This window comes from Diabrotica virgifera, chromosome 3 (assembly GCF_917563875.1).
Source record: "Diabrotica virgifera virgifera chromosome 3, PGI_DIABVI_V3a".
In the NCBI taxonomy this organism is placed as follows: domain Eukaryota; kingdom Metazoa; phylum Arthropoda; class Insecta; order Coleoptera; family Chrysomelidae; genus Diabrotica; species Diabrotica virgifera.
This window is the reverse complement of record NC_065445.1, coordinates 37,683,975-37,936,160: the sequence shown is the minus strand read 5'-3', so window position 1 is coordinate 37,936,160 and position 252,186 is coordinate 37,683,975. Positions and strand designations below refer to the sequence as shown.

General features: G+C 33.2%; 5 protein-coding genes across 5 annotated transcripts; 3 read left to right on the top strand and 2 right to left on the bottom strand.

Moving 5' to 3' along the window:
• Nucleotides 1-3,957: 3,957 nt before the first annotated feature.
• Nucleotides 3,958-18,159, bottom strand: LOC114326034 (spermidine synthase). The gene is made up of 4 exons (XM_028274237.2): nucleotides 17,720-18,159; nucleotides 8,934-9,132; nucleotides 6,903-7,137; nucleotides 3,958-4,289 (listed from the first exon to the last, which is right to left on the bottom strand). The coding sequence occupies exons 1-4, from the start codon at nucleotides 17,848-17,850 to the stop codon at nucleotides 3,979-3,981; spliced, it is 876 nt and encodes a 291-aa protein (XP_028130038.1). The 5' UTR covers nucleotides 17,851-18,159; the 3' UTR covers nucleotides 3,958-3,978.
• A 10,726-nt stretch (nucleotides 18,160-28,885) lies between these two features.
• On the top strand, nucleotides 28,886-29,435 carry LOC114326033 (mitochondrial import inner membrane translocase subunit tim16). Its single transcript, XM_028274236.2, has one exon. It carries the CDS (start codon nucleotides 28,971-28,973, stop codon nucleotides 29,349-29,351), a length of 381 nt encoding a protein of 126 aa, XP_028130037.2. The 5' UTR covers nucleotides 28,886-28,970; the 3' UTR covers nucleotides 29,352-29,435.
• Nucleotides 29,436-41,558: 12,123 nt separating this feature from the next.
• LOC114326032 (CDGSH iron-sulfur domain-containing protein 3, mitochondrial) lies at nucleotides 41,559-48,476 on the bottom strand. The gene is made up of 4 exons (XM_028274235.2): nucleotides 48,261-48,476; nucleotides 48,074-48,200; nucleotides 45,152-45,245; nucleotides 41,559-41,763 (listed from the first exon to the last, which is right to left on the bottom strand). Exons 1-4 carry the CDS (start codon nucleotides 48,306-48,308, stop codon nucleotides 41,628-41,630), a joined length of 405 nt encoding a protein of 134 aa, XP_028130036.1. The 5' UTR covers nucleotides 48,309-48,476; the 3' UTR covers nucleotides 41,559-41,627.
• Nucleotides 48,477-57,422: 8,946 nt separating this feature from the next.
• On the top strand, nucleotides 57,423-251,839 carry LOC114326030 (sperm-associated antigen 6-like). Its single transcript, XM_028274233.2, has 8 exons — nucleotides 57,423-57,633; nucleotides 57,761-57,918; nucleotides 57,976-58,107; nucleotides 63,688-63,967; nucleotides 66,031-66,297; nucleotides 71,873-72,222; nucleotides 236,990-237,175; nucleotides 251,606-251,839. The coding sequence occupies exons 1-8, from the start codon at nucleotides 57,504-57,506 to the stop codon at nucleotides 251,738-251,740; spliced, it is 1,638 nt and encodes a 545-aa protein (XP_028130034.2). The 5' UTR covers nucleotides 57,423-57,503; the 3' UTR covers nucleotides 251,741-251,839.
• Nucleotides 147,940-149,532, top strand: LOC114326031 (uncharacterized). Its single transcript, XM_028274234.2, has one exon. It carries the CDS (start codon nucleotides 148,171-148,173, stop codon nucleotides 148,633-148,635), a length of 465 nt encoding a protein of 154 aa, XP_028130035.2. The 5' UTR covers nucleotides 147,940-148,170; the 3' UTR covers nucleotides 148,636-149,532.
• Nucleotides 251,840-252,186: the final 347 nt, after the last annotated feature.

The window sequence follows — 252,186 nt, the reverse complement described above, 5'->3', positions numbered from 1 at the left end:
TGACCATTTACTGCAATAACATCTTCTGATTCGCCCAAGGCTTCTCTAAAGATGCTTTTCAGAGTATGTATATGATAAATAATAGTGGTGACAGTAGGTAACCCTGTCTAACACCCTTTTCCGACTATGAGTATCTCGGACAGTTCTCCGGATCTCGGATATCGATTAGTTTCCCACGTGGTACTTTGTCAAATAAACCTCTCCTCGAAATCAATGAAACATGCATACACATCGCAGTTGACATCCCTGTCTCTCTGCATTAGAACTTACAAGTTGAAAGTGCTTCTCACGTTCCGAGTCCTGCTCTGAATCCAAATTAAAGTTCCCTTAGGTCAGTGGTGCTCAGACTTATACTATGTGATATCTACCACATAAACTGCAAGCGTCCAGCGATCGACTGCTAGTAAAAAACAACAATTTTGTAAATAAAAAACTTGGTTGCACATTTCTATTTGATAAAAAGTTGTAACTTCAGAGAGTTGTAATTAAAGTCATGTTTTTCATCCTAATTTTATTTGGATGTTGATGCATAGCACTGCATAATATTCACAAGATTTTCATATGATGGTACGGAATTACTGAGGGCCAGATACAAGCATGATGAGATATGTTCGTCAGTTAGCCGATTATGATACTTTGATTTCAATACCTTCATTTGGGAAAATGCAGACTCACACAAGTACGTTGATCCAAAGAATGCTATGAGAATCAGAGCTATTTGCCTCAAAGATGGATATTTGTTATACGGTATGACAGTGGCGGCTCGTGACCTCAGTATGCGGGTAGGCTACACATATACTTCGGGTAGGCGACAAAAAATATCCTACAATTTGTAATACATTTTGAGCCGTCTTGCAATACTAAATGTAATCTATGAGCGCAACAATGTGTAAAAATTGCTTTTGGAGCATCTACTTTAATTTTTGATTGTAATCCGTTTAAAGAGCCAGCCATTACACTTGCACCATCGTAAAATTGAGCAATTTATTTATTTTTGTAATCATATGGCTCAAGCACGTTTGAAATTAAACTATATAGAGCGTCTGCAGATCTATTCTCGCTAACATCAAAAAACCCTAAAAATCTTTCTGGTACCTGACCAACTTTTTAAAAAAACGGATTGTTAAAGTACACTGTGATTTTTCGGTTATATCAGTAGTATCGTCCGCTAGTATAGAAAAAAATTGACCTTCATTAATTTCTGTTGAAATTTAATTTTTTACGTAATCGGCAAGGCAATATATTAAATCATTTTGTATTGTTTTTGACAAACCCGTGAACACCCCTTCTATTTTTTAACATGATCCTGGATTTCCTGATCGCGTTTAACTACTAAATTAAAAATTTCTTTAAAATTACCCATGTTTGAAGAATTATGGCTCTCATCACGACCGCGAAATGCAGGTTCTTGTTTTACTAACAGAATTGTAACATCAATTTCTTCAACTTCTTCAATCTTTTTCAACTTCTTCATTATATATCTTATTAGATAAAGAAACTTGTCCAGCTAAAGCACTGTCAATAATTTGTTTATTTTTTTCTAACCGTTTTAAACCTAAGCAATTGTTTAAATGTTCTTTCGAAGATTCATGTTTTTTTACACTAGCTGATAAATTTTTCAAATCTGAATATCCCTGACTCACCCAAACATTTTGCTTCAAATTTGAGAGCAGCAGACAAGGCCAACAGAAAAGTGAATTTTTAAAATAACTTTCGCTTAGCCATTTATGATTTTCATACCATATTGTTTTAAACGATCTCGAAAATGGTCGATTGTCTTTTGTCTTATCTGTGGATAAAATTGTTAAATTTGGTAAAGGCCGGCCCATTGAAATAATTTCTGACATTTCTTGATTTTGGCGCCTTGAATAAGGCATCTCGATCAAACTGCATATTACATCGTTTAAAATATTCATATTCGATGACTAAAGTTTTTCCACCAATAAAACTAACACACCTACGTTTCAACAACGTCAAATATTACTTATTTTATTTATGTATCAAATAATAATTTACTCTTCGAATAAATTGATAAGTTAACAATTAACCTCGCTTTAAATTTTTAATTATCTATGTAATCTAATAACACAATTCGTCAGTTTAACTTTAAATTATCCAAATTGTATTGAAACACAATAAAAATATAATGGACGACTGACAAATAACTATTCACAGATTTATTGGTCGTTAGTGAATTATTACTAAATTAATATAAAATTAAAATGCCATTCAATAGACCGATCTCAAATTTACCTGTTTATTATTCAGTTTTCGTAAACAGATTTAATTTGTCCTACCTAGTTTTATTCAATACTTAACCTACTAATAACAGCCAAAATCAAAAAACAATTATATAAAACAGTTTCACAAGACACAAGAGAAGCAACTGATAAAATTTTGGAGGTCCGGCTATAAGACTCTGTGCCTATGCGCCCTTTCAAAATCGTAGAATACGCGAGACCTGCAGCAGGCCTGCTCGCGTAAACAGAGAGAGATCTTTCTTCAGTTCGGTGTTGGCGTCGTTCTATTTCAGGCTACGTTTTCAAGTGCCTGACCCAGGAAGAATAGAATCTTATACAGTACTACTGATACTACAAGGAGCGTACAATAATTATAACTACGGAAAAAAATTTTTGGATATTTTTAAAAATAATTTGGATAATTTTTGCTATTTTATTGTAGGTATTGTGTCAAAATTTATAAATTACAATTTTGAAATAAGTAATTTATATTAATAATTTATATTATTGTACTACATTTGAAGAGGGTAGGCGGCGCCTACCTTGCCTACCCCGACGGGCCGGTAGGAAAGACCAAAACTTCTTATCAGCCGCTCTGTACTTAAGGTGTATATAAGTATCCGAAATTATTTTCAATGCCTCATTTTGGACAAAAAGTAATTACCATATTAAAAGTAATTAATATGTCAGTGGCAATTTTTTCCACGTCTTCACAAGCAAATGGATTAGACATGGATGTTACAATATCTGTCAGTTTCTTAAAATCAGCCAAGCGTCTTTCAAACTCGCCATGAATTACTTGCATCTCCGTCTCATAATAAATATAATTCAAATGGGCGGTTAACCTTTTTTTCAACGATAGAAAGTTGTTTAAATCCTTCTGTTCATTTGATTAATCAATAATAACAATTTGTTGACAAAGGAATGTAATGCGCTCATCATATCGATAATTGTTATTTTTACCCTGTAGTTCCAAATTAAGGAGGTTCAAATGATTTGCTAAATATGATACGAAAGCAAAATCACTGAGCTTTTCGTTTTGAAGTAAACTTTCCCCTCGTTCTTCTAGAAAAGAAATTATTTCGGTACTAATTATTTCAATCACCTCGCATATGTATGCAGAAGTAAATTAGTGTCCGCATCTTTTTCATTTGTATTTTTTCGTGAATCTCGATCGACTTCAAAAAATTTTGGCGATCGACCGGTCGATCGCGATCGACTCTTTGAGCACCGCTGCCTTAGGTGTTCTTCTAATTTGATGTAGGTATATACGCGAAATTATATCACGCTTCCTTGTCTATTTGGTTTTTAAGATTTTACCCTCTGTATCCTGAGATAACTTCCAAATATATAATCTTCTTGATAAAAGCTTATATAAGGTGTTTGTTATTAACTTAGCTTTTTCTTGGGCAGACTCGACCAACCTTTCTCGTCTTGTATTGAGCTCGCAAACTGCATGTTCTTTAATAAACTCCTGCCATTTTCCTTTGGCTACTTTGGCATTGAAATCACTCATTACAATAAGTATTTCTCGTTTTTAACAGTGTTTAATACAGGTACAACATGATCGTAAAATTCTAGTCCAGTCTTTCCTCTGTGCATAGACTTGTACTATATTCATTTTAACTTTTGATGTATAAGGTTGTAACATCAAGGGTGAAAAGAAATGCAGCAAATAATAGATTTCATGTCTTAACAATACAAATAAAAAGCAAGATAAAGAAAAACAACAATTTATTTATTCAGCTAATTCTCTTAATTCTCTCTTTACAAAATTTGGTAAAACAAAAGCAGCTGAATGCATTTCATCATTGTAAAATCTCAAGTTGAGATTATCAAGTTGCTCTTGAGTAAACTTGAATTTTGGAGTTCTTAGGTCATTGCTGCCATCTGTGGATGCCACGAGGTAACCAATTTGCCCATCGGGATAGCTTGGAATGGTTGAAAACCCATATCTTACTGTTTTAAAATGTTTGCGGCAATTGGTGAGGGTTTTCTTGACGTGTGGTAGATCAGACCAGACAGTTCCAGCTTGGCAACTGATGATACCTGTAAATTATTGTTTTAATATTAAAAGATGCAATATTCGTCATAAAGCAAATTACTGAGAAATTACTAGAGTATAATAGACCAGCATTTCTATGTCTGATTGACTTGAAGAAAGCATTTGACAGAGTAAAACTCAACGATGTAACTGTAAGTCCCCTAGATATCATAGAAACTATTTAAAACATCTACCAAAACAACAAAATGGAAATCATAGATGGACAACTTAAAGAACCTATAGATATAGGCAGCGGAATAAGATAAGGAGACTCATTGAGTCCTATATTCTTCAATTTAATCATGGATGAAATCATCAAAAACGTCAACAAAGGAAGAGGATATAGAATGGGAAACAAAGAAGTAAAAATTACTACGCAGACGACGCAATATTGTTAGCCCAATATGAAGATAGTCTGCAAAGATTAATAGTCCACACTATTGTACAACCGGCATATTTATGTTTCGTGGACCTTAAGAAGGCGTTTGACAGAGTCAAATTAGGGACGCGGTCCACTTATTGTAGTTAAGTGAGATACCTCTAGGAATAACCAAGCCAATCGATAATAATATCTACCAGAACAACACATTGAAAGTAAAAGTAGAAGAAGAATTAACTTACCAAACTGAAGCTGAATATGGCATAAGACAGGGCGATTCCCTGAGACCTCTGTTCTTCAACCTGACCATTGATGAAATAACAAAAATAGTAAGAACGAAAAAAGGATATAAAATGGGAGAAAACTTAAAATAATCTGCTATGCAGACGACGCAAACTAATATCTCAAAGTGAAGATAATTTACAAGGTATGCTGCACCAATTTGGTATAACCGCCAGAAAATCTAAAATTGGAACTATTCTCTACTTTTTATTCCCAAAAAAGACAAAGTGCATGGTTCAACAGCAAATCTACTAATAGGCACATCAAAGCTGGAGGGTCAGATAATTGAACAAGTGATTGAGTATAAATTTCTAGGCATCACACTATCTCCCACACAACCAAGGGACGTCAATAACGTCGAGGAAACGTCAGCTTTTGGTTGAATATATACACGTGTTTGAACATTACGTCGTATAAACGTCTTCTGTAGGTGATTTTAAATATGTACGTAAGATTAATGACCTTAAAATACGTTTAAAAACACGTTTTCATTTCAGACAGCCCAAATCTGACGTCACAAAAATGGGAGGAGCTTAACGAGTTAATGCGTATAATGTTAATGTTGTATATTGACGTTTGTAAACATAAATTGTCATAAGAAATTTTTCATTTATTGTTTACGTGCTTTGTGTGATAATTAAAGACTTTTCATTTAGATATTTAGTTGAAGAAACGTGTTAATTAGGAGATTTTTGTTCGTTTTTCTCAAGTGAGTTAGTTTAATGCAATAGTTCTTCTTGAAAACGGTTTGAGGTTATGTGTTTTGTTTTTGTTTTGGTGATTTTTTTCTGTTAATGAACTAATTATGTGTTATCGAGTTTAATTAAATTAATTTGTTAAACGGTTTGCTTTATAATCATATGTCCGCAAATGCTTTGTTTCCGAGATACGGGATGTTGCATTTTTTTCTTACAAACTGACGATTTATTTATTGCTCTAAAACTGATTGAGATATGCAACTGAAATTTGGTAGTTTTTAATAGGTAGTTATTGCACATTTTTTGACATACAATCAAGAGTTTTATATTCACCATTGGTGCATACGGGATGTATCTAAAATGTTTATACCCGTATGCACGCCAATGAATATAAAATTCTTAATTGTATGTCAAAAACTGCGCAATAACTATCTCTTAAAATCTACCAAATTTCATTTGCGTATCTCAACCAGTTTTAGAGCAATAAATAAATGGTCAGTTTGTAAGAAGAAATTCAACATCCCGTATCTCGGAAACAAAGCATTTGCGGACAAATATGTTTATAAAGCAAACGGTCATTATTTTTTCATGCAGAATTACCCCTTAAAGTTTGTTGCACTTATTTAGAAACACCCTGTATTGATGAATAACATTGCTAGTTGTTAAAGTACCTAACTTTTTTATTATCCAACATAATCAAATGAATCAAAAAGCAAAATGTTAAGAAAGCCTAAGGCTACAGTTGAGTTTTAATTTTAATATTTTATATACGCTACAATATTCCACAGGGTGTTCCAAACTTTGAGGAAAAAACACACTATCATTGTTACACCCGGTATACAATGACACTTATCTCTTTAGCAATAATGTTATTACATCGATATTCTTGAAGAATAAAGCTATAATATACTAAAAAAATCACTTAAATCGGACAACAGGTTTAGGAAATACGAAAGGTCAAAAATGTCCCATTTTTAAGGTGGTGCGTTAATTTTGACGCTTAGTGTATATATAAAAGCATGCCATCATTAATTCAATTTCTAAATATATTCTTCCATATATATTTATTTTTCTTAATATGTATGCGAGTTGGGCTGTTATGAATAGGATCGTATACAACTTGGTGTCTATGAATTTTGACGTTGCGACCCTGACACAAATTGTGGGGACATCTGGTGACTGTCTCAATTTGAATCAAACAAATTTTCCTATTGGGCTGACCAACTATCCCTATATAAACAATGCTAGCACATACTTACCATTTGGTTTAAGTGCTTCTTTGGCAAGTTTATAATACGATTCAGTAAAGAGATTCACAGCAGGTCCAATTGGATCGGAAGAGTCAGTTATAATAACATCGAATTCATTTTTGTGTTTCTTCATATATTCGAATCCATCACAGATCTTTAACGTTAATTTGGCGGAATCGAAACCTTTGGCCATGAAAGGAAGGTGTTTTTTGCTTGCATTTACCACTTTCTCGTCGATCTCAACCTGAAACATTTTTAAAAATTAAATAATCATTAACAATGGATGGATAGCTCAGGCGGTAGGATGTCTGACTTCCACGCAGAAGGCCAGGGATCGAATCCCAGCTCCGGCGAGAACATCTAGACATTTTAAAAAATTTTCAACAGTCTCTTTCAATTTTCAAAAATGTCTACAGGCACTAGGTCCACTCAGCCTTAATAAAATGAGTACCTTGTGTAAAACCAGGGGTAATATTAATAAGCAGTTAAAGCGTTGCACTGGTCCTGTTACCTTCCTCGTACATCTTAGACCCAAAAGATAGCTGAAATATTTAATGACATAAAGGCAGGAAAAATACCGGCAGAGTGGCTCAAATCTGAGTTCGTACCGTTGCCCAAAAAACAGGAGCAAAAATTTGTAAAGACCATAAGCCTAATGAGCCATCTGCACAAACTGTTGTTAAAAGTGATCCACAATAGAATTTACGGAAAATGTGAAGAACAAATTGAGCCCAATCAGTTTGGATTTGTGAACGCCGTTGGTACGAGGGAGGCTTTATAGCATTCAGATGTTGTTACAGAAATGTCGAGATGTCAGATGCGATGTTTTTGCATGCCTGATTGACTACAAGAAGGCTTTCGGTAGAGTCGGGCATGAACAAATGATGGAAGTGCTGAAGAGGACAGGGATTGACCGAAGAGACCTGAAAATAATAGCTAACCTGTATTATAATAATCAATCAGCAGTGCTCCGAATAGATGGAAAATATACAGACCCGGTCAAAATCTTAAGGGGAGTGAGACGGGGATGCATAATTTCACCGCTGATATTCAATCTGTACTAAGAGCACATTTTTGAAGAGCCTCTAAAAGATATTGATGAAGGCATCTCAATACATGGAGTGCTCAGAAACAAGTATACAATATGGACTAGATATAAACACCAGCAAAACCAAACTAATGATCATCAGCAAGCAAAACATAACTGGAGCAAACCTGTATCTGAACCAAATGAGCATTGAACGTGTCTCAAAATACAACTACTTGGGAACTATAATGAATGAGTCGTGGAACAATACTCAAGAAATTAGGTGCCACATTAGAAAGGCAAAAAGTGCATTCTTAACTATGAGTTCTGTGTTCAAGAGCCATGACCTCACCCTAAAAACAAAAATAAGGCTCCTTAAATGTTAAGTGTACTCATTGCTTCTATACGGAATATAAACGTGGACACTGAAGACGGAAACTCTATCGAAACTTCAGGCTTTGAGCTATGGTTGTACAGAAGGATCCTGAAGATAACATGGACAGACAAAGTCACCAATGAAGAAGTACTACGGAGGATGAACCCAACCGCAGATTTAGTCAACATCGTGAAGGGCCGTAAGCTGCAGTACTTGGGACAGTAAGTCTTACAATGAAGAAGTACTACGTAGGATGAACACAACCGCAAATTTAGTCAACATCGTGAAGGGCCGTAAGCTGCAGTACTTGGGACATATAATGAAAAATCAAGGCAGATACGAGCTACTCCAATGCATTTACAAGATAAAATGTAAGGAAAAAGGGTCCCAGGAGGAAGAAGACTATCCTGGTTTGTTAATCTGAGAGCATGGTAGAAAGAAATCAACACAACTATTCCGTATAGCAACCAACAAAGTCACCATAGCCAGAATGATCGCCAACGTTCGGAACGGACAGGCACCCTAAGAAGAAAAAGAGATCGCAGAGTATCCTGCTATAATCCAAAAGCCGCAAGTATAGAAGGGAGACTATTATTATCAATAATCATTAACATCATAGTACTCAATTCCAAGTTACCTGAACAATTTCCTTAACAAGTGGATGCTTCTGAACTTCCCTAGCTACTCCACCATCTCCACCTCCAACAATAAGAACTCTTTGGGGATTATCATGGCAGCATAAAGCTAGGAATGTTAGCATTTCTTGGTACGAAAATTCATCCTTTTGGGTACATTGTATTATTCCATCCAGCACCAAAGCAGTTCCATTGTTAGTTCTAAAAATTATTATTGTTTTAATTTTGTATTACAAAACGAGGAAGACATTAATTTAACAAAACTAGGACATAGTAATTGTGTGTCAAAAGAATTTAATATTTAATCATACTGTATTATTAAATACCGAGGTATTTTTTAAGTAGCTAAATAATTCTCTACATAAAAAAGAAAAAACTGATATACCATAGCTTATTAATTTGTATGTATTGTAGATTAAAAATATTAATCACCCCATTTATTTATAATGTGGTTCCGCTACTGGATGATGTTCGCGGATGAATTCGTGTTTTGAGCTTGACATTGACAAGCTCCTAGGAGACCAAGCGATGACTACTCAACCGATCATCCGATTAATTTAAGTGTTCACATATCAATGCCAAATACATTTAATTCAAAAACATAACATAAAGTCTGTATTTTCCGTACAAAACAAAGCCTAATATTTATTCATACATAACTGAATAATTATTTCACGACTAGTTATATCATAAATGAACAGAAATTAACCATATAAAACCATTATAACAACGGATTTTCCCACAGCTTTATTGATCATTTTGATTTATTTATGTTCCACAAAGAACGTGAAATGTAAAAAATATGAAAATATGTTTATATTGTATGTGGTAAGTCACAAGTCACAATTGATTGTAATGAAAATTAGTTTTAACCATAAAAATTTGCTATTTAATATATATACTCAGTGACAATAGAAGTGTTACACCCAGAAAGAATCATTTCTTGAACTTAGGTTTTTGGCAGAACAATGACAATTATTTAAAGCATGCTATGATCACAACATCAATGTTTTATCTTTTATAGGTTTTGTAGAAATAAAGTTTTATCTTTAAATTTGTGAAAAGACCAATTTATGGGGACCGGTTGGTGCAGAAATTTTTAGTTATTATTCCTGAGTCTAATTATTGTATTGAGTGTAAGAAAATGACTCGAGTTCCAAAACACCAACATTACCACTATTTTAGCGATTTTCACAGGGGTAGAATTATTGCCTATAGAGATATGGGTTTGTCGTATCGCGAAATTTACCGTCGCACAGTGGGGCAGGAGAGCTAAAAAGTTGGCATAAAATGAAAATACTAAATGCAGTATTTTCTGTCGCATTCATTTTAATTAAATAGTACACAATCCTGCGTATGATTTGGCATCATTTCTTTCCCATTAAATCCCCCTCCACCAGTTGCGACGCGTCGCAAAGGGCACATGGTCCCGTGTTAACAATGCATAGGCCGCGATAACGTGATTCGACTTACGTTTGATCCACTTATTTCAAGTGAAAAGTTAATTTACTAGTAAAATTGGCTACGGATATTTGATCCTAAGGAAAGTGACAATATTATTACAGATGTGATATAATAATTAAGTAAGTATAGTCTCTTATAATATATTGTTTAAAATTACCTGTACAAAATATCAAAATATGCATTTTTCAAAAATAGCAAGTGATTTGTTAGTGTTCCCAGACTGATCCAACTTTAATTTTGTTTTATTTTGAAAGATTGAGTATTATTCTTTAAAAAGTCATTTTAACTTTTTTCTCATATTTGCTCCTTTTTTCATAATTTTATTTTTTGTGAGGTTATGTTGACCTAATTAAATTGAATAACAATATATTCTAATTTTTCGTTATTTGCATAATTCAAGCATAATAATTCAAGAAAGTATAGTAAATTGAAAACAAATTAAGATGTATTCCACTTTTTGTTGATTAGTAGTGATCCACTGATCACAAGCAAAAGAAACATAAAAAGAAAAAATTAGAACACCTGCCAGTGGAAGCATAATATATAGTGCATAATATATTATGTTCAAATCTCCGAATGTGCAAGATGTTGACGTCACATCTGATGATTCTGATGATGATCTGTAGTTTAGGTTTTTCAATATTTTACCTACAAAATTTTATGTTAATATTATAAATATGCGGTAAATGGTTTTAAAGAACAATTTGGTTAAGCAAATTTTCAAAAATAATGTTAACACAATTGTTTTGAGATATAAATAATATTAGATAATAATAAATAAATAAGATATAAAATAAAAATGACAAAACTTCAAATATCATTTAAATCAATATCGGTAGTAACTACGGACATTCAGCTTTGAAAATTTTGAGCAAAACATTTTTTGAACAAGCCATCCTTCAAGGGAAAATATTTGTAAAGCGAGGCTCAGGAAGAAGAACATCCTGGTTAAAGAACTTCAGAACGTGCTTTAACAAACACCTGTGCAGCCTTTCCGCGCTGCTGCAGATAAAATAAAGATTGCCATGATGATCGCCAACATTCGTCACGGATAGGCACATTGAGAAGAAGAAGAAAACTTTGAAAAAACATCGTTTTTTTTGTACACACAACTTATAATATTTGAAAAAAAAATTGGCCATAATATACCGACAATGATTTAATGCCAACTTATGTTGTCTCTTGCCCCACTGTGCGTCGTGTTAATTATACGGCCATGGTGGTTATGCGAGTGAGTCGGGTGTGAACAAATAAAGGTAGAGGAACGCGATGAAGACCAACTGGTCAACCGAGGCGTACCACAGGGCGTCAAGATAGGCGCTTTAGACTCCTGGCTCTGCGAGACCGTTTTGCTACTACGCGTCAAATCGCTGACCAATGGTTTGAAGTAAAAGGTAGACTTGTTACTATACGTACCCTATACCGTAGCATTCGAGCCTTTGGACTGATTTCATTGCGCCCATGACGAGTGCTTCCTTTGTCTCCGGTGACTGCTGATGACTCACTGTCATCAACGTTTGAATTGGTGCAGAGAACGGCAGAATTGGGTGACAGAATGGCATAATGCAGCATTCAGCGATGAATCGTGATTTTGTTTAGGAATGCATGATGGTCGTAAGATGATAAGGCGCCACCGTGGACAGCGACGAGATATCGGGTTTGCTGTTGAGATGCATCTACACAGGACAGTTGGAGTAATGGCTTGGGGTGTTATTGCCTATGGTAGCCGATCAACTCTTTTGTTTATTCGAGGCAATATGACAGATGCGCGTTATATTTATGACATCTTACAAACCACTTTACTGCCTTATCTAGACGGCCGTCGAAACGCCTTTTTCAGAAAGACAACGGGCGTCTCCATATTGCTCGTCAAACTATGGATTTTCTCCAACAAACTGGCGTTAATTTCTTGCCGTGGCTACCCCGTTCACTGGGTTTAAATCCTATCAAACATGTGTGGAATATGATGGGGAGGAGACTGTCCACTTTGCACCATCCTCTACAGACTCTGGCACCGTTAATCCGTGAAATTCAAGTTGCTTGGAACGAGATTCCACAAGCAGACATCGATCATCTCATTTTGTCAATGCCTAGACGTGTACAGGATTGTATTCAGCTAGGAGGTCGCTAAACACTTTATTAATTTTTTTTGATTACATGTCAATAGAAAGTCTTGCAAATGTTATCGTTTCCTTCTTGATGAAAATGTACCATGTTGCCAAAAAATGAAGTTCCAGAAATGATTCCTTCTGGGTGTAACACTTCTAATGTCACTGAGTATATTTCTGTATTGCATATAGGTAGGTAGTTACGATTACTGAATAATTTACTGAATAATTTTTATATTATAATACTGTAAAATTGCAGTGTTGTACGGATTTGATAAAATGCCAAAGTCAAAAATTTTCAAAAAGTCAATGCTTGTCAAAAATTTCGCGAATGTTGAAAGATAAAATAAAACGATATCAAACTTTTCCAAAATGGTTAAAATTCATTTGAATGGTGCGCAAAAAGCAATAGCATTTGCCAAACTCAAAGAAGGTGGGTCACTAAGGCAAGATGCTGCAGATTTGAACGTGAGCCATATGTGGCTCATGTATATGTATAAATTAAAGCAAGTGGGCTGAAAAATTGTGCAGCTTCAAGGAAACCTTTTTTGACCGAGGATCAATAGAGGAGACGAGTTGCATTTTGTAATGAATTTATAAACTGTAAAGAGAACTTTTGGTTTAGGGTTGCATTTTCCGATGAAAAAGTATTTCAGTCATATAGCAATGGTCGAGTAAGAGTTGATAGGCCGAGAAATCGTAGGTATGATGAACAAGATAAGCATCATTTAAGAAATAGTGGAGGGTTCTCGGTCAACGTATGGAGATGGATAAGTGCTGAAGGTCCGGGCGTTTGTTGTCATATAGAAGAAAAATTAACAGGATTACATTACAAACATATTCTTGAAAACACCATGTTGTCATCGGTGATTCAGAGATTCCCCAACAACGACTTCATCTTCCAACATGACAATTGCCCAGTGCATACGAGTAGAATCGTTCGAGAATGGCTGGAGTTAACAGAATTAACAAAGAAACTAAATAAACAAAACATTAGACCACGGAATAGAATTGAATTATGGGAAGCAATTGAGCACATTGAGCAGGTATGGGAAGATCTTGTAGACTAACATGAGGGAATTGATGCTATCTATGAACAGAAGACTTCAAAGTTGTATTGACAATAATGGGGATTTCACCAAATACTAATGTCTGTTTATTATTTATCATTGCTTATCATTATATATTTAATATAAAATATGTTTAAAATTAAACGGATATTTTAAAACCAGACTTCCTTATTTTCGTTATTAAGACCATAATCCATTTTATTCAAAAAAATTTGTTTCTATACTTTCCATTTTGTTAAATTTTGTAAAATATAGATTTATATTATTTTAATTTTTTGATTTTAATTAACCTATTGTAGGTACACCACTGGTAACGTCACTTTGACGTGAAAGGTGCGTTTAAACGAGGTAAAATTAAAAAAAAATCGGCTTCTATTAGATACGTAAGCCTGTAAACTATTCGACGACCGTAACTGTACATACATATTATGATAAAAACCTACTGTTTGATGTTTCGATTTACACTACGGAAATTGTATTCAAAAAAGATTATTTTAAAAATTGTGCGAAAAGAATAATGAACAAGTTGTTAAAGGGGTAGGTGCAAAATCTTGGTCCAATGCTATTTAAATGCATTCATTTTTCGAATCCTGAGAAAACTAATAAACATTTTTGAAAAATTTAAACGCAGAATAAATGACTACATTATCACCGAGGGCCGAAAGTCCCTTAGAATAAACAAAATGTTTATTTTTAATGAAATATTTGAAATTAAAAATCACACTAAATTGTCCCTTTTTTTCAACCCTGTAACTCATTAAAATACACATAGTGTTTTCAGGGCTTTCGGCCCTCGGTAATATACGTAATCTTTCATTATGCGTTTAAATTTTTCAAAAATACTTATTCGTTTTCTCAGGATTCGAAAAAAATGAATGCATTTCACGCTTCAAAAATTCATAATAACGCAATAAAACTTGAAAATCTCTGTATTGAAATCATTTCAAACGATTGAAAAAGCTCGCGAACACTTGTGACGTCACAAAAGTATATTCTGTAATGACAGATCTCATGTCTCGTAGGTATAAAAGTATTCGCGGTGTGCAAGTACTTGGAAGGGAAACGAGAAACGATCGTGCGCGAGTCGCGGAGAAATATTGCAACTATCTTAAATAATTGATATTGTTATTGATATTGATTTAATTAATTGTATTTTGATTGCAGTACTGCATTTTAATAACTAATTTTATTTACTACATACAATTGTTTACGTTTGCATAACATAACCTGCATCTTATTTTTTCTTCTTATTATTTTTTTGGACTATGGCCTTGACAATTATCCAGCAACCAGGACTAATATAATTGGCCAATATAATTAAAAGTGCGAATAAAAGTACAAAGCGTAGAAATAGAGGTCGCTTTGCCGAACTTGCACGGTCCCAATAGAGAGTATAGAGTATAAACCATTATAATACTGGTGTTTGATACAGTTTTTGAAGAGATAAGATGAAGTAAATACTATAAATGTTTATTAGTACCATTATTTAAAAGTACATACAGCCATTAAAACCGCTAAAAATATATTTATTTGATTACCAGTCCATAAGAAACGGCGTTTAATAGGTGTAAAGTTACAACAAAGAACCGAGTGCCAGATACTATAATTACATTAGCGAGTCTCACCCATAGTATAGACATATTAAGGGTAGACAAGGCATACTGAGCAAAAAAGCGTAACGCGGAAGCAGTCGATCGGTGGTCTATCTATCTCTTTTAACCAAGCGATCCCGCGCATGTGACAGACAAAGATGGCTACACCACTCAATCCTTAATATTGGCGTTAGGTAACTACACTTCGATGCGCAGAGCGGCCCATACCTTGACTAATCTATTAGTTATTATATCTGTGGTCTAGCACCTGATTTAAGAAGAAGAAAGAGAAGATACAAATTACCAAAGAAAGACAGTTCTGGCCAGTGGCGCACACCCAAACCTCCCTACATGAGACACTATATTATACACGAAATTTTCGATTTTCTAAATCTGACTTAATTGAAAATTGGGCCAAGTCCCATCTTAAAGCTCAGGAAAAGACTCACCCATTCATATGTCAACCATCCAATTTCGTCCAAGGGTGTGGATTTTACGGCCCTTCTTATTTAGGGTCTGTTTTTCGTTCTCGTCCCCAAAACTCCCAAAAACCTCAATAATTTAAGTCCGGCCTTTGCGGCTTCTGATAGTACTGGTACTGATCATTACCTTTCCAACGCATGCTTAATTTTGAAAATCGTTTATACCATTCAAACGTTACCGAGCTCAGAAGTATGACTCAATTTTTATTTAAAAAAGGGAAAATGTTTGTGAATATGTATGTGTGTGGAAAAGTTAAACCGATTTGATTTTTTTTCTGTGTTTGAAGAGGGGGTCAGGGCCGATTCAGAACCGGTGTAGTTTGTGACTTTTGACCACCCATAAGCCAGCTATAGGACTTGGTAGGTACAAAACAGGCATATTTTTTGGGGGTATATATCTTCGAATCAAGAAGAGACAGGAGAACCGCAAATACATCAAATCAATAGTGCTGAGTTAAGCTTTCAAATGGTGTTCAAGCCGTCAAGATCAGACATACACACGGCTTAGTATAGCCGAAAAACTGAAAAACTAAACTTTAAAAATTTTGGTTTTTCGACAATTACTCAAAATTTCAACCTACGAATTGCGCCAATAACTGAGCGTTTATAGAAGGACTCTAGACGAATCTAATGGTGTATACCTCATATCCGGGAAAATTCGAATTTTTCTGTAAAGAAAGTATGATCAAATCTATTTTGTATGGGAAAAACGGTTTCTCAAGCTCAATAATTCCTGTAATAGCTTCAGTTATCATACTTGACCTTAGATCTATCAGATACTACTGGTCAATACGTTTCAAACTCATGTTTACTGATCAAAATCGGTTAAGCCGTTTAGAAGTTATTAAACTACAAAAGTATAATCCAATTAACGATTATTCCCGAAATGGTTTATGTAGTTGTAGTGGTTACGACGCTAAATTTGATCTGGCAACGGGCAATCCGACTTCATTTACCGGCCATCCCAATATTTTTTTTCAATCTATTTCGAATAGAAAAAAATCTAGTGTACATTCGATGGACACTAGATCATTTGGGAGATAATGCAACATAGATGACCATTTATAAAGCTCAACGTGTAATAGAGGAACATTGCATTCAACTTCATACATTTAATTTATAAATAACTTTGAAAAACTCCTGATACAAGAATAAAAAACCGCTAAACGCCGTAAAAATGAGTGGCGCATACAATATTCAAGCTACAAAAGATCTGATATGAATATTACGTGGCGCGAAAATGTATTTTCATTTTGATGCAAAACAAAATTCTAGTTTTGTTTTAAAATATTTTTCCATAATATTTGCTAAATTTGAAGCAAACGCGCCACAAAAGAGTTTCAAAATTCAACCTGTATCAAAGTTACTCTTTTGTGGCGCATTTACTTCAAATTTAGCAAATATTATGGAAAATCTTTTAAAATAAAACTAGAATTTTGTTTTGCATCAAAATGAAAATACATTTTCGCGCCACGTAGGTAATATTCATATCAGATCTTTTGTAGCTGGAATATTGTATGCGCCACTCATTTTTACGGCGTTTAGCGGTTTTTTATTCTTGTATCAAATTTATATCTAACATAGTATAAAAGAAAAAGAGAGAAGAAAAAGTTGCAGTCATGTTGCAGTCTTATGTGAATCCCGACTAAAATGTTAAGTAGTTAAGTGTCAAGAACAAATTACTTACAATGCAGTTACCACTTCCTGTTTGTCTTATAAAATAATAAACATATTATTGACATTGACCAATATTGGTCGGTTTTTAAAATTGACAAAAATATTTTTATTTCGTCATATCAAAATAATGTGTGTAAAATCATTAAAATTAATAGGCCAGTAAAAACACATTCAGAACGGTTGACTAGCAACTTCCTTTTCCTCATTCGGTCAGATGTGGATTGTTAAATTGGGATCAATTATTATTTCTAGAGTTAGAAATAACTAAAATTTCAAAGGGAATAAAAATAAGTAGTAATTGGATATACGTTTTTATGTAATTCTTGTATTTCCACATTAGTTTTTTAAATAATTAAAAACTGTGACAAAGAATGTTTAAAACAGTAGGTACTTACGATTCAAATATTAAGATATCCTGGTACTCGGATTTCTCCTTGTATAGAACTTCTTTTACCTTTAATGAAAAACACTGACCGGGCCACAGTTCGGAAATTTCGCTAAACCAACCATTCTTAACTTGATCCATCTTTAACCTTAAAACCGCTGTTTCTCAGTCAACGGTCGATTTTAAAAGAAAGACACTATCAAATAACAGTAACAAATAACATTGATAATATTTTCTAGCTAGTTTGTGTGCTCATTATCTAAATGATAAAGACCTACACGACATTAACGTTAACCAAGAGGGATCACCGCGATATGCAAGGTCAGCCGAGCCGACAAATCTATAACTCAATCAAAAAACGTAATGAAAGAAATGCTTTGTCTATGAAATCGAATATGTAATTCAATTATGAAACTTCTTGTGTTAGTTAACAATCAACGAATATAATCCTTAACATCATATATTTACAAAACAAATTCCATTGCAAAAGATAAATGGAAAATAATTGCCTTTAAAGTGCTGTTGTTGTTGATTTAAAAGGGGATCGAGGCATAGGCGTCGCCGTTTAGGGAAAAAATATATCCCAATAAGTTGTCCAATGAAGCAAAATCTATTGAAGTTTACCGTAGATATTTCTGATGATTTATTATGGTTACTTATTTTATTTAATAAATAAATATTTTAAAAATCTTGGTTTTTCCTGAATTGACTGATAAAAGAAGACTTTGGTGTCTTTGTTTTGATAGTAAAAGAAATTTTGTTTTGAATTAATTATAACAAACACCATCAAACAACTCTAATTTAAATATGTTTTAAATCATTCTCTAAATTATCTTGGTACAAGTCTCGTTCTTCCTCTTGCTTGTTGTCTCATCGGCCCTCTTCGGTCAAAAACTTTTCTGACTATGGCATCTTCCTCTTGCCTGATTGCATGCCCTATCCATCTAAGGCGTGCTACCTTAATGAATTTTACGTCAGGTTCTCCAAAACTTCTATGCAACTCAAAGTTGTAAGGCCTGCGCCACAAATATTGTTATTTTATCTCTCCATATTCGCACCGTGCGTCTCCCTTCTATGTACAGTCACGTGACACGCTGTAAAATTTTTTAAGGACATTTTAACATTGAGTCTTATGGGATTATTGAAGTTATACTTCTTTAGGCGCGATTGAGAGTAAAATTTCATAATACTGCGCACATACGCACACAGACAGTATGGCGTTTGGTTGCTGAATCTTTCAAGTTATGTACAGTAGACTCCCGTAAGATCGGCCACCTCGGGACTGGACCCTAGGCCGAACTAAAAAGTTGTCGAACTAAACGATGCCTATCTAAAAAATACCCATTTATTGTTTGTAAGGATCTAGCCTAGCAAGCACGAAACACTTGCACATTCTGTAGAATACAACACAGTGGGATATTCTGCCATATATTTAAGACATATGAAAAAACAGAAGGATAAAAAAACACTACAAAACAATACTTACAGAGCTGTAGGCCTAATAAAATTTAAAAATATTACTGTACGTTACTGGTTTGGCTTCTTAAATACTTTCTCAGCAGCATTTGCGTCGCTATATTCTTCTCATTTTCCTGGCGAATAACACACTCGGAGATTTCGTCGTCGTCGTTCAAACTATGTTGTGTAGTTCTCTTTTCAAAGTTGATCCACACCAAAACATCTTCTTCAACAATGGGACCACAATTCGGCAGTTGTCGAACGTCGTGCAATAAGCTGCCTTTGTCATCAGGTGCGTTAACAAGAAAGAGTTTGGCTCATCTGCTGTTGTGTTTGTTTGGTCAATCTTATCTTCTATATTTGGTCAAAGTTTTTTCCATGACTTTACAAAAGTCGACAGCGGTATTTCGTTGTATGCCTTGGCCGACATATACACAACATCCTTCATATTAACTGACTTCAGTATTTCTAGGTCTAAGTTGTCATCAGCCTTCAATTTGGAAAGAACTTCAGAAAGCAGTTTCGCCGATACTTCCTCTTGAAGCACTCAATGGCCTCTTGGTCCATCGGCTGCTGAAGACTGGTTACATTGGGTGGCAGGAACCGCAGTTTAATTTATTTTTCATCGTCACACTGAATATCTTCCTGGTGAGAAGGCGCGTTGTCAGGAAGTAGAAGTGCTTTACTGGGCAGTATTAATTTTGTAAAATGTTTTTTCACTTTGGGAACAAATTCTTCGACGAACCATTCCCTTAACAAATATGTGTCCATCCATGCTGATTTCTGCGACCGATAATACACTGGGAAAGTTTCCATATTTATGTTCTTAATCGCTTTCAGTTTTGCTGCTGTGCCAATGACAAATAGGAGTCAATGTGGATCCCCGAAGCAATTGAACACAAGGCGACCGTTATCATTTTTTTGCTGACTTACCCTGCAGCAGATGTTTCTTGTGAGGTGAAAAAGGTCTTTCTGGGCAGCAGTTTAAAATTTAACCCAGTTTCGTTGACGTTGTCTATTTACTCTGGGCTCAAGTTTTGGTCCTCGATGATAATTTAAAAATCTTGCAGAAAAATTGGTGGTCACTGCAGACAGAGAGCCGGCCGGACTAAGCGGAGACCGAACTAACCGAGGCCGAACTTACGGGAGTCTACTGTATAAATATATCAGTGCAAGAGAAGGTGTGAAAAGAATATATTAGTGTTTTTAGTAAATGTATTATTTATTATAATTTTTGTGTCTTTGGATTTGTCTTCCTCGGGAATAAGATATTTTATAATAATAGTAAGTATATTTAAGGTATTTTTGTATTAAATTTGTCAGTATGTATGAGAAATCCTGTAACCTGTCAAAGCAAAGGGGATATAGCTCAGTGGTAGAGCGTGTGACCGGAGATCAAGAGGTCCCGGGTTCAAATCCCGGACGATTCATATTTTCAACGAAAACTTTTCGTTTATAAATTCGCAAAAGTGTGTACGTTATTGCGTTGCCGCTCCTGCAACACTCAGATCAGATTTATCGATGGGTTCTTATGTAGTTTTTTCTTCTGAATCCAAATCTGAAAACGACATTGCGATATCTCTAACCGTCTTCGAGATAATCGCCCTCAAAGTCTAAAATGTGACGTCACAATCCATTTATTTTCTTCCGACACACTACACCTCAGCTGAAATCGTTGATAGTAAGTAGGCTAGTTTTTGAATCTCGATTTGTTAAACAAAGCATAGGTTATTTACATTATTTTAGTTTGACACTTCGTGAATGTCAAATTAATTTTTAAATTAAGTATTAATAAAATATCAATGACATTTGGTAGTGAATTTAATTAGGTATTATATAAAATAAATAAGATGTACAAAAATACAATTTGAGTATATTTTAAAAGCAATTATTTATTAACCGCTTTAAAAAGGTTTATACGAGTATACGCCCTCCCATTTAATGATAAATGGACTGTTCCATTCGTTATGAAATGAAAATTGTTATTATAGTCGGTTCGCTAAACTCGACACAACTGGCTAGTGATTTTAGTAGGTATTTTTTTGTTTTTTGCGAATTTTGTCAAAATTGGCAAAATTACTAATTATTTAGTACTTATTAACTATTTAGTAATTATTTTTTTTGCCAAATTGGCAAAATTATTGACTAAAATCACTAGCCAGTTGTGTCTGAGTTTAGCGAACCGACTACATGAAATAATATTGTTTGGAATAAAAAATTATGGTCTGATATGTGTAATTACATTATTCTAATGGAAAAAAATATTTGAAGATTTTTCTCAAATTATGGATACCAACAACATTTTCATTTATAACTCTTTTATTTTAAATTTGACGAAGAAAGTTATTCTTCATAAAAAGCTCTTCGTGGTCTAAGATTTATGATGCAACCATCATATAAAATTTTATTAATTTTACACGAGGTATATAAAATATATGAATTTCGATCAAGATTAAAGTGCCTTTATAGTTCATAACATTTAAATTAGAATGATATAATTGCACATTAAAACATAATTATTAATTCTAAACAACCTGTCATAATAGCAATTTTCCATATTATGAATTTAAATACGTAAATAAACAAAGTTTTCGTTATGATAATGCTCGCATTTTCAGCTTGTTTTTTTATATTTTTGGTATCGTTTTAATATAAAATTTTTAAAAGTGGTAGGTAAAGAAAGTTAGTTTAATATTTAAATAAAATACAAATAACCTGTTAATTATATTAATTTCGTTGAAATCATAATAGAAGTATAACTTCTTACGTGCGTAGAAAGTACACACACATTCTTTTTTTTTTGTTAAAATTGAATATTTTATTTTGTGGTGATAATAACCGAATACAATTGTTAGAATTCATTAGTTATTAATTTATAGTGTAATTTACAGTGCAACAAAAATATTTTCTTTTTCGTTGATAAAGATTTATTGACATAAACTGTGATAGTGAGGCTGTGTATACATAATCACACTGATAATCAATAATGGAAAGTGAAGAATTTATATCAGATTAAGTATACGTTTTTATTTTCTGTTTATATTAATACACAATATCACTAGCATGACACGACATTTTTTTAATATCCAATTTAAACATACACAAAGCGTCCTTACAAAATTTCAAAAAGCCGCCACCACGACCCACATAACAATGATGTTCGCATCATGTTCTAAGCATATTCTACCAACATTCGTCGAAGTATATCCTTTTTAGTATATGCGTAGTACAAGCATAGCATGTACCATAAAAAACATTCTAAATTTCATGTTCTTTGCATGTGCTTCGAAGAATATTCTTGCACCGAATATACTGAGCACATTCGTGTACGTACCTAGTATCTCGGAATGTTCGTAAAAGTTTATTCTTAGAATATACCTTAATCGAATATTCTTAGTATATGCGTAAGTATATGCAAAAGTATATGCTTAACACATACTTGTATATACTTTTAAAATATCTTAAAAAGAATATACTGTATGTATGTACCTATAGGAAGAAGAATAATGTTAGCCTACAGATTATCAACTTCGCGTTAAGAATAATTAATAAAATTTAGGTATTTTGGTAGGTACTACTGAACTATCTAATTCATCATTTTTTTAAACCGTTTTAATTGTATGGTAAAAAAGTTTAAAACTTAATTCTATTGAAGAAAAATGAGAAATTCTCGTTTCGTTTTCAATTGAAATGAATACACCATTTTGATTTGAATTTATACCATAAAAATATTTTTACCTATAATTTTCGGGAATCCGGAAACGGCCATTCATTGTCATTCTGACCCTTGCATTGCATATTTTATACCTGCACAAGGGAAGGGGGTAGGTAACAAAAAGGCAAAATATGAAAATAGTTTCCAGTACAGTTAAGGCATTTATGTCTACGCTGTGAGGAAGAAGCGACTGTATTTGTAGCTACAAGGACTAAAACATTTTAAGAACATAAAAAGCAGCTTGAAAATAATAAATTCATATTGGTACTTCAATATTTCCTAAATACCTAGTAAGTAAAAGTATGTATAATGTATATAGATACCTATAAATTTTAGTAATTTACATACATATTATATTATATATTTGGCTATTATATAATTATATAAGCAGCATTTTTATTTTGATGTGCACATAATAACTAAATATATTACTTATATTTTATATATAGGCTACTTACCCATATAATATTTATTATACATAGGTACCTATATAACTAACTGAAGTTTATATATTTTATACTTACTTTTTACGTAATATTGTAGAATGTAATAATACATTCTCATATGCAATTAGAATATGTAAATATAATATATTAGTAGAACCTAGGATGAGATTGGGTGATGTTGAAAACATACTTCTGAGAAATATAGCACATCCTTGGAATATTCTTCCCATATACTAAAAATATGTGCGATCTTCTTCAGGTGCCATCTCCGCTACGGAGGTTGGCAATCATCATAGCTATTTTAATTTTTGAGGCAGTAGCTCTAAATAGTTGTTTCGAGCTGCATCCAAACCACTCTCTCAGGTTCTTCAACCATGAAATTCGTCTTCTTCCGATGCTTCGATATGTGCGATAGTACATTTTAAGTATATACATAGAAGGTATATAGCACTTCCTTGGAATATTCTTCCCATATACTAAAAATATGTGCCCTAGTACATTCTAAGTATGTAACTAGAAGGTATATAGCATTTCCTTGGAATATTCTTCCCATATACTAAAAATATGTGCGATAGTACATTCTAAGTATATAAATAGAAGGTTTATAGCACCTACTTAGAATCTTCTAAAAAGTATGTTCTTGGTATATACTGAAAAGAAGGGCGGTAGTACATTCTAAGTATATACATAGAACGTTTAAGTACTGTAATGTAGTATATACTCAGTATATGCTCTGCACATTCGCAATGGTAATTACGCATATTCTAAGTATATACTTTTTCTGAAAAGTATGTTCTATGAATCTACTAAGAACATGAAATTGTTATGTGGGGAGCAGGTCGGTCGATTTTGCTTTGACACTTTGTTAACGCTCGGAGCGAATACTCTTCTTAGGATTTTTTGCTCGAAACGTTTGAGCAGTTCTTGGTCATTCTGTGTAAGTGACCAAATTTCTTAACCATATGTTAGCACTGTTCTTATTAACGTTTTATAGACAATCATTTTAATTTTTCTAGGTAGTTTTGAGGTCATCTGTCTTCTTAAGCCATAGTAACGCTCGGTTTCATAATCAGTTAAAGTGGACTTTAAATTTTAAGTTGGTACCTTTATCAATGCAATTCATATGGGTAAATGTCAACGTTAAAGTGAACATTAACAAAGTTTGAACTTTGTTAATGTTCACTTTAAGTTGATTATGAAACCGGGCGTAACACTTATTGGCGAGCACTATTTTTCTATTAATTTCTTCACTGGCATTGTTATCTTTAGTTAGCAGCGAGCCTACCTATATGAAGGTGTTGACACGTTCCAGTTCTAGTTCGTCAATAATTATTATTGTTGTAGGTGTCGGGTTGCTTGACCTAGTTCAACGCATATATTTGGTCTTTTGAACATGTAGGTATACCTATTTAGTCCCATTCTCTGTGCAGATACTCTTAACGACCGAAATGTTTCAGTCAGAGATTCTGTGGACCTACTTATGATGTCTATCTTATCTGCGTATCCGACAATTACTGATGTACTGATTTGTTCAAGATAGTACCATTCGTATTAATCTGGGACTCTCGAATTATTTTTTCTAATGTCAGATTAAATAAGAAATAGGTACGTTAGTCCATCATCCCGTCTTAGTCCATTTTTGCAATGGAAGGGCCTTGAGAAATCGTTTTGGATTTTACCTTGCTCTCTGCTCCTGTAAGTATAACTTCGGTTAATTGAACAAGATGAAGCGGTATTTGAAATTCTACCATAGCAAGTAGAAGTTATTACCTCTATTAACAGAGTCGTATGCGGCTTTGAAGTCCACGAGTATGCAGTGGGTGTCGACGCCAAACTCTCAGTGCCGCGCCAGCACGTGTTAGCGCCTGTGTGCAAAACATTTAATGGCGCCCAAAAATACGCATTTTTTTTAAATCGTCACATTAAATTAAATAATGTGAAAATGAACAATTATTTATTGTAACCAAACAAAAATAACTAAAAATTCTCATATATGCAACGGGAAAATAAATTAATTTAAAATAATTAAGTTAAAATAATAAATCTTTGGTGTAACAACATAAATAATTTAAGATACAGGTAAACTTGAAAATAAATATCTTTGGAAAAAATTCACTTTTCGCGCCTTCTAATATTTACTGAGATCAGACTGCAAACCCAGAGTTGAAGGTGAACATACCGCATACGTGAACATCATGCGTGGAGTGATGAGGCAAGGCTGGATTTTGTACACTCTAATTTTCAACCTCAACTCTGAAAGAATATTTATCGAAGCTTTGAACGAAACTGAAAAAGGAATTCTACTAAACGGGTACCTGCTAAATAACATCAGGCATGCAGACGACACCATAATATTTGCGGACAACCTAGAAGACCTACATGTCCTTATGAACAAAAGCCCATATTACGGTCGACTCAATATAAACGTAATAAAGACAAAGCTTATGATCATTAGCAAGAATAAGATAACAAAAAGGCAACTCTAAATCAACCAAACCCCCGTAGAAAGGGTGACGCACACAACTACCTCGGCACCATAATAAATGAAGAATGAAGAACTAACAACCAAGAAAAATAATAGAGCGCATTGGAAAAGCTAAATCCACCTTCAACCGTATGGGGCTTTCTCCAAGAGTCACAACCTCTCTCTTGGTACTTATAAAAGTAAGAATGCTGTGATGCTACGTCTTCTCTGCCCTTTTTTATGGTGTTGAATCGTGGACCTTGAACGTTATATCACATAAAGCATAATAAATTTCTGAGAAATTTTTGTATAATGGCTTTAAAGCATCAATTCTGCTGGAGCAGCGTGTATTAGATAAATGCTTTAAAGCCAGACCTGCAAAGAGTTGTTTTATGATATCTCAACGTTTGGTAGAAGCTGAAAAAAAAATGGGTAAGTGCTATTTTGATCCGCCTAAAATTTTTGTGAAAACTCTAGTGGCGCCTCTTAATTGCTGGCGCCTGTGTGCGCCGTACACATTGCACACGTGGACGGCGCGGCCCTGCAAACTCTAGAGTTTTTTTAAGGATCTTCCTCTATAAAAATCTGGTCCGTTGTTGATTTATTAGGGCGGAAACCGCACTGATATCCTCTCACTATTTGTTTGGTGTAGGGGAGGAGTTTTTTGTACAATACGTTGAACAATACTTTATATGCCGTATTAAGTAGAATGATGCCTCTATAATTATCATACACTATATGTCATGTCTCCCTTTTTGTGTAACGGACACAGTACACCCAAACTGCAGTCTGCGGGTGTTTCTTTCTGCTGTCCGATTGCGTGTGTGTGTGTGTTTATGTTTTATTGGCACTGGTTTAAGCAACCAACTGGCCAGTCAATGTGTTTTGAATTCTCTCTTTTACAAAATATATGCTTAGTATCTAAATTTAAAGCTATTAGTACTACTAAGTTTTTTTTTACTCTGTTTTTTTTATTATTTTTTTTTAATATATTTTTTAACATTTTTTTTATTACATTTTTTATTTTTTTTAGTTTTTTATTTTTAGTTTTTTTTTTATGTATTTTTTTGTATATTTTTTTATCGCGCTAAGACCTAAACCCACTGTCAGATTGCAGTTATCAGTTTAGACATATTTATGATGCAAGAGGGTGTCGCTGCCGTTTTTGAAAAATTCGGCAGGGAGATTATCCAAACTTGCGGCTTTATTATTTTTCAGTGGCGCCCCCGATAGGGAGGTTTACCTCCCTTCCGACGGGGAAAAACCCCCCATTTCTCATCTGGAAAACGTATTACGAAGTTGATTGCTTCGTTTTGAAGGTCTTGTTCGTTTGTATTAAAAATAAAATCAGGTTGAACAATTTGGTACGTATCTAACACTGCTTTGATTCCTTGAAAGCGAGTGTCTAGCTAATAGCATAATGTGTCGATCATTGAGTAAAACACGGTTACTCTAACTAAAGTATGACTTAAGATCTTGAAGTCTTTCATCTTCGCACAGTTTGTTCATCGAAATGTTTTTTCGTCTTCTGCATTATTTTTGGAGCGAACCCTGCTGGTATTCGCCAACGTTGACACATATTTAAAGCCTCTTCAAAGAAGGTTTTGAATTATTCTCTTCTCATTTCAGTTAGTTTTAAGAGGCTCTCTTCAAGTAAATTGTAAGCTGTTAAAAGGTCCAAAGATTTAGATTTCAGTGTTTTCGAGACTATGTTGAGGATTTCAAGGATTTTATTTTGCACAACTAGTAACAAAACAAATTTGAATGATTCTACTTTCTTTTATTCACTTGTGTTGCTTCGTCTCTTTCATTTCTTTTGTTACTTGTCAGAACTAGACTTGAAAGGCACCTCAAAACATCGCAAAATATGTGTTTTAATGTATTGATTACATCAAATTTTCCAGCCCAGCGTGTTGGATTAAGAGGTTTTAGAGTGACTTTTGACTCTTTTGAGGAACATCTTTCAGATTGGTGTGAGGACTTTGGTGTGCCTCCCAACTGTTCGTCAGGAGTTGGAAAAATATGAAGATATGAAGGTTTATTTAGAGAAAATGCAGGAAGAGGTAAACCAGATTCCTGAGAAGATACAGAAAATTGAAAAGGCGGAAGAAAAATTCGAGAATGCGTTAAAATTTGATATGGAAAAAGTGGAAGAAAAATGGAAGGAGATAGGAATATGTCAAAAAGGAGGAGACCGTCGGGAAGTAATTGTATACAGCTCTAATGAGAGCAGAATCCAATTTGGCGGGGATACTAGAAAACGATATCCAGTACCTACCTTTCATTAAAATCTTAAAAAACAAATTCCAACATACCTATGCAGAACTTCTAAGACTGCAAAGAAATTATAAGAAGCCATCAAATCTAAAAGACGGTGCTGCTTTGTGGTTTAAAAGCAAAGAAAATGAGGTGACTTCATGATGAAATTTTAAGACAAAATTTTTTATAATGGTGCAGGTGAAACAGGTTAAAATCGATCATTGAAGTTTTTAGAAATAGGGACCGTTCCGCTGAAGTATTACGTAGCGCAGGTTGGGGGGGGGGGGTCAAAAATCTTCAAAAATTGCGTTACGCAATAGTTAAATTCCTATAAGAGTGCGTTACGTAGGGGGGGGTTAAAAATCTTCAAAAATCGCGTTACGTAATACTTGAACGCTCTCATATGCGTGTGTGTACCTACTTATTACAATCGGACAACTCGCAGTAGAACTTGACTAAAAGTACTTGCCCCAATGGTAGTTACGGCCCTGACCGTACAATAGTTTTATTTTGTTAACAAACTGAATTTTGAATATTTTTTTGTTTAAATATTGGCTATGAACACGTTTAATTAGTTATATAGTAATTTGCAGCCACTGCCAATCAGTCATAATGTAACAGCAAAAAAAACTAAATTACAGTAAATTACTCCTTTTATCCTTTTGGTTCAAAAACAAACTACCAACAGTTAGGACGGGGATCAGCGAACCGAGTAATTTCTGCAAACCCAGGAATTTCTGGAATTTATACTTACCCGCCAATGCCAACAATAAGTGGTTGTAAAACAAATCTCATATAAATATTTAAAAAGAAGAGGAAATTCACAATTCACGTGCAAGGTTAGCTAGCCGATCTGTCAAAATTTAGAGGTTATGTGGTGAAGTCCTATTTTTATAAAAAATAACAAATCCTTATAATAATGGCCAGATATATAGCACAACTAATTATTGCAGGTTCACAAGTGATAGGCAGAGCTTTTGCAAGAGCCATTAAACAAGAAATAGAAGCTTCCCAACAGGCTGCTCAAAGGTTAGGAAATGCTAAAACTAGAACTGAACGAGTAGCAAATCAAAAACTAGGATTATCTCTTGATGAAGCTAAACAAATATTGAATATAAGGAACCTAACGAAGGAAGAAATAGAAGAGAAATACCAACATTTATTTAAAGCAAATGAAAAAACCTCTTTGTACCTCCAATCTAAAATTGTTAGGGCTAAGGAAAGATTAGACCACGAATTGACCTCCTCCGAAGAACCGAGAGAAAAGAAACGACCAGAAGAAACTGATTCGAAAACATAAAATTAGTGATAATTTTAATCTAGGTTGAATTTATTGTTTAGTTTTGTTGTACATATATTTACGAAGTAAACGTTGAAGAATGAAGGTTCTATTGTTTTGTCATGACTTACACCCGTTTAATAAATATTTCAGAAAGTAAAATAGATATATTGAAACATCAGTCTGTTCTTACATATTAATAATTAACCCTTTCAGAACCTGTGACACATATGTGCATCCAAATATGACTATAGATTATTAGTGCCATCAACATGTAAGCACACTTTGTATATATTGAAAATTTTATATACTGGCATCACATTGCTACTTGGAGATATTAAAGAGGTGCTGACAGGGTTAAAGACTCTAAACCTGATTATTCTGGATTCGTTCAGATCAATTTAAAACAGTAAAATCAAATTCAATACATGGAAATGGGTACCTCAGCACAATCTTGACATGTAATGTTGCATTATTGCCTTTATATACCATATACCTAGTGTGACCAACTAGCCCGAAAAATCCGGGACATGACCTGAATTACGAAGTTGTGTCCCGGCGTCCAGGACAAGGCTTCCGGGCCATCCGAATTTTCAACTTTTTGGTAAAAATCTATATTTTCGTTTTTATTCAAAGAATTTACATCAAATTAAATTGTTGAGACGAAAAAAAAATTTTTATCGTGGTATAAATTTTAATAGTTCTATGAAAGAAAACGAAAACTGTGGAATTTTTTTTATTTGTGTTTTAATTATCGTCTTCCGAAAAGACCATTCAAAAACAATAATAATTCATGTCACAATGAATCATGCCTAGGCACGCATGCCGCATCGAACGATGTAATGTAATGATTGCTGATGCATCTTTTTTTTCGGTTTTGTCAACTACTTTAAGTAGATAAACCTCTTGAGTTCGTTCGCGAAATATGATTAATTTCCAAACCGTTGCATGCTTTGAGCCAAATTCAAATCTGCTGCGTTGCAATATGATTTTTTTATCTAAACATTTATTTTATTGTCAGCACAGTAATCAGTTTGAATCCGAAAATCGATTAGTGACCATCTCGGAATTATTGTTTTTGACCCGACTTTTTCATTCCAATATATTATTATTGTTAATATGAATATGGAACCAACACACGAAAGTAAAAACAGAAAACGATATTGCACTTTCAATAAAATATTGGAAGAAGAATTTCTATTTTTGAAAAAAAAAAGTAACTCTAACAGTGACATGAAGTGTGATACTTGTGGATCGGAATTTTCGATCGCCCACAGTGGTAGAGCAGATATACTAAGTCACATCAAAAGTGAAAAACACCGAAGAGGTATCTGCTCCGCGTCCAGCAGCAAAAAATTGACTCAATTTTTCAAGCCAACAGCTTCATCGAGCATTGATTTAGAGACAGCAGCTCGGGAAGGAGTTTGAGCGTATCATTTGATTAAGACCATAAAAAATATCATTGTCAACATAAAAATGTTAAATAACCAATAAAATGATGATATTAGAGTCCTATATTTAAAAAAATAACAAATGGCCCGATTTTCATTCAAAAGTCCCGGATTTTAGGTATTTTTTTTCAGCATTGTCCCGGATTCGACTGAATTGGAGTTGGTCACACTACATATACCTGACTAGATTTTCCTTTCTGAAGAGAGACTCTTAATTCATTATTGTATCTTCACCTCCATTCAAGAGCTATAAAATGGCCATATTAGGTATTAGATAACATGGATGTGTTACATCATTCGAAGGATTTTACCTTCCCACACCAGCAATTTATTTACTTCTCATTTTTTAGCGACTATGTATTGCATCCATATGTGACTGCTGGACATATTATCGTCTTATATATCTGGATTTTTGCACCTTGGTGAGTTATCAGTTCTTAAGCAGTATTTCATATTTCAGTAGGATTTTAAAATTTATTTTAAATTTTTATAGTAATATCTTGTGTATATTTTATTTTCACTAATCCTGTATACAGTAGAACCCCGTAAATCCGAACCCCACAAATCCGAACTTTCGGCAAATCCGAACCAACGGAAAGTGAAAAAAATTTAAAAATTCAAGACAGAAACTTAAAAACATGTTTATTATACAGAGTAAAGCCAGAAAATTGGACAATGTAATGATTACTAGGACTTTGACATTTAAAATTTCTAAAAAATAAATATTATACTTTAATATACATATAGGTTTATAAAGTGTTTATAAAGGTTAAACACAAACTTACTTTGGTTCTCTTGTAATCAACTTGAGTCCAAAAATATTGTCCACACTCTTGCGAGAATGTTTGGCTACTCAAAATCACAATGAAAGCTTTGAACTACTACTTAAGGCTAACTTTCGGATAATCCGAACTTTTCGGAATCCGAACAGGCTGTCCCCCAATTAGTTCGGATTTGCGGGGTTCTACTGTAATTATTTAATCAACTTCAGTTTTGTTTCCATCATTAGGTCACTTTCAACATTAGCCTATTATATTTTCTGTGCATACATGGTGTTTGGTAGGTCAATGGAAATTTTTTAAGGAATAATAGGGGACGCCATTTGCAACATTTTTTGCTAATAATGTATCGCTCAAATTGTTAAACCACTTCATAGCAGGTATAAAATTATTTGTTAGCATAGCAGGTAGACTGCTTTTTGTTTGTTATGCATTCGGAGAATGACGATAGCTGATGGAAATTGTATGCGAAGAGTCAGTGTTGTAGGTTTACATTTTTATTCCATTCGTAAAACAGAGAGGTAGTACGCCTAGATAATTTTTAAACGTGAAATAGACGGTTGTCGAATATTGACAAATTTAACTTTATTTCGGAAACCTTAACAGTTTGAGCGATACATTATAGCAAAAAATGTTGCAAATAGCGTCCCCTATTATCCCTTAAAAAATTTCCATCGACCTACCAAACACCCTGTATATATTTATTTCTGTAATCTAAAAGATCATATCTATGCTTATTCACTTATTCCGTGTATGTTAAAATAGTTTGTAACAAATACTTGTAAATATCTATCTAACTACTTTTTATTGATGAGTTTATAAATCTTTTCAACTCTTCTCTTATAAATCATTTAATTGTCAACTATTAGGTATCAGCAGTGTAGGTATACATTATTATACAAAAGAAACAACACTATTTTGTTTTTATGATTACTCCATGCAGCCAGAACGGACAGAGGTGTAACCAGGATGATGCTAAGGGGGGGGGGGTTACAGCTACTTGATGGTCTCTGGGGGGTAAGGAATAGTAATGGTGTTAAGCGTATAGAGCTCAAAGTACAACCAAATGGAGGGGGGTTTATAACCCCCCAAACCCCCCTGGTCACGCCAATGAGAATGGAAGTAAGTATTAAGTTTCACTTTTTTGTTTTTAATTTTTAGTGTAAGGTTATCTCAGCCTGATCGAACTAATTTGTTATGATTACAACAAACATTTTTTTCAACAATTTTTTTTATCATAATAAACATTTTTGAATTAGGACAAGGGCAACAGCTTTTCTTGCCCAGGGATTGTTCTGATCATTTTTTTAAACAAATATTAGGTCGACCATGTTATGATAGGTAGGTATATAAACAACATTTAATGTTACAAGCCTAATTTCATTATTCTACAACTTAAGACTAGACTGAACTATGAAAAACAAAATGCAATCTAAAACATGTTTATCATTTAGGTCCAAAAGATTTATATTGTACGGACAGTAAACATTTAATCCTCTTAGATTTTTTCTAACGATGTCTGAATGATGTGTGTACCTATAGGTATACTTCTACAATAGGGCTTTTCATTCACAGTCATTTGTTTCGAGCTCCTGTCAAATGTCGTATAATCCGTGTATATTAATATTACACACAGACTATACAACATATGACAGGAGCTCGAAACAAATGACAATCGATGAAAAGCCCTATTAAAAAATATATGATCCAAATCTGCTGCTTCTTTGAAAATATCACAAAAATTGTTGTCAATTTACATTTTGTCACATTATTTATTTTGGCTATGTAGGGATAGATATTATATGAGGAGGTGATGTCTGCTGTAAAATGAAGGTTTTTTTACTCAATTTAAATGAGGGTTGTCCTTGCAGTGGGACAATAAAAGCAGCACCCGTGTCTTCAAGATTCTTTTATGCATCTGTGTATAAAACAGTATACACTATACAGTCGGAAAAATGAAAGAATAGGGCTTTTCATCGATTGTCATTTGTTTCGAGCCTCTGTCATATGTTGTATAATCTGTGTATAATATTAATATACACGGATTATACGACATTTGACAGAAGCTCGAAACAAATGACTGTGAATGAAAAGCCCTATACCCGTGAACGATCACATCAATCACTTATTTTGTATTTGCTGTCTTTTTCTATAACAAACGTTTGTTGTTTATTGACGTGATTGATGTGATCGTTCATGGGTATTCTTTCATTTTTCCGACTGTACGGGAGGTAAAGTTTTCAATCCTAATAGCAACACAACATTAATAATATTGAAAAATATTAAAAATATTACTAAAAGATTTTTATATTGAAAACTTATTGGTCCATTTCCCTAGTAACACCTCCAAGGCTTCTAAAATTTGCAAGCCAGATGGATGCTGCAGTGAAGACAAATGGAGGGAATTCCATAAAGTTGCAATTCACAACCCCCGTCTGCAGCTTGGTAAAGTTCCAACGGAAAATGGACCTAGTTACTCTATAGGAGCACCGGCGCCCATACAAAAATTTTCAGGGGGGAGGGCAGACGTGAAGATGTTGCACATTATATTCTGTATACTTTGGATAACCATAATATATAGGGTGAGGCAGATAACTGGCCCATTAGAAATATCTCGAGAACTAAAGGCAACAGAATCATGAAAATTGCAATAAAGGTGTTTTGAAGGATGATCTATTAAATGAAAATATTTTCATCTCTTTGCAACTTCCGGTTATACCGGAAGTTGCTTATAACTTCGTGACACCCTGTATATTTTTACATTTCTGGATTCTCTTCGATGTCTTCTTTCTTAAAATATGAGGTTTTGTAATATTATACAGGGTATATTAAAAGATAATTACGTTTTTTTTATTAATTTCGTAGCAAAATTAACACCCTGTAGAACTGTAGTAGTTTGACATCTAAAACTCTACTTACGTTCAAATGATTTTTAATATAATCTACTATTGTTAAGAATCATTAGGATAGCTAAATTTTTAATTTTAGTATACAGGGTTGGTCTAAACTCAGAATGAGTATTTTTTGAGTTTTATTAAATGGAACACCCTGTATTTTAGTATTGTAGTGAAATGATATTTTATGGTACTTTTTTATTTCTTAAATATTCCCTATACCTAACTGCTTTAATTTGTGAGTTTTTGGTGATTCAATCTAAACATTAATTACACCAAAAAATACGTAAAATTTTATTAGGTTGGTCGTGAAAATACTCAATCCCAAATAATTTTTCAGAAATATATACATATTAATACAGACTGGTCCTTAAAATTACCAATAATGGTTTATCTATCAAAATACCTACGCAGTTAAGATTGTTGGTGCGATTAACAATTAAGCACAAATTAAAGCAGTTAGGTATAGGGAATGCTTAAGAAATGAAAAAGTACTATAAAATATCATTTCATTACAATACTAAAATACAGGGTGTTCCATTTAAGAAATTTCAGAAAATACTCATTCCGAGTTTCGACCAACCCTGTATACTAAAATTAAAAATTTAGCTATACTAATTATTCTTAACAAAAGTAGAGTATATTAAAAATCATTTGAACGTAAGTAGAGTTTTAGATGTCAAACTACTACAATTCTACAGGGTGTTAATTTTGCTACGAAATTAATAAAAAAACGTAATTATCTTTTAAAATACCCTGTATAATATTACAAAACCTCATGCTTTAAGAAAGATGACATCGAGTAGAATCCAAAACTGTAAAAATATACAGGGTGTCCCATTTAAAAAAACGAAGTTATAAGCAACTTCCGGTTATACCGGAAGTTGCAAAGAGATGAAAATATTTTCATTTAATAGATCATCCTTCAAAACCCCTTTATTCCAATTTTCATGATTCTGTTGCCTTTAATTCTCGAGATATTTCTAATAGGCCCTTTATTTGCCTCACCCTGTATAGTTTACAGCACCCGAAAAGCTAGGCGGGGAGCACGCCCCCCCCCTGCCCATGGGTATGGGCGCCCATGTATAGGAGTAATACTAATATAAAATAAAATAAAAATGTATACCATTTTTATCGAGTTGCAATGCGAAGGCAAAACAATCTTATTTTTCACTTAGAACAGGGAGCGCAGTCCAGCACTCTGAATTGACAATTTTCGACTCTTATTGGAGTCATCATCGGGGAGGCGTAGGCCTGCTGCTCTCTGCTCGAAGTGACCAAACCATGAAAGTTTATCCCCACATTGCAACTGACGTGTATGGATTAGGTGACTAGCGTCATCTGGCAATTGAAAGGTAAAGTTTTCAATCCTAATAGCAACATTAATAAAATATTGAAAAATATTACTAAAAGATTTTTAAATTGAAAACTTATTGGTCCATTTCCCTGGTAACACCTTCAAGGCTTCTAAAATTTGCAAGCCAGATGGATGCTGCAGTGAAGACAGTAGGGAAATGGACCATTAAGTTTTCAATTTAAAAATCTTTTAGTAATATTTTTCAATATTATTAATGTTGCTATTAGGATTGAAAACTTTACCTTTCAATTGCCAGATGACGCTAGTCACCTAATCCATACATGTCAGTTGCAATGTGGGGATAAACTTTCATGGTTTGGTCACTTCGAGCAGAGAGCAGCAGGCCTACGCCTCTCCGATGATGACTCCAATAAGAGTCGAAAATCGTCGATTCAGAGTGCTGGACTGCGCTCGCTGTGTGAAAAATAAGATTGTTTTGCCTTCGCATTGCAACTGAATAAAAATGGTATACATTTTTATTTTATTTTAAAACAGTATACATTTGGTATTTGTTTAATACCTGATTTATTATTTCATTATTAAGATATGTCAATTAAAAATATCTATAGGTATAATCACCTGAATATTCAACAATAAAACATCTATAACCAACCTTAACATTATGGAATTATTTCTGTATTTTTTATTTGAAATAGCATTTTACATGACATGATAAATCTAATGCATTAGATTTATCATATAGGTATATAAAAAATCATGTCAACGTTAAAAGATGGGAAAGAAGGTTTATTCAGGGCAAAAATAGAAAAATGTACTGGAACATAAAGTCCTAATATAATTGAGGCCATGAGAGTGGCCTAACTGATTTTAAGATTAGTTTACATAATCACAGAAAATGATCAGAAGCTATCAATGTCCGATTGTTCTAGTAATTGTATGTTGACCAATGATAATTCTTAAAGGAGAAAGAAAAAAAGAAAAGAACATTACGATATAAAAAACAAAGTTTTAGCTTAAAAATTGATGATAGAAATTATATTATTAACATCCAGTTATATTTTTTATACCTATGTTCAACAATTGGTTTTTAAATCTATACAAGGAATTGCAGAATATATTCAAGTCATTTAGAGAATTCGCAAGTCTAAGTGTTCGTGGTAAAAAATTGTTGTAAGTATAGTTATATCAATGGAAGCTTATATGAAAAGTTTGAGTTGTCTTGATGACCGAGTAGGAACAAAAAGACTAATTTTTGACAGAAGATCGGAACAGCTACTATTACCATTAATAATGTTGAATAAGATTGTCAGATCTTTTCTTTTCTACGGGTTTCTAATGAAGTAATATTCAATAATAATTCATTATCCGTGTAGTTACGATATAGGTACATAGCGTGCCCCGAAAAGATTGGTCATAAATTATGCCACAGATTCTGGGGTCAAAAATAGGTTGACTGATCCTCACTTACCTATATACAATAGTGCACACAAAAAAGTTGCAACCCTTTGAAGTTACAAAATGAAAATCGATCTTTTTCACATATCGAAAACTCTTCGAGCTTTTTTATTGAAAATGGGCATGTGGCATTCTTATGGCAGGAACATCTTAAAAAAACAACAGTGAAATTAGTATAAAACCCCATAAAAATTGTATGGGGTTTTGTTCCCTTCAACCCCCCAAACTTTTGTGTACGTTTCAATTAAATTATTGTTGTGGTACCATTAGCTAAACACAATATTTTTAAAACTTTTTGCTTCTTAGTATTTTTTCGATAAGCCAGTTTTTATCGAGATGCGGCTTCTTTTTTAATATGTTTACATACAAATTTTATGGGGGTTTCGTTCCTTTAAATCCCGCAAATGCTTGTGTAAAAAGTGTTTTTAAAACTTTTCTGCCTCTTAGTATTTTTTCTAAATGGTTCAAAATATACCTACAAATGTAAATTATAAATAAATTTTTATATTACCAGGTTTCTATAATCGTACTTAACCATATACAAATATGTGGTGGATTTGTCAAATATTCAAAATATCTCGATAAAAACTGGCTTTTCGAGAAAGTACTAAGAGGCAAAAAAGTAGTAATGGTAGCACAATAATAATTTAATTGGATCGTACACAAAAGTTTGGGGGGTTTAAGGGAACAAAACTCCCATAAAATTTTTATGGGGTGCACAAATTTCACTATAATTTTTTTTAAGATGTTCCTGCCATAAGAATGCCACATCTCCATTTTCAATAAAAAATCTCTAATAGTTTTCGATATATTGGAAAAAATTGATTTTCATTTTGTAACTTCAAAGGGCTGTAACTTTTTTATGTGCACATTTGTACTAAGGTAAGTTAGGTTAAATCAACCTATTTTTGACCCCAAAATCAGTGGTATAATTTATGACCAATCTTTTCGGGACACCCTGTATATGTTTTTAAATGCTACATATCTGAGAAAGGAATGCTGAACTCAATTAAGTTTATTTTTATGGACTAGATAATATGGATACCACACAGAGGAACAAAAATCAAGATGAGATCTAACAAGTGAGCAATATAAAATTTTCATTGAATTGATATCTGTGAAATCACAAGATGTTCTTTTAATGAAACCAAGCTCATTTTCATAGACTTTTGGGCAACGGCACTAATGTGGTGTTTAAAGCTGAGTGAAGAGTCTAATATTATGCACAAGCCCAGGTCTCTGATTTGTGTGCATGACTGCAATGCTTTATGCTTTATCGTTAATAGTATAGTCATGTGTTAGGAAATGGTGATTCCTACAGAAACGCATAATATAACACTTACCAATATTTAATTCGATGCCATTAAGAGAGCACCATTGTTATAATTTATTAATATCTGATTTGGAGTCCAAGAGTATCATCATGAGATCTCATTATTATAAAGCACTTAAGGTTATCAGCGAAAAGGAGAGCTTTTGAATGGGAAAAACAAGTGGTAACATCATTAATAAATAGATTAAATAGTAGCGGTCCCAGGTGTGAGCCTTGGGGAACACCTGAAGTCACAAGAAAAATGTTGGAATAACAGTGATTTACTCTAACCATTTGAGTTATGTTTTTTAAATAACTACATAACCACCTAAATACCAGACAATCAATACCAATAGAACGTAATTTATGTAATAGAAGGTCATGGTTTATCTTATCAAAGGCTTTGGAGAAGTCAGTGTACATTGAATCAACCTGCAAACCCTCCTCCAGGGCTTCAGATAGGTAGTCAGTATAATTAAGTAGACTTAGCTAAGCAGATTTACCGGAAGAAAACCCAAACTGTGAGTTAGTAATAACACTAGAGCAGTCGTAAGTAAGAAATTCAATTATAATGCTTTCAAATACTTTAGGGATAGTGCTTGGCTTAGAATATATATGGGGCGATAGTTCTTAATATCAGATTTAACACCTGATTAATAAAATATACATAAGATTGTTTTCAGAAGTCGGGGAATTCACCAGAATCTAAAGAGGCATTGAAAGTATGATAAAGTGGTCTAGACAGTATATAGCTGCATTCTTTTAGAAGAATAGGAGGAATCCCATCGGGTCCCGGTCCCTTATTAATATTCAGTTGTGACAATCTATCATATATTTTTGATATTTGAATGTGGTAGGAAGATATACTAACGTTGAAGCGGACTTGGTTATGGTAATAACTTAGTCTTTGGTTAGTATACACAGATGAAAAATGATTAACAAATAAATTGGATATATTATTTCCATGAGGCAATAAAATCGTTTAGTTTCATTGTGTCAGGTATTGTTTTTTTTGCTATTAACGAATTTCCAAAATGACTTAACGTTAAGTTTAATGGAGTTTTCAGTTTCATTAGTATTGGGACAGCGCAAGTTCGGAAAAGCGACACCTGGTTTCATAGCTCAGCAACAATTTTCGCACTTTTAATTATATTGGCCAATATTAGTCCTGGTTACTGGATAATTGTCAAGGCCATAGGCCAAAAAAATTACAAGAAGAAAAAGTAAAATTTAGGTTATGATATTAAAAGGTAAACAATTGTATGTAGTAAATTAAATTGATTTGTTTATTAAAATGCAAAACTACAAGCAAAATCCAATTGATTAAATTTACACTTTTATATAATAATTGTATATATCAATATTGTGGAGCAACATATAATTTTTCTTCTTCAATGACAGTAGGTATGAAATATGTCAATTTGACAATTTCAATTGACAATATGAATTATTTAAGAAAGTTGCAATATTTCTCCGCTATTCACGCACGATCGTTTCTCGTATCCCCTCCAAGTACATGCACACAACGAATAGCAATCCCTTGTTAAAAGTTTACATTGGGCTCTAAGCCGACTAAATTCTACATAGCTTTCTGATGATCTGGTAGCTTTAAACATTTTATGATCAATTTTTTTGTTATGTATTAATTCTTTAAAATAAGCATACTTTTTTTTGTGGAACATACAGGTTAATAACATAATACAGAGAGTCATACAATATAGAAATTATTTCATTGAGTTGTTTATTATGTAAGAGATTGTCCCAGTCAATAGATTCAAAACTTTGGCGAATGGCTGTGAAATTTGCACTGTTAAAGTCGTAATTGTATTCCATAACTGATGTTGTGCTTTTTTCAACTACAAGTTGTAAGGTGGTTACTAGCGGAGGATGGTGAACATCTTGCTGGATCAGAAAATTGTGTGCTTTGTATATTATTAGTTCTTGTGGAGATAGAACAAGATCAAGAAGAACCCCTCTGTTGTTGAGCACAGTATTAGATTGGAAAAGATTATGAATGGCACATATATTTGAAACGACTTCAATAGCTTCAGTCTCCGCCAATGGGGAGGTCGGTTGACAGGTTGCTAATGAACAGAAATCTTCTATTTCCCATATAGCACATGGAATGTAGTAATTACCAAATAGATAAAATGTAGAATTAGGAAATTGTTCACTTGTGCTTAGTAGTTGTTCAGCATGAATTTCGTATTTGTTAATTTCAGACCTGGGCGGAATATAAACAGCCCCTAAAATGATGTTTTTATTTAACTGAACAAAAACTTAATCGACTGCTGAATTAGATTGGATGAGACTTGTTGACAACTTCTTGTTAACTGCTATTAGCACGCCACCTCCTCTACTAAAACTACTGGATTCCAGTGAACGATCGCGCCTGTAGACATTAAAATAAAAATACAGTGGAGAAAAAACCTATATGTATAATCTAAACTTTTACTTGTTGTCTACTGTCTGCAGGGTAAAATCAGTGGACTACTAATTTTTAATCTGTAACTTTGTCAACTGTTATCAAGGAGGCCGATTGCAAGATTGTTGGGGTGCACTTCCTTTATATATTTGTATGACCCATGATAGAAACTCATAGAAAAATGTAATTAGGGATGCTGACCATGCATAGAAATAAAGACAAAGGGAATGATGATGTGGAAACCATGTGTTTTCTTGTGGAAACCTTTCTTCTAGTATTACATTCATCATATTTTGTACTGGGTTTTTAATGCTGTATTTTAATCTCTAAATTTTTTATATAAACCTCTTTTTTGAGAACGGGATACAAGTTATACATTCAGGATCGTTCAAAACGTTTAGACGAGACTTTAAACAGAAAAACAAACAAGGTTTATAGTCTTAAACTAATACATAAAGTACGCTTGTGCAACATTTGATATAGTTTAAATATATATTGAAGAATATTTGGGAAAGGAGGGACAAAAGATATTCTACCCTATCGTATAACCTTTTTTTGCATCTCTTTGTGTAATCTGTGAGTAATATTTCATACTTTTTGATAACAAATAACGTTTATTAAAATTGCCATTATTTTACACTACCTACAAATTATAAAAACATATCATTGTCTAATTAGCGAAGTGGCATCTTGAACTTCCTTTAATTTATGGGTTCCATCACAAAATGGGCGGTGGTTGGTGTGTTTACAGTTGCATAACCAATATTCTTTTGTTTCTTCTACTACAAATCTCACTGGCCTAAAACAGTTAGTGTTTAAATTAATAACATTGAAAAGAGCACACATAAATAATGCATTTATTGCAACATCTCATAGATGGTGAAATATAAGTTTAAAAAAACTTTACGAACATTCAATGGAATAATAACGTGTGATCCAAAATTATTGTCACCATAGGTGGCTCTGAAAGATAGAGATAGCTATACAGTGCATGTCTATTCTTAATTCAGATATACTTTCCAGTTTATGTCAACTTTGCAGTGTACATCAACTTAACAAGAAAAGTTAGGTTATGTAGAGATGTTAGTGGTGGACATAGCAGCATCTTGTTTGATTTTATTTATTATTGTTACTTATAATTTTTTTAATTCTTTTTATTTTTGATTCAAGTTCTGTGTTAAAGGTTTTGACTGATTTTTTATGGTTTATAATTTTAATCAGAATTAATTGATAAACCAATGATATAAATTCAGATTAAAACAAGACATACCTAATTTTTGGCACGGCTAGCTTTGATCCCAATAATTGTGGATCGCTCGTTATGGTTAATTAAATGTAATAAAAATCTTTGTATAAATACAAATATTAAGGGTAAAAAAATTACAGGAAAGTAGTGATTCATACTTCAGGAATAATAAAAAAAGAGATACAAAATATATGAGTACTAGATTATCAATTTGAAACGACTGTTCTGATAATATCTATGTAACATAATACTAAACACATAAAGGTATACAGAAAAACGGTGTATACAATACAGTAAAGTACAGTGGCATCTGTAGTTCAGCGGCTATGTTACTGACTTAACAAGATTCCTTTTTCAATTCCGGGCCCTGACACAAATAAATTTTTGAATATCCGTACCTCAGAGCAAAACTGTATTATTAAGTCCAAAATTTAAGTTTTCTACTTTTTTGGCTCACTGGGATTGCAATTTTCCGCTCTATTCACAGAGCCAAAAAACTGGAAAATTGAAATTTTGGACTTAATCCATCAAAGATTGGCGTTGCCATATGGCAACGCAAAACACTGTTTCAAATATTAATTCTTACACGAAAAGTTGAGACCGAAAAACAGAGATGGTGCTACTAGTTATTATGTTAACGTTGTTAGACTGTTTGTCTAATTTAGGGTGTCACTAAAACGAAAATTAATTTGTTACTTCAAGATGGACGTCAGATTTGCATAAGTAAAATAATAATACTAAAAATTTGTATACGTGTTTGATATTAATAAAATACAAAGTCAAAAAAACGTGTTTAAAATACTCAATATTGTGAGACCAATTTTTTTAGTTTTATTTGTCATATTATATCCTAAATATGAGTGTTGCCATACGGCAACGCTAGGACGCGCTATTACCGACTTTTATAATATACTGTTTTTTTGTTAGAAAAGGCTTAACACTTGAAGAGGCATTACAAATTACGTACGATGATGACATAGAAGTGGTCGAAATCTACATTGAGCCTCCAGAGGGTGAGCTGACAGCTGAAGACTCAGGCGAGGAAGATGGTGGTGGATGGTGGTCGATAATTTGTCAAAGGCCAAGGTTGTTCTTTCTAACAAGAATAACACAGAAAAAGAGCGACTGGGGAGCAAAAGTGGTCCATTTGAGGAGATAGATTCTGAAAGTGTTGGGGATGAAGAATATTTAAAAGTTGATTTGACAAAAGTCATTTGAGTTCGTGGCGATATTGAAGCAACAAGCAAACCTTTTCCACAACCTACTTGGGTTGTGGAAGGTGTAATCTAAAGGTGGGCAGATAACAGCATAGTGACCGTCGCATCAATCTCATATGGGGTTTCACCTGTGAAGTAAAATGCTATTTCCAGGACGATAAAAAGAACGTACACATACTTAGACCTCAAGTTATTGCGAAATATAATTCTTCAATGGGAGGTACTCATTCAGTACCTCCCATTGCAGAATTATATTTCGCAATAAACTTATGAACCAAAACATATCCAGATATCGTATAGGAATCTGTGAAAAAAAAACGGTGGTGGTGCTTTTTTACTTGGTTAATTGACTGTTCAGCACAAAACAGTTGGAATTTAAAAAGAAAAAAGGGGTACTATGACGCAGCTTCAGTTCAAGCGAGATATTATGAAAACATTTGTCAAGGGTACAGAATCCAGCAAACCAAGGAGGTCGTCAAAGTTAAAGTATTTCCAGTAGATCTTTTAGCAGAGTTTCCGGTGACGTGCGTTTTGACAATATAGGACATTTCTTAACAAACACCACTGATAGAAAAAAGAAGAGATGTGCAGCTGAAAACTGCAAATCCATCATGTGCACAATGTGTACTAAATGGAAAGTTGGAGTATGTATAAGTAGCAACGTAATTAAAAACAATTAATGTTTTCTAACATGTGCTTATTTTTTGATCCTACAGGAGACTAGCGTTGCCATATGGCAACATACTATTTTGAGAAAAATAGATAACAAACATAATTATTTCTTGTTGTTTTAAGCATTACTAATAAATTGTTTAAAATTATTCTAATTTAAAAAAAATTTAAAATGGAGTCCTTGATGGGTTAATACAGTTTTGCTCTGGGGTACGGATATCTAATTTCATTGTACTGCTAACATGCTTCAAAGGGATCTTAAAACCACAGGTCTCAATTATGTATGTGGTCTTTAAGTCATGTTAGGGGCACTTGTGCGTCCTGACAACTCTAACTCTAGATCTAAGCCAGAAAGTTACACAAACTGCACTATGCTAGTTCAGATGTTAACCTTTTTTAAATGTGATGATTTTACTTTCTGCCTGATGAGCTAATAAGAGAGAAATACATATCACCAAATGGAAGGCGGACAAAGTGTGAATATTCCTGTTCGTATATTACTTATTCATACATTGTTTTATACTTTTTTTCAAATAGAATGTTGCAAATCGTTTCTACATGACAGGCATTCTTGGAGATCTTATAAAAAATGATGAATGAATGACAGAGAATGTCATACTAGTAGATTTGCTTCAATATAATTCTCGATATTAAGTCACAACCACAACCTCTCGTGGATTTTGGATGAACTAGCTTTGAGGGTGTTTTCAAAGTCAAACGCTGAGCGCACATGCAATTGAAACAAGTTGGTAATATTCATTATTTATTTTTATATGTTTTTTAAATTAATTATTGGGCAATATAAAATGATTAACATGGAATCTTTACCTTTCAATAAAAGTTGGCATCGATATTGTATATAATATTTGTAAAAAAGCATGAAAAAATAAATAATGAATATTACCTACTTGTTTCAAATGCATGTGCGCTCAGCATTTGCTATTGAAAACACCCTCGAAGCTAGTTCAGCTGAAATTCACGAGAGGTTGTCATTGTGACTTAACACCACGAATCCATATCGTACTAATCAGTGAACAAATCAATAAACTTACTTTTGGGTTATTTTCATGTGGACATTTTTATGAGTTCCATCACATAATGGTTGACTTTTACTTCTTCCACATAAACACCATGAGTACCTTTTACCTGAAAATGGAAAAAATTCAGATGAAATTTACAAAAGTTTTATTTTACCTAATATATCGATGGCTTAAAGCACACTTATTGTATGTTTATTTTTTTTTCTATTATTGAGTTATGCACTGTACCTTGATGACCTAACAGTCTATCATCATGCACAGACATTGTATGTCCTAACGTGTTTGGTGTGGTATAAATAACATTTAAAAACTGTGCGCTGTGCTACAAGAGCTTAAACAGTCAAAATCGTTTTTCTCAAAAAGTACATGCACGGACATACAATAAGTGTGCTTTAAGCCATCGGTATTATGTATATTCCTTTATAAACATATTTTTATAAGTTTGATGCACAAACTGATATAGTTTATTTACAATGTTTTAAAGTAGAAGAATAAAAATCACCCTCATTCTCTTTGCTTTATCCCTATGCGGGGTCGGCTTCCCTAATTGCATTTCTCCATACAATTCTATCTTGGGTCATATTAATATTAATCCCCTTTACCAACATGTCCTGCCTAATCTCTCCCCCCACGTCTTCTTTGGTCTTCCTCTCCTACTCCTTCCAGGAATCTGCACTTCAGCAATTCTTCGTATTGGGTGATTAGCGTCTCAAGGTTGAACATGACCAAACCATCTCAACCTATGCTCTCTCATTTTGGCATCAATTGGTGCCACACTTAGACTTTCCCTAATATAGTCATTTTTAATTTTATCCTTTTTTGCCACTCCACTCATCCATCTAAGCATTCGTTGTTCCTCTTTCTTTTTCACTGCCCAACATTCAGTTCTATACATCATAGCCAGTCTTACTGCTGTTTTATAGAATTTTCCCTTCAACTTCATTGGAATTTTCCTGTCACACATCACACCACTTGCTTCCTTCCACTTCATCCATCCAGCCCTAATTCTATTGCATGCATCTCCATCTATTTCTCCATTACTCTGTAATACCGATCCCAGGTACTTAAAACTATTGCTTTTTTACAATCAGTTCACTTGAGTTCACCATCCAAAGATACCATTTTATTTGTAGTAATACTTTGTCTTTGTCCTACTAAGTTTTAAACCTTTTTCCTCCAGAGCTTGTCTCCACTGTTCCAGTTTTTGTTCTAAGTCTCTTTCACTATTTCCTACTCACACAACATCATCAGCATACATTAAGCACCATGGAATGTTACCCTGTAGTTTCGCTGTTGTTTGATAAAAAATTAATGAGAATAAATACGGACTAAGCACCGAGCCTTGGTGCAATCCTAATTTCACTTGAAATTTATCAGTCTCTCCCACACCTGTCCTAACACTAGTCGTTACTCTCTCATACATATCATTCACAATCTTCACATATTCACCAGGCACTCCTTTCTTATTGAGTGCCCACCACAGAATCTCTCGAGGTACTCAATCATATGCTTTCTCAAGATCAATGAATACCATATGAGCGTTTGTTCCTTTACTCCATCATGTTTGTATTTTTCCATCAACTGCCTTATAATGAAAATTGCATCTGATGTTGATCTGCCCTGCATAAAGCCAAATTGATTCTCTGATATTTCGGTCTCTTCACGTATCCATCTATCAATTACACTTTCCCATATTTTCATGGTGTGGCTAAGCAGTTTTATAGCCCTGTAGTTTGTACATTGTTGTATATCTCCCTTGTTTTTGTAGACAGGTACTAGTATACTGCTTCTCCATTCGTCTGGCATTTGTCCAACTTCCATAATTCTATTAAATAAACCTGCTAGCCTCCTTGTTCCTGTCTCTTCCAATGCTCTCCATACTTCTCTACGAATATCATCTGGTCCTACCGCTTTTCCTTTCTTTATTTTTTGAAGCGTTTGAGCCACTTCCTCGTTTGTTATTTTGGTGACCATTGCTGCTACTGTCTCCGTTGACTCTACAGGCTGTCTGTCAAATTCTTCATTTAATAAGCTGTCAAAGTACTTTCTCCATCTCTTTTTGACATCCTTTTCGTGAACTAGTATTTTATTATTTTCATCTCTGATACATCTAATCTTATTAAAGTCTTTTGCTTTCTTTGCTCTCTGTTTGGCTATTTTATATATCTTTGCCTTCTCTGGTATCAAGTTGATTGTATAGGTTTGAATACGCTTCTGCTTTGGCTTTTGCTACTGCTACTTTTGCTTCCTTTTTCGCCACCATATAGTTTTGAAGATCTGTGTCGGATCTGGTTTCTTGCCACTTTTTATATAATTTTCCCTTCTCTTTTATTTTCCCTTGTACTTCGTTTGACCACCACCAAGTTTCTTTATCCTCAAACTTTTTTCCTGACTTTTTCCCAAGTATTTCAATAGCAGTCTCTCTAATACTACTGGCCATTTTTCTCCAAATTGTATTAGGGCTTCCTTTCATGTTCCAACATATTTTGTCTACAATTCGTTCCCTGAATTCCCTTTTTACTTCAATGTCCAGAACAAGCAGCTTATGCTGTTGGCTTACTGTGTCACTAACTATTTCCTTGCAGTCCTTACATTCACCTATGTCTTCTTTCCTTACCATGAAATAAGAATAAAAATGAGGCTAATATACATAATATCAAAGCATTGGAAATTAAAAAATTTCAAGCATCACAATGTGGCAAACACTACAGGAGATATATGACTCGTAATGCAGTCAACCTAAGTTTATAAATATCTCTAAACGAAACGAAGATGTTAAAAATCCAAGATAACAATAGCAATAATAATGCCCTAAGAAAATACTCTTTATTACTCTCTTTGGGAGTCAAAGAAGTGTTGAGGAAGTTTATCAAGGCCAAAATGTTGAAGGAGTTTGTCATACATCTAAAAACAGCAAAGACCAACAAAACTTACCAGCTTCTAACGGTATTTTAAAAGGTTTTTTATCATAAACTACTCCATTTGCGTCCTGTCTATGAGCTGAAATAACATTTTCAAGTTTATTAGTGGGTATTTTATCTGCTCCACTCGAATATAAAGCCTAAAAGCACATTTTATTTATTAATTTTAAACAATAACATAGATTGTTTAATAGACTTACCTTTGAGAGAGTATTTAATCGAGCTGTAGTTATCCTGGAAAGTATCATTATGCTTTTTCTAACAATGTTTTATCTATTTCGTAACTAAATAAATTAAATAATAGATCTTTGCAGAATCTTTTTTTAAGTAAATATATATAACCTAAAAACTTTCACTATTCTTCTTTTTCGGTTAGCTGACGCTGAGTGGACTTTATTCTGTTGGCAATTTATCCAAACTATCACCTCCGTCTTCGTTACTATGGTCTGTTTTTAAACCAGGAGGACTAAACTAAAAAGACACATTCACACCCAAGAAAGTCACCAGAAAAATCACCAAATACATAGTAGGCCTTGGGCCCGCATATACAATTATTATTTATGACCACACCGTTGAAACTTTTTGTACTTGTTATTTTTGTGGAGTCGGACAAATTTTGAGCTTGGCGCATTATGGTAGTGGGGCGTTTTTCTGTCAAGCGGTGACGAAGTTGTCAATTTTATGCAAGAAAAAAATTTATTACCACATTGGTCATTCTATTTTAATCAATGGATTTTATCATATAAACAACGAAAACAATTTTGTCGGACAAAAATATTGGGGCATATGACGCGTCGGACACGCTAAATATGTCAAATTTATGAAAATAATAAATTTATTACCACATCGATAATTTTAACGGTATCTATCATAAAACCTTTTTACAATAATGTGGTAACCTTGTCGGACAATTTTCACGGGGCATATGCGCAGTCGGACGCGCCGAAGATGTCAATTTCCTGAAAATTTTTTATTTATTACCACAGATGTCATTTTTATTTTGTACTGTTCTTTTACATGTGTAATGCATATTGGATCACTTGTCGGACAAAAATAATGGGGCGTTTTGGTACAATTAAAAGAAAAAGTAATTTTTATGCATACAGGGTGTTTGGTAAAGAATGGGCCATAGCTTAACCTCAGGTTCCTGAGGTTAAAATAGGCCGATTTAAGCTAACTTACCTTAGTACAAAGTTTATAATAGCCGAGATACAGGGTGTCAAAGTTAAACTTTTTTTTTATTTATTATTGAATATTTCCTGATAGGTATGAGATAACAACATGAAATTTTATATCTGGGGGTTTCTTGAGTCGAGAAATCTAAATTTCTTACCAAAAATTATGCATTACCCAGAGGGCGCCACATATGCCTTTCAGCACTCATTTATTACGTTCAATTTTTTTTATCCCTCACTCTGTATAATTTTGACATTAAAATTTTTATTTTCCTATTAGTTTTACTTAAAAAAGGTATACTTCTTTCATCTTCCTAAACTCAACCGTTTTCGAGATAAACGCATTTTAAATATGCGATACACCATCATTTTTAGCATAATATCATTGTAGTTACACCCAAAAAATAACTTAAAATTTATGAAAATAATAAATTTATTACCACATGGATAATTTTAACGGTATCTACCATAAAACCTTTTTTCAATAATGTGGTAACCTTGTCGGACAATTTTCACCATAGATATATTATACTCTAGATTGCGCCTTACGATCTTAAAATGGGTGACGGTTGCGACAGAGATAAATGAGCCTATTTGGTCGGTAGTCTCTTTCTAATTCAAGGGGAGTATCGACGACGTCACTATCCTACTCTATCGACGAGTATTTTAGATGATTTGACAGTTCGAGCGGATGGCGACGAGAACTGGTCGTTTGTCTTCGGACGTGGATAATCCTGGTTCGAATCCCATACCAATCTTTACTTTTTTTATTTTTTATTTAATCAATATTGCGTTTATTAGATATTATTATATCTCTAAAATAAATCTAAGCAAAGAAATATATAACAAATAAGAAAAACTGTGTAGGTACCTATAGATTTTTAAAAATATAAAAGCCAATGTTATTTTTTTTAATAAGTTAATGGTACAATAGTATAAAGTAATTGTTAAAAATATTCGTACAAATTAACAATAATTAATATCAACATAATGTACCATCATCGATTTATTAATTGAATCGGTCATTTCAAAAACAACACGAGACACGAGTCACATATTCCTAATTTTACAGAAGAGCAAAGAAAACTACCTACCTATTATATAGTCGAAAGATGGATGAAATGGATGACATCAAAATTCAGAGTTATATTGTACTTTTGTTCCTAATGTTTTTACTGGACTGGTGTCGTTTTTGCACACAACGTTTATCTTAAAGGAGTCTATTCCTCTCAAAAAGTTAGTTTCTGAAAATTGTGGACTTTGCTGTTTTTGAAATGACCGATTCAATTATAAGTAATTAGACATTATTTTTATTTATGAAACTATTATTACAATTTTTTAAAAAGGTAGAAGCAATACAAACATTATTCACGTCATTCGAATAAGGCCGAATTTATATTAATAACGAATGACTTTTATTTTACTATGCAGTTCACAAATAATTATGTATTCCAATATTAACTTACTATACATACATTTATTATCTGCTAGATTTACTTAGGTCCATTTTTCAGATGTAACAATATCTAATAAACGCAATTTTGATTAAATAAAAAATAAAAAAGGTAAAGTTGGTATGGGATTCGAACCATGAATATCCACGTCCGAAGACCAAAGACCATTTCTCGTCACCACCCGCTCGAACTGTCAATACATAATACTCGATAAAGTGGGATAGTCACGTCGTCGATATTCCCCTTAAATTAAAAAGAGACTACCGACCAAATAGGCTCATTTATCTCTGTCGCAACCGTCACCCATTTTAAGATCGTAAGGCGCAATCTAGAGTATTATAAATCTATGATTTTCACGGGGCATATGCGCAGTCGGACGCGCCGAAGATGTCAATTTCCTGAAAATTTTTTATTTATTACCACAGATGTTATTTTTATTTTGTACTGTTTTTTACATGTGTAATGTATATTGGATCACTTGTCGGACAAAAATAATGGGGCGTTTTGGTACAATTTAAAAAAAAATAATTTTTACACATTTTTGACTTCATATTAAATTACGTATTTTTCGGCTCATATTACCCGTATGCGCGCCAATGGTGAATATTAAATTCATTAAATGGTGAATATAAATATTAGATTTTTTGATTTAGAATATAACTACTTATAACCTGATACTTGTGTCGGAAATTTTTTTTAATTGGAAAAAAAAACTACAGAACGATGTTTGTCGTTGTTCAAGGAGTATGTAAGCAAATATTAGATCACAATTTTTCTAAAATTCTCCCTCCTGTCGGAAAAATTTTTAAGAAAATTTTGGGTACAGCTCTACGTCATACCCTTTTAAATGTTTTACTTAGCGTGTGTACCAATTTTGAGCTAAATCGATTCAAAAATAACCGAGAAAACTCTTTTAAAATTTTTTGATATTACTTTCTCGTCGATAGCCTAAAAGAATTAAGTTTTCTGTTCGTTTGCCCCAAGATTTTTGTCAAACAATTACATTTTTTGTTTAAGAATATAATTACTTGTAACTTACTACCTTTGTCGGAAAAATGGTTGTAAAGATAAGGGATACACGAATCCAGCATAATTTAAAAGTATAGTTTATCAATAAAAATTAAATTTTTTGTCCGACTTTGGATTTGCCCCAATATTTTTGTCGGACACTTAGATTTTTTGATTTGGAATATAACTACTTATAACCTGATACTTGTGTCGGAAATTTTTTTTTATTTCGAGAAAAAAAAAACTACAGAACGATATTTGTCGTTGTTCAAGGAGTATGTACGCAAATATCACATCAAAATTTTTCTAAAATTTTCCCTCTTGTCCGAAATTTTTTTGGGAAAATTTTGGGTACAGCTCTACGTCATACCCTTTTAAATGTTTTACTTAGTGTGTGTATTAATTTTCAGCTAAATCGATTCAAAAATAACCGAGAAAAACTGTTTTAAAATATTTTTGGATAATACCTCCTCGTCCATAGCCTAAAAGAATTAAGTTTCCTGTTCGTTTGCCCCAACATTTTTGTCAGACAATTAAATTTTTTGTTTAAGAGTATAATTACTTGTATCCTACTACTTTTGTCGGAAAAATGGTTGTAAAGATAAGGGATGCACGAACCCAGAATAGTTTAAAAGTATAGTTTATTAATAAAAATTAAATTTTTTGTCCGACTTTGGATGTGCCCCACTATTTATGTCGGGAACTTAGATTTTTTGATTTGGAATATAACTACTTATAACCTGATACATGTGCTGAAATTTTTTTTTTAATTCGATAAAAAAATACAGAACGATGTTTGTCGTTGTTCAAGGAGTATATAAGCAAATATCAGATCACAATTTTTCTAAAATTTTCCCACTTGTCGGAAAATTTTTTAAGAAAATTTTGGGCACAGATCTACGTCATACCCTTTTAAACATTTTACTTAGTGTGTGTACCAATTTTGAGCTAAATAGATTCAAAAATAACCGAGAAAACTCTTTTAAAATTTTTTGATATTACTTTCTCGTCGATAGCCTAAAAGAATTAAGTTTTCTGTTCGTTTGCCCCAAGGTTTTTGTCAAACAATTACATTTTTTGTTTAAGAATATAATTACTTGTAACTTATTACCTTTGTCGGAAAAATGGTTGTAAAGATAAGGGATACACGAACCCAGCATAATTTAAAAGTATAGTTCATCAATAAAAATTAAATTTTTTGTCTGACTTTGGCTTTGCCCCAATATTTTTGTCGGACACTTAGATTTTTTGATTTGGAATATAACTACTTATAACCTGCTACATGTGCTGAAATTTTTTCTTTAATTTGAGAAAAAAATACAGAACGATGTTTGTCGTTGTTCAAGGAGTATGTACACAAATTATCAGATCACAATTTTTCTAAAATTTTCCCTCTTGTCGGAAAATTTTTTAAGAAAATTTTGGGTTCCGATCTACGTCATACCCTTTAAATGCTTTACTTAGCGTGTGTACCAATTTTCAGCTAAATCGATTCAAAAGTAACCGAGAAACACTCTTTTAAATTTTTTTTTTGATAATACCTCCTCGTCGATAGCCTAAAAAAATTAAGTTTTCTGTTCGTTTGCCCCAACATTTTTGTCAGACAATTACATTTTTTGTTTAAGAATATAATTACTTGTAACCTACTACTTTTGTCGGAAAAATGGTTGTAAAGATAAGGGATGCACGAACCCAGCATTATTTGAAAGTATACTTTACTAATAAAAATTAAATTTTTTGTCCGACTGTCGAGTTGCCCCAATATTTTTGTCCGACACTTTGATTTTTTTATTAAGAATATAATTACTTATAACCTACTAATGTTGTCGGAAAAATGGTTTTAAAGGTAAGGGTTGCACGAACCCAGTATTTTTGAAAAGACAGTTTATTAATAAAAATTAAATTTTTTATCCGACTTTGGATTTGACCCAATATTTTTGTCGGACACTTAGATTTTTTTATTTAGAATATAACTACTTATAACCTGATACTTGTGTCGGAAATTTTTTTTAATTGGAAAAAAAACTACAGAACGATGTTTGTCGTTGTTCAAGGAGTATGTACGCAAATATCAGATCACAATTTTTTTTAAATTTTCCCTCTTGTCCGAAATTTTTTTGGGAAAATTTTGGGTACAGCTCTACGTCATACCCTTTTAAATGTTTTACTTAGTGTGTGTACCAATATTCAGCTAAATCGATTCAAAAATAACCGAGAAAAACTGTTTTAAAATTTTTTTTTGATAATACCTCCTCGTCGATAGCCAAAAAGAATTAAGTTTTCTGTTCGTTTGCCCCAACATTTTTGTCAGACAATTACATTTTCTGTTTAAGAATAAAATTACTTGTAACCTACTACTTTTGTCGGAAAAATGGTTGTAAAGATAAGGGATGCACGAACCCAGCATAATTTGAAAGTATACTTTACTAATAAAAATTAAATTTTTTGTCCGACTGTCGATTTGCCCCAATATTTTTGTCCGACACTTTGATTTTTTGATTAAGAATATAATTACTTATAACCTACTAATGTTGTCGGAAAAATGGTTTTAAAGGTAAGGGTTGCACGAACCCAGTATTGTTTAAAAGACAGTTTATTAATAAAAATTAAATTTTTTGTCCGACTTTGGATTTGACCCAATATTTTTGTCGGACACTTAGATTTTTTGATTTAGAATATAACTACAGTGGAACCCCGATAAGTCGGCCCCCGATAACCCGGAACTCCGGCTAACCCGGACCGATTTTTATCAGACAAACATTTCAACAATAAAAATGTATTGCTGTTACAAAATCTCGTGAACCTAATTCATTCATTTGGTGACGTCAATATACGAACGAAACGATTGATGAATCCGACATTACTGAAAATATCAGGGTGCAGATGGGACCCTGTCGCGCAATTCGCAGCAAATAAAATAGTCGTATGTTTTTGGCTTCATTTTATTTCGGTTATACATACGCATTTTCAAGGTTCACGAGGTTTTGTACCAACTCTATGTAATATAATATTTGAGAGATAATGGAACCGGATTGAACTACATATACCATAGTAAAAATTACTCATGGCACACCACATTCATTGTCGAAAACAACAAGCACCTGTATTATCCTTTATTTGAAACTGTCTTAGTTGAAACATTGTTTAGAAAAGACTATTAAAATTATTTTTTTAACAATGGTCTTAGTCATCACTGTTATTAAATAACATAACATCAGAGACGGTATTGTGTGTAGTAAAGTCGTGTTTTGTAATCGTTCCTAAATTTATTCAGATTTTGTGTTTGCGTGTCTTTTGTCTATAAGGGCAACAAAACGTAAAAATGTTGTAGTGACAATGGAAAAGAAACTAGAAGCATTAAGTAGAATTGATAAAGATGAATCTTGCAGCATTATATTATGGTGTCGGTACATCTACAGTATCGGATTGGAAGAAAAATAGACCTAAAATCGAAGAATTTTTTTTTCAAAATGATAACAAAAGACAGTTTGGACAATCGGTGCAAAGCTAATAAAGCTAAGAATGAGACTTTTGACGACGCTTTGTATGTGTGGTTTTGTGTGGAATGCGAACGTGGTTTACCAGTGTCTGTGTGACAATTATAACGGAGTTTATCTATAAGCATACCATATTTTATTAATTTTTACCATTTTCTCCGGCTAACCCGGATTTTCGATAACCCGGATCGGCCGCGGTCCCAATTAATCCGAGTTAACGGGGTTCCACTGTACTTATAACCTGATACTTGTGTCGGAAATTTTTTTTAATTGGAAAAAAAAAACTACAGAACCATGTTTGTCGTTGTTCAAGGAGTATGTACGCAAATATCAGATCACAATTTTTCTAAAATTTTCCCTCTTGTCCGAAATTTTTTTGGGAAAATTTTGGGTACAGCTCTACGTCATACCCTTTTAAATGTTTTACTTAGTGTGTGTACCAATATTCAGCTAAATCGATTCAAAAATAACCGAGAAAAACTGTTTTAAAATATTTTTGGATAATACCTCCTCGTCCATAGCCTAAAAGAATTAAGTTTCCTGTTCGTTTGCCCCAACATTTTTGTCAGACAACATTTTTTGTTTAAGAGTATGATTACTTTTATCCTACTACTTTTGTCGGAAAAATGGTTGTAAAGATAAGGGATGCACGAACCCAGAATAGTTTAAAAGTATAGTTTATTAATAAAAATTAAATTTTTTGTCCGACTTTGGATGTGCCCCACTATTTATGTCGGGCACTTAGATTTTTTGATTTGGAATATAACTACTTATAACCTGATACATGTGCTGAAAATTTTTTTTTAATTCGAGAAAAAATACAGAACGATGTTTGTCGTTGTTCAAGGAGTATGTACACAAATTATCAGATCCAAATTTTTCTAAAATTTTCCCTCTTGTCGGAAAATTTTTTAAGAAAATTTTGGGTTCCGATCTACGTCATACCCTTTTAAATGCTTTACTTAGTGTGTGTACCAATTTTCAGCTAAATCGATTCAAAAGTAACCGAGAAACACTGTTTTAAAATTTTTTTTTGATAATACCTCCTCGTCGATAGCCTAAAAGAATTAAGTTTTCTGTTCGTTTGCCCCAACATTTTTGTCAGACAATTATATTTTTTGTTTAAGAATATAATTACTTATAACCTACTACTTTTGTCGGAAAAATGGTTGTAAAGATAAGGGATACACGAACCCAGCATAATTTGAAAGTATACTTTACTAATAAAAATTAAATTTTTTGTCCGACTGTCGAGTTGCCCCAATATTTTTGTCCGACACTTTGATTTTTTGATTAAGAATATAATTACTTATAACCTACTAATGTTGTCGGAAAAATGGTTGTAAATAAAAAAATTTCAGGAAATTGACATCTTCGGCGCGTCCGACTGCGCATATGCCCCGTGAAAATTGTCCGACAAGGTTACCACATTATTGTAAAAATGTTTTATGGTAGATTCTGTTAAAATTAGCCATGTGGTAATAAATTTATTATTTTCATAAATTTGACATATTTAGCGTGTCCGACGCGTCATATGCCCCAATATTTTTGTCCGACAAAATTGTTTTCGTTGTTTATATGATAAAATCCATTGATTAAAATAGAATGACCAATGTGGTAATAAATTTTTTTCTTGCATAAAATTGACAACTTCGTCACCGCTTGACAGACAAACGCCCCACTACCATAATGCGCCAAGCTCAAAATTTGTCCGACTCCACCCAAATAACAAGTACAAAAAGTTTCAACGGTGTGGTCATAAATAATAATTGTATATGCGGGCCCAAGGCCTATAGTTGATCATGTCGGCCTTCGACGGTAATCCATAAATATTATATTATACTAATTATGTTGATAAAGTAACCAACAGTTTTTATATAAACGCAGACTAAAGGACTGAAATCTCAAAAGCTAGAAAGCTATACTTACGAAGAGACAGAAGAGAATCAAGAAGATTGTTGAACACGTTGTTATACAACTGTAGAACCCAAAAAGATTATTGTAGATTCTTACCCCTTAAAAAAGGAATCGGAAAATCCTCGGAAGCCAGCGTATGTAAGAACCTCGGCAAACAGAATATTTAAATAAGCCCAATTTCCAAACAGCGGAAGTGCTTGGTTTCAGAGGAAATGATTGGTCCCTTGTGCCTATTAATATATTGAAAAATATTGGTGCTAAAACTTCTCTATGGGAGTTAGTTCCCTTTATAACCATTGTTTGTTTTTATGTCATTTTAATAAATGTCAATACGAAGCCTTTATTTAAATTTATTACTACAATCTGAATTTATATAATGAAAGTTTAACACCATGTCAAATCGGAACCTTGTTCTCATATTTGATCAGTACCAACGTGCAAGACTTACATTTGTCCAAGCAATTTCTGATTTAGCTGTAAGACAGCAAAACACAGACATTTTAAAAAAAGGCGGTACATTGGGTAAGCATAATATAAATGATTATTTTTTACAAACCTTCTACTTCATTACTAAGCCAATTTAAACTCTACATGTACATTGTCTGTTATTTATGTTGTTGTTTTGCCAACGAACTACTTATATTTTTAGAGCTACTGAGGCCTCTCCTTGCAGATCCATGTACTCAAATCCAACAGCATGCCGCTATAGCTGTAGGAAGATTGGCTCATCACAGCAATGAAATCGCCGAGCAATGCATTAACCAAGGTGTTATTCCAATATTGCTCTCTTCGATATATACAGGAACTGTAATAACGTTTTTAAGTATGATTTAATAATAAAATAACACAGTATGTTTTTTTTAGAAATATCAGAAGAGAGCCGGACTGTTCGTATTGAGATCCATTTGCAAACATAATCCCCATTTTGCGTACCAAGTTATAAATGCTGGAGGTTTGCAGGCTCTAGTAGGATGCTTAGAAGATTTTGAGTCTTTTGTAAGCAATTACTTTAATGAAAATAAACGGTTTCGTTTTGATTCAAATCGAGTCTCTTGCCATTCCCTGACACGTGTTTCTAAGTTTACCCGTTATCAAAGAGACTTTGCAAGAAACTGATTCAGATCAGTTCCTTGCAGCATTGATTCAGATCAGTTTCTTGCAAAGCCTCTTTGATAACGAGTAAACTTAGAAATACGTGTGTCAGGGGATGTCAAGTGACTCGATTTGAATCAAAACGAAACCGTTTATTTAATTTTGTTTTACACCATACTCTGCATTAGAGTAGGGTAATTCAGGGTGATATGGTCAATCGGGGGAAATGGTGAAATGCTCTATTTCTTTTCCCGGTACACAGATGTCTCTGCAAAACTACATGACGACAGTTTATTATCATTTATGTAGTGAGCACTTTGTGAAAACCAGGACCATTTTATAAACCGTAAAGGATTTGTTCAAAACTGTTTCCGGTGCTCAATAATTTTTATAAGTACGATGCATGCATTTTTAGACGTAGCTTAATGTAGCTTAGTCCGCGAGGTATTTTCCCATATATTTTGCCTTCTCAGGCACGCCGCACACCAACGAAACATGAAATGAAAAACATGAAACGTAAAACACGTTTCATGAAAAGTAAACACGGCTAAACAAATCTTGAAGTCAGCCTATCAATGAAACGAGTGTGATTCATGCTCATAACACATTTTTATTTTCGGAAAGTTTCATAAATGGCCGGACGTCTATTTGTTTAGCAGTGTTTTATTTCCATGAAACGTGATTTACGTTACATGTTTCTTTGATTAGACTGATTATATACAACATAAGCTAGAAATCGTTGCCTCTAACATTGTGAACTTCTTACCGTGTTATTCACTATTTCACCCACGGCAAATGGGAGAAATGGTGAACTCAGGTAAGGGCAATAGGGTGAAGGCCTATTCCAACACGTATACATATTTCTAGAGCCGCTATTTTAAATTCGGGCAAGTCCAATTTTTTTTATTGGTTTGGTCCGATTAAAATGGTCAGTGATTAAAAAAACAAACTTAGTCCAGAAAGCCACTGCGCATCCGCTAGGAAAAATATTCTAATTCGGATTTTTTGCACAATATTACTCAAAAAGGACTCCTTTTAACAAATTTGCAGGTTGCCAGGACCAAAAGGTGGTCAAAAATTTTTTAAACGTTTTTTTTTGTTTTTTTCCTAAAATTATTTTTTTTGCATGGAAAAAACTTTTTTTAAGTTTTTTGGATCATTCCAAACAGAAAAGATCTTTAGTGACTTTTCTCTAAAAATGATAGTTTTTGACATATAAGCGATTAAAAATTGAAAAATTGCGAAATCGGCCATTTTTAACCCTCAAAAACTATGTGAAAAACTGAAAATTTGAATGTTGCCAAGATAGGTAGATATTCTTTAAACATCAATTGATGAAATCCCGAAGAGTTTTTTACAATACAATATTCAAAACTCCTTTGTTTTTTAATTGCTGATCAAGCGTGCGCGACACTATTTTCCACCGACAGTATGGTGCAAATGAAAGGAATAAATTCGTTATTTCGTAAACCGGCGACTTTAAGGAAAAATCCCGAAACAGGTCGATTTTTATTCTTAAGTTATGATATTGTGGCATATATGGTATACTAGTGACGTCATCCGTATGGGCGTGATGACGTAATCGATGATTTTTTTAAATGAGAATAGGGGTCTTGTGGTAGCTCATTTGAAAGGTTCTTCAATTATCTATTCAGTAATGAAAACATTTACATAATTATTTATGCAGGGTGTCCTTCTACTTCTTTTTTTGTCAAATAATTTAATTCAATAAAATTTTTTTGGACACCCTGTATAAATAATTATGTAAATATTTATATTACTGAATAGAGAATTGAAGAACCTTTCAAATGAGCTAGCACATGACCACTATTCTCATTTAAAAAAATCATCGATTACGTCATCATGTCCAGATGGATGACGTCACTAGTATACCATATATGCCACAATATCATAACTTAATAAAAATCGACCTGTTTCGGGATTTTTCCTTAAAGTCGCCGGTTTACGAAATAACGAATTTATTCGTTTCATTTGCACCATACTGTCGGTGGAAAATAGTGTCGCGCACGCTTGATTAGCAATTAAAAAACAAAGGAGTTTTGAATATTGTATTGCAAAAAACTCTTCGGGATTTCATCAATCGATGTTTAAAGAATATGTACCTATCTTGGCAACATTCAAATTTTCAGTTTTTCATATAGTTTTTGAGGGTTAAAAATGGCCGATTTCGCAATTTTTCAATTTTTAATCGCTTATATGTCAAAAACTATCATTTTTAGAGAAAAGTCACCAAAGACCTGTTCTGTTTGGAATGATCCAAAAAACCTAAAAAAACTTTTTTCCATGCAAAAAAAATTATTTTAGGAAAAAAACAAAGAAAAAACGTTTAAAAAATTTTTGACCACCTTTTGGTCCTGGCAACATGCAAATTTGTTAAAAGGAGTCCTTTTTGAGTAAGATTGTGCGAAAAATCCGAATTAGAATATTTTTCCTAGCGGATGCGCAGTGGCTTTCTGGACTAACTGTATTCGCAAGACGATGATGACGATGTGGACGATAAAGATTGTTGTTGTGTAGGGTGTGGTGAACTGTACACTGTTACACTAAAAATGACGTGGATTGGATCAAATGTATTAGTTGCCAACTTTGGCTGCACGAAGACTGTTCAAAATATGAATCCATGTGTGATATGTGGTAAAAAGCAGGAGTAGAAAGTTCACAATTTCACCGCAAGTGCCTTCGCCATTTCACCCTTATGCATGGGTGGAATGGTGACTTTAATAAAAATAAATATTGTTTGTTTTTCAAACATTTGTAATGTCTTAAAGGGACTATGACACTGTTAAGTTGTTGCCAATATGTGAAAGAAGTGTATTTTTATTTCTTTTAAATAAACAATTTCTTGTCTTTTACACGGCTTAACTTTTTTGTTCACCATACCACCCTGATTTACCCTACACAATGATAACGATTCAGATGGGTAAACTGAGATGCGTTGTTTAAGCGTCGCCCGTTTGGTATTTCCATATCTGGGTAAGCAGTTTACTTGAATCCTTATCGACACTCATTTCATCTTTCCTCGTTAGAGGTCGTTCTAATCATACTCCGGTATAAATATTTTAATATTTATAGGAGACGATGAATAAAGGAGACGAAAGGGACTCTATAATGTGCAGTCACATTTCGTGTGTTCGTCTAGGAAAAATTCCAACGTAAGTCGGTTCCGTGTACTCAAAATATGAATAATAGTAGAGGAGGAAAGAATGCTAAATTTGCAGTTACTCGAGCGTTATGGGATGGGGACCTATTGGGTTGTGAAGATTAGATCCTCAAACCAAAAAAAGCTAAAATTAGTGAGAAAGAATGTCGACAACGAATCAAGTAATCTGTTAATGTACTAAGTACCAAACGGCGAAGCTAGGAAAATATTCCAATAATGCATCGCAGATTACCCATATGAAACGTCGTGTTATTTTGTACTCTAATACAGAGTATGGTATAAAACAAAAATGAAAATAATCGTTTTGTTTTGATTCAATTCGAGTCTCTTGCCATCCTCTAACACCGATGTTACGGAATCTATCCCTTTTCAAAGAGGCTTTGTAAGAAGACTGATTTGGATCAAAACGAAACGAGAAGATGGTGCAAATATTAAAATATTTACACCGGAGTATGGTTAGACTGACCTCTAACGGGGAACGATGAAATGAGTGAAAAAGAATTTCGACAACGAATCAAGTAATCTGTTAACCGAGGTACTCAGTAACAAACGGCGACGCTAGGAAAATATTCCAATAATGCATCGCAGATTACCCATATGAAAAGTGTCATTTTGTACTCTAATACAGAGTATGGTATAAAACAAAAATGAAAACAATCGTTTTGTTTTGATTCAATTATTATAATGACTCAAATCAGTGATCAACAATTTTTATACCAAAACAAAAACAAATTATTTCAATTGTTTCTAAATAACGGTTATCCTAAAGCTATCTTAAAATAGTTGATATTCAACACACGATTTTATGATGAACAATTAGATCATCCTCCACAAGATATTATATATAAAAAACTTTCGTATATTCCAAATTTAACTAATCAACTAACTTCCCTGTTTAAAGACTACCCAAATATAAAAATTAGCAAATACAGCAACTTTAAATCAAAAACCATATTTTCTAAAATTAAAGATCGAACACCAGTCATGTATAACAGCAATGTTATATATCAATTGCAGTGTTCAGGTTGCCAGGGATGTTATATTGGACACACCAGTCAGTGGTTAAAACAGCGCATCAGTCAACATAAAAGTGACTGCAAAAGAAGAAACAACACATGGGCCGCTGTTGTCGAACATTTTATAAAAACAGACCACCAGTTTGATTATGAAAACGTAAAAATATTAGAATCGTTAACAAATTACAAAAATAGGCTGTTTCTCGAGATGTGTCATATTAATAAAAAAAATCTATTAACTATAAAACTGACACGAGTAGCCTTTGTAATATATATTGCAATATTTTGAAAACTTCATAATAACGTCAAAAATAATTACATAAATTTACCTCTATATAAAATTTAAACGATAACACCTAACAAAATAATTAATAGTTTTTCCAAATTTAATCCTATAATGTGTTGGCATTTATCTTAACGATGATGAAGGTGGTTTACATTTTGAACATAAAATGTAAAGCATGCATTTCTTTCTACCTACTTATTTACAATAAACAATAAACGTTTTTTTAATTTAGTTATTTTTGCTTTTATTAATATACAAAACAGTTAACTGATTTTTGGTCCATCCGGTATATAAAATATATATACACCGTTATTAGGCATCAACGCCCTTCGATAGGGACCTATGGAGGAGTATCACCAAGCCGCAAGCATTTATCCTTGTCCCAAGTCGTAGATTCTATTGAATTTTATACTACGACGTTGGCCTTTTTATTAATTCCAAATGACCGGGCTGGGGCTTGAACCTCGATCGCAAATCCACTAAACTTGTCGATCGACTGCGCCTCAGCCAACTGAGCAGTCTGACCTACATGTACTTAACTTACCTTATCTTAATCTGACGATTTCGAATTTTTCTAATGATTGATTTTTTTCGGACCCCCCTTAACGAACTCCCCTGTATTAAGAGCCAATATATGGTAGAGGTACATTTACAGGGTACAAGGCTTCTCCCCATGTGGTAATCTGACGAGCTTGAGTAACTTCAAAAATCCCCGCTTGGACTCCCCCACCATTAGTTTAAAATACAAAAAACACATTTCCCAACATTTATTTAAAGAAAACATCATTTACACAGTACGTAAAATTTACAACACACGCCCGCTTATGAGTAAAGGGCGCGCCTGCTGGAAGGTTACGTATATTAGGGTGCTAAACCCAAATATGACACTGATTAAGCTGTATCACCTACCAATTCTTCACATTTACACTTAAATTTATCAAATTTTATGATATTGTAAAGAATTTAACAGCTTTTGTATAGTTCAAATGGTTCAAATATAGGTTAAAGAAGCTGCAGCGTGGGGCATTGGTTACATTTCGAGACATTCCAAAACATTAGCTCAAACGTGCGTAGATGCTGGAGCTGTACCTTTGCTTTTGCTCTGCTTACAAGAACCAGAAATTTCTCTAAAGCAAGTTACTACCAGCGCCCTTTCGGATATTGCTAAACATGGAATGGAACTGGCGCAGAGCGTCGTAGATGCAGGAGCTGTACCATATCTGGTGAAGAATCTAAGCAATACTGACGAGAAATTAAAGAGGCAAATCCTTGCTGCATTAAGTAAGTATCTTCTTCTTCTTCTAATGGCCCTACAACCCTTTGTGAGTCTTGGCCTGCTTAACAATGTGTAGGTACTCTTGTTTTTGGAAGGGAAATCAAAGAGCGCTTGGATGCTGTGTATGGTGACTCTTTTCCTTTGATGGTCACTGTCAACAATTTCACGAGAAATTGATTCAAATTGATTTCACGAATTTCAACGTGGTCACACGTCGGTATTTTCTAAGTCACGCCCAGGTGTCTCAAAAACGATTAACACGGAGGATAACGAGACAGATATCAGATATCCACGATCACGATCTCGTATTAGCAGACCACCGACTGAAGGTGCGCGACATAGCTGAGACAGTAAGCATCTCAAATGATCGCGTGGGTTATACAGGGTGTCTCGGAAAATAGTACGTTCTTTAAGGTATGGAGAGAATACACAATTTAGAACAAAAAGGTCCTATACCATTTTTTTCTAAAGTTAACTGTTTCCAAAAAAAGATAACATTGATTTCCATATACCTGTATTTTAATGTTTGGAAGTTTTAATAAACTGGCAACATCGTACGCACTACGGAATAATAGTCCAAGTAATGAAGCTTTTCAAATAGGACAAAACCTTGCAATTTTTACAGAATGGATCGATTTGCTTGAAAATTTGAGAATAAGTAGTGGATAGTCCAAGGATCAAATTCTATATCATGCCGACAGGCGCTTTTACCATGGCGGTGGTTACCACCCCATCTGGGGGGTGGAAATTTTTTATTACATTTTAATAGCAAAAGTTGTAAAAACGTTCATTCTAAGTAAAAAACGTTCTATACATTTTTTTTATAAAATTGATAGTTTTCGATTTATTCGCTATCCAAAATGTTAATTTTATATCGAAAAAATCAATGTTTTTAATAAGTTTTCTGCTAATAACTCCAAAAGTTTTCGTTTTATCAAAAGAACTTTACGTGAAAAAAATGTACCTTTTGAAAAAATAAACAAAACCGTTTTTTTAAATTTTCTTTAAGACCAATAGTAATCGAGCTAACTTTATTATATGTTGGCTCTTCTTCGTCAAATGCTAAATATTGTAGTTTCAAAGTCAAAAGACGGGAAAACTATGCATTTATCGAGGACAACTTGTTCAAATTAATTTAAAGTACTTAGAAATATTTATCTCCAGAAATAAAAACAGTCTATAGTTCAAAAATTAAGTGACTTATAATGAAAAGAATGTCAGTCCCTATTTTTTTAACGAAAAACTGATCGCAAGCAACCCCCTAATCACCACCCTAATTAAAATTAGTCATTAACTTTATTCGGACTTTTTTATTTATGTATTGTTAATAGGTTCTAAAAGCTTTACCGGCTTGGATGATTAGTTTTTAAAAAAATTAAGTTAAAAGCGAATAACGAATTTTTGTAGTTTGGAAGAAAATGGCCTTTTCTTCAGAATAACAAGATTAGCATCAGAAATACGAAAAAATGTTTAGATATGAAATTGTAGCATATTTAATTTCCAAGAACCAGGTTTGCAAAAATTTTTTTTTGCGGCAAAAATTGAGTGAGCTATTGATAATTAAAGCTTGTAATAACATGCAAAAACCACCTTTACCAACTCTTTCAAAGTCAGCTCTTTTTGCGACTGAGGATTTTAAAAATATTTAATTTTAATACGCTTATAGATCTTGTAAAAACCTACAAAATTATTTTTTACCAAACTTTCTAGGATAAAAAATAAAAAAGTTACGGTTAAAAAATCAATATATTTAAAAAAAATAGGAGAAATCCAATTGAAAGCATAATAATGTAAGTTAGCGGTGTGTTTAGTCATTGACCTTATTAGTTCTTATTTATTTTTGTATTAATAATAGATTCTAGAAGTTTGACTGGCTTAGAATGATTAGTTTTTAAAAAACTTCTTTTTACTGGATTTTTACAAAATTTTCGATTTTCTTTTGAAGGCTAGGTACTTATCGGACTACCCTAGTCTAGTATTTTTAAATTTTCGTTTATAGTATAATTATTATATTGTCATCAACTTAAGAAAACTTAATGAAAAATTATAGAATAATTTATTATTTTAGGCTCTTGTGCTAAACACTCTATCGATTTAGCGGAAGTAGTTGTTGAAGCAGAAATATTTCCAACAATTCTGCTTCATCTCTCTCATCCGTGCCCCGGAGTACGAAAGAATGCTGCATGTTTGGTTAGAGATATCGTGAAACACTCTTTAGAGTTAACCCAGTTGGTGGTAAATACAGGTGGAATTGGTGCGTTGATGGAAGTCTTATACCAGAATGACAGCGGAGGTGCTATATTGCCAACCATCACAGCCATAGGATATATATCAGGTATTATCAATCAGTAAGATACTGTTTACTAAAATAATGAAAATGTTAGGGTACAAAGAGTCTAATGCTCACAATCTTATTAAAGGTTTTATTTATAGCCGTTTGCGGGCGACCGGTTTCGGCATTCACAATATATATGCCATCGTCAGGCCCTTCAGAAACTGAACAAGATATCAGTACAAGAAATGTACAGTACACAATGTGGTGTTAAGGTTAGTTTCTGAAGGGCCTGACGATGGCTGTGAATTAGTGTTGCCCAAATGCAAGACCAAGACGAGACTTAGAGAGTCTTGGTCTTGGGCTTGCGACAGTACACCTGGTCTTGGTTTTGGTCTTGGTATTGCGCTCCAGGTCTTGGTCTTGGTCTTGGTCTTGCAGCAAGAGTCTTGCAAGTCTCGCAGTTGCCCATTAGCCTATTACATAAAATATCTTAGAACAACGTAACAGAGTAGGTCAACTTTAAGCTTCAATATCACAGCCATAGTAAAGACCAACCAAATTAATAAATATCTAAACAACTGACACCGGGTGGGGTTTGAACCTACGATCTAAGCGATCCGTGTCTATATTCCAGCTAACCAAATTGTATACTTACGTAATTTTTCGAGTATTTGCCATTGACAATGTGTGATTTGAAAAGAATTCAATTCAGTGACAGATGTGCACAATATGGAGGGTCAGAGGGAAAAAGGATGAATGTCAATTTTTTTCATTTTGAGGTTGTTGTGCAATCTGTTAGCTTAGAAAGAGTACTATCAACCTGTGAATGGACAAGGGGAAATAAATATAATAATCGTCTTAAAATCACGTCACAAGATTGGACAAGGGGTAAAAACAATGAATATGTAACTTTGTTTTTCATTTTACCGAAAATGCTTGCAGATAGACATTGACCGTTCTTTCCCCTGGCCCTTCATATGTTAACGCCAGTTCTCATTTTGGTACCGAATACCAAACCGAGAATTATACACTTCTCCAAGAAATTAAGGCACCTCCTTAAAAATAGGTCATTTTTGATGTCTCGAATTTCCTAAACCTGTTTTCTGATTTAAGTGATTTTTTATTATTATATAGCCTTATTCGTTAACAATATCGCTGTAATAATATTGTTGCTAGAAGTTAAATTGTCGTTGTATAGGTACCCGATAACTTATCGGTACTAATGAGTGTTCCAATCAAACTGTGTTTTTTTCTCAAAGTTAGCATCGTCCTGTGGAATTTTCTAGCATTTATAAAATATTGAAATTAAAACCCAACTACAGTCTGATATTTTTTTTCGTTTTGTTTTTTCATTCGCTAATGTTGGATAACAGTAAAGTTGAGTATTTTAACAACTATCCATGTTTTTCATCAATACAGGGTGTTTTTAAATAAGTATGGCAAATTTTAAGGGGTAATTCTAAACAAACGGGTCATGTTACCCGTATGCGCGCCAATGGTGAATATTAAATTCTTAATTGTATGTCAAAAATGCGTAATAACTAGGTACCTCATAAAACCCACCAAATTTCATTTGCATATCTCAACTGGTTTTAGAGCAATGAATAAATCGTCAGTTTGTAAGAAAAATTTTAACACCCCCTATTTCGGAAACGATGCATTTGCGAACATACAGTTATAATGCAAACTGTCAAATTATTTTTCGTGCAGAATTACCCCTTAAAGTTTGCCATATTTATTTAAAAACACCCTGTATTGATGAATAACATGGCTAGTTAAAAAAGTACCTAACTTTTTATTATCCAACATAATCGAATGAATCAAAAAACAAAATGTTAAGAAAACCTGAGGCTATAGTTGGGTTTTAATTTCAATATTTTATAAATGCTAGAATATTCCACAGAGTGATACGTCTTTGAGAAAAAAGAATACTTTGATTGGTACACCCGGTGTACAATGACAAATTTACATGTCTAGAAACAATATTATTACAGCGATATTTATACAGAATAAGGCTATATTATTATCAAACATTAAAATCAAATAAATAAAAAATCAAATTATCAACCAGTTAAATCTAACAAGTTTAGGAAATTCGAGAGATCAAAAATGACCCGTTTCTTGAAATAGTGTGTATGTCAACCAAATAGTAACAAAAGAACAGTTGATTGATAAAACAAATGACCAATTTAATTTAACTACCCACAGAAAAAACAGCTATAAAGGTCCTTTTGTTTTCCATGTATTTCACTGTAAATATTTCTTTGTTGAATGCCTCGTAGACTAAATATTTGGGTATTTGGTTACACCGTATATGTAACCGGCACGGCATTATCTGTAGTCTGTCTCCTTATCGTAATCACACTCAGCAGAAAAAATATACATAATAGTCTTATTATTCTATATATCGATATAATTTGTAGTGTAGTCGTGTTTAAATTCCTAGAAAACTAAAAGGAAAAAAATGAACTACATACTTATTAGGTGGTATATTTTTTATCAGCATATGACATATTTTTAAAAATTTCGATACATTATAGGTGAGGATCCCGCGTATGAAAAAAAATTGATTAATAGCAAGCTGAAAATTTGTTAATAGCTTAATGGTGTCTAGACTGTCTAGTCGGATAAACTTTGATATATGGGAACACTGGAACAGGGGCAGTTGTAATTGTGGAACAGGTTAAAAATTTGGAACGGTCAGACCACGAAAACGGCATATTTATTTTGTCCGACAGAATAGACTTAAACTCTCCGAACAGAGATTAAACTCTCATGCAAAAATCAGACTGCTATTTACCACCTGTCATAATTCCTGTCATTTGACATATTCTACATGTTCCACTCATTAAAACGCCCATTTGGTGATAAATAGCCGTCTGATTTTTGCATGAGAGTTTAATCTCTGTTCGGAGATTTTAAGTCTGTTCTGTTGGACAAAATACATGTGCCGTTTTTGTGGTCTAACCGTTTCAAATTTTTAACCTGTTCCATAATTAAGACTTCCCCTGTTCCAGTGTTCCCATATATCAAAGTTTGTCCGAATAGACACCCTTAAGCTAGTAACAAATTTTCAGCTTGCTATTAATCAACTTTTTTTCATACGCGGGATCCAGACCTATTAATTTATGAATGGAGGGCGGCTATTCTCAATACCTGGACAATTAATTTCAGAGCGAAGAATGTATGTTTGTTTATGGTATTGTTCGTAAGGCGCATAAGTCCAATTTTACAAATTTTTTTGCTTCTCATAGAGTACCTACCTAAGAAATACCCGAACTAATATACTTCATAAAACGACCTTCAATTCTAATTGCAAGACGCAAGAGTCTTGCAGGCTTAGTCTTGTTCTTGCTCAAATCTTGCACGGTAAGCCTTGGTCTTGGTCTTGCTCAAATTAGGCGGTCTTGGTCTTGGTCTTCGTCTTGCTAAAACGCAAGAACAAGACCAAGACTGCAAGACCAAGACTGATTTTGGGCAACACTACTTTGAATACCGAAACCGGTCGCCCGCAAACTGCTATAAATATTTATTTATTTAGCGTATGGCTATATCACAGTTTTTGTATAGGTACAAATAAAGATAACAATACCTACATTATAAATAATAATTAATTTTTTATAAACGAAAGTTTAGTTGGGAAATATATTCAATTGACTCATTGGTCGCCACTAAAAAATCTGACCGATTGCCACTGTACGATGTGATGGGGCATTCCTCCACCAAATGCTTAATCGTTTGTCTCTCAGCACTGCAATCGTAATTTGGAGAAGGTATTTTTCCCCATCTAAAAAGTGAATCAGAGCACCTACCACAGTTGGTTCTGATTCTGTTAAGCGTGTCGCCCAGATCCATCTTGATTGATTGAAACCCTCTGGCTTGCTTGAAATACATGGCATATTCCGGATGTCAGGTGGAGAATTCGTCTCCCAATCTTCTTGGCAACGGTCGGTTATTTCGAAATTCCTTTCAATTAGTATTCTTGCAGAATCCAGAGGGTTTTTTCTTGAGCGAAGCCTACTTATGTCTCTGTCGTTAATACCAACGTTAGAGCGGAGCACAGGATCGGCGTTAATTTTTCTATACTCCCTGACAAGGCAAGGGCATGTTCTCGACGGATGTGTGAGGGGGCTATGTGGCTTAGTGCTGATAGCCAATACGTTGGCGTGGCCTTGATTGTACCTGATATAATACGCAAAGTCTGGTTTAGTTGGGCAAAGTGGATTTTTAATTGATAATTAGCTAATCTGTTGTTTAAATGAAAGCATGATACTTTCTTCTTGGAAGTATTGGGCTGTAATCTCCAGTGACGGAAATATCTCCCGAGGGTAACCAGTTCATTTGTTAATATTTGCTCAGTAGTTTCCAATTCTTCATGGCTCGTAGCAAGTGCCCAGTCATCTGGATACACGAACTTCTTTGATGTTAAAAATAAAACCTTTAAGAAGATTGTGAGCATTAAACTCTTTGTACCGTAACATTTTCATAATGTGCTCATACCAGCAACAATTTCATCATACAAAAATAATATTTAAGATAATGATGTGTTATTGAGGAAAATGTCGCAGGCGATTCAAATGGGGTTCTTTTTTGTTTAAACCGGTCAGTGCGTAAACAAAAATAGTCTTAAAGAGTTGCTGCTGTATATATTACCAGACTATACCACAGTTGCCACCATATTGATAAAGTATTTAATTTAAAAGATTTAAATAATCCTCACAAACCTGATATAAGTTGAAAATGGGAAGCTGATTACAAGAAAATTGCAAATAAATTTACAAATCATTATTTCAACATTTACCCTACACTTCCAAAAAATTGTTTCTCATTTTACCTATAATTATTATAATATGTAGAGCACAAAATGTCAGTATCGATTTGTTTAGAACTAATCTATCTCACTTTTATAGAATTGGAATAGGTACATACTTAACTTTCCTGTCTGTATTTGTGACAAAGTATACATTGGTGATCTAAATCTTTGAATGTTCTCTAAACTCTCCTGTCTTTCTCAGATAAATCAGTATTTGATTCCGTCTTTAATTTGATCAAAAATGTAAAAATAGTGGTATAATTAAAAAAAAAATAGACAACAATAATTAACGATTTCTATGTTTGACGGCGACAAACGCAGACAACTATGACTATGACAGTCAGATAGAATAAGTCCATGAATATATCTACCTAGGCCAAATTTTGAGAAACTCGATAAAGAAAGCCAAAGTACGGAAATCCTATAGTATATAAATTACTAATATCTGCCGTGTCGATAACGATCGCGAGTTCAATGCTTTTTCCCCATCCAAAGAGAAGTTATATACCTACATTATATACCCATTGGGTGCATCCTATATACTATTTATATATACATACATACAGATGGAAAAATGAAAGAATACCCATGAACGAACATATAAAACATGCTGTATTTTCCTGTCACCGTGTCACAAAGAAAATTGCCCAGCGCAAGTACATGTAATAATAATTATTGCATGTACTTGCGCGGGCCAATTTTTTGTGTGACACAGTGACAGAAAAATACAGCGTGTTTTATATGTTCGTTCATGGGTATTCTTTCATTTTTCCGACTGTACACATAATACATAAACACATTTTGTACGTTTTTTGATTTCAGCCCATTCTGAACACCTAGCAATGTCCGTCATAGGCTGCAAAGTTATCGTCTTACTCGCTGAAATCATAGAAACCTCAATGGATGATTCTCTACTAGCTGTAACTGTTTGGGCAATAAGTCAGATCGGTAAACATACCGCCGACCATTCGCAAGCAGTGGCTGCGGCAAATATTTTTCCCAAGTTGATCGCCCTCTACGAAAGCGAAAAATCCTCAGATGACCTTAAGTATAAGTGTAAAAATGCGTTGAAGTTGTGTCTGCAGAAATGTTTGCTGGTCGACGCTTTGGAACCGCTGCTGTATTCCGCGCCTTTCGAGATTTTAAAGTATGTTTTAGGACAATATAGTAAGGTAAGAATATATTGCATTTTTTGCTTCTATCTAAGAAATCTATCTATTGCTTAAAATTGATTTGTCACTGTATATTACAACAAGACAGTCCTTATTAAATTACTGAGGGCACTAACTTTTTAACATGAAATGAGAACAAATATCACATGCAGGTGATAAGTTTTTACTTATTTATCTTCACTTTATTTTAATTGAAAACACTTAATTATTTATTAGTGTTTATTTTTAATTTATTTATACACACTAATTTATACTAAAACATATACCTATATGTATATACAATTTTTATGTACAATTCTTGTATTATTATACCTTGTCGGTTTATGCCAACGTCGTCTAATGGTGCGCAATGCGCACCTTAGATGACCTTCCACTTCACCACATAATCCAAAAGTGGACAAAAACCAAAAAGAATCGGGAAAAAGTAACTATACCAGTGTCTAAAATGGTAAATAAATAACGTGTATATGTACTTTTAAACAATATTTCTATCAAGAAAAACCTTCCGGCTTATTTTCTCAGACACACAAACAATAATAACACTCCACGCAAAAACATGTAAACGATAACTGGTAAACGACATTCGTTTTTCTGGGATAGATCTGGCAGTTGCTAATATATGACGCGACAGTATAGGTTTTAAAATTATATTAAATAGGAGATTAGAAACAATGATGCGCACAATTACCCAACGCGCATCATTAGCCGACTCTCCCCTAATTTAGTAGGGTGTATTTTCATTTTTGTGGAATCCGCCGTATATACCTATTTGTTAAAATATTGAACCGGGAATCTGACCTCGTCTGCCATTTAACCGTGGATTTTATACGTTCAAAGGCCGTCTCTGCGTTTCAGATAAACAAAAGCGAAGCACAATAACAGTAATAATGAATTATACACATTTAATTTCCTGTTTCTGCTAGCAACAACTAGTTTACCTTTCCTCTGCCAATCCCAAGATCATTGTTAATTTTTAAAAAGTTCGCAGATTAATCTGGATATGAGTTTCGAGTTTCGATGTGCAGCGCAAATATTTGTTTTGCAAATATAAAAATAAAAAGTTGTGGTTATTTTTAGAGAGAAGCTTCGAAGATCCGTTTCCGTTTTTATTGGTTTAACTTTTTTTTTACTTATAGTCGATCATAAAATTTTATTGCCTCTGATAAATGTAATGAGTTTTGTATTTTAAGAATACGACAAAAGACCATTAACTAGAGTTTTATAATGACTGCAGATACCTGGTGGAATCTTTGACTACACTCAAAAAAATTTAGTTTGTAATATTCATTAACAGTAATTATTGAATAGTATTTCGTTGTAACAACAATTTAATTTTTTGTTTCAAAACTTTTAGACATTGACAAATGTATTTGGTTATTGTCACAATGATTGAATAATAATTGTGAAAATAACTAGAGTACATTAATCAATAACACTCAATTTATTAAGCCAATAACTTAGTTTCGTATATTTAATAAATAATGTTAATTCTGGCAGAAACTCACTTTCTTGATTTCGTAGATGGCAAGCAATTACCTTGGTTTATCGTGACAACGTACAGATTTCATTAAAACAATGTACAAATGTTGTTAATATAGAGTAACATAAATGATTATTGTATAGATGTAAACTGACTGTTGTGACAACGAATGCATTAATCAATCTACTACTGCGTTTAATAACCATAATTAATGCATTGATGGTGACAATAAACGCAGTTGTTGAGACAATAAATGTTTTGCTTGACCATTTGAAATGTAACGGCTTTTCCTTATCGTGATACCCCTAGCTTCTCTGTGTTACCATTGTTTAAAAAAGAATTCTTTGTTAAACAATGCTGTTACCTCTGCCGAATAATAATTTCATTTCCTTTCCAAGTGTAGTCCGTAGTAGAAGGAAGTTTTCTTGTGTCTATTATCGGGAAATTTCGGTCGAATCTTTTTGAAATTTTTTTCGAATCCTGAGAAAACTAATTAGTATTTCGAGGGTCTGAAATCCCTGAGAACTTCTATAATGATTATTTTATTAAGTCACAGGGGTGAAAAAGAGAAAATTTAGTATGATTTTTAATTTCAAATATACCATTCAAAAGAAACTTTTTGTTTATTCTAAGGGACTTTCAGCGCTCGGTAATAATGTAATATTTTATTATGCATTTAAATTTTTCAAAAATACTTATTAGTTTTCTCAGGATTCCAAAAAAAATGAATGCGTTTAAAAAGAACTCAATCGAAATTTTGCACCTGTGCTCTCAAAAAGGATTAAAGTGTTATACATTTTTACAATCACTATTTCAAACGCTTTTAAATGAGATGTCACATGATGTACTTTCCCATTAAAAAAAATCAAAGTTATGCCTGTCACCTGAAGAGGGATCGTGAAAAGTTCGAAACATTGATGTTATAATATACTTTGATTATTTTAAAAATCGACCTGTCCGAGCGTTTTGCTTATGTGCTAATAATAAATAAGTTAATAAGGGCGGGGGGAGTCTAACACTTATTTCAGCGCACTGTATAAGTGAAATCATGATATGATTTCTCATATTATGAGAAATCACACAGTGTATTAGGTTTAGGACAAAAAAGGGGGATTTAAAAAATTATTATTAATCAATATCATACATTAGACTAATGTATTCAGTAATTATTAATATAAAATACGTTCATAGTAGGAATGAACGAAACTGATTGTAAGAATGAATAGAATTGCTTGTAAGGATAACCGTATTTATTGTGGGAATGAACGGAATTAATTGTAAGAATAAACGGAAATAATTGTAGAAATAAACGAAATACGTTAGGAGAAATAACACTGTTATTGACACAACGAATAGTCTTCGTCGGTCAATTAACGATGTTGTTGTTTCAATAAATAGTGTTCGTTGACTCAATGAACAAAGTCCGTAATATCAATAAAGTGATATTATGGTATTTATGATGAATGTTAATCCATTCAATAAACGTAATACATTGGCTCAACTAACGAAAATAATTAATTGATGAACATCGCTTTGCTGTTCCAATAAAACCAAGAATTGGACAAATTTTAAGTATTGCGTTTGTTGTCTGAATTAACATTTTTATTGATATTACGTAACTTTTTCGTTGAGTGTAGATGTATTAGAAACAACATAACTTTTTTCAGAACAAATCCGAGTCCCACTTAGTCTTTCAAGCCAAGGAAAATTTTAGAATTGAAATAAATAGTATTCTCTAAAAAACCATAAATATAGTAATAGCCAACTAGGAAGAATCAACGTATCTGAATAAAGTTGGACGCATTGGAATTGGCTGGTTAAAACCTCTTAACGTGCACTCAAACCTCAATTCCTCAAACATTATATCTGCAGACAAAATCAGCCAAACTGATTTGCGATATCTAATGAAAGGTCGTACGAAGCTGGTTTTGTTCAATATAGCATGATAGCACGACGACACTTTAGTGATACGCAGACATAAAATTTCAATAATATGTATGTATATAACGCGCTATAAGAAGTACTCACTTCTGCCGCAAGTGCCACGTGTCGTTATTTATTGTCTTCGTTTTTAAAACCTATACCTATATATCTTCTTTTTCTTCTCTTTGTATAGATATGACTCTGTCTGTTTTTTCAACGTGCCTCCAGTAAGTTGTCGTTCCATCGTTTTCGTGGTCTTTCCACTTATCGTCTCTCATAGTTGATTGTGCCCATAGTTGATTGTCCTTGTGATGCCACAAGGAATTAGCTTCAGAACTATATTTGTTGACTTGTTGTCATTCGACTTATGTGGTCATTCCATTACTCTTCTCTTTCTTACCCAGTTATTAGTGCAAGTAGTTCAAAGTTCACCGAAGATGGACTGATAAGTCCGAAAACGTACGTTATGAACAAAATTTAACTATTGTAATCAATTTGGATTTTTTGATTTATACCAACCATATATATATACCAACTATAAGTTTTCACGTCAATGTAAAAGTTTTTTAACTACTATCGTTGATTGATGTATTGGGGGAAACTGATAGAATTTGACTTGAACTTTCAAATGCGGCAAGCAGAATTGCTATTTTATTTTTTAATCAAAAGTTATTCGGGTTCAAAAATTGCAATTTTTCGATTTTTTGAAAGTTCAACCGCGTTTATCTCGAAAATCATCCTACGAAAAAACTTGTAACAACATTTTTTGCTTAGAATAACCCAGAAAATACAACAAAATGTTTTATTTTGCGAAAAATCGTTGTTATGTAATTCCTCAAGTTCTTTTTTTACAACAAACTTATCGACATCCGGATCAACTGTTAGCCAAAAAATTCGTGTTCTACGGATCAAAATACATAAAAAAAACTTGGGTAAGTCCATCTGAATAAAGGAGGCCGTTGTAGCCCACCTGGCGACAGGACTACCTATATACAACCAACTCCCGGAAACTATCCTCCTTTAAGCTTAAACGTAAATTCTCAAATAATCATTTTGTCAAAACATATGACCATTCTTACATCAATACATTGCGATGAATTATGATTGTGCTACCAATTACCATAACGAATTTAGGTGCACCTACAATTTAACGATTACTCTAGAAATTTCCTTCATTATGTTATATAAACGAAATTGTTTCTCCTAAACATCCTCCTCCTCCGTAACGGTCCCGTTTTATATTTTTCTGCTGGAAAAAATTATGAAAAGTAAACAAATTATCGTCTAGCCATTAATATTAGATGCGTTCGAATGATGGTATTTTCACCGTCATTTTTGTGAAGTCAGAATTTATCATAAGTAAGAAATAACTTGATGACGTCTACCAAGTAAAATAGAAGCTAATCTTACTTTTGATATTGTGTACCTACATATTATACTCTATAATAATGTAATGTACATATAACATAAAGACGGAAGCTTAGAAGAAAAGTTTGTTTGGTTTAAAAGTTTAAAATTTATAAAACCCTCTCTGTGGCTCAGTGATAAGAGAGCCTACCTTTGGACACAAGAATTGTAAGTTCGAATCCCAGCTGGGTAGGAAATTTTTGCTTTATTAAAAATTTAATAAATTAAAATAATTTCTATCCTTGTGGGATCGGTATACTCACCTGAGAGACCGCAGACGTTCAGATACAATAAGAGTCTCTTTGTAAAGACAATGAAGTCAACTTTACTAAGTAACAATACATTTACTCAACACACACATTACACATTACACTATAATCTGGTTGCGACTGGCTGAATGATTAATACCTATGAGATTAAAAAAATTATAAACTTAACATTCGCAACAATATACCTACAGCTTAGATAAATTTTCAACTAACCTAGAAACATTTATAGGACAAAAGCAAATTAGGAAGAGTCTATTCATTACATGAATTTTCCAAAAACTGAAAATTCCTCTTCTTCGCATATCCTTGTAGTCATTACCGTGTCGACTATAAGCATAACCATCACAAATCGGGTTTCGTTGTCAAAATACGATTTGGGCTTCGAAACGTTAATAAAATTATTTTTTTAATTTAAGAAGAAACAGTAGCGATCAACAGGTAGCATAAACGCATTCCAAGATTGCGTCTGTAATTTTGAATATTTTTTCGAGATATTTGGCACACGTATTCGTAATATAATAAAGAATGGCGGTATAGAGCCTAATTTGAAAAATATATTAATATGTGGAAATTACTCTGTAATTAAATACAATATTAAAAAACGAGCCTGTACCGTAATTAAGAAGAAGAAAAAAATATACTTTCTTCAAATAAACTTTTTTATCCGATGCCTATATTTTGTGTCATTTTGGAACTACATACTAAAAATTTTTATTTCATTAGTAGTTCCAAAATGACACAAAATCTAGGCATCGGATAAAAAAGTTTATTAATTTGAAGAAAGTGTATTTTTTTGTTCTTCTTAATGGCGGTACAGGCTTGTTTTTTTAATATTGTATTTAATTACAGAGTAATTTCCACATATTAATATATTTTTCAAATTGGGCTCTGTACCGCCATTCTTTATTATATTACGAATACGTGTGCCAAATATCTCGAAAAAATATTCAAAATTACAGCCGCAATCTTGGAACGCGTTTTTGCTACGTGTTGATCGCTACTGTTTCCTCTTAAATTAAAAAAATAATTCTATTAACGTTTCGAAGCCCAAATCGTATTTTGACAACGAAACCCGATTTGGGCCTCGAAACGTTTAAAATTATTTTTTCAATTTAATTGTGGCTTATTTTCCATCTAAATAGTTAATCATTTAATAAACGATTTTATACCAGTATACAATTTGAAGTTTTTTACTTCTGTGTGAGTTTTTTAAACTATGGTATACAGCCAATTACTGGGATTTTCCCATTGATTTCATAATCATTATCATCATTGGCTCTACAACCCATAATAGGTCTTGGCTGGTTCTAGGATCAGCTTCCATTTCATCGTATCCTTCGCTTTGATTTTTCAATTTCGAACTCTTGACACTCGTAAAGGCTTATTCCACCCAGTCCTTAAATCGTACGCTTGGCCTGCATCTTCTCCTCATTCGAAGGGGTCGTCAGTTATAAAAAATGGTTTCAATGGTTTCAAATCTTATTCATTTGCTGTAAGTGGTACTGCAGCGCTTGTTTATTTTGATGCACTTATCAATACTAGGTTCACTATAAAGGCTGTAAAGTTCAAAATTATAGCGCCTACGCCATAATTCATTTTCCTGCACGCTTTTATAAATATGTCTGACGATTTTACGTAAAATAGCCTAAACGTTCTTCATCGCTTTTTGTCATCGTCCACGTTTCTGACGCGTGAGGACGGACTTGATAAGAGTTCTGAACATCTGTTATAGTCAAAGCCCGAATTTCAGGCACTCCTAGGTTTGACTAGGCAATCCTCAGGTCTGACTGACGGTCTTAGTCAAAGCCCGAAATAAATTACAGTTTCGGCCTTTGACTAGTCAAACCTAGGAGAGACTAAGTTGGTCAGGCAAAGGTCGAAATTTAATTTTATGAAATCGGGGTTTGACTAGTCAAACCCCGATCTAACTTAAAATGTCGCAATTTATTAGATTAGGTTTAATAAAACGTCATTTTTGAATTTTAATGCTTATTATTTTTATATTGTCGTAATTAAAATAAAAAAAATAGTGTTTATTCTCACATGTTGAGACATTATACAAGCCTTGTAATCAAAATTTAGAATATTCTGTACTAATTTCTCTTAGAGACCGCTTAACGTCTGAAACATCTTCGAAATTAAGAAAATTCTCTTATTTGATTTTTTAAAAAAGTGTGTTTATTGTTCCGTATTTCGTACCACCTCTATATAAACCGCCAATTATTGTTTTATCTTGTATGATACCAAAATATTTCGAGCATCTCCTTTGGCTGTATCAAAGCTAGTGGTCGGTATTGGTACAGTTTTTCCGATCGAAATTGGAGGAATTTTTTTTTCACATTAGCATGGGCATAAAGACCTTCAATCGCCTTTCCTTTATTTATTTTAATCTCTTCTGTGTGTGTGCAAAGCATGCATGTAACTTTTCTTTTAAAACCTTCATAGTATGCACCAAGTGTGCTGTCAGCGTATACAACATGTACCACCAGACTATGTACAAATTATGCACGTATGTGCGTCAGAGCTCTCTTTTTGGCAAATAGAACAAACCACATCTGAAGAAGTAATCTGAATTGTTTGACAATTTTCTTCCTCTCCAAGTGACGACGGTCCAGGGGCTTCGTTAGTAATATGGTGAAACTTATTTTTTTCTCCGATTGCAATATCTTCTTTCACAGTTGACAATAAAACAATTGACGGTTTATAAAGAGTTGGTACGAAATAAGGAAAAATAAACACATTTTTTTCAAGAAATCAAATAAGAGAATGCAAAGAGAATTTACTTAATTTCGAAGATGTTCTCGACGTTAAGCTGTCTCTAAGAGAAATTAGTACAAAATATTCTAAATTTGGAGAAAAAGGCTTTATAAAATGCTACTGCAATAAGAAATGCTCTTCAAAATTATGTAAATGTAAAAGGTCTAACGTATTGTGCAAATCTAAATGCCATAATTCATTAACATGTGAGAAAAAACACTAATGCTTTTATTTTAATTACGACCATATAAAAATAATAAATATTAAAATTAAAAAATTACGTTTTATTAAACCTAATATAACAAATTACGACATGCTAATAGCTGATCGGGGTTTGACTAGTCAAACCACGATTTCATAAAGTTGAATTTCGACCTTTGCCTGACCAACTTAGTCTCTCCTAGGTTTGACTAGTCAAAGGCCGAAACTGTAATTTATTTCGGGCTTTGACTAAGACCGTCAGTCAGACCTGAGGATTGCCTAGTCAAACCTAGGAGTGCCTGAAATTCGGGCTTTGACTATAACATATCAATATTTTCGGGTAAACAAAGGTAAACAGAGAAAACCAAACTACCGAAATAAGAAGACGAGTAAGAATGAGATGGGGCGCATTGGGAAAACTCTCACACATTCTGAAAGACAAAAAGGTACCATAAAACCTTCGAACCAAAGTGTTCGATTCTTGTATCCTTCCCATTCTCGCTTACGGAGCTCAAACCTGGACCACAAAAATAAACAAGGGCAAGATTCGAAAAACTGAACGAGCCATGGAACGAGAGATGCTTGGTATCTCAATCATAGATCGGTAAACAAACGAAGCAACCCATAACGAAACAAAAGTAAGCGACGACGCCGTGGAACAAGAAACTAAATTAAAATTGAATTGGGCTGGACACAACGAACGTCTCGAAAATGGTAGATGGAACAAAGAAGTTGGAAACTGGCGACCGTATGAAGCAAGAGACCAAAAGGAAAACCTCATATGCAATGTAGCGACGACATCAAAAGTGTCACAGGACCAATGCTGAGACGCCTCACATACAACAGGCATGAATGGCGAGAAATAGGGGAGACCTTTATTCGGAAATTCGAATAGAAAAAAAGGCTATAAAAAAGTACTATTTTTAATAAAGGCATAATGTTTATATTTATTTTCTAAAGGATTTCTTGCATATAGGGCTCCCAAATACATAGGAACTGGATTATTCCTTTAATTACCAACAGTATATAAAGTGGAGTTTAATAAACGCAGTAAATTAAACGGAACGTAGTATATGAACAGTTCTAGAACAATAGCGTCTAAATTTAGATATGAATTTTTTAATTCAATAAGAGAAATTATAATACTGTTTTCAATCGTTTGACAGGCTTTTAATCAACACTTAAATACAAAGTTCTATTTCTGATTCATCAATCGTATATTGTAGATATTGAACATTCCAAATAATTGAAGAGATAACAGGTTAAGACATTGATATGTGTGTATTCATTCCGAGTTTTTTATATTTGATGTAAAAGATTATTTTTGATGAAAATACAGCTTCGTAATTTTTTTTAGATCATGACAAATAAAAAAGTTTCAATATTCTATCAACTTCGATACTACATTTTTGGTGTCTAGACCTACTGACATCAAATGGAAAAATTCTCATCAATTCTTAAAACAGTAAAACTTAAAGCAATAGGCTACAGACACTATTTCATTCTGGAGATTTACGTACTCTTCTACTTGAGGTTTTAACAGAAATGATACAAAAATTAACTGGCGCAATTAAGATTGAACATGATAAGAATATTCAATATGAATAAATGTATTAACTGAAGAGTTACATTTAATAGTATTTAGCTACCAAACTAGATCATCATCATCAACAGCTATTCTATCCATCGTGTAATGTAAGTCTCCTTTTAGGTCTCCCTTAAGGTGTGTCCATTCATTCCTGTTCGTTATTTTTTGCATCCATTCGTGGTCAGTCACTCGCTCATCAGTCCATTTTTTTTCCTTGGAATGAGATGGAAAGATTCGTAAATCGGCTAGAGAATGTGTCCCTATAGTTTGTTTTTAAACCAAGAGGTAATTCAAATTTCAACACAAATTACAACCTTGTTTGTAATTGGTCCAACCTCAGGCAAGTTTTCTCCACTGTTATCAAATTTTGACACTAATGACATTTATAAAATTTTGACACTTTTGGCATTTCATAGGTTAATTAAGTTATATCAGCGATTTTTTGTATTTTCTGCGTTATATTCCTTTAATTTTTAGATTTTTAGTCTGTTTTTATATAAAAAAAAACAATTGTTTCTAGAAGTCTTTAGCGACGTATTAATATACTTAATATAATATTTATGAATTGCCGTTGAGGGCCAACATGATCAACCAAAAAAGAAGATGTATTTGATCTTTGGTGATATTTCTAGTGACTTTCTTGGGTGTGAATCTGTATTTTTAGTTTACTCCTCTTGGTTTAAAAATAAAGCTTAGTACTGTTGGATTCAACCAAACCAGAGACATACGCAGAGCACGGTGTCAAACTAAGTGACAGAGGACCCCCTTCGGACATCCCTGCCAGGTCGCCTACCAACTAAAAACCACACCCTCTTCGACTCGAGGTATCCCTGGACGAGTTCATTAGCGAATAAAACATGGAAATACCCCTCACAGACCAGATTAAAGGTGCCCTTAGAGCTATTTATTTTATCTAGAAGGAATTACCTAAAAGCGGTGAGCGTGTAGTGAAGAAGACCTAGTTCCCAAGCGAAGAAACTTGGGAACATAGAAAAAAGACTCATGATCATGAATCCATCGGGTTAAAGGTCTGCCTCTACTTCTCTTACTTGCTCTTGATCACCGTTCAAGAACTCGCTTCGTCCAACAGTTGTATTCCGTTTTTCGTATGTCCGGTCCAGTTCTATTTTAACATAGCAATTTTTTGGATTACATCTGTTACTTTTGATGTCTTCTTATTTCTTCATTGGATTTGCGATCGCCGAGGTTAATGTTGAGCATTCTCCGTTCCATAGCTCTCTGAGTAACTTCAAGTTTGTGGACTATGTTGTCGTTAAAAGCCCATGGTTCAGTTTTACATGTGAGAACCGTCAATATGTAGGTACTGATCGAAGGTTTTTTCTTTTTATGTTTTTTTTTACTGCGTCCGTAACACCAGCTCTTCTTCAAACTATTTGATTTGATCTGTCTCTGAGGGATATACTCAACAGTGACATCTCCATTACTTTCTGTGCCACTTATATTTTATTTATCACTTTTCTGGTAAAAGTGTAAAAGTCAGTGATTCTGCTCCATATGTTAGAACAGGAAGCACGCACGGATCAAAGCATTTCCTTTTCAACCAGAAGGGAATATCTGATCTGAAGAGTTCCCTCAGTTTTCCGTAATCTCCTCATGATAGTCATAATCTGTTTAATGTTGATGTTTGTTTCTCTCTTCCCAATTTAATCTCGTGGGCCAGATACTCATAGATACACTTGGTCAATTTGCATGCCATACAGTGAAATGTTTTTCGCCACGGTTGGTCATGTATTGTGTTTTAGAAAAGTTAATTTTAGGGCCAATCGCAATAAAAATAACCACATGTAATATCGGGGTCCGGACAAATAATCCCGGACAAAAAACCCCCACAAATTATCCCTGGCCAAAAAATCCCCAGACAAAAAAGCCCCGGACAAATAATTCCCGGACAAATAATCCCCGGACAAATAATCTCCGGACAAGTAATCCCCACAATTTTTTTTGGACAAAATATCCCCACAAATAATCCCGGACAAAAAAATCCCAAGAAATATTTGCTGCCGAATAGTTCTTTAAAAATTTCTTCCGAAATTTTAACAAATTTCGAATTCCAATTCCATGCTGAAAACTTCAAATTTTACGTGACAAAAGAGTGTGAGTTTTTTCAAAAATCGTGGAAGATATCGGGAATGAGCTAAGGCCCCGTTTTCATCAAAGGCGCTTAACGCGAGTTTTGATAACGCGCGATTACAACTACATACATTTTACTGAAGACCGTTCACATGCTAACGCGCGTTTTAGGTCATTAAGGCGCGCGTTACCACGTGAACGGTCTCAAGTAAAATGTACTCGTATTTAGTTGTAAAACGGGGCATTAGCTCATTCTCCATATTTTCCACGATTTTTGAAAAATCTCACACTTTTTTGTTATGTATAATTCAAAGTTTTCAGCGTGGAATTGGAATTCGAAATTTGTTAAAATTTCAGGAAAACTTTTAGAGAACTATTCGACAGCAAATATTTCTTGGGGATTTTTTGTCCGGGATTTTTTGTGGGAATATTTTGTCCAAAAAAATTTGTGGGGATTATTTGTCCGGGATTTTTGAAGTTATACTTCTTTACGATCGAGAGTGAAATTTTGTGCTAATGCCGGGCGCATGCGCACACAGACAGTATATATTTCATTGCTAATCTTTCAAGATATGCATGTAGGTATCATCGCTGTCAGCGCAAATAAGTCATATTATATCTTATAAAAGGATATATGAGTGTCCTTAGTAAATGTAGGTATTATTTATTATAATTTTTGTGTCTTTGGATTTGTCTTCCTCGGGAATAAGATATTTTATAATAATAGTATGTATATTTAAAGTATTTTTGTATACTTCACTTTTGGTCTATTCAATTTGTCAGTATGTAGGAGAAATCTTGTAACCTGTCAAAGCAAAAGGGATATAGCTCAGTGGTAGAGCGTGTGACTGGAGATCAAGAGGTCCCGGGTTCAAATCCCGGACGATTCATATTCCCTTTTTTTATATTTTTGGTATAGTTTTAATATTTTTTTTTAAAGTGGTAGGTAAAGAAAGTTAGTTTAATATTTAAATAAAATAAAAATAACCTGTTAAGTATATTAATTTCGTTGAAATCATAATAGAAATATAACTTCTTAGGTGCGTACAAAGTATACACACATTCTTTTTTTGTGGGGATTTTTTGTCTGGGGATTTTTGTCAAGGGATAATTTGTGGGGATTTTTTATCCGGGATTATTTGGCCGGGGATTATTTGTCCTAGCTTGTGGGTTATTATTTTCCTTATGTTTATCTTGCTGTACTGTATATTCTCTAATTAGTTTGTGTTTCTATTATTTACCCTATTACATACTAGACTTAATTGTGTGTTGTAACGAAAATTGGTACGCCTTTTATCTTGAAGAGATAAATCGATTCCATCAATTGCAAATTTCTTGTACCGGTCATAGGCTTCCGTTTTGGGTAGAGCAACGGTCATTTTAGCGCATAACTTTTTTGACCTTAACTTTTAAGCATTCTTAGCACTGGACTATTAAATTGTAAGGTATTCTAGTATTAAAAGGTAATCTTGATTAAAGTCGGTAGGATGCACCGTTTTCTAGAAAAATCGATTTGACAATTTTTTGCTTTTGGAATTTGAAAAAAAAATTCAAAAAACATTCTAGGTATTTAGAAAAATGAAAATTGGTACGTTTTTTATATTTCAGAGATGAATCGATTTCATTAATTGTGAATTTCTAGTATCGGTCATATGCGTCCGTTTTGGGTAGGTCAACGGTTATTTTATCGTATAACTTTTTGTCCTTAATTTTTAAATATTTTTAAACTAGATTATTAAATTATGAGTTACTCTAGTACTAAAAGTTATTCTTGCTTCAAGTTGGTAAAACGCACATTTTATTTTTGAAAATTTTTAATTTTTTTTTAATTCAAAAAACGAAAAATTTTCAGATAGATTTTTCTAGAAAACGGTTTACTCTACCACCTTAAAACAAGAGTATTTTTAATCCTAGAATTACTCACAATTTATTAATCCAGTGTCAACAATACTTAAAGACGTAAAAGTTATGCGATAAAATAACCATTGCCCTACACAAAACGGACGCCTATGCATGAAGGTGCTGGTGCAAGAAATTTGCAATTGACGGAATTTATCTCTGGAAGATAAATCGATAAATTTAGTTCTTCTAAATAGAAGCGTTCTGAAGGTATTTACAAAAATCTAATTACGAGGCGTCATTTTTAAAAGCTCTAGCTCCCTTAGGAAGGATTTTGGGACTAGGTGAATTGGGTTAAATTGTCTTAAAATTATCTGAGCAATCTACGGTCTTCGTTTGTCAGCTGGACATCCTATATAAGCATATAGAACAAACACTGCGGCAGTATAATAAAATGAAACTTTTGCGTTATTCGCAGTAAAATTAACCAATTCTAGAAAATTGGACAATTGAACAACAAAACTGTTTTTCTGCTTAATGGATAATGGGGTAGCATGTTACTAAATTGTTAAATTCGGTCATGTGCGTATGATGCAAAAGCAAGATCAATTCTTCACTTAACCTTAATAAAAATTGTTTTCTAAATACGATTACTTAATTTTTCAAACTTCTTATCAAGAGTTAAAAACAAACTATAAAGTTTATTCATTACGCCAATGAATTCATATTTCACTAATATTTTTGTCGAAAAATACTTTATTGCATCATTGTATCTTGTTTATGTTGCAAGCGAGAGGCCTACTCAATGTACATAATTAAAGAACTATTTCTACTATATTAGAAAACACTTACTATAATAGGTCTAGATAAGGAACAGCGTAAGTTCAAAAATACAAAACAAAAGGATACGGAAACTGCAAATTGTAAAAAAATAAAAAAAGAATGTGTGTGTACTTTGTACGCACGTAAGAAGTTATACTTACTATTATAAGAATACAATATTATAAGAATACATATTATGTGATTTTTAAGAGAATACCAAAAATTTAAAAAAATAAAAGAATAAAACGCACACAAACACATTGAAAAATGCCACAAAGAAAAAATTATTTCTGAACGATAATAATTGTTGGCAAAAATTTTAAATACGCATTTTCTGAAAAAAATATATATAACAAATATACTTTCAATCATAAAATGCATAAAAAAATAAAAAATAAAAACTTGCATCGGGAATCGAACCCGTGAATTTCGAGGCGCTTTGATTCGTAATCGAATCCTAGACTCACTCGTCCAATTCCACATTATTTGTCATGTGGAAAAATAGGGTAACTGAACGTTTTACTGTTTGACAGTTGTTTTGAATATAATTAAATTATGTAGTTTAAATTTTGTGGAAGAAAATATTAAAATATAACAAAACAGTAAGAAAACAATATACAGGGTGTCCCAGACTAATTTAGCCACGCTATATCTCTTAAACGAATAGAGATTTTCGAATGGGACAAAAAGTGACATATTCTACTTGTAATACACTTTAATATGGCGTACAAAAAATCATCCTCTAAATATTCATCCTTTAGTTACAACCCTAACTTTAATTTTTTTAATAGCACCCTCTATATTTTTTTATGGTTTTGGATGTGGTCTTTTATCGTCTATTCAACACATTTTTTGAAAATAAAATCGGTTAGTAAATAACCAAGAAACTATCAGTTTATTTTTGTTAATTGTGTGTCCCAGACTAATTTATCCAGGCTATATTTCTTAAACGAATAGAGATTTTCGAATGGGACAAAAACTGATCTATTCCATTTGTAATGTACTTTCATATGGCGTAGAAAAAATTCATCCCTAACTTACAGGGTGCTATTTAAAAAAAAATAAAGTTAGGGGTTGTAACTAAGGGATGAATATTTAGAGGATAATATTTTTTTCTACGCCATATTAAAGTGTATTACAAATGTAATAGATCAGTTTTTGTCCCATTCGAAAATCTCTATTCGTTTATGAAATATAGCCTTGATAAATTAGTCTGGGACACATAATTAACAAAACTAAACTGATATTTTCTTGGTTATTTACGAACCGATTTTATTTTCAAAAAATGTGTTGAATAGACGATAGACGACCACATCCAAAAATATAAAAAAATGTATAGGGTGCTATTAAAAAAATTAAAGTTAAGGGTTGTAACTAAGGCATGAATATTTAGGGGATGATTTTTTCTACGTCATATTAAAGTGTATTACAAGTAGAATAGACTCCTTTTTGTCCCATTCGAAAATCTCTATTCGTTTAAGAGATATAGCGTGGCTAAATTAGTCTGGGACACCCTGTATTAGATAAAGATTGGTAGAACTTTTGTTGGTAATCAAATTAAGTATGTAAATCAAAACATTACATACCTACTAGACAAATAAATCTACGCCAAAAAATCATAATTTAAAAATAAAAATCGGACCTAATTTGGGATTTCTCTCTAAAATCCCCATTCTTGAGAAAATAAATGTATGTATTCCAACCTAATCCAAATGTATAATTACAATATGATTATAATAAAAACTACTTACCAAATTAGAATGAGTTTTTCTTGTCCAAAATAGTCCAAAAGTCCGAAAATATAGGTATATGAAAACTACTTAAAAAGGCAGTATAACTATTAACTAACTTTGTTTCTTTTCCCACAAATTTCAAAACGCAACAACCATAAATAATCAAACTACGTACAGCTGTGCCACAGCCGCCATATTGACTAATTTTTGACATGTCATTTGAACATCCAATCAGAACAAAGTTATAATGCGCGTGCGCCGGGATCATAGGTTTTAACATATAAAAATTCACCCTCATATCGCCGGTAAAGAAGTATAACTTCAAAAAGTATTTAAAAAAGAGATGGTACCGGGATATTAGAAAACAAACATCACAGAATTGACATTAAAAAAGAAATAACACATCAAACTGAGCAAACTATAGAGAAATATGATTTCTGAAAACGTCAATAAAAAAAAACAAAATATTCACCAAAATTACAACTGGGAACTAAAAAGGCATGATAACTATATGAAAAGAACAAGGATTTCAGAAAAACAGACTCCATTTTTATAATTCGTCAAATATGTAGTAGGTACCTAAAAAATGTAATGAAATACAATATCTATGCTTTCTTGTGGTTTGCGAATATAACAAAAGAGTTCGACAATAAAATAAGACATTGACATAGTAAAGGTACATAATCAAAGAAATGAATATTGTAGACGACCGTACTCCTTTCCGACTACTTCCAGGAACCCGCAGATCAGCCTTTCTTCGTATTGGATAATTAACGTGTGGACATTGAACATGACCAAATCATATTAACCTATGCTCTACCATTTTGGCAATGGTGCCATCTTTAAGCTTCATCTAATATACTCATACTTTATTTCATCCTATTTTGTCACTCCATTCATCCATCTAAGCATTAAGCATTCTCATTCCCTTCACATGCATTCGTTGTTCCTCTTTTAACTGCTCAACACACCAGCTTTCTTCCATTTCATCCATCCAATCCTAATTCTACTGCATACATCTTTATTTGTTTTCCCATTAATATGTAGTACCGATACTATGGTCTGTTTTTAAACTAAGAGGAATAATTCAAATTTACCGCGCCGTAATGCTTGTTTGTACCTAATTGGTCCAACCTCAGGCAAGTTTACTCCACTGTTTACAAAATAATAGGTTTGTTCGTAGAACGATCAGCAACCGTTGCCAACCGTCAGACGCAAGCGCGTTCGTAGTCTACGAACTCGAACTGTTAACTGCGCAGCGCTAACTGTTAACTGCGCATGCGTCTGATGGTTGGCAACGGTTGCTGATCGATTGGATCGTACTACGAACAAACCTAAATGACATTACTGACATTTATAAATTTTGTCACTAATGAGATTTCATGGGTTAATTAAGTTATGTCGGCGATTTTTTGTGTTTTCTGCGTTATTCCTTTAATTTTTAGATTTAGTAGTCTACTTTTATATAGAAAACATTAGTTGTTTTTAGAACTCTTTAGCGACGTATTATTTTAATATAATATGTATGGATTACCGTCGAAGGCCGATATAATCAACCAAAAAAGATGTATTTGGTGACTTTCCTACTTTCTTGGGTGTGAATCTGTCTTTATGGTTTACTCCTCTTGGTTTAAAAACAAACCATAGATACCTAAAACTATTGTGGGTCACAATAATTTTCCCAACCGAAGATTCATTTTACTAACTTACTAAGTACTAACTTCGGCTTTAAATGAACAGTCCAAATATTCTGTTTTTGGGCTACTAAGTTTTAAACCAATTTTCTTCAAAACTTATCTCCACATTTAGCGTTTAAATAGGTGAACTGTTATATTATTCTGTTGGCTTTTAATGGCATCTCCCATCAAAACAGACATATTGCCATTTGTACGAATTTCCTGTCATCTATGCGTTCTATCAATACAATTTTCACTGACAACACAAACTCAAAAAGTAAGTATTTTATCGAAAAAAACATTATTAACAAAAGTATAGCCCATAAAAAAGTAAAAAGAATGGTGTATGTATGATATCCCTAGATCCAGTAAACGAAGAGTTGTAACTAATGAAAAATAGGTTAATACTCGCCAATTCCAAATCAAATATGTCAACTTGAAATAACCAAAAAATTATGCACTTTTTGGGTAAAACGCATTACAACTTTTTAAAGCGTTTATGAAAAGCTTGATTATTGTTTAAGTCAAAGTTACGCTCAAAATAAAGCCGATCCCTTGTTTTTTGGCAAAAAATCGTGAAAATCACCCCTTACCCAAGTAGCAATTTTTCGACGCATTGGTTGTCAGTACAAACAAATGCACTGTATACAACGTTGTCCGAGAGCATTTTCAGTTGTTTCGCCAACGTCCCCTACCCCGACTGACATTACGATGTTACAACCTTTAGTTATACGGGCAACTAATTTATTACCATTGTGACAACTACATATCACAGTTCAGTTTTTTCAACAATCGCAACGACTTAAAAATGTTATAATGCTAAACTAATTTACGCCCTGGCCGACTCTCTAGTTGTCTGTCACGTCACTACCCTGTGTTGTTCTAGATGTGTGACACGTTTGCGGCAATTTCCAGAGGAGAAAAATAATTTACTTTATAACCTTATTTTTTTCTTATTATTATATATTTTATTTTGATGGAAATTTTCGATTTATGTAACAACCTGTTTATTTGTTTTTTTAATAGCTGATTTCCATTCCATTGTTTTATCAGTAGATTTGAGATTTGATCTTTGTATCAGCTTTGGCAGACAGGGTTGCCAGGTCAGTATTTACTCTTTCAGTAGTTTTGTTTTCACAAAATCAGTAGATTCTTTTTAGGCCATGTAAATACAGTAATACAGTGATATGCACATCCGTCCTAAATGTCCCAAGAGGAATTCCACAAAATTGGAAACCTAATTATTCCAAACCACCAGCTGGTTATTATCTACCATTTTTTAGCTAAAATCTACTAAATCAAAAACTAAAATATACTTAAGGGTTTTTGGGATATATTTGGGATTTTTTATAATAAAAACAACAGCTAACTTAAGGGGGTAGGCGCAAAATGTCGTCTGTTAAAATGTTCAATGTATTTTAAATGTTTTCATTTTTTGCGAATCCTTAGAAAACTAATAAGTATTTTTGAAAAATTTAAACGCACAAAGAAAGATTACGTTATTACCGAGGACCGAAAGTCCCTGAAAACTTCTATAATGTTTATTTAATAAGTTACAAGGGTGAAAAAAAGAAAAAATTTAGTGTGACTTTTAATTCCAAATATCTCGTTCAAAAGAAACGTTTTGGTTTTTCTAAATAATGCAGTCTTTCATTCTGCGTTTAAATTTTTCAAAAATACTTATTATAGTTTCCTCATGATTCGAAAAAAATGGATAAAATTCTGTTGAAATATACCAAAAATCTACTAAAAAATATTGCCTACTAGAATTTTTTAAAAAATATCAAAAATCTACCAAAAAAGTAGAAATCTACTAAATGTGGCAACGCTGTTAATGAGAATGATACACTTTTGACACTGGTCACATGACCTCTGTCACCCAATAAGAGGGTGCGTTCTAAAATGGTTTTGATAGTCGGTGTGGCCGCGTTTGGTTGGCGATTGGACTTCTAAGTTGTCTTATCCGTCTAAGGTTGGTTATACGGTATTTTTTTAGTAATATTGGTAATATTGTTTAATGCGCCATTTTGGTTTTACTTGAGATATTTATGACGTAAAGAAAATGAAAACACAGAATATAAAAAATGCAGGCATTTTCTGATACCTTTAAAAGCACCATCAATACATTAAATTTATACAGAACATCTTTAACATAAATTTTGACTTTTATATTAAAATTAGATTTTTTAAATTTGCATATTTTTTGTCAAAAATGTCATAAAAAAAGGAGCGCGTGTGTTTTTTAAAGGTGAAATATCCATATTTGACGGTAATCTGAGATGCGTTTATAAATTTCACATCAGGTAATAAGTCCTTTATGTATTTATAAATTTAAATACCCAATACGATGTTAAAACAGTTTACTTTTTGGTTTTCGCATTCACCACACAGGTGTTAAAAATACAGGTAAAAAAACATAACTAGTCTGACTCCTTGAGCAACCATTGCACGCGCAGGTGCTTTTTATAGTCGCTTCAGTTGTCTTATGCAACGTTTACGAAACGATGTTGCTTAAACAGGAGGTTGCCTAGGCAACGTCAAGACAACTCAAAAATCGTCCACCAAATCAGTGCAGAATAGGGTCGTCTTTTAGGCAATAACAACGTTGTAAGAAAACGTTGCCACGCGGTAGACAACGTTGTCGCGTCGACAAATTGCTACTTGGGTAATTAGCATCCCAAACGAAATTAATCGTTACCACTTCAGAAGTTGCTTTACTCGTGTAGGTATGTATTTTTTATATGATTTGTATTGGTATCAACAATAAATTTTAAGTTATTTAAAAAAAATGTGTTTTTTTCAAAAAAATTAAAAAATTACTTGAAAACCAATTTTTTTTAATGTAAGCCCGTTGACCCGATTAAACTTACAGATTATATAAATAATATATAAGTAAAGTAAATTGTGAAGCAGTAACGATTTATTTGATTTAAGATGCTAATTGGGAGGTATCTACCCGAGTTTTTTTGACAAAAAAAGCGACCAACTTTATTTTGAGCGTAACTTGCTTACTTTTGATGCCAGAAACTTTTTTAAAAGACAAATTTAATATTTTATTAAACACTTTAAAAAAGTTGAGATGAGTTTTACCCAAAAAGTGCATCATTTTTTGGTTATTTCACGTTGAAATATTTGCTTTGAAATTTGACGAATATGAACCTATTTTTCATTAGCTACAACTTTGCTTCAGTTGGGCCTAGAGAGTTCATACATACACCATTTCGTTCACTTTTGTAGATGCCATATTTTTGCTAATAATGTTTTTCTCGATAAAATACTTACTTTTTGAGTTATTTGAGAAAAACCACCCAAAAACGTGTTTTCTTGTTGAAAAATGAACGTATTACTCGTACTCGGGGCTAATTAGCAAAATACAAGGAAAAGTTATTTACCAGCAATTTTATTGCTGGAATCGAATCTTATTATTGTATGTATTAATAATATAGGTATGCAAAGTCCGCAGATAGTGTGCTACTTTTTTTATAAACAAAATGGCGCCCGAAAATCGTGTTTTTTTCAATTTTTGCTCTATAACTCCAAAGATTTTAACTTTACACCAAAAATACCCAAATAAAAATTCACCGCAATTAAATTCTGCATAGAGACGTGTTTTTCCCGATTCACTTCGACGAAAACTTTCCCCAGAAAAAGCGGGTTTTTCCAACAAAATCTTTAATTTTCAACAAAAATTTTAGATAAGTAATTGTTAATCAATAATTAAATAACTTGGTAGTGTAAAAGACCTTTTCATATAGATTATAATTCCAAAAGCCGATGGAAATTGAATGAACAGTTTAGCAACAATTGAATTTTTAATAAAAAATTTACGGTCGCTATAATAACGACAATAACTACGATGCATAAGAATAACTATGATTTTTTCATAAAAAGACACTATACCTATCTAATGTACTTTACAGAATTGAAATTGGACTATTTAAGCGGCCTCTTAGCGGAATATTTTAAAATTATAAACAATTTTTTGGCTTATAAACAAATAGAATATCTCGGGAAATATTAAACTAAATTAAATTGTGAAAACGGTATTCGAAAACAGCGGCAGGACGCTTCTTTTAAAAGAAAAAACGTTTAATTACGATGAGTGATTTCTGAGATACAACCGGTGAAAGTTGACCGGAATTTACGGCAAAGATATAAACAATAGGATCATAATTTTCAAACCATCACCTTTTTATTTTTGTGCTCTTTCTCCACACCAATTTTCATATCCTTAAAATACTCATAACATATATTATTAAAATAAAAACTATCGATAATACGTGTGAAAATTGCCAAAAATAGCTAAATTCCAATCAAAAATTAGGTTGGAGAAAATGTAACCCTCAAAGTTCAAAATCGGTATACGTTAAAAAAATGCATTGGCTTCCCATGGAGCAATTTCCTTCATTCTTTTTTTGTTCCCAAGTAACTCGAGTAGAGTCATCGAACTAACGCATTATTAAATGTCAAACTTGCTTTTGTTTTGTTATAATAGATTAATTTATTTATAAGAACAGAAAATTACATATTTTTTCCAGTTGTAGGCTTTTTTTTAGATAAACTTACTACAAGTGTACCTTTTAAAGTTAAAAACATAAATATTCTCATTTGAAAGCTGTATAATTATTTAAACAATTTTTATTTAAACAAATTTAAATTTTGTGTTATAATAAATAAATTAATTTATTATAACAAAACAAAAGCAAGTCTGACATTTAATAATGCATTAGTTCGATGGCTCTATTCGAGTTACTTGGGAACAAAAAAAGAATGAAGGAAATTGCTCCATGGGAAGCCGAGAAAATGCATTTTTTTAACGTATACCGATTTTGAACTTTGAGGGTTACATTTTCTCCAACCTAATTTTTGATTGGAATTTTGCTATTTTTGGCAATTTTCACACGTATTATCGATAGTTTTTATTATAATAAAATATGTTATGAGTATTTTAAGGATATGAAAATTTGTGTGCAGAAAGAGGATAAAAATAAAAAGGTGATGGTTTGAAAATTATGATCCTAATGTTTATATCTTTGCCGTAAATTCCGGTCAAATTTCACCGGTTGTATCTCAGGAACCACTCGTCGTAATTAAACGTTTTTTCTTTTAAAAGAAGCATCCTGCCGCTGTTTTTCGAATACCGTTTTCACAATTTAATTTAGTTTAATATTTCCCGAGATATTCTATTTGATTTAAGCCAAAAAATTGTTTATAATTTTAAAATATTCCTGAGGCCGCTTAAATAGTCCAATTTCAATTTTGTAAAGTACATTAGATAGATATAGTATCTTTTTATGAAAAAATCATAATTATTCTTATGCATCGTAATTATTGTCGTTATTATAGCGACCGTAAATTTTTAATTAACAATTCAATTGTTGCTAAATTGTTCATTCAATTTCCATCGGCTTCTGGAATTATAGTCTATACAAAAAGGGCTTTTGTATTACCAAGTTATTTAATTATTGATTAGCAATTACTCATCTAAAAGTTTAGTTGAAAATTACAGATTTTGTTGGAAAACCCGCTTTTTCCGGGGAAAATTTTCGTCGAATTAAATTGGAAAAAACACGTCTCTATGCAGAATTTAATTGCGGTGAATTTTTTTTGAGTGTTTTTGGTGTAAAGTTAAAATCTTTGGAGTTATAGAGCAAAAATTGAAAAAAACACGATTTTCGGGCGCCATTTTGTTTATAAAAAAAGTAGCACACTATCTGCGGACTTTGCATACCTATAATTATTAATATATACAATCATCAGATTCGATTCCAGCAATAAAATTGCTGGTAAATAACTTTTCCCAAAAATGGCCTATTCTCTGATAATCAGCCCAGACTATCGCAAATAAGTTGAAAAGTATTAATTTAGTAAAAAAATGCTATAGAATAAATGTTGCTTAGAATTAGCCCATAAGGGGCGAAACTCGCCCCCATGGCAAAAGCACACATCAGCACAATATCACTTTTTTTCTTTGACTTGTTAGCTATGTGTAATGTTACTCCAGGGAAATAAGGTTTTTGTCGGGACACTTGAGCAGCCAGGTTGCAAATGGGTTTTTTGGGTACTATATACCTAATACATTATACATACAAAAATGCCCGTCACAGTTCGGACGAGAATTTTAGTTATTAACAAATAAGGGTCAAAAATGGCAGTTTTTTCGTTTAAATCGCTGCAGGTAAAAATAGGATAATTATATATCTTATTTATAGTATTTTCCTTTTAGTAGATGAGCCAATGTTTAAAACGGCAGTTTTTTAATTTTGTTCCGATCATTTGTTGCTACGAAAATTGCAAAATAAAACTAAAATTTCGAAAATAAAAAATTTGCTATAACTTTCGCGAAAGTGACCTTACGACTTTTATATTTCACAAAAAGTTGAGTCAAAGAGTCCATATAGTGCTCAAAAAAATTATAAGATGTTTCGTCAATTAGTTTAAATTTTATTCAATTTGTTTATCCCAAAGAGCTTTTTTTTGTAATGTTATTGTTTATAAAATAATAATTATATAGAAATTCTGTGAAAACCACATGAAAGAACAATAGTCTTGTTTTTAAATTATTGAAGAAAATCATTAAAAAGTAATTTTTGTCACTACGAAACCATTTTACTAAAGTAGAGTCATTTTTGGCTTGAAAACAATTTGAATAGTTTTGTTAATATTGACTGTAGAGTAAATTTACCTTGGAATTTCAAAAGCTGGTATTTTTACACAAATTAAAAAAACTGTTCGCCTATGTTAATTACGGTCAAAGTTATCCACTTTTATTATTTAATTCACAGTTACTTCAATATACATAAAATTCTCCTGTAACAGTGTTAGTTACCATACTACTCCGAAACGGCTTGGCCGATTTTTATGAAATTTTACAAGTGTATCCTATGGGACTGAGAATAGGTTTTAATCTATCTTTCATATCCATAAGTTATAAGGGGGGTTGCCCCCCTGACATTTTTTTTTATTTTTTTGGACAAAATTGTCTATCTTAATTTTATATGATGTAGGATTAAAAAATACATACAACCCTTAATTTACACTTTTCCTACACCAACCCCTATTTGCATCTATAAAATTCTCCTGTCACAGTGTTAGTTGTCATACTCCTCCGAGACCGCTTGACCGATTTTTATGAAATTATATATGTATATTCGGTAGGTCTTAGAATCGGTCGTAATCTATTTTTCATATCCCTGAGTGATAAGAGGAACTCACCCTAACATTTTGAAATGTTAGGTGGGGATTTACTTACATAACGTACTCTACAAGACTACGAGTACATACAATTTAAAAAAATTATGATCAAAATCCATCAACATGCTCTGAAGATATTAATCGCAGCATATGTTTGAAGAATCAGTTTCATTTTTTGAGTGCACGGGTTTTAATAATTCATTTCCACCGACCACAAATCGATTTCGTTAGAACGTTATTTTTAAAGCTTTATTAACAACTCTGTTGAAGTTTAAAGTTTACTCAAACTTTTACACATAAACTATATACCTTCAACTTCGAAATGGAGCTAGTTGGGTTGCTTAATTGTTATAAACAAAGTAGCTGTCAATTAAATAAAAAAAGTGGCTAACTTTGACTGTAATTAACCTAGGCAAAAAATGTTTTTTTTTTGAAAATTCATATAAAAATACCAGCTTTTCAATCCCAAAGTAGTTTTAATCTACAGTCAATATTAACAAAGTTATTCAAATTGTTTATGAACTAAAAATGACCCTACTTTAGTCAAATGTTTTCGGAATGATAAAAATGACTTTTTAATGATTTTTTTTAAACACTTTGAAACCATGACTTTTCTTCTTTCATGTAGTTTTCACAGAATTGCTATTACATTACTATTTTCTGAACAATATTATTGCGAAGAAAAAGCTCATTGGGATAAACAAATTGAATAAAATTTAAACTAATTGATGAATCATCTTAAAATTTTTTGTGCATTATAAGGACTGTTTGTCTCAACTTTTCGTGCAATATGAAAGTCTTAAGGTCATTTTCACAAAAGTTATAGCAATTTTTTTATTTTCGAAATTTTAGTCTTATTTTGCAATTTCTGAAGCAACAAATGATTGAATCGAAATTCAAAAACTGCCATTTTAAAACTTGGCTCATTTATTACGAGAATAACAGTATAAATAAGATACTTAATTACCCTATTTTTACCCGTAGCGATTTAAATGAAAAAACTGCCATTTTTGACACTTATTTTTTAATAACTAAATTTCTCGTCCGAACTGTGACGGGCATTTTTGTATGTATAATGTATTAGGTATATAGTACCCAAAAAACCCATTTGCAACCTGGCTGCTCAAGTGTCCCGAACATGGTATATTTTTGCCTTATTTCCCTGGAGTATGTGTGTATGCCAAATTTCATATCACCAAGCGGTTCTTTAAAATAAGAGCAAAAAGCGTGAAACAATGTACTATAAATCGAATCTCCTAAAACTGCTCTGGGCTTCAATCAAGCCTACTAAATAATTTCACGAGCTTGTATTCTAACCCTCGGCCTCGGTATTATTTTGATAATCAAGATTAATTATTGCTTTAATGGCGTATTTGCTACTTTTCCGGGACAATTGATTAAAGTGTCGTCGACGTGTCCTGCGAATTTTAAGTTTCGTTGTCGGGATATGTCGTGCCGATTTTACTAGAAAATTATATGTTATTTTCAAGGAAAATTATCCAGATGACACTACGATTTTAGACTATTGATTATGGGAAGGACAGGGAGGTAATACTTAATATTTTGCCTTGTATATTTTATACACTCATTAAATACACATATCCTTAATACCGAAAAATCTTGATCCAGTGCTATTTAAATGCCTTATTTTTTTTCGAATCCTGAGAAAACTAGTAAATAATATTTTTAAAAAATTTAAACGCAGAATGAAAGCTTACATTATTACCGAGGGCCGAAAGTCCCTTATAGTTCTTGGGCCCACATATAAAATTATTATTTATGACCACACCGTCGAAACTTTTTGTATTTGTTATATGGGTGGAGTCGGACAAATTTGGAGCTTGGCGCATTATGGTAGTGGGGCGTTTGTCTGTCAAGCTGTCACGAATTTGTCAATTATATGCAAGAAAAAAATGTATAACCACATTAGACATTTTATTTTAATCTATGGTTTTTATCATATAAACAGCGAAAACAATTTTGTCGGACAAAAATATTGGGCCATATGACGCGTCGGACACGCTACATATGTCAAATTTATGAAAATAATAAATTTATTACCACATGGCTAATTTTAACAAAATCCACCATTAAACCTTTTTACAATAATGTGGTAATCTTGTCGAACAATTTTTACGGGGCATATGCGCAGTCGTATGCGCCGAAGATGTCAATTTCCTGGAATTTTTTCATTACACACAGATGTTATTTTTATTTTGTACTGTTTTTTTACATGTGTAATGCATATTGGATCACTTGTCGGACAAAAATAATGGGACCAAAATTTTCAAAAAATTTTCCGAAATTTTCCCTCTTTTCGGATTTTTTTTTAAATTCGAGAAAGAAAACTACAGAACAATGTTTGTCATTGGGTCTATTGAATAAAAAGAAGTATTTGGTTTTACTTATAAATATTTAAGTATTTACTTAATAGTAATTGAATAAAGTCATTTCTTTAATGCTTTGTTCAATTACTATTAAGTCAATACTTAAATACGAGGAAGTAAAAGCAAATACTTCTTTTTATTTAATAGACCCATTTTTCAAGGAGTATGTACTTACACAAATTTTCAGATCAAAATTTTTCCAAAATTTTCCTTTGTGTCGGAAATTTTTTTGGACAATTTTGGGTACAACTCTACGCCACGCCCTTTTAAATGTTATACTTAGTATGTGTACCAATTTTCAGCTAAATCGATTCAAAAGTAACCGAGAAAAACTGTTTAAATTTTTTTTGACAATCCTCTTAAGGACGTCCACAACCTAAAAGAATTAAGTTTTCTGTTCGTTTGCCACAACATCAGACAATTACAGTTTTTGTTTAAGAATATAATTACTTGTAACCTACTACTTTTGTCGGAAAATGGTTGTGAAGATAAGGGATGCACGAACCCAGCGTAGTTTAAAAGTAGGTAGGTATAGTTTACTAATAAATATTAAATTTTTTGTCCGACTGTCGATTTGCCCCAATATTTTTGTCGGACACTTAGATTTTTTGATTTAGAATATAATTACTTATAACCTCCTATTTTTATCGCAAAAATGGTTGTAAATAAAAAAATAAATACCATGAAATTGACATCTTCGGCGCATCCGACTGCATATAAGCCCCGAGAAAATTGTCCGACAAGGTTACCACATTATTGTAAAAAGGTTTTATGCTAGATTCTGTTAAAATTAGCCATGTGGTAATAAATTTATTATTTCATAAATTTGACATACTTAGCGTGTCCGACGAGTCATATGGCCCAATATTTTTGTCCGACAAAATTGTTTTCGCTGTTTATATGATAAAAACCATTGATTAAAATAAAATAACCAATGTGGTTATAAATTTTGTTCTTGCATAAAATTGACAACTTCGTGACATCTTGACAGACAAACGCCCCACTACCATAATGCGCCAAGCTCCAAATTTGTCCGACTCCACCCAAATAACAAGTACAAAAAGTTTCGACGGTGTGGTCATAAATAATAATTTTATATATGGGCCCAAGAAAGTTTCTTTCGAATGAAATATTTGAAATTAAAAATGACACTAAAATTTATCTTTTTTTTACCCATTAACATATTGAATTAAACTTTATCGAAGTTTTCAGGGACTGTCGGCCCTCGGTAATAATGCAATCTTTCATTTTCCGTTTAAATTCTTCCAAGGTACTCATTAGTTTTCTCGATTCGAAAAAAATTAATGCTTTAACCTTTAACTACACGCGCTGGCGTATTTTGTACGCCAGATATAAGAATTCTACCGCAAATATATTTAAAAACTTAATTTTTGACCTTGTTTATCTCTCTAACCTATCACTGGAATGTGCTTTACAATTGGTTTTAGTTTCGTTATAATCGGCGTTCTGGGAAGATCGTAATTTACAGTTTATTATTTGTTGTTTCCGGTGGTGGACAATATACGCCACGACTATATTAATATAAGTAGTAATATAAGTACATATTTCAATTGTTTTTTAGTCAGTATGGCACAAAATATATTTTTCTTTATAAACAATACTTTTTCTCCTGTAAAAAATCACATTTCAAAAAAATTTTTATTAGTAATTTTATTTATCATGGAATCCAGTTATTCCATGATTCCAGTTATAAATCAAAATTGGCTTACTGAGAAGAAACTCCAAGTATCCATTGATGCCGAATAAGGTTTGTAACAAACAATTAAGTGTATTTAAAAAAAACAAATCCGCTGTTTTTAAGCGTATTTTCTTATGGCGTATAAAGTACGCCACGCGTGTAGTTATGTTATAACTTGATGCGCGGGTAGTTAAAGGTTAAATAGAATTGGACCAAGATTTTGGGCCTACCCCCTTAAAGGATCTTAAATATTTATTTAAACTTTTACATCACCAAACGAAATTGTCCTGAGGAGAATAGGTACAGATAGATCAAAGTTAGAAAAGTTAGCTACCTAGAACACATAATGAGAAAAAAAAAGTTGCGCTACCTCGCGCAACTGATCATTCAGGGGATGATTGAAGGACGGTAGGCGCCAGATTTCATGGCTTAAAAATATCAGATGGAAAATTGGAGATTGGACCGGCCTTGATTCAAAATCTTTGTTTAGACATTGCCATACGCATTGGACAGAGACAGATTTGCCAGTGTAGCCACTAACCTACACTAAAGGAGACGGTACCACAAGAAGAAGAAGAAACATTTATTGTTAGAACACATTTTTTTTCTGCTGAGGGTGGAAATTTTCTAAAAACCGTACCAGGTTAACCCATCTTTAGCGATGGCTGGAAGTGTGTTGGATTTTGAGTAGAGGGGTACACCCGAACCCATTTCCTCCTAGAAGGAGGTTCTGCAAACAGATGTCTTCCTGTTATCCTGCTTGTCCTACCAACTAAATCCATCCTCTCCTACTTATAGGTAGTTGATTGTTGCACATACCGTATTTCGAAAGCGGGATGGCCGCTGTAAGGCCGATACATTAGGAGCACTCCATTCTCTTATCTTTTTCTTATCTCTGTCGTTGGTCCGGCTGCTGTTTCTCTTCTTCTCCTTTCTTCTTAATTAATGCACAAATCTAACTCCATCCCTCATTACTTCCCGTCATCTTGGCCATCATGTCTCTCCAGTCATAGAGTTCATAGCTTTTCTCTATGCATTCTGTGTCTTTCCATTGTCCACTTACCACACTTCAGCATTGTGTGAGTAACAGTGTCAGAGTATTCGCAGTATTTGCTTTTATCTGTATCTGCCTTTCTGAACCTATGAAGATAGGTCCTACAACAAGAAATCCAGTCGCTTGTGATTCCAGTCCACCCAGTACCTTAGGCTTGGGATCAGCATCTTAATCTACTATGCAACATTCTCCATATTGTTCCACTTTTCTGCCATCGTTCCATTGATTTGTCACTTTCTTCTTTTTTCATGGCTGTAGTTAGATGACCTCTTCTCTCATAGAGATGTCTCCTTTCTACTGCTAACACATGCAGAGGTACATAACTCGTGATAGTCCACAAGGCCGCCACAGATGCAGTTCTGTAGGCACATGTTACTCGCAACAGGCTCGTTCTGTCCATTGGTATCATGAGCCCCTTGTAGTTTAGTATCTTTACCGCCCCATTCCAGACTTGTGCGACGTAAAGGACAACTGACTACACAACACCGTGTAGGGCCATTCTCTTTTCTGATTTGGGTACTCCAATGTTGGGCATCACCGTCCCCAGCGCAGTCGCACTCTTTGTTGCCTTCCGGGCTACCATACCATTATTATTATGATATAACGGATATAACTGGTTTATTCATTATGGCAAAGGATATAGTGGAAAAAAGGAAAATGACCGTTTCTATCTGATTGCAAAGGTAAAGGTCATGAATGACACAAATTGGAAAAATAATATTTTTATGTTATACACGGAATATTTTCTAGAAACATCGCACGACAAATGTTAAACACTGAATGAATGGAAAAAGAAAAGTATTTTAAAAGTGTGTAAAAATGTATTTAATTCCTAGATGGGCGTTCTCGGCTTACAAAACCATCTTCACATCAATTATATGCTAACATAGGATACAATTAAGTTAAAATGTTTAACTTACGTCAAAGTTTAAAAACACCACTACTAAACGGGGATCCAAGTGATGAAGAATACAAAATTTTTCTTCAAAATTTAAAAAACTTCAAAAAGTTATCGAACAAAAATATCTAATAGACAAGCACATTAGAGCTTCCACAAAAAACACATGTGTAATGTGCTGTCTATTAGATGATTTTTTCGATAACTTCTGAAGTTTTTTAGCTTTTGAGGAACAATTTTGTATTAATTAAAAAGAGCCAACAGTAGCGCGTCATCAATATAACTTCGGGAGATAGTAGCACACCTTTTTTCGAAAGTTCTGCGAAACTTTGGCAACAGTGCGTCTGGATTATTTGACATAACTTGAATATTGTAACATTATACTCATAGTTGCGCTAAATGGAAGTAGTAGAAAACAATTTAAATAACAAGTAAATAAATATTTATAAAAATAAACCAAAATACAACGGCTATTACACTTAGAAATCTGACGCAGGTTTGTCAAAATGACAGTGACTATTTCTCTATGATGACTAATCAGTTATTTAGTTATATGTTCGATATCTTGTGAGAGATAAAACATTTAATAGTTCCAATTGACACAAAATCTAAGCATGGGATGAAAAAGTTTATTTGAAGAAAGTGTATTTTTTTGTTCTTCTTAATGGCGGTACAGGCTCGTTTTTTTAATATTGTAATTAATTATAGAGTATTTTCCACATTCTAACATATTTCTCAAATTGGGCTCTGTATCGCCATTCTTTACTATATTACGAATATGTGTGCCAAATATCTCGACAAAATATTCAAAATTTTAAAGCCGCAATCTTGGACCGCGTTTTCCATTTTAGATGAAGCGCTACTGTAGCCTCTTAAACTGTATTTTATTAAATTACAGTAAACTCTCTCTTAACGGACACCTCTCTTCGCCGGACCCCTCCTCTATACGGACGATTTTTAAAATAAAAATCATTCGACTATTTATAAACCTGTACAATTTAACTTCTATTAGACGGACACTCAACGACGGGCGCGGACAGTCAATTAGATGTAAATGCGGACAGTAAATGAAAAATATTAACATTTTTTTTCAAATATTTTACAAATGTGTATAATACATTTTTTATTATTTCAAATCAATACAGATGTCGACGACGTGATATTTGACACTGTTCACGTTATCAACACTAATTAATAAAAATTTAATGTGTGTGTCCGTCGATGAAAGAAATGCGACACCAGGAACTTGTTAAATTATTGTTTTTACTGGAACAAGAATTTAAGAATTTTAACCGATATGTCTGATTAAGCCTCTTCAATAGACGTAGTTGTATTTTTATGACAGTTTTTGCAACATGAATAATGTGGTGTCCGCCAAAAGGAAGTTTTAAGTTCGAAAGAGAAAGTCGATTAGAGTGATGAATTAAACCTAGAAATAATTGTTTTCGATTGAGTTTGTAAAGTGCGGTCTAAAAATATTCCTGTTTCTGTAAAATTATGCAAGAAATTCATTAGAAGTTGCAAGGGAACTAAGCATTGATATGAAAGCTTCTGGTGGATGGCTCGAGAAATTTTGTAAGCGACACAATATTTCCTTTTAATCTGTGGCGAATCAGCTGCTGTAGATTTATTAGTCGTTTCTAACTGGAAAGAAAAACTGCCCTTTTTAATAAAAGTATACTCTCCGCGAGACATTTTTAACGCAGATGAGACGGGATTATTTTTTAGAGTTTAGAGCATTACCCAAGAAAACTTATAACCCTGAAAGGAGATAGGTGCATTGGACGTAAGGCTTCTAAAGATAGGATCCCAATAATTATATTTTGCACCAATATGATGGGGGACAAAGAAAAGCCACTGACAACCGGGAAAAGTAAAAGTCCTCGTTGGTTTAAGAACACGCAGAACAATTACCTATCGAATGGTACAGCAATAAGAAGTCGTGGATGACAAATGGCAAGGGAAATCATGACAGACTGGCTAAATAAATTTGATAGAAGAATGCACAGAGAAAATCGAAAAGTTCTTTTGTTCCTAGACAATGCTGCGTCTCATTCACAACTAGGGATGGCGGTTTTTGACAAAACACCGGTTTTCGGTTATACCGGTTTTTTTTTGCTTACGGTTTAACCTGGCGGTTATAACCGGCCAAAAAACCGGTTTTTGGAAAAACCGGTTTCCGGTTTTTTTAATCCAATAGGTTACAAAGTTACATTTACAATGCACTTTAGTTTACTATACTCCATTCCACTCGATATCAATATGATCAAAATTAGTACTATCGAAAGAACATCAATATCAATATAAATAAAACACAATTTTTAATAAAACCATTTTATTCTATTAATTTATATGTTTATTTATTATTTTATTATTATTATATATTTATTGATTACTATTAAATATAATATAGCGTAAGATTAATACAGTGGAACCTCGATAACTCGGATTAATCGGGACCGCGGCCGATCCGGGTTATCGAAAATCCGGGTTAGTCGGAGAGCATTGTAAAAATTAATCAAATACGGTATACTTATAGATAAAGTCCGTTATAATTAAAATAACATGAAATATATATGCACAGTGCACATCTAACTTACCTATTATAGTTGTATATTGTATAGAGTATATTATAGACGGTATAGATAGAGTATTGTTCATTTCTAGGTAAAAAAAACTCAGTCAGTTTCGGTTGTATCAATTTCGTCTGCCATTGAACGATGTTATGTTATTTAAGAACAGTGGCTCTTTCATTGTTTAAAGTTTAAAAGACCATTGTTCTAAAAATAATTTTTTAAAAGACAGTTGAAAATAAATAAAGGAATAAAAGGTGCCTGTTGTTTGCGATAGCCGGATAATGGATAATGATCTGCTGCCGTGTGCCATGAGTCATTTTTACTTTATAGTTCAGATTACATACACAAATACCCATTATCTCTCAAATATTATATTATATGGTCCAAGCCAAGTTTTATCAATGAAACTCGATATTTTTAAGACATTCCAGAAGCGGCTACAGATAAAATGTTTTAACATAATACCTACATTTTTATTGTTGAAATGTTTGTCTGATGAAAATCGGTCCGGGTTAGCCGGACTTCCGGGTTATCGGGGGCCGACTTATCGAGGTTCCACTGTATATACATTGGATCGAAATAAAATTTGATTTGTGTGAATCCCAAAGATTTGTGAATTTCAGTGGTCAGATGTAGAGAACAGTAAACCAAAATTATTATTACACTACTGCTCAACAGAGAGCGCTGAAATAATTCAGGTTCTATCGTCATTGAATATATTATGAGAGTAGAATATAATATGCAATTATTGTATTTATGATGTAAATTTAATTTACCATTTAAAAATATAATCCTCTAAAATATCCATCAATTTTCCTCTCCTCCCAAACTTTTAATACTTCCTGTATGGGTGTATCGTTTTGAAAACGTAGGGAAATTCTTGGAGATTCGTATTCGTAATCGGTAATTTGATATTCATAGTCAGAACATTATTTTTTTTAATTAGAAAAAGTCATTCACCCACTTTCAATGTCAAGAGTTAAGTGTGAAAAATAGATGATGTTTGCGTCTAATAATTCAACCAGATCACCTCTTATGTAAATATTATGATTACAAATACCTTTTCAAGGAAATATTATAATAAAACTTATAAATTGTTTCTGGCTGATGTGAGATTGCACTTTCAGTTTGTTTCTGTATTTGTAAAATAAAATAAAATTTGAATTATGGTTTTGTTTGGAATAATTACTTGAGAATAACAATTATGATTGGGATCCAAAATAATACCTAACCTAATCCTAATCACCTTGAAAACCTAATAACAGGTTTTTACTTTAAAAAGAAAAAACCGGTTATAACCGGGCCAAAAAACAACCGGTAAAACCGGTTATTGCGAAGTAAAAAAACCGGTTTTAGGTTTAAACCGGTAGGTTTTCCCATCCCTATTCACAACTTGTGTTATGTAATTTTAAACTAATATTTCTATTTATATGTATACACATACATACATGCACGTATTTAAGAAAATTTAAGTTAACATATTTTTTTCCCTTCAACGGACACCTCCTTTACACGGACACTTTATGCGGAACGACTACTGTCCGTTCAAGGGAGAGTTCACTGTATTTGGTAAAGCTAATAAATAAGTTTAAGATCTGTTGTTCCGGTCATACCCTCTGTACATTTAGTAGCAATGACGTATTAGGATCATGCATGGTAATATTTATGCTAATATTTGATCAACGATTTGTACTGTTAGTTAGTAAATAACTATAATTATGATAATGTTATAGTTAAATATTTATTAACGTAAACAACTAATATTTGCGTTCTGATGACGAACATTTTCAAATTTCTGTCGTGCTTATTTGGTTCAATATTTGACTTGCAATTAAGTTATTATTGATTCTTAACACATGCCAGAAAAAACATAAATTTGTTGACCATATGTGTCGTTTTATTACTGGACCATTCTCATGATCCTTAGTGCCCTTCAGGGCGTCGGATATAGGGTTCTGAATCTTATCCATTTCTTTCAAGTACTTCTATTGGTGGTTAGGTTCTTCATATCTCTTATATTCTTGTTTCTCTTTTCGCCTATATCATGGATCGGGTCGGTCCATGTCTTCCTCGGCCTTCCCTTTTTTTCTTTTGTTTATCATTTTGGCTTCATGTACGGGGCAAGAACGACCTTCTTCTTCTTAAAGTTCCATCTCCTAGCGGAGGTTGGATATCATAATGGCTATGGTCACTTTGTTGGCTGCTGCTCTGAACAGTTGTAATGAACTACAGTTAAACCATTCTCTAAGGTTCCTCAGCCAGGAGATGCGTCTTCTTCCTATGCTTCTTCTTCCTTGGATCCTTCCTTGCATAATAACTCGCAGCAGCTCATATTTCTCTCCTCTGGTAATGTGACCCAAATATTCTAGTTTTCTTGTTTTTATACTGTTCAAAATTTCTAACTCCTTATTTAAACGTCGGCGTCGTAGCACTTCAACATTGGTAATCCTTTGAACCCACTGAATTTTCAACATTCTTCTGTAACACCACATTTCGAACGCTTCTATTTTTCTTATGTGTTGCCTTTTCAATGTCCAAGCTTCCATACCGTATAGTAATATAGAAAATATGTAGCATCTTAGAGCCCTCAATCAGAGAGGCAACTGAAGGTCTTTGTTTGTAAGCAGTGTCTTCATTTTTATAAACGCTTGCCTTGCAGTTTCAATTCGGACTTTAATTTCTTTGCTTTGGTCATTTTTGTCATCAACCCAGGTTCCCAGATATTTGTATGTCTTTACATTTTTTATTTGGGTTTGCTCTAGTATTAACCTTTCATTTCCATGTTGTGTTTTTGAGACAATCATAAATTTAGTTTTTTTCTTGTTTATTTTGAGTCCATATCGAATGCAATAATCGTTAATTCTATTTAACAATTCTTGTAGCGACTCCAGGGTGTCTGCCATTATAACGGTGTCATCAGCGAATCTTATGTTATTTATTATTCTTCCGTTTATAGAGATTCCATCACTTAGTTCCGCTATCGCTTCCTGAAATATGGCTTCACTGTACACGTTAAACAGTAGCGGCGACAGTACACAACCCTGTCTTACCCCTCTCTTTATATCAATATTCTGGGGACTCTTGTTCGTCTATCTTTATATTGGCCTTTTGATTCCAATACAGATTGATGATAATTCGTAAGTCTCGTCTGTCTATATCTCTGTTTTTCAATAATTCTATTAGTTTTTCATGTCGGACTCTGTCGAACGCTTTTTCGAAGTCGATGAAACAGGAATAAATATCCAGGTTTATATCTAAGCATCTTTGAGAGAGGACATTAAATGCAAACAATGCCTCTCTTGTTCCAAGTCCTTTGCGGAACCCAAATTGGGTATCATCCATATCATTTTCTAGCTTTCTGTATAATCTTCCATGAATCACCTTTAGAAATATTTTGAGGGTATGGCTTATTAGTGATATTGTTCTATAGTCTGAACAATCTTTGGCATATATTGTTTTGGGTATTGTTACAAAGGTGGACACCAACCATTCCTGAGGTATTTTTCTGGTTTTATATACTTCATTAAACAGATCCAGTAGTACAGGTAGAGTTTCATCGTCTAGACATTTCAGTAATTCTGCAGGTATTTCGTCTCAACCTACAGTTTTTCCGTTTTTTGTGTTTCGTATTGCTTGTTCGATTTCCTCCATTATGATCTCTGGTCCCGTTTCGCTATCGATTTCTTCCGGTTCTTGTCTATTATCCTCAAACAGATCTGTTATGTACGCCTTCCACTTTTTTAATTTCTCTTTGACTTCTATAATAAGTTTTCCATTTATGTCTTTAAGAAGGCCATCTTTCTGTTTTCGCTGTGTATTTGTGATTTCCTTTATTTTCTTATGCATATTAAAGCTATCATGTTTTTTAGAATATTCTTCTATTTCACTGCATTGATTTGTCAGCCAGGTGAATTTGGCCTCTTTTATTTTCTTTATTATTAACCTCTGTATTTCTTTGTATTTTGCCTTATTCCTGCCTTTATGTTTCCTTCTTTCCTCCATTAACTCTAGAATTTCTGAAGTCATCCATCTCTGTTTTTTTCTTATTTTTGTCTGTAATATTTTCTTTCCTGCCTCTACTAACGTTTCTTGTATTATGTTCCATTTGTCATTAACATCTGTTGTCTTTATCACGTCTTGTTTGATTTTCTTTAAGTTATCATTTATTTCTTGTTTTTAAAATCTGACGTATAGGTTCTTCTCTTATCTTTGAGACGACGAATCGTGGTATATTTGTTTGTTTTTTGATCTTTTTTAATTTTATCTTCATTACGCCTACTAGTGGATTATGGTCTGAATTTATGTCAGCTCCGGGGTATGTTCTCACAGACTTTATAGTGTTTTTATTTTAATTTGATTAAAATGTAATCTATCTGGTTTCTTACAATGTGATCTTCCAAATCCGCCGGCGATTTCCAGGTATAAAGTCTTCTTTTAGGTAGTTTAAATAATGTATTCATTACTACCAGCTCCTCATTACTAACCTAAGAACGACCACCTAACACTTTTTACTTGTATCTGCCAAACTTAATAAGTAATGAAAACAACACCCTAACCATAGGTTCGAACATTCTTTATTATAATGCTTAACAAAAAATGCCAATAAAGTCTTCTTCTTCTTCTTCTTGTGCCGTCTTATAACGAAGGTTGGCGATCACTTTTTTAAACGTCTTATGCAACGTTTTTAAAGGTCTTTTGCAACGTGAGATATCTGTTCAACACTGAGGTTAGTCCAATCTCTGATATTCCACAGAAAAAGATTTCTTCTTTCTTCTCAAGCCTTTTCCCCCCAATAAAGTAACAAGCCAATAAAGTAACACGTTTAAAAAAACGACAACTATAACTGAAAATGGCGTCCGGGTATATATACGTATACCCCAGTATGTGGGGCAAATGGGACCATCAGTTAGTACATACAGGGGATTGATTAGTAGGGTAAAGCTCAATAGCTCCGCTATAGTAATAGATAACAATAAAAGTTAATAACAAAAATTTTAGCCACCTTTGAGCTTCACATTACAAAATTAGTTAGAATGTTACAGGGTGTTCGATAACACAGTGGCAGACCTAACTTTTGTTTTTTTAAATAGAACACCCTATATTTTATTTTATATTCGAAATCCTGTTAACTTCTCCATCACAAAAATATTAAGGTTTGTAATGTTATACAGGGTATTTACAAAGTTATAACCAATTTTGTATGAAAATCGTAACAAGTTCAACTCCCTGTATAAATAAAAATAAGCACAACCGCAATGGTTTATTAATGCCATATTTTTTATTTATTGTCAAAATTTTTAAGAATTATTGATATTGCTAATTTTCTTTATATCAAATACAGGATGAGTCAAAACGCAAGTACATTATTTTCTCAGTAATGTTAAATAGAACACCCTGTATTTTATATCATTATTGAAAAGTAACATTAACGTACTATAATTTTTATATAACATTCCCTAGGCCCAAATTTATTAGTTTTCGAGATATTTTCATTTTTCAGAGCAAATTATTTTAGGTGTTTAAATTTATCTAAATTTTAAGTAAGCCATGACTGAATTGACGATTGAATATTACCGATTATCAATCCGGTAATCAATGTAACACTGTAGCAAATAAAGAAATAAAAATAATTTATTAATAATACATTTTACAAACAAAAACACAACCACTACATGCAACATTTTTGAAACAATTAAAAACTATCTTGTTATGTAAATGCAACAAATAAACAAAGAAAATTAGTAATAAATTTTTCAAAAAAACACACAAACACAAAATACAATATTTTGTGAAGACAATTACACACTACTTTTGTATGTAAATGTAACAATGTAACAAATAAAGAACGAAACATAATTTATCAGTAATACATTTTGCAAAAAAAACATGTTTGAAAAAATTAGAAGCTACTTTTAATAAAATATTTTTAATATTTAATTACATAAGGTGTTCAAAATTATCTCCTAACACATTTATGTACGCCTAAAAACGATCATTGAATGAGCTACTTACTCTACGGAGCATTTGTAAATTAACACATCGAAATACACTTTGTATTCTATTTTTCATCTCATCCCTTGTTGTTAGAGGTATTTTATAAACTTCATTATTAACGTAACCCCAAAAAAATCAGTCCAGTTTATTAAATTCTTGTGATTTGGGTGGCCACGCTACTGGTCCATTGAAAAATGAAAATATCTCGAAAACTAATAAATTTAGACATAGGGAAGGTTATCTAAAAATTAAAGTACGGTAATGGTACTTTCAATAATGATATAAAATACAGGGTGTTCCATTTAAAATTACTGAGAAAAGAATGTACTTGCGTTTTGACTCACCCTGTATTTGATATAAAGAAAATTAACAATATCGACCATTCTTGAAAATTTTGACAATACGTTAAAAAATATGGCATTAATAAACCATTGTTGTTTTGCTTATTTTTATTTATACAGGGAGTTGAACTTGTTACGATTTTCATATAAAATTGGTTATAACTTTGTAAATACCCTGTATAACATAACAAACCTTTATATTTTTGTGATGGAGAAGTTAACAGAATTTTGAATTTAAAATAAAATATAGGGTGTTCTATTTAAAAAAGAATGTGTGTGTACTTTGTACGCACGTAAGAAGTTATACTTCTATTATATGATTATATGATTATAAACGAAATTAATATACTTTTTATTTATATTTTATTTAAATATTAAACTAATTTATACTTACTACTTCTCAAACATTTTTATTAAAACAGTGCCAAAAATTAAAATAATAAAAGAATAAAACACACAAACACATTAAAAATGCCACAAATGATTTCTGAACATTAATCGTCGGAAATTTTTTTAACTAAATACGTATTTTCTGAAAATAAAATTATATAATAAATATACTTACAATCATAAAATGTATAAAAAAAATAAAAAAATAAAAGTTTCAATTGGGATTCGAACCAGCTTACCAGCGCGATTGGTATTGGCGTTGTATTGGGGTTCATTCGCATTAAACGCTTCGCCACGGAGACAACGTGTCATTATGTGCGAAAATCGACTAACTAAACGGACTAAACTTTTGACCTTTTTGAATTATGTAAATCAAATTATTTTGATTTTGAATTGAAATGATTTAGAATTGAAAAAATACAACAAAACATAGAGTAAGAAAACAATATATTAGGTGAATATTGATGGTAATCAAATTATGTAAATAAAAGTATTACATACTATGTATTTTGGTAGGTTCAAATAGGTAGGTACCTATGATACATTTACAATTATTACGTACCTGTTGCTTTAAAAACTATTTAAAAGTCACTACAATTATAAACTTTTTTGCTTCTGTCCTAACAACAATAAAACTAATATATTATACATTTGTTTACCTTCATATTGAACAATTATTTATTATTGACAGATCATTTCAACACCCAATCAGAGCCCGTATAACGACTAATACCATACTGTCGGTGTGCGCATGCGCGCAGATCAATATAAATTCACCCTCAATCTCAATCGCGCCTAAAGAAGTATAACTTCAAAAACATAAGTTTGGTCTGCCACTGTGTTATCGAACACCCTGTAATATTCTAACTAATTTTGTAATATGAAGCTCAAAGGTGGCTAAAATTTTTTACTAATCAATCACCCTGTATTTGCAAAATTCGCAAAGAAACCAATATTTGTCTTCTTCCACACCAGCACATGCATCATGTGTCCATTTATTGTATTGCTGACACTTTATGCAGCCCCCTTCCTTCTTGCTCTGACTATAAGCTTTATTGAAATATACAGGGTGATTCATTAAGAATGTTGTTCCAATTCCAATCTCTGAGTTGTAGATTCTAGACATCAACATATTAAGATTGAACCCAAATTACTTAAATAAAATGTGCCTAGTTACTGAGTTACAGGGTGTTTTTTTAATTCAATACCTATTTTTACATAGTACTTTAAAACTATTTGACATATGTCATAATTTGCAGAAAGTGTGGGTACTGTACACCCTAATAAATAATGTTAAATAAACCTTTATGGGTACTACCAGAGGCGTAGGACAAAGGAAAGTGAATGGTTGACCCTTCCCAAATTCTACGCCACTGGCGGAATACCTTCAATACCTCCAATACCTTCTAGGTAAATAATACACTCTTTATTCGGAACGATAAAATCATTAGTTTTCGAGATATTTGAAGTTGAAAATTGAACGGCACAGCTATTTTGATTATCTAATGTATTGCGCTCTTTCATTTAATTATGCTAAAATAGCAATTTTATCATTGTCGTAAAATTTGGGAAGGGTCAACCATTCAAATTCCCATGTACGCCTCTGGTAGTAGCCTGAAACATTTATTTAACATAAATTAGTAGTGTGTGCAGTACCTACATTTTTTGGTAAGTATGAAAAGGATATTTCCAATACTTTTAAAGTACTGCGTATAAATCATTTTTAAATTTTTAAATCAAATATCCCTACACCATAAATATTGATTTGTGGTTGACCATTCCCACATGCTACGCCAATGGCGGAAGTACTATTTTATTGCAACGTTTCGATTCTCCAATATCTACTTTCTATGTAAATAATATACTACTCATTCGTACCAATAAAGTCATTAATTTTCGAGATATTTGAAGTCAAAAATGAAGGGGCACAATACGTTAGTCAAAATAGCTGTGCCGTTTCATTTTCAACTTCAAATATCTCGAAAACTAATGACTTTAACGTTACAAATGAAGAGTGTATTTATTATTTGCACAGAAAGTATTGGAGAATCTAAATACTGCACTAAAATAGCAATTCCGCCAGTGGCGAATAATTTGGGAAGGGTAAACCATTCACTGCCCCCTGTCGTACGCCACTTGCAGTAGCCAGAAGCGTTTATTTATCATAATGTAGTAGGATGTACAGTACCTATATTTTCTGCCAAGTATGACAAGGATATGTCAAATAGTTTTAAAGCACTGGGTAAAAATAGTTGCCAAATTTTTAAATAAAACACCCTGTAACTTAGTAACGAGCCACATTTTATTTTAGGTGATTTGGATTAAATCTTAATATTTTGAGGTATAGAATCTACAACTCAGAGATTGGACATTCTTAATGAGTCACACTGTATATTACATTCAGAGTCCGGATTTTCACTACTGTCATTGCTATCTTTCACTTGCTGTTTTTTCTTTGGTACAAGCTTCAAAATTTGAACGTGGTTCTGCAATTCTTTGCGTGGCTTTGTTTTGTTATCTTATCTCTAATTTTCCTAATTTCCTTTTGTTTCTCAAGATCATCTGTGTTTTGGGTGCTTGTCAAAATTTTCGATATCTCTTCATGTTTGAATTTTTCTTCGTTCTTATGACGAACATTTTCAAATATCTGTCGCGCTTATTTCAATAATAGTTCAAAGTTCAATTCAATATTGAACTTGCAATTAAGTTATTATTGATTCTTAATACATGCCAGAGAAAACAGAGATGTGTTTGACCATATGCGTCGTTTTATTACTGGACCGTAAAATTAAATATAAATCGAATTAACTTTTTTATATTTGGCTTCCTCGTAAAACAGACACATCTTCAAAATATTTTGCATCTGTATTTTTAGATTTGTGGAATGTCAAGAGACGTACGCACCCACTTTTTCGTAAAAGATATATTATATGACGGGTAAAAAATACAAAAATCGTAGAATCAACAAGTCTTTACAGCAAAAACTGAATCAGCTAGCTAACATCCTTTATTATAGGAAATATTGTTTATTTTCTTTATTCATTCTGAGCAAATTTCGCAAATCTTAAATCCCAAAGTTTTCAAGAAGGAAACAATAAAAAACTGACCCGGACAATATATAGACTTATTTTTATAAATGCCAGTGATAGCGAAGGAATGAACATCGAAACCGGACATTTAGCAAAAAATTCAACAGGGCCGAAATGAATGGCTTATTTATGAAAGGCCTCATGTCACTTTTTTTTCAAATTTTCGTTTAACTTAGAAAAGATAACCCATATGTTCGCACATCGTTTGCTTATGAAAAGCCTCATGTCTTGTTATTCCTTTATCAGATATATTAGTTTAAAATTATTGTTTATTTATGAAAAGCCTCATGTCAACGACAAGGGGCTTTTCATAAATAAAAGCACTGTTGGCAACATACTGTTTCAGAAGAAAGTAAAATTGAGAAAAGCAAATAAAGGAAATGTTTACTATTTCTTCCTACCATGAATTAATTTGCGAAAGATTTAAAAAAAGGACTGGTTGTTGTATCTGATTTTATAGGTGGATTTCTTAGCAAAACCTTCAAATTGTTATCTAATCCACTGTCTTGCTGAGCCATCCTCCATTTTTTCCATGTGTTCAAAGCTTGAATTTTTGGTTTCCCCCCATAATGTGGTCCGACTAATCTTTATTTTATATCATTCAATTCCTCCTAGTTAGCGGAGTAGATTCAAAGTATGAATAAGAAGAAATAAAATCATTTACCCCTGTCGATATCAATATAGAATAGGAAACAGAAGAGTACATAGGAAGTATCACATAAGCCGAATGACAACAAATATAGCGGTAAGGACGGCGAAAGACGGTTCATCAATAGGAAGACGATCAGTGAGAAGACCACGAAAACGATGGAACGACAACTTACTAGAGATACATTTAAAAAACAAACAGAACCATGTATACACAAAAAGAAGAAGAGGATATCAATATCATGAGTAATTTTTACATTACCCCAACTTGTGTTGAATTTTTTCTATTCAGGCTCATCACCCCTTATACCTTTAGCAAACTAGGTTTTTACACTGTTGTCTGTTGTGCATGAAGGCCCACAACTTTCGCACTATTTATAGTACTGAACTATCTTTTGGCAATAAATATACTAAATTTATCAAAGTGTATTATGATTGTCGATGGTTTTCCAAATATTAGAGTCCATCTACTGTGGTCACTAATGGAGTAGGTACTTGTATTGGTATTTAAGTACAGACAGGCACTACTACTGGATTTTTTCCCAAGACTCCCCCAGTGTGTATTGGACTCCCCAGGGGAACCTCGATAACTCGGATTAATCGGAATCCCGGCCGATCCGGGTTATCGAAAATCCGGGTTAGCTGGAGAATATGGTAAAAATTAATAAAAGACGGTATACTTACAGATAAACTCCGTTATAATTGAAATAACATGAAATATATATATATATATATATATATATATATATATATATATATATATATATATATGTCTTCATATCAAGGCGAGATCCGTTTGTATCATAAGCTATACAAGATGAGATCCGTTTTGCAAGGCGAGATCCGATTTTGGATCTCACCTTGTATTCACGTGTATATAGTGACATCTCGATGTAACAATGGTTAGGGTACAAGGAAATCGATTTTTTCCTGGACCTCATTTTGCACCCCTTTTGGTGAATTTTATATTGCAGTGGTTCCACTAAATCCGCTGTAGAGGGCAGCGCGCGCGATCCGTTGTGTATATGGTAAATATATATTTTGCAGACAACCCGAGATCCGGTAAATTTGGAAACATCGCAAATGAATTTCACGGTCAGCTCTCTCACTCGGCTTATGTCTAGCTTGAATAAGAATGTTTACATTATTTAAGGGCTCTGTCCAGAAAGGCGATTGTCAAATATCTCGAGAATTAGACGGCATATCGAAAAAACTTTGGAATGCTTTTTGAATGGTTTTTCAAAATCTATATACTTACGCAATAGCAGGGTTCTTATTCTGCCTGCGAAAGCGGTGGGTGTAGCAACTTTGAATTTTCAACTGAAACACTTTATTTTTAATTAAATAGTTGAAATTTAGAATTAAAAATACACAACTTTTGTTTGAATCGATAATAGCTTCTTTAATCCAGTCGGAAGAGCTTCAAAATCGTCCTTTTGATGACATTTTTAGGGTTTAGGGGTACCTCAGGTAGTTAGCTTAAAACGTAAGAAATAAATTTGAATAGTTAATGTTTATTGATAAACAAAGCTCCAATTCTATTTTACTTCAACTCATTTTAAGGCTATTTCAATAAACTAATCGGTTCTTTTTTCAGTTTTTTGGTAAAACATTGTAACTTATAGACGAAAATTCTTAAAATCGGCTATTTTTCATTTAAATTGTCAATAAATAATTAAATTGAGAAAAAATTGGTCAGATTTACATAACTTTTGTTATTCCGTCCATATAGAAACTAAAACAATTGTTACGTAGTTACACTGAGTGTCATAAAAACCGTGTATTTTTACTCATTTCTTTGAGCTATTTCACGTAATATCGAGATATAAGTTGTATTTTTTACATAAGTTATATTAACGTTAAACTGACTTAATTTATAGTTTTATAAGCAACAATTAAGTATAGCGAAATTTATAAAACCTTGTTTAAATTGTTTTATATGCTCTATAATGCGGTTATCTTAAATTTTGTTTTGAATGTTTTTCTTCTTACTGGTAGACAAAAAATGCAAAATGTGCATTTTTGACATCAAATTGTTGATAACCAACATAGTTACTACTCAAAATATTAAAAAAACTAACCGTCGGTATAACAGGTTGCCTGGAAACCAGATACAGAACAGTACCACAAATGTTTTAGACTTTTTAGCACTTTCTTTAAGTGAAATTTAAAATCATTTACCACCCATGTACACTCATTACGGAATCTGTTACAAGAATTTCAGCGATTTCAGCCATTTTTTCAAAATTTATTTGGATTTTCTCTAGTTATCCTTCCAAAAGACAATACATAAATGGTGAATACCTTTTACACCAACTTCAAGGAGGGTAATTTATACAGGTACATACCTGGAATTATTATATGGACCGTTCACTCTTGTTAGAGTATAGTTCCCTCAAATATGAGCTCTTTTAATCCATTTCACGCGGTAAATTAGTCCGCTTTTCCTTTAGGTCTTAGTTCATAGGTTGTGATGTTTTTTTGCCCTCTCTACTATCTTCTTCCACTCTCTCCGGTCCTGAATCTTTTCTCTCCAGTTTGCAATTTCCATCTTTGATATATCGTCTAGCAGTTGATCTTCCCATCTAATTTTTGGTCTTCCTCTTGGTCTATTTTTTACTGGTTTCCAGTTCATTATCTTCCTGATCAGTTCTTCTACCCCTCTTCTTTGTGTGTGCCCAAACCATCTGAGGCTTTGTGCTTTAATGAATTTTACTATATCTTCTCCTTTATTTATATTTATTATTTCATGGTTCATCAGCTTTCAATATTTCCCTGTTTCTGTCTTTACTGAGCCATGTATCCTTATAATTTTTCTCTCAATTATTTTTAACTTTTCTTCGTCTTTTTTCGTAAGGCACATTACTTCTGCTCCATAGGCTATCACTGATCTGATTGCTGCTGTGTATATTTTTGATTTTGTTTTTTTTTGCTCAGGTTTTTGTCCTTGAGTAGTTGGTGATATTTCCAATATACTCTATTACCTGCTTTAATTCTGTCGTTTATCTCTATAGTCCTTCCGTTTTTGCCGTCCACCATCACCCCCAGGTATTTGAAGCAATCTACTCTCTGGAATGTATTTTCACCTATCTTTATTTCTGCTATTCTGTTTACATTGTCTCGTGTGCTTATAAGATATTTTGTTTTATTCTGATTGATTATTAGTCCTCTCGTCTTTGCTTCTCTTACCAGGGTTAAAAGTGCTTCTTCTAGTCTTTTTTTATCTCGTGCTACCAGTCCCAGTTCATCTGCATATCCTATGATCTGTGTTGAGCTTTGAATAATTGTCTTTTTCAGCCCTGTGTCCCTAATTACTCCTTCTAGAGCGATATTAAATAGTGTCGTTTGTTGTTGACAGACTGTCTCCTTGTCTTACTTCAAGTTCTATTTTGATGTCATTTGTATCGCCCTCATTTGTTTTAACTTTTGCTGTTGAGTCTTTTATTGTCATTCTAGTTAGTCTTATTAATTTTGCCGGTATCTCCATTTTTTTCATTTCTTTTAATAATTGTTGTCTGTATATGCTGTTGAAGGCCTGTTGGAAGTCGATGAATAGTATGTGTAGCTTTTTTCAATTGTTTGTGTCAGTACGTGTATTGCATCTATTGTTGATCTTCCTTTGATCTATTGTTCTAAAACCCTGTTGATATGGTGCTATAATTTTTTCTGTATATTGATTTAGTCGGTTTCTTATAATTGTGGTCAATATCTTATACGTTATATTTAGTAGCATAATTGGTCTGTAGTTGCAGTACTTAGTTGGATCCCCTTTCTTAAAGATTGGTGCGATGTGTCCGTTTTTCCATTCTATGGACATGCTTTCGTCCTTCCAAATTGTAACCATTAACTTGTGCATTCGCTTCGTGAGCTCCTCTCCGCCGTTGATGATCAGTTCGTTGTTGATTTCGTCTGGCCCTGGCGTTTTGTTTACTTTTAGTTGTTTTAATACCTCCATGAATTCCTAATAAGTAGGTGCTACTTCCTCTTCATCTCTGTTATCTCTTATATCCTCATCCTCTGAATATGCCTTATTGTCGTTTTTGTATAGGTCCGTGAAATGTTTTTCCCAATCTTTTTTGTTTATTTTTGTGACAGATTTTTTGGTACTGTGTTGTTGTTTTATCTATTCGAACAATTTCTTGTTGTCTTTATTATTCGTTTCTAATTCTTGCATTTGTTCAGAGATCCATGTGTTCTTCTTTCTTCTATAGAGTGTCAATGCTTCTTGTTTTTCTTTTCTATATTGGTCCAGTTGTTCCTGTTCGGCACTTTGTAGCCATTTGTTTCTTGCGAGGTGCTTCAGTTGACTTTTTTGGTGACATTCCTCATCAAACCCTTCTTTCGATTCTTTGTTTTTTTGGAATCCTATTATTTGTTCTGCTGTCTCTATTATGCTGTTCTTTATGTTTTTCCATTCTCCTTCTATTTCTATGTGCTCGTACTGACCCAATTTCTGTTCCAGTTGTTCTGTATATTGTTGCTTTGTTTCTTGCGTTTTCAGATTGGCTATATTCCATTTCCTCCTTTTTCCTTCCTTATGATTATTTGCTTTGATTATTTTCATCTTAAGTTTTGCTATCTACAATATGTGGTCAGTGCCTCCATTTGCCCCTCTATATGACCTTCCGTCTTGTACTATTTGTGTACACTTTTTCGAAATTAGAGTATGATTTATTTGGTTTCCATCCATTCTTCCTGGTATCATCCATGGTATTTTGTTTTCTTTTTAATGTTTATGCCCAGTACTAACTATATATGTATTTGTTGCTGCTGCTAGGTTGCAGATTTCTCCTCCATTATCATTCGTAGTTTCATGAATGGTTTCTTTGCCAGCTACATTACGATTATAGTCCTCCTTTCCGATCTTTGCATTGAAATCACCCAATATTATTAATATGTCATTCCTCGGAATATTTTCACAGGTTTCTTCCAGGAAATCTTAGAATTCTGTTTTATCTTCTTGGTTTGCTTCTTCGGTGGGTGCATAGCAATTGACTATCGAGATGTGGGCTTGTTTATTTTCTAATGTAAGATATCCTTTCATTAACTCCTTTGAATTGTATCAGTTTTTCCCTCATTTTTTTGTTCACCATAAATGCCGTACCATTCGTTCCCTGTTTGTTTTCTCCCGAATAATACATGCTAAAGTTTTTCTTCTCAATTTTTCCTTCTTTCTTCCATCGTATTTCCTATACGGCTAGGATTTCTAGTTGGTATTTTTTCATTTCAAGAGCTATTTCTTGCATCTTACCTGCTGCCAGCATGGTTCTAATATTCCAAGAGCCCATTCTAATGGGTTTTGTTCTTTTCTTCTTATTGAGATTCTTTCTTTATTTTGTGTGCGTTATTTTGTTTTCGTTAACCGTTTGCATTTCCGAGTCTTTTTTTGCCATGTCAATATCATATTTCAGCCGCTGTTCTTCGTTTATTAGTTTTTTGAATTTTCTATCAGCTGTTCTCTCTCTTCGTCCCATATCTAGATTTTGCCATTCACTATTAATTTCTTGTAGCCGATTTTCGTTTGCTTACCTTTGCTTCTTTCGTCCTTTGCTATTTTAGTTATTTCCTTTTGTATTTCTTTTTCTTTCGATGTCCAATCGTTGTTTATATAGATACGATCTTTATGCTGTTTTAGTTTACGTTTCTTGTTTGGGATTTCCATTTTATCCGTGAGGGCTTCTGTTTCTATTGCGCATACTGTTTCTCCTATTTTTTTGCACTTCTTAGTTTTATTTGTATTTGCAACTCTTGGGCTCTGAAATTTTCCATTTCTTCTTTTAATTTCTTATAATCATTTGTTTCTACTTTCAACCCAGTTACGATCAAGCTTTTCTTTTTGCTAAATTTCTCCAGTTGCTCCATTCATTCATGTAGCTGTTTTACTTCTTTTTTTAGTTTTTGTTTCTCTGCTTTTACACCCATTAACTCTTTATTGGTTTGTTGTTATTCTTTCCTTATTTGATTTATTTCCTGAAGCATTTCATCGTTTTTATTCATTAGCTCTTTCATTATTGTAATCATAACATTTTCCATGTCTTCCTTGTTTTCGTTGCCTGCTTTGCTTGGTGACCGTTTTTTAATTTTACTTCTATTAAAACAATCATCCAAGTTTTCTCTTTTGCGTTTCGTTTCATCATCGGTTTAATTTTTTGTGACATTTTTTCCATTTTCTAGGAGTGCAGCGCTAAATACCTGGAATACCGATATTAGATTATCAACAATACTTAAAAAATGAAAGTTACCAATTCACCGGTAGTTAATCCGTTATTTAAAAATTACCTGCGCACCAGAGTTGCCAGTTGGTCTGTAATTAGGATGGGGATTAAAATAGATACGAATTCACCGGGACCCGGAAATATGCACACCCTGATATTCTAGTTACGTAAGCTCGTCCGATTGGCGCATGACGTTAACAACAGAGTAAAGCATAGTCCCGTCTATGCGTTCGTAATACGAACGCGAATGAAATTTGAGAATAGTACAAATTAATGAATTATGACTAAAAGAAACTAAGTGATTTTTATAGTTTAGAGGAAAATTATTAAACTATTTACTTTTATTTAAATTGATTTTCAGTTATTTGTAAAGTTCCCAGTTTCTTGATTATATTGGTATCCGGAAAATAAAAATATTCATATAATCGATATCTACTAAAATTATTATATTTCGTTAGTTGGCAAAAATTGATTAGTGCACATTATAGTCCTGTCGCCAGGGGGGGTACAACGGCCTCGTTAATTCAGATGGACTTACTCAAGTTTTTTTTATGTATTTTGACCCGTAGAACACGAATTTTTTGGGTAACAGTTGATCCGGATGTCGATAAGATTGTTATAGACCAAGAACTTGAGGAATCAAATAACAGCGATTTTTGGCAAAACAAAACAATATTTTGTATTTTTTGGGCCATTTTAAGTAAAAAATATTTCTACAAGTTTTTTCGTAGGATGCACAGTTTTCGAGATAAACGCGGTTGAACTTTAAAAAAATCGAAAAATTGCAATTTTTGAACCCGAATAACTTTTGATTAAAAAATAAAATAGCAAGTCTGCTTACCGCATTTGAAAGTTTAAGTCAAATTATATCGGTTTTGATTATTTGCATTGGTAAAAATTTATTTTTTTATTGTTTAACAAAGCTATAAACACGTAGGGTTTCCCGTGCTTTTACATGCGTTTTAACGCATGTAACGTAGAAATAGTCTTGATTGCACTAGTACCTATTCTACCTACTCGTTCGATTTTAAATGAGAAATCATAGAAACATCACTCACGCACTAGTTGTTTGTAGCTTTGTTTAACAGTAACACAATAAATTTTTAGCAATGCAAATAATCAAAACCGACATAATTTGACTTGAACTTTCAAAGGCGCTAAGCAGAATTGCTGTTTTACTTTTTAATCAAAAGTTATTCGGGTTTAAAAATTGCAGTTTTTCGATTTTTTGAAAGTTCAAACCGCGTTTATCTCGAAAACTGTGCATCCTACTAAAAAACTTGTAGAAATATTTTTTGCTTAAAATGACCCAAAAAATACAAAATATTGTTTTGTTTTGCCAAAAATCGCTGTTATTTGATTCCTCAAGTTCTTGGTCTATAACAATCTTATCGACATCCGGATCAACTGTTACCCAAAAAATTCGTGTTCTACGGGTCAAAATACATAAAAAAAACTTGGGTAAGTCCATCTGAATTAACGAGGCCGTTGTACCCCCCCTGGCGACAGGATTATTAATTAATATAATTTTTACCAAGGGGAAGAAAAGCCTCAAAATAAAACCATAGATTTAATGGATTGATAAAAAAACAAAATTTTTTACTTTTTAAATAATGTATTTCATCAGATTTAAGTAAGAGGCTTGGAAAAGACAAAAATAAGTTTTACAGTTTTCATGCCATGCACTTTATTTAAATTTTGTGCATGTGAAATAGACGTACATACAGCAACTATGTAGCAGTTTTCATAATTTTTCTTTTACGCAATGTCAGGTTGTTAAGAGACTTGTTTAATTCTTTAATTCGGAAGTACATCCGAGACCTAAAAAATAACTTGTTCACTTTGTTAGAACAGTCTACAGTTGCACTTTTGGACATAAGGTTTTCTAAATAATTTTTAGTTACCAAAATGGAATCACCATTCATGTGGAAGGAAAAATTGTCTCCAGTTACTTAATAGATGACAAGAGAGTGTCTGATGGTTTACATAAACCACACTTACTCAAATGATCAACCCACGTGTACGTTGAAACATCTTCGGATTGAATACTGGAGTCCTTCAATTTATGGCAGATATAACCAGACAAATTCTCCAAACCATCATACTCGAGGTCACTAATGTTTTTTCATTCTAACTCTCATTGAAAACTTGAAAATCCACAACTGTTTCGTTGTTAGAATCCAGCCTTTGGATCAATTGTACAGAAATTGGTAAATCTGGGATGTCGTCTGTTTAAACGTTCGAAAATTCGTTCCGTTGTCTCTCCTACCCGTATATAACTTTTATAAAATAAAATAAAGCTTTTTGTTAACACTTTAAAAAAATTTTAATGGGTTTTCCCCGAAAAGAGCTTCATTTTATGGTACTATGTATCACGTTAAAATATTTGATTTAAAATTTGAAGGATAAGATCGTCTTTTTATGAGCTACAAATTTACTTTTACTGGTTCTATAGACTAAGAATATACCATTTTTTCGTTTTTTTTATATGCTACATTTTTTCCAAGAATATTTTTTCGATATAATACTTACTTTTTGAGTATTTGCGAAAAACCGCCGAAAAACGTGTTTTTTTTTGTTGAAAAGTAAATATTTTTAGTCGCAAGTGACTCTAGTACCTACTACTAAATTAACCTAGTACCTAAGTTAAAAAAACTCTATAGAACAAAAGTTGCTTAAACTTAGTCAGATCTGTTTCCGGACTTATTTTAAACGTATATTTTTTCACCCTCCAAGTAAAAGCAATCAACGGCACAAATTCAACTTTGAAGTGAGGGATGGGTAGAATCTAAATCCAAATTTTCATGCAATTAGGAGTTGACCCTGAAAATTATGTGTGTTTCTTTTTATCTTTTAAATCATTTTACTTAAAATCATTTTTAACTATCAAATAATAATTACATATTGAGTTATTTTATTTTTTAAACTTTAATAATATTTATAAAAAATTTTAGTTTCTTGTAATGTATTTTTAAAACAAGCAATCATTTAAATAATTATTTTGTAACAATTTGTATTATTTAAGAATATAATAATTACATTTTGGTTTCGTAGTAAGTGTTTTTTAAGAATATTAATGTATAGTTTTAAAATATTGTATTGCAAATAATTATCATTATTAAATGGTTATTATTTGTCAAGTATTCTTTTTCTTTTTTCACACCCTTATGTATGTAATAAAACTAAGGGACTTTCTGAAAGGTCAATCGTAGACTTTAAAGACACAAAAGAAGCGATACTTAAAAGTTACGCCCATTATATATCTTTATATCGTGGGAAATATACAATACAACACGAGCTCCAACCGCTCGACTAATACTCTTTAGAGCTGGCATCAGTGTGTGATCTCGCGTTGAACGGTAAATATCTAAAATTTCGTATATAAGTCCTCCCCTTTACTTTTCAGCGACGGATCTCGTTTCGCTGTAAATTTATCAGAAAAATTTAAGTACAAAAATCTTTTCCCCTCTAAGTGTGCCATGATTAATATGTTAATTATAAAGATACTTATGAACAATATACTCCAATAATTAATTTCCTATTGGTGGATCTCGGGTTGTCCTCGATTTAGTCGGATCTCGCCTTGATATGAAGACGTATATATATATATATATATATATATATATATATATATATATATATATATATATATATATATATATATATGCACAGTACCTGACATTCAAATTACTAAAAACACACAAACACAAACTTAAGCAAACGGAAGCAAACAATACAAGACTCTGTACTACACACAATACAGTCACAATAGGAACGATGTTATGTTATTTAAGAACAGTGAAAACTAAGACCATTGTTTAAAAAAGAATTTTTTAAATAGTCTTTTAGTCATTTTCAAACAATGCTAAGACAGTTTGAAATAAATAAAGGAATACTACGGGTGCCTGTTGTTTCCGATAATCCGAGAAAATGAACGTGGCTCTGCCGCCGTGTGCCATGAGTCATTTTTAATATCGTATAGTTCAAATTACACAAATACACATTATCTCTCAAATATTATATTACATACATTTTTATTGTTGAAATGTTTGTCTAATGAAAATCGGTCCGGGTTAGCCGGACTTCCGGGTTATCGGGGGCCGACTTATCGGGGTTCCACTGTACTTTAATACACCCTGGGCACTCCGCTGCAGCTCACTGCATCCTGAAAATCCTGTCTGTCTGCTAATGACGCGCATGCGTTGAAAAACTTTTGGGCATACAGTTTCATCATCATCCAGCCTTCTGCGTCCAAAGTTGAACATAGGCCTCTCCTAATATCTTTTAGTTCTCTCGGCCTTAAGCTTCCTGCAACTAATTCCCAGCAACCCTTTTGACGTCTCGTCGTCTGTTTATCATGTAGGTGGTCTACCTAAACTTCCTCTGTCTGCTCATGGTCTACACACTGTAATTTTTGGGGTCCACCTCCCGTCCTTCATTCTGGCCACATTTTTCTTCTTAAAGTTCCCTCTCCTATCAGAGGTTGGATATCATAATGGCTATGGTCACTTTGTTGGCTACTGCTCTGAATAGTTGTAATAAACTACAGTTAAACCATTCTCTAAGGTTCCTCAGCCAGGAGATGCGTCTTCTTCCTATGCTTCTTCTTCCTTGGATCCTTCCTTGCATAATAATTCTCAGCAACTCATATTTTTCTCCTCTGGTAATGTGACCCAAATATTCCAGTTTTCTAGTTTTTATACTTTTCATAATTTCTAACTTTTTATTCAAACGTCGTAGCACTTCAACATTGGTAATCTTTTGAACCCACTGAATTTTAAATATTCTTCTGTAACACCACATTTCGAACGCTTCTATTCTTTTTATGTGTTGTCTCTTCAATGTACAAGCTTCCATTCCGTATAGTAATATAGAAAATATGTAGCATCTTAGAGCCGAGAGCACTCAATCTGAGAGGCAACTGAAGGTCTTTGTTTGTAAGCAGTGTCCTCATTTTTAGAAATGCTTGCCTTGCAGTTTCAATTCGGACTTTAATTTCTTTGCTTTGGTCATTTTTGTCATCAACCCAGGTTCCCAGATATTTGTATGTCTTAACTTTTTCTATTTGGGTTTGCTCTATCATTAACCTTTCATTTCCATGTTCTGTTTTTGAGACAATCATAAATTTAGTTTTTTTCTTGTTTATTTTTAGTCCGTATCGAATGCAATAATCGTTAATTTTAGCCATATAGCCCAATAAATGACCGGTTTGGAGTGTAATTTCCAGGGGCAACTCCGAATTGCATGAAAATTTGGATTTAGGTTCTACTTACCCTCCACTTCAAAGTTGAATTTGTGCCGTTGGTTGCTTTTACTTGGAGGGTGACATTTACCCCTTCTCGGGGGGTGGAAAACGCGTGTTTAAAGTAAGGCCGGAAATGGATAAATTGACTTATTTTAAGCACTTTTTGTTCTATAAAGTTTTTTACGTAAGTCAATACTTTTCGAGTTATTCGCGATTTAAAATGTTGATTTTTCGACAAAAAAACTACGTTTTCAGACAGTTTTCCGCAAATAACTCAAAAAGTAAAAATTTTATCGAAAAAAATATTTTTAGGAAAAGTGTAGCCCATAAAAAAATTAAAAAACGGTGTACCAGTAAAGTCTACAAATTGAGTAGAAGCAAAGTTGTAGCTCATGAAAAATACGTTCTTATTCGTCTAATTGCAAATCGAATATTTCAACGCGAAATCAACGAAGAAACAAGCGTTTTTCAAGAAAACCTTATTAACATTTTTAAAGTATCGAAGAAAAGCTTATTATTTGTTTTTTACAAAAGTTTGCAGCATCAAAAATAAACGAGTTACACTGAAAAAAAAAGTTGGCCCCTTTTTTTTGGTAAAAAAAATCGTGAAAACCTCCCTCTATTTAGCACCCTAAATGAAATTAATCGTTTGACTTTACCATCTATTTTAACTGTATGTGTATTGTTTATATGATCTGTAAGTTTGATTGGTTTGAAGTCCTTATTTTTGAAAACATTTGGTTTTATATTAAAAATAAATTTTCTAAAAATTTTTGAAAAATTTCATTTTTTTCAAAATAACTTAAAAAGTATTAGTGATAAGAAAAATCTTAAAAAGTAAAAAAATGTCGGTTTTGCTATTATAAATATGCTAGTTTCATTTTGTTTCTCCGTAAGACAAAAATTGGTTAAGATATGGCTGTTCAAAATTTGCATACACTCGTGATTAGTGACCCATTCAAGCTTTCTCAATTATAATTCTTTCAAAAATAAACACTTTAAACCGGTGAGACTGGCAGATCATATAAAAAATAGATAGGTAAGTAAATTGTTTGTAAAGCGGTAGCGATTAATTTCATTTAGGGAGCTAAACACGGCGAGATTTTCATGATTTTTTACAAAAAAAAAGAGGGCCAACTTTATTTTGAGCGTAACTCGCTTATTTTTAATGCTAACACTTTTGTTAACAATTAAAGCAAAGCTTCTTATAAACACTTTAAAAAAGTTTAAATGGGTTTTTCCCGAAAAGTGCTTAATTTTTCGGTGATTTCACCTTGAAATATTCGATTTGGAATTAGACGAATAAGAACGTATATTTCATGGGCTACAACTTTGTTTTTATTTGATTGATACACTTTACTGATACACCATTTTTTGGGGTTTTTTATAAGCTACACTTAAGGATATTTTTTTCGATAAAATATTTACTTTTTGAGTTATTTGCGAAAAACCGTCTGAAAACGTAGTTTTTTTGTCGAAAAATCAACATTTTCAAAGGCAAATAAGTCGAAAAGTATTGACTTACGTAAAAAACTCTATAGAACAAAAGTTGCTTAAAATCAGTAAATTAATCCATTTCTGATCTTATCTTGAACGTATGTTTTTTCACCCCCGAGAAGGGGTGACTATCACCCCCCAAGTAAAAGAAACCAACGGCACAATTTTAACTTTGAAGTGGAGGGTAAGTAGAACCTAAATCCAAATTTTCATGCAATTTGGAGTTGCCCCTGAAAATTACACGGTATCGCCGAATTTCCCGTTCATTTACTGGGCTAATAATTCTTGTAGCGATTCCAGGGTGTCTGCCATTATAACGGTGCCATCAGCGAATCTTATGTTATTTACTAATCTTCCGTTTATAAAGATTCCATCACTTAGCTCCGCTATCGCTTCCTGAAATATGGCTTCACTATACAGGTTAACAGTAGCGGCGACAGAACACAACCCTGTCTTACTCCTCTCTGGCCACATGGTGCGACAAATTCCACTTTAGCCATGCTATCCGCTCTATGACATCTATGACGCCTGTCCTTCTTCTGATTTCATACAGTTTAGGCTCAGCCAAAGTAAAAATCTTTTTTCTTCGGAAAATTAATTTTCGTTATTTTTAATTAAAATCGATCTATATAGTTATTTATTGGTTTTACAGCTTTTGATAGCCACAAAATGTGTATTTGCATTTAAATTTGAAAAATTCACAAAGATATCTTTTGATCCAAAAATAATGTATGGAAAACCCAAATATAAAGTGAAGTGCTAATGACACATTATAATCGCATTGACCGATATTTTGTCGTTAATTACAAAGATTTGGTTTAAAAAATTGATTACAGACTAATTAGTCCAAAGTAGTCCAAAGTAATTATTTGATAATGAATTAAATTTACTAAGGTACAGATTAATATCTAAATGGTAATAAGCATTTATAATAGGAAAGCAGGAACGAATCTTAGTAATGATTAAAAAAAATAATAAAACATCCGAAAATAAAATGAGTATAATGATTAAAAAAATCATCCGAAAACATCCGAAAATTAAATGAGTATTCTGCTTCCTTCATCAAGATTTTCCTTATTAGTAGGTACTGTCACGACGTCGGGATGTAAATTTCATTGTTGTAACCTTTAACCAAATTTCATTGTTGTTACATTTAAGGGGCATCAATATTAGTATACATTTAAAATTGCGATTGAAGTCCCCTACCGCATTAGGCGCCATCTTGGATTTAAATGAGAACCGTTTTAGCTCATAGTCCTGTCGCCAGGGGGGGTACAGCGGCCTCCTTTATTCAGATGGACTTATCCAAGTTTTTTTTATGTATTTTGATCCGTAGAACACGAATTTTTTGGGTAGCAGTTGATCCGGATGTCGATAAGATTGTTATAAACAAAGAACTTGCGAAATTACATAACAGCGATTTCTCGCAAAACAAAACTTTTTTTGTATTTTTTGGGTCATTCTAAGTAAAAAATATTCTTACAAGTTTTTTCGTAGGATGCATAGTTTTCGAAATAAACGCGTTTGAACTTTAAAAAAATCGAAAAATTGCAATTTTTGAACCCGAATAACTATTGATTAAAAAAGAAAATACCAATTTTTCTTATCGTGTTTGAAAGTTCAAGTCAAATTATATCGGTTTTGATTACTTGCAATGCTAAAAATTTATTTTTTTTTTGTTAAATTAAGCTATAAACACATAGTGTTTCCCGTGGAAACTACATGCGTTTTAACGCATGCTACGTAGAAATTGAGGTCCATGTCACCAGCCCCCCCTTTTTCAATTTGAGGGTCAAAAAAAAGCTCATTCGTTTGTATTGCGTTAGTACTGGATTGTATCACCCTTCATTCGTTTGTACTGCCCCCACCCTTTTAAATCTGCCTGGAGGGGCTGGTGACATGCCATCCCCCCCTTTTTCGATTTGAGGGCCAAAAAAAGGTTCATTCGTTTGTATTGCGTTAGTACTGGATTGTATCACCCTTCATTCGTTTGTACTGCCCCCACCCTTTTAAATCTGCCTGGAGGGGCTGGTGACATGCCATCCCCCCCTTTTTCGATCTGAAGGTCCGGGATGGGTATGTTCGTTTGTACTGCGTTAGTATCGGATTGTATCGTCCTTATTTTGTTTGTACTGCCCCCACCCGTCTAGATTGGCCTGGGGGGGCCAGTGACATGCTACCCTCTACTCTGCACTTTTTGCCTTCTGAAAGTCGAAAATAGGCTATTTCGTTTGTACTGCGTTAGTACTGGATTGTATCACCCTTCATTCGTTTGTACTGCCCCCACCCTTTTAAATCTGCCTGGAGGGGCTGGTGACATGCCATCCCCCCCTTTTTCGATTTGAGGGTCAAAAAAAGGTTCATTCGTTTGTATTGCGTTAGTACTGGATTGTATCACCCTTCATTCGTTTGTACTGCCCCCACCCTTTTAAATCTGCCTGGAGGGGCTGGTGACATGCCATCCCCCCCTTTTTCGATCTGAAGGTCCGGGATGGGTATGTTCGTTTGTACTGCGTTAGTATCGGATTGTATCGTCCTTATTTTGTTTGTACTGCCCCCACCCGTCTAGATTGGCCTGGGGGGGCCAGTGACATGCTACCCTCTACTCTGCACTTTTTGCCTTCTGAAAGTCGAAAATAGGCTATTTCGTTTGTACTGCGTTAGTACTGGATTGTATCATCCTTCATTCTTTTGTACTGCCTCCACCCTTTTAAATCTGCCTGGAGGGGCTGGTGACATGCCATCCCCACCTTTTTTGATATGGGGGTCTGGAATGGGTATGTTTGTTTGTACTACGTTAGTATCGGATTGTATCGCCCTTATTTTGTTTGTACTGCCCCCACCCGTCTAGATTGGCCTGGGGGGGCAGTGACATGCTACCCCTCTAATCTGCACTTTTTGCCATCTGACGTCGAAAGTAGGCTATTTCGTTTGTACTGCGTTAGTACTGGATTGAATCACCCTTCATCCATTTGTACTGCCCCACCCTTTTAAATCTGACTGGAGGGGGATCCCTTTTTTCGATCACGGGGTCCGGGATGGGTATGTTCGTTTGTGCTGCGTTAGTATCGGATTGTATTGCCCTTATTTTGTTTGTACCGCCCCGACCCGTCTAGATTGGCCTGGGGGGGGCCAGCGACATGCTACCCTCTACTCTGCACTCTTTGCCTTCTGAACGTCGAAAATAGGCTATTTCGTTTGTACTGCGTTAGTACTGGATTGTATCACTCTTCATTCGTTTGTACTGCCTCCACCCTTTTAAATCTGTCTGGAGGGGTTGGTGACATGCCATCCTCCCTTTTTCGATTTGGTGGTCCGGGATTGGTATGTTCGTTTGTACTGCGTTAGTATCGGATTGTATCGTCCTTATTTTGTTTGTACTGCCCCCACCCGTCTAGATTGGCCTGGGGGGGCCAGTGACATGCTACCCTCTACTCTGCACTTTTTGCCTTCTGAAAGTCGAAAATAGGCTATTTCGTTTGTACTGCGTTAGTACTGGATTGAATCACCCTTCATTCGTTTGTACTGCCCCCACCCTTTTAAATCTGCCTGGAGGGGCTGGTGACATGCCATCCCCCCCTTTTTCGATTTGAGGGTCAAAAAAAGGTTCATTCGTTTGTATTGCGTTAGTACTGGATTGTATCACCCTTCATTCGTTTGTACTGCCCCCACCCTTTTAAATCTGCCTGGAGGGGCTGGTGACATGCCATCCCCCCCTTGTTCGATCTGAAGGTCCGGGATGGGTATGTTCGTTTGTACTGCGTTAGTATCGGATTGTATTGCCCTTATTTTGTTTGTACCGCCCCGACCCGTCTAGATTGGCCTGGGGGGGGGCCAGTGACATGCTACCCTCTACTCTGCACTTTTTGCCTTCTGAAAGTCGAAAATAGGCTATTTCGTTTGTACTGCGTTAGTACTGGATTGTATCATCCTTCATTCTTTTGTACTGCCTCCACCCTTTTAAATCTGCCTGGAGGGGCTGGTGACATGCCATCCCCACCTTTTTTGATATGGGGGTCTGGAATGGGTATGTTTGTTTGTACTACGTTAGTATCGGATTGTATCGCCCTTATTTTGTTTGTACTGCCCCCACCCGTCTAGATTGGCCTGGGGGGGCAGTGACATGCTACCCCTCTAATCTGCACTTTTTGCCATCTGACGTCGAAAGTAGGCTATTTCGTTTGTACTGCGTTAGTACTGGATTGTATCACCCTTCATCCATTTGTACTGCCCCACCCTTTTAAATCTGACTGGAGGGGGATCCCTTTTTTCGATCACGGGGTCCGGGATGGGTATGTTCGTTTGTGCTGCGTTAGTATCGGATTGTATTGCCCTTATTTTGTTTGTACCGCCCCAACCCGTCTAGATTGGCCTGGGGGGGGGGGCAGCGACATGCTACCCTCTACTCTGCACTCTTTGCCTTCTGAACGTCGAAAATAGGCTATTTCGTTTGTACTGCGTTAGTACTGGATTGTATCACTCTTCATTCGTTTGTACTGCCTCCACCCTTTTAAATCTGTCTGGAGGGGTTGGTGACATGCCATCCCCCCTTTTTCGATATGGTGGTCCGGGATTGGTATGTTCGTTTGTACTGCGTTAGTATCGGATTGTATCGCCCTTATTTTGTTTGTACCGCCCCCACCCGTCTAGATTGGCCTGGGGGGCCAGTGACATGCTACCCTTCTACATTTAAAACAGGGGAGGATTAATGCTAGGAGTAAGGACACAAAATTAGCCAAAACTATTATAGTAACACCGCGGGTGTAAAATTTGGTAAATTCGTCAAAAATGTAACGAATTACATTTTGAAACTGAAAAACAGGCTTGCAAGCCACTCTCCATGAAGAATGGAAAATTACACCCTCAGATGGATCTCGGAGTAGTTCTACGCTACCGATTTCAAAAATGGTACATGTATTTGTTGGAGATATTTTGAACACCATTTTCGATCAGAAATCAGAGGAGCGACCTTGCCTTTTCCTCCCAGGAAGAAATTTATCCATCCCCTCAATAAATTTTACAGTTTTACACGCTATCGATATGAAAATGAAAGATCTCATGCGGCGCATTCCGAAATGCACTCTTCGTTGTACAATTTCAACCTCTCTGTTGAAAACTTTTCAATCGTTTTTAAAACCATTCATTTTGGAACAAAGTCGTAGGGAAATAAAATAAAGATAATTGAATTTTTTATGATATACGACTATAAAATACACTTAATAGGTTTTGCATAATAAGTTTGCAATCTAAATTTTTTTTAAAAAGTTAAAATTTTTTATAAACTTTCTGAACAAAAAGTAGACCATTATTTAGAAGTTTGCTCATTTTTTGCATATAAAGATACGCCCTACCTATATAATACACTTTACAGAACTTAAGTTGGTTTATTTAATCGGCCTCAGTAATGTTTTAAAGTTATACACAATTTTTTGGCTTATAAACAGATACAGTGAGGACGTTTGAGTTAATAAATACGAATAAATTCATTTTTCTGTTATTTATCAAATAAACATTTTTTTCTGTTTTAGGACAACAGTAAAATGTATCTCGAATTAACTAAATTAAATACTTTCTTCTGTTTGTCTCAATTAATTAAAAAAAAATTTGGGCACCCTGTATAAATAATTATGTAATAAATAGAGAATTGAATAATGTTTCAAATAAGCTAGCACACGACCCACATTTTCGTTTAAAAAAATCATAGATTACGTCATCACACCCAGATGGATGACGTTAGTAGTATGATAGATATCCCAAAAATTATAATTTAAATATAAAAATCGACCTGTTTAGGGATTTATCTCCAGAGTTGCCCATTCTCGAGAAAATGAATGTATTCCAACTCAAACGTCCTCACTATATTTGTTTATAAGCAAAAAAATTGTTTATATCCTTAAAACAGTGCTGAGGCCGCTTAAATAATCCGATTTTAATTTTGTAAAGTGTATTGGATTGGTAAAGTACCTCTCGATATGTAAAAAAATTAGCAAACTTCTAACAGGTCTACTTTTTGTTCAGAAAGTTTTTAAAAAATTTGAACTTTTCTAAAAAAATTTAGATTGCAAAATTATTATGCAAAATCTATTATGTCGATTTTAATAAAATTTGGTGGACGGATTGAGTATGTTCTGATTGAGTACGTAAGAACTTTCTAAGTAAAATACGAAGGTTCTAAGTGCAACCAAAGTGGTTGAAAAACATTGAATAAAAAGAGGCTTATTTTGCCCTCTTATTTTGTATTTATTGCTATTTTGCAGAAAGGATAATCATTTAAGATATTTTATAGCAGTCGTGTCGTATATCATACAAAATTCAATTATCTTTATTTTATTTCCCTATGACTTTGTTCCAAAATGAATCGTTTTTAAGTTACAAGCAATGAAAGTTGAAAAAAATCGATGTTTTTCGAAATTTTTAAATATGTAAATTTTTTTAATAATGTTACAAACATATTTGAGAAGGAGCGTAAGTCAATTTTAATTACTGAAGTTGTTACCTAATTTTATCTGCAAAAATCGGAATGCCACCTCTCACATCCACCTCAAAACAGATCCGCCCTGGTCTATACAGCGATAATTCCATATAGACCTGGATCCCGCGTAAGAAAGAAAAGTTGATTAATAGCAAGCTGAAAATTTGTTAATAGCTTAACGGTGTCTAGTCGGACAAACTTTGATGCACGGGAACACTGGAACAGGGGAAGTTTTAACTGTGGAGCATGATAAACGTGTCGTCCTGACAAGTTTATGATTGTGAAAAATAGCAAGTTGTTTTTAAGTTTATTCGATAACCAACGTTATGTAATATATGCGAAAATGTTTGTCCGACGAAAATGTTGGGCATTTTAACGAGTCCGACACGTAGAACATGTCACATCACAGGAATTATGTTGGTGATGAATAGCAGTCTGATTTTTGCATGAGAGTTTAATGAAAGGTTAAAAAAGCAATTGGAAGTTCTGTCCGACAAAATTAATGGGAAGTTTCCGTAGTCGGACATTCTAAACAGGTAAGATATAGACAAAAATGCTGGTGATAAATAGCTTTCCGACAAAGACGAAATTTAATTAAGTAAATTATTTCTTACCAAGAATGACTGTTGTCGGAAAAAAATAAGGGGTAGATTTTGTAGTTGGACAATTTAAAAAAATAATTTTTGAAATTTCAATAAGGGGTGATTATTCTATGTCAAAAGTACCTGCAATCAATTACAATCGATATCTTTCGATTTATGTCAACATCATTTATAGATACCTCACTGTAATACATTTATAGTAGATCAGGCAAATTATATTATGGATTGAGTGGTCTAGCTATCTTTGTCTGCCACATGCGCGGGATCGCTTGGTTAAAAGAGATAGATAGACCACCTATCGACTTTTTGCACTGTATTCCCTGTCTACCCTTATGTCTATGGATATATTTCCATTTAAGAAAAACTGTCACTTTTGACAATAATTCATAATAAATTGCAATCGTAACTTCAAATTTAAACTAATCGATTTATTTTGGCAGCAAATTATTTCTTGCCATGTGACATATTAATTACATTATTTCATTTGTAGAAAGTTGAGAAAAATTACGTTATACAATTTTAGTAATAATTTATTTAGGTACCCTTTTTCAATCAAGCAAAGCATTATAGCACGAAGAATGATATTCAATAGAACTTTCACAATTATCTGGCAACTGAACCTCATTGAATTGATGACCAAGTATTTTACTAACTTTGTAAAATGTTCGAAAATTACTCAAAAATGTTCCGTTGAATGGTTTCACTTTTGATTTGGCGACTTAAAATTTAAACTGTTGACACTCAAAAATAGACACAAAAACACTCCATAGTTAATATAAATTTTAATTTCCAACACACGTGGCAAACAGAAACTCAGAGACCATGTACTTTCAAATACTACTTTGTATAGCACAAAGTGTCACAGTGACAAATGCAGCCTTCTAATACATACTTCTAAGCATAATGTGTCATATTTACGTCTATTCTTATAAGCACCGAAGTTTTAGACTCTTCACATTTTTCAATGTCGTTTACAGGGTTAAGATTTGAGTATGGAAAAAAATGTATACAACGTTTTTTGTAGGAAATTTTCCGTACTTTCTGATGCGCCTAATTAGAAAACCCTAAGAGATTGCATTCACATGTTCTTTGACATTTTTTATTGTAATTTTGAGAATATCTAGAACAAACTCCACCCAAGAAAATAATTGTTTTGCAATGTATACATGCATTGATACTTACCTCACTGTTTTTGGAGTGTGCATGTATATAAATGCACATGCAAATATGTGAATATAAATAATAATATACAACTAAAATAGCTTTATCAATATGTGACTAAGTCATTCTGAAAAAATGTTTTTTATTTATTTCCTTCGATTTGCCCAAACTTTTTGTCCGACATATAACTTTTTGCGTTACAAAATATAATTTGTACATAAACAAATCAAAATTAGCTTGCTATTTATCACCAACATTTTTGTCTATATCTTACATGTTTAGAATGTCCGACTAGGAAAATTTCCCATTCATTTTGTCCGACAGAACTTCCAATTGCTTTTTTAACCTTTCATTAAACTCTCATGCAAAAATCAGACTGCTATTCATCACCAACATAGTTCCTGTGATGTGACATGTTCTACGTGTCGGACTCGTTAAAATGCCCAACCTTTTTGTCGGACAAACATTTTTTCATATATTATATAACGTTGGCTATTGAATAAACTTAAAAACAACTTGCTATTTTTCACCATCATAAACTTGTCAGAACGACACGTTTATCATGCTCCACCGTTAAAACTTCCCCTGTTTCAGTGTTCCCGTGCATCAATGTTTGTCCGACTAGACACCGTTAAGCTATTAACAAATTTTCAGCTTGCTATTAATCAACTTTTTTTTCCTACGCGGGATCCAGGTCTAATAGTAGAAATCAAAAATTGCAATGTCATTGTTTATTTAATAGGTCAGTTTGGCATTTAATATACTTGCAAATATTTTTCTATAAAAATGTCTCGTTTTGGCACTGAATCTGTAGAGTCAATTAACACGTTGACGGACAGTGCGTCAAATGTATAAGCAAGTTTTTGACACTATATTTATTTTACAAATAATGAAATACCTACGGAAATTCTGAATCTTATTGCAGTCATAAATGAACAATACAAACCTTTCTAGAAAACAAATTGCCAGAACATAGCAGCTGCAATTATTGTTATCTGGTCTCTGACATTAGATGGTAAGAAAGATATTGATTGTGGGAACTTTTCATTTAATGTTCCAAATACATACTTTTAATAATTTTCGATTCCAATGAATTCTGCCGTATGTATGTTTCAGTTAATCAGTTATCCAGAGAGGTTGAAACTGTACAACGAAGAGTGCATTTTGGAATACGCCGCATAAGATCTTTGATAATCGTATCGATAGCGTCTGAAACTGTAAAATTTATTGAGGGGATGGATAAATTTCTTCCTAGTAGGAAAAGACAAGGTCGCTGCTCTGATTTCTGATTGAAAATGGTGTTCAAAATATCTCCAGCAAATACATGTACCATTTTTCAAATCGCTACTACTCCGAGATCCATCTGAGGGGGTAAATTTCCATTCCCCATGGAGAGTGGAGAGTGGCTTGTAAGCCTGTTTTTCAGTTTCAAAATTTAATTCGTTTCATTTTTGACGAATTTACCAAATTTTACACCCACGGTGTTACTATGTGCAATGTTTGGCTGATTTTGTGTCCTTACTCCTAGCACTAATCTTTCTCTGTTTTAAGTGTAGAAGGGTAGGGGTAGTACAAACAAAATAAGGGCGGTACAATCCAGTACTAACGCAGTACAAACTAAATAGCCTATTTTTGACATTCACATGGCAAAGAATGCATAGTAGAGGGGTAGCATGTCACTGGCCCCCCAGGCCAATCTAGACGGGTGGGGGCGGTACAAACAAAATAAGGGCGATACAATCCGATACTAACGTAGTACAAACAAACATACCCATCCCGGACCCCCACATCGAAAAAGGGGGGGATGGCATGTCACCAGCCCCTCCAGGCAGATTTAAAAGGGTGGAGGCAGTACAAACGAATGAAGGGTGATACAATCCAGTACTAACGCAGTACAAACGAAATAGCCTATTTTCGACATTTAGAAGGCAAAAAGTGCAGAGTACAGGGTAGCATGTCACTGGCCCCCCCAGGCCAATCTAGACGGGTGGGGGCAGTACAAACAAAATAAGGGCGATACAATCCGATACTAACGCAGTACAAACGAACATACCCATCCCGGACCCCCAGATCGAAAAAGGGGGGGATGGCATGTCACCAGCCCCTCCAGGCAGATTTAAAAGGGTGAGTGCAGTACAAACGAACAAAAGGGTGATACAATCCAGTACTAACGCAATACAAACGAATGAACCTTTTTTTGACCCTCAAATCGAAAAAGGGGGGGATGGCATGTCACCAGCCCCTCCAGGCAGATTTAAAAGGGTGGGGGCAGTACAAACGAATGAAGGGTGATACAATCCAGTACTAACGCAATACAAACGAATGAGCTTTTTTTTGACCCTCAAATCGAAAAAGGGGGGGCTGGTGACATGGACCTTAGAAATTGCCTCGCTTGTACTTGTACCTACTCTATCTACTCCTTCGATTTTAAATGGGAGATCTTTGAAAAATTCATTTAACCTTTAACTACCCGCGCGTCAAGTTAGAACATAACTACACGCGTGGCGTACTTTATACGCCACAAGAAAATACCCTTAAAAACAGCGGATTTGTTTATTTTTTTTTTTGAAAAAAAACTTGTTTGTTATAAACCTTATTCGGCATCAGTGAATACTTGGAGTTCCTTCTCAGTAAGCCAATTGGGATTTATAACTGGAATCATGGAATGACTGGATTCCATGATAAATAAAATTAATAATAAAAATTTTTTTGAAATGTGATTTTTTACAGGAGAAAAAATATTGTTTATAAAGAAAAATATATTTTGTGCCATAATGACTAAAAAACAATTGAAATATGCACTTGTATTACTACTTATATTAATATAATCATGGCGTATATTGTCCACCACCCGCAACAACAAATAATAAACTGTAAATTACGATCTTCCCAGAACGCCGATTATAACGAAACTAAAACCAAATTGTAAAGCACATTCCAGTAATAGGTTAGAGAGATAACAAAGTCAAAAATTAAATTTTTAAATATATTTACAGTAGAATTCTTATATATGGCGTACAAAATACGCCAGCGCGTGTAGTTAAAGGTTAAACACTATGTGTTTATATCTTTGTTTAACAATAAAAAAATAAATTTTTAGCAATGCAAATAATCAAAACCGATACAATTTGACTTGAACTTTCAAATACGATAAGCAGAATTGCTATTTTCTTTTTTAATCAAAAGTTATTCGGTTTCAAAAATTGCAATTTTTCGATTTTTTTAAAGTTCAACCGCGTTCATCTCGAAAACTACATTTCTTTCGAAAGTACATTTTTTGCTTAGAATAACCCAAAAAATACAAAAGATGTTGTGTTTTGCGAGAAATCGCTGTTATGTAATTCCTCAAGTTCTTTGTTTATAACAATCTTATCGACATACGTATCAACTGTTACCCAAAAAATCGTGTTCTACGAATCAAAATACATAAAAAAAACTTGGGTAAGTCCATCTAAATAAAGGAGGCCGTTGTACCCCCCCTGGCGACAGGACTATCAATACCTTCGCCTTTTTCAACTTTTCGACGAAAATAGACAAAAATTGACAAAAAAAAAATGGAATGGTTTCTTCTTCTTTTTGCAAACTTTTAGTGCAATTTTTCGACATTTCCGAGTTAAGGGGAAAATAGTGACAACGGGTAATTATTGAACTGTCTCGTTTATTATTAATTGCACGACATGAATGTACATAAACAAAAATGGAGAGAATTATATTTTATTACATTTTTGAATCTCTTTGGCAAATTGCAATGGCTCAAAGTTAAAAAAAAATGTTTAAAATGAGTATCCGTGAAAAATGACATAAGATTAAACTCTTAACTTCATTGACTGTCCTACTCACTCAAATATTCCTGGTGCATTTTTAATTATCTCGCGGCAGGTATAATTTAATAAAGATAATCAACAAATCCGATAATCAACATATTTGGCAATAATGAAATAAACTAAGAACTTAAGAGAACCCCTAATGCAAAAATCTAGATGATCTAAATCCGACGATTGAGCAGGCCAATGTACCGTACCTTCCCTACCTACCCAACGATTTAAATTATAGTGTTTCTATAGTGATTACGTACTTTAATGCTGAAATGGTCTAGTACATCATCACGCATGAACCATAAGTGTTGGTTCAGCTGTAGAGGAATTTCATAAAAAAGAATAACTAACTTCTTGTAGGTAGTGTAAGGTAAGATTCGCCTGTTAGTCGTTGTAGGCTATTGATTATGTTCAAAATAAGAGAGCTAAAAGGAACTACAACGTTAGTGAGATTTTATTGTCTCATGGTCAATAGACCTCTGTATTTAAAAAAACCGCGGAGTGCTACCATTTAAATATGTACGTTTTTGAGAAAGAAGCGAATTAATCCCTAGGCTCAGGGTGAATTAGGGTGAGTTTTATGCACTTTTGGTACCAACACGTCCACAGGAAAATTGCTCCAGGTTAAATTTACTATCTAAATATCACATTTTAGAGTAAAAATATTTTTTTTGCAAAAATATATTCAAAAGAAAATCAAGAAAAAAACACCAAAGAAAGCAATTTTGTTTTTTGCCCCATAACTTTTTTCCTCGGGGATATAGGTATAGGTATTGCTTCAGAGAAAAATAACTTCAGTCCTTTCTCTTTAAAATGACGTTTAATAGAAGTCACTAGGATTTACATTTTCCGAAATAGGATTTTTCAAATTTCGCACCTCATAGCAGTTTTAGGGCCATTTTCCCCATTATTTGGCAAACATTGTTCTGTAACTTTTTTTACGCATTTCTAGGTAGATGTAATGGTACAATTAGTAAAAATAGACGTCAATTTTCTTTAAAATGGTCTATTGTATAAGGTTGTGTGACTATTTTTAAGCAAGTTATGCTTTTTTCAATGTTTTATACTTTTAATGATTTTTGATATATTATTATTGATGATTATTGTTTAAATTTCTTATGACTTTTTTCTTGTATATTTAGGTATATACGTTGTGCAATAAAAAATCTTATTTTCTTTACTTTAAAATGGTGTACTGCAAAAAATTCTAGGACTATTTTTAAACAAGATATCTGTAGGATATCCAAGGGTATCCGTAACTTGAGAAAAATTTTAAATTTTTTTATTTTTATTTAGAAGAAAATAATTGCATATTGTAACATAATTTTTAATTCCAAATAACTTTTCTTAATGACACTTTTCGATATTGTGAAATATAAAGGTAGGTACTTCACTCTTGAGCGAAATTCATATTTTTTAAATTACCTCGTTCACTATGATACAATTTTATATCTGATGATTGTATCTCAGGTTTTACATTATGCAGAGCATTTTATAAAGAATATTTTTTTTCATAAAGTTAATAATAAAAAAGTTTCCATATGGTTCCAGCTAAGTGGGACCTGTTGCATGTGTATATGTCACATTTTGAGAACGCATATCTTGTTTAAACATAAATATAGGCCAGGAACCGAAGCTTTTCACCTCGCAATTTTTACAGAATGAATCGATTTGCTTGAAAATTTGAGAATAAGTAGTGGATAGTCCAAGGATCAAAGTCTATATGATTCCAAAAGGCACTTTTACCATGGGGGTGGTTGCCACCCCATCTCGGGGGTGGAAATTATTGATTATATTTTGACTGCAAAAGTTGATAAAAACATTGATTCTAAGCAAAAAATGTTTTATACATTTTGTTAAAAAAATTAATAGTTTTCGATTTATTCGCTATCGGAAGTGTATAGAAAAAATCTATGGTTTTCGATATACTCATTTACGATTCACTCAATTTTTGTCGTAAACAAATTTTTTTCAAACCAAGTTCTTGGCAATTAAATAACCTACAATTTTATATTAAAACATTTTTTTGTATCTCTGATGCTAATCTTTCTATTCTGAAGAAGATGGCATTTTTTACCAAACTACAAAATTCGTTATTCGCTTTTAACTCCAGTTTTTTAAAAAATAATCATTCTAAGCCAGTCAGATTTCTAGAATCTCTTAATAATACATAAATAAATAAGAATGAATAAGGCCATTGACTAAAAACACCGCCAACTTACATTATTATGCTTCCAATTGGATTTCTCCTTTTTTTTTCAAAAAAATATATTGATTTTGTAACCGTTACTTTTCAATTTTTTATCTCAGAAAGTTTGGTAAAAAATTACTTTATAGGTTTTTACAAGTTATTTAATCCTATTAATATTAAATCTGTTTAAAATCCTCAGTCGCAAAAAGAGGTGACTTTGAAAGGGTTGGTAAAGGTGGTTTTTGCATGCTATTACAAGTTTTAATTGTCAATAGCTCACTCAATTTTTGTCGTAAAAAATTTTTTTTCAAATGAGGTTCTTGGGAATTAAATAAGATACAATTTCATATTTAAATATTTTTCCGTATCTCTGATGCTAATCTTGTTATTCTGAAGAAAAGGCCATTTTTTTCCAAACTACAAAAATTCGTTATTCGCTTTTAACTCCACTTTTTTAAAAACTAATCATTCTAATCAGGTCAAACTTCTAGAACCTATTAGTAATACCTAAATAAAAAAGATGAAATAAGGTTAATGACAAATTTTAATTAGGGTGGTGATTAGGAGGTTGCTTACGATCACTTTTTCGCTGAAAAAAAAAATGGGGATTGACGTTCTTTTGATTATGTCACTTAATTTTTGAGCTGGAGGCTTTTTTTTATTTCTGGAGATAGATATTTTTAAGTACTTTAAATTAATTTGAACAAGCTGTCCTCGAAAAATGCATAGTATTCCTGTCGTTTGACTTTGAAACTACAATATTTAGCATTTGACGAAGAGGAGCCAACATATAATAAAATATAGCTCGATTACTGCTGGTCTTAAAGAAAATATAAAAAAACGGTTTTGTTTATTTTTTCAAAAGGTACATTTTTGTTCAGTAAAGTTGTTTTGATAAAACAAAAACTTTTGGAGTTATTAGCAGAAAACTTATTAAAAACATTGATTTTTTCGATATAAAACTAACACTTTCGATAGCGAATAAATCGAAAACTATCAATTTTATCAAAAAAATGTATACAACGTTTTTTGCTTAGAATGAACGTTTTTACCAACTTTTGCGATTCAAATATAATAAAAAATTTCCACCCCCGAGATGGGGTGGCAACCACCCCCATGGCAAAAGCGCCTTTCGGCATGATATAGATTTTGATCCTTGGACTATCCACTACTTATTCTCAAATTTTTAAGCAAATCGATCCATTCTGTAAAAATTGCGAGATTTTGTTCTATTTTAAGCTTCATTACTTGGACTAATAGTCCTAGAATTTTTTACAATACACCATTTTAAAGTATAGCCATATGTACAATAGACCATTTTAAAGTACATAAATTGACTTTTCTTCCTACAAAATGTACCATTGCATATACCTAAAGCTGCGTAGAAAAAAGTTACAGAACAATGATTCCGAAGTAACAAGAAAAATGGGTCAAAATCGCTGTGAACAGCGAAGTTTGAAAAATCATATTTTGGAAACTATAAATTATAGAGACTTCTACGAAACACCATTTTAAAGAAGAAGGATGGAAGTTTTTTTTCTGTGAAGCAATGCCTATACCTATATTTTCATGGAAAAAATTTATGGGGCAAAAAACAAAATTGCTATCTTTCGTGTTATTTTTTTGCTTTTCTTTTGAATATATTTTTGCAAAAAAATAGTTTTCACTTTGAAATGTGATATTTCAATAGTAAATTTAACCTGGAACAATTTTCATGTAGACGTGTTTGTACCAAAAGTGCATAGAACTCACCCTAATTCGCCCTGTGCCTAGGGACTAATTCACCCTTTTCTCAAAAACGCACCCCTTTAAATGGTAGCACTAAGCGGTTTTTTCATATTCAGAGGTCCATTGAATATAATAGACAATAGGTTCGTTCCAAGACGACACATTTGTACGATCCCTTAAACCGTCACGAAATCGATTGTACTGTTTTAGTGCGCAGAATCGCCCTTGAACGGTTTTCTTTCGATCCCAAACCGATTACCAGTACGTAACCCTCTTGGAACGTATTTGTGTACCATTTCAAGTTCGAGTTGCGCCTGAGCCATTTTCGGTACGAGTACCACAGAACCAGTAGTAGTTTGATAGATGGTTATAAATTAATATTTACTAACATGTTCATTAAACATCACTTCAACTTCAAAATCTTCCTCAGAATCGATATCTCACATAAAATCGTTGTCTTCTATGAAAAAAAAAATAAATTATCCATATTTTTAAGATTAATTTGAAAAAAAAAGAATTAATAATTATTTAAACGGAAATCAAGATTCACAGGTACTAATAGCGTAAATTGTGGATTATTCTATTATTGAATCATCAGCTGATCTCATAGCAGTCACTAGTAAAAATGAAAACAATCCTGACTGCGCAAGTCAGTACAAATAGTTTCTGCTTGAAGGCATGTATCAAAAGGACCGTTCAGTTACCGATTTCGAAGCGGTACATGGATCGCTTGGAACAACACAGTGTACGATACCAATCATCGTTCATGTTCGCTTGGAACGCATTTTTTATAATGCGCATGACGAGGGCAGTACGAAGGACGATTTTCATGTCACTTGGAACGCGCCTAATAAAGCTCCGTTAACGTTGTTGTTCCTTTCTATAATACATAATCAATAGCCTATTGTGGGATCCAATAGGCTACCAATTGGGAGATCATTAATTACTCCAAGCCATATATTTACATCTCTACATCTACATCTCCGACACTGTTCAAGGTATTCCTGCAACAAATATTAAAACCATGGAAAAGGAAATGTGAAGGGATGGGAATACCAATCCGGGACAACTTCTTGTAAGCATTAAGTTTTGCAGATGACCCACGGAGAGGGGTGGGGGCTAAAATTTCAAATTTTAAATATAAACCCCGCGATATTTCGCACAATGATTGCGCAGATCGAAAAACTACAAAATACACTTTCAAAATTATTTAAAAAAATCTATTTAATGGTACTAAACACGACACCCTACGGAGGTGGGGTAGGGGGTTACTTTAAAATCTTAAATGGGACCCCCAAATTTTTATTGCAGATTTAGATTGTCTACGTAAAAATAAGCAACTTTTATTCAAGATATTTTTTCGAATTATGAAAACGATTTTTGGAAATGGAAAATTTAATTAAAAAGTGGAAAGTCCTTACTAAAATGGAAAATTTTAAAAGATGAAGTTTTTCAATCCTAAAAGCAACATTAATAATATTGAAAATATTAAAAAATATTACTAAAAGATTTTTAAATTTGAAAAACTTATTGGTACATTTACCTGGTGACACCTCCAAGGCTTCTACAATTTGCAAGCCAAATGGATGCTGCAGTGAAGACAAAGGGAAGGAATTCTACACTATGCAATTCACATCCCCAAACTGCAGCTTGGTAAAGTTCCAACGGAAAATGCTCCTAGTTACTCTACGGAGTAATACGAATATAAAATCAAAATGTATTCCATTTTTATTATTCAGTTGCAATGCGAAGGCAAAACAATCTTACTCTTCAATTAGAATACGGAGTGCAATCCAGCTCTCTGAATCGCGATTTTCGATTCTTATTGGAATCTCATCGGAGAGAGAGCGCAGGCTTTTTCTCTATATCCTAACTGACCAGCACCGAGAGATTTTCCCACACATTGCAACTGAAACAAATAGGGTAGGTGACTAGCGTCATCTGGCAATTGAAAGATGAAGTTTTCAATCCTAAAAGCAACATTAGTAATATTGAAAATATTAAAAAATATTACTAAAAGATTTTTAAATTTGAAAAACTTATTGGTACATTTACCTGGTGACACCTCTAAGGCTTCTACAATTTGCAAGCCAAATGGATGCTGCAGTGAAGACAAAGGGAAGGAATTCTACACTATGCAATTCACATCCCCCGTCTGCAGCTTGGTAAAGTTCCAACGGAAAAGGCACTTAGTTACTCTACGGAGTAATACGAATATAAAAAAGCTCTCGGTGCTGGTCAGTTAGGATATGGAGAACAAGCCTGCGCTCTCTCCGATGAGATTCCAATAGGAATCGAAAATCGCGATTCAGAGAGCTGGATTGCACTCCGTATTCTAATTAAAGAGTAAGATTGTTTTGCCTTCGCATTGCAACTGAATAATAAAAATGGTATACATTTTTATTTTGGAAAATGTTACTTAACTTTTTTTTGGATTTTAGGACCTAATAATCACAACCCAATAGGTCCCCATAACGCTCGAGTGACTGCAAAAGCATACTATTTGCTACCCTACCAGAACTTTATATGGAATTAAATAAAATAAATAAGTTTAAATTAAATTTAAGTATTAAATAATGTTGTCTCGTGTTCGTGTCTCATATTAAAGATAAAGACGTAGGTATAGTAGGTATTTTCTTTATTAGGTTAAAATAAGATTCACGTTGTTTGTTTCGCCGAGGGAATCTCTGTACCAGATTAAAATAAAAATAGCGGCCGAATCTGTAACGTCGTCAGTTTTGAATCGATAAAGGCCGCGAAAACCTCGACGCCGTCCCTGTGCGTACATATCACCAGAAAGAGGAATAAGGAAATAACCACGATATTGATTAGTGAGTAGGTAACCTTTTAACAGCGGCACAGTGTGCGATGTTTGAGAAACAATAATTGACAACATGAACAACAATCGGTCGAAGCTGCTCCCACAACAATCGTCGAAATAAGGTGAAGCAATATTTCGGTGAAATATGCGAAAATACAGCAGTGGGGAGGAAAAGTTGTACATAAACAGTTTGTGTGTTAGTGGAAGCAGTATAAAACTTTTGAACCCGACAAACAAGTGTTACATCAACAAAACGATCAAGATAACGTTGGATGCCGACGTCGTGGACCAGGAAGCCACCGCCGATAGCAAAAATAAAATCGTGGATTTTAAAAAAAGTGACAAAGTGCGGAGACAACCTCTAAATCTCAACATAACCGACTACAAAAATTCGAAAGTGTGCAGTAAACAACTTAGACAGATCTACGAAACCGTAGAAATACAGGATTTTGAAAGGATTCTAAACAACCTGCAGAGAAGTAATGCCTCTCATAACTTAGTGACTAACAAAGTGGATAAAATCCTTAAGAAAATAGATGCTGATGATATTTACGAAGAGTATTTCGGTCAGTATTACAATCATTTATACGACTTGATAGAAACGAGTTAAACCTGCGTCATGGTTCTTATAAACAAATTGCTACGATAATTTGTTAATAAATAAACAAGGCTCTTATTTGCAATTTGGTTTATTACGCTTTATTAAAGGACGGTAGTTGGTAGTTCGTTGTTCGTAAAGTGCCGTACTAGCTGTAGACTGTTTGTTGTTTTCAGTGTCGTAACAAATCTACGTACGTATCGAGAATATGCCTTGCAGCTTCTTGCCTTAAATTATTCGCAAAAACACCACCCTACATGCTTGCAAAAGTCGTTTTACTGTGATACAATACAGGGTGTTTATTATAACGATGGATTGTAAAAATATGCCAAATGTCAACCCGCCGATGTCCACCAGGGAGTTAGACAGGAAACTTCTTCGGGAGACACTCTACTCCGAAATTTTCCAAAAACACAGAAGGTCCATCTTCGCTTTGGGCTCTTTCCTCCGGATGCTGAAGACGAAGAAATCCAACTATAACGTGATCAAACAAGACGGTGAGTCTGAATAGCAATCAGGTTCTTCATTCGTCGGTTACTCGAGTTTTTTACCATGTGATTATTAGTTTTTAAGAACTTTTTTCACTGTAATCATTGTATAAAAAAGATACTGTAGATCTTTAGATGGAATCCGATGCGTAATGGACTTTTTTTACGTATGTATTTATAAATTATTATTGTGTAGTTTTTGTACACCTTATACCTCCTTTTGCTTGATGAATATACACAGAGGGATAAAAATGAAATTTGTATTAAAGAGATGTGTTGTTAGTAAATATTTGCCAATATTGGATCACTTATAATTGGCGCAACGACTGATATTATATAATTATTGTGCTGATTCAAAGATTTAAAATGGAGTTATTGTTGGGCAAGAGTATAAAAAATAAAATAAAGTATTTAAAATGTTGGTGACTACTTTTATTTTTTCCAAACCTCATAATCTTGATTAATTCATGGGCCATTTAAAATATAGGTACATTTTTCATGCCATTATTTTCTGAAATAATAATCTCTTTTGTAATATGTTTTAAATCGTATATCTATTGATATTTTTATATGAAATAATTAAATACAAAGTTGGATTAAATCAAACATAACTTCATTGGGCACCAAAAAAAATTTTTAAAAAATGTCACGGTTATTAATAGCCATACTTTACAATTTGGTGCATTATTAAGTTAATAAAACAATATTATTTTAAATACAGTTTTAGAACAAATAAACACCTATTGACCTATTTTAGAGTAATTTAATTTAACACTTAAAACTATAAATTTTGCAAGTACCTGTTTAATGGATAAAAATTATTTGTTATGTAATGTAGCATGTTAAAAACTATAAAAACATAGCGTGCTCTATATAATTTTGTGCAGAGTATAATTATTAACTAAATATTAAAAAATGACTTTTTATAAATTCTATTAAAATTGAAAAAAATATATTTTTTAATTAAGATTTTAAGACTTGAAAATTGTCATTTTTCGTTTTTTTTTTAGTTTTAAATTGTTAAAACTCAAAAACAATCAACTTAAGAGACCCGTAAAAATACCTTTTTTTGTTTATATATATCTGCCCGGACCGGAAAAATTTTAGTAGAATTTAAACAAGTCATTTTTTAATTATTAATTAATTATGGTCTGAACAAAATTATATCGGGCACCACATGTGGATTTTTATAATTTTTAATACATATACTAAATTATGTATCAAATAATTTTTCAAAAAATTTCTTCTTGTCAACAGTAGTTTTCTTTCTTCCACTTTTTTGTCTATTTTATTATGAAAGTAAAATTAAAACTTAGGACTGGCTAAGTCCAATTTCTTGTTTTCATAATTTTATCAATACAGAATTGCTCGCACAGCTGAGCAAAAAAAGAAAAAAAATTGCTGAAACAAAAGATTCTTGTAGAATTAAAAAAGATAAAAGCACCACCCTACATGCTTGCAAAAGTCGTTTTACTGTGATACAATACAGGGTGTTTATTATAACGATGGATTGTAAAAATATGCCAAATGTCAGCCCGCCGATGTCCACCAGGGAGTTAGACAGGAAACTTCTTCGGGAGACACTCTACTCCGAAATTTTCCAAAAACACAGAAGGTCCATCTTCGCTTTGGGCTCTTTCCTCCGGATGCTGAAGACGAAGAAATCCAACTATAACGTGATCAAACAAGACGGTGAGTCTGAATAGCAATCAGGTTCTTCATTCGTCGGTTACTCGAGTTTTTTACCATGTGATTATTAGTTTTTAAGAACTTTTTTCACTGTAATCATTGTATAAAAAAGATACTGTAGATCTTTAGATGGAATCTGATGCGTAATGGACTTTTTTACGTATGTACCTATTTATAAATTATTATTATGTAGTTTTTGTACACCTTATACCTCCTTTTGCTTGATGAATATACACAGAGGGATAAAAATGAAATTTGTATTAAAAGAGATGTGTTGTTAGTAAATATTTGCCAATATTGGATCACTTATAATTGGCGCAACGACTGATATTATATAATTATTGTGCTGATTCAAAGATTTAAAATGGAGTTATTGTTGGGCAAGAGTATAAAAAATAAAATAAAGTATTTAAAATGTTGGTGACTACTTTTATTTTTCCAAACCTCATAATCTTATTTGTTAATATTTTAATAAATAAATATTTAAGCAAATAAATGGGCAATTTAAAATATAGGGAAATTTTTCATGCCATTATTTTCTGAAATAATAATCTCTTTTGTAATCTGAAATAATTAAATACAAAGTTGGATTAAATCAAACATAACTTAATTGTGCACCAAAATTTTTGAAGATATTCTTCTTTAGCGACGAATCGATTGAGGGTAAAGTTGTACATGATCCGCGCGCCTGCGCACACTGACAGTATGTAGTTCTGACAGTATGTAGTTCATTGCTAATCTTTCAAGATAGGTATGTATGTATCTGTAACCGTGCAAATAAGTCATTAAAAGAATATATTAGTGGTTTTAGGAAATGTATTATTTATTATATAATAGACTAAGTTTTCACTCTAATGGCATATAGCATATCCCACCAATTTCGTTCGTTGCAATTCGGGACTGCACGCTGGGGTTTGTTTTGGTTGGATCAGGGAGAGCAGCATATGTGCCTCCTGATGAGAGACTAATAAGTTTCGAAACCGGTAGAGGTGCTTGCAGCACTCTCTGATTGGACTGGAATATGGTTCGGCTGTATTTTCGTTTTGCAACGAAATTGAAAATGGTTATTCATTATTTATTATATAATACTTGTGTTTTTGGATTTGTGTTTCCCTGTAGTAAAATAATAAAATATTATGTAAGCATAACATTTTTACATTATATGTCGCCGTGTTGTGTAATTATATCCGAAACTTACATGTCTATTTCTAGGGCCTCGCTGGAGTAGTGGGAAATGCGTTAGCACTGAGATTGAAAGGTTGCGGGTTCAATTCCTGGGCGATTCATATATTTTTTTATTTTTGGTTGTTTTAATAAAAATTTTTTGAAAGTGGTAGATAAGAAAGTTAGTTTGATTTTTAAATAAAATGCAAATAACCTTTTAAGTATATTTACTTCGTTTAAATTACCTATTATATAATAGAAGAATATCTTCTTACGTGCGTACAAAGTACACACACACATTCTTTTTTTTAAATGTCACGGTTACTAATAGCCATAGCCATACTTTACAATTTGGTGCATTATTAAGTTAATAAAACAATATTATTTTAAATACAGTTTTAGAACGAATAAACACCTATTGACCTATTTTAGAGTAATTTAATTTAACACTTAAAACTATAAATTTTGCAAGTACCTGTTTAATGGATAAAAATTATTTTCCGCAAATCGCCAGGAAATTTTGACATTCCTGTCAAAATTTCTTGAAGAAAAAGTCAGGACTTCCTTACTGTAAGGAAATGTCATTTCCTTACTGTAAGGAAATGATATTTCCGTACAGTTGTTAGTGTTCTACATAAATGATAGAAAAAACTACAAAAAACCTCAATACGTTTCCATAGTAACCCAAGTAATTTTATTAGGAATTTCAAAGCACCATTTATTTGGGAATAAAATTATCGCGTTTTTTTTAAATCAATCAATATCTGTCGAATTTTAAACGATTTGCGGAAAAATAGTATGTTTACCTCGTAGGAAAAGCCACATTCCTGGACTCTGTGTTGCTAAGTCTCGGCTTGCGCCTCGACTTAGCAATCTTCACAGTCGTCCAGGAATGTTAAGCTTTTCCTACCCGGTAAACAATGTACTATTGTTGTGTAATGTAGCATGTTAAAAACTATAAAAACAAAGCGTGGTCTATATAATTTTGTGCAGACTATAATTAATTAATAATTAAAAAATGACTTTTTATAAATTCTATTAAGATTGAAAAGATTATATTTTTTAATTATGATTTTGAGACTTGAAAATTGTCATTTTTCGTTTTTTTTTTAATTTTAAATTGTTAAAACTCAAAAACAATCAATTTAAGGTGATACAGTAGAGATCAACAGGTAGCAAAAACGCGTTCCAAGATTGCGGCTGTAATTTTGAATATTTTTTCGAGATATTCGGCACACGTATTCGTTATATAATAAAGAATGGCGGTACAGAGCCCAATTTGACAAATATATTAATATGTGGAAATTACTCTGTAATTAACTACAATATTAAAAAACGAGCCTGTACCGCCAATAAGAAGAACAAAAAATACACTTCCTTCAAATAAATTTTTTTATCCGATACCTAGATTTTCTGTCATTTTGGAACTACTAAAATTTTTTATTTCATTAGTAGTTCCAAAATGACAAAATCTAGGCATCGGATAAAAAAGTTTATTTGAAGGAAGTGTATTTTTTTGTTCTTCTTAATGGCGGTACAGGCTCGTTTTTTTAATATTGTATTTAATTGCACAGTAATTTCCACATACTAATATATTTTTAAAATTGGGCTCTGTACCGCCATTGTTTATTATATTACGAATACGTGTGCCAAATATCTCGAAAAAATATTCAAAATTTCACCCGCAATCTTGGAACGCGTTTTCGCTACCTGTTTATCGCTACTGTTTCCTCTTAAGAGACAAATTAAAAAATACCTTTTTGTTTATATATATCTGCCCGGACCGGAAAAATTTTAGTTCAATTTAAACAACAGTCATTTTTTAATTATTAATTAATTATGGTCTGAACAAAATTATATCGGACATCACATGTTTTTTATAATTTTTAATATACTAAATTACGTATCAAATAATTTTTCAAAAATTGTTTTCTTGTCAACAGTAGTTTTCTTTCTTCCACTCTATTTTGTTATGTAAGTAAAATGAAAACTTAGGACTGGCTAAGTCCAATTTCTTGTTTTCATAATTTTATCCATACTTAAAAAAGAATTGCTCGCAGAGCTGAGCAAAAAAAACTTGCTGAAAAATTGATGAAAATTGCTGAAAAAAAAAAAAGTTTCTTGCAGAATTAAAAAAGAAAAAGCACCACCCTACATACTCGCAAAAGTCGTTTTATTGTGATACAATAAAGGGTGTTACCTGATGTAAAAATATGCCAAATGTTAGCCCGCAAATGTCCACCAGGGAGTTGGACAGAAAACTTCCACCATGCGTGCGTGAAAGTGACTCTTTTAGCACGGCCGTAGAAAAAACATGTTTTTATGTATATGTATATAAAATAAATATATAATTTTAAAATTTCGTAACTACCCAAACAATAAATTGATCAACTATCAGAAACATAAATAGTTTTTAGAAATAAGCTACAATTATGGCTAAAAATATTTTATTTTTTACGTTTCGGTATCCAACTCGTAAACAAGTTGGAAAATACAAAATAGTTAGTCATAATTGAGGTTGTTTCCCGAAAAATGTAGTAGTTAGATTTATTAATTCTCTTATCTAAGCATGTATAATAATTTTGTGCCTTTAATGTAGATTTATAACATTTTTAATAATAATTTAATAATATAGGAAGTTCAATAAAAAATATGTGGTGATACCCTCGACATCCTTCTTTTTCTTTTTTGAAATTTACTCTTATCAGTTCGCCATTTTATTCCTCCAAATCTTTCTAATCTTCCAGTCACCTTCGCCGAGGTCTCTCTCTATCATTGCTTTTCTTAAAATATATGTATATGTTTTCCATCTAATAGCTTGTATTTCTCTCCGTCTTCTTCTTAGAGTTTCTTATTCCATTAATTACTCTTTTTGGTCACATACATCTTGACATTCTTTAAATTCTCAGTACCATTATTGTAATGCTCTGTTTTCCAATTTTTTATAATTGAGTGTTTTACTTCCATTAATATTTTCTCTGTTCTTATTCTATTAGTCCAGGGTAATAAGGATTTTCTCAGGACACTCAAAGATCGAGGAAGCTGACTACTTTTTTAGTTATTGTAGACCTATAGGAAGAAAACCTACCTGTTTCCTGCCTAGAGTTCGCGACCGTTTTTTAATTATTAACAATTTATTGCAAAAATCGCGATTTTTTCGATTTTTTGCGCCCTATTCAAAAGCTAAACGATTGACATAAAACTACAAAATTTAATTTTTTAGAACATTGAAAACCCTTCAAAATACCGATTTTTGAAAGTTAAAAAATTAATTTGTTGCTTCACAAATTTCAAAATAAATAAAAATCGATATTTGTTAATAACTTTTACTAAATTTAACTTAGAATTTTAGGGTTTCACTCAAAGATGGTTATTTTGGTAATTAACAAACCCTCAAAATTTGAGACCGATCCATTAATTAGTTTAAAAGTTATTCTAGAATAAGAATATTATAAGATTATAGATAATAGATATTATAGATAAGATTCTATTCATAGTTGTTTATCCCAGAGACATTTATTTTGCCATAACATAAGACAGAAAATAATAAACATTAGGCAATTCTGAGTATGCCAAACGAAAGTAGAAGACTGATACTTTTTTTTTTCTCTGATTCTGGCTTTGGTTTAGAACTAGAACCTTTAGCCACGTAATTGTATAACTTATCACTAAGTCAGGGGAGTAATGTGTAGTGTGTGTGTTGAGTAAGTGTCTTGTTACTTTGCAAAGTCGACGTCATTAAGACTGATACTTAGTATCAAAATGTATTAAAAAAAAGATGAAAAAATTAATCAATATAATCAAAAATCCTAATACCAAATTTTTGAAATTTTGTAGTTTATAAACATTTAGAATAACTTGACAAATATTGTCCGCAGAAAAAATATTTTTATATATTCGGAAAACTAGTATTTTAACACGAATTTTCATATAAAAAAATTTAGCCTGGGTTCATTAGGGACAAAGTTAGCCATTTGTTTTTTTTAATTCACAGCTAATTTGTTTATAATAATTAAGGAATTTCATTGATGCCATTTTAAATAATGGGGTTTGTATTTTTTGTTAAAAAAATTGCATAGACATTGTTTCTTCACAGCACCCTCTACGATTTTTCAAAATTGTAGTTCAAACGGTTACTACTTAGGGGGAACCTACGAATCCACCGATTTAAAATACCGAAAACGCAATTTCAAACTAATACAATTTTCTGTATCTCCGGATCAACTCAATGGATTTTCATCTTTCTTTTTTTAATTTGTATGTAATTTCTACGTACATTACAAATATGCGATTTGTTTATAAATTTATTATTTAATAATCAGTCTAATTTGTTTAAACAATTCTTGAAAAAATATTTTTTTACACAAATCTATTTTTTTAATCATAGTATCATTAATGATCACACAAAACGTTAAAGTTTACTTTAATAAATAAATTATGTTTATTAGATAATTATTTATTGAAGATAATTTATTTATTAAACTATAACTTAACTTTTTCTATGATTAATAATGATAGTCTGATTAAAAACATGGATTTTTGGGGAAAAATTATTTATTCAAAAATTGTTTAAACAAATTAGATTGTTTATTAATTAATAAATGTCAAATTGCAAATAGACAAATTACATATTTGTAATGTACAGAAACATTTTTAAATACCTAGGATGTTGGATAAACGAGACACTAAATCCGGATGAAGAAATTAAAACTCGTAAAGAAATTGCAAGAGGAGCATTTATGAAACTTAGATCTATTCTGAGCAACTCTCAGCTGAACATACAACTAAGAATCAATTTCCTAAAATGTTATGTGTATCCTGTATTACTATATGGATGTGAAACCTGGATCATGAAGGTTAACATGATGAACAAATTAGAAGCCTTTGAGATGTGGTCGTATCGTAGAATGCTCAGAATATCTTGGGTTCAACGCATTTCAAACAGAGAAGTCTTAAACAGAGTAGGTCAAGGCGAAGGTGACTTAAAGAAGATGATAAAAAAAAGAAAACTTGAATATCTGGGGCATATAATGAGAGGTAGCAGATACAGGATGCTGCAGTTAATACTCAATGGAAAGATCGACGGAAAAAGAGGAATTGGTCGAAAGAAATATTCATGGCTCCGAAACCTTCGTCAATGGACTGGCTTATCAGCAGATCAATTGTTACATGCCGCACAAGATCGAGAACGATATCGGCAAATTGTTATGGAAGCTACCCACGCCTAAAAATTTGGGCACGGTACTTAAAGAAGAAGACAGAAAAATTACATACAAATTAAAAAAAGAAAGATCAAAATATATTCAGTAGATCCCGAGATATAGAAAATGATAGTAGTTTTAAGCTGCCTTTTTTAGTTTTTGAACTCGTGCATTTGTCGGCTCCCAGCTCCCCCTTCACTTACCACGACTAGTCACCAACTGAACAACATTTTTAAAAATTCGTGAAGAATACCAACTTTTCGAATATGTAAAATGATTTTTTCCACGGACAATATTTTCAAAGGTGTTCTAAATGTTTATAAACTACAAAATTCAAAAATTCGGCATTACTATTTTTGACTATATTAGATATTTTTTTTTAGTACCTTTTGATAGTATTACTTTTCTACTTTCATTTGACATACGCAGAATTGCCCTATCTTCATTATTTTCTGTCTTATGTTATTGCAAAATAAAGGTCTCTGGGAAAAACAAATAGAATAACTTTTAAACTAATTAATGGATCGGTCTCAAATTTTAAGGGTTTAAGTACCCCAATATACAACTTTGAGTGAAACCCTAAAGTTCTAAAGTAGTTTTGGTAAAAGTTATTAAAAAATAACGATTTTTACTTATTTTGCAGTTTGCGTAGCAACAAATTAACTTTTTAACTTTCAAAAATCGGTATTTGAAGGTTTTTCAATGTACTAAACAATTAAATTTTGTAGTTTTATGTCAACTGTTTAGCTTTTGAATGGGGTACAAATAATCGAAAAAATCGCGATTTTTGCACTAAATTGTTAATCATTAAAAAACGGACGCGAACTCTAGGCAGGAAACAGGTAGGTTTTGTTCATATAGGTCTACAATAATTAAAAAAGTTGTCAGCTACCTAGATCTTTGAGTGACCCGAACATGGTCTATTTCCAGCTTATTACCCTGGTCTATATCTTCTCTGGATTTGTAGACATCTTCTCATAAAGTCCAATTCAACTGTACGTATTTTATTTCGTATTTTTGTTATCACTAGACATTATTTCACTCCTCATAGGTTATTTTTTTTCACGATGCTGTAAAAGTTATTTTTTGTTTTCTTGCTGTAAAAGAAACAACAGTTATAGGGTAAATGGCAAATCTAAATAGCATATTTCGAGCAAGTTATAAATGCTCTATACAAAATTAACATCTTGATAAAAATATACTGAATTAAACTACTTTAGTACATACAACAAGTAAACACATAGCATACATTTCAAAAATAAATAACAGGAAACCACATAATGTAAATAATTATAAACTGTATGTCCATAAAAGAGATAGATAAACTTACCATGAATAGAGGATGGAACTATACTACTCGCGAAGTCGATCGAAGTCAGGAACCTCATTCGACTTCGCTGCGCCTCGGTCTACTTCCATTCTGTGGCGGTTTTTGCGATCGAGTCAAAGGCATCGAAGTAGTATCGTCCCGCATGGATGTGTTCCTCGCGAAGTTGAACTAGTGTGTACTGACGGTACTTAGGACTTCGGTCAACTTTCCCGAAGTAACTTCGCGAGAGTGTGGTGCTCTCTTTTATTGATATATGGTAGATAAAAAAGAGCGCCAATAAAGGAAGTGGAAACGGAATGGGAAACAATGAAATTAAAATTCGGTTACGCAGATAGCTCAAGATAAAGATAGTCTTCAAAGACTCGTTGACAGATTTAATACATAAGCAAAATAATTTAACATGACGATTTCAACTCAGAAAACTAGAATAATAGGAATCAATAAAGAACCAATGGGAAACTTAAAGTCGATGGAGTTAGCATTGAAAATGTAATGGCAATAACATACTTCGGTATTACACTGTTCAGCTATGTAGACGTTGAAAAATATGTAAGAGATCAAGTACCAAGAGTAAATAGATTAGGCTTATGCCTTAATAACACTCTCTATGGCTTAATCGACACATTAACTTTGAGAACAAATCGAGAATTTATAATGCCAGTATAACATTAATTAGACACTTCGCCCATGCGACCGCCAAAAAATTGATGCCTTTGAGATGTGGTGCTGGAGAAGAATGCTGCGCATACCTTGGACAGCTCATAGAACAAACGTTTCCATTCTAAACCAACTCAAGATTAAAAAAAGGCTGTCCACAATATGTCTGCAACGAATACTGCAATTCTTTGGTCACGTTGTTCGCAGAGGTGATGACAGTTTGGACAGATTAATTGTTTCTGGAAACGTTCCGGGGAGAAGATCAAGAGGACGATCACCAACTAGATGGTCCGACCAAATAAAGAATTCAGCTGGAAACTCATTCTGCGAAGCTCTTCGAAGAGCAGCTGAAGATAGAGACCAATGGAGAAACATTGTTAGGAATATTGGAAGAAATCACGATCCACAGTAATGGGGAAACGACAAGAGAAAGATAACATTAATAAAAAAGTACGTATCAAAAACAGGACCCGACACATAGAGGCGTACCCGGGAGAGGGTTTTGGGGGTTATAACCTCTCTCCATTGGGATGTACTTTGAGCTCTATACGCTTAACACCATTACTATTCACTACTCCCCAGAGATACTGCAGTAGTTGTAACCCCCTCCTTAGGATCATCCTGATTACGCCATTGCCGACACAGCGAAACCTAGACAGCACACAACCTATAGTTAATCCACACATTAATAGTCAAAATTACTTTGCTCCAGCTTAAACAGAGCAGCATTGGTATATTGTGTTCTCTAACTTTTCCTATTATCTGCTTGGTGTTCAATATTTGCTCACGTGTTCTTTTGCCTGCTACAAATCCGCATTGTTCTTCAGCTATTTCTATAAGTAGAAAGTTCTTTAGCCGTTCATTGATTGTGTCGCAGTTTTTTTTTTGTATGAGGAATAGAGACAATGGTTCTGTAACTGCTGCATATGGTTCATATGGTTAGTTATTCTTTTTTATGGATACTGAGAAAATTTTATTTGGACCACTCATCAGGCAAGGAGCAAAGTGTTTAATCAGTGCATTCTTCTTATCATGACATGTGGATGTCAAAGCTGGACCTTAACCAAGGCAAATAATAACAAACTAGCCACAACAGAAGGTGCAATGTTAGGTATACGACTGTCAGATAAAAAGAGGAACGACTGGGTAAGATGAAAAACAATAGTCGAGGACATAACAACAAAAGTTGCCAAACTTAAATGGAGCTTCGCAGGCCACACTGTTAGACAAAAAGCCCAACGTTGTAACGCCACAATACAATATTGTGACATTAAAAAAATAGTCGGAACAAATGGGAAGTATCTTGCTCAGGATAGAGATCGATGAACGAAGTTGGAAGAAGCATATGTCTAACAATGGACGATAGAAGGCTAAGAAGAATATGGGTGAAAACTATGTATTCGAATTTTATATGAACCTTGAAACTTTATGGTTTGCTCTTATGGATGTCGTTGAAAAAAAATAGGAAAATGACTCTTATTACAAGCAGCGAGTGTTCAATTTCAATTTGAAATAAATTCTCAAAAAAGTTAAATTTCTTCGTTGTTACTATCAAAACAAAACTTTTCATCCCAATAACCCTCAATAATCTGTCAAGGTTTCCACCTACTATATTATTATTGTAGGTCTGGATTCTGGATCCCGCATATGAAAAAAAAGTTGAATAATAGCAAGCTGAAAATTTGTTAATAGCTTAAGGGTGTTTAGTCGGATAAACTTTGATATATGGGAACACTGTAACAGGGGCAGTTTTAATTGTGGAACAGGTTAAAAATTTGGAACGGTCATACCACGAAAACGGCACATTTATTTTGTCCGACAGAACAGACTTAAACTCTCTGAACAGAGATTAAACTCTCTTGCAAAAATCAGACTGCTATTTATCACCTGTCATAATTCCTGTCATTTGACATATTCTACATGCTCCACTCATTAAAACGCCCATTTGGTGATAAATAGCAGTCTGATTTTTGCATGACAGTTTAATCTCTGTTCGGAGAGTTTAAGTCTGTTCTGTCGGACAAAATACATGTGCCGTTTTCGTGGTCTGACCGTTCCAAATTTTTAACCTGTTCCACAATTAAAACTTAACCTGTTCCAGTGTTCCCATATATCAAAGTTTGTCCGACTAGACACCCTTAAGCTATTAACAAATTTTCAGCTTGCTATTAATCAACTTTTTTTTCATACGCGGGATCAAGACCTAATATATTTAGTTATTTTGATACGGATTTTTCAATAACATAAATTAAGTAGGTATAAGCGTATAACCGGAAATTCAAGATAATAATATTATCATGTATTTTGTGAAATACCGATATAATTTTTTCAGGGAATTTTTTCATTTGAGTTGAATAACTGGCAATAAATATTTAATTTTATTTATAAAAACGTTATATCATAAGCATAATTTAGTAACATATAACTAGTTTTCGTTTATGTGTATAATATTTAAATTTCATGGTAAATAACAAAGTTTAGTAGACTTTGACTAAACTTTGGACAATATAGAATAGACTAAGGACTAAACCAAATGCAGCATAATCTACAGTCGAAAAAATGAAAGAATACCCATGAACGATCACATCAATCACTTATTTTTTATTTGCTGTCTTTTTCTATAACAAACGTTTGTCATTTATAGAAAAAGACAGTAAATACAAAATAAGTGATTGATGTGATCGTTCATGGGTATTCTTTCATTTTTCCGACTGTATTAAAGGTAAAAAACATTACATATTTCTTAAATCACTAGAGTAGAGCCAACAAACGTACAATATAAATACCTGTAATACCAGCAGTGTTGATGGTACTTATATTATTTTCAAATATTGAAATATTACTATAAATTGTATTAATAATAATTATTATTATACAGTGATAAGAACCTGAGATAAATTATTCTGTTCTGTAACAAGAACGAAAACGGTAGATTGGGTGGAACCAAGTAAAGGTATAAATCGAATTTTCGTTATAATTAGTCATCATTCTCTTTGCCTTATCCCTATGCGGGGTCGGCTTCCCTAATTGCATTATTCCACACAATTCTATCTTGGGTCATATCAATGTTAATCCCCTGTACCCACATGTCCTGCCTTATCGTCTCCCCCTCAGGTCTTCTTTGGTCTTCCTCTCCTACTCCTTCCAGGAATCTGCACTTCAGCTATTTTTCGTATTGGGTGATTAACGTCTCGACGTTGAACATGACCAAACCATCTTAACCTATGCTCTTTCATTTTGGCATCAATTGGTGCTACACCTAGACTTCCCCTAATATACTCATTTCTAATTTTATCCTTCTTTGTCTCTCCACTCATTCATCTAAGCATTCTTATTTCCACCACATGCATTAGTTGTTCCTCTTTCCTTTTCACTGCCCAACATTCAGTTCCGTACATCATAGACGGTCTTATGGCTGTTTTATAGAATTTTCCCTTCAGCTTCATTGGAATTTTTCTGTCACACAACACACCACTCGCTTCTTTCCACTTCATTCATCCAGCCCTAATTCTACTGCATGCATCTCCATCTATTTCTCCATTACTCTGTAATACCGATCCTAGGTACTTAAAACTATTGATTTTCACAATCATTTCACCATCCAAAGATACCATTTTATTTGTAGTAACTCTATCTTTAAATGAACATTCCAAATAGGTACTACTCTGTTTTTGTCCTACTAAGTTTTAAACCTTTTTCCTCCAGCGCTTGTCTCCACTGTTCCAGTTTTTGTTCTAAGTCTCTTTCACAATTTCCTATTAACACTACATCATCAGCATACATTAGGCACCATGGAATGCTACCCTGTAGTTTCGCTGTTATCTGGTCCAAAACTAATGAGAATAAATAAGGACTAAGCACCGAGCCTTGGTGCAATCCTACTTTCACTTGAAATTTATCAGTCTCTCCCACACCTGTCCTAGCACTAGTCGTTACTCCCTCATACATATTTCTCACAATCTTTACATATTTGCCAGGTACTCCTTTCTTATTGAGTGCCCACCGCAGAATCTCTCGAGGAACTCTATCATATGCTTTCTCAAGATCAATTAATACCATATGAGCGTTGGCCTTCTTATTCCTGTATTTTTCCATCAGTGGCCTTACAATGAAAATTGCATCTGTTGTTGATCTGCCCTGCATAAAGCCAAATTGATTATCGGATATTTCGGTTTCTTCACGTATCCGTCTATCAATTACACTCTTATATATTTTCATGGTGTGGCTAAATAGTTTTATAGTCCTGTAGTTTGTACATTGTTGTATGTCTCCCTTTGTCTTTGTAGACAGGTACTAATATACTGCTTCTCTCTATTCGTCTGGCATTTGCCCAACTTCCATAATTCTCTTAAATAGACCTGCTAGCCAACTTATTCCTGTCTCTCCCATTGCTCTCCACTTTCCATACTTCCCCAGGAATGTCATCTGGTCCGACTTTCGTTATAACCCAGTAACACACCGAATTTTTTCTACGATCAGAAAGTATGAACTAAAAACAATTAAATCTGAATAAAACGAGCTATTTATACATGTCTGGAGGAGGAGGTACAACTACCAGGAATACCACAGATATAAACAAAAATTTGGTCGTAAACACGTAGTATCTCTTATAAGAATAGGAAGACTAAGATGGGCAGGACATCTAGCAAGATCACAGCAGAAGAACCCTCCTAGAAGAATCCTTATGTCACAACCTGTGGGAAGTACAAATAGGGGTAGGCCAAAACTCAGATGGAAGGATGGTGTAGATGAGGATGGGAGAAAAATAGGCGCAGCAAACTGGCAATGGTTGGCAATGGATAGGACTGACTGGCGTAACAGACTTTTGAAGATCGAGGCTCTTTCATAGGGCTGTAGCACCATTGATGATGATGATGATTTATACAGTTTATACATTTTCTTCTTGTTTCAGGACTCTGTCCGATTATCGAGCATTGGCGATGATATTGGCAATTATAACTTTGTTTACGGCAGCTCAAAACAGATTTCCTGATATCACTTTCGTAGATTTCGGATCCACTATGCTCTTCTTCAGCCTGGCCCTCTTCTTCCGGTGATCTTGCCCTGTATTGTGAGGTATAGAAGGTTATATCTCTCTGGATGTCTCATTACATGGCCGAAATGTTGTAACTTTAGAATTTTTATTGTTTTTGTTATTTCTGTGCTGTCTTCATTCGGTTTTAACCCAATTTATCCGCAATATTCGTCGGTTGATCCACACCTCAAAGGCCTCCAATTTGTTCATTAGGTAGTGTCTCTGCAAGGGCCCAGCTCTCCATAGCATACAGAAATATGGAGAAGGCTTTTAATGAGAATTTTATTTTATTTATAGAAAACGACTCTGGCTTTTTAAATGTTATTCTTATGCCTTTGTTTATATTCCAGTTGTCGTTAAAGTTGGCGCCCAAATAGCTGATATTGTGGACTCTTTCTAATTTTACTCCATACGCTCTGATGTTCATTGGTTGTAACTGTGTTTTGCTGATAACCATAGGTTTTGTCTTACAAGTATTAAGTTTTAGCCCATATTCAACAAATATTGTCACCCTGTTTGTGCAACTCTTTTTCTGTTTCATCTTGAGGTCTCCGGTGAGGTTAACTTAAAATAAGTCTCTAGGTGCTGTATTTCTATCTGCCTATAAACGAGGTTCCTACAGTCTCTGCCGCTTCTCGCACGTCGACCGCCATCGTTTTCTGTCTATTCATTCGTCTTCTTTGATGGCTCTATCTCTCATTATGTGCCAAGCAAGCAAGCAATTTGATTCAACCCGACCTGTGGGAGATGTTCACCCTTTCGAAAAAGAGAACATTCGGGTGTAACAATTCATTGGGGCGAGGTGTCTTGGCCCGAGTAGAAATACAGGGATCACCCCACCTCGCTCCAATGACCCAGGCTATCCCTTTCCCCCCCATAGCACGCTGATGCGCGATAGGGGCACAACTATCAGCCAAATGCTCTTCACAATGGAACTCTGGGTAATAAGATTCCAATGTGGTACCCTAATCGAATGCAAAACTAGGCCAGCGTTAAGCGCTCTAAGCCTTTTATCCTCTAATTACTTATCCGCGGGAACTAAAATTGCTTGCTTGGGCCCCAAGCCATTGTACCAAGCCCCACTGGGCTCCGTCCAATGGCTTGACGCTCTAGAATTTTATGCTGATTTTTTTTATTTTTTGTGATTTTTTTGGTGGCTTACGCCTTTTTTATGTTTTTTATATGATGTTTTTACCTGATCATCTGTCTGGTTCCTTGGATGACTTCTTGGACTACCTTAGTCACTATGTTGGTGACTAGTCTTACCAGGTCGTCTTCGTCTTGGAGGATCGCTTCTTGATTTTGGCTTGCGTGGCTTTGGCGTATGAGACCCCGGTTGCCTGTTGTCGTCTGTTGGTCTGTTGTTGTGGCCTCTGTTGTGGTGGTCTGTTCCAGGTTGGACATCTTGGGCATCCTCTGTAGTTTGCGGGATGGCTTCCGTGGCAATTGGCGCAGGTTGCCTTTGTTTCTCTGGGTCTTTTACATTGCTTCGAGAGGTGATCTTCTCCGCATTTCACACATCTGGGTTCTTTGTGGCACGCGTTCTGTGCATCGTGGAAGCCCTGTCGCTTTTCGTAGGTCTTCTACCACTACCTTCATGTGGCACAGATTGGTGATCAGCTTAGCCCTTTCTACGTCCTCGCGATTCAGAGTCAGTACGAACATCGGTAGTTTCCTTTTGGGGCCGGCTCTTGTGGTCATATTCTTAGCTACTTGGCAGACTATTTGGTGTTGTATTTCCATCTCTTCTTGGATTTCCTCCTTGGTGGTATTTGAGGGCAATCCTCTTAAAACCACTTTGAGTTTTATATCCACTTCTACTGGGAAGGCTACCCATTGTAGCCTCTTGTCTTTGTGTGCCTCTGCGTATTCTTCTATTATCCTCACCATTTTTTTATAATCTTCCAGGCTTTTCGCCTGGATGAGTGTTTCTTTGCCACTCCTGGAGATTTTGTTTGTCGTGTAGACTTTTAATTTTTGGGCTATGGTGAGGATAGCCCCTGTCTCATTCACGCTCTGTAATTTAATCACAGGCGGCTTTCTGTGAGGTGTTGCTTGTTGTTCGGGCAACACGGTGGTTTCTTCGTTTGTTTCCATGTCTTCTGTCTCTGAATCGCCAGATCGTCTCAAGGTAGGCGTCTCACCATCTGTGTTTTGCTCTGGGGGGGGGGGGGGGGCTGGCTTTCTGGTCCTCGTGACAGTGGTGGGAAGTTTTCTTTCTTCTTTTTTGGCTTCGGTTCTTCAGCCGGCGTTGGCTTTTTGGTCGCTGGGTTTTTGTCCTGTTGTGGCCTCGGTAGCTTTGGTGGCTGCTTCTCCTGTTGGTGTTGCTTATGTATCAGTTTCCGAGTTTCTTTCAACTCTTTCAGCAGGTCGTCCATCCGGGATGACATCTTCGCCATCTCTTCTCTTTGTCGCTCGATTTCGGCAGTTAGTCGCTCCTTTTCGGCCCTATGCCGGGCTGTCTCTTCTTCATGTTTTTTTATCTGATCGTGCTGATCTGCAAACAGGGTTTCGAGCTTTTGTAAGGCCACCTTCTTCTCAGCCCTTCTTGCTCTTTCTCTCTGGGAGCTCTTTCTCTCTGCCTGTCTGGGGGCTTCATTTTCCGTGTCCTCGGTGTCGATGTCCTCTTCGGAGTCTTCCTCGGATTTCATCTCGGTATCTTCTTCGGTTTCCTCTTCGCTTTCATCTGTTTGTTCTTTCTGTAATAGGCTAAGAACCACTTTGCGTGGATCTTCATGTGTTGGCGGAGTGGCCATAGGAGGGGGGTGATCGAGACCTAGCTCGATCAATCGTCTGGGGGGGGGGGGGAGAATCTCTAATTTTGGCTTTTTTTCCGGCGACGACTGGCCCGACGCCAGCTCGGCTTATCGCGGTTGTTCACGTACCCAGACAGAACTAAGTACGGGACCCTCTTGATGTTCTCTTTCTACTGACCTAGGGGCCGGGGCTGCCCGATGTAGATTCCAAAGAACTACACCTTGCAGTGTCTACCCTTACGTAGGCACAGTAGAAATCCCGTAGCGGGCTCACGTCGAGCCCGCTTTACTTTTTCTGCTAACCGATCTCTAGCTGTGGCGTCTCAGAGAATTCAATAAAATCAAACTCCCTAAGTTTAACCACATCCAGTCGATCGGCCTTTGCCTCTCCTTCTCGCCTCAAAGAGTGAGTATCGCTCAACTGTTGTTGCGCTTACATTCGCAACTGAACTAAAAAGTTCACAGTTGGGCTACCCCCACTACCTAGTTCGGCTGCTCTCGCTGTTGCTCCGCTCCGCTCGTACGTGTAGCTCCTCCGGTGTCTGACACCGGACCCTCATTATGTGCCGTACATTTTCTACCCAGGCAACTGAAGGCCTTCCCCACGCCTTTCCCTTCTTCTTCTTTGTTGTAGTATGTAATTTAAAACTTTCTTTGGCCATCTATCTTCATTTATTAGTTTCACGTGACCATACCACACTAGTTGTCTCGTTTTAATTCTATTTAGGTACGCTGAAATACACAGTATTTGTCCTCCTTCTAATATCTTCATTCCTGATGTGATCATGTTTGGATATACCACACTCTCTCCTTAGATAATTCATTTCTACTATTTCTATTATTTTTCTGTCTTTCATCGTGATCTGCCAAACTCCTGCCCCATAAGTCATAATAGGCTCTCCAAGGTTGGATAGATTGTCAATTTCGTTTTTTGTCTTATATCTTTAGACCATAGCAGAGAGCTTAGAATATTTACCGTTTTTTTTGCCCTGGTGCTGTATTAAAAAATCGATTTATTACGGTGCTTTTAGGGCTAAACGGGGGCTTTATGGCTCCCTTAAATTTCGCAACGAGGAAATCCTTCTACGTCCCACATTTCTCTTTCCCGAGATTTTTCCTTGGATTATGAGCCTTAGCAGGGAGTACTTTTCCCCTCTCATTATGTGATCTAGATATTCCAGTTTTCTGTTTGCTAGCCAATCCCAACCTTGGTGTGTACATAATATTTTTTATGGTAAAGAATAAAAATATCAAAAGAAATATTACAAGGTCTTGGAGGCCTTTATTAATAAATATCTTTACGACATTACGGAAATTTCCCGTGATTTCTAAATAATTTGAAAATATAGTAATGTTTTTGATCTTGGCGTACCTAAGTAAATTACTATTTCCGATTAAATTTAAAATTGGTTTTCTTCATAATTCAGTGCATAAAATTTAACGGTTTTTGAGTGAGTTCCAGAAATAATTAAAATATTTTTGACTCGTTACAATATAATTAAAAATAAAACCATGATTTGTTTTTAATCTACTACTAAGTATAAACTGCTTTTTAAATAAAGTGTTTTCCATTTAATTTTAATTTAGAAATTGTTGACAAATATTAAAAGAATGTTAACCTTAGCTACAGGGGACAATACACTTTTGATTAATGTTTTTTGGAATTTTGTCAAAACTTCTGGGAAGTTTTAATGTGCCAAGATCCAAGATGCGTTTGGCGCTATGCACATTTTTTGTTTGTATTTTTCAGTAAATTTAGTTTTTATAGATTTTTAAAAAGCTTTTGATAATGTCCTTAAATAGAAAATATAGAGGTTAATAATATTGTTCAATAGTATTGATGTTATAAGTAAACTACAACTTATAACTGACATAATGGGAAATAGCCCAGTAAATGAACAGGAAATACGGCGATACCGTGTAATTTTCAGTGGCAACTCCGAATTGCATGAAAATTTGGATTTAGGTTCTACTTACCCTCCACTTCAAACTTGAATTTGTCCCGTTGGGTACTTTTACTTGGGGAGTGACAGTCGCCCCTTTTCGGGGTGAAAAACATACGTTCAAGATAAGCTCGGAAATAGACAAATTGACTGATTATAAGCAACTTTCGTTCTACACATTTTTTACGTAAGTTAATAGATACTTTTCGAGTTATTTTCGATTGAAAATGTTTATTTTCCGACAAAAAAACTACGTTTTCAGACGGTTTTTCGCAAATACCTCAAAAAGTAAATATTTTATCGAAAAAAATATTTTTAGCAAAAATGTAGCTTAGAAAAAAAACGAAAAGAGTTGTGTATTAGTGAAGTCTATAGATCCAGCAAAAGCAAATCTGTGGCTCATGAAAAATACGTTTTTATTCGTCAAATTCCAAATCGAATATTTCGTCGTGAAATAACCAAAAAATAAAAAATAATTATTTTAGCTGTTTACAAAAGTTTCTAGCATTAAAAATAAGCGAGTTACGCTCAAAATAAAGATGGCCCCTTTTTTTTTGTAAAATCATGAAAATCTCCCCGTGTTTAGCTTCCTAAATGAAATTAATCGTTACCGCTTCACAAACAATTTACTTTACTTATATATTTTTGCAATTAACTAGTTTTGATGGGAAATAAGCCAAAATTTTACTGAAAAAATGATTTTCATTCTTTAAAATTCTTTCAAATGATTTATATCATTTATATTTATACGACTCTAGCGCGAGAATTTTACTGTCACCATTACATGTGGTTGTCTTTTTAAAGACAGATCACATGTTATGATTTTTTGTGACGGATATTCTTGAGTTTGGGTTGATTTCATGCAATCGAATGAACTATCTTTCAGTAAAGTCGTCCCAGCGCAACTCATAAATACTGGCAATATCATTTTAAAGTCTTCTACTTTAAAATGTATAATATATGTCTGAATTGCCGATAAAAATGAGTCAGAAGAAATAAATTATTAGAAGAATTTTTTTACTAAGCAACAACATTTTTGTTTAATGCATTAATATTTTTGGTATTTTGACAACGACACCCAATTTGGAGGTCGAAACGTTAATAAAATCATTTTTTTAGTAAAATTGTGGCTTATTTCCCATCAAAATTAGTTAATTGCAAAAATGCCACAAGAAAATAGCTTCAGAACAACATTATCTATTTTTAATATGATCTGTCAGTTTCACCGGTTTAAAGTGCTTATTTTTGAAAGGGTTATAGTTGAAAAGGCTTGAACGAGTCACAAATCCACGAGTGTATGCAAATTTTGAACAGCCATTTAACCAATTTTTGTCTTATAGAAAAACAAAATGAAACTACATTAAATTTAAATTCAAGATGCAGTAGAAATAAATAAACCAAGACACGTTAAATGCTACTAGGAGCACTCCCGAATCATAATTTAAAATGTATTTACATTGTAAATCCCAAATCATGATTTCCAAAGTTTATACATTGTAAATTATTATTCGGGAGTGCTCTTAGTAGTATTTAACGTGTCTTGGTTTGATTATTTCTACTGCATCCTGAATTTAAATTTAGTATTATAGTACATATTATATTAATAACAGCAAAACCTACATTTTTTTACTCTTTGAGATTTTTCGTATCACTAATAGCATTGTTTCTAATAGATTTTAAGTTATTTTGAAAAAAGGAAATTTTTCCCAAATTAAAAAATTTTTTTCTATAAAACAATTTTTTTTTCAAAAATAAGTCCTTCAAACTTGTCAAATTTACAGATCATATAACAATATACTGTTGTAGAATTGTTTTTTTTTAAGAAATTCAAAAAAAAATTAAATTTATATCAATAGACCATAAGACCATAATTTTTCATCACCCTGTATATGACCAAAATTGTATAGAATTTAATTTTGCTATTGAACAAGTGTTTCGGAAAAATGAAAACGATTAGTGATAATGATTCGACGAAATGGACGGGACATTAACAAACAATTCGGTGATTAGAAAGTGGACAGAGCGTTGACGGGAACAATGACGTTGTTAAGATCTTTCCGGAAAGGTTTTTAATTTGGTAAACAAATTGTATTAGTTTTTAGATGTAAAGGTAGAAAGTAGAAAAGAACTAATTATGATATTTCTTGAAATTTGACAAATTGGAAAAGTTATGTGGAAGAATATTTGGTTTCTTAAGAAATAAATGGTTTGAGAGAGGTTGTTGTTGATTGGATGGAAAATATCGAGAGAAGGGATAATGAATGTTGGAGTCTGGATTTGGGAGAGAAATAAGCGGCACTGTGTAATGAACATCGATAGAAGGCAGTCGAGTTTTTAAAAAGTAAGTAATCAGTGTAGAGTGGAGTGATCAGCCTTTGCGAGCAGAATCAAGTTGAAACCAAATTGTCGACCGGTTGAAGAGTTAATTTTCCTGGTCTGAGGGAGATTCCTTTGTTTTGTCTAGAACGAGTAGCTGATTATTATCCTTTTGTGCACAAGATATCGAGCAAGGAAAACTGAGTAATAGAATTCGAGCAAGTCCTGTGTGTTTTTCTTGGAACCAGTTTTGACGTGAGGGATTTTTTCGCAACATCCAGAGAGTACGTATTGGGAGAATCAAGGACGGCGCAATCCAGAAAACGAGGGAGTGAAGAAACAAAAAGGTTAGTCAAATCATTTGTCGGAATGGAGAAAATTTGTTTATATCAAAACCATGTTTGTTTATTTGTTTATTGAAAAAAATTTTTTAACGCAGTTAGTCATTTCAAATTTGAGAAATCAATTCAAAAGAAGAAAATTAAAATTCATTAAATTTAGTATGAGTAAATAATAAATTAATTAAATATTTTTTTTGTCAAAACAAGGAGATATCAGAGTTAAAGTTTAATTTATTAAGTTGGAAATTGTTGCAACAAAGTTAAACTTTAGTATTTTTTGAATCATATGTACACGGCTTATTTGATAAAAACAATAAATTACATTTATATGATTTTGAGTGTTTTCAATTTCCCTGTTTCCACCCTGGAAGAAGTAAGCAACTAGAAATACTAGAAGCCACAGATCACAGGTATTTCAAATACAAAATTAGCCCTGAGAATAAAATTGATTGGAAAATTTAATTTGAATTTAGTTTTGTTTTTACATAGGCAGCAAATAAAATAATGGAATAATCAATTAAATTAAGAATTTGCTAATCAATCTAAATAAATAGATAAAGTAGAGCATAACAATACATATATTTAAAGTAAATGGTAAAGCGGTAACGATTAATTTTATTTAGGGTGCTAAATAGAGGGAGATTTTCACGATTTTTTTACCAGAAAAAAATGGGTCAATTTTTTTTCAGCGTAAGTCGTTTATTTTTGATGCTATAAACTTTTGTAAAAAACAAGCATAAAGCTTTGGTCGGAGTTTAATTTTTTACTTTACACACTTCAAGAATACATTTCTTTTCCCATTCTATCAGTTGTCATAAGTGTGTACAAAATATATCAGTCTTTTCAATTACAATTAATAAACCTTTAAATTGACGAAAAGGTATAAAAAAAGATCAGTTATTTGTATATAAGCATAAAGAGGCACAAAAAATTAAGGAAGCCAGACACAAATAGCTTCAGGAATGCCTCTGGGACAAGAGAAGCCTGATAGAAGATGGCATGAAAGAAAGAAGCCAGATATAGAAAAGCAAGTTGAAATAAACAGCAATATGTAAAACATTCTCTATTTGTATACATAGAAGATATAATGGAAGATTATTGGATTTCAGTCATAACAAACACCTTTTACGAACACCTGAAAAAATCAACACCAGCAAATACATGAGTATACCACATAGACAAAAGAAATTCAATAATATATGTGATCATCTGTTGAATTATTATTGAATAAATTATGCTACTATTAGGTTTAAAATAGACGAGCCACTCTGCATCGCTACTTTGTGGATGCACAAAGTGGCTGAAGCAGGCTATTTTGTAGCCCCAATGATTTTGTAAGAGCCAAACCAAACGGACCACGCTGCAGCGCTACTCTGTGGATTCACAGAGTGGCTGACGATGATTTACCGTGGGTTCTTATGTATAGTGGCCGTCGCACCCCACACGAGCGTGTGTAGCCGGCCACAGTCGCAGGCCACAGACGCTAATGGCATCCACTAGTGACAAACCCAATTCAGACGGACCACTTTTGTAGCTGCTGCAGATGTTTACGAGAGGTTATAGGGTGAGCACCTAAAATGAATTTCGATTCGGAACGGTTTTTGATTGAAATGCAAAACAGACCGAATATAATATGTGATACAAGAACCCGAGGGCATATTTATAGGGCATTAAAAGGAAAATCGTGGGACGTCATCTTTGAATTATTTGTTTCTGATTTTAAAGAAGGTAACCCTATCGAAAAGAATAAATCCCATAAGCAATGTTTTCTCTATATATCTATATTTACCTACATTTTATTATACATTGGATGCATTTGAACTGAACAAAACAAATAAATAGGTATTCACAATCTTGTTTCTTTATTTATGTTAAATAGTGGGGTCCCATTCTAGGTCAAAAAAGGTTTTATTGTTTGTTGTTGAAAACAAAACGATAATATATCAATCAAAAGGGGGTTGCAAGCTAACATGTTTTTCACTTTCACTCGGTTGTCAGGTTGTATCAAACTATTTTACACCTGTAGGATACCAGATGTACTGGTTGATTTTTATGTGCTTCTTTCTGTGATATAGTTGTTTTTGTCTGGTTCTTCTTAATTCCATTTATGGAGTTTATTTAAGTATTAAAGTTATTTAAGCATGAAATTTTATAAAATGTTTAAAACTATGGACATTACAAACACTGATTTTGACGAACAGACTTTTTTAAAAAAATAATAGCCGGCAAGTTTTTAATCATTTGAACAAACTTTTTTTTTCTCACCCATTACATTACACGCCGCACCCTTCCAAACGATCCACTTCGCAGCTTAGTCGCCGGCGCTAGAAAATCGCCTGTTTCAGCCACTCTGTGGATCCACAGAGTAGCGCTGCAGAGTGGTCCGTGTGGTTTGGGCGTAATGAACACCATTGTCGCGAGGATCGGCGACCGTTGCCAGCCACTCTCGCCAGCCACTGTCGCTCGTGTGGAATGACAGGTTTAATTTACATAAGAATTTACGGCTAATCATCGGAAGTTACTTTGTGGATCCACAGAGTAGCGCAGCAGAGTGGTTCATCTGTTTTAAACCTTAGAATGATTTAAAAAATTCGGTTTAGATGGGAAAGACATTAAACTAATAAAAAATTTATACTGGAACCAAAACGACATAATTGGGATCCAAAGTTTCATTTCGGTAGAAGTAGAAAATAGGAGAGGAGTTAGACAAGAATGGGTTTTGTCACCCCTGCTATTTAATATTTATTCCGAGTTTCTATTTAAAGAGGCACTGGAGGATTCCAAGGATGGAGTCAAGATGAATGGCGTAAACATCAACAGCATCAGATACGCTGATGATACGGTGTTGATTGCGGATTCCGACTTGGGTCTACAACGACTCATCAACACGACCAACTCAATCTGTGATTAATTCGATATGAAAATAAACATTAAGAAAACCAAAGTGATGTCAATCCGGGAAAACCAGGATATACCTCAACCTTGTCAAACAAACGGGCAAATTTTAAGTGTCTGAAGTGTTAGATCGATAGCAGCCAAAATCCTGATCTAGAAATAAGATCGAGAATAGACAGAAAATCGTTAAAAAGAATCAAAAGACTGCTATGTAATTCTCGAATAAAACTCGAATTTCGACTATTTTTATCAAAAGGTTACGTCTGTTGGACTTTTCTCTATTCAGTTGAAACGTGAACACTTAAAACATCAACCGTAAATAAATTGGACGCCTTTGAAATGTGGATCTACCGGAGAATCCTCAAAATTTCATAGACATTGCATACCTCAAACGACGAAGTGCTGCATAGAATAGTCAAACAACGAGAACTTTTCAACACATGAAAGAAAAACATCATACCTAGAGGCGACCAAAAAACTTTATTAATATATGCACCTAGAACGTCAATATCATGTACGAAGCAGTCAAAATTTCTAATGCCATCGATGAAATGGAGAGACTGAATGTTTAATCCTAGGGCTCAGTGGAGGCTGTTATTCAGATAAGGGAAACACCAATAGGGATAAATGAATTTATGGTAATTACCCCGGGAGAACTTTGAATACTGACTTGTTACTGGTACGCGTTTAGTTGAAGACTCTATTTGAAGTTACATCTTGACAGCTTGAATTGATTCTTGAGAATGATTCTAAAATGTGTATTATTTCTTGTTGGCAACATGAACTGGGTCATGGGCCACACGACAACAAAGTTAATTAGTCAGCTAATTTAATGTTCATTGCCAAAATATAGTTTATAAATTACGACAAATAAACAAATGAAATATCCCGCACATGTTTAAATATGATAACAAATTGGTTAATATGATGTACGGGGTGATAAAAATATACTGTTCAATATCTGATATGAATTCTGAATGTTTGATACTGGACACTGAATCTAATGTTAAAAAAATAGGACGACACGCTGAAACACAGTTTGTCCAGGACGATAACTCCTGGAGCCACCTAGGAACGAAATCTGAACTACCAAAACTGACAGTATATAGCATTATACGAGGAAAAATCCAGAGTAAGGGAAGAATAGGAAAGTAGAGAGAATTTAATTGCTGCGTAACTTAAGGAAATGATACGGACGTACATCAAACCAACTTTTATAGTACCTACCTACACCTTCAAATAGCTATGATGAAGAATAGAATTTCTTTGTATTTTATTTCATAAATACCCTGGGCTAATTAGCAAAATTCATGGAAAATTATTTACCAGCAATTTTATTGCTGGAATCGAATTATAAGATCCTATATATTAATAATATAGGTATGCAAAGTCCGCAGATAGTGTGCTACTTTTTTTATTAACAAAATGGCGCCCCCAAATCGTGTTTTTTCAATTATTGGTCTATAATTCCGAAGATTTTAACTTTACCCCAATTTAATTCTACATATAGGCATGTTATTCCCGATTTGCTCCGACGAAAATTTTCCTTGGAAAATGTGGGTTTTCCCAACAAAATCTCGAATTTTCAAATAAATTTTTTGAGCAAGTAATTATTTATCAATAATTAAATAACTTGGTGAAATAAAAGCTTTCTTGGTATAGATTATAACTGCAGAAGTCGGTGAAAATTAAACGAATATTTTACCAACAATTCAATTGTTAATTAACAATTTACAATCGCAATAAAAACCAAAATAATCGTGATGCCTATTTAATATTTTGTCGACAAAATATAATTTTCTTATTTTTATGCATAATCTTCAAATGTTTAAAAAAATGTTTGCTCTGAACCCTTTTTCTTCGTTGGAGGACTGTAAAAAGCCAACGAGGGTATTCAGCACTTTTCGTGATGTCCTATCTTTTTTTGCACAATGGTTTCTGCTGTAGGAAATTCACAAGGTTTAAAGATGGTTTGATAGGTTCTTTATTTCAGCGCATTCCACAGCACTAAGCGAACGTAGATTCCACAAAAATATATTTTTTCTCGTTGAAATTATTTGATAGATATGATATTTAATTTTCTGACTGTTGCTCTGGGTTACCGATTCCAAAAACTACTCGTCCCCCGTGAAATAGTATACGTACTTGTTTTACTTTAATTTATATTGACAATTTAAAATATTTTATACAAATTAGGATCGAACATACCGCCGCCCTTGAAGTTATATAGGGATACACTTCAATAAAGAAAGGTAGTGACTAATTACTTAAAAATCGGCTCGCTTAGGCTGTGGCTTGCAGAATTACAATGACTTATTATACAATACTTATACATACATACCTAAATACTACATAAATGAAAGAAAATTTAAAAGTAGTTGTTTCGGTTAAAGTAAAAAAAAATAAAAACCGAATGTTTATTGTTCATGGGGTAACGGGCACAGTTTAGTAATGCTACGTTTGATAGTTCCATTTGGGGTAGCGACGCTCACGACGCGCACAAGTCCGTCTTTGCCAGGATGAAGAGCACTTATACGTCCACGGGACCATTGATACGGAGGAAGACCATCATCCTTCAGGAGCACCATCTGTCCTTGTAATTTGGCCGTGTCTTTGCTATATCTCCACTTTTCTCGTTGCTGCAGAGTATGCAAGTATTCATTTTTCCACCTCGACCAAAAGTGCTGCATCATACGCTGCAAGAGCTCAAATCGGGTGAGCCGGTTGATCGGAAAATCCTCATAGTCTATAGCAGGAACCATGTTAAGCGGATGACCAATGAGAAAATGGCCTGGAGTCAGCACTTCCATATCATTGGGATCGTTGCTCATAGGAAACAGGGGTCGAGAATTTAATACACCTTCAATCTGAACTAAAAGAGTATATAATTCCTCATAGGATAAAGGATTGGAATTGTTTATAATACGGTACAAGTGAGTTTTTATTGATTTTATGGCACTCTCCCATAGCCCCCCAAAGTGTGGAGATCTGGCAGGAATGAAATGCCATGTTATTTTATTTTCTTGAGAAAAATCTCGGATGGCATTTGTTTTTAATACATTATATATACCTTGCAGCTCGTTGTTAGCTCCAGTGAAATTTGTACCATTATCTGAATACAAATCGGTGCATAGACCTCGTCTCGCAACAAAACGTCTTAAGATGCTCAAGAAGCATTCCGAAGTTAATTCACTAGCTAATTCAATGTGAATCGCTTTAGTAGTTAAACAAACGAATACGCAAATATATGCCTTAGTAAACCGACGATTTCGAAATTTCGATTCCTTAAGTTTGAATGGTCCAGCGTAGTCGACGCCAGAGCGCGCAAAGGGATGAGAGATATTGACTCGAGAGGGTGGTAAATCCCCCATTAAATTGTCCATGGGTTGAGCATTGCTTCTAAAACATGGAATACATTTACGAAGAACATTTCTGACCACATTTCTACCGTTTAATGGCCAAAAGGATTGTCTGACGAAGGATAGCGTCGCCTGGGCTCCAGGATGAAGGTTTCGCTTATGCTCATAAAATATAATTAATTCTGTCAGAGGATGCTTATGTGGAAGTAAAACCGGATGTTTAGCTGAGAATTGGATAGAAGCGTGTCTTAAGCGACCTCCCACCCTGATTATGTTTAGGTCGTCAAAGAATACGTTCAGAGAGCTTAATTTGCTGGAAGGTTTGACTTTACCATGAGACTTTAATTGGTGAATATCCTCAGGAAAGCTTTCTCTCTGAACGTGTCTAACAAGATGATGTGTGCTTTGGACCATCTCCGTTAAGGTGAGATCTCCAATTATCCGGAATTCCCTTGAAGTTTTGGCGTTGTAGATAAATCGAAAACAATAGGCCAGAACGTTCCGAAGTTTAGTATAACTAGAATATCTATTAACTAGTGAAGATATTAAGATTGAATGAGATACTTGAGATGATAGAACAATAGATTTTGGATTAAGTTCCATTAAATCGAGATCAGGAGTATGAGCTGTGAAGTTCGATATATGATTGTTTGAGGGCCAAGTATCCTGAGATTGCAACAAAAATGAAGGTCCATGCCACCATAAATCACATTCATGCAATTCGGACGGACTAGCTCCTCTAGATATTATGTCGGCAGGATTTACATTGGAGGGTATATGATGCCACTCATCTATTTTTGTCAATTGCTGGATTTCGGATACACGATTGCATACGAATGTTTTTAAAGTGCGAGGTTCAAGACCCAACCAGCATAGAACAATTGTGGAGTCGGTATAGAAATAAATTTTTGAGAAAGTAAGTTCTAAAGATTCGATTACGTTTTTAGTTAGGCGAGCAAGAGTAAGTGCTCCACACAATTCCAGTCTAGGTAGTGAAATAGCCTTTAACGGAGCAACACGTGATTTAGCGCACAGTAAATTGCTAAGTATACGACCATGTATATCAATAGATCGTACATATATGCAAGCTCCATATGCATTTATTGAACTATCGGAAAAGCCATGTAGCTCAATGTAAATAGTATCTTTCGTGGTGACTTGACGAGGTATATTAAAAGAATTAACGAGAGTAAAGTTGTCTATAAACGATTTCCAGATCTTATAGAGTTCGACAGGAATAGGATCATCCCAGTTAAGTCGCTGAATCCATAATTTTTGCATTAGAACTTTTGCTTGAACGATCATGGGCCCAAGGCAACCTAGAGGATCAAAAATAGAAGCTATGGTTGATAGGATTGTCCTTTTTGTAATAATGGATGGATTTGCTGTTATCCTTGTATTGTAGATAAATGAGTCAGTTAAAGAATTCCACGATATGCCAAGAGTTTTACTGTTTGGTGAATCTGTTATTATATATTCTTCTTTGTGATCGTCTACATTTATATCTGATAGCAGGGCCGTACTGTTTGATGAAAATTGTCTTAGATTGAAGCCATAGGAACTTAATATTGAAGTTAAGTTTCGACGAAGAGAAATCAAGCCTTGTTCAGTTGAAGCACCTGTGACCACATCATCGACATACGTATCTAGGTTGAGCTCACGACTTTCTTCAGGAAATGTAGCCAAAGAATGTATAGAAATTTCCTTTAAGCATCTAGTAGCTAAATATGATGAGCTTGCCAAGCCGTATGTCACGGTGTTTAACTGATAGATGGTAATTTCTTGGGAAGGATCATTTCGCCATATCACGCGTTGAAGGTTACGCTGTGCTGGTTCGACCAGTACTTGTCGATACATTTTGGCAATGTCACCGGTAAATACGAAGTTGTGCTGTCTAAATCGTAGCAATATGGAAAAAAGATCGCTTTGAACAACAGGGCCCACCTTGAGTGTATGATTTAGTGATATGCCGGTAGAAGTGGGACACGAGGCATCAAAAACGATACGAGTTTTAGTGGTAAGACTATCATTCTTTTCGACAGCATGATGAGGCAAATAATACAAAGGAGAAGAATCAGGTTCAAGATCCGAAATTTTAGACATGTGTCCAAGCTCGATGTACTGTGACATAAATTCGCAATAGGCTTGTTTTAGAATGGGATTTTTCTGAAGCTTCCTTTCGATTGATAGAAATCGTTTAAAAGCTATGTCATAAGATTTGCCTAGTTGTGCAATTTGAGGTTTAAGAGGAAGACTCACTTGAAAACGTCCAGTGTCGTCGCGAATTGTGGTACATTGAAAATGGACTTCACATTCTTCTTCTTCCTTAGTGTATTTAGAAGGAATCGTAATATAATTCTCTTCAATTTTCCAGAATTTTTCGATACAGGCCTGAAGAGGATCGGCCGATAAAAGAAAGCAAGAACTGGGACCAGAATGGTAGCAATAAGCTTGTGAAGGAACTGGGCCACTAACTACCCACCCCAATTTCGTTTGTTGTAAAAATGGTTGACCTTTATTACCCTTTATTTGTCCAGAACACATGAGATTAAAAAATAAACCTGCACCAATGAGTAGGTGTACTTCAGAAGGATCGTAGAACTGAGGGTCAGCTAATGTGATATTATTGGGTATATTAATATAAGAAGGGTTGATTGAATGCTGTGGTGTTAGATCGGTTATTTGATTAATTACGAGAGCAGGCATTTTGAAAGTGAAATCTCCGTTTAAAGATTTTACTTCTAATTTTACACGTTTAGTAAGTGAAGTTGTAACGTGATTTATACCTGTTATAGGTAGGTTAACATGTTCATATGGAAGATTTAGTTTCTCAAATAGTTCTTGAGTAATAAAATTGGATTGGCTTCCACTATCTAAGATGGCTCTGGCCAGTGTGGGTTGCCGATTTTTGTCAAATGTTTTTACTACAGCAGTAGCTAACAGTATGAATGAATTGGGATTTTGATTAAATGAATATAAGTTACAGGATGTCTCTGGTTGTCTAGAAGTGCTAGGATTATTTTGATGAGATTGGGGAAGATTAGATGTGGAAGATATATGGTTTTTATTATGATTTTGCGACTCGGATTGAGTTCTATGTAAAAGGCTATGGTGTTTATTTTGACAAGTCTTACAAAAGTAGCTAGATTTACAATCCAAAGTTTTATGTCCGGACCTTAAGCAATTGGTGCACAGATGAAGCTCCTTTGCTTTTGCAAAACGGTCCGGTGTCGGCATGGCATGAAACTTAGAACAAGAGTAGATAAAATGGTTATCTGAGCATAAACTGCACCTTGGTGGCACTTGAGCTAATGCGGTAAGGGTTGAAGATTTGTCAGATGACTTGACATTATGCCAATCTCTTTTATGAGATATCTTTTGGTCGCATTTTTGTTCAACAGATTCTAAAATTTTACACCTTTCTGATAAAAATTTTAAGAAGTGTTTCACATCGGGAGATTGCTTTCCTGCTGATACTCTTTCCCATTCTTTTCGAGAATTGATGTCAATTTTGGATGTTAAAAGATATATTAGAATGGTACTCCACTCGAAAACGCTTTCACCTAAGTTTTCCAAGGATTTGAAATGGTTGACGAAAGTGTCTAAAAGTTTTCTCAAGGAACGAGACGACTCATCTTTAGTAGGACTTAGCTCGAAGATGGATTTGACATGAGCATGAATAATTGCCCTTTTGTTTTCATAGCGGTCGCACAATAGATGCCAAGCCGTTTCATAATTTGCTTCGGTTGCGGAGAGTGCTCCAATAATTTGAGCGGCTTCTCCCTTTAGACTGGATTTAAGATAATAAAATTTTTCGATTTTATGAATAGTAGGATTGTTCTCAATAAGTGCCTCAAAGGTTTCTTTGAAATTTGTCCAATTTTCATATGTGCCAGAATATATGGGCAAAGGGATTGGTGGTAAATATGAATTAAGACGATGAGAGTTGAGCATTGGCGAAGATGACATGGATGAAGATGACCCATGAATGGGTGGTTGCTCCGTTGATGTGGGATTGAGAAGTAATGTTGCTTTAGCTACTAAGGCATAATATTTGCTTTCGAACTCTCCTCGTTCATCATCTTGATTGCCGAGGTTAGAGGTTGTATCAAATAAACAAATACGTTCAATGTCACACTGTACCTTTTCAAACTCAACAACTGACTCCTTTAAGGCATCCAGACGCGCTTGTAATTCAAGACGGATTGTGTCAGATAAAGGAGTTACACATTTTTCAAGGAAAGTGTTAAAACGAGTCACTGTGGATTTAACAGTGCCACGACGAGCTACAAGATGTTTAAGGTCTTCAGCACTAGCCATTTTTATCAATTAATTAACGCTAATAGGTTTGAGAGAAGGTTATAAATTTACTGTGTTTTGTGGAATATACTAATTAATAAGAATATTGCTAGCTATTAGTTGCAGTACCAAGTTAAAATAAGTAGATAAGCTAAGTAAGCAATAAAAAATAAATTGTTGAAGATGTGGATTAGGTATAAGGATGATACGGCTATGTTGGGCCAAATATTAATAATGCTTAGGATGTCTTTATTATAAGTAAATTGATTTGAAATGCGTTGATTATATTATAATTAAACGATATTCCCTTCGATGGGTGCTGCTATGGTAGGCTGGTTGTTGTATATTATGTATTAATTAATATGATTAATATTGTAGATTATTATACAAATAATATCTGATAACGTTTATTTCAATATTTAGATATGTTAATTAGCTTAAAGAAGTAAGTTTTTTTTTTTTTAAGATATAAATCCAAAAATTATAATTTGTTTTTAAAGAAATGTGCCAAATGTTTAATATTTTGTATGATAAAGTAGAAAGAATATGAACTAAAACAAAACCATATGCCAATAAATTATATACTCTCAAAGCAAGATTAAAATAAGTGAATCAAATATTCTAACCTTACTTCTCGATGCTGCAAGCTGTAGGTACCAAATTCAGACGAAGGGATCGATGTTTTCTTCGGGTGTCAAAAAATCCGGACGAAGTAGACCAATGTTTGCTCTGAACCCTTTTTCTTCGTTGGAGGACTGTAAAAAGCCAACGAGGGTATTCAGCACTTTTCGTGATGTCCTATCTTTTTTTGCACAATGGTTTCTGCTGTAGGAAATTCACAAGGTTTAAAGATGGTTTGATAGGTTCTTTATTTCAGCGCATTCCACAGCACTAAGCGAACGTAGATTCCACAAAAATATATTTTTTCTCGTTGAAATTATTTGATAGATATGATATTTAATTTTCTGACTGTTGCTCTGGGTTACCGATTCCAAAAACTACTCGTCCCCCGTGAAATAGTATACGTACTTGTTTTACTTTAATTTATATTGACAATTTAAAATATTTTATACAAATTAGGATCGAACAATAGTTATAAACAAATTAACATTTTTCAGAAATTGTTTATTATATTCTAATTTTAAAAAATACTTAAAATGCGTATTTCAAAGGTCTTGAAAATGAATGCTTCAAAAAAAATTTCCAACCATTTGCAAAAAAGTTATGAAACAGCAAAATAAATATACGATTGCTCCGTTGTTTATAACTTGTTTTAATTGTTTTAAAGTTTAAAAGTAAGTCTGTGGTACAATCTAGTTATAAAAATACTTTTTTTTTGTAATTTTTAGCGCGAAAGTAGGCTTGATACAGAGCCGGAGATGTTCACTCGAAGCGACTGACACGCTTTAAACTCGCGCGAGTTGTGTACGTGGACGGGTATAATTATTATGTGTATGTGGACGAGTATAATTATTATACATAATACATAGCTACGGTACTGTATTCGTCTACTTTCGCGCGTGTAAATTACAAAAAAATATATTTATAATCTTTAATTAAAATATAACCATTAAACTAATAATCATTATTTTTGTAAGTAATTAGCTTATACTTTAAACTCACTTTTACGCTTTGAAAGAATTAAAAAAAATTATAAACAACGCAATAATCGTATGTTTACTTTGCTGTTTCATAATTTTTTTGCAAATGGTTGAAAAAAAGTTTTAAAACATTCATTTTCAAGATATTTGAAATACGCATTTTAACTATTTTTTAAAATTAGAATATAATAAAAACTTTCTGATAAACGTTAATTTGTTTATAACTATTTTTTAAACATTTAAAAATTATGCAAAAAAATAAAAAATTTATATTTTGTCGACAAAATTTTAAAAAGCCATCTCATCTTTATGAGATTTCAAAGTTTGATCAGTGTATCATAATTATTTTGGTTATTATTGCGACCGTAAATTATTAATTAACAATTGAATTGTTGCTAAAATATTCGTTCAATTTTCACCAGCTTCTGGAACTATAATCCAAACCAAGAAGGCTTTTAAGTCACCAAATTATTTAATTATTGGCAGATAATTACTTATCTAAAACTTTATTTGAAAATTAAAGATTTTGTTGGAAAAACCCGGATTTTCCGAGGAAAATTTTCGTCGGAGCAAATCGGAAAAAACATATCTCTATGCAGAATTTAATTGCGGTGAATTTTTATTTGAGTGTTTTTGTTGTAAAGTTAAAATCTTCGGAGTTATATAGCAATAATTGAAAAAAACACGATTTTCGGGCCCTATTTTGTTTATAAAAAAAGTAGCACACTATCTGCGGACTTTGCATACCTATATTATTAATATATGTAATCATAAGCTTCAATTGCAGCAATAAAATTGCTGGTAAATAACTTTTCCCAAAAATGGCCTATTCTCCGATAATCAGCCCAGACTAAAAGTTTATTGTTAAACTGTAATCCTAAACTCTTTATCTATCTTAAGAAGTTGTCTGAAAGATATACTTTCTCTACAAATATCCTAGACAATAAATTTGGGTTACCCTATATATTATACACAGACAAATCTACTGCGCATTTTTATATAGTTGTAATTAATTCTACGTCCAAATTGTTATAAAATGCAAACTGCGCGAAAATTATACTGACGTTGTAATTTTCATTGCAATGTTTTCCAATCGTTCTACTAGAAAAAACTTTTAGTAACAGGTTTTAGAATAAACAATTAAAAATTAAATGCAAAATTGATTAAAAAACAATTACCCATAACATGATATACGTGTTTGTTTACAAATTGTTCGCGTATTGCGCGTATTAATGATGTTAGATTTTTAAAAACTTTTCACTTTAGTTTTTTTTTTGTTTTCTTCTATTAAAATTAAAGGTAATGAATTTTACTATCCAGGGTTTATAGCCAAATACATAATACATGAGTATGCCTAATCACTGTTTTATATGTCCTGATTTTTGATGTTTGTGTTAGGATCTTGGATTTATTATTGTTGTGGAGTCTATACACACATCCATTTGCTGCATGAATTCTCTCTTTTATTTATCTCTTCCGTGATACGTCACCTGTTGCGATTTTCGCTCCGAGATATTTAACCTTCCGATGACCAACCTTTTTTTGTTACACGGATGACCAAGGGGGGGAAAATGACCCCAGGTCAAAAATGTCAAAAAATGACAATTAACAAAAAAATAAAGTTTTTTTTTTATTTTTTTTTTATTTTTTTTTATTTTTTTTATGGCATGGACTTTATGTCATTCAGCCAGTCACAACATGAGTATTAGTGTCATGTGTAGTGTGTATGTTGAGTAAGTGTCTTGTTACTTTGCAAAGTCGGCGTCAATAGCGTAAAACTACTTGGAATTACACATAATAGACGGTATTTTACTAAACATCAACTTCAGAATATATTTTTTATTCGTAAAATATAGGGAATTTTTTTTATTTCAAAATATGAGGATATCTAGAATGATATTAAAGTCAAATAAAAAAATAATGAGTTAAAAATTAAAAATACTTTTGGATTTATTAACGAAAAACATACGCTGGGGTCACAATTTCCCCCGCTTGGTCATCCGAAGGTTAAAAATCTCAACTCATTCAAAATTATATGTAGTCCAGAAAGCCACTGCGCATCCGCTAGGAAAAATATTCTAATTCGGATTTTTTGTACAATCTTACTCAAAAAGGACTCCTTTTAACAAATTTGCATGTTGCCAGGACCAAAAGGTGGTCAAAAATTTTTTAAACGTTTTTTTTTTGTTTTGTTCCTAAAATTTTTTTTTTTTTGCATGCAAAAAAGTTTTCTTAGGTTTTTTGGATCCTTCCAAACAGAAAAGGTCTTTGGTGACTTTTTTCTAAAATTGATAGTTTTTGACATATAAGCGATTAAAAATTGAAAAATTGCGAAATCGGCCATTTTTAACCCTCAAAAACTATATGAAAATCTAAAAATTTGAATGCTACCAAGGTAGGTAGATATTCTTTAAACATCTATTGATGAAATCCCGAAGAGTTTTTTGCAATACAATATTCAAAACTCCTTTGTTTTTTAATTGCTTATCAAGCGTGCGCGACACTATTTTCCACCGACAGTATGGTGCAAATGAAAGGAATAAATTCGTTATTTCGTAAACCGGCGACTTTAAGGAAAAATCCCGAAACAGGTCGATTTTTATTTTTAAGTTATGATATTGTGGCATATATGGTATACTAGTAACGTCATCCGTCTGGGCGTGATGACGTAATCGATGATTTTTTTAAATGAGAATAGGGGTCGTGTGGTAGCTCATTTGAAAGGATCTTCAATTATCTATTCAGTAATGTAAACATTTATATAATTATTTATACAGGGTGTCCTTCTACTTCTTTTTTTGTCAAATAATTTAATTTAATAAAAATCTTTTGGATACCCTGTATAAACAATTATATAAATGTTTATATTACTGAATAGAGAATTGAAGAACCTTTAAAATGAGCTAGCACACGACCCCTATTCTCATTTAAAAAAATCATCCATTACGCCATCACGTCCAGATGGATGACGTCACTAGTATACCATATATGCCACAATATCATAACTTAAAAATAAAAATCGACTTGTTTCGGGATTTTTCCTTAAAGTCGCCGGTTTACGAAATAACGAATTTATTCCTTTCATTTGCACCATACTGTCGGTGGAAAATAGTGTCGCGCACGCTTGATTAACAATTAAAAAACAAAGGAGTTTTGAATATTGTATTGCAAAAAACTTTTCGGGATTTCATCAATCAATGTTTAAAGAATATCTACCTACCTTGGCAACTTTCAAATTTTCAGTTTTTCACATAGTTTTTGAGGGTTAAAAATGGCCGATTTCGCAACTTTTCAATTTTTAATCGCTTGTATGTCAAAAACTATCAATTTTAGAGAAAAGTCACTAAAAACCTTTTCTGTTTGGAATGATCCAAGAAACCTAAAATAACTTTTTTCCATGCAAAGAAAAATCATTTTAGGAAAAAACAAAAAAAAAAACGTTTAAAAAATTTTTGACCACCTTTTGGTCCTGGCAACATGCAAATTTGTTAAAAGGAGTCCTTGTTAAGTAAGATTGTGCAAGAAATCCGAATTAGAATATTTTCCCTAGCGGATGCGTAGTGGCTTTCTGGACTAATGGGTCTATCGGCATATTTTGCCTTATTCTATCTAGTCTTTGGTGCCTTTAATGCACATATATTTGGTTTTCTCTTTATTGACCATTAGACTGGTTTTTTGTCTCTATCTTTAATATATTGAAATTTCCTTTAGATTGGTGACATTGTTTCCTATAATGTCAATGTTAACTGCATATGCTAGTAGTAATTTTGGTCCATTTATTGTCAGTACCTAGTTCTGTTCTAATTTGTGCTATTCTTGCTGCTTTCTCCAAGATTATATTAAAACGGAGAGGTGACAGCGCATCTTCTTGTTTCAGGTCACTTTATTTCAAGATAGACTGAGAGTTTGAAACCGTATTCGTACTCTGGATCTATAGCCATTTACACATATTTTAACTGAAACCGAAAGTTCTGCCATTCAATTCCACCTCTGATCCTTTTTAATGATGTCGTATGCTTGTTGAAAATCAATGAGTAGTTCTGTTGAATTTCCATCCTTGAATCCAGCTTGGTAACATCTATGAGATTTTCTTCAGAAAGTGTTAGCCTACCTAATAGAATGTTCGTTAATATTTTGTACGCCGCCCCGTATGAAGTACAGGCAAGTGGAAGGAAAAAGAAGTCCAGGAAGAAGAAAATGCTCCTGACTGAAGAATGTAAGAGACAGGACAGGCATGGACACACGTTCGATACTAAGAACAGCTCAAAATAGAGAGCCATTTGCAGCAGGTATAGCTAACTTTCAGTAATAGAGAAGGCACCAAAAAGAAGAAGGATTAAGTAGAGAGAGTGCTCTATATTTAGAGCACTAGAGGATTATTCAGAGTTGCGAGAAATATTATTGACTATTATCCCAAGCAAAGAAATATACGCTGTATTCTTCTTCGTCTTTTTCTTCTTCGTCTTCTCTTTGTATAGACATGACTCTGTTTCTCAATGTGCCTCTAAAGTTGTCCTTCCATCGTTTTCCTATTGGGGAACCGTCTGTCGCTATTCTTACTACTCTGTTTGTTGTCATTCGGCTTATGTGGTCATTCGATTCTATTCTTCTGTTTCTTACCCGGTTATTAATGTTGTCTACCTTGCATCTCCATCGTATATCTGTACTTCTAATTCTGTCCCATAGAGTCTTACCATCGATTTTTCGAAGGGATTTCATCTCCGCTGTTTCGAGCAATCTTTTTGTCCTCTCTGTGTGTGGTGACTGTTTTATAAATTATACCTTTCATTTCTTTTCCGATATTTTTATTTCTCCATTTTGTGTTATTCAGGCAACCTGCGTCTCTGTTTTCTCTATACACTTGATGTTCCATTTCTGTTTCGAACCTTCCGTAGCTAGATAGTGTGATGCTAGATAGATATATGTTTTACTATTACAAGTATATACTAAATTTACAATCAGGATGCAGTAGAAATAAACAAACCAAGACACGTTAAATGCTACTAGGAGCACTCCTTAATCATAATTTACAATGTATAAATTTTGGAAATCATGATTTGGGATTTACAATGTATATACATTGTAAATTATGATTTGGGAGTGCTCCTAGTAGCATTTAACGTGTCTTGGTTTGTTTATTTCTACTGAATCTTGATAGTCGTGATTGTAAATTTAGTATAGATATAATATGTTTTTGTGATGAGAAAACATCATCGAAATTATCGTTGTGTAGAAACGTTTTTGAAGGTAATTTTATATGGTTCCTATGTTTGTACATAGTACCTAATTTTTAAATCTCTTAAAAATATCATTTTTAAACTCTTTTGTATAAGCTGTACTTTTTGCTAGTAAGAATTTTAGAAAGTATCTACGTATTGTGTTAGGTGCATAGATAAAGAAAACATATTGCTCTCATTTTGTAACATATGGCCCCGCAAGTGCAAATGCAAAACGCTGTGTGCGGGAAGAAATAACAGAGTTCCTTCAGCCCGTAAAGGGTACAGTTCGCCTTTCAACCTTTCTCTTTGATAACGGGTAAACATGGAAACACTTGTCAGGAGATGGCAAGAGACCCGATTTGAATCAAAACTAAACCGTCTATTTTCATTTTGTTTTACACCATACTCTGTATTAGAGTACAGATAGGGCCTATTTTACCACTATGCCCGTGAGGCACCTACCTCGGGCCCGCATTTTAAGGGGTCCGGAAAGATCCCAAAAAAAAATTTTTTTTGCAATAACAAAATCAATTTTCAAAATTCTTTCATTTTATGAACAGGGAATGATAAATATTAATAATAAGAATTATATTCATAAAAAACTCATAAAGAAGTAAAAATTTCTTGAATACTGGTATACAATTTGATACCAGTATACAATTTGAAGTTTTTACTTCTGTATGACCTTTTTAAACTATGGTATATTCATAAACCATAAACCGTTATTATCAATTTTTTTAAAGGACAATTTTAAACTAACTAGTTTTTTACTTTAATTGCGCAATCTATACGAAAATAAACTTATAATTCTGTAAATGATATTTTGAACATATTGTTAAAGCACACACCAAACTCTCGGTGAAGTTACTTTGGGAAAGTTGACCGAAGTCCGAAGTACCCGTCACTAGACACTCGTTTAACTTCGCGAGGAACACATTAACGCGGGGCGATATCTACTTCGTTCGAGCACCACACTCTCGGCGAAGTCGATCGAAGTTCATCAAGTACGAGAGTGTAGACGGCCACCTTATGCTACTTTGCTGCGCCTCGGTCTACTTCCATTCTGAGGCGGTTTTTTCGACCGAGTCAAAGAGATCGATGTCAGTATCGCACCGCTTGAATGTGTTCCTTGAGAAGTAGAACGAGTGTAGTGACGGGTACTTCGGACTTCGGTCAACTTTGGTGAAGTTACTTCGGCAAAGTTGACCGAAGTCCAAGTACCCATCACTACGCACTCGTTCAACTTCGCGAGGAACACATTCAAGCCGTGCGATACCGACTTCGATCCCTTTGACTCGGACGCGCGAAACCGACAGAGAACGGAAGTAGAACGAAGCGAAGCAAAGTTGCAAGAAGTGGCTGTCTACACTCTCGTACTTGTTTAACTTCGATCAACTTCGCCGAGAGTGTGGTGCTCGTTTAAAACGAAGTGGATATCGCCCCGCGTTAATGTGTTCCTCGCGAAGTTGAACGAGTGTGTAGTGACGGGTACTTCGGACTTCGGTCAAATTTCCCGAAGTAACTTCGCCGAGAGTGTGGTGCGTGCTTAACAGACAGTAGTGAAACAGTAGACTTGAAAACTATTATCGAATATCGAATATGAGAACGATATCGATGTTGGTCATTTTGTGGAAGTGGCACATTTTAACAAACTTTACAGCACATCAATATCTTACTAAATCCGCAAAGTATGATGACTTTTTTTTATTGAAAATAATATCAAATCGATGTTTACAAATAATATGTAGAAACGTTGCTTAAAATTTATTTAACTATGCCCATTAACAGATCTTCAGAGAAAACATCTTTCTCGGTACTGAAAAGGGTAAAGTCGTATTTAAGAAATTCTTTAAATCAACAAAGTCGGTCGTCTTTAGCTATTGTAAATATAGAAAAAGATTATTGCAAAAACTTTATACAAATGTAATAATAATTGATAAATTAAGCGTAATAAAAATAAGAAAAAATTTTAATTTAAACTATTTTGCTTTTCTTACTGAATATTTACTACTTTATTTTTTCTGTTGAGAGAGTATTTTTTGTTTTATTATAATTATATTTTAGTTGTAGGTAATTTCTGTATATACTTATTTTAGTTACAGACGGAAAAATTAAAGAATACCCATGAACGAACATATATATAACACGCTGTATTTTCCTGTCACCATGTCACAAAGAAAATTGTCCAGTGCAAGTACATATAACAATAATTATTACATGTATTTGCGCTGGCCAATTTTTTGCGTGACACGGTGACAGGAAAATACAGCGTGTTTTATTTATGTTCGTTCATGGGTATTCTTTCATTTTTCCTACTGTATGTAAGTTAATTAAATGTTTTATTGTTATCTATAATGTACAATAGTAAACAATTAAACAATATTTAATTCATTTCATTTTTCCTACTGTATGTAAGTTAATTAAATTTTTTATTGTTATCTATAATGTACAATAGTAAACAATTAAACAATATTTAATTGTTTAAATTTAAAATTTATTTATTGTTGATAAAAATTTAAATTTCTGGTGTATTTAAATTTCTGGTGTAATTTTCCTAAGCGTCGCCCGTTTGGTATTTTCATTTCTGGGTAAACAGTTTACTTGAATCCTTATCGACACTCATTTTATCTTTCCCCGTTAGAGGTCATTCTAACCATACCCCGGTATATATATTTCATTATTTATACCGAGCAATCGGTGCGTTTTGATTCAGATCGATCTTCTTTCAAAGCCTCTTTGATAACGGGTAAACCTAGAAACACGTGTTAGGGGATGGTAAGAGATCTGATTTGATTCAAAATAAAAACGGTTTAATTTCATTTTGCTTTACACCATAGGTACTCTGTCTTAGAGCCCACACAGACTGCAGACTTTTTAGTCGGCCGATAGTTTAGTCGGCTTCTTATTCAGTACAGAGAGGTATGCAGATGCGACACCGATCGACATTACACCGATTCACCGATGCATATCTCTCTGTACTGATTAAGAAGCCGACTAACAGCTTGTTTACATGGGCGGTTTGCCAACGTTTGACGCCGCGGTTTACCTGAAAAACCCAACCGCCGCGGTTCGTACACATGAGAGCGATTGACTGGCGGTCTCATTCCTCCCCTAGTAAACTTACAACCGCCGCGATTTGACGACGGAAAGGTTGCATGTGTACGATGTTGAGCGGTTGCATTTGTTTCTATGTTAAACTTGAACCGCGGCGGTTGGGTTTTTCAGGTAAACCGCGGCGTCAAACGTTGGCAGACCGCCCATGTAAACAAGCTGTAAACTATCGGCCGACTAAAAAGTATGCAGTCTGCGCGGGCTCTTAGAGTACAGAGTGATAACGATTCAGATGGGTAAGCTAAGATGCGTTGTTGGAATATTTTCCTAAGCGTCGCCTGTTTGGAATTTTCGTACCAGGTTAAACAGTTTACTTGGATCGTTTTAGACACTCATTTCTTATTTTTTTATTAAATGTTTTTCTGCACGCTCCTCAAGTACAACTTTATGCGTCTATTCGTTGTTTTAAATCAAACAAATGCATCTTTTAAACCAGCTTTTTAAAGTTCACTATCAATTATTTATCGAAGGAAAGTACGCTCGCGAACGTCGTCTTAGCCCTAAAAAATTAGCGGATATCCAATTAGAGAAAAGGAACTAATTAACTTTTCTCAACGTTGGGGAGGGATCCAAGTAAAAACCTCCCCATCTATGACAAAATCAAGAAGAATATTGTCTTTAGTTTAGGAAAACTGTTTCATTTTTTACCTCTTTCCCCCCTAAAAACTTCCAACACCTTACGTACCTTTTGCAGACTGAAGTTCTCGCATTTACTGAACTAAATACGAACAATATGTACAAAAGACCTTGACAAGGTTTGTATGTATGTACAAAGTTATATACAGTAAATAGTTTACCTAGAGACAGAACCGATAGTTGTTGTCTCCAAAGATATTTTTGGATAAAATCGATAAGTACATCTTTCGTGAAAGTCAAACAAATGATTAGAGTTAGCGGTAGATCGTGCACTCGTTGGGTCAGTAAACAAGGTAATTTGAATTAGCTAATTTATTAAAGGAGATGCCCCTTCGTACACGTTTATCAATCGTGTACCTACCTATTAGAGAATAGTTTCTAGACAGCGTCGTAGCAAAAGTTGTATTTTTACTGTAGGGGAGTCAATGAAGCTTTTGCTTAGGGAAAAAATCAAATGAGTATTCTCGCTGGAAAGGACCCCGCAGAAACCTTATGGGAAATGGCTCTCTGTCAAATGCTCTGAAAGTTTGGGTTCTGGTAGTCCTTGATGTGTAGCAGAAAAGACTCAATGGGCGCATAGCTCCAAAAAATCATGGTTTTAAGATATAAGCCTCTGAAGTTATAGGTCCAGTGAGGACGTTTGAGTTGGAATAAATTCATTTTCTCGAGAATGGCGACTCTGGAGGTAAATTACAAATCAGGTCGATTTTTATTTTTAAATTTTAATTTTTTGGCATATATATCACACTAGTGACGTCATCCATCTGAGCGTGATGGCTCAATCAATGATTTTTTTTTAAATAAGAAAAGGGGTCGTGTGATAGCTCGTTCGAAAGGTTATTCAATTCTATATTCAATGATAAAAATTTACAGAACAGGTACAAAGTAAGTAAAAATAATTTATCAAAACGTATCCAACAAGCAAAAAAAACTTATGCAGAAGGGTTAATAAATACTAACAAAAATATATCTAAAAATTTATAGAGATGCGTAAATAAACTATGTGGAAAAACAGTTTCAAAAACAAACATAAAACTAGTAAAACACAAAATAATGAAGTACTATCTAACAAAACAGACATATCAAATGAATTTGTTGACTACTATACCGATTTAGGAAAACGATATGCAGAAATGATCTCTGAGCCAATTGAATTTCAAGCAAACATATTGGAAATAAATAATAGTATGTACCTGTCTCCAACAACTGAAAATGAAGTTGAAGAAATTATAAAACCTTTAAAAAATAAAAAGTCACCAGGGCACGATAATATTAGATCTGAAACTTTAAAAGAAATAACAAAACAGATTTCAAATCCCTTAACATACATAATAAATTCATGTCTTAATTTAGGCATTTTTCCAGATATATTAAAAATTGGAACTATTAAACCACTATTCAAATCTGGCGAAGAAACATATTGTCAAAATTATAGGCCTATAACCCTAATCTCAAATATAGGCAAAATATTCGAAAAAATAATTAAAATAAGACTCACACATTTTTTAAAAAAATTTAATATACTATCTGAATGTCAATATGGGTTTCAAGAGGGAAAATCAACCGAAGATGCAATCTGTGCTCTAACAGCTAACATCTACAAAGCTCTTGATAATGCAAAACCATCTCTTTGTATATTTGTAGATTTAGCAAAGGCATTTGATACAGTTTCACATAAAATACTGCTAAATAAACTTCAAAAATATGGTATAAGAGGACTTGCATATAACATCCTAGAAAGTTATCTACTAAATAGACAACATGTTTCTATAGATGGAGAAATCAGTAAAGGAAGAATTATATCTTACGGAGTACCACAGGGAACAGTCTTGGGACCAATTCTCTTCAATATTTATATCAATGATCTATTCAGACTGAATGTAACAGGTAAAATCATAAGTTTTGCAGATGACACAGCTATTTTCTATGATGCAAATACATGGAATAATTTAAAACAAAAAGCTGAAACAGATTTTGCTACAATTCAAAAATGGTTTCAGTTTAATAAACTAAAAATGAAATTCCACATACATACGAGATTAAATATCTAGGTATAATAATTGATAAACATTTACGATGGAACACCCAAGCAAATAATATAGTAAATAACTTAAGAGGACTCTTATCAAGATTTAAATTTTTAAAACAATTTTTAGGAATAACTCATTTGCGAATTCTTTATTATGCACTTATACAATCTCAACTCACATATGGCCTTTTAGGATGGGGTGGAATACGCAATAATTACTTACATTCTATAAATATTATTCAGAAATGGCTAATTAGAATTATATACGGGAAAAATTTAAGATATTCTAGTGAGCTGTTATATAACGAAAGTAAATTTTTAAATGTACGTAAATTATTCTGTTATAAAGCCCTTATACATATACATGAAAAAAAGATAATATTAAATTTTAACAGTCATGCCCACCAAACTAGATATATAATACATAATACAATTCTACCAAAATGTAATAAATCCATCCTTCAAAGTTATGTTGGTTACATAGGGCCTAAATTGTACAATTTGCTACCGGATAATTTAAAACAATTTAAAAATTATAAAAAACATAGATATAAATATGAAATTAAACAATGGATTGGGAACAAATCAACAAAATTCTGCGAAGAACTTATCAATGGACAATAATTGTAATAAATAAACTTAAATAAGAAATAAAAAATTATATCGAAAATAAAAATTGTATCTAAATAGACTTTTATTATCAACTGCGACATTTCTTGAATTATTGATGGCCACATTTATATCACAAATTATATTAAAATTATTATATTTTTATTTTTTCTTGATTAATGTTAGAGTTTTTAGTATTTTTATAAATTTTCATATAACTGTATACATTTATACATTTGTTAAATATTTTTTGTGTTTGCTTATATTTGTAAATTAGTATATTATATTTTTAAGTCTCACGCACAAGGGGTGCTACTTTTGTATATATATTAGTAATATATATACAGGGTAGCTCAACTTCAGTGAGTTATTTATGTTTATTTAGGTAGTACTCATTGTGCTTTTTATTTTTTTTTGTAATTGTTTATTGTTATTCCTAAATAAACATCATTATTATTATTAATAATATAAACATTAACATAATTATTTATACAGGGTGTCCAAAATTTTTTTTTTAATTAAATTAATTGAGACAAAAAGAAGAATGTATATAATTTATTTAATTCAGAATACATTTTACTGTTGTCCGAAAACAGCAAAAAATGTTTATTTGATAAATAAATATTGTTTTTCGCTTAAATTCAATATTAGAGCTTCTCCCCACCTGCCTCTTAGCAATTTGAACATTTAATTTAAGCGAAAAGCAATGTTTATTTTTCAAATTAACATTTTTTCTGTTTTATGACAGCAGTAAAATGTATCTCGAATTAAATAAATTATTTACATTCCTCTGTTTGTCTCAATTAATTTGATTAAAAAAAATTTTGGGCACCCCGTATAAATATTTATATTAATGTTTGTATTACTGAATAGAGAATTTAATAACCTTTCAAATGAGCTATTACACGACCCCTATTCTTATTAAAAAAATGAACGATTGCGTAATTACGCCCAGATGAATGACGTCACTAGTATGATGTATATGCCAAAAAATTATAATTTAAAAATAAAAATTGACCTGATTTGTAATTTATCTCCAGAGTCGCCCATTCTCGAGGAAATGAATTTATTTTAACTCAAACGTCCTCACTGTACCTATAACTTCAGAGGCTTATATCTTAAAACAATGAATTTTTGGAGCTACGTGCCCATTGAGTCTTTTGCTTTATACATCAAGGACTACCAGAACCCAAAGTTTCAGATCATTTGACAGAGAGCCATTTCCCATAAGGTTTCTGCAGGGTCCTTTACCGCCTGAGCAGATGCGATGGGAATTGTAAATTGTATAATTCCCTCATCTTCCTATATTCTCAGAATCCGCATGGCTTGCATTTTTAGAAGCCTCGGACGATGTAATCAGGGCAGGTGATATAAAATGGTATCATTTTATGTGCTATTAGATTAAAAACTTTTTGAAGTTATACTCCTTTAGGCGCGATTGAGAGTAAAATTTCATAATACTGCGCGCATGCGCACACAGAGAGTATAGCGTTTAGTTGCTAAATCTTTCTAGTTATGTATAAATATAACAGTGCAAGAAAAGGTGTGAAAAGGATATATTAGTGTTTTTAGTAAATATATTTATTATATTTTTTGTGTCTTTGGATTTGTCTTCCTCAGGAGTAAGATGAGTATTATTAAAACATTTTATTGTATATTTATTCACCTTGTCTGTTTGTTACCGTGAATTGTCATTAGGTACGTCCGAACCGATACAGACACAGTCCTCGTAGCGTATTTGGTATAGCATTCGGCCAGAGATTCAGAGGTCTTGAGTTCAAATCCAGTGCGATCCTATACTTTTTTTTTTTAATTTTTTTGAAAGCGGTAAGCACAAAATTAGTTTGGTGTTTAAAACAAATTAAAACAGACTGTTTAAAGTATATTTATTTTTAAGAAATCATATAATAGAAGTATAACTTCTTACGTGCGCACAAAGTACTTAAAAATGCCCTTAAAAATGGGACATTTTTGATGTCTAGTATTTCCTAAACCTGTTGTCCAATTTTAGTGATTTTTTTAATATGTTATAGCTTTATTCTTCAAAAATATCGATGTGATAATATTGTTGCTAAACAGATAAGTGTCATTGTATACCAGATGTAACAGTGATAGTGTGTTTTTTCCTCAAAGTTTGGAACATCCTATGGAATATTCTAGCGTATATAAAGTGATGAAATTAAAACTCAACTGTAGCCTTAGGCTTTCTTAACATTTTGCTTTTTGATTCATTTGCTTGTGTTGGATAATAAAAAATTTAGGTACTTTAACCATTAGCAACGTTCTTCATCAATACAGGGTGTTTCTCAATAAGTGCGACAAACTTTAGGGGGCAATTCTGCGTGAAAAAATAATTACCATTCACTTTATAAACATATGTCCGCAAATGCTTCGTTTCCGAGATACGGGATGTTGAATTTTTTCTTACAAACTGACGATTTAATTATTGCTCTAAAACTAGTTTAGATATGCAAATGAAATTTGGTAGGTTTTAAGAAGTAGTTATTGCCCATTTTTTAGCATAATTTTATATTCAGCATTAGCGTGCATACGGGTAATATGACCCGTATGCACGCCAATGGTGAATATAAAATTCTTAATTGTATGCCAAAAAATTCGAAATAATTACCTCTTAAAACCTACTAAATTTCATTTGCATTATATCAACCGATTGTAGAGCATTAAATAAATCGTCAGTTTGTAAGAAAAAATTCAACATCCCGTATCTCGGAAACGAAGCATTTACGGACTTTATTTTTTTATGCAGAATTACCCCTTAAAGTTTGTCGCACTTATTTAGAAACACCCTGTATTGATGAAGAACGTTGCTAGTTGTTAAAGTCCTTACTTTTTATTATCCAGCACATGCGAATAAATCAAAAAGAAAAATGTTAAGAAAGCCTAAGGCTACAGTGGAGTTTTAATTTCAATATTTTATATACACTTATCTGTTTAGCAACAATATTATTACATGGATATTTTTGAAGAATAAAGTTATATCATATAAAAAAAAAACACTAAAATCGGACAACAGGTTTAGGAAATACGAGACATAAAAATGTCCCATTTTTAAGGTGGTGCGTTGATGCTTAGTGTATATTTACTTTATTTGGAGTCCTAAGGGGACCGTTCTCGCTGGAAATTTACCGCCTGATCAAATGGAATGTGAATTATAAATTGTAAAATTCCCTCATCTTCCTATAGTCTCAGAATCCGCATGGCTTGCATTTTTAGAAGCCTCGGATGGTGTAACGCGAGAATGTTTTCCATTGTTTTTGATCTCGTAGGATATAAAATGTGCTATTAGATTAAAAACCTTAAACTTTTTTTATCAAATTATTAGTTAAAATAATATCCATTATTATTTGATACTTAAAAAAATGAGTAATAAATGAAGGTATGATGATAATATGTATGATTATTTCATTCATAGGAGATTCTGACCAATAGAAAGCTACAGAAATCTGAATTAAATCGATAATTTTTGATAATCTCCCGTCGTTAAGTATATTACGTCAGATGCCCTTCGTTGCTACGAAAAAATACATTCAGTGACATTAATGACAATTAATGTTTTAAAAATTATAAAAGTGATGACTGATGACTTTCAATCGTCAAATATTTATAAAAACTGTGTGTTTAATGGTACTTACATAAATAAATAACAATAAAATTTTGGTTTTGAACAGTTTTATTCATGAAATAATCGCAACAAATTGCACTCGACCTCTGAAATTAATATAGAATTTTTGCTCTCGTGACACTTTGACATAATTTCACTCGCCTTCGGCTCGTGAAATTAAAACTGTCAAAGTGTCACTCGGGAAAAATTCAATAATTTCTGAGCTCTTGTACAATTACTACCGATTATTTCATTCATAGGAGATTCTGACCAATAGAAAGCTACAGAAATCTGAATTAAATCGATAATTTTTGATAATCTCCCGTCGTTAAGTATATTACGTCAGATGCCCTTCGTTGCTACGAAAAAATACATTCAGTGACATTAATGACAATTAATGTTTTAAAAATTATAAAAGTGATGACTGATGACTTTCAATCGTCAAATATTTATAAAAACTGTGTGTTTAATGGTACTTACATAAATAAATAACAATAAAATTTTGGTTTTGAACAGTGTTATTCATGAAATAATCGCAACAAATTGCACTCGACCTCTGAAATTAATATAGAATTTTTGCTCTCGTGACACTTTGACATAATTTCACTCGCCTTCGGCTCGTGAAATTAAAACTGTCAAAGTGTCAAACTCGGGAAAAATTCAATAATTTCAGAGCTCTTGTGCAATTACTACTGATAATACTGTATGATAATACAACGTGATGTATCAGATATAATGTGCATACTTTTTATTTTTATGCGCCAAAAATAATTTTGACGCCACTTTCATAGTAAAAGCGATGTTTTAAACAGACGAATGTCTCCCTTTTAAAATTCGCTATATAGATTTTAAAAATATGTATCTATTACTTTCATTCGACCTACACGTATTTTAAAATTTTTCGTATCAACAATTTATATAGATAAAAAAAATCCAGTACTCAAAATTCCGCTTATAAACAGTCTAAATTTATTTATACCTACCGTTAAAAAATATTTCACTCAAAGTATATCCCTCCTTTTAATTTTGTTGACCTTCTACTAAGTTCCGAAATTAAGTGAGTGATAATGGACATCAAAACATCATTTTTATTTATTATCCTGCTATCATTGAAACGAAAAACAGACGGTTATTATACTACTAAGTTAATTAAGAAGAATATGTTTTGCATTGAGTGTTTAAAACAGCGAAATTGAACAACTTCATTACTCCAGGGAAATAAGAAAAAAATACCGTTCATCACCAGTCCATCCCTATTTTTATACTGATGCGTCGCGTCAAAATCGGAAAATGGAGTGGGCGCTGCATTTGTAACAACCAACGAAGAACGATCATATTTCAGCTACCTAAGCAATTCACTATATTCTCCGCTGAACTATTTGCCATTCTTCAAGGCAATAAAATTCTTTTTCTTCTTCTCGTTGTCCTTATACCCAATATACCCAATAAGAGCGTCGGACTTTGCTATCACCTATCCATATTTTATCCATTTGTTTCACGCCTTCCTGTCTCCTGCCATTTCCTTCATCTGGTGCACTGTTTTCGCTCTCTTGGTCCCTATTTCCTGGATTTGTTCCATCCACTCCTTTCTAGGTCTTCCTTGTCCAGCTTCGTAATTCTAGCTTTTTTTGTTTCAGCTGCTTCATGTCTTTTATTTGTAACCCAGGTCTCTCTTGCATATAGAAGAGTAGGTACTGTGATTGTATTATAATACATGTATTTTTGAATTCATATGAATATGAATATGATTACATCGCATAATATATTCTAGTAACTTTCTTTGTCCTATTTGCAATTTCTAAGTCTAGCTTTCCGTCGTTCAATATTATCGTGCCCAGGTACTCGTAGGCCGTCACCATCTCCAATTCTTGTCCTCTACAGAACACTCCTGTTTAGCCTCCAATCTCCTGCTCCTGCTGACCTATCCTGCTCACCTATCCTGCTCACCAACATTGTTTCTGCTGAAAACATCTTTTTAGAGAAGTTTTAAATATAAGGTAAAAATAAAAAATTATTATTTTATCATAGGAAAAAATACACACACCCAAACTTATATGAAATCATCTGATATTTCTTATTATTTCGTGCAAATTTAAAAAACAGCGAACACATGAAGTGAAACAATATTTATTCTAAAGCAATTTAATAACAAATATAGTATTTTTACGACAAAAGCGATATTACGTAGGTCAAAATTTTTGACGTAAGAGAACTGTCAAAACATTAGAATGTGACTTTTCATTATTATTATAGTTATATATGTTTATTATAGGTAAACATGGCAATAATGAAATGTCACATTCTAATGTTTTGACAGTTCTCTTACGTCAAAAATTTTGACCTACGTAATATCGCTTTTGTAGTAAAACTACTGTACATAACAATTAAATAAAACAATATTGTATTTAAAAAAACAAATTGAAACTAACTGTTTTAAAGTCAATAGCATAAAAAATTTCAATGTAAAACGAATAATGTTTAAATTGTTTTTATTTATTTTTTTGTTTTTTTTTGGTAGTCAGTATTATCACCTCTAGTCCTTATGCAATCTTTAATTTGTTTGGGCACGCTCCTAATCAAATTATCAACCTTTTGTTGTGGTAGGTTGCTCTATTATTCAAGAGGAGTTTGGACTAGCCGTGCAGTGTTTTGTGAATTATCCTACAGAGCTCTAATTTTCCTTTTAGGCATATCCCACAAATACTCTATATTAGACAAGGCGAAAACGGCGGGTTCGAAGGGAAAAATATTCCCATAAATTTTTTTTGCATAATCACATTCGTGAGACATCCCAGAATAAGGTTGAAGAAGTCCCCCACGCGAAAAGTGGGCCAATTTTTTTTAACAATTTTTTTTTTAATCAAACTGCAAGAATCAATATTTTTGGCCCGAACAATTTTTTCTTTAATTTTTTGGACCATTCTGGACAAAAAATATCTCTTTTAATTTTTCTCTAAAGTTGATCGTTTTCGACTTATAAGCAATTTAAAATTGAAAAAAACGAAAAATGGCGATTTTCAAGGCTTCATAACTAGGTTAAAAGTTATTATTATGAAAGTCAATATATGACTAAATCAAAGTTTAGAGCCCCCCCTACAAGATCCTGAAGAAATTTTTGTCATTATTTTATTACTAAGCTGTTATTTTTAAGTAATAATAATAAGTGCCATGCACGTGTGCGGCATCTGTAAATGCTGAGTGCGAGAGAGAAGCCATTCCAGCAGTCCAATTGTGCATCTTACTCGCACTCACATTTACAACCGCGTCAATACGATCTAACCGCTCATTGTTGTTTATTAAAAATAACAGCTTAGTAGTAAATTAATGACACAGATTTCTTCAGGATCATGTAGCGGAGACTTTAAACTTTGATTTAGTCACTTTCTGACTTTCATAATAATAATTTTTAACCGAGTTATTAAGTCTTAAAAATGGCCATTTTCGCGTTTTTCAAATTTTAAATTGCTTATAACTCGAAAAAGATCAACTTTAGTGAAAAATTATAAGAGACCTTTTTTGTCCATAATGGTCCAAAAAACCTAAAAAAATTAGTCCGGGCCAAAAGTATTGATTTTTACAATTTGATTAAAAAAAATGTTAAAAAAAAAATTGGCCCACTTTTCACGTGGGCGACTTCTTGAACCTTATTCTGGGATGTCTCACGAATGTGATTATGCAATAGTATCTCATGGGAATATTTTTCCCAACGAACCCGCCGTTTCCGCCTTGTCTATATAGGGTTAAGCTCGGGTGAGCATGCAGGCCACTCCAAACAAGGGATACCTTCTGCTTCAATGATGTCTCTAGTCAGTCTAATAGTATGTGGAGGTCTATTATCATGCATGAAAATTCAATTTTCTCCTGTTTCACCTCTGCAGAGCCTAACTACAGGTTATCAACATACCTGTGAGCAGTTAAAGTTGATTGGATGAAAATTAAAGGAGTTTTTTTACAAGTCACAATTCCTCTTCACAACATTACATTTCCACTTGTATATTTGTGAACAGATCTGACAGTTTTCGTTCTTGCTTGTCTTCCTCGACCTCTAAGTTTACAATTTCGTGGGTCATCTGATTTTACACAAATCCTGACATTTTCTGAAAATAGCACATTTTGTCAATTCCCAATGTTCCATTTTTGGTGGTGAAGACACCAATTTAATCGATCAATCTTGTGCTGCTTTGATAACTCGGGAACCCATGACTGTCTCTTGCTGTATACTTCTTGGCACGAACTCTTCTTCTTCTGGTTTTAAGTGAAACAGTTACACCTGTGTCTTCCAAAAGCTGCCTTTGGAGCTGCAGGTGAGAAATGGTTGGGTGTCTTCTAGCTGATTTGACAATTAAACGATTGGGGGGAGCCTTTCCTACTTTTTGGCGACTTTCCCTTGCTTTATTTTTCTAGTTCTTGTTCCCTAGCATAGGTTTTGGACAGAACGCCCTAAGTTATGCCTAGCTCTGCAGCTATGTCCCTCTGAGAACATTACTTGCTTCACAAGACCAAAAATCTTTACCCGCTGTAAGTTCTATAACCCCACATGAGGCATATTTTCAGTTTTGGACGCAAAAGTTAGTTTATTTATTCACTTCAATCAAATAACCTACACCGTACCGAGCTGTACTATCTGATTGTCTTATAGGTCTGGATCCCGCGTATGAAAAAAAAGTTAATTAATAGCAAGCTGAAAATTTGTTAATAGCTTAAGGGTGTCTAGTCGGACAAACTTTGATATATGGGAACACTGGAACAGGGGAAGTTTTAATTGTGGAACAGGTTAAAAATTTGGAAAGGTCAGACCACGAAAACGGCACATGTATTTTGTCCGACAGAACAGACTTAAACTCTTCGAACAGAGATTAAACTCTCCTGCAAAAATCAGACTGCTATTTATCACCAAATGGGCGTTTTAATGAGTGGAACATGTAGAATATGTCAAATGACAGGAATTATGACAGGTGATAAATAGCAGTCTGATTTTTGCATGATAGTTTAATCTCTGTTCGGAGAGTTTAAGTCTGTTCTGTCGGACAAAATAAATGTGCCGTTCTCGTGGTGTGACCGTTCCAAATTTGTAACCTGTTCCACAATTAAAACTACCCCTGTTACAGTGTTCCCATATATCAAAGTTTATCCGACTAGACACCCTTAAGCCATTAACAAATTTTCAGCTTGCTATTAATCAACTTTTTTTTCATACGCGGGATCCAGACCTATTATCGATTTGTTTATTTTCAATAAAAACCTATATAGCATGATAAGATTAATCTAAAAGATGGCATAACCCAGACATCCAAAGTGAAAGTTATCCTTTAACACCAAATTGTTCTATATGGTCCACATAATATTCAGAAAAAAGTGACACCATTTTGAGCGTCGGGTTTGGGGGGTAGAGGGGGGAGAAATCGGTAAATTCGTAGTTTTTTGCGTTTTTCGTCAATATTTCTGAAACTATGCGGTTTAGCATGAACAATTCTATACAAAAATGTTCTACATTAAATTTGAAGTAAAAAAGGTCCAACGCATAATCCTTCTAAAATGAACGGTTCCAAAGTTACAGAGGTAGTATAATATAATTGGTCCAAAAAAAGGCCTAACCCAGACATAAAAAATAAAAGTTTTCCTCCAACACCAGATTGTTCTGTATGTTCCACATATGGTTCAGTAAAAAGTTACACCATTTTGAGCGTCCGGTTTGGGGGGGATATGGGGGAGAATTCGGTAAATTAGTAGTTCTTTTAAGTTTTTCGTCAATATTTCTAAAACTATGCTTTAGCGTAAACAATATTCTATAGCAAAATGTTCTACATAAAATTTAAAACAAAAAAGGTCCTATACATAATTGTTATAAAATCAACGGTTCCAGAGTTACGGAGGGTGAAAAGTGGAGGTTTTCGATCCTTTTTATAATTTTTGGGCAATTGATTATGATTATGGGGGGTGAGGTTGACGTTCCTTCGAGGGCTTATCACTAACATACCATCGGCCAGTGAAATAGCAAATTTGATTTATAAAACCCAATCCTGTTAAAGAAGATCAATAGGAAATTGCCCAAAAAATATAAAAATATCGAAAATCTCCAATTTTCACCCTCCGCAACTCTGGAACCGTTGATTTTATAACAATTATCTATACGACCTTTTTTGTTTTAAATTTTATGTAGAACATTTTTGTATAGAAAATTGTTTACGCTTAAGCATAGTTTTAGAAATATTGACGAAAAACGTAAAAAAACTACTAATTTACCGATTTCTCCCCCATCTCCCCCCAAACCGGACGCTCAAAATGGTGTAACTTTTTACTGAACAATATGTGGACCATATAGAACAATTTGGTGTTGGAGGAAAGCTTTTACTTTGGATGTTTAGGTTAGGCCTTTTTTTGGACCAATTATACTATGCTACCTCCGTAACTTCGAAACCGTTCATTTTAGAAGGATTATGCATAGGACCTTTTTTATTTTAAATTTAATGTAGAACATTTTTGTATAGAAGTTTGTTTATGCTAAATCGTATAGTTTTACTAATATTTACGAAAAACTTAAAAAACTACGAATTTACCGATTTCTCCCCCCTCTCCCCCCCCAAACCCGACGCTCAAAATGGTGTGACTTTTTTCTGAACATTATGTGGACCATATAGAACAATTGGGTGTTAGAGGATAACTTTCACTTTGGATGTCTGGGTTTGGGTCTAGTTATACCATACTAATATTCTTCGCAACAATAACAAGTTTTTTCAAGAGAAATAAATATTTCTTTGAAATACATGGTGATTCCATATACGTTTGGGTGTGTGTACTTCTAGAAGCCTTTTACATTTACCTATCTACATACCTATGCTAAAGGAATAAGTAACGCAAGAAATTTTTCTCCCATAAAAATTAAAATAAAATTATTTTTATATTTCCTTTAGTCAATCTAACTAATTATAATCAAAATAATAAATATGAGTAATGAGTAATATCATATCTGGATTTTTCTTTTGCGAGTAAAATTTGAGTGTAACCTCAAAAAGATTTTTTGTGATGTAACGGAAGCAGAAACCTACAAATGCGATACTAATCCTATATTTAAGCTTTGCGTCACCTTCCATTCATTCATACTTTTAAAGATGATAATAGTTATGCTAATAAGTAAAAATACAGATACGGACATAAGGTTTGGTGGTTATGACGGAACATAAAAATACCCAGATATAGATAATAAAATAACAATAATATATTTTCATGTACATATTATGATAGTAAATTTTGGGTAATGCGGTCAATAATTTTTGGTCTGTTCAGTGAAACACTTTGAACTTATTAGTCGAGCTTTCGAAAATGTTATTTTCTTTATCAAGACTACGAATAAAAAATGTTTAAATTAAGATAACACTTAAAAAAATGTAACTTACTGCCAGCGGTTACAAATTAATTATACAACTTATACAAAAACATGAAAATTTTCTTAAGAGTAATATATACAAAGTGGGCCAAATAAAAGGAGCCACCCCGATATTTGTCAGTATTTATTGGATTTTAAGAAAATAAAAAAACAGGTCAATTTTTGATCTAAGGGGGACACATTTTTACGGTACAAACATCTGTCATTTGTCAACTCCCTCCCTTCCACTTCCCCCACCCCTTATTTTTAAATAGGGAATAGGGGGCGTGTGCTAGCTCATTTGAAAGGTTATTCAATTCTCTATTCAGTAATATCAACATTGACATAAAAATTTATACAGGGTGTCCAAGAAAAATTATTTTAAATTAAATTAATTGACACAAAAGAAGGATGTATGTAATTTATTTAACTCAGAATACATTCTACTGCTGATAAAAAACAGAAAACAATGTTTATTTGATAAATAAACACTGTTTGTTGCTTAAATTCAATATTCAACCTACCAAGTGGCAGATAGGTGGAAGCTTGAACATTAAAATTAAGCAAAAAGCAGTGTCTATTTATCAAAAAACATTTTTTTCTGCTTTCTGTGAGCAGTGGAATGTGTTCTGAGTTAAATAAATTACATACATTCTTCTTTTTGTGTCAATTAATTTAATTCAAAATAATTTTTCTTGGACACCCTGTATACATTTTTAAGTCGATGTTGATATGACTGAATAGAGAATTGAATAACCTTTCAAATGAGCTAGCACACGACCCCTATTCCCTATTTAAAAATAAGGGGTGGGGGAAGTGGAAGGGAGGGAGTTGACAAATGACAGATGTTTGTATCGTAAAAATGTGTCCCCCTTAGATCAAAAATTGACCTGTTTTTTTATTTTCTTAAAATCTAATAAATATTGCCAAATATCGGGGTGGCTCCTTTTATTTGGCCCACTCTGTATATATATATATATATATATATATATATTATATATATATAAAATCTTGTTAATTTTGAGGTTGCAGTCATAAAATTCAGGGGGCAGGATAAGTAAAACTCTTAGTTATTATCAAGCTTTCGCAAAATTTATTTGCTTCTTCAAGATATGCTAAAAAAGTTTTAGTAAATACAACGAAATTAAGATGATAAAAAATATTGTACATAAAAAGTATTGGGGATATCCGCTATATATATTTATATATTACATAAAAAATATATCCGCATAAAGTGATACAAATGCATCAGACATTACATATGGTAGTTTATTAATATACAAGATAAATAATATCGGGCCCACTATGGAACCCTGTGGTACACCATTCTTATTGACAATCGGATCAGACATTGAAATTTTGAAGTCATGTCTTATTTTAACTATTTGGTGTCGGCCTTTCAGATAGGATTCAAACCAACTATGGGCAACTCCCCTAACGCCATTATGTATTTTTATGTACAATATTTTTTATCATCTTAATTTCGTTGTATTTACTAAAACTTTTTTAGCATATCTTGAAGAAGCAAATAAATTTTGCGAAAGCTTGATAATAACTAAGAGTTTTACTTATCCTGCCCCCTGAAATTTATGACTGCAACCTCAAAATTAACAAGATTTTACATAGTGTCAGTCAATATTACCTAACTGCTTTATATATATATATATATATATATATATATATATATATATATATATATATATATATATATATATATATATATATATATATATATATATATATATATATATATATATATATGTAGGTAAACGTAACAATTTTGATATATTGTCAATCCGACATCACTCAAAAAAAGTGTCGTTTGAGTACTATAATAATTCGATAAGCTGGGAAAGAAATTAATGAAAACAAACACTGTAAACAAATATTAAGGTAAAATTATTAGTCATATTTCAACACATTTTCAAACAATAAATAAGACAAAATGTTAATATAAATGATACTTAAATTATCAATGTCAGGTCTCTTATTAATGCAATTTCATTTTTTTATTCACGCCTTTGCTTTAAATTCTCTTTTACGTAAATTAATTTCCCTTTCCAAAATTGTTGCTTCTAGAAAAGTGAAAACATGATCCTCATTAATCACATGCTATGCCAAGGCACAAGATGGGACATTTCTCTTAATATCACTATGGTGAGAAGTTATTCTAAGGGATAGATTACGTGAGGTTTGACCGCCATAACATTTACCATAAGTGTTACAAAGTATGGAGTAAATAACAGAACTCTCTATAATTTTTAGTGGAGTCTTCGTTTTGGTTTAAAGACTGTTAAAAGTTTTAACATTTATAGTAACAATCTTAATTTCTGCATTTTGTCTAAATAACTTAACCAATTTAGGTGTATGTGGTAGATTAGGTATGTATGATAGGTCACAGGTATGATATGTTAGGTATATTAGCATATATGGTAGAGAAAAATAAGATATGGTAGGTAAACTTTTAATGATATCTGCCTGAAGTGTTCTATTATAATTAGTGCTAAAAATTAAGTTATTTAATAAACCACTGGGATAAACATTTTCTAATAAAATGTCTCTTAATTTGTTGACGTCGCCATTTACAAAATCCCTATGTGGTAGTTTACATATTATGTTCTTTAGACATAAAACTAAGTTAATTTTCATTTTGTAAGGATGTTGAGAACGATATAAACATATCGATTACTGCGGTTTCTTGTACCATTGAGAGCGTAGGCTATTATTAGAATCTCAGTGAAAACAAATCCAAAGAAAGGTAAGCAATTGTTTACTCCTCTTTCGTAAGTAAATTGGATATTTTTATTCCAACTATTAAAAATAGATAATGCTGGGAAAGAAATTAATGAAAACACACATTGTATATACGAATAATAAAAGAAATAAACAAATATTAAAGAGAAATTATTAGTAATATTTCAACAAATTTTCAAACAATAAATAAGACAAAATATTGTTATAAATGATATTTAAATTATCAATGTCAGATCTCTTATTAATGCAATTTTATTTTTTTATCCACACCTTTTCTTTAAATTCTCTTTTACGTAAAATTTCCCTTTTCAAAATTGTTGCTTCTTGAAAAGTGAAAACATGATCCTCATTAATCACATGCTCTGCCAAGGCACAAGATGGGACATTTCTCTTAATATCACTATTGTGAGAAGTTATTCTATCTAAGGGATAGATCACGTGAGGTTTGACCGACATAACATTTACCACAAGTGTTACAAGGTATGGAGTAAATAACAGAACTCTCTATAATTTTTAGTGGAGTCTTCGTTTTGGTGTAAAGACTGTTCAAAGTTTAATTTTATATTCACGGACAAAAATATTGCATATGCATGTGGAATGAAATTTTTTGTGCTGCTATCCTTAGCCCCCTGTATCACAGGAATGGGATTTCTATTCCGAATGCGATGTTTTAAAGTATCATAAAAATGCTATAATCGGATTTAAATCTGGGGTATATGCTTATCAGTATAATTTTTAAATTGAATCTCATCAAGGTGAGTATTCACTATGCTAAAGGCATGAAAACGTGCATTAGTAATATGTCATATCTAATATGGCTTTTATTAAATGGCAAAACATGATCTAAAATGTTTTCAATGTACATATCAGTTGGCATTCGTTAAATCACCTCCACGTGTTCGGTATGTCCTTTCAAAACACTCTGTAGCACTATGCCGCCATCTACAAAACTAACTCCATCTGTATGAGGTTACAACTGACATACTCTTCGCCAACTCTTCTGTAGACGAAGTTTTGTAAATCTTGCTTCCATTTGGTGAGCGGTATGTCAGATGTAACCTGATAGAGAGTGTTAATTTTGGTGGTGGCAGCCTAGTGCTATGAAGTGGTATTTCTTGGAAAGGAGAGACCGAACTTGTGGATGTGATTGGGTGAATAACAGCTGATATGTACATTAAAAGCATTTTAGAAAATCATGTTTTGCCATTTGTCAGCCATATTGGATAACAAAGTCGTGTTAATGCACCATGACGATTATACCATTTATTTAATACAATAAAACATAGCATTCGGAAAAGAAATCCTATTTCTATGACACTGAGGGCAGCACAATTTTTTTTCTATGGATGTTATGCAATGTGCAACTTCTCTCACTACTTACATTCAAAACGAAAAGTCGGCCATTGCAGTGAGAAATATTTTTTCTCACGGGTTCTCCGCCGGTTTCCATAGATATGATAGCCGTTTCCATAGTAACATGCACAATACAAACACAATTATTTTTGTCAAACAAAATGTGTTGAAGCAAAACTAACCAGGAATTACCTTTCAACACTGTTCAAAATAACTATTAATTAGAATTTAGCACCTAACCGCATCCATAGAAAAAGTACAGTATACAATACATGAGAAAATGACATAATATTTCTCCCTCGCTTGATTTGAGGCACTCGCCTGGTACCTCGGCTAGTGCAACAACCTTCTGCGCTCGTGAGAAATATCTCTTTTTTCTCACTTGTTGTACAATATACTATTATTTCACACGTTAATTTCAAAATATGCAATATTTTTGTCCATGAGTGTATTATATTTATTGTGCAATTAAAACAATATGGTAGTTTTTAAAATGCTAATTAAGTACCTAATTTAAATATTACTAACATAGAATTAAAAGTGTTTTCTGGTAAAGTCACACACGAACCATTATACGTTGACGTAAATTAGGTACTATTTTTATCATTACGAATGGATAAGGTACAAAAAGGTAGTTTATATTTTATACCATAATCACAGTTATCTTATTTATTGTTATTATTGAACTAGTTGTTAAACTTATGAAATTTTCCAGTCAGTTATGAATTTTTTGGTCCAATCTGCCATATACGCACTTCGACCATGTTGAGTTCTGATGAGGTTAAGTGTGCACCAGGTCTTACGTGGTAGATCAAATCCAGAGTGTCTTTCTGTTAGGAAACGTATATTATATACATATATGTTACATACGTATATTATACACTGTGTGTCAGCCAAATGGAATAAATTCAATAGTTCAAATACTTACTAATTGTTTTTTTGAAAAATGCTTAAGCCTGTCGATTAGTATTTCAAATGGAAATTTTTTTCATACAATAATAATGTATACAGGGTATCCCAATTTAGAGATAGGACGTCATCATTGATTTTCTTAAATGGCAACACTATCATTTTGATAGCTATTTTGATAGGGTGTGTAAAGTTATACATATCTGCAAAATATCAAATTTTTATTACTTACCATTTACAAGATAATAAAAAATAACCAAGTTATGTCTGTAATTTGGAATAAATTCAGTAGTTCAAATACTAATTCTTTTTTTGAAAAATTATTAGATCTGTCGATTAGTATTTCAAATGGAAATTTTTTTCATACAATAATTATGTATACAGGGTGTTCCAATTTAGAGATATAACGTCATCATTGGATTTTCTTAAATGGCAACACTGTCATTTTAAAAGCTATTTTGATAGGGTTTGTAAAGTTATACATAACTACAAAATATCAAATTTTTATTCCTTACCATTTACAAGATAATTAAAAATAACATTAAATCTCTAAATTGGGATGCCCTGTATACATTATTATTGTATGTAAAAAAATTCGATTTGAAATACTAATCGACAGGTCTAAGCATTTTTCAAAAAAAAAAACAATTATTATTTGAACTATTAAGTTTATTCCACATTACAGACATAACTTTATTTTTTATTATCTCTTAAATGTTAGAAAATAAAAATTTGATATTTTGCAGTTTTGTATAGCTTTACACGCTCTATCTAAATAGCCATTAAATTAACGATGTTGCCATTTAAAAAAATTAACGATGACGTCATATATTTAAATTGGGACACCCTGTATACATTATTATTGTATGTAAAAAATTTAGATTTAAAATACTAATCAACAGATCTGAGCAGTTTTCAAAAAAACAATTAGTATTTGAACTATTGAATTTATTCCATTTGGCTGACACACTCTGTATAAGTATTTTTTGAAAGTTTAACCGCTTTTATCTCGAAAACTATGCATCCTACGAAAAAACTCTTTTCGTAGAACAAAACTTATGCAAGAACATTTTTTGCTTAGAATGACATAAAAAATACAAAAAAAAATATTTTGTTTTGCGAGAAATTGCTGTTATGTATTCCTCAAGTTCTTTATTCATAACAATCTTATCGACATCCTGATCAACTGTTACCCAAAACATTCATGTTCTACGGGTCAAAATACATAAAAAAATCTTGGGTAAGTCCATCTGAATAAAGAAGGCCGTTGTACCCCCCCTGGCGACAGGACTAAAATAGGAAAATTTCAAGGTTTTTTATAGAGCAGTTTATTATAAAAAAAAAGAATAAGTTTTCACTCTAATGGCATATAAAACATCATAATGCTATTCTACATCCCACCAGAATGAAAACAATGGGAACCTTCTCTGGTTACACCTCCGAGGCTTCTACAATTTGCAAGCCATACGGATGCTGAGACTAAGGAAGATGACGGAATTCTACAATTTACAATTCACGTCCCATCTGCTCAGCGCGGTAAAGTTCCAACGAGAATGGTTCCCTTCATGCTCCACACAGAGTAAATGTAAATAAAAAATGAATAACCATTTTCAATTTCGTTGCAAAACGAAAATACAGCCGAACCATATTCTAGTCCAATGAGAGAGTGCTGCAAGCACCTCTACCGGTTTCGAAACTTATTAGTCTCTCATCAGGAGGCACATATGCTGCTCTCCCTGATCCAACCAAAACAAACCCCAGCGTGCAGTCCCGGATCGCAACGAACGAAATGGCATAGATGCCCTAGCGGCAACTGCTAGCAAAAAGACTAAGTTTTCACTCTAATGGCATATAAAACATCATAATGCTATTCTACATCCCACCAGAATGAAAACAATGGGAACCTTCTCTGGTTACACCTCCGAGGCTTCTACAATTTGCAAGCCATACGGATGCTGAGACTAAGGAAGATGACGGAATTCTACAATTTACAATTCACGTCCCATCTGCTCAGCGCGGTAAAGTTCCAACGAGAATGGTTCCCTTCATACTCCACACAGAGTAAATGTAAATAAAAAATGAATAACCATTTTCAATTTCGTCGCAAAACGAAAATACAGCCGAACCATATTCTAGTCCAATCAGAGAGTGCTGCAAGCACCTCTACCGGTTTCGAAACTTATTAGTCTCTCATTTTATTTACATTTACTCTGTGTGGAGTATGAAGGGAACCATTCTCGTTGGAACTTTACCGCGCTGAGCAGATGGGACGTGAATTGTAAATTGTAGAATTCCCTCATCTTCCTTAGTCTCAGCATCCGTATGGCTTGCAAATTGCAGAAGCCTCGGAGGTGTAACCAGAGAAGGTTCCCATTGTTTTCATTCTGGTGGGATGTAGAATAGCATTATGTTGTTTTATATGCCATTAGAGTGAAAACTTAGTCTTTTTGCTAGCAGTTGCCGCTAGGGCATCTATGCCATTTCGTTCGTTGCGATCCGGGACTGCACGCTGGGGTTTGTTTTGGTTGGATCAGGGAGAGCAGCATATGTGCCTCCTGATGAGAGACTAATAAGTTTCGAAACCGGTAGAGGTGCTTGCAGCACTCTCTGATTGGACTAGAATATGGTTCGGCTGTATTTTCGTTTTGCAACGAAATTGAAAATGGTTATTCATTTTTTTTTTCAGTTTATTATAATTTAAGATTTCCCTAAATAAAAAAAATTGCCCAATAAAATTAAAATTAAGAAAAATAGTAGCACTAGTAATCATCATATTACGACAGCATGTTTCTTACTTTATCTATAATATTTTCGTGTACCTATATAACTTTTTTATAAACTTAATATAATTGAATCTGTATCAAAGGGATCAGTGTTTATTCCATAATTAATATTTACAGCTGGTAACTAATTAACCACAATTCGAACCATCTAAACTGTTCGTGATACAAAAAATAAAACTCATAAACTGTGTAAATACGTATGTGACTACAACTTGTTGATTTAGGAATTTAGTTTTTGATCTAACACAAATATATATCACGCAACATGAAAGAGCTGAGAAGGAAAAAACAATCAATTTAACGATTGGTGGAAATGTTAATGACACTCCAACTAAGACACGCTTGTTTGGTTTCTATTTTCTGATAAACGATAATGATGTAGATGTAGATTGTAGATAGAATGATAAAAGTTAATCTGCTGAAAAATAACTTTTTTTCAATGCTACAAAAAATATACCTACACATGTCAAAAATGGCGGAACACAAACATTTTTTTTTCATATTTGAGGGGTGTAAAATCAAAGGCGGCAATCTCCACTTTTTCTTGTTTTGAGATAGGGACGCCATCTGTTGCGTTTTTTTATTATCTGTTAGAAAACCTATTTTTAAGAAACAAAAGCTGTCTTAACTGTATACAAATCGCAGTGAAAAATTAATATTTGGATCAAAAGCGGCAATCTCCATAGCTGAGTGCGTACCAAACACGGCAATCTCCGCTGCGGCCAATAAGAGCCACGTAGCGCTCGAATGTGATCAACTGTGAATGTCGTGAACTCTGACGAAACCTGTGAATATATACCCGAACTTCCGGATATTTTAGTTTAAGTGATATAAGCATATACATTGCTTTTACACATTATATTATTTTCTTCTTCTTGCAGTACCGTCTTCTATCGGAGGTTGGCTACCATCATAGCCATTTTTTACTTTGTTGGCTGCAGCTCTGAACAATTGTATTGAACTGCACCCGTACCACTCCCTTAAATTTACCAGGATACCAGGAAATCCTCCTTCGTCCCACATTTCTCATTCCCGAGACTTTTCCTTGGTTTATGAGCCTTAGCAGGGAGTACTTTCCCCTCTCATTATGTAGCCTAGATATTCCAGTTTTCTCGTTTGTATTGTTTTTATGGCTTCCCACTCCTTCCCCAATCTTCAGCAAAACATCTTGATTTGTTACTCTATCTGTCCATGGTATTTTCCACATTCTCCCGTAGCACCACATCTCGAATACCTCAATGTTTTTGATGTTTATCTTTTTCAGTGTCCAAGCTTCCATGCCGTCCAACAGTACGGAGAAAACATAGCACCTTAGCATTCTCTCATAAATTTTATGCACATCAATTTTGGTTGGATTTTAAAAAGTGACATACCGTTGTAACACCTGATTATTCAGCAATAAAGGATACCTGTTGGCTACTAGTCGTTGACAACTCCTAACCTCATCTTATATAAATAATACCATTAATAGATAAACAAGGTATATTATATTTAAATAAAACCTGCCAAAGCGAGATATTTCTACTATCGTCAGATTAAAAACTCGACACGGAAAATATAAGGCACATCTGCACAAATTAGGAATAGATAATTCATCAGTTTGCTTTTGTGATAATGTTTCGATTAGATATTTGAACCATATTTTGAACGGAAGAGTAGAATGGAACAACCACATAAGCCAAATAACAACAAATATTAGAGTAGTAAGGACGGCGAGAGACGGTTCCCCAATGGACCGTGATAGTGTGACGTCAAAACGCCAAAAAAGTTTCCAAACAAAGCAAAAGTTTGACGTCTGTGAATTATTGTTTATACACGTGTTTTTGTGTAATCATTTTTAATTTATATTTATAAATGTCCTTACACAAAATCAAGGATTTACACACTACATAGTACTTACTGCGTTTCTTCAGGTTCTTAACCAGTCCTATATGGAAATAATATGGTGCGAAATATACTATGAGCATTGATTACAATCACGGGTACCCAACACATTACCATTTTGTAAAAATTAATTACAAAACATCTTATAAATTAATTACATCTTAAAAGCAATATATTCCAATTATAAAAACCAAAACAAACACTACGTGTGAATTTTTGCTTTGTTTGGAAACTCTCCAGAGTAGCCAACATTGATTTGATATCACAACTATCACGGTCCAAAGGAAGACGATCAGTGGGAAGACCACGAAAACGATGGAAGGACAACTTACTAGAGGCACATTGAAAAACAGACAGAGCCGTGTCTATATAAAAATAAGAAGAAGAAAATTTCTCTATGATGAAATAATCAAACAAAAGTTAAGAAGTGCACTAATTTAATGGAAGGTTTTAAGGCCATCGGTACATAATTCGCAAATATTTTACGGCTATCCCTACTTTTTCTGTCTTTACACGGAAAATTACGTGTAGTAAAATTCACACTGGTATGAATGGTATGGACATGTAAACATTACTAGAATGTCATTATACTTGACAATGTCGTCATTAACTTTAAATAAATGGCTTTTGAATGTTCTTGGATAACTGTTATTTGTATAATTGCAAATTATTAATTCAGTTAATAAATGTGATAATTTTTTCACTAACTATGTATTCAGTGATTGTAATAATTTATATGTACAACAAAAACTATACTCAATCGAGAAAAGAGGCAAAGTGTTAAAATGATTTTTAATAATATATTGTTACTATGGAACGCTTACAATTTTGAACATCTTAAACAAAAAAATACTTGGATCACAGAATATATCCTGATGTATTATCTGCTTGGATCTTCCATAAATAATAAACAATAAATAATTTTTTTTTAAGTTCACGTCTTAAATCAATTATTTATTAAATACACTATCAATATTATTTAATCAATAAATCAAAATATTCCCGATGCCATGTCAAATATTTAAAACTGTCACTGTCTTGTCATCATATTCTATTTGACTCAGTGCGTTGTATGATAAAGATAGCGAATGTTCGATTTGGAAAATATCACCACGGACATGGTGTCCATTTTTTTCGAATCCTGAAAAAACTAATAAATATTTTTTAAAAATTTAAACGCAGAATGAAAGACTAAATTATTATCGAGGGCCGAAAGTCCCTTGGAATAAAGAAAAAGTTTCTTTTGAATGAGATATTTGAAAATAAAAATCACACTACATTTCCTCTTAGTTTTTTACCCCTGTAATTTATTAAAATAAACATTATAGAAGTTTTCAGATACTTTCGACCCTCGGTAAGAACGTAATCTTTCATTCTGCGCTTAAATTTTTCAAAAATACTTATTAATTTTCTCAGGATTCGAAAAAAATAAATCCCCATTTGAATAGCATTGCAGCCGAAAATACGTACCCATCCCCTTAACATAAAAGTCAATATAAAACATATAAATCTAAAAAAAAATGTGTTTAATATCTGTGTTTCCTCGAATAGCACTAATTAGGTACCTACAGGACACTGTCTTGGCATACCTAAAATTAAATTATTAATTTCGATTTGAGAACATAGGACTGTGTAAGAAGATCTTAAAGACCTTGTTCCGTTAGTATGCACATTCTGCAGATCACGAGCAATCCTTCCCTGAATCATAACCCTTACATGCTCGATAGCACTAAAATCCGACGATCCAGTTGGCCGCGGTGAAAGTGTAATATCCTCTTTATGAAACCTATCTCTTATTGTTGCTTAGTATGTGGCCTTGCATTATCCTGCACTAATGCAAATCAGGACCTCAAGCAGTGGCAAATGGAAGGACACTAGGGTCTAAGATATCTACTTGATTCAAATTGCCCTTCTCAAAAACGGGAACAGTTCGATGATAAACAATTGATTTCATTCCACATTATAACTTGTAGACCATTATTTGGACGATCTGAGTCTCTCTTGTTCACCAGGTCCTCTCCAAATTCTCACTTCTTTTAAATCAGGGCGATCATATATAAAATAACACAGTACTCCATTCTTGTAAGCCCCAATGCACATGTTGTTTTTCCCACCATAATCTGAGTCCACGATTTGGATGAGGTAACATGAGAACCTTGAACAATGGATGTCGAACTTGCAGGCCAGCTTCATGTAATATATTCCTCAAAAGTTTGGTTACATACAGTTTTTGTGGGTACCTATTTTCTAATTCCCCGCACAAACTTCACGTGGAGTTAGTTATATGCATATTCATTCCGTTTGTCGCATTTCTATAAATAAGGCTGCACCTACATTGGATCCGCATTTCTCCGATCCGATCCTATCCGACGTCGGATTGAAAACAAACTCAGGGTATTAAAGCGTAGTGTCTACACTGCAGTGGGAAGCCGGATCCGATATCGGCCGACGTTGAACTGAGTAGCTTCTCCTATCAATCGCCCGATATTGGATCGGGCTTCCCACTGCAGTGTAGGCACTTTAATGCCCTGAGTTTGGTTTCATCCGAAGTCGGATAGGAGAAATACGGATCCAATTTAGGTGCAGCCTTAGGTATACTACTCTGAAATATAAGTTATCAGTGCAACTTTCATTTAATGCTTTAATTACACTATCTCCTTCTACCGAGTCAAACGCTTTATGGAAATCAAGGAACACTAATAACAGAGGTCTATCATAGAGTTTTAGAAAAGCAACTCTATTTGAAATTTCACCCACTGAGGTGTCTTAGTTTCCAATTAGGTAACAAAGGTGACCTGACTTGAGGGTGTTCAAACTTTCTCCTTTTTTTCTGACTTCACTTACTCTTATTATGTTCCAATTAATGTTTGATATTTCAGATATTATGTCAGATAGGTTATACAGGGTGTCCCGAAAAGATTGGTCATAAATTATACCACACATTCTGGGGTCAAAAATAGTTCGGTTGAGCCTAACTTACCTTAGTACAAATGTGCTCATAAAAAAAGTTACAGCCCGTTGAAGTTACAGAAATAAAATCGATTTTTTTCAATATATCGAAAACTATTAGAGATTTTTTATTGAAAATAGATATGTATCATTCTTATGGCAGGAAAATCTCAAAACAAAATTATAGTAAAATTTGTCCAGCCCAAAAAATTATATGGGGATTTTGTTCCCTTAAACCCCCCAAACTTTTGTGTACCCCCCAATTAGTTCATTATTGTGGTACCATTAGTTAACCACAACATTTATAAAACTTTTTTGCCTCTTTTATTTACATAAAAATTTTATGGGGGTTTTGTTCCTTTAAACCCCTCAAATGTTTGTGTGCATTCCAATCAAACTATTATTGTGATACCATTAGTTAAACACAGTGTTTTTAAAACTTTTTTGCCTCTTAGTCTTTTTTTCATAAGTCACCATTTATCGAGATGTGGCTTCTTTTTCAAAATATATCTAAAAATGCAAGTTATAAATAAATTTTCAGATTATTAACAGGTGCCTACAATCATACTTAACCATATACAAATATGGGGTGGATTCGACAAATATTCAAAATATCTCGATAAACACTGGCTTATCAAAAAAGCACAAAGAGGCAAAAAAGTTTAAAAAACATTGTGTTTAACTAATGGTGCCACAATAATAATCCAATTGGAACGTATACAAAAGTTTGGGGGGGTTAAAGGAACAAAACCCCCATAAAAGTTTTATGGAGGGCACCAATTTCACTTTAATTTTTTTTTAAGATGTTGCTGCCATAAAAATTCCACATGTCCATTTTCAATAAAAAAATCTCTAAGAGCTTTCGATATATGAAAAAAAAATCGATTTTCATTTTGTAACTTCAAAGGGCTGTAACTTTTTTTGTGTGCACTATTGTATATAGGTAAGTGAGGTTCAATCAACCTATTTTTGACCCCAGAATCTTTGGTATAATTTATGACCAATCTTTTCGGGACACCCTGTATATTGCTAGTTGTAAAATGATAGCTTTGTGATTCTTCTCATGTTCTTTCTACTGTATGGGGTCTTTTGATGTGTGGGGGGTCTACCCAACTGCGGGTAGACTTCGATATATTTTAAAAGTCGTCATTAGGGGATTTTTGGCAGTTAAAACGCAAGGCAAGCGCGTCTTGCTTGTTGGTGGGTTTGTTTCCAGCTGCCCATTCTGTCAGTCGCTTCTTCTTCTTTAAGTACCGTGCCCAAATTTTAGGCGTGGGTAGCTTCCATGCCAATTTGTCGATATCGTTTTCGATATTGCGCGGCATGTAATAGTTGATCTGCTGATAAGCCAGTCCATTGACGAAGGTTTCGGAGCAATGAATATTTCTTCCTACCAATTTCTCTTTTTGCGTCGATCTTTCCGTTGATATATTCAAGTTGTTTCTTTTTTATCATCTTCATCAAGTCACCTTTGCCTTGACCTACTCTGTTTAAGACTTATCTGTTTGAATGAAATGCGTTGAATCCATGCAGTCGCTACATGACTGTATTCTGGTGCATCTCGGGTATTTCATTTCCGGGGAGACATTCCCCTTTCCGCCACCTGAGGGTGTTCTATTGTGAACTATATCTAGCCCAAAAGGAATTCTATATCACGATATTAAAGTTATTCAAAAATTATTTAATAAAATCATATAATTTTTCTGGTTAAGTTTATTATCTAGCTAGTAAGTTATTAATATACGTAAACAAGCAAGACTTTATTACCTATAAAAAATTAAATCGAAGTATCTGCATAAACATCAATTGCAAACTATAGTAAACAGATCAAGAAAAACAAGTTCATCCTAAATAGAAATCAAAAATTACACGTACTATTATACCTCAAGGTTCATGATTTTAATAAACCTTGTAACGCTATTTACACTCTTTACCAGATGTATACAAAGATCGAAAAATAAAGTGCACAATATCAAAAACCCAGTTCAAATTAATACTGAACTACTAATACTCTAATACTAATATTAATATTAATATTATGAAGTAAACATTTTAATGAGGTTATAGGAAAATAATAAAAAAAAATAAATATGTAGTTGATTAGGAATGTTATTGAATTGATGATGTTTATGATTGAAAACAAATTTTATGAAAAACTTTTTTATTTAGAAACATACAATCCACATCAACCAGACAGGGTTATTAATGGAGTAAAGAGTAACGTTATTCTAAAATTCGAATTTTTAAGTTATAGGCCTCATAAGTCTGATCAAATCCATTTCCTATAAGAAAAAACGGTTTTTCAAGTTCACTAAATTCTATAACACCTTAAGTTATCATATTTAACCTTAGATGCGTCAGACACTACTACTTGTCTTACTTTATTCCTTTCTAACTCACGTTTAGTCATCAAAACCGATTAAGCCGTTTAGAAATTATTGAGCTCCAAAAGTATAGTACATTTATTAACAATAAATTATCGGACAAATGGTCTAGTTGTAGTGGTTACAACCCTAAATTTGATCAGGCAACCCGAGTTCATTTGCCAGCATGTTTTTTTAATCTATTCCGAATAGAAAAAAAATCTAGTGTACATTTGATGCACACAAAGAATTATATTGAATAAAAAATTGGAATGGCTGGTATATGAACACTGATAGCCCTATCACAAGTTTAGTGTCGTAACCATTAGATCATTTGGGCGATAATGCGACAAAGGCGACCATTTATAACGCTTAATGTGTAATCGAGAAACATTACATTCAAGTTCATAAATTTAATTCAAAAAGACTTTGAAAAACTCTCGATGTAAAAAAATGTATTTTCTTTTTGATGGAAAATCAAATTCTACTTTTAGTTTGAAAGATTTTTCCATCATGTTTGCTAAACTTAACCTTTAACTACTCGCGCATCAAGTTATAACATAACTACACGCGTGGCGTACTTTATACGCCACAAGAAAATACACTTAAAAACAGCGGATTTGTTTATTGTTTTTTTGAAAAATACACTTAGTTGTTTGTTATAAACCTTATTCGGCATCAGTGAATACTTGGAGTTCCTTCTCAGTAAGCCAATTGGGATTTATGACTGGAATCATGGAATAACTGGATTCCATGATAAATAAAATTACTAATAAAAAATTTTTTGAAATGTGATTTTTTACAGGAGAAAAAGTATTGTTTATAAAGAAAAATATATTTTATGCCATAATGACTAAAAAGCAATTGAAATATTTACTTATATTACTACTTATATTAATATAATTGTGGCGTATATTGTCCACCACCGGAAACAACAAATAATAAACTGTAAATTACGATCTTCCGAGAACGCCGATTATAACTAAACTAAAACCAAATTGTAAAACACATTCCAGTGATAGGTTAGAGAGATAAACAAGGTCAAAAATTAAATTTTTAAATATATTTGCAGTAGAATTCTTATATCTGGCGTACAAAATACGCCAGCGCGTGTAGTTGAAGGTTAAAGTACAACAGTCACAAAAGAGCTTCAAAATGAAAACTGTATCAAATTTACAGTTTTATGGCGCGGTTTATTTCAAATTTAACAAATATTACTTATGGAAAAATCTTTCAAAATAAAACTACATATAATATTTTATTTTCCATCAAAACAAAAATACATTTTTGCGCCACGTAATACTCGTATATTCCTGGATCCCGCGTACCAAAAAAAATTGATTAATAGCAAGCTGGAAATTTGTTAATAGCTTAACGGTGTCTAGTCGAACAAACTTTGATGTATAGGAACATTAGAAGAGGGGAAGTTTTAATTGTGGAATAGGTTAAAAATATGAAACGTCAGTCTACGAAAACGTTCCATGTATTTTGTCGGACAGAACTTCCAATTGATTTGTTACCATTTCATTAAACTCTCATGCAAAAATCAGACTGGTGTTTATCACCAACTGGGCATTTTATTGAGTGGAACACAAAGAACAGGTCAAATGACTGGAAACGTGTTGGTTAGTACCTAGTAGCAGTCTGATTTTTGCATGAGAGTTTAATGAAATGGTAACAAATCAATTGGAAGTTCTGTCCGACAAAATACATGGGACGTTTTCGTAATCTGACGTTCCAAATTTTTTAACTGTTCCACAATTAAAACTTCCCCTGTTGCAGTGTTATCCCGTACATCAATGTTTGTCCGACTAGACACCGTTAAGCTATTAACAAATTTTCAGCTTGCTATTAATCAACTTTTTTTTGGGTACGCGGGATCCAGGGCTAATCGGCTCTTTTGTAGCTGGAATATTGTGTGCGCCACTCGTTTTTACGGCGATAGCGGTTTTTTAGTCTTGTTTTAGTTGTTTTACTTATATGGGAGTTCGCGGTGTTTAAGTACTTGGAAGGGAAACGAGAAACGACCGTGCGCGAGTCGCGGAGAAATATTGCAACTATCTTAAATAATTCATATTGTCAATTGAAACATGCCCCGCTAACTCTAATAAAAAACATGTAATCGTATTTATTTTCCTTCCGTTTAGTCAGAGGCGCTGATGTCGGCATTGTGATTGGTGGAACATGACTTTTGACAAATCCTGCGCTATCTGTGAATCTGTAATCTGTGTTCGTGTTCGTTCGTTCGTTGTCGTTCACTTATTTTATATGGTCGGTTATGTGATGTGATGTGTTTGGTGTTTGTTGTTTGTGTTTAGTTTGTGTCACCATAAAAAGCTGATATTCAGTCGTGTTTTTTGATATTTTTGTTATTTCATAATCGAGTACCTTTTTAAAGGTAAGTTTTTCTGATTGTAGGTACTGTTTATCCAACAGTTTTAAAATACACATTTTATTTCGCGTTTTGTTGTTGGGCCTAATGGCCGATCAGCTGTTGTGTGCAGCCGATAAATTCAACAAGTAAACATATATTTAATCGAAATTAAATACTCATATTTCTATGTAAAATGTCACATTATTGTATAAATAAATAATTAAGAAACAAAAGTTGTTTATGTTTTATCTTTATTGTCCACTTGAATAAAATAATATTAAATATTGGAAGTACCGTATGGAGGCTATAGTGTACCAAGCGTGGAGGCTAGATAACGCTACCCTTCCTATCCAATCAACAGCAAGAACGTTTAAAATTTCACACCTATCATGTCTAAGCTACAGACCACTTATGTGGAGGCCAGATTTGTAGTATCCTTCCAATTTTCCAGGTGCTGAAATACGTGACATATTTTTTGAAGGGTAAGATCGCATTCTACCAAATCACACAACACTTTTTTCTATGAATTGAAATTGTCAAATTGACGTACCTATATTTCATACCTTCTGTCATTGAAGCAGAAAAATTATATATATTGCTCCACAATATTGATATGATATGCAATTATTATATAAAGGTAAATTTAATTAATTGTATTTTGCTTGCAGTACAGCATTTTAATAACTAATTTTATTTACTACATACAATTGCTTACGTTTGCATAACATAACCTGCATCTTATTTTTTCTTGTTATTATTTTTTTGGACTGTGGCCTTGATAATTATCCAGCAACCAGGACTAATATAATTGGCCAATATAATTAAAAGTGCGAATAAAAGTACAAAGCGTAGAAACAGAGGTCGCTTTGCCGAACTTGCACGGTCCCAATACAGCAAATGTTCTTTTTAAAACTTACAATACATGGGAAAAATGTCATGGATCGATTTTTTTGCACCTGAGTGTAAGTTAAACATAATTAGACGGAAATCGCATCCTTGTTTTAATACCAATCATACAAAACACCATAATATACAACTTTAACACATGATGTGTGATTCCATCAAAAGGTCCTTGATTAATTCGATAACTATTGAGACATAAACGAACGAAAATTCTACGCAATACTTCGAAAAACACATTATTAATTTTGACGACGACGCCGCGCCGTACAGAAATAGAGAAATGGCGCATTTTTGAATCAAATTATATTTAGGTAAGTATACAGGGTGTCCCGAAAAGATTGGTCATAAATTATACCACACATTCTGGGGTCAAAAATAGTTCGGTTGAGCCTAACTTACCTTAGTACAAATGTGCTCATAAAAAAAGTTACAGCCCTTTGAAGTTACAAAATGAAAATCGATTTTTTTCAATATATCGAAAACTATTAGAGATTTTATATTGAAAATGGACATGGGGCATTCTTATGGCATGAACATCTTAAAACATAATTATAGTGAAATTTGTCCACCCCATAAAAATTTTATGGGGGTTTTGTTCCCTTAAGCCCCCCCAAACTTTTGTGTACGTTCCAATTAATTCATTATTGTGGTACCATTAGTTAAACACAACGTTTTTAAAACTTTTTTGTCTCTTAGTATTTTTCTATAAGCGAGTTTTTATCGAGATACGGCTTCTTTTTTAATATATTTACATACAAATTTTATGGGGGTTTTGTTCCTTTAAACCCCCCAAATGTTTGTGTACGTTCCAATTAAACTATTATTGTGGTACCATTAGTTAAACACAGTGTTTTTAAAACTTTTTTGCCTCTTAGTCTATTTTTGATAAGTAACCTTTTATCGAGATGTGGCTTCTTTTTCAAAATATACCCAAAAATGTACATTGTAAATACATTTTCAGATTATTAACAGCTCTCTATAATCGTACTTAACCATATAAAAATATGTGGTGGATTCGACAAATATTCAAAATATCTCGATAAACACTAGTTTATCGAAAAAGTACTAAGAGGCAGAAAAGTTTTAAAAATATTGTGTTTATCTAACAGTGCAACAATAATAATTTAATTGGAACGCACACAAAAGTTTGGGGGGGTTTAAGGGAACGAAACCCCGATAAAATTTTTATGGGGTGCACAAATTTCACTTTATTTTTTTTAAGATGTTGCTACTATAAGGATGCCACATGTCCATTTTCAATAAAAAATCTCTAGGAGTTTTCGATATATGAAAAAAAATCGATTTTCAGTTTGTGATTTCAAAGGGCTGTAACTTTTTTTGTGTGCACTATTGTATATAGGTAAGTGAGGTTCAATCAACTTATTTTTGACCCCAGAATCTCTGGTATAATTTATGACCAATCTTTTCGGGACACCCTGTATAGTTGTATACAGCGCAATAGTATTTTGTAATAAAGAACAAAGGAAGTTAACAAAAAACAATTAATTTGTGTATAAGCAATCACATGCATTGGAACTTTATGTACACTTGATTTAATATGTAAATTGAATACGCTGAACCTTGGTCTATGTTAATAATATTGAAAGATACTTTATAGCAACTACAAATGATAGGCTACAAATGACTCGGCTTCTAGAGAAGCAAAAAAGTATATGTAAAACATGCAACAATGTCCTAATGAACTTCGGTATCAAAATACCGGTATTCGACAAGGTTGAGTTTTAATTTCGTTAACCTCTAAACTGCTAGTCTACACAGTATTGCGCTAGAAAATATTAATTTGTAAACAATACAGTATGCATACAACTTCTGAACATGAATAGAGGATTATAGTCAACAGAACATTAATTTGTAATGAAGTACAAGTTTCACAAAAAATTGTGCCTCATGGAGACGGTACCTCCCTGACCCCCAAGCTGTCTCTCTCCAATCGTAGACATAGTTGGGAAGACTTTAATTGTTTTTAATCTTGGATGCCCTGTGAAATAGGGCATCCGAGAAACCTTTTGGGGTGATGCCGCTTTCGTAGGGATGACGTTATGCGCCTTTCTTCCTTATTTAACTTTCTTTCTGTGAATCCTCTAGCTAGAATAACCTCTCCTCCAAATGTGTGCCCGTCCTTCTCCAAATGAGTGACCTTGGTTTTTTACCTCGGTCTGTTTAGTCATAATTCGTCAAGTTCCTTAGACTGTCGTTCTGATGATTTCTTAGTTTGTTAAATATTTCGTACGCTTTTTTATTTATGTTATCTAGAATCCTTACCTCTTTGATTTCTCTGTATAGGAACCTTTAGCATGACTATGAATGTTTTAATGTTCACAGCCTCCATTATAATATATGCTATTTGAATACTTTCTTATTTACCGATTTGGTTCTAAGCTGCTGATCTATATGGCTGGCCAGGCTGGCATGATAATATTGTTTGCCATTCAACTTCCTTTTGAGGCTTAACTTCTTCCAATTCCAAACTATTCTTCCAATAAGAGATCTTAGCGTGCTTTTTAACGTCCTGCTCTTAGTGCTAGTGCTGTTGTGGTGTGTATGTCATTCTCTTGTATATTAGCACTCCCAAATATTTTGTTTGGTTTGAACATTCTTCTTCTTCTTCTTCTCCTTTTGGCATCATAACCCTGCGGATGGGTCTTTCCTATCTGGCTATGCCCTTCCATTCAGATCTCTATTGCGCCCTTCTCCTCCATTGTCTTATATTCATGGTTTTCAGGTCGTCTTCCATGTCATCCAACCATCTCGTCCTGGGGCTTCCTTTTTTCGCCTTCCTACCGGCTTCCACTCACCGAGAGAACAATTTCTTTTCTCCTAAAACACCGATTTCTTTGAGCAATATTTCTTAAAAGTTAACATATCCTATTAACTTAAACATACCGGTTCATATATAAAGAAACGAGTTTTTTAAACACAACTCAATAATTTCTTACAAATAATTTCTTCAATACTAAGAAATGCATTAATGGTTACATTTAATTTTTTTATCCTAAAGTTTTTATTTCTTAAATTGAAAACTACAAATATTTTGCAGTATAAGAAATATAATGTTAAGTTAATCCATATTTATATTTGTGAACAAGAAATTTTCTTGCAATCAAATAAATATTTTAAACCACAAGAAATAATCCTTCAGAAATACCCTCTGTAGTAACTGTGGTTATAAAATAAAAACTTTGTCATTAATGCCGAAATGTTACTTGCAAAGAGATTTTCTTCCACAAAAGAATTGCGCAGATTAACTATTTATGATTTAGTCGTCAGTGTTTGTCAAGATGGCGTGATATGTTCATGTTCATATAGATGGATTTTGGAATTATTGGTGTTCTTTAAAAATTTGCGGATATTTTGAAGGTACGTACATATATAGGTATTAAATAAAAGTATATTGAGTAATTTAAGATGTAATAATAATATTGTTGCGTATCCGAATGGTTAAAAAAGAAACATAATAGTATCTTTATATGCTTTTTAGGTATAATGATGGACGACTCTGAAATAAAGGAGCTTATTATTCTAACTGGGATATATGCCACAATTTAAAGCTTGGACAGAATGATATAATATATAGCTTCAGAACAATATTAAGAAAGGAGTTATTAACCAACTGCGGGGCCTTCCAGAAATGGTAGAACTTCATACATGTAAGTACCTTTTTAAAAATGTGTATACTTATGTATCAACTATAATAGGTTTCTTGAATGTATCGTCTTCTATAAAAATATACAATACAACGCTATATCAAACATGGCGGGTGCAACGCTGAGGATGTTTTCTGTTAATTTATTTGAGATAAAGAAATCAGTTAGTCTAAAAGAAATATATGTTTATGGTTAAGAAATGTTATTGCCGAAAACCGTGAATTAGTTAATATGTATTAAATGACTTAGATGTAAACTAATAATACTTTCCCGTAATAAAATTTCTTAATGATTAGGTATGCTGTCTCTTTTAGATTATAAAAATTAAGAAAATTACATATTATTATGTCTGCTTCAATGTTTTACATTGGTTGTATTTTCCCTCTTGTTTTAGCTAAACAATGTTTATTGTGTGACTTAATATTATACAGATAAATAATTAATATTTCATTAACAAAAAGAAAAAAATAAACAAAGGTGTGTAGGTTAAATAATGCCATGTTTAAACTAAATATGAATGATTATTATTAGTATTAATAGTTCTTATGTGGGGCCGTGTATTTCTATTTTTTTTGTATTTCCCAAATTTGTCAAAATAAATATCTATATCTTTATAAAAAAAAATTTATTAAAGTAAGTTTACTCTTTCTACATAACGATTTTATTTTAGTGAATTGCTGATATACAAAGTGCTATTAACAAAAGAAGGAAAATTTGAGGAAGTTGGATTTGCCTCTCCATCCTTTTATTGTTGTGTAGAAGCCAGTGGTTTAAGAGTGGAGAAAATATTTGTATGTAATAGTAACGTTTTATATCTTGTTTTATTAATAAATAATAATTTTACCTTAACACAATGATTTTTATTTCGCCGTATGTAATATCACTTTATTTTCAAGAAATATTAACTTAACTCTAAATATACGTTTATCTCTGCGAAATATATTTCTTAACATTAAATACATTAATTATTAATAATATTCCTTACTAAGAAATATTATTGCTCAGAAAGAATAGTTTTGTAATGTGTAGAAAATATATTTTTATGACTAATAAAATTAATTAACATCAAGTGTAATTTCTTTCTGATAAATGGGTTTGAAGTTTGCCAGAAAGTGATAGTTCAATCATGTTTAAGATATATTTCTTTGGCTATAGTAGAATTTATTTGAAATATTTTAGAAAATTATATCTTACATACAAAGATATATTTCTTAGGCAATATGCCAAGTCGATCTTTCTTAAATATTAATAAAGTTTCTTTATGTCAAGAATTTTTTTCTCTCGGTCTGTAATATCTTCTTTGTCGTTTTCGTATCTTCTTGTCGCTGATGTCCCATCCATGACAGTCTTTGACTTTACACAAATCCCTCAATATCATACCCTTCATTCAGTTCATTAACCTTGTCGTTTCTCCTGATTCTCCATGTGCCGTCTTCCTCTTGCACAGGGCCATATGCTTTTCTCAGTATCTTTCTCTTGAATGTCCTGAGTTCGGCTTCATCTTTTTTCGTCATTACCCAGGTTTCACAACCATAGGATACAACGAGTCTATGGTTTGACCATTCTATATACTTATTGTGTGTTGTACATCCTTACTTGGCATTCCAGACTGCCGAATCTTTTGTGGAACATGTCTACTTGTGATTTTTCTGGGTTTACTGTGATTTTCCATTAAATGCACCAATCTTTCAACTGACTTAGAGCATCTTGTAGGCATCTTTTCGCTAGGTTTGGATCCAGACTTTCCGCTGCTATTGCTGTGTCATTGTTATATAGACAGAAGTTTTCGGGCTAATTGGTGTGTCCGCAGTGTATATGGTATACAGAAATGGTGACAGTACTCCCCCTTTTTGGCGCTCCAGCCTCGATCATTTCAACTTCAGACAGGACGTGCCCTATTTGATCCTGAACTTTCTATTGACTAAGTAGGATGAAAGGTTGTAGCACTTGTAGCTTCCACTGGTAGCTGAAACTAAATTGTGCTTCCGCTATCGTGCCAATTGTTGCAGATTCTTTTTTTTTTGACCTAACTATACTAAATTTACAATCAAGATGCAGTAGAAATAAACAAACCAAGACACGTTAAATGCTACTAAGAGCACTCCCGAATCATAAATTACAAATGTATAAACTTTGGAAATCATGATTTGGGATTTACAATGTATATAGATTATTGTAAATTATGATTCGGGAGTGCTCCTAGTAACTAGTAGCATTTAACGTGTCTTGCTTTGTTTATTTCTACTGCATCTTGATTGTAAATTTAGTATAGTGTTACCCTCTCTGCAACCTTGCTTACTGTAGACAAGACGAAAACGGCGGGTTCGTTGGGAAAAATATTCCCATGAGATTTTTTTGCATAATTACATTCGTGAGACATCCCAGAATAAGGTTCAAGAAGTCGCCCACGTGAAAAGTGGGCCAAATTTTTTTTAACAATTTTTTTAATCAAATTGCAAAAATCAATATTTTTGGCCCGTACAATTTTTTTGTAGGTTTTTTGGACCATTCTGGATAAAAAAGGTCTCTTATAATTTTTTTCTAAAGTTGATCGTGTTCGAGTTATAAGCAATTTAAAATTGAAAAAAACAAAAAATGGCGATTTTCAAGGCTTAATAACTCGGTTAAAAGTTATTAATATGAAAGTCAGGAAGTGACTAAATCAAATTGATTGCCCCCCTACAAGATCCTGAAGAAATTTTTGTCATTATTTTATTACTAAGCTGTTATTTTTAAGTAATAATAATGAGCGCCATTCACGTGGTAGGCGGCCGTAAATGTCCGTAAATGCTGAGTGCGAGAGAGATGCCACTCCGGCAGTTCAATAATTGTGCATCTTACTTGCACTCACATTTACGGCCGCCTACCACGTGCATGGCGCTTATTATTATTACTTAAAAATAACAGCTTAGTAGGTAATAAAATAATGACAAAAATTTCTTCAGGATCTTGTAGTGGGGCATTAAACTTTGATTTAGTCACTTTCTGACTTTCATAATAATAACTTTTAACCGAGTTATTAAGCCTTGAAAATCGACATTTTTCGTTTTTTTCAATTTTAAATTGCTTATAACTCGAAAACGATCAACTTTAAAGAAAAATTATACGAGACCTTTTTTATCCAGAATGGTCCAAAAAACCTACAAAAAAATTGTCCGAGCCAAAAATATTGATTTTTGCAATTTGATTAAAAAAAATTGTTAAAAAAAATTGAACCACTTTTCACGTGGGCGACTTCTTGAACCTTATTCTGGGATGTTTCACGAATGTGATTATGCAAAAAAATCTCATGGGAATATTTTTCCCAACGGACCCGCCGTTTTCGCCTTGTCTATTGATGATAGTAGGCTGATTAGTCTGTAGTTTTTAGGGAATGTTCCATTTTTTCATGCGTTTCGAAGCATTATCATTTGTGCTTATTTCCCTTTCTTAGGAAATCTTCTTAGTTTGAACATGATTTGTGTACTTACGATTTGGGTGGTGTAAACTGTAAACGATTGCTTTCCTCGAAAGATTTTTTGGTGCCTTGGGAACCTGCTTATTGTCACGTATAAACTGAATCAGTACAACAACTCGTGTTAAAAATACAGAAAAAATATTCATTATAAAGCATGTAATATAATATAAAGCCTTTTATAACGCATATTCATTTATTACATGTTATAAAGCAAGTTTAAAAAAGTTATGGAAAATGATTCTCGCAATTTTATTCCAACTTTTAATTAGACAGCTATTTTCCTTTTCATATCGTATTTTTTATATTCATTTATTTAATTGTGGCACTCGAATTTTATGTGCTATAAAATGGTGTATATTTTTTATTAAAGATAAAATTTTAATTATGATGTACTTTTTAATAGCTTTATGCATATATCGTCTATTTTTATTTTATTTATAGCTTTATATTGTAAAAGATGATGGAATATTTCATATAAAAAATTATATTTACAATTTAAATGTACATCTATATACAGGGTGGCCGAACGAAAATGGAACAGATGTATTATCAGTAATTACGACATTTTTGAAAACCAAGGAGCAGGTCAATTTTTTATTAAAAGGTCACATATTTTTTCGGTATTATTATAGCAACCTGTACATAAGCCGTGGTAAGAATCGCCCCAATATATTTACTAGCAATGAATTAATCACGTCTTTCAGTAATTGTAAATATACAAGGTGTAACAAAAATACAGGTCATAAATTAAATCACATGTTCTGGAACCAAAAATAGTTCGATTGAATCTAACTTACCTTAGTACAAATGTGCACATAAAAAAAGTTACAGCCCATTGAAGTTACAAAATGAAAATCGATTTTTTCGAATATATCGAAAACTGTTAGAGATTTTTTATTGAAAATGAACATGCGGCATTATTATGGCAGGTACACCTTAAAAAAAATAAAAATGAAATTTGTGCACCCCCTAAAAATTTTATGGGGGTTTTGTTCCCTTAATTCCCCAAAATATTTGTGTACGTTCCAATTAAATTATTCTTGTCGTACCATTAGTTAAATAAGATGTTTTTAAAACTTTTTTGTCCCTTTGTAATTTTCTGATAAGCCAGTTTTTATCGAGATATTTTGAACAATTTTAAAATCCAACACAAATTTTTACATAGTAAGTAAGATTATAGGGACCTGGTAATAATATGAAAATTTATTCGGAATTTACATTTTTTAGGTATATTTTGAAACATATTAATATCTCGATAAAAAATCGTTTATCGAAAAAACACTAAGAGGCAAAAAGTATTAAAAACATTGTGTTTAACTAATGGTACCGCAGTAATAATTTAAGTGAAACGTACACAAACATTTGGGGCGTTTAAGGGAACAAAACCCCCATAAAATGTAAACATAACTGTAAACATATTAAAAAAGAATCCGCATCTCGATAAGAACTGGCATATCGAAAAAATACTAAGAGGCAAAAAAGTTTTAAAAATATTGTGTTTCACTAATGGTACCTGGTACCGCAGTAATAATTTAATTGGAACGTACACAAATGCTTGGAGGGATTTAAGGGAACAAAACCCCCATTTATTCTTTATGGGGTGTACAAATTTCACTGTTATTATTTTTTTGAGATTACTCTACTACAAGAATACCACATGTCAATTTTCAATATACATAATATTGTTATGATCTGCTTTCTATTACTTTTATATTAATTATTATTTATTTGATCAATTATTTAATTAACGCAAATCATACATAAAAATATTAAGAAAAAATCTCAGGGTGCCTTTGGTCAAAAAAAAAAAATTTAATTAAATTCTCTTAGGTTATACTTATCCTTTCTCGTGGTTTCAGTATCTCTTAGTTGATCCTTACCGGGATAAAATAGGAAAAGGAAATAAATAGAAAAATCATAAATAAACACATACAAATACCTTTATTATCAAAAACAATGCTCTATAAATTTATCAATTAAATCCTGTGGGCATAATTGTCCAAATGAAACCTTTATCATATCATATAAATTAATCTAATTCAAAAAAATATTTATCGCTTTGTTCTTGATACCATTAATAAAACCAGCTAAACAAACAAATTTGGTATTCGCAAAATTACTTATACTTCCTATTAAATTTTTGAAATGTTGGAATCTTACATTCATATGCTTTTACGTAAAAAAAATTAACTTCTGATTATAAAAAAATCTATCACATAGGTTATTGACTGACCTTTTTGATTCACACACAATGATGTCTCCTCTTGACCCAAACAACTCCTCCTTGTTGATTATGTTAGGCTACCAATCAAAGCCCTCTCCGTTCTCAGCAAACAATCCAGCAGGTTACCAGCAACTATTTCTCCAGAAACACAAGCCAGGCTTCCTTTGACCAGGACTCGTTCAATAAACTCCAAATCTCTCTCCTCTCTTTCTCTCAACAATAATCTCCTGAGATCCAAGTATCTTTTTTACTTGGTGTCACAAATAATTTTAATAACGATAATTCTTGTAACTTACTCTCTTGGACTTTACAGAATCAAAGAGGTATTTCTTCTCGATTTGATTTGTCTCTCGTTCCACTTTTCAGCTAAAAAATTATCATATTAATTAACTGAATTAATAATTTAAGCGGTAATACAAGTAACGGTTATCCAAGAACATTCAAAAGCCATCTCTAAGTTAATCATGACAATGTCATTGTCAACCAATGTTTACGTCTCCATACCAGCGAGAATTTTACTACACGTAATTTTTCTGTGTAAAGAAAGAAAAAGTAGGGATATTTGTAAAATACTTGCGCCTACGCTCTTAATGTTGCAAGGGCGGATCCTCCGAGAATTTAAAATAATATATATTTAAATATTTGCAGTTCAAATGTTTTTAATTTCAAACACATATATATGTACAAAACAGGGGATAAATACGTTTTCTGGACTAGAATTGAAAAAAAAAAGAAGTAACGGAGAAGCTTCAAGAATGACTTTATTTTATAAAGGGTTTTTTATAAATCAAAATGTTGATAATTTTACAGAGTGCCAATTGTTAGAACGATCTTGACAGCCATCAAAATCGTATAAATTTGCATATCCTATACACACAAAGAATAAAAAAGAAGTGAAGCGTTACTTGGCTGTTGGCTGGTATTTTCGCACAGTCAAAAGGAATTGTTTTACAAATATTGCGTTTCATTTTTCTAATGAAAAATATGGTCACAATAACGGGATGACAGCCCAAAGCCTTGTCACGAAACCTTTAACATCTTTCGCCAAACTCATGAGCAAAGACGGAGTCATATAAACCCATGAAAAAACATCATATCACAAGGAGTGCGTTCAGGTTGAGCTGGATTTTCTAAAAAGTTATCGCAACCCTCAAAAGTCAGTCATTAACCAGATAGACTCTCAGAGGTCTAAACAGAAACAAAAAATAAAGAAAGACTACGACCAATAGTAGGGTCTATAGTGTTCTTAGGTCGACAAAATATTCCTCAAGAGACCATCGTGATGATGGCCTTATGCTTCTGGACGAAGATGCTGGATCTAGGAATGAGGGAAATTGCTGTGGTACTAAGGCAAAACCCGATATGTCAAAAATTATCGATTTTTCGTTTTTAATGCCAATATGTACATTGAGCGATGAAGAATGTGATGACAAATCCCTACATGGCTAAACGCATCCATGTAATCAGTAGATAATAAAATTGTTTCCGATATTTCCACTATTACAACAACACCGCGAACTTTTAAACTCATCTGCTGCAAAAACACGTTTTTTGACATATCGGGTTTTGCCTTAGCACCACAGTGTTAAGGTTTAAAATCGCATCAGGAGATAAGACTCTTAAATAACACCTATCCACAGCATCTTCCTGAGCAACATGCATTAGTAGCAGCAGTCAAAATCAATTAATAACATGTTGTGGTGAAGAAATAATTGAACAAATAATATTTGATGAAACGACTGACGTATCCCACGTGGAACAGCTTTCTCTAAATTTGGGATACATACACAATAATAACATTCGTGAAGACTTTGTCAAATTCATTGACGCTTATGAAAACCTAAAAATAATTAGTGAAAATCAAGAAAGAGGGAAAGAACAAGGCCTGGCAGGAGAAGCATTGGAAAAATAGTATTAAACTTGTTGAAAGAACTGCACTTGGATCCGAAGAAATGTGTAGGAATCGGTACTATGGCAGGAATGGTTAGTTTTAAGGCACTTCTCAAAGTGTGTGAAAAGTAACTTAAAACTCACCATTGTAACCATAATGTTTAAAAATTACCCCCGTACTTCTGGTACTCCTCCCCAAAAAAAGTTTATGGCCCCTCCCGAAAATCGGTCCTGGATCCGCCCTTGTAATGTTGATTACAAAAACTATAGAAATAAGCTTAACAGTTTGTTAAAAAAAAAACAAAAATGACTTATATCAAAATAAAATCCATGAAGCTGGTGCAAACACAAGAAAAATTTGGAATGCTATAAATAATATCTCTGGTCGGAAGAAACGTCTAAAACATTGAACATTATATCAATGATCAGAGTAAAGTTTAAATAAAATATTGGTATTATAATTTTACTATCAAGGTATTCAAATCCAAAGTGGTTACCGTATACCGTCGGTCGTGAGTTTTATTGTCTTGGGATTATTTTTATAACATTCCGTATAAAACTTGCAATGACTGTGTCAATTTCCAAAGTTTTACAACCTTCTAGTTTACAACTAATCCATGAAACGTGCTGATATAAATATAAGTTTTTGAGTTAAAAGGTACAGGCGGTAATTCTTTACATATGTTGAAACCAGGGCTTCGGTCTTAGCAGGTAAAACAAGTACAGAACCTTACAATACTTTTCCCTGTGTTTATTAATAAATTTTGTTTTCAAATTTTTTGATAAATAGGTATTCTTCCTTTTTATTTATAAATACCTACACAAAAATAAAAATTTATTAAGAAGTTACATTTTCTATTGTGTATTTGTGTAGTGCAAAATGTCCCCATTAAATTAGAAAAAAAAACAAAGAGCGCGTTAGAACGGGTCCCTATGGGGCCCGGGCCCTGGTTCCGCGGAACCCACGGAACCATGCTCAGTACGCCATTGTTTGAAGAACATCTTTATTGGAAGTGCGCGAAACCCACGATTATCTTTAGGATCCGTCGATTACACCATAATTAGAATGCTTCTAATTTCTTTAGCTTATACAAGCGGTTTTTTACTTATCAATACAAATATATAAGAAACTGTTCGTTTAGTAAAAGTGCATAAAAGTAATGTTTATCCTAAAACGCTTACTTTTCCCTTTCAGCTCTTACCACAAGATTCTAAAGCTAGACGACTGTTCGTTACGACAGGTGGACTGAAGAAGGTTCAAATGATAGAAGCTAAACCTGGTACGACCCTATTTGAGTATATAGCAGTAATTAATTCCTGCTTCCCTGACGAGATCGTTAGATATTATTCTCCAGGATATCCAGAAACTCTATTAGATAAAGTAAGTAAAAGGAACTGTTAAATTATTTAATATATTATCTTTTGATGTAAATGTATCTTTAATGCAAAAAATTAATCATGTAATCAGATTAGTTAGTTTCTTAGAACACAATCATCATCATTAGCTATTTTAAGTCAACTGTTGAACATAGGCCTCCCGTTATTAATTCCATTGCATCCGATCTTGAGCACACTGAATCCAGTTGTACTGGATATACATCCTCGATTATTATAAGCATCGTGTCATGGAGACCTAGGACATCCTCGATTATTATAAGCATCGTGTCTGTGTCTAGGTCTCCATTCTAAAATTCCCTTGGTCCATCTTCCATCTCTAACTCTGGGAACATGTCCCGCCCAGTTCCATTTCAGTGCTGTAATTCTTTTAACTGAGTCCGTAACACCAGTTTTTCTCCTAACTATTTGATTTGATACCTACACTGTCTCTGAGGGATATAAATAGGTAAACAGATGCCATCTCCGCTACGGAGGTTGGCAATCATCATAGCTATTTTAATTTTTGAGGCAGTAGCTCTAAATAGTTGTTTTGAGCTACATCCAAACCATTATCGCAGGTTCTTCAGCCATGAAATTCGTCTTATTCCGATGCTTCTTCTGCCATCTATCTTTCCTTACTTTATGAGTCGCAGGATGCCAAACTTCTCTCCCCGTATCACATATCCGAGATACTGTAGTTTTCTTTCTTTAGTTGTAAGTTCAACTTCCTTCTCTTTACCTATTCTTTTTAGTACTTCGTTGTTCGTAACTCTATCTACTCAGGAAACCCTCATAATTCTTCTATAGGTCCACATTTCAAAGGCGTTAAGTCATCTAATTGTCTCTACATTTAACATCCATGATTCCACTCTATAGTCTAGTACACTATATACGTAACATTTTGTTAGGCGTACTTTAAGCGCTAATGTTAAATCTTTGCTACATGGGACCTTTTTCATTTTCATAAAATTAGAACGTACTTTTTCGATTCTGACTTTGGGTTCTGCAGTTTAGTCATTATTTTCTGTTATAAGTGTTCCTAGGTAAGTGTACTTTTTTACTCTTTCGATCTGCTGGCCCTCTACTATCAAGACTTCGTTAGCATTATGGTTTTTTTTTTTTTTTTTTTTTTTTTTTTTTTTTATAATTGGCTTTGGCATGAACCAATTAGCCAGACTTATTTTTTATTTATGAAATATAAAGGGAGCATTTTTTTTTGATCCAATATAAATAAATTGATTTTTCAAATTCTCACACCCTAGGATAAATGTTATTGTGTTAGTAAAATGTGTGTTTCTGTTTAGTGCATTTTTTTATATGTATATTTTTTTTTATTTTTTTTTAATTATATTTTTGTTTTTTTTTAATGCTTTATTTATGTAGTATTTTGTTTAGTTTTATTTCCTTTTTTTTTCATTGTTTTTTTTTGTTTTTTTTTTATTTGTTTATCATTATTTTACTTTTTTTTTAACTTTTTTTTTTTAATTATTTTTTTTTTGTTAATTTTTTCGTGAACACACTTACAATAATATTTTGTATCGCAGAATTGCTTACAATGGTGTTAGTTTTTTACAATTTCATTTTGCAACGAATTAAATGATTATACAAACATTGATATAAGTTAATATTATTACTAAAAATTATACAATTTAGACTGGTTGGAAAACAAAGTTGAGATTTACCATTTCTTCGAAAAATGATTCTATGCTCTTCTTATTTCTTGAACATTCTAGGATTACATGGTTCATATCACCAACTTCTCCGCATGGACAATATGGGTTTTCATCCAGTCCTATTTTATATTTGTACAAAGGAGTCATAGCATGATTAGATCTTATTCTGTTTATTGTAACAATGAAGTTTCGTTTGGTTAATTCATGAAACCAGCTTTTCAATGGTATGTTATTTTGGTGGCCGACATAGTTAAGCCCTGTGACTGATGAATTATATTCTTGCTGCCACAATTGTTTTAAATGTGAAGTAAACTTGGAGGTAAGATCTGTATATGGAACAATATTGGTGGTTAGATGGTAGCCTGTGTCAGTGGCTGATTTGGCTAGTGTATCCACTGCATCATTACCTTTTATTCCTGAGTGCCCTTTAATCCACACTACAGTTATTGTTTTCCTTTGTTTTGTTGCTTCAAAGTTCAGTTTTAATATTTCTGCCTCTATGTTAGTAAGGTTTTTCGATGATTTCAAGTTTGTTATTCGGTCAACTGCACTTTTACTGTCAGTGAATATAACATGATTCTGTGTGTTTCTCGACTGGACGTATCTAAATGCATTTGCTATGGCAATTGTTTCGGCGGTATATATGGAACACTCATCTGGTAGCTTGAACTTGTAATATTGGGAAGAGTTTGCGTCATAAAAGGCACAGCCTACTTTTCCATTCAACTTGGATCCGTCAGTATATATGTATTGGTGTTCAGGCCATCTTCCATTAATGGTTTCTAGAAAGTTTTCTTTTGGGTCCAGGTAGTATGTTTTTATATGTTTTGAAAAGAAAACATGGGGAGGTTCGGTGTAGATAGGTATAGTTTTGTTGATAGACAGGGAGTTAGAGATTTGTGCCAGTGTGGTATAGCTGTTTACTAGGAGTGGAGTAGCTTTTGAGTGCTAATATGGATGGGTGAGTACTAGGACAGTGAGGTCGTGAATGTTACGAAGATAGCTGGCTTCTTTGGATATGGCTTTAGCCATAAATTTATGACTAATTAGCTGCCTTCTGAAAGATAGTGGAGGTTCTACAGATTCGACTTCTATAATATTTATTGGGGTAGATTTAAGATAACCAAGACATATTCTCAAACTTGTGTTTTTCTGGGTCTCTATTTTGTTTCGGTGAGTATGTGCTGCTGTTCCATATAGGTGACTGCCATAGTCTAATATACTTCTAACCATTGTTTTATAGAACAGTAAAGCGGTATTTGGATCTGCTCCCCATTTGGTATGGCAGAATGCTCTCAAAATATTCATAGCGTTCTCGGTTTTTTTTATTGCATGGTGGATGGTATCTTTCCACAGTAATTTTCTGTCCAAATAGAGTCCAAGGTATTTAACACAATTTTTGATTGGAAGAAGATATGGTCCCAGTTGTAACTGTACTTGAGTTATGTCCCTTTTTTTAGTAAAAATACACACTTCAGATTTTTTTTTTGAAAGAATTAAGTTGTTTGAATCTAACCAGTGCTTAACTGACCATAGGTTTGTGTTTAAAATGTTCTGACAATTTGAAATAGTAGTACCGTTGGTGTAGATAACTATATCATCAGCAAACTGTATCATATTCACGTTATTCAAATTTACTTCGAAGTCCATTGTATATAGTATAAAAAGTAGCGGGCTGAGTATGCTGCCTTGAGGGAGTCCTAAATTCGATGTTCGGGATCCTTGAAGATTTTGGTTTAATTTTAGTGAAAGTCGTCTATCGGAGTATAGTGAAATTAAAAATGAACATATTTCATGAGGTATTCCTATTGATGTCAGCTTATGGTATAAAATGTTTAAATTTACGTTATCAAAAGCCGAGGAAAGGTCAATAAAAACTGCAGCTGTATGTTTTTTTATTGTATATCCTGTCAGTATATCTGTAACGAGAACAGTAATAGCTTCGAGAGTGGACCTACATTTCCGGAAACCATATTGTGAGTTTGGTAGGATGTGTTCAAATTCTAGCCATTGTTCTAATCGATTCTTTATTATTCTTTCCAAAGTTTTAAGAATACAAGATGCCAGGGATATAGGTCTGTACGAACTTGAGAGGTCTAGCGGTTTGTCTTTCTTTTTAATAGGTAATATTATATAGTTCTTCCAGCTATCCGGAATAGGACTTGCACCAGTCCAGATACTATTATAGATTTCTAATAGAGACTTTTTATGTTTAAATGGGAGGTGAAACAGCATGGAGTAAGTTATATTGTCCTCGCCTGGTGAAGTATTATTAGATAGTTTCAACGATCTTTCTAATTCCCACATCTCAAAACGTTCAAGTAAGTACAAGTTGTTTCTGGGAACAGTTTTTAAAGATAACTGATTGTATTCTATGCATTCTTTTGCCCAGTCTGGTGAGATTGTGGCATGGAATTCTTCTATCCAATTCGCTTCCAGATCAATAGGTAACTTATTCTGCTGCTTACGATTCTTAAAACTATTTACCTTTTTCCATACTTCAGTGATGGGAGTTGTCTGATTTAGGCTCTCAACATATTTCCTCCACTGAATTCTTTTTGTTTCTTTGAATGTTTTTTTTGCGATGGCATCAACTCGTTTGAATTCAAGTAAATTTTGTATGTTTGGGTTTTCTTTCCATAATCTGAAAGCTTCTTTTCTCCTATGAGCAATGTTGTTGCAGGTCTCATTCCACCATTGTTTTGGTTTGTGCTTCCAGTACTTATTTCTTATTATTGTTCTTTTCGGGATACAAATGTTTGCAGCTGAGTTTATCGTGTCTATGAAATTGTTGTAGTTACATGCGGTGCTCATTTCCTCTAGTGTTGTCGTGTACAGATTCCAGTTGGCTCTTTTAAGAACCCATATGTTGTGAACTGGACCATAGGTTTGTACGCCTGAGTCAGAGTTATTAAACTTCATATATATAGGAAGGTGATTGGATCCATGAGGATCCTGTATGACTGACCAAGATATTAAATGTACTATGTCTTGCGTACAAATAGACAGATCAATGGCACTTTTTCTACCTGACGTAACAAGTGTGGGTGCACCATCATTGAGATACACAAGATTGCAGTGATTAATAGCATTGAGCAAAGAAACACCATAGACATCATTAAACTCACAACCCCAAGAAAGATGATGAGCGTTGAAATCTCCAGCAATTATAAAAGGTCGTGGTAAGTTTTCGAAAAATTGTATCCATTCTCTTACTTCTATCCGAGTCTTTGGTTTAATGTATATTGACAATATGTACACTGCTTTGTTATTAGGTAGAAGTTTCACTTCGATGCATGTACACATCATTCTTGCTGGTTTCTGTACTACGACTTCTGAAAATAATCTATTGGATTTTACTAGTATGGCTACCCCACCGTAACCATCCATACGATCTGACCGAACAATATTATAACCTTGGAAGTTATAAAACCTTTCCTGTTTGAACCAGGTCTCTGACAAAGCTGCTATGGTAGTTTCTGTTGTATTTAAGAGATATTCTAAGTTTTCTTTATTGCCAACTGCAGATCTGCAGTTCCACTGTAAAATGTTGAGTTTGTTTATAGCTGAGAAGACGACGAAGTAGTTGGTATATTGTGCACGTTTAATAATTGTTTACTAATTAATATTTGCTGTAAGTCTTGTTTAGTAACATTGGGATTATTAGTTTCCCTAAAATTTTTAAAAAGTTCGGTAACAATAGTAAAAATTATATCTAAAATATCAGAGTTTGACTCTGTTTGTAGCGTGTGAGAATTTGAATTTAAATTATTTTTATATGAAGGACTATTTATAATTGGAATATTAGTTCCTGATTGTCTAAAGTTAAATGTGTATTCTGGATCTGACTGTGTCAAGACAGGACTATTTGGTATCTGCCTTTTGCTGCCTTTAGAAGATTTGACGACTGTATATTTATTATGATTACTATTGGCCGAAAATGTGAATGGACGAGTAACAGAAGAGCTATTTAAACTTTGGTTAACAAGAGGGTAATTAGAAGAAGGCAAATTTTGTTGATGAGAATCTTTAATAATGTTATTTGATGTTACGTCTGCATAAGATTTGCGGGGAATTTGTTTGTTGGCATCATGGTAATTAATATTACTATTAGTCATGCATTCTTTAATTAATTTCTGTCTTTTGAATTCTGGACATGACTTAAGATTTGTTGTGAAGTGGTCTCCCATACAACTAAAACATTTTGGGGTTAATGTTGTTTCCTGACACTCTTTTGTATTATGGTCTTTCTGGCAATTGTTACAACGGGGGTTACTCCTACAATGCTTCCCCTGGTGGCCAAATCGCAAACAGTTGAAACAAAGCAGGACTTTTTGTTGATATGGTTCAATTTCTTTCAACACCTTATTTATAGTAACGTATTTTGGAAGTACTTGTGTTTTAAAGCTTACTACACACGATTTAGTAGGAACATAATTTATTTTATCATCGGTAACCGTTTTTCTATTTATTCTAGAAACGTTTACTACCTCAAAATTAGAATTTATTTCGAATTTTTTAATTTTATTTTTAAGATATTCATCGGAGAATTCTGTTGAGACATCCCGTATAACACCTTGTCTAATAATAATAAATTTAGGTATATAAACATCCAAATTGTTTTTAACAAAAACCGGATCGTCTTTCTTGTCGATAAGGTAATTAGCGTTTTTAGAATCCGTAAATTTAATTCTTAATTTATTTCTGCCAATTGTATCGATACTAATTATTTTATTATCTAATTCTGGGAATTTTGTAAGAATAATGTCACCAATTTTTAATGCATTAAGTTTACCTTTAAGATCGCTATCTTTATTTTCAACATATATATGGAACGGTCCACGGTCATTTATGGTATACTTAAAAATTTCTTTTTGTTTGTCATCGTTAGATTTAATAGGATCGGAAGTACTTACAGTTTGGTTGAGTTCAGCCTTACTAAAACCTTTAAAATTGCTAGGGGATTCCATTTCAATATCTGGACTACTAAGGGTGGTATTGGGAGGTCCATCAGGTTCAGGGGGCGGTTTACCGCCCGTGTCCGCACTCATTTAATTAAAAAATAGAAACAAAAACGCGAGTTATTAGTCTATATATTATTTGAATAATTATCGATACTTATTATTCGTATTTGTAAAGCGTTTAGATTACTCGTCAGCACCGGCTATTGACACGTCCGACTCACACGAGAACTAAAACTAGAATGAGCATTATGGTTGTTTTTACTAATTTTCATAAACTTCGTCTTTTTGATATTGAGAGAGAGTCCCTACTCTCTACTATACCTTACTATTTTATTCATGAGTCTTTGCAGGTCTTGTAAACTATCGGCTATTATTACTGTATCATCTGCATATATGATGTTGTTAACTAAGACTCCATTTACTCTTATGCCGACTGCTTCATCTTCCAGAGTTTCTCGCATTACCTCTTCAGAATAAGCGTTAAATAATAGAGGTGATAGCATGCAGCCTTGCCGGACTCCTCTCTTTATTTCCATTTATTCAGATGTTTCTTTTTCAATTCTTAGATACTATTGCTCGCTGATTGTAATAGAGGTGTGTAATTAGTCTTAAATCTCTTTCATCTAGGTTTTTAGTTTTTAGAATTTCTATGAGTCGATCATGTTTTACTTTATCAAACGGTTTATTGTAGTCTATAAAACAGACATAAAGAGGACGGTTAACATCCAAACATCTCTGTATCAGCACGTTAAAGGAGAATAATGTCTCTCTGGTACCCATACCATTGCGGAACCCATATTGAGTGTCACTAATATCCACCTCCAGTTTAGAGTGTATTCTGGAGTGGATAATTTTCAGCAGAATTTTTAGCAGAAAATCTCTGTACTACTTGTATCTTATTGATTACATTTCTGGTAAGAATCAATGTTTTTGCTCCATACGTTAGAACTAGGAGCACACATTGATTAAAGAACCTTTCCTTTTTAAACACATTGGAATCTCTGATATAAAGACTTCCCTCAGTTTTTCGAAGCTACCTAGGTTAGTTCTATTCTCCTGTTTAACTCTGTTGTTTGATTGTCACTTAATAATTTAGTCTCATGCCCCAGTTACTTATAGGTATACACCTACTCAATTTGCGTCCTATTCGTTAAAATTGTTTTGGCCAGTATAGTTCGTCCGCTATAACTTTTACCATGCGTCACGATTCATTTTCAAACAAATTAAGTCAAAACATAAAGTGAAACGAACGTCGATATGTATATACATTTTGTATACTGTATACTATATACTACATACATCGGCGTACGTTTCACTTTATGTTTTGACTTAATTTGTTTGAAAATGAATCGTGACGCATGGGAAAAGTTAGAATGGACGAACAATACAAGGTTGGTCGTGTATTGTGTTTTGGAAAAGTTCATTTTAAGGCCAACTTTTCTACAAGAGCTCTGAAGGTCTTGGAGAAGTTGGCAGGCATGATCTACCCGGTTTGCAATAAGGACTATGTCTTCTGCAAACATCAAGTTTTTTAGAATCTACCCATTTATGACTTATGTTGACTCCAATATTTTCCCAATGATTGTCTCTCGTAGCACTCTATAATAAAACGATGAATAGTTTTGGGGAGTTGGTGTCTCCTTGCCTAATACTTCTATCCAAAGGAAATTTTAAAGCGATTTGCTTAAAATAATTTTTGAATTTAATAGATTATCATATAACTAACAAGTGTAACAGGTAACAGGCAACGTTCCGCATTAGAAACTAGCGCCTTGGAGCAAAAATGCTGGTGATGAGTTTACCTATCTGAGGTGATCAGTTTACGGGTATTCAAAGAATTCCGGTGATATATAGGTACATAAATTCGGGTTAGAACGTCCTGCGACGTTATCCGATGCCCAATTGCCACCACGTCCTATCATTACAATCTTCTCTCAATTCTCGTTCGCTAATTGATCTTCTAACTCCTTCCATCCACGATTTCTCTGGCCTTCCTCGTTTCCTGTGTTCCGGTGGTATCCATTTTGCTACTTTCTTTGGTATGATTACATACAACAAAGTGTGTTTGGTATGATTACATACAATACATACAATTTATCCGAAAAAGTGTGTTATAGGGGTTAAAGCAGTTAAATACCTAGGCCATGTAATTTCTGATAAAGGTATTTCCGTGGACCCTGACCGTGTGAGAGCAATACGCGAGTTTCCTGTCCCCAAAAATAAGTCAGATTTAATGCGCCTACTAGGCATGATAAATTTTACGACAAAATATATCAATAACAAATCGGATCTTTTAGAACCGCTAAGTTCTCTATTGAAAAAAGATTGCGAATTTTTGTGGGGACCTTCACAGGACAAGGCGTTTAACTCATTAAAATTGATTTTAGAAAAGCCTCCCAGTTTGGCTTTTTTTGATGCGAATAAACCGATTATTGTTAGCGCAGATGCTAGTTGCTTTGGGTTGGGTTGTTGTCTTATGCAGGAAAATAAAGGTGGATCTCGGGAAATTGTTGCTTTTGGATCGAGGCTCTTGAGTCAGGCAGAAACACGCTACGCACAGGTAGAGAAAGAGGCTCTGTCATTGACATGGGCAGCAGAATATTTCTCGGACTATATTTCAGGGGTCGAAAATCTAACTTTTGAAACGGATCATAAACCCTTATTACAGATTTTACAAACGAAAAACTTAGATTCATTGACTCCTCGATTACAGAGGTTCAGAATGCGTTTAATGAGATATAAATATACAGTTATTTATACACCGCGAAAAAATATAATTATTCCGGATACTTTGAGTCGCGGCCCTATTCAAACTAAAAATTTAGGGGAAGAGTTAGAGGTCGAAGTAGATACTTTTGTGAAAGCAGTAATAAAAAATTTACCCATAAAGTCCTATTTTTTAAAACTTATTAAAGAGGAGCAGGAAAAAGACTTTATTTGCAAGAAATTAAAAGAGTACTGTATTTTATCTTGGCCAGAAAAATCTAAACTGCCGGTCGAGTTGGTTCCTTATTATCAGCATCAATATGATATATCATATTCTGAGAATTTTTTATTAAAAGGTTCGCGTATTATAATTCCAAGAAATTTGCAGTTAAAAGTTCTTGATTTTATTCACACAGGGCATTTGGGTATTACAAAATGCCGTGAAAGAGCGAAAATGAGTGTGTGGTGGATAGGATTGTCAACACAGATCGAGAATCTCGTAAAGAATCGCCCGAATTGTGTTGAACACCGGCAGAATATTAAAGAATCTTTTTACAGGGATAAGACAGTTCGCAGGCCATGGGAAAAAATTGCCATAGATTTTTTCAAACAGGAGAAATGGTTTATGATAATTGTCGATTATTTTTCTCGAGATTTTGAAATTTTCGAATTAAGTAGTCTAACAGAAGAATCTATAATTCCCAAAATTAAAGATCTCTTTTCTAGATTCGGGATTCCTGAGGTAGTGAGATCCGATAATGGGACGCAATTTTCTCGAAAATTTAAAGAGTTTGCACAAACTTATGACTTTGTTCATGTTACATCTAGTCTGAAATTTTCTCAAAGTAATGGAGGGGTAGAGAGGGCGGTGCAAACGGCTAAGCAACTTATAAAAAAGAATAAGAATGAAGACATGTTTCTAGCATTGTTGGCTTATAGAACCAGTCCATTAGAACATGGTTATTCACCTAGTGAGTTACTTAATGAATAGAAAATTACGATCCACACTTCCAGTGTTACCAAGTAAACTGGAAGAAACTTTAAATACAAAGTCGGATTTTCTAAATAGAGAGAAATATGTCAAAGATAAGTCTGAGCGAAATTATAATAAACGCCATAATGCTAGGGACATGGACACCTTAGGTGTTGGTGACTCCGTATGGATTGTTGACATAAGGAAGTATGGGAAAGTAGTAGAGATTTGTGAGGAACCGCGTTCCTATGTAGTGGAAACCAATTGTGGCCAATATCGCCGGAATCGTTGGCATTTAATTTATGCTCCCTACTACTTTCCAAGCGAGCCTGCTGAGTTACCAATATTACCTATTGATAATAATACTAGTTTAGATAGTGTACCGGTTAATAATAATGTTCCGCAGCAAAATGAGAATATTGACACTTTAGAAGAAACAAGTGAAACCGCGATTCGAAATGAAGTGAGTGTTAAAAGTGAGAATTTTAGTCCTGGTTCGGAACAGAATTTAAGTATTCCAGGTTCGGTGACACCTAGTAGGCCAAGACGTGTTGTTAAGAAACCTGCTTATCTAGCAGATTACACTGATTAATGTGTTTAGTATTTAAGTTAAGATTAGCATTAGGTGTTATGGGTAGAGACTGGAAAATATGCACTAAAAAATGTCTAAAATATGCATGCAATATGCATTTTAAAACAAGCTGAATATGCACAATTAACATGCAAATATGCATTTATATATGCACTTATTTTTATATGAATAATTTTATGGTTTACGTTAAATACATAAATAAATAAAAAATAATAAAAATAAATAAATAGGTTTGAATTTAAACCAAATTGTATTATTATTTCTTAATATATTTTTTTAACTTCAGGTTTTGTGACAAATAAAACGGCAAAATATTTTATTTTGACCACAAGATAAATAAGAGTACAATAAAATAAATGTACATATTTTTATTGTTACAATATTGATTCATATTTTCTAAACTAATATTATAAAAAGAGTACAATAAAACAAATTTACATATTTTTATTGTTACAATAAATAATCATATATTGATTCATATTTTCTAAACTAATATTATGTCTTCTATCTGTTAATATTTGTTTATAGGCAGAAAAAGATCTCTCAACGTCACAAGATGTAATTGGGGCATATTTAAACTTTGCTATTAGAGACGGATCCATATTAATATTTTCATCGAAGTTTCCAAAATTGATTATATTATTTATTGAACGCAATAAAGTGAAACCCTCATTTTTGTTTAAAACGTCATCAAGTTTATCTTTAATTTTTACTCCAATTTCCCCATTCAGATTTGTTATTTTCTGTTTAACCGAATCAACAATAGACATACTATTGTGAAGACATAAATTTTGAGCCTCTAATTTTGTAATTGAACTTTCAATGATATCGAAATTCGATTTTATATACAACAATTGATTTTTAATAGACTTTTCTTTAAAAATATTTTGACAGTTATCAATAGCGGTACAAGTCGGATCAAAACTTGAAATAACGCTTTTGATGTCGTCGTAGTGTTCAGATAAAAATATAGCACTTTTAAGCCAAGTTCCCCATCTGGTTAATACTGGTTCTGGTGGTAAAGGAATATCGGGAAGCATCTCCCTATATACCTGTACACGTAGTGGTGCTTTCAGAAATACTTTTTTTACATTATTTATTAAGGTGTTTACATTGGGAAATTCAATTCTAACTTTCTCTGCAACTCTGTTTAGGCCGTGCGCCAAACATGTACAGTGAATTAAATTAGGGAAAAAGATTTTAAGATTGGATGCAGCTTTCATCATATATGAGGCGGCATCACTAAGCATTAATAATATTTTTTCAAATGGTACTTGATCAGGTAAAAAAAAATTTGTTAGGGATTCGTTAACAAATCTAGCTATTGTAGCATAGTTTGTTTTTTCCAAACATTTTACACTAATTAAGTATGAGTTTTTAAAATCGCCAGAGTCGTTAAGAACTCCAACAATTAGATTCGCAATTTGTCGACCCTTTGTATCCGTTGTTTCGTCGACGGAAATCCAAAGATATTCGGCTTTTAACTGATTTTTAATACTCGTCATCACATCTTTGTAACATGCACTGACATATTTTTTCCGAAGAGTTGAAGAACTTGGTATTTGAGCTGGTTTATCTTTAATCTTGCAATAAGTTTTTAAAAAGTTTTGACACGATTTATGTTCTAACTTGTGCAGAGGGATATTGCAGTTCAAAAAAAAATGGCATAAATCCTTTGCAAAGGTTTCTTGCCCAACTGACGTATTCTGAATCTGCAAACTGTTCTGTAGAATCTGCTGGCGAGGTTTATTATCATTTTTTGATAGCTTAGTTTGGTGAAGTGAAGTTTTTATGTGTTGAACTACTTGGAATTTCTTTTGACATGGAATCTGGAATATAATGATAATGATGTTTTAGATGTTTTCGTAAATAGATACCTACATTAAAATGATCAAACTTTTTAAACCTCCCCCAATTTTTTTTTATTTCTCAAAGTGAAATTGAAATCGTCAAACAATAAAGTACAGTCAGTGTACCGTAGTATACAGGGTGGGCCACTCTCAACACCTCGCTCTGTATAAGCCAAACCGTTGCGAACTTTAAAAAACAGTTTTTGAAGAAATGGGACGGTTTGTCATTTTAGAATAGACAGACACATAGATGTGCAAAGAAGTTTGATAAGTTTAAAAATCTATTGAAGTGGAGAACTTACCTTTTTATCACAAATGGTGCAAAACATACTTTCACTGTCGATAACTTTTAGATGATTGTTACTTCCAATCCAACTTCTGAGAAGACTTGATTTTTCCCTTGCTACTTTAGGCATTTTCACAATAATAATAAAATGATTTTTTTACACAGTATAGTCAATAACTTGCAATCACAAAAGTTGAATAATCGGCGATTGATTTAAGACTAACCATTCATAAAATAAAATAATCTATCCTACCCTTAAAATGCTTAAAATTTCGTTTTGGTTGGTTTTCCCAGAATAATTCATAGTTGGCCGACACCAGCAGAAAGTACAGGTAATATTTGTAATGTTATTCAAAATATAATCGGTATTTACTTAGGTAATTTGTAAATTCTGAGAAGTCTATAAATCTTAAATATCCGGATAATGATACCTGCAGCTATAAATAACGCCCATTATGTTTATGGGTACAACAACAAAGGAGCTTAACAGCAAAATATTTACTTTCACATTTTATTTTAATGGATGTTGATGTTACTAATATATACCTTATTTTTAAATGGGGTAGAGTAAATTCCCATCAAAATATGCATTTATATGCTCTTAAATCTCCAAATATGCAAGGCATATGCATTTATGAAAAACATGAGAAATATGCAGCATATATATGCATATGCATTTTGCATATAATCCAGTCTTTAGTTATGGGTTAAGGGGAGGATAACTTTCTTTGTTATGTTTAATGATAAAAAAAAGGGAGATGTGCTATCAGGCATAATGTATGCAACCAGGATAGCAGACGATTGACAGTTGTTGGTTAGCACGAGGCTTGTAGGGGATGTCATGTAGAGGTTATCTCAATAAAGAAGTTCTAAAGACATCCAGCGTATTATTTAAGACAATAATACTACACTTTCTTTTGGCATTCTTTAAACATGCCCATACCATGTAAGATGTTTTCTCTCTATGCAGTCGGTCACAGTTTCTTTTAGACCCATTTCTTCCTTAATTGTGTTGTTTCGAACCCTATCAAGTTTCGTTTTTCTAGCTGCTCTTCTTAATGCATCCATTTCTGTGGCTTCTATTTTCCTTATTTGATATTCTTTAAGAAGTCACATTTCAGATCCGTACAGCAGTGTACAGTCATAAATATATTCTCAATTTTTGTTTTCCTATTTCAGTATTCCATAATACTCCGGTGATCAGTTTGCTATATCTCGGAGGGCCTAACAATTTTATGGCGAGTGGGGAGTATAAAGTGATGAGTTCATACGTGAGTTCATATAAGTGATGAGTAAAGATTTTACGTTCGAATATCCAAAAGCTTTCAATTTTCTGCAATAAATAATTTTCTAAGTTCAGTTCATAATTTTAAATTTCATTATTTTTTAGGTAGAGCAGTATTCCCCTCAAATGATAAGCGTTTTAAGAGAACAAGACCAAAACGAAACTGAAGCTCAAACTGATATATTGAACATAGATGATTCAACAGAAGACGAGCTCGAGGACAAGAATTTTCCGCAGTAATAATTGATATATTTCTTATTGTATATTAATTTATTGTATTTTCCAACAAACAAAAATAAAACGAATAATTATGCTACGTAATTACATATGTAAATCAAAGAGTGTCTATATATGTATATATCAGAAAGGTTTGTAACAGCAAAAATTAAAATGGAGAAGGACGACCTGTAGGTATATCGATGATTATATGGCCCAGAAAATAACAAGCCTTAAACAACAAGGGAAATATTTTATGACAAATTGCAACAAGTAATAGGTACCTACATCAAATTAGAGGGAAGATACTGGGTGATTTCATCAATGCAGCAAACCAAAGCAAAAACTTCAGCCTGAAACACAGTTCTATATTGACCTAGTCTCTAAGATTTAAAGTTACATGTTTGCCCAAAGACTCCTGATCCAGTACCATGGGCAGTTTTAGATATACCAGTGAACCACATTATGTC

Bases quoted from the DNA above. Each gene is read 5' to 3' on its own strand.
- LOC114326030 (XM_028274233.2), top strand. From the start codon at position 57,504: ATGTCAAATCGGAACCTTGTTCTCATATTTGATCAGTACCAACGTGCA. The intron at 63,968-66,030 runs GTAAGTATCTTC...TTATTATTTTAG, and splicing joins GCAAATCCTTGCTGCATTAA to GCTCTTGTGCTAAACACTCT. The intron at 237,176-251,605 runs GTAAGTAAAAGG...ATTATTTTTTAG, and splicing joins CAGAAACTCTATTAGATAAA to GTAGAGCAGTATTCCCCTCA.
- LOC114326034 (XM_028274237.2), bottom strand. From the start codon at position 17,850: ATGGATCAAGTTAAGAATGGTTGGTTTAGCGAAATTTCCGAACTGTGG. The intron at 9,133-17,719 runs GTAAGTACCTAC...AATAATTTTTAG, and splicing joins GATATCTTAATATTTGAATC to AACTAACAATGGAACTGCTT. The intron at 4,290-6,902 runs GTAAGTATGTGC...AATAATTTACAG, and splicing joins AGAAGCACTTAAACCAAATG to GTATCATCAGTTGCCAAGCT.
- LOC114326031 (XM_028274234.2), top strand. From the start codon at position 148,171: ATGCGAAAATACAGCAGTGGGGAGGAAAAGTTGTACATAAACAGTTTG.
- LOC114326032 (XM_028274235.2), bottom strand. From the start codon at position 48,308: ATGATACTTTCCAGGATAACTACAGCTCGATTAAATACTCTCTCAAAG. The intron at 48,201-48,260 runs GTAAGTCTATTA...ATGTGCTTTTAG, and splicing joins GATTAAATACTCTCTCAAAG to GCTTTATATTCGAGTGGAGC. The intron at 41,764-45,151 runs GTAAGTTTATTG...TAACTGTTTTAG, and splicing joins CACATGAAAATAACCCAAAA to GCCAGTGAGATTTGTAGTAG.
- LOC114326033 (XM_028274236.2), top strand. From the start codon at position 28,971: ATGGCCAGATATATAGCACAACTAATTATTGCAGGTTCACAAGTGATA.